Source organism: Staurois parvus, unplaced genomic scaffold (genome assembly GCF_062004578.1).
Source record: "Staurois parvus isolate SC_StPar_1 unplaced genomic scaffold, SC_StPar_1.0 ptg001200l, whole genome shotgun sequence".
Taxonomy (NCBI): domain Eukaryota; kingdom Metazoa; phylum Chordata; class Amphibia; order Anura; family Ranidae; genus Staurois; species Staurois parvus.
In genome coordinates, this window is record NW_028318996.1 from 2,385,814 (window position 1) to 2,670,000 (window position 284,187).

General features: G+C 43.6%; 2 protein-coding genes and 1 long non-coding RNA gene across 7 annotated transcripts; 1 reads left to right on the top strand and 2 right to left on the bottom strand.

Moving 5' to 3' along the window:
* Positions 1-49,547: 49,547 nt before the first annotated feature.
* Positions 49,548-93,611, bottom strand: NFRKB (nuclear factor related to kappaB binding protein). Of its 3 annotated transcripts, none has more exons than XM_089660078.1 (26): positions 93,459-93,611; positions 89,011-89,155; positions 86,809-87,010; positions 82,383-82,510; positions 80,634-80,808; positions 80,439-80,540; positions 77,241-77,314; positions 75,172-75,256; positions 72,521-72,698; positions 72,286-72,394; positions 70,348-70,474; positions 67,908-67,973; positions 67,734-67,813; positions 66,311-66,351; positions 63,393-63,450; positions 63,110-63,284; positions 62,820-62,926; positions 62,584-62,707; positions 62,425-62,504; positions 60,784-60,995; positions 60,438-60,705; positions 60,155-60,352; positions 57,343-58,017; positions 53,873-53,979; positions 51,459-51,594; positions 49,548-50,043 (listed from the first exon to the last, which is right to left on the bottom strand). In XM_089660078.1, exons 2-26 carry the CDS (start codon positions 89,143-89,145, stop codon positions 49,909-49,911), a joined length of 3,777 nt encoding a protein of 1,258 aa, XP_089516204.1. In that variant the 5' UTR covers positions 89,146-89,155; positions 93,459-93,611; the 3' UTR covers positions 49,548-49,908. The 3 variants fall into 3 exon arrangements, with proteins under 3 accessions (XP_089516204.1, XP_089516203.1, XP_089516202.1); XM_089660077.1 differs by having other exon boundaries at positions 63,393-63,453; XM_089660076.1 differs by having other exon boundaries at positions 63,393-63,453; positions 80,439-80,808.
* A 20,461-nt stretch (positions 93,612-114,072) lies between these two features.
* On the bottom strand, positions 114,073-213,317 carry PRDM10 (PR/SET domain 10). 3 transcript variants are annotated; one of them, XM_089660079.1, is made up of 23 exons: positions 213,082-213,317; positions 177,327-177,510; positions 173,240-173,404; positions 173,088-173,147; positions 171,090-171,197; positions 158,877-159,117; positions 153,261-153,502; positions 151,352-151,555; positions 150,747-150,819; positions 147,263-147,380; positions 142,663-142,792; positions 140,288-140,518; positions 130,721-131,068; positions 128,222-128,377; positions 126,748-126,927; positions 126,555-126,665; positions 126,275-126,475; positions 122,877-123,008; positions 122,524-122,694; positions 122,138-122,278; positions 121,899-122,049; positions 115,447-115,553; positions 114,073-115,164 (listed from the first exon to the last, which is right to left on the bottom strand). In XM_089660079.1, the coding sequence occupies exons 2-23, from the start codon at positions 177,393-177,395 to the stop codon at positions 114,979-114,981; spliced, it is 3,525 nt and encodes a 1,174-aa protein (XP_089516205.1). In that variant the 5' UTR covers positions 177,396-177,510; positions 213,082-213,317; the 3' UTR covers positions 114,073-114,978. The 3 variants fall into 3 exon arrangements, with proteins under 3 accessions (XP_089516205.1, XP_089516206.1, XP_089516207.1); XM_089660080.1 differs by having other exon boundaries at positions 212,990-213,120; XM_089660081.1 differs by lacking the exon at positions 213,082-213,317 and adding an exon at positions 205,688-205,708.
* LOC149438273 (uncharacterized) lies at positions 212,760-237,991 on the top strand. The gene is made up of 2 exons (XR_016307938.1): positions 212,760-213,321; positions 237,846-237,991. It is a non-coding gene; the product is annotated as an uncharacterized LOC149438273 (long non-coding RNA).
* Positions 237,992-284,187: the final 46,196 nt, after the last annotated feature.

Sequence of the window (284,187 nt, forward strand, 5' to 3'; positions counted from 1 at the left end):
AGTGTGTTTTGCATTTTTGCGCTAGCATTTTTTATGCGTTTTGTGGGGTTTTTTTCAACTTGTTACTGAGCAGTTAAAATGCAAAACGCATCAAAAACACATCAAAACCGTATCAAAACTGCACTACATGCATTTCTGCAGCGTCTCCATTGAAGTCTATTGAACCAAAAAAAGCGACGTTTTGCGTTAAAAAAAGTCCCTGACCCTTTCCAAAAAATGCACCGGGTGAAAACGCGGAGATGTGAACCTGTACCATAGGAAATCATGTTAAATAGACTGCTGTGCGTTTCTGCAAAATGCAATGGAAAATGCATAGGTGTGAACCTAGACTATAGGAACATTTGTAACTGCTGCAAAATCATTTTGTAATTTAAAGCCAAGCTGAACTGATAATAAATAGGTTCATGAACCCTCCCTGCAGCCTTCACCAACACTTATATAAAATAAGAAATGAGGTCGTAGACTGGATGAGCGTCGGCGCAGCATCTGGCAACCCAGCTTGGCGGCTTGCGTATACTGGGACAGGCGAACACTGTGCGACGTCTGCGCTGGAATGATTTATAACATTTACATAACTCAGGAGTAAGGTATGCACAGCCCATAGACTTCGATTAATAATTACTGTTTGTACAAGATAGGCCAGCATTTTCATCCCCCTGCTCCTGTAATTGGCTCAATGCTTCTTCTCCATACAGCCTGTTGTATAAAATAATGTATTCCCGCAATCCTCTTCGGTTTACAGTACTGGAGGGAGTCCCATTGCACTAGTGTGTGCTCGCTGCACTACCACCCATTGTGGGTACATGTCAGTTTATGGTGTATTACTGCAATGCAGGTAGTGTGAATGAGCCCTAGTGATGTCCAATTTACAAAAAAAACAAAACAACAATGTTGTGATTGCAAATGAAAAAACATGAATGTGACGGTAAGATTTCCACAACTGCTTTATAACCAGCAAAGTGTCGGAGTGGCAAGAAAAGACCCCTGTAGAGTGCGTGTATAAATACTCTGCTGGACCCAGAGGCCTGGCTCGGTGATCTGTGTGTTCACATAATAAACATGTGTAAGCGTTACATGGGTGTGCCCGATGACAAACGTACAGATGTTTCCTATACATGGAAAAAGTCATGTAAATCCAGGACTGAACAGAAGAGGCAGATCTGTGTCCAGCCAGAGATCGGCACACTCACAGCGCTCTGTGTTCAATGGATCTCATACATGACGTCATCTGAGAGGGGATGTGTTCTCCATAGCTGAGTGCTTCTTATAGGGGACAGATTTCATTTCTTTTTGTTGTATTGATTAGTACTGAAATATTGCAAAACAAAGTACAGGGATCACTGAACCAAAGGAGCTTACACTCTAATGTCCCCCCACAGTCACATACTATTATTATCGTACATTTATATAGCTCTGACATATTCCACAGTGTTGTACAGAGAACACTGAGACAGTCACATCAGCCTCTATGCCAAAGGAGCTGACAGTCTGATGTCCCCCCACAGTCACACACTATTATTATACATTTATATGGCTCTGACATATTCTGCAGTGTTGTACAGAGAACACTGAGCCAGTCACATCTGTCTCCGTACCAGAGGAGCTGACACTCTAATGTCCCCCACAGTCACATACTATTATTATTATACATTTATATAGCTCTGACATATTCTGCAGTGTTGTACAGAGAACACTGAGCCAGTCACATCTGTCTCCGTACCAGAGGAGCTTACACTCTAATGTCCCCCCACAGTCACACACTATTATTATACATTTATATAGCTCTGACATATTCTGCAGTGTTGTACAGAGAACACTGAGACAGTCACATTTGTCTCCGTACCAGAGGAGCTTACACTCTAATGTCCCCCCACAGTCACATACTATTATTATTATACATTTATATAGCTCTGACATATACCATAGTGCTGTACAGAGAACACTGAGACAGTCACATCAGCCTCTGCGCCAGAGGAGCTTAAGCTGGCAATAGAAGGTTCGAAGTTCATCCGGTTCAGCAGGAACTGGACGAGATTCAAATCATGTATGGGCAGGCTGAATGTACCCAAGTTGATCGATCAATCAACTTGGGTACAACCAGCCTGTCAGATTTTACATGCGAATATTGCTAGCGGCTATCCACTGATTTCAGTTCTCCTGGCTGGGACTGCTCACCCCACTGGGACAACACGACAGCTCCGCGGAAGGGATTCCCCCATCAACACAGTCGGTTGGGACAAAGAAAATTGCTCTGTCTATGGCTGGCTTTACACTCTAATGTCCCACCACAGTCATATACTATTATTATTATTATACAGTTGTATAGCTCTGACATATTCCATAGTGTTGTACAGAGAACACTGAGCCAGTCACATCTGTCTCCGTACCAGAGGAGCTGACACTCTAATGTCCTACCACTGTCATATACTATTATTATACATTTATATAGCTCTGATATATTCTATAGTGCTGCACAGAGAACACAGAGCCAGTCACATCTGTCTCCGTACCAGAGGAGCTGACACTCTAATGTCCCACCACAGTCACACACTAGTATTATACATTTACTGTATATAGCTCTGACATATTCCATAGTGCTGTACAGAGAACACTGAGTCTCTGCATCAGAGGAGCTTACACTCTAATGTTCCAGCACAGTCACACATCATTGTTATTCTATTTCTTTGACATATTCCGAAGTACATTACAAAGAACACAGAGCTCACCCCATCAGTCTCTGTACCAGAGCAACTTTCTCTCTAATGTCCTCACCACAGTCACACACTGTTATCATTAGCATATATTTATATACTTCTGACATATCCTGCAGCGCTGTACAGAGAACACTGAGCCATTTAAATCAGTCTCTGCACCAGAGGAGCTTACACTCTAATGTCCCACCACAGTTCCATATGGCTTCCCAGGAATATACACTGGGATCCCCTGAGAGCCATCCCGGAGAAAAATATGAGGAATTAATGGAATCTCACAGATCTTCACAGGGAAAAGCCTGGAATCTGAGGCTGCTGCCAATAAGCAGTGCATTCCTAATGTCACCAATGTCTGCCATGAGACGAGGGGAAATAAAACTGTATCGCTGTCTGATGATCATCATGGTAACAAACGTGGAATTATTAGCTTCTATGTTTATATAGATCTCACATACTCTACATTGCTGTATAGAGAACACTGAGCCAGTCACAGCAGTATCTGCACCAGAGGAGCTGACACTCAAATATCCCCACCACTGTCAACTACTACTATTATTATTATTAATATACATTTATATAGTGCTGAAATATTCCACAGTGCTGTACAGAGAACACCGAGAAGTAACATTTTTGGACCAGAGGAGCTTATACTTTAATATCCCCACCGCAGGCACACACTATTATATACATTTATATACTGTAGCTCTGACACAGTTACCAGTTTTACATACAGTGTTTTGGGCACATTTTGATCACTGGGACATCCAGAGAAAATCACACAAACACAGAACATGCAAATACCCGACAGGTAAAAACTGAACCCAGAACCCCAGTGCTGCAAGGCAAATATACAAACTACTTTGGCCTCATGCACACTAGGCACTTGTCCAGTTCCCCTGAACGCCTTTTCTCCTGGCAGAAGAAAAGTGACTTAAGCCACATTTTGCAACTGCGTTCAGGCACATTTAGGTGTGTTAAGCATCTGGTTGTTCATTCTTTCTACAAGCCACAATATTCATTTATTCTGGCTATTGAAATGAATGAACACTCAGGTTCTAAAAATGCCTAACGCTTAGGTGCCTTTACAGGCATTTCCAGTGGATAAACATGTGGGTAAAGGGCCCACAATAAGAAGTCCCAAAGAGAACAATCCTGCGGCTTGAAAATATTTATTGACAACATGCAATAAGTACTGATGCAATTACCCCTCCACCCTCCACCCTGCACCCTCCACCCTGCACGAGATAAAACACAATGACAACGTTGCCATACATGTCCTTCTGGTCCTGAGAACACCACCTTCAATGTTGGTGAGTCGGCTACATTATCTTTACAACATTTTGGCAGTGGATCCCGGTTTTTATCATTTTTTTCTGTTTACAGTGGATATAAAAAATCTACATCCCCCTGTTAAAATGTCAGGCAGGTTTCTGTGATGTAAAAAAATGAGACAAAGATAAATCATTTCAGAACTTTTTCCACCTTTACTGTAACCTGTAATGTAAACTGTACAACTCAGTTGAACAACAAACTGAAATCTTTTAGGTGAAGTAAAAACTAAAATAATATGGTTGCATAAGTGTGCACACCCTTACACTAATACTTTGTTGAAGCACCTTTTGATGTGATTCCAGCACTCAGTCTGTTTGGGTATGAGTCTATCAGCATGGCACATCTTGACTTGGCAATATTTGCCCACTCTTCCTTGCAAAAACACTCCAAATCTGTCAGATTGCGAGGGCATCTCCTGTGCACAGCCCTCTTCAGATCACAGTTCTTCGATCGGATTCAGGTCTGGATTCTGGTTGGGCCATTCCAAAACTTTCATCTTCTTCTGGTGAAGCCATTCCTTTGTTGATTTGGATGAATGTTTTATGTCATTGTCATGCTGAAAGATGAAGTTACTCTTCATGTTCAGATTTCTAGCAGAACACTGAAGGTTTTTTGCCAATATCGACTGGTATTTGGAACTTTTCATAGATCCCTCTACCTTGACTAAGGCCCCAGTTCTAGCTGAAGAAAAACAGCCCCAAAGCATGATGCTGCCACCACCATGCTTCACTGTGGGTGTGGTGTTCTTTTGGTGATGTGCAATGTTGTTTTTGCACCAAACATATCTTTTGGAATTATGGCCAAAAAAGTTCATCCTTGGTTTCATCAGACCAGAACACATTTTACCACATGTTTTTGGGAGACTTCAGATGTGTTTTTGCAAAATTTATCCGGGCTTGGATGTTTTTCTTTGTAAGAAAAGGCTTCCGTCTTACCACTCTACCCCATAGCTCAGACATATGAAGAATACAGGAGATTGTTGTCACATGTACCACACAGACAGTACTTCCCAGATATTCCTGCAACTCCTTTAATGATGCTGTAGGCCTCTTGGCAGCCTCCCAGACCAGTTTTCTTCTCGTCTTTTCATCCATTTTGGAGGGACGTCCAGTTCTTGGTAATGTCACTGATGCGCCATATTTTCTCCACTTGATGATGACTGCCTTCACTGTGTTCCATAGTATATCTAATGCCTTGGAAATTAATTTGTACCTTCTCCTGACTGATATCTTTTAACAATGAGATCCCTCTGATGCTTTGGAAGCTTTCTGCAGACCATGGCTTTTGCTGTAGGATGCGACTAAGAAAATGTCAGGAAAGGCCTACTAGAACAGCTGAACTTTATTTGGGGTTAATCAGATGCACTTTAAATGATGGCAGGTGTGTACTGACTCCTATTTAACATGATACATTAAAGGTGGAAAAAGTATTGAAATGATTTATCTTTGTCTCATTTTTTTACATCACAGAAACCTGACATTTTACAGTAACAGGGGTGTGTAGACTTTTTATACCCACTGTAGACACGTCAAGCATTTTCTCTGTTCAAATGCTCCTCTCCTGAATGGGGAATGATGTTATTTTTTCTGCCTCTAAACTCCTATTTGTGCACAGACACATAGCCTAACCTAAGGGGATGTTTAATGCAGAACAATAAAAACCAAATGTCTGTAAAACTGGTGTGTTTTGCATGAGCCCTAAAGCATCGCACTGCCAGATATTTCCATATCTTCACGAAGATGGTGAACAAGATGTGTACAAATGCAATCAATGTTGATCAGGCAATAATTCCAACATGTGTGTTATTGTCCATCAGCAATAGAATTCTTCCTGTTACACGTTATACACACATATACACTATTACACATTATATTCCGATTAGCAGAACTGGATTTGGAAATGCCCCCCATGCAGCAGTGGGAGGGTTTGGCACGTTAGTAATTAGTTATGGTATGACAGCATTAAGTTGTTCTCGGTTCCTGTGCCAAGTTCTGATTTCAGTTCTACATTGAGAATGTGTTGGCTTTTGTGAACCTTCTCACCCAGCATTAAATAAAACGTTAATAGTATCATTTGTAGCTGCTGCTCTCCAGCATGCCATAAATCATGGCTTTAGTCGTGTTTTGATAGAGCGTGGCCATAGAGCCCCAGTATAATGTGTATAAATCACACGCAGTGCGCTATGTCATACAGAATTAGTGGTGACATTCCGCAAGGCTCGCCTCTGTCCCAGAACAGTCATTTCTAGCTCCATGTATGTGATTTCTCTCCATATAGTTAGAAAATTGCCGGTGTTACTGAGGCAAAAGCAATTTCTATAACTTGGGGATCGGCACTGGCGAGCATCTTGTCTCTGTTATAACATCAGCAGCTCAATCAAAATGCTAGATGTGGGATTATTTAATTTTTGCTGGTATTTATAGAACACCAAAAACATACACGGTTCTTTTATTACATTCACATCAGTCCCTGCCCTCAGGAGCTTACAATCTAAGGCACATGTGTAAAAAACAAGGCCTCTGGGCCAAATCCAGCATGCCAGGTTATTTCATGTGGCTCTTGCACCTCTCCTGCAGCTGTGGCACCCTCCTTGTCTCCGTCCAAATCTTGTTTCAGCAGTCGACAGGAAGAGGAGAACAGAACTCCTGCTCAACTCCATGCAGCCACAGAGACTCATCTTAAAATGCCACTTTATGCAGTGACATATCTCCTTAGACCCAGACACTATGGTCAGCTGCTGACTTGGCACCATCCACAGGCAGCTTAACTCTTCAATAAGACTGTCATGTTTCACATGACTGTCATATGCCTTTAAATGTTTTCTATATTTTGTTTCTGTTCCTCCCTTTCCTTTGGTTTAGTTAATGTTGTATAGATAGCCCTCCCCCTTTCCCAGGAATGCATTGCAGCCTCATGGCATGGAGCAGAAACACTATGATCTTTTGACCTATATTCTATTAATTGTTGTAAGATTCTCTCAGTTTATGGAATAAACTTCACAAGATCTGCAAGATATCACTCTGATTGAGTCACTGACTGTGGTATCCAACTGAGGTTGAAGTTATCGCTATCTCATCACAACTGTAAGTTACAGAGATCACACTGTCAATGCTTAGGTTGGAGAGACAGAACAAAGACACAAAAGTTGAATCCAGTGCAATTTTACTTTAGTGTATTGCAGTTCCAGTCTTTTGAAGTGTAAGAAGACGGGAATGTTACTGAGCCCTGAGGGAACATTGAAAAAATGGGGAGGGTCTATCTGGGCCTAAACTAACTAGCCCTAAAGAGTAGGGGAGGACAGAGGAAGATACCAGAATCACATAGTAGTGACCCAAAACTGCAACTAGATGTCAGCATACTACAAAACAATAATAACCTGAAGCACTTCAATATAAGATAAAAAAAATACGTGAAAGGGGCCCAAAACGATACAAAGAAATAGGCTAGTGTGTTTTGGGCATCCAAAAGGGATCATTCATTAGGAGTTAAAATTGGACAGGAGTAATGGAACAGCTTACCAGAAAAAGACAAATCGTACTGAAATGAGGCCAGAAACCCAACTAACAATAGAAATGTATTGCAAGAAAAAGAGAAGAAAGGTGCAATCAGCCAGAGAGTAAAGAAAAGGTCAAAGATTAGGAAACAATGATACTAGTGATGACTGTTGTGTAATATTCAGGTATCAATGAGACCCCCAAGGCGGGGTGACCCCTTACAGAGCACATTCTAAAGTTTTCCTTGCCCATGGTGATGACTCCCGCTATCCAGGGGCTCTCATACAGCCAGGACATGATGGGAGTTTTAGTTCATTACATGCTTCAGGTTCACAACTGGAAGTTTTTGTTACATGTGGAAAGTGTAAAACTGAAACCAGATGTTGAAACTCTCCCATTTGTATTCAATCCCTTTTATAAGAGTTAATTAGAGATCTTTAATTTCTCTGTGTTCCCACAGCTCTACTGGGGCTATTTAGCAGCACGTCCCAATCTGGCTCTGCAGAAACATTTTCTCTCATTTTATGAGATTCCATCCCAGTCCAGTGAACAAGTCCAGAAAACACAGGACGGGAGGGGTGGGGGATGTACAGGGGAAACAGCTTTTAAGCAAAACTTTTCTGAACTTATTCCACCAAACATCCTAATATTTATGTCAATTTGAATCCCGTCACACACAGATTTGGTGTGCTCCGACAGTTTACAGATCTTGTTGAATTCCATGGAAAGGGTTAATTTCTGCAGTATTTTATACAGCTGGGATATGTAGAATTTTCACTTTTATGTGTCCACGATATATATAAACAGAAATGCAGGAACATGAAAGAAAACAATGGCTCCTATGGTGCGCCTATATCTCTTATACTATGGGTAGCCATGTTGGTGCATATGCAGCATCACGGTCCAGGATACTTCAGTCATTTGCATTAACAGCGGGGGCGGACTGGCCATTTGGAAACTCGGGCACTGCCCGAGGGCCCGGGGTCAGTAGGGGGCCCCAAGAGATGCCCCTGGTACCTTTTTCATAGGCTTTTTTGAGTTTGGGCAAGGATTCAGGGGCCCCATGATCCCCTATTGCCCGGGGGCCCCATGAGTTGTCAGTCCGCCCCTGATTAACAGCTAATTTTTCAGAACAAGCTTTTGGGTTTCCACCCCCCTTCTTTTCAGTACCGCTTGGACCAAGAAGAAGGAGGTTGACCCCCGAAAGCTTGTCATGAAAAATTAACTGTTAACCCTCATTCACACAATGACAATATTGGACATTTTTTTTTGCATGCTAGATTTATATAAAAAATGAAGAGATTACTAAAATGAGGAGAATTCTCGTATGACAGAATACAACTTCAGAAGTGATACAATGTATCGAAATGTATTCTTTCATCTCTGACCATTTGTGGTCTTGGCCGCCTGAATTTTTTATGGCTGAATACTGTACTAATTACTGACTGTACTGATTAAAAGAAAATTGTTAATTCTGTTAACAGGCAAGAAAATGTTTCATGGTTGTCCCTTCAGATATTTTCACATGAACTCTCATGATCGACTCTCGAAAGCTCTGTACTAACAATCAGATCGGACGATCACTCCAAAAGCAGTAATTTTTGTCCTATTTTCTCATCATGTGTACAAGGCTTTAGTGCAACTAAAATAAGTATCATAGAGAGTACTCCTCTGTGTTATCTTCCATAGAAAACACTGAACACATCGGTACAGCTGAGCACAGCATGCAGACCTCAGGGACACATTGCCACAATGCTCTGTAGACCTAGGACAAGATGTAGATACACATTCACATATCACACATTCACACAGACCATTGTCTGCTCCCTAGGCACCTTCTACTCAAGGAACATTTCAGTCACTTGAATATTTATATCTCTTGTGGGAAGTAATGGAAAAGAAATTTCAACGTGACATCCGTGTCTAGAAAGTTTGCTACGTACCACTGTTAATAGCACACATGGCAAAACACTATATAGGAGATGTTTATTGAATATCAAAGACGTGATTTTGATTATGTGCCACCTGAAGGCCTTTATTGTTCTTTTCTACAATCACACATTTTGGGGCTGCTGAGTTCTCAATTCATTTTTATAAAATTCATACTTGAGCAAAAGTGTAACTAACTGAAATATTCTGTATTACTGACTTTGTAGTCACACACAGTAATGGACCTTTCCACACATGTAGGGCCAAGTGGTGCTTCATCTATCTTCAGATGCACAGACAGTTGTTCTTTTAGACACTTTGATAAACAAGACTCAATTTTTCAGATACAACGTACACTGCTCAAAAAAATTAAAGGAACACGTTTTAATCAGAGTAAAGCATCAAGTCATTGAAACTCCTGGGATATTGATCGGGTCAGTTAAGTAGCAGAGGGGATTGTTAATAAGTTTCAGCTGCTTTGGTGTTAATGAAATTTACAACAGGTGCACTATATGGGCAACAATGAGACGATCCCCAAAACAGGAATGGTTTTACTGGTGGAGATCACTGACATTTTTTTCCCTACTCATCTTTTCTGACTATTTTTCACTAGTTTTGCATTTGGCTAAGTGTCACTACTGATAGCATGAGGCGATACCTGAACCCTACAAAGGTTGCACAGGCAGTCCAACTCCTCCATGATGGCACATCAATACGTGCCATTGCCAGGTTTGCGGTGTCTCCCAGCACAGTCTCAAGAGCATGGAGGAGATTCCAGGAGACAGGCAGTTACTCTAGCAGAGCTGGGCAGGGACGTAGAAGGTTCTTAACCCATTAGCAGGACCGGTATCTGCTCCTTTGTGCAAGGAGGAACAGGATGAGCACCGCTAGAGCCCTACAAAATAACCTCCAGCAGGCCACTGGTGTGAATGTCTCTGACCAAACAATCAGAAACAGACTTCATAAGGGTGGCCTGAGTCCCCAACATCCTCTAGTGGGCCCTGTGCTCACTGCCCGGCACCATAGAGCTTGATTGTTTTTTTCCATTGAACACCAGAATTGGTAGATCTGCCACTGGCACCCTGTGCTTTTCACAGATGAGAGCAGGTTCACCCTGAGCACATGTGACAGACATGAAAGGGTCTGGAGAAGCCGTGGAGAACATTACGCTGCCTGTAACATTGTTCAGCATGACGGTTTTGGTGGTGGGTCAGTGATGGTCTGGGGAGGCATATCCATGGAGGGACGCACAGACCTCTACAGGCTAGACAATGGCACCCTGACTGCCATTAGGTATCGGGATGAAATCCTTGGACCCATTGTCAGACCCTACGCTGGTGCAATGGGTCCTGGGCTCCTCCTGGTACACGACAATGCCCGGCCTCATGTGGCAAGAGTATGCAGGCAGTTCCTGGAGGATGAAGGAATTGATACCATTGAATGGCCCCCACGCTCGCCTGACCTAAATCAATAGAACAACTCTGGGATATCATGTTTCGGTCCATTCGACGCCACCCGGTTGCACCTCAGACCGTCCAGGAGCTCACTGATGCCCTGGTCCAGATCTGGGAGGAAATACCCCAGAACACCATCTGTCGCCCCCCAAGTATGAAGAACAGTAAACCAGCCCTTTGTTTAGAAAGTTTGGATACCTCCGATATAGGGAGTGGAATCAACAATGGCCGGTCAACCTAAGAAGTGGGACCCATGACAGTCCATAGGCTAACGAATAGGATCTGTGATGGACCTTCAATTCAGACAGACTGCCCAGCTGAGAAATATCATCTAGCTCACACATGGACAAAGTACCTTTAACACACATTATGACTGGTTATTTATTAATCAGTGCCTGTATCAACGGAGGAAATAATACATGGGAAACTGAAAATGATTTCATGGGAGTTTCCATTGAATTGTATATTATCAGCATTTGATCAATAAACTTGGCAGTAAATCTCTGCTGGTAAATACAATGTTGTATTCCTAGCGGACAATGGAGTTTACCTTCTGATACTACTGGAGAAAAAACTTCAGATTAATGTCGCCACAGACACATCTATAATTCTACTACACAGTACAGATACTTCTATAACCCTACTACAGAGCACAGACACATGTATAATTCTACTACACAGTACAGATACTTCTATAACCCTACTACAGAGCACAGACACATGTATAATTCTACTACACAGTACAGATACTTCTATAACCCTACTACAGAGCACAGACACATGTATAATTCTACTACACAGTACAGATACTTCTATAACCCTACTACAGAGCACAGACACATGTATAATTCTACTACACAGCACAGATACTTCTATAACCATATTACAGAGCACAGACACAGACACATCTATAATTCTACTACACAGCACAGATACTTCTATAACCCTACTACAGAGCACAGACACATCTGTAATTCTAATACACAGCACAGATACTTCTATAACCCTACTACAGAGCACAGCCACAGACACATCTGTAATTCTACTACAGAGCACAGATACTTCTATAACCCTACTACAGAGCACATACACATCTATAATTCTCCTACACAGCACAGATACTTCTATAACCCTACTACAGAGCACAGACACATCTATAATTCTACTACACAGCACAGATACTTCTATAACCCTACTACAGAGCACAGACACATCTGTAATTCTACTACACAGCACAGATACTTCTATAACCCTACTACAGAGCACAGACACATCTGTAATTCTACTACACAGCACAGATACTTCTGGAACTTTAAAAGTGACATAGTTATCATAGAATGGCTCTATCAGTACAGCTAAGCCCACAGAGCGATACCATCATTCATTGGGCATGGCAGAGGTCACCACCCAACTTCATCTGGCTGCATTTTCCCTGACCGTAAAGAACACCATCCTCAGCATTGCATAACACTGAAACATGATTAGAGTACATGAGCAGAATACCTAACAAGCAGAAGTCCTCAGGTACACCGCTTAGGGAAGCAATGACTACTGCCCAGTGTACCGTCATCCTCATCACAGGGCAGTGGGCTACCTAGAGCTTCATCTACTGGAGTCTGGGCTTTTACCAGAGATAGATACAATTCCTGAGGTGCTACTGCCAACTCAGGGTCTGTTGGTTCTGCTGGAAATGGCAAGAATTCCAAGGTAAAAACACAAAGTGCAGAAGATTCCAGTGTAACCCTTTGTAAAGTCTAGCTTCCAAATATGAAACAACATCATAAACTGGACAATCTGGGAAAGGTTGTCACTCCATGTGATACAGACTCGAATCCAATTTTCTTTCCAGTTTGCTGCCACAAGTGTACTGAATAAGACTTCAAGCCTTAATGGCAAAAGAGTGTCTGTTAAAAAGGTCATCTAGTTTAATGATACATATAAATAAATGTTAAGAACATAAAATACAGCCAACGTGTTTCGAGGACAAGCTTACCTTATCTCTATCTAGGGCTAATATGTAGAAGACAATGAAAGACATAAAAGATGGCATTTTATAAAAGTATAAAAGTAGAGAAAGAAATTGTGTCACATCTAGTAGCTTTTTTTAACTCATACGATGAATATTAACATAGAATGTTTAAAATCATTTATCAAATAATTAATAATCACTAATTTTACATGAATGTTTAACTAAATATTAATAATCATATAACACACATTCTTAAAATATGAAATTGTATAACATTATATATGGAAAAAATGTACCTGATGTTCATTGTATACAAATCATGAAACTGGATGATCACTTTTACTGGGTAATCTAATAATCCCAAATAATTCCAAGCTAACAAAAAATATTATAACAACTAAAAAAGAAACGCAACAAAAAGACTCAAAAGTGTCCAAATATAAAAAAAAATTATTGCTGCAAACATCTATCATGTGTTCCAACAACCAAAATCTCACAATGCCCAAAAAATGCTGCACAGCACTTCTTGGGCATTATTACTGGGTGCTTACACACCCAGGACTCAATATTTTTCAGGAGTAACAAGTATTTTTCTGTATAAATGTATACCCTTCTCCTTTACACCCCTCAAAAAGTCATACTTTCTCCCTAGAAAGTGCAATATAATATATAAACCTTTTTGTGAAATATTACAATAAAATAAACTAAATTAAAACATAAAGTGTTCAAAAAATCACAAAAGTCCAAAAACCAAAAAAAGTGTCCACAAAAGTGTCCCAAAAAAGTCCAAGCAATGTCCAAAAAATCCCAAATTTTCAAGCTTTTTCATCAAATAAAAGGATTGACTCCTATTCCATCCAGTAAGAACCTCAAAATAAAAGATACAAAATCTAGTGCATTACCATAGTAAAATAAAGTAATCACCCAGTGCAACTCTCAATATCGTGAAAAAATTATATATATATTTATATAATAAATTATTCAAATCAAAAACCCTTTCTTATAGTGCGCATAAACACAAATCAGCTGTGAACACTCAGTGATCACTACAACTCTGTGCACACCATCAACCAGCACACAATAGTACTAAATACTATTAAATAATAAAAGAAAAGTAGGTGCAGCGCTAAAAGCAAAATAAAATATTTCTCTGTAGGATAAATATATAAATATCAGTGGTCAAACAGATATACCACAAGGTGAATAGTGCATTGAGTCTATAAAGGGTGCTGAGAGCACGTACAAAGTTCTCATCCCAGGGTGATGGTAGTAAAAGGTAGAGGGAATCCTGGAAAACAGATAGAGTGCGCACTCACCAGAAGTGCGTTAAAATAACGCATGTAAGGAAGTAGCTGCTGCAAGATCTCTCCAGCATCAGGGATCTGGTCAGGTCGCACTGCGTCCTATCCACTGTCTCACCGCAAGAAGAGGTGGCCAAGTAGCATCCAAACGTGTGAGCGTCAGGGAACTCCTTGGTCCAAAGAAGTGCTGTGGGAGATGGTGCTCTCATAGAGAGCCCAATGAAGGACGCCACATGGTGTAATATTGTTTGACTTGCGTTTAATAGTCAAAAAAAGGGGGGTAAACAAAAAAGTACTGACCATAAGTAGTAGGCCACATATAGTGGCTAGATGTCCATAAGCTGTAGCCCCCCCTTTTTTGTTTACCCCCCTTTTTTTGACTATTAAACGCAAGTCAAACAATATTACACCATGTGGCGTCCTTCATTGGGCTCTCTATGAGAGCACCATCTCCCACAGCACTTCTTTGGACCAAGGAGTTCCCTGACGCTCACACGTTCGGATGCTACTTGGCCACCTCTTCTTGCGGTGAGACAGTGGATAGGACGCAGTGCGACCTGACCAGATCCCTGATGCTGGAGAGATCTTGCAGCAGCTACTTCCTTACATGCGTTATTTTAACGCACTTCTGGTGAGTGCGCACTCTATCTGTTTTCCAGGATTCCCTCTACCTTTTACTACCATCACCCTGGGATGAGAACTTTGTACGTGCTCTCAGCACCCTTTATAGACTCAATGCACTATTCACCTTGTGGTATATCTGTTTGACCACTGATATTTATATATTTATCCTACAGAGAAATATTTTATTTTGCTTTTAGCGCTGCACCTACTTTTCTTTTATTATTGACTATTGCAAGGAGGATTGGTTGCCTTTTTGGTGTTCTAGCTGCTTGTGCTCTTGTACCTGTAGCGCTCGCTATACTTTTTTCACACTAAATACTATTACCCTCTGTGAGTGTTGAAAAGCTTTGACAATACTATGGATCAGAAATCCTCCATACTCTCTTCAAAGGCGTTTTTCCAAGGTCCTCAGAAAGATAACAATGGTCTCAGGACTGATATTTCAAAGCATAGGGATAGATTTATTAATCACTTACATTTAAACATAGATATCTCAGCTCCAGACATGGCTCTAGGCGATTTCCACCAAACAATGTAAAAAACCATATGTGGATAACCAACAAAATGGCCACGGCGACACTTCCGGTCTGCGTGCGTGCGTCTTGACGTCACTCCCTTAACGCGTTTCGTCACTTCCGGACCCCTTCAGACGAAGTCCGGAAGTGACAAAACGCGTTAGAGGAGTGACGTCAAGATGCGCGCACGCAGACCGGAAGTGTCGCCACGGCCATTTTTTTGAGAGTTGCACTGGGTGATTACTTTATTTTACTATGGTAATGCACTAGATTTTGTATCTTTTATTTTGAGGTTCTTACTGGATGGAATAGGAGCCAATCCTTTTATTTGATGAAAAAGCTTGAAAATTTGGGATTTTTTGGACATTGTTTGGACTATTTTGGGACACTTTTTTGGACACTTGTTTTTGGTTTTTGGACTTTTGTGATTTTTTGAACACTTTATATTTTAATTTAGTTTATTTTATTGTAATATTTCACAAAAAGGTTTATATATTATAAGTATTTTTCTGTACTTGCAGAAATTTTACTTTGGCTGAAAAAAGAAAGAAAACTAATGCAGCCACCCAATCAGAGAACTGATAAACTGCAATATAATACATTGAAGTTCTTGAGTTTAGATGCTACTCATATACTTTCACTGGAGCTTGAGATCAGCTGCTAATTAGCAAAGAGACTGATAGATTCTCTCTGTGCTAGCTGGGCTGGAAGCTGAAAATGAATTGTAAGAAAGCTACCAGTGTTGTATTATGCTGAACAATGGGAAGGATGACACCTGTAGTGGCATTACCCTACATTGCCTATGCTTTGGGATAGCAGACACCTGGAATAGCTGACTTTCATTTCACTCTGTAACAACCATTCCATAGGGGTAATGAGCAGTCTGGCAGCACAGCACAGGGTATTCCTTTAGGTAACACTCACAGCTTGGCATGGAATGCCATGATATCCTTACTGCTTATACAATGAGTCTGCCACAGGCTCCCCCTTCATGCCCAGGAATGGATTTAGGGCAGTAATCCGAGAGGTAAGTCTGGATTTGGCACACAGCAGCACAGTAATCCTACAAGTGAATGTCAAAATATGGCTTTCCAGGTTCAGTATTCCTCAGAGTGTCGCTCCGGTTTGGCAAGCAGCAGCATACAGCTTGCATAGATCCACAGCTGGAAAGAAGGATTTGGATAAAATTCTCCATTTTTTTGTTTTACGAGAATTTAAAACCTCAAATAGAAATAATTATTTTGTGATTATAAAACATCAACACAGAGGATAACTTGACACATTGCTGTAATGATGAAAAATAAATGGGCAGCAAATTATGCTCTGTATGACGGAGGAAGAAACACCGGGAGAGCGATAAAATTAAAGACAGAAAATGACGAAGCCTTCCACAATGGATGGAATCACTGGATGGCTAGCTCTGTGCAGTCACCTCTTCTGCCCTCTGCCTCATTTGTAAGGGGATTCCTGTGAGATGGCAGGTGAATAGAAATGTGCATGTGCACGGAAATATCCGTAGAAGAGTGAAGATGTGCGCATGCACACAGACATGCGTGTTCGTGCACACACACAGTGAAGATTGGCGCCAGATGGACTATTTAAAAGGTGCCTCTGCCTGTGCTGAGTGCTGATTGGTCTTCAGCTGTTCCCCGTTTCCTGCTCATTCCTGTGTTATTTCCTTGTTGCTGACCTGGCTTGTTCCTGACCTGACTCTGATTACTCTCCTGCTTGATACTTGTTCCTGATCAGGGGCGGACTGACCATTTGGAAACTCGGGCACTGCCCGAGGGCCTGGGGTCAGTAGGGGGCCCCATGAGATGCCCCTGGTACCTTTTTCCTAGGCTTTTTTGAGTTTGGGCAAGGACACAGGGGCCCCATGATCCCCTATTGTCCGGGGGGCCCCATGAGTTGTCAGTCCACCCCTGTTCCTGACTTCGGCTCTGTTCCTGACTTTGGCTTGTTTATGATTTTGTACCTCGCTGTCCGCCCATTGATTACCCCGGCTATTCCTATGACATTGCTCCTGTCTCCCATCCCAGCTTCCTGCTTTGCTCTGGTGCACACCTGGCAATCTACAATACCAGCTCTGCATATCGCTACTGATCCTGAATCAGTGGTCAATCTTTCTTTTAAGGACTCCAGCTGCAAGTTCTTCAGGCAACATCTGTTGGCACTCTTGTCCCCATGGTCCGTAGACACCCTCTGTTCCACTTCCACTGGGGTCAGGGCTAGTGACACAAGTGAGGCCGACCTCGTCATTTCAGTCTCCTATCAGGTACGCAACATCATTTTTATGCAATCACACTAGGTGGTTTAAAGTGCAACTCTGTGTCTACATAAAAAAGACCTCCCCCATCCAACCCCCGAGGACCCAACCACATCTCATTTTAAGAGAACAAAATTATACATACCTTTAGTTGAACAATCTTCTGTCTGGTTAAAATGACATCACAAGTCCTTATGACAGTGGTTATGGATAGTATTATCTCCTGCATTGAACAGATCTTACACCATGACATATGAGCAACATTTATTGGAGTAGTACAGAGAGCCCAGGCTGATGAGATGAGCCTGCCTCAAGAAGTGTGTCCATGACAGCCCGGGCTCAGAGGAAGATTATTCAATGACATTGTATAACCAACCTGGAACATTTATGGTACCCATAGGTAAGCTTACCTGCAGGTATAAGTGTATAATGGATTTACTAACGCTTTGGGAATAAATAAAAAATTAGAAATGTGACACATTTAGCATATTTGACACTAAGGCCTGCTCTATATCACAGAAATAAGTCATAATAATAATAATTATAATAATAAGGCCAGAGTACTTGGTGTCATTCTGGACTCCAACCTATCCTTCCAGCCCCAAGTCCAATCTTTAACAAACTCGTGCAGACTCCACCTCCGCAACATCGCCAAAATACGCACGTTCCTAACCCCAGAAACCCATAAACAGCTCATCCACTCCCTCATCATATCACGACTCGATTACTGCAACTCCCTCCTCACTGGCCTGCCTCGCCACAGGCTATCCCCGCTTCAGTCGATCCTGAATACGGCCGCCAGACTCATTCACCTTTCCAACCGCTCCTTTTCCGCCACCCCACTCTGCCAATCCCTCCACTGGCTTCCGATTGCGCAACGGATCAAATTCAAAATCCTAACATTGACGTACAAAGCTGTCCACCATACTGCCCCGTACTACATCACTGACCTAATATCCAAGTACCGCCCAGCACGCACACTCTGCTCCTCACAAGACCTCCTTCTCTCTAGTTCCCTGGTCTCCTCCTTCCATGCCCGCCTCCAGGACTTCTCCAGGGTGTCACCCATCCTCTGGAACTCCCTGCCCCAACCCATCAGATTATTACCTACTCTCCTCTCCTTTAGGCGCACCCTGAAAACCCATCTCTTCAGGGAAGCCTACCCTACCCCCTGCTAACTTGACCGACCTCCTGCACTCTTCCTACCACTCCGTCCCCCACAGCTATCTCCTCCTGTACCACTATCCCCTCCCTCCTAGATTGTAAGCTCCAAAGAGCAGGGCCCTCAATCCCCTCATGTTTTGCATTGTATTGGTATTGTTCTGTCACATGTTCTGTCCCCCTTTGTAATGTACAGCGCTGAGCGAACTATTGGCGGTTTATAAATACTGTATAATAATAATAATGACAATAATAATAGTCAGGAGATAAATGTAGACAGTGAAAACAATAGTGGTCCCTCACTTGGTGGTCATTAAAGAAAAGTCTGCTAACATTGGTGCTCAGTGACATGCTCCCTTATACTGATGGTTAGGGGAGAAAATAATTCCTTGATTGGTGGTTAGTGAAATGCTCCCTTACACTGGTGGTCAATAAAGATGGGTCTTTTAGATTGCTGGTCAGTGGGACAAATGCCTGATAGTTAATAAGATCGTTAGTATAAGTAGTTACATATTGGAGGAGAAGGAACTTCTCACTTATTTCTCGAGGAACCCAAAACAGCATCTGGAGGAACCTAAGTGTTCCATGGAACCCTGGTTGGGAAAGACTGATTTAAGAGCTTTGTCAAGTTTAGGTTCATGTAATGTGTGAGGTTGTTTTTTTCACACTGGAGCAAAAGGTTAGCTCACGTCAAGCAGTCTTCATTTCTCATTCCTCAGAATATAAAGTAAGATATATGGTGGTTGTTGTTTTGGTAACATCTCCAGACTTCTTTGCTCCAGTTATAACAGAACCTCTCCACTCTGCTAATCCACAGCGACATATACTCACTGGCTACCTTATACACCTTGCTAGTACCAGGTTGGACCACCTTTTGCCTTCAGAATTGCCTTAATTCTTCATGGCATGGATTCAACAAGGTGTTAGAAACATTCCTCAAAGATTTTGGTCCATATTGACATGATAGCATAACGCAGTTGCTGTAGATTTGTCGGCTGCACATCCATGATACAAATCTCCCGTTCCAGCACATCCCAAAAGTGCTCTATTTCATTGTCATGTTCAAGAAAGCAATTTGAGATGATTTGAGCTTTGTGACATGGTGCACTATCCTGCTAGAAGTATCCATCAGAAGATGAGTACACTGTAGTCATAAAGGGATGGACATGGTCACCAACAATACTCAGGTAGGCTGTGGCAGTTAAACGATGCTCAGTTGGTACTAAGGGGCCCAAAGTGTGCCAAGAGAATATCCCCCACACCATTACACCACCACCAGCCTGAACCGTTCATACAAGGCAGGATGGATCCATGCTTTCATGTTGTTTACACCAAATTCTGACCCTACCATCTGAATGTTGCAGCTGAAATCGAGATTCATCAGACCAGGCAACATTTTTCCAATTTTCTATTGTCCAGTTTTGGTGAACCTGTGTGAATTGTAGGCTCCATTTCCTGTTATTAGCTGATAAAAGTGGCACCTGGTGTGATCTTCTGCTGCTATAGCCTATCTACTTCAAGGTTCGATGTGTTGTTCATTCAGAGATGGTATTCTGCATACCTTGGTTGTAACGATTATAAATTAATTATTTGAGTTGCTGTTGCCATTCTGTCATCTCTAACCATTCTGCCCATTCTCCTCTGACATCAACAAGGCATATTCATCCATACAACTGCCACTCACTGGATATCTTCTCCTTTTGGACCATTCTTTGTAAACCCTAAGAAAATCCCAGTAAATCAGCAGTTTTTGAAATACTCAGACCAGTCCATCTGGCACCAACAACCATGCCAGATCAAAGTCACTTAAATCCCCTTTCTTCCCTATTCGGATGTTTTGTTTGAACTTCAGCAAGTCATCTTTACCACGTCTAGATTCCTAAATGCATTGAGTTTCTGCCATGTGATTGACTGATTAGCAGTTTGTGTTACCAAGCAATTAAACAGGTGTACCTAATAAAGTGGCCGGTGAGTGTATATAAAATTTTTACATAGGAGAATGATTTCCCTGTCTCCAGACAAACGTCTGGAACGCAGATGAATTTCAGCTCCAGACAAAAGCAATGAGAGATCCAAGAAAAACGTCATATATGAAACCTGTCAGCATCGCACAATGTAACAAAAATGCTACAAGTGAACTCAGGAACATTGTGATGGATTGTGTCATGTATGTTTTCTGTGCGATATTTGCCAAGCTTGGATCACACAGAGAGCTCTGACAGATGACTGAGACTAGAGCAGACTTCATCATGGCAGAAACCTTGAAATAGTTTTTAAGTCTCATGGAACCCCAACTAGAAGTATTAGACCTACACATTAGTGCGAACATTAGTGGGTTGTAGAGAGTTAAAAAAAAAGAATAAAGAATGGAGTTTACTTAATAATCATGAAAAAAAGAATAATAGTGTCCAGAAAGGAACACAGCCAGTACAAATTGTGGTAACCCCTTACATTGGTGGTCAGTGTAGAATTGACCCCTTACATTGGTGGTCAGTGTGGAAGTAACCCTTTACATTGGTGGCCAGTGTTTAGGTAGCCCCTTACATTGGTGGCCAGTGTAGAAGTAACCCCTTATATTGGTGGTCAATGTAGAAGTATTCCCTTTCATTGGTGGCCCTTGTAGCCAGTACAGAAGTGACCAGGGGCGGACTGACAACTCATGGGGCCCCTGGGCAATAGGGGATCATGGGGCCCCTGTGTCCTTGGCCAAATTAAAAAAAAGCCTAAAAAAAGGTACCAGGGGCATCTCATGGGGCCCCCTACTGACCCCGGGCCCTCGGGCAGTGCCCGAGTTTCCAAATGATCAGTCCGCCCCTGGAAGTGACCCTTACTTTGGTCAACAGTGTAGATGCAAACCTTTATATTGGTGGTCAGTGTAGAAGTAACCCTTTACATTGGTGGTCTTTGTATAAATAGCCCCTTATGTTGGTGGTCAGTGTAGAAGCAACCCCTTACATTGGTGGTCAATGTAGTAGTATTCCCTTTCATTGGTGGCCATCGTAGCCAGTATAGAAGTGACCCTTACTTTGGTTGCCAGTGTAGATGTACAGTGGGGATCGAAAGTTTGGGCACCCCAGATAAAAATTTGTATTAATGTGCATAAAGAAGCCAAGGAAAGATGGAAAAATCTCCAAAAGGCATCAAATTACAGATTAGACATTCTTATAATATGTCAACAAAAGTTAGATTTTATTTCCATCATTTACACTTTCAAAATAACAGAAAACAAAAAAATGGCGTCTGCAAAAGTTTGGGCACCCTGCAGAATTTATAGGATGCACTGCCCCCTTTGCCAAGCTGAGACCTGCCAGTGTCATGGATTGTTCTCAATCATCATCTGGGAAGACCAGGTGATGTCAATCTCAAAGGTTTTAAATGCCCAGACTCATCTGACCTTGCCCCAACAATCAGCACCATGGGTTCTTCTAAGCAGTTGTCTAGAAAACTGAAACTGAAAATAGTTGACGCTCACAAAGCTGGAGAAGGCTATAAGCAGATAGCAAAGCGTTTTCAGATGTCAATATCCTCTGTTCGGAATGTAATTAAGAAATGGCAGTCATCAGGAACAGTGGAAGTTAAAGCAAGATCTGGAAGACCAAGAAAAATATCAGACAGAACAGCTCGCAGGATTGTGAGAAAAACAATTCAAAACCCACGTTTGACTGCACGATCCCTCCAGAAAGATCTGGCAGACACTGGAGTTGTGGTACACTATTCCACTATAAAGAGATACTTGTACAAATATGGTCTTCATGGAAGAGTCATCAGAAGAAAACCTCTTCTACGTCCTCACCACAAACATCATCATTTGAACTTTGCAAATGAACATATAGACAAGCTTGATGCATTTTGGAAACAAGTTCTGTGGACCGATGAGGTTAAAATTGAACTTTTTGGCCGGAATGAGCAAAGGTACGTTTGGAGAAGAAGAGGCACAGAATTTAATTAAAAAAGAACCTCTGTCCAACTGTTAAGCATGGGGTTGGATCAATCATGCTTTGGGGTTGTGTTGCAGCCAGTGGCACAGGGAACATCTCACGAGTAGAAGGAAAAATGGATTCAATCAAATTTCAGCAAATTTTGGATGGTAACTTGATGCCATCTGTGAAAAAGCTGAAGTTAAAGAGAGGATGGCTTCTACAAATGGATAATGATCCTAAACAGACCTCGAAATCCACGGGGGATTACATCAAGAGGCGTAAACTGAAGGTTTTGCCATGGCCTTCACAATCTCCTGACCTCAACATAATTGAAAATCTATGGATACACCTTAAAAGAGCAGTGCGTGACAGACAGCCCAGAAATCTCAAAGAACTGGAAGACTTTTGTAAGGAAGAATGGGCAAAGATACCTCAAACAAGAATTGAAAGACTCTTGGCTGGCTACAAAAAGCAATTACAAGCTGTGATACTTGCCAAAGGGGGCAGTACAAGATATTAACTCTGCAGGGTGCCCAAACTTTTGCAGACGCCATTTTTTTGTTTTCTGTTATTTTGTAAGTGTAAATGATGGAAATAAAATCTAACTTTTGTTGACATATTATAAGAATGTCTAATCTGTAATTTGATGCCTTTTGGAGATTTTTCCATCTTTCCTTGGCTTCTTTATGCACATTAATACAGATTTTTATCTGGGGTGCCCAAACTTTCGATCCCCACTGTAAACCTTTATATTGGTGGTCAGTGTAGAAGTAACCCTTTACATTGGTGGTCTTTGTATAAATAGCCCCTTATGTTGGTGGTCAATGTAGTAGTAACCACTTGCATTGGTGGTCAGTGTATGTAGATCAGTTTTCTACTGCACTCTTCTAAAAGAACCCCCATCAACATATGGAAGAACCTTAGGATTCCATGGAACCCTGGTTGAGCAAGGATGACCAAGAACATACCAAGAAAATATTTAGAATATTTAAATTTTCTCTGAGGGTATAAATTACATTAAATGGCCATATTACTTTGAATGTCTGGCCATCACATCTGTATGAGCTTGTTCGAAATTCCATTCCATCCCATCTGATTGATTTGGAGTTGTCCCTCCTTTGGGGCTATAATATCCTCCACTCTTCAAGGCTTTCCACAAGATTTTGGAGCGTGTCTGGGGGAATTTGCACCCATTTGTCAGGTCAGGTACTGATGTCGGACAAAAAAGTCCTGGCTCACAATTGGCATTCCAATTCCCAGAGGTGTTTGGTAGGGTTCAGATCAGGGCTTTGTACAGGCCACTCCAAGTTTCTCCACACAGGCCCGGAGTGGGGCAAAAAATAGGCCCGGACTTTTTAGACTGAGCAGCCAATTTGTCCAGCAACCAGGTGGGGTGTTTGTGGGGGCGGTTGGTGAAGAGATATTCACGGTTGGTTCTCCACACTGTAATAAGGGGCACTGTAATGATTACAGTGCAGTTCCCTTTATATCATAGTGCCCCTTTACAATACAGTGCCCCTAGTAATCACAGCCCCCCATCACAGTGCCCCTTTACATTACAGTGCCCCTAGTAATCACAGCCCCCATCACAGTGCCCCTTTATATTACAGTGCCCCTAGTAATCACAGCCCCCCATCACAGTGCCCCTTTACATTACAGTGCCCCTAGTAATCACAGCCCCCCATCACAGTGCCCCTAGCAATCACAGCCCTCTCCCCTTTTTTCTCTAATCACAGTGCCCCCTTTTACTCTCTGCCTCCCCTGCACAGTCGCACCTTAGGCAGGGCAGAGGCAGGATTCAGTCCATGTGTCCTCTCCAGGCCCCCTGCTCCACCAACGATGTCCTCCTATCAGCAGAGCAGGGAATGGGAGGAGATGCAGATATGGATCATATTTAATAGTGGGTGATTAATATGATAAGATCCCCAGCTCCAGGGCCGGGAGAGGAAACACAGGAATGGTCACATTGCACCCCCCTTTCTCAAGCACTCTGTATATCAGATCTATCTAAGAAGATCACTCTCTTTATATGTGGGACTCCAGTCTATATATCAGATCTCTTCATGTATCGGACCTTTCTCTCTTTTCTCTGTATATATCGGAACTCTGTATAGTAGTTTTCGGTCTCCCTGTATAAGGAATTGCTCTGTATAGCTGATATATCCATGTATCTGACCCTCCTTTCTCTATAGTAGATTTCTTTGTATAGAGGATCTCCCCATGTATTGGAACTCTGTATTTATGAATAGTAGATCTCTCGTCTATGGGACCCCTGCCTGCATAGGATCTCTCTGTGATTTGGATTTCTGTATCTCTATATAGATCTCTCCAAATCTCTCTCTGTATATGGGATCTCTCTGTACAGTAGATCTCTCTGTATGCAGATCCATCTCACTCTCCTTCTATCTCGCTTTTTTTTCCCCCTCTCTCTCTGTCCTTCCCTCACTCTCTCCTTCTGTCTCCCCCTCTCTGTGTATAGTAGACCTCTCTTTCTCACACTTTTGGGGCCCCCCGGAGTTCTCTGTACCTCTATAAAGTGGTTCTGGCTCTCTGTCAATCATATGTAGTTGCTTCACAGCCAGGCTGGGCATGGTGAGGCCCCTGACCGCTCCTCCCTGAGTGTGGACTCTGCCCCCTCCTCGCTCCTCAGTCCTTCCATTCAGCAGAATGGGCAGTTGTGCACTGTTTTGGGGGGACCGGGGCTGGATCGGTTTAGGGGAATCACATTTGATTACTCCAGCTCCTCCCACAGTGGGACGGGACAGCAGGGAGAAGAGACACCGGCACGGCCATATAGCGGGAGGTGAGTGGCAACCGCGGTCTGGGTTAACTCTGTCCAGACCACAGTTGGAACTTACCTCCTGCTACGCAGTCCGGTCATCAACAGGCCATGGACCACTCTGCGGACTGGGGGTTGGGCCCAGCGTCCCTGTCTCTCCGGGAAAGTGCCCGGTGTGCCCTATGGCCAGTCCAGGCCTGCCTACACACCAAAATGGTCAAACCAAGCCTTTATGTAGCTGGCTTTCAGCACCTGAACTCAGTCATTTTAGGGGAGGGTGTCTAAACATGTTTGTCAATGAAGTATGCTTCAACACAGTGTCTGTGTCTCTCTTTCTACTGCTTTGCAGATATGGAGAGAGATGGAGACAATATTTCTATGATGAAGCAGTGCTTGGGCAACACAGCTTTGTTAAGTAGGCAGGATTCGCTATGGGGGGTTCAGTAGCGGGGCCCACTATGGGCTGCCTGTCTGTATATACTGAGTGTCAGCACCCATGTCTAAAGTCCACTACGTGAGCATGCCAAGGAGGACAATGCTGCTTCTGCTCAGGAGCTAAATTGTGGCAGCCAGAGGAGGGACTGGGAGAGGACTGACAACGCTTACAATCAGTTCATCTCTCAGCAGGTACATATTGACAGTTGCGGGGTGAACGGAGGCGCAGCGCCCTCTCTATCACTGTGTGGGGGCGTTCCACTGTATAAATATTTTCTTAGCACCTTGTCTAATCCAGAGCCAGTAGAGGACACAAAGCCAGTGCTAAGGCAGGTAAGGTATCAGAGAGCTGTTCAAACAAATGACAGATTTGTATAGAATCCTCACGCTACAAGATCCATGGAACAATGTGTCTAGCTAGCACTCATATTTACCTTCATGTGGGTCACACGAGATCTTCACATATGTGACCTATTAATATAACCGACATCAGATTCATTGCAGACATCTAAAGTCCAATGTGTCCTTAGGTTTGAAGTAAAATTGTATTTTTGCTGGAAAAAAAGAAAAAAACATTCCACCAGGTCAAGAATTTAACAAACCTAATTGTAGATCCTTACCTGCTGGTGTGCTGTAGGTGAAGAGAGTCAACCTGCTGGTGTGCTGTAGGTGAAGAGAGTCAACCTGCTGGTGTGCTGTAGGTGAGGAGAGTCAACCTGCTGGTGTGCTGTAGGTGAGGAGAGTCAACCTGCTGGTGTGCTGTAGATGAAGACAGTCAACCTGCTGGTGTGCTGTAGATGAAGACAGTCAACCTGCTGGTGTGCTGTATGTGAGGAGAGTCAACGTGCTGGTGTGCTGTAGATGAAGAGAGTCAATCTGCCGGTGTGCTGTAGATGAAGAGAGTCAACCCGCTGGTGTGCTGTAGATGAAGAGAGTCAACCCGCTGGTGTGCTGTAGATGAAGAGTCAGCCTGCTGGTGTGCTGTAGGTGAAGAGAGTCAACCCGCTGGTGTGCTGTAGATGAAGCGAGTCAACGTGCTGGTGTGCTGTAGATGAAGAGAGTCAACCTGCCGGTGTGCTGTAGATGAAGAGAGTCAACCTGCCGGTGTGCTGTAGATGAAGAGAGTCAACCTGCCGGTGTGCTGTAGATGAAGAGAGTCAACCTGCCGGTGTGCTGTAGATGAAGAGAGTCAACCTGCCGGTGTGCTGTAGATGAAGAGAGTCAACCTGCCGGTGTGCAGTAGATGAAGAGAGTCAACCTGCTGGTGTGCTGTAGATGAAGAGAGTCAACCTGCTGGTGTGCTGTAGGTGAAGAGAGTCAGACCGCTGGTGTGCTGTAGATGAAGCGAGTCAACGTGCTGGTGTGCTGTAGATGAAGAGAGTCAACGTGCTGGTGTGCTGTAGATGAAGAGAGTCAACCTGCCGGTGTGCTGTAGATGAAGAGAGTCAACCTGCCGGTGTGCTGTAGATGAAGAGAGTCAACCTGCTGGTGTGCTGTAGATGAAGACAGTCAACCTGCTGGTGTGCTGTATGTGAGGAGAGTCAACGTGCTGGTGTGCTGTAGATGAAGAGAGTCAATCTGCCGGTGTGCTGTAGATGAAGAGAGTCAACCCGCTGGTGTGCTGTAGATGAAGAGAGTCAACCCGCCGGTGTGCTGTAGATGAAGAGAGTCAACCCGCTGGTGTGCTGTAGATGAAGAGTCAGCCTGCTGGTGTGCTGTAGGTGAAGAGAGTCAACCCGCTGGTGTGCTGTAGATGAAGCGAGTCAACCCGCTGGTGTGCTGTAGATGAAGCGAGTCAACGTGCTGGTGTGCTGTAGATGAAGAGAGTCAACCTGCCGGTGTGCTGTAGGTGAAGAGAGTCAACCTGCCGGTGTGCTGTAGATGAAGAGAGTCAACGTGCTGGTGTGCTGTAGATGAAGAGAGTCAACCTGCCGGTGTGCTGTAGATGAAGAGAGTCAACCTGCCGGTGTGCTGTAGATGAAGAGAGTCAACCTGCCGGTGTGCTGTAGATGAAGAGAGTCAACCTGCCGGTGTGCTGTAGATGAAGAGAGTCAACCTGCTGGTGTGCAGTAGATGAAGAGAGTCAATGTGCTGGTGTGCTGTAGGTGAGGAGAGTCAACCCGCTGGTGTGCTGTAGGTGAAAAGAGTCAACCTGCTGGTGTGCTGTAGGTGAAGAGAGTCAACCTGCTGGTGTGCTGTAGGTAAAGAGAGTCAACCTGATTGATTGATGATGAAGTGATTTTGGTCCATCTCTTGACACACCACATCACAAATCCGAATGGGTACTTCTACGATTTAATTCATCGACAGATTTAAACTTGTTCTCAAACAACAAGCATATCATCCCCTGATGACCCCTTTGGAGGACCAGGACCCCTTCCCCCCCGAAGCGTCAGGAGCAAGCAACACTATCCTGCATGGAGATAGGAGTATACTCCGCTGGGGCCCTCATAAGGTTGCAAGTTTCATCCTGTAGGGCAAACCTCCCCAGCAGAGCAACCTCACCAAATGTAAGCTACTATGTTCAGTAGTTCTATCTAAACTACTATTTTTGAAGTTAATGGTTCCGTCTATACAGTATACTACACTATAAGGGCTCTCCTATCTCTCCTCCAATTTTTCCCTACCCTGGGACTCTTGGTTATACCACATTTGATCCATGGGGATCATCACCACATGGATACTTCATAATTTGGTATAAGTCTCTTTAATCATCTGCACTGCAGAGCTCAGACTTGGGGAGGGAGGGGCACTCATAGGAGCCAATCAGTTGTGCTGCTGTGCTCATGAGCTAGCAAAGAACATGTTGATAGGAGTAAAGAGCAGAGTGAAGAGACAGATGACTCATCACTGTGCTGCTGCTGTATCTCCACTATCCAGTTATAGGCTAGGGATAGTAAGGTGATGAGACTCTTGAATACAGATGAGAAAAGGTAGGTCAATATCCTGCTTCCATAGACAGAAATGCAAATCTTTTGTCAGGTAGCACAGTTCCTTTATATGTATTATTACTAATAAAGAATAGCAGGCATGTCGGGGTAACTGCTCTCAGGCAGGCTATTGCTTTTAAACCATTTAAAGTGGCTAAGAGTGAGCAAAGAGCACCCTGTAAATAACCCATCTGACTGCCTGCTCCACCAAATATGGCCCTAATGATAGGAAATTGTCAAAGACTTTTTAGAAACTTCCAGGACTATCACTCTCCTGGTCTCCATTGGCAGGTTCCTCCCGCTGACCACTGCGTCACTACAGGTCACACTTTGGCAAACTGGAAGGTAAGTAATGGACTTATCAGTACTAAGAAGAACTGAGTGAGCATTAAGAATGAAATTTACATACAGTATATCACTCCCTGTGGGATGTGAAATCTGGAGCCTGATCTTTACGCTGGTTATACATGATTCAATTTCCTTTTATAATTTTCCTTTAGATTTACCAAAACCATATATTATGAGGTCACTCCTAAACACTTTCATTCAAACCTAAACAATTTGTATCCAATCAGGCAGGCCCTTGTACTACATAGTTGAAGGTAAATCTAAAGGAAATTGAAAAAGAAAATTGTATGGCCAGCCTTAGACTAGAAGGGAAGTGGAGCTTCAAATCACAATTTGGATTACACATACGGAGTGAAAAATGTGTTTGTTGTTCAGTTTCAGAGTTCAAGTGAGAATGTTGTAATTAGAGACCATCCAACGCTAGAAGCAAAACATGTGAGATCCCAGGAATATACGGGGGTCCCCAGAGAGCCATCCCAGGGAAAAATAGTAGGAATTAATCTAACAGATCTTCACAAGGAAAAGCCCGGAATCTGAGGCTGCTGCCAACAAACTGTATATTCCTAATGTCACCAATGTCTACCATGAGACGAGGGGAAATACAACTGTATCGCTGTCTGAAGACCATAATGGTAATAAATTAGGAATTATTAGCTTCTATATATATATATATATATATATATATATAGCTCTGACATATACCATAGTGCTGTGCAGAGAACACTGAGCCAGTCACATCAGTCTCAGCACCAGAGGAGCTCGCACTCTAATGTCCCCACCATTGCTACATATTATTATTATTATTATTATACATTATATAGCTTTGACATATACCACAGTGCTGTATAGCGAACACTGAGCCAGTCACATCAGTCTCTTTACCAGAAGAGCTTACACTCTAATGTCTCCTCCACAGTAACATACTATTGTTGTTGCTGTTGTTGTTATTATACATTCCTAAAGAAGGATCTTGCACTCTTATGTCCCTACTGCTGTCACACACTATTACCAATACACTTTACATTTACTGTATATAGCTCTGACATATCCCACAATGTTGTACAGAGAACACTGAGTCAGTAATATCATCTCTGCACTAGAGGAGCTTACAGTCTAATGTCCCACCACCATCTCATACTCATATTATAATACATTTATATAGCTTTGACATATTCCACAGTGCTGTATAGAGAACACTGAGTTAATCACATTATTCACTGTACCAGAGGAGCTTACACTCTAATGTCCACTCCACAGTTACACATTATTATCATTATTATATATTTCTAAAGGAGGATCTTACCCTCTAATGTCCCTACTGCTGTCAATATACTGTACATTTACTGTAGGTCATGTTTCACATGACTGTCATATTGACTGTCATATGCCTTTAAGAGTTTTCTATATCTTGTCTCTGCCCCTCCCTTTCCATTGGTTTATCTAATGTTTTATAGATAGCCCTCCCCCTTTCCCAGGAATGCATTGCAGCAAGTCTCATGGCATGGAGCAGAAACAGTATGATCTTTTGACCTATCGAATGTTCATTGTTGTAAAATTCTCACAGTTTATGGAATAAACTTCACAAGATCTGCAAGATATCATTCTGATTGAGTCACTGACTGTGGTGTCCAACTGAGGTTGAAGTTATCGCTATCTCATCACAACTGTAAGTTACAGAGATCACACTGTCAATGCTTAGATTGGAGAGACAGAACACTGTATATAGCTCTGACATATCCCACAATGTTGTACAGTAATATCAATCTCTGCACCAGAGGAGCTTACACTCTCCAAATTTGGCAGCCAGTCAGTGCCTCTGTCCCATATAGAAACTATCCCAAAGCTAGACCTGGAAATTGGAGGATTGATTGGCTTCAGAGGGAGGCTGCAGTTAGCAGACCAGTATATAAAGTGAGTTTATCTGTTGGGGAGCACCATGAGGGGCTTCGGGCCAAAAGTCAATTTTTGGCTTTAGGTCCATTTCAGCAGCACTCGGGTGTGTACCGAGCAGTGGGCATGCTCCGTGGGGGGACACAGCAGCATTGTGGTGATGTCAGAGGGGGAGAGGAAAAGCCCGGACAGACCGTTTTGTTGGTAGAAGTTGTTGGTGTCAGTAGTGGCTGAGCTGTGAGCACCCCGAGTCTTCCTCAGAGGGCTCTGTTTATGAGCACCACCCTCCGCAGTGCCTATCCTAAAGGGGGATCCCGGATGTGTGTGATTGTCTGATGAACCCTGGAGCCCTGTCATAACGGATGACCAAAGGATGTTTGCGAGTGCAGCCTGACCAGAACGCAGATGACCTAGATGTATCTGTTGATAGAGGAAACTTCTTTCATGCGTATTTTAAACGCACTTCTGGTGAGTGCGCATTCCACATATTTATTTATCTTCACCTTTGGATCACTTATCTTCACCGATAGACGGGACTCTGCAAGATTCCTATATCCACATTTCTTTTGATTTGGACACTATATTGATTTTTGACCAATAATTTTATATTACCCAATGTGCTCTTGATAACCAATTTGCACATCGTATATTTCTTAATTTCTGTTCTCTTTTCCTGTTGATATTTGCATGATATTACTCCTAGCGCTGCACCTTTATTATTTGTATAGTACTTTGGTAGGGTTTGTTGGTTACCTTTTTGGTGTTCTAGCGGCTTATATACATAATTTGAATAAGCTTTTTTTGCAGTATCGCTCGCTATATAGTCTACATATAGCCATTTCCAACCTTAACCATAAACAAACAATTAAATACAATAGTCAAAACAACAGCTCCCCCTAAGAAGGAGCTCTTCTCAAGTGATCACATGTCCTTTTTCAGTCAAACACATACAAATATTTTTATAATCATTACGTGAAGAAAAATTGGGCATGAGACAAATTATTTCCTTATAAGAACTTTTCAGAGCAGAAGTAAATCTATCTCGACAACTAAACCTATTGCTGCACTCAGGAAAATTCAGTTCTGCCTGTTTTTGTTTTTCTGTCCTGTTCTCCTCATATCCCGGCACCATTAAAACGTCCAGATAAATAAACGATGCAATAAAATGTCTAATGCTTTCACTGGCAGAGTCAAGCCGGCTGCTCCTCTGTCGCCAGAATTGCGTGGACACATCAATTCAATAATATAGAGAAAAAGAAGAATTTGGACACCGGGCTATGTTGCAAAATGTATGGTCAACCCTTTACAAGGTCACTCTACTCAAAACAGATATTTCAGCCTCCTCTCCAGCTTTGCCACTTTATACACTCTAGATTGTATATTTCTTGAACCAGAAGGACTGAGGACAAACTAAGTACAGGGAGTCATGGACCGATCTCTTGAGGGGGTGTCACCACAGTGCCCTACTGTCACAGTGTGATAATACAGAGAGCAGCACTGACATGATGACCACACTCATTGAGGACCACCCATCACCAGGAGAGGAAGAGTAGGAGGTCCCTGCATATCACATGACCAGTCTAAAGACAACTGATAAAGGTAAGAGAATATTAAAAAATACATAAAATTCTGTAGGCAGGGACCAACAACAAGGCGGAAGCTGGAACCATTCTTTGGTTGGGGGAAGCCTAGGGCCTGGAGTTGGGCTTTAACCACTTCAAGTCCGGACACTTTTACTCCCTTCCTGCGCAGGCCAATTTTCAGCTTTAAGTGCTATCACACTTTGAATGACAATTGCGCGGTCATGCAACACTGTACCCATATGAATTTTTTTAGCATTTTTTGAGACAGATAAAACTTTATTTTGGTGGTATTTATTCACCACTGGGATTTTAATTTTTTTGCTATATAAATGAAAAAGTCCAAACATTTTGAAAAAAAGTGTTTTTCTTATAAAATTTTACAAATAAATAATCTTTCTTTATAAATCTTGGCCAAAATGTATTCAGCTATCTTTTTAGTAAAAAAAAAACAGTTGAATTAGTTTATAACCAAAAATTATAATTTTTCAAAAATGTTCTTTCCATTTTTATTTTCAGATTATTTATGTTTTTTTTGTTTTTTTACATCCTGTCACCCTAGCAGTACAGTGTCACCATAATGATACTGTACTACTTGTTGGGGGGTGATGAAGATTTTTTTTTTCTTTTTTTACACTGATTGCTTTTATACCCATAAAGGCTATAAAAGCAATAATTTCTCCTTCTCTCTGGCTGCATTCTTGCAGCCATTGAGAAATAATGTGTGAGCTGTGATTGGTAACAGCTTGTCACATGGTACAAGGCTGTTGTGAATAGCCTTGTACCATGTGACCTCTGTGATCATTCACAGATTTCACACGTAGTAAGCAATGATGTCAGGAAGTGACATCATGCATACTACTATTCATGTGATCACTGATTGGCCAATCAGTGATCACATGATTGGGACGTCACACAGAGGTCCCGTACAGTGATTGGTGTTCCGCTGTGTCCTCCAGACACAGCAGGCACCGGATCGCAGTGCCGCGCACTCCCACAGGCAGTGATTGCGGAGTCCGTTTATAAATGGCCACCCACTCCTGCACTGCTCCTGTCCGGCCGTTTATGTACATAAGCCAGACGGGAAGTGGTTAAAGGATAAGTTCAACTTTAAAAATAATAATAATAAATGCACATCTTTTAACAGGTAAAAAAAATGTGCATTTATTATTTTGTTACTTGGAGCCTAGAAAGCATTGCGCCCACGATTGTGCCATGCAGGACTCCCACAGATTTGTCTGCAATCCTGCTGTGCAAAGAAAATTCTGTCTGGCCGCAATTCCGGTTAATTTCACCTTTATTGCAGCATATTCATGAAAGTAACTGCAAAACACAAGTATAGGGGACCAGCATCACCAGCTGACGCGTTTCATGCTTCCTTTGCCCTTAATCATAGCTAAGATTAGGCGATAAGTAAGTAAGGGCCATTACCTGGTGGTGTGTTAGTGGAGGTGGAATCAGGAGACCGACCTTGAGCAGTGTTTGCTTCTATTATTCTGCAAACCTGCTGGATCCAATATCAGGAGCTGTCACCATCCCTGAAAAATTGTACATGTATTTGATCTGCGGGTTTAACAAAGACCCCATGCTCCCTTCAAAAAGGTAAATTAATAGGAAACTGAAAGTTATAAAGAATACAGTGTTCATCCAATATTATTGGCATCTCCCATCTCTGATCAGTGATGGTAATCCTATCTGTATACTCTTACCTGGTGCTCTGGACTACTGCTCTGGTCCTGCGTCATAAATCTGGCATCTTATGCTGCACCTGATCCTTTTACACCAGAGATCTTCACTTGCTCACTAGACTGATCTTTGTAACAATCACCTAATTTTCAGTACACTGATTTTATTGTATTGAGACATTTGAAAATTACATGAATCAGCCTTTTCTGTTATCTAACACCTAGGCAAAGATGAGGGTTCCCACCATCTGTGTCACATACTGTTCTGAGCCATAGGCTGTCTCAAGCTATATACTATTCTGAGTCAAGGGCCATTTCAGGGGCCACATGTTGTGCTGAGCCATACACAGTCTTGAAGGCCACATTTGGTTCTGAGCCATAAGCCATTTTGGTGGCCACATAGTGTGTTGAGCCATAGACATTCTTAGAGGCCACATACTGTGCCAAGCCGTAGGCATTTTTAGACATCACGTACAGTGCTAAGCAATAGGTAGTCTAAGAGGTCTGCATACTGTGCTGAGCCATAGGTAGTGTGGAGGGCCACATACTATGCTGAACTGTAGGAAGTCTCAGGCATCACTTACTAAGGTAAGCCATTGGCTGTCCTTGGGGCCACATAATGCGCTGAACCATGGGCCATCTTAGGGTCCACATACTATGTTGAGTGATAAGCTGTCTCTAAGGCTACATACTGTGCCAAACCATAGGTTGTCACAGGGGCTACATACTGTACCAAGCCATAGCCCATTTCAGTGGCTTTACTATACTGAGCCATAGGCTGTCTCAGGGTCCATATACTGTTCTGAATCATTGACCGTCTCAAGGGCCACGTACTTTGCCAAGCCATATGCTGTTTCAGGGGCCACATACTGTACCAACCCACTGGAAGCTTCAAGGACCAAACTATTGGAAATCTCAGGGGCCACATACTGTAGTGAGCCATTGAAGGTTTCAGGGGTCACATACCGTGCCAAACCATTGGAAGTCTCAGGGGCCATATACTGTATCATGCCACTAGAAGTCTCAGTGGTGGTGTTGGTTGACCTCACAAACATCCACACAAGACAATTAAAATATTAGATCTCTGCAAAACAATTATTGCAGTCATATGTTGCAGTTATGCCAGAGCCACCAGGTACAGTTTTCCATTAATGACGTGCACATTGTCATTGCATTCATTAACACAGAATTTTGGCACACAAGTTTATTTTTTAAATTTTGGCTCAGTAACAGACAAGAAAACCAAATGGTATCCACCATACACGAGAAATACAAGAGCCCCCCCTGCTGGGGAGAAATCACATAAATTATCAAATATCTCTAGATACTAGTATAGCCACTGTAAACATTAGTATTCATCAATTGTCTTTGAACTAATACCAATGAAAAGTAGAATCAGATATTATATCCCTTTCTAGCCTCACATATCCTAATTCCAGAACACACCATACATTGTATAACCCATATGTACACACATTGGCTTAGTGGTTAGCACTTCTGCCTAGCAGTACTAGGTCATTGGTTCAAATCCCAACCACAGCAATACCTGCATGGAGTTTACATGTTTTCCTTGTGCTTGTGTGGGTTTCCTCCCACACTCCAAAGACATACTGGCAGGTTAGTTGGATCCTGTCTAAATTGGCCCTAGTATGTATGAATGTGAGTTAGAGACCTTAGATTGTAAGCTCCATAAGAGCAGGGACTGATGTGACTATACAATATATACTGTACAGTATGAAAATTGATGGTGCTATATAAATACCTATAATAAATATATTAGGCAGCACAAGACCTGTATTCCAGAGCACTCAGATCTGCCATTGCTGGATGGTTCTTGAGGATAGGCAGAGGACAAGGATCACTGCTGGCAGAGTGGAGGACAGGGGTCACTGCTGGCTGGGCGGAGAGGGGTCACTGCTGGCTGGGCAGAGGACAGGGGTCACTTGTGGATGGGCAGAGGACAAGGACCACTGCTGGCAGGGCAAAGACGGGTCACTGCTGGCTGGGCAGAGGACAGGGGTCACTGCTGGCAGGGTAGAGGACAGGGGTCACTTGTGGATGGGCAGAGGACAAGGATCACTGCTGACAGGGCAGAGGACGGGTCACTGCTGGCTGGGCAGAGAACAGGGGTCACTGCTGGCAGGCAGAGGACAGGGGTCACTGCTGTCAGGGCAGAGGACAGGGGTCACTGCTGGCAGGGCAGAGGACAGGGGTCACTGCTGGCAGGGCAGAGGACAGGGGTCACTGCTGGTAGGGCACTCATGAGACCTCTGTCTCCCATCCCTGCACTGCACACAGCCTGGGCATAGGCAGCAGAGTTCCTCCTCCAGGGGAGGACAGGGAAGTGGTACAGGCAGGCTTCCCCACCCCACTGGTCCCCTTGCTGATCTGATCATTGATTTAGCTGGGCAGTGAATTTACTTGTACATTTACAAAGCTGCAAAGAGAAGGAAAGTGCAGCTGTCTGCAGTGTGGTTCAGGGGGCAGGCAGAGTGTTGGGAGAGGAGGATGGGGGGTTGGCATGGAGGGGGGAACAACTTAAATCTGGGGGGCATAGCACACCCAAGCCCCCCTAGATCCTCCCATGTGTTCCATGGGCATACACAATTTTAAACCATGACATGTTTGGTATCTATTTACTCAGTGTAACATCTTTTATATTCTACCAAAAAATTGGATATTATATTGTGTTTGTGTGCATGAAAATTCATTAAAGTGTAATTTTTACCCAAAAATTGTGTTTGAAAAACCTCTGCGCAAATACCGAGTAACATAAAATAATTGGAACACCCACCATTTTATTCTCTAGGGTCTCTGCTTAAAAATATATAAAGTATGGGTGTTCTAATGAATGTTTTTTTTAATGTAGATTTATACATATATGTGGGAAGGGTCAAAACTGGCCTGGGAGTCATGTGGCTACAAATATTTATAAAAGTAACTTGAATTTTTTTCTACAGGTTAAAGCTTCAATGAGATTTTAGTGATCGGGTTTACAACTGCATTAAGTTGGGAGAATGAGGCGTTTAATCATTTTACTACAACTCAGTAGAATATATATGTATGTCACTGTTTTCCATTATACATTATCCAGTATTGAGAACTGGACCTGAATTCTTGGCTGGGGTTGTCCCAAGACAATTAAAATTTTGGGCTGCAGTGTCACACCCCTAATTTGGCTGTTGAATTCCGTAGGGGATTATTTTACCGCTACATTAGCACTGAGCGAGTGAATTAATGAGACTGGGAGCTCAACAGACAAACTGCAGAGTCTATTTAATCCTTCGTCAAACTACTCAATGAGAGAATGGTTACGTGTAAAACAAACAAAACAAGCGTTTGTTCATTAGCGTCGCTGGCAGACGGCCATGTTTGCTTACATTCTGCACAAATCAAACACCATTTGGAGCTAATTTGGAAAGTTTACTGCAGACTTGGAATGGCACCATTAAGGTTCCCAGTCTGTGTACAGCAGAAACACCTCCAACCTCCGCCCGGTGAGGGTTTATCAAGGTATGGAAAGATTTATATCATGGCCGAGGTGTAAAATGCTTTCCTGCAATTCAGGGGGGACTTTACAAGCTTTAATTAGAAGTGAGAAAGAAAACACTTTACAAACTGACGCTGCAGTGATCACATGACCTTTCCATATGTAGCCATTACTCACCGTGCAATACAAAGTCCACGGACCAGAACCAGATACCAGTCCCTAGTGCTCTTGTACCATACAAACTCATTGTACAATCTACTGCTTGGAAGTGGATCTGCAATGTGTACGGACGCAAAACGCCATAGTAAATATGCAGTTTTAGAAACTTTTGGAATCAGAATAAACTGAAATGACCAATTGTATTTGTGATGATGTGACGGAATGATACAATAAGCACTTCAGCTATACAATTTCCTCATCCCTTTCCCCCTCTCCCTTTAAGAACTGTAAATGCCAGACGTGTTTCTGTGATTGATCACGTGATCAGGAGCCCGTCCAACCAGCTCCTGATCATCATTGTACGAATGGGAGCTGTTGGTGATGGTGGAGTCACAGGGCCGGTGGGGATCGTATATGTGTGGCAGCATCTCCCTGCTGCAACATATATAAGTATGGCTGATGGGAAGGGATAACAAATGAGCACAATACACATTTCACAGCTTTTCTTTCTTCCTTTGCAGCACTTGGCATTTGGCCACATGACAGTTAAAAGCCACAGAGGAAGTCAGTGCTGAAAAACATCCCTATGGCATGCCTTGTGATTGTCTGAATGGGGAGCAGGTAGCTATATAACACCCCTAGGATTGTCACTGACTGCAGGATCGGCACTGATTGGGGAGTGCCCACCGTTAGAGTCACCATCCCAACATATTTTATGTGTAGAGGCCCGGGGGACCCCTGCAGCAGCTCCCCATTGCTTCTAGAACACCTTTATGTACATACAAATACATTACACCATGCTGAGTTGTCAAGCGAGTTGTTTACTTTGCGTCAGTATCACAATAAAGTCTCTTGACCCTGCCTACATTCATAACATTGATTTTATGGACATACAGACCATTTATAAAAAATAATAATGGTCTTCATCTCCTTCGTTCAAATCTGAAGGTCATCGGAATTTATTACAGTATACTACTGTGTAATATCTTCAGACCCACCAACATTCCCCAATCCAACCGTAAACAGCCGGTGGGTGGGGCTTAACCAGCAGACCAGAAAAATGTGAGGGTTCAACATTCATTGGTACTTAAAGTGGTTGTAAATTTCAGGCATGAAATATGAATAAAGCATATCCCTGTAAAGTGTGTACGTGTCTTAGTTAAGAGTACCAAGTGTCATTTCTGTCTGCTGCCTCATTCCTCTGCTATCAGCATGAGTCATCTGACAAGTTTTCCTGACACCCAGACAAAAAAAAGGTGGCAGGGGAGGGACCTCCAGCAGATTGACTGCCTCGGCTGTGTTTCTGTGAGCTGTGCAGAAGGGGGTGTGTCTTTTTCCTCCAATCAGCTCTCAGATCACCTCACTGAGCTGTGCAGTGTCATTTCAGCTTTCCGCCCCCTTTTTCTGACAGCTCAGACAAGCTGTATAAATTCTGGACTTGGCAATAGAGAAGAGAAGACTGCAGACAGACAGGTACAATTTATGTAGGAGGATTTGTTTCATCTCTGTGTATTACCAGTCACTTCACTGGGTATATGTAAGGGTTTACAACCACATTAAATTTTACTTTATATTGTAAAAATCACGTTTACAAAAATGGTACCACAGCAGGTTACACGCTTCTGCCAACAAGACACATTTCTAATATAATATGAGCTTATAGACCGAAGAATGTCTGAAGAGCACTTACCTCGGGGGAGGTATCCAGATTATGGGTTGCCCTGAGATCCCCAAAGTCCTTAGAGTTTATCCAGCTGCTGGTAGAGACAGTTCCAAGAAACTAAAGAAGAGACACCTTGTATGAGGAAACCCTCTCTTTCTCCCCTCGTCAGGTTCCTCTCCCCAACGCTGCTCCCACTCTCTCCATAACATGCAAGGCTCTGTCCCTGACCTACTCCCATGCAGCAGACACCCCAAATGATGCAGAAAATGCTATTTACACATCTGTCTCAAGGTGACTACCCCAAATTCTATGGAATTTCGGCATCCTATAGGAAGTGTCAGCCTCCCCAAGATGGCTGCCTGTGGCCCATAATGGGGACAATTTAGTCCCCAATGGTTTCCTGCCTGACTGAAGAAGTGGCCCAGTGCCACCTTCAGGTCAGCAGACAAACTGCAGCCCGGTACCTGCCTGCAAGCCAAACCAGGTGACCATAGATTGATGGATATCTGACACACAAAAAATAGCTTGAAACTTCAACTCAAGCTGCAAAGACAAAATGAGTTCATTCAGCCATGTTGGACAAGTCACAGAAGTGGGTGGATCTTCAGACTTCCTTGTTCCAAGGCCGTATTAGTTTGTGGGCTCAGAACAAGGCCCTTTCTATAGCCTCCTTTGTGCATTTCTCTGAATCTAGATCATCCAGCATACTAAGCATGCAGTACTTGGGATCCAAGGGGAGTGATATATGAAATATTAGTGCCTCTGTACATCTGGGTCAGATAATGCAGTCTGCAAACGTCTCATTAGGGGTTATTTACCAAAACTGGAGAGTGCAAACTCTGATGCAGCTCTGCATAGAAACCAATCAGCTTCCAGGTTCTATTGTCAAAGTTTAATTGAACAGTGTGAAGTTAGAAGCTGATTGGCTCGCATGCACAGCTGCACCAGATTCTGAGTGCTCCAGTTTTAGTAAATCTTCCTCACTGTGTTCATACCCGGAGAGGATTCAGGTCACAGCCCCTGCGGGTGTCCCAGCTCTAGCTGCCACAGCAAATCAATGCTCTTCATAAATTGTTGATGATGTTTTAGCACGGAACACCACCAAGCACAACAGATTATGTACTTAACCCATTCCTGTCCAGCCATTAGTAAAATGACAGTGGAGTGGGACAGCTGCTATCCTTGGTGGACAGATGATGTCCTCCCAGACCTGCCACTCGCATGCTCCCCCAGGGGGTACACAATGAGGCGATCAGTGGGGATCCTGGACACATTGCATTACCAATCGGGCTAAAGAGCCAATGACAGTGGCTCTCTACCATGTGATTGCCGTGTCAAGTCACAACTCATCCCTGAAAAACAAAGACAGGGAAGGAGAGACGGGAACAGTGAGTTACTGATTTAACCCTCTGCATTGCTGTACACACCACTAATTGTCCTGATACCTGTCACAAAGCCACCATCAGTGCAGCCATCAGGATCCTGGAGCACGATATTTTGTTGGTTTTATCTAGCCTGCACTACCTGTTGATTTGGTAAGGTGTATAGATTGACAGGTGGCACACGATTGATTGCACTGTATGATCACTAGCTGAAGTGTGGCGTGGCATATATTTACAGTGTATAGAGAAGCGTGGAACACACAAGCAATTTTTCACTTATTTTGGGCAAGGGTAGGAATTTTATGACCGGATGTACAGGTGATCACTGTGACATTGATTTTGATGTACATGCACCAACAGGGGCAGACTGACCATTTGGAAACTGGGGACACTGCCCTAGGGCCCGGGGTCAGTAGGGGGCCCCATGAGATGCCCCTGGTACATTTTTCATAGGCTTTTTTGCATTTGGGCAAGGACACAGGGGCCCCATGAGCCCCTATTGAGAGCCCAGGGTCAGTAGGGGGCCCCATGAGATGTCCCTGGTACCTTTTTCATAGGCTTTTTGAGTTTGGGCAAGGACACAGGGGCCCCATGATCCCCTATTGCCCGGGGGCCCCACAAATTGTCAGTCCACCCCTGCACACCAATATAATTTAATTTAAGGATAATGCACTATGTTTAGTTTAGTTGCTTCGAGGTACTAAGAATAGAAGAGGACGTATTGGTTTGATGAACAAAGAGAAGTGATGGAGCACTAAGACTGGTGGACTATATGAAGATTCTATTAGGGTGTATGGATTCAACTTGAAAAAGTAACATTTTTATTGAACATTGGGGCATTTGGTTTATATTCATGGTGACCAACACTGTTTATAATTAATTCATTAATGCTGTTTGTCTATCCAAATCCATCCATATACATACCGATTCTGAACCAGATTAATTGGGCACAGTGGTGTCTGGTGTGGCAGCTGGGCCTGGGCATGAGCACGTGGAAGGCAGGCACAGTGATAGGCAGGCAGGCACCATCTGCTGAGAGCAGAGCATGACAGGACCTACTTCCCTTCTGGCTCCCGCAATGCAAATGATGGCTTGCAGGAAATGGCGTGTCGGTTTTAGGCATGCCCAACGCCATGACGTCATGAAATGCCCACAGCACAGATGTAGACCTGACTTGCAGCCCCAAAGTACACGTGCACCAAAGATTGTGCAATGACTTTCATTAGGCTTCGAAACTGCGCACGGACAGTTCCAAGGTCATCCAAAAGCCATTTTTTATGGGTAACCGCCCTTTATAATGGATATTTATGGACGGCTTGTAAATGGGCCAATTTTTTTCAAACTGTCCATAAATTTACGGATCGCTGGTCACCCTAATCTGCCTTAAGCTTGTCCTGTAAATCGAACTATGAGTACACGTTATACTATTCTGAATTGTTTCTTGTACAGATCTCCGTGTTCTTACATAAAGAACGTCATAATGTTCCCAATACTGTATACAGTACATTAACAGAGGGAAATGTGTAAAGTGAATCAAGCCTGCCACCTGCCTGCCAAACACTGACATAGTCATCAGGACAAGATATAATACATATACATTGGTCAGACAATCTTGCAGTACAAGCAGAAAGGATTCTTTGCTGTGATTAATTTCAAGCTCTGCAAAACAGCAAACCAGTAATCATAAAACTGCAGATGAAAAATAAACCTGAATTAGCAAAACCCACAGAATTAAACATGGCAAAAACACAGTAAATAGATTAAAATTCAAATAGTTAAGAAATGTATTATTATTCTACAATACAAGATTGAATGAATGAAGTATAGTCATAGCTCATGTACTTTATTTGGCAGCAAGTGGTTAAACCTTTTACCTGCAGCTCCCCCCCAGATAGCCCAGTCTTGCTATTGGCTCCTGCTGTTAGTCAACACTTGTGAGCTGAGAGCAGGGCTGAGCCAGGCTGTGTGTCTGAATAGACACAAACTGCCTGGCTTGGGAGCGAGCACACACCCGATTGCCCCCATAGCAAGCAGCTTGCTATGGTGGGCAATCAACAGGAGGGCAGAGCCAGGAGTGCCAGTGAGGGACTTGAGAAAAGGAGAATTGGGGCTGCTCTGTGCAAAACAATTGCACACAGCAGGTAAGATATGTTTCATATTTTAATGAAAAAAGGGAAGCTTTACAGTCACTTTAAGTTAAGATGGAGTCTGTCTGCTCTCTCCAAATTGCCTCCTAAGGAAAAATGATTAGATTTTGCACAACTGATCTGTATAATTTATAAGTTATGTATCCAATAGAATAACATTACAATTATTTTGGGCTAAAATATGACTTCTCATTACTTCCATAATGTAATTCTATTTAAAGGGATGATATTTTGCACATGGATTCTTCACAATTTTTAATCTCTCTAAAAACATATCACTGTAATTTTCTTGCTATGGCTGTATGACATTCTAATATGCCTGTATGCTATTTCTACAATTACATAAGATTCGGTGCAGAACATCAGTACCATTATCATACAATGTCTTCAAAAAAATAACTGCTTCATTGCTTATTTCTGGCTGAAATATGACCTTTCCCTGTTTCGGAAATGTCCTTGGATTATAACAGGTGTACTTCTGTGCCTCAAATCCTTTCAATTTGTATGTAATATATGAGGAACTACATTTTAATTTCCTATTTCTGCCTGATAGATGCCTACTCCCTGTCTCCCAGATTGTGTGCTATTAAACACTATGATAGTGTCTCAAATATGTACAGTGTTTATACAGTACCGCTGTAAAACTAAAGTTTCACTTCATATTTATGGGGGAATTATACTTATTATCTACCTCTAAAACCCCATCACATTCCAAGTAATGTGATTCAGTTCATCAAATTTATTTTTTTCAAACATTTGCAAACAATACAGTTTTATTAAATATTTGTCTGAAATACACCAACTCTGCTTCCCAAATTGTGTCCCAAGGAATAGAAGATTTTAAGTGAATTCATACAAAATTACATGTGATGTTTAGAAAATATACTGTAATGTTCAATTATTTTTTAAATGCTGAAATAGGACCAATCCCTGCAAACCAAGATTACTTCCCACCTCAATGAATGAGTTTCTTTTTAGCTATTCCATACCATTTTAATACAGTGTCTTTCTAGAAAATACATTTGTCGTTCGTATTTCTGGCTAAAATAAGCCGACTCACTGCTTTCAAATGTGCCACATATTAAAAAGGATGAGATTCTGTTCTGCAAATCTATGCAGTTTTTAAAACCAGTGCATGAAACAATGCAGTTTCAGATATTTCTGGTTGAAACAGACCTAATCTCTAGTTCAAAATAATTTTTCCGTTAGTAAGTATGGGGTTCTGTTAAGCATATCTGTACAATATTTATGCGTATGCAAAGATTCGGTCTAATTTTATATTTATTTCTGAAATCTGCCTGCTCTCTCCCTTGGAAATAGTGGTTTATCCAAAAAGGCATTAAAAGGTGTACTTGAAATCACTCGGTTTTAAATTTCCAATAAAAAAAAAAAAAATGGAACACTTTTTTTTTTTTTTAACAAATCTACCTTTTTCTTTACCTCAACACTTACGGCCATTCTAAAAAGGGTATAAAAACTGTGCTGCATCTTTACCTTCCTCTACATTTCGATGCTGCACTTCTGCTTCCGAACTAACAGTCTATATACCCCTGACGCTACAATGTTCTATCTGCACTACTTCCATGTAGACCCCCGGGATCGCATTTCCCTCCTGCTTTGTCCCCCCCCTTCTTCACTCTGTAGATGACAGCCTGGGTTCCCCAGCTAGATGGTTTATCTCGTTAGCACTTTGATACACAAGATAATTTACTACATCCATACAATTGACTACATTGTTTTTTGTTTCAGTGGAAACTCTCAACTCTGTTCACAACTGTATAATGGAGTTTGCTACCTTTGGATAGATGGTCCACAATAATTTGTAATCCCACTTTACCATGCTGTCTTAAACCGGCCATAGACAGAGCGATTTTCTCGCTCTCCTGCTGGAAGAACATAGCTGCTGGCAATAATCACATGGAAAAACCAACAGGCTGGTTGTTCAGCCTGCCCATACATGGTTCAAATCTCGGCTGTTCCCTGCTGAACTGGCCAACGTTCGAACTGTCTATGGCCAGCTTTATATGTGAACAAGAGTGTTTATTGGTAACTTTATTCATCCTGTTACCCAAGTGCCTAGCTGTTGTATACTTTGTAAAATTCAATAAATACAAGGAACAAGGAAAAAGCTGTGCTCCATTTTTTTAAAATTTACTTTTTTTTCCATCTGCATGGGAAAAAATATTTTTTTGAAGATGCAATATGCTTGTTTTAGGGCATAGCAGTCTGTCCGAACAGGTCTTACAAACTACGGTGCTAATCTTGTTTACATGTAGCACTTCAATTTATCCTTGAAAAAAAGAAAATGGTTTCTTATTTAAAGGCTGCAATCAACCTGCTCTCTCCCTCAGAAAAAAGCATCCTGCTCAAAAAGGATTACAAACTCAGCAACAATCTGTCAATTTTTATTCAACCTGTGAAAAAGGAAGCCACTTTTTTGCTTCCAGATGCAATTTGCTTACTTTTCCCTTAAACAATTATTCCAATTAAGGCTTGAAAAATATGGTATAATTCTATTTAATGTTCACACTTTTAATTGTACACAAAAAGAGCCTACTTTTTTCATTCCAGATGTACTATAGCACATTCCTCACTCAGAAACTGCAGCCTGACCATAAAGGGTTTATATGTGGGGTGCAAACCTGTAACTTTTTTCCATCTTTGGCCCCTGAAATGACACTTATTTTTTCCCAATTCTAAGTGCAATGTGCTTCCTCTCTCCCTCAGAAAATATGGCCCATAGAATAAAGGCTTCAAAAATGTATTTCAAATCTATGCAACTCTTTCTGATTTCTTTGCTTCATATGCAGTGTGCCTGTTCAATCCTTAATTAAATGTGGCCTATCTAAAAGGGCATTGAAATGGTACAACCCCAATTTCAAAAAAAGTTGGGACGCTGTGTAAAATCTACATAAAAATTAAAATGCAATGATCTGCAAATATAACCCCAGATGTTATTACAATACAAAACGTCAAATGTTTAATCTAAGAAAATGTACCAGTTTAACAACAAAAATAAGGTCATTTTGAAACTGATGATCGCAACACATCCCACAAACGTTGGGACAGGGCCATGTTTACCATGGTGTAGCATCTCCTCTTTTAACAGCACTCTGAATAGAGGAAACCAGTTGCTAGAGTTTTGGGAGAAGAATGTAGTCCTTTTCTTGCCTGAAATAGGATTCTAACTACTCAACAGTCCTGGGTCGTCTTTGTCATATTTTTTATTTTAATTGGTGAAAGTTCTGGAGTGCAGTTAAGCACTCTTCTACTACTAAACATGCGGTTGTCAAAGATGCAGTATGTGGTTTAGCATTGTCCTACTGAAATATGCAAGGCCTTCCCTCGATGGGTGCAAATGCTACTCAGAAAGATATATCCAGGTTTTAGAGTGCTAATAACAAGCTAGAAGGTCCCTCCCCCTCCTTCATCTGGAGGATGCAACACCCATGGTTGCCAAAAAATATATATATATATAGATATATATATATATATATATATATATATATATATATAATGTAAAATTTTGACTCACCTGACCACAGAACAGTTTTCCACTTTGCGACAGACCATTTTAAATAAGCTTTGGTCCACAGAATGCGGCACTTCTGCATCATGTTCAGATTTGGCTTCTTCTTTGCATGTTAGAGCTTTACCTTTAATTTTTTTTTCATGGCACAGTAAACAGTGTTCACAGACAGTGATTTTTGGAAGCTAATCTGAGCCCATGCAGTGATGTCTACCACAGAATCATGCCTGTTCTTAATGCGGTGCAGTCTAATGGCCCGAAGATCACTGACATCCAATATTGTATCTGGGCCTTGTCCCTTGCACACAGAGCATTATTCTGAATCTTTTGATCATATTATGTACTGTAGATGATATATTTAAAGTATTTGCAATTTTATGTTGAGTCATTATTTTAAAATTGTTTGACATTTTTAGGCACAGATTTTCACAGATTGGGGGACCTCTGCCCATCTTTACTTCTGAGACACTGACTCTCTAAATGCTGTTTTTATACCCAGTCATGTTACTGATCTGTTGCCAATTAACCTAATTAGTTGCAAAGTGTTCTTCCAGCTCTTCCTTGTTACTACCACTTACTTTGCCAGCTTTTTGTTGCCCTGTGCCATCAGTTTCAAAGATACCTTATTTCTTAAACAGTACATTTTATCATTTTAAACATTTGATGTTTTCTATTTTTTATTGTGAATATAATATCTTTATAAAATCATTGCATTCTATTTTTATGTAGATTTTACACAGCATCCCAACTTTTTTTGAATTTTTACATAACTGGGTAATTTGGGTCAAACACCGTCTGCATAACCATGATAAAAGGTTCAGTTGAAAGGACAGAGGACCCAACCACACCTGAGAGAGCCAAAACAAACTCTGATGAGGGAAAAGACTCCAGAATCAGAGGGCAACATGATTCCAGGCTACAGATATCACCACCATTAGGACATGCTACAAGCAGTCCCTAACAAATAAGTAAAGACCGTGCTAAGGGCACCCGGTACATAGGGATTGTTTTTCACCACACAATCAGACAAAATGCGACCACAGTGAGGTAAGCGATGTACAAAGTCAGAACAAGAGGCAAGGTCTTGGGTAATCATGACAGCAGGTGAAGCTTCACAACTAGAGGGTCTGGCAGACAAAGATGAATAATGTAAACAGGCAGCACATGGCTCTGTGCAGCACAAAAATGCTTCCTTGATGGTGTAGGTCTAGAAAGAGAACACAGAGTGCACATATCATTCCACTGGAATGCCATCAATGCTTTAACCTACAGCATTAACCCCTTCCATGAAGGTTTTTTTTCCCAGTGAGAAATGGGGAATCATGGTGGCCAACAACCAAAGCAGAGGAGGCAGGTGTGGGTGCCCCACCAAACAGGGCTAATGCAGAGGACTCTGGACCCGGAGAACGCTCTATGGAACCCAGTGTCCAGTTACACCACAACATCCATCTGCAAACAGCCAAACGCCAGGCTGAGGACAACTGTATGCGTCACTGGATAAAACCACCACCAGCAATGGGTGCAGGTGATTCTGGAATAAAGAAGAAAAAGCAGCTACAAAAAAAAAAAAAAAAAAAAAAAAATTCAAAAAGGTTAGTCTTTACAACAAGCCAAAAACAAAGAAAACACATCTAACCTCCTAGGAGACAAAGTGTAACTAAAGCCAAAACTTTTTCTTGTTTTAAGTGGAGTGGCGAGGGATTAGAACACCTGTCAGTTTTTATCACGGTCTGTGCCCCCATTAGGGAGATTCACCCAATTTGTCCTGTTTACCATTATCATTGAAAGTAAAAGAAAAATCATACATTTTCAGCTGTCCCCAGAACAATAATAGAAGGGAAATCTTCTGATGGGGACACGATTCTGGTGACCTGAGGTACCTGAGAGATACCTTTTATTCGTGGGGATTTTCTCTCTCTGTTTTGGCTATGGGACAGGAAATCAAGGCACATCTCCAGGGGCGGACTGACCATTTGGAAACTCGGGCACTGCCCGAGGGCCCGGGGTCAGTAGGGGGCCCCATGAGATGCCCCTGGTACCTTTTTCATAGGCTGTTTTGAGCTTGGGCAAGGACACAGGGGCCCCATGATCCCCTATTGCCCGGGGGCCCCATGAGTTGTCAGTCCGCCCCTGCACATCTCCCCAGTGGGACAAAGAGGACAAAAATAAACCTTACAGGGTTTATAACCCTTCCTTGATTCAAAATGGGGGGAAAAAAAAAAAAAGTTTTGCCTATAGTTCTACTTTTAAACACAGAGGCATGTTGGCAGTAAGAAGGTTTATCCTGGGCTGGCCTAGTTTTTCTTTCCAATCCTCCTGTAGGAGGCAGTATAACTCTAAGATTTCCTATATCTCTTCATGGACAAGAAAGAAATTCCCTTTTTTCATTAGTGAAACTGCTGCTTCCTGCACTCCTCCTCCAGTGCTCCATGGAGGCATAGGTAGGAAGAGAAGGATGTGTTTGACCTGGTCTGTGAGGTTACAGAAAGTACTGAGCGGTGTAGTCAAGGTCTAGCGCCTATTGGACTGCAAAGTTATACTTAGAAACTGCTGTAAAAGGAAAGCGGGGTCATGGATATGTTTGCCTTGTGTTTGAATCACTGATAAAGGAATTGCATTAAAATAAAATTAAAAAAGCTTGAATGGCTGTTTCTCCCAAGTGATCAATCACATTCTCTCTTACAGCTGCTCAATTGGCAATACAGAGAAAATTAGGTCTGTTACAGGAAGCACAGAGTTCTCCTTGCTATACCAAAGTTCCCAGAAAAGGGGAATAAAGTGCTGCGCTCAGTGACCTCCAGATTATGCCATGCAGGTCTGATATCTACAATGAAACAGAAATACAGCAAACACATTTTTTTATCAGTCTTAAATATATTTAACATTCAGAAGCAAAAGGCAAATACATATATATTAATTACTTTACCATTTGCTTTAACAGCATAAAAAAAAACCATTAAGGATCACAACGCAAATTGTGTTTTTCTTCAAGAAATCAGTTGTGCGCATTAGCAACAATTTATAGGCGACATGCCAACTGGTGCACAACAACTACCGCTCATCTTTTCCACAGTTGCTTTAGCCGGCTTGGAAATCATTCCTAGGATCACCATTGACTGGTCAAGATGTGTTATAATTAAGTTACTTGCAGAAGTCCTTACACACAGGGAGCCCCAAATCTCACTTCATCACAATTAAACTTAGAACTTCAAAGGTCATTGAGGGTCCATTGATGGTTTATTGGGAGGGTTTGTTGTAACTACAACTGTGGACATGGCCTTAGAGGGCACCGGGGAGGTGGAGGCTGTCGCAGCTTGTAAGTGGGAGGCTGGAACCGTCTGTATTCGCACCTGGTAAGGATAAAGGATATTTTTATTACACTGAAGTGTCAGTTATGATATAAAATAAAGCAGCTTGTGTTTTCTACCGACATCCCTAATAATATGCCCGTTTGATCAATAGAAGCGTCTGGTTCATTACATTCATTTTCAGATTATATCAATGATGAGCTTTTATTACACACACTATCCCAACACTGCAGTGACTAGCAAGAGGAAAACAAGGGACGTTTACTGTTTACAGGGGAATGTTTATTTTATTGTGCTCAAGGAGTTAAGCTGAAAGACTCTTAAACGTTTATTACTTTAACCCTTTCATTGCCAGGTCCAAATGTTCTACAGACCTGACAGCGGGTGGGGTTTCCCTCCAACCCCACCCCTTCCACCTCTAATGGCCACTCTGCAATTCCCTCCCCCTACGCCATGTATCCTCGAGGCCAGCTGTTAAAAAGAACCTGTCACCAAAAAATCCTCATATAGGGGACTTTTTGATTCCTATGTGATGAAAAAAAAAGTAAAAAAATAAAATAAAATTCTAAAAACAATTAAAGTTACACCCAAGCATATAAACCCCCCCCCCCCCCCAAAAAAAAATTAAATAAAAAATTTGTGACACCCCCCCCACCCCACATACAAAACGTAAATGCATATGTTGGGGGAACCTACACATGAAAACATTGACTGCGATACACATTACATAATGGCGCACACGTCAGAGTGAAAGCAATCATTTTAGCACCAGAGCTCCTACTACTCTAAATTGATGACCTGTAGAGGATTTTAAACCATTGCCCACAGAAAATATAGGATACCGAAGTTTGTCACCATTTCACAAGTACAAGCAATTTTAAGGTTTGGCATGCTGGGTATCTATTTATTCAACACAACCTAATTTTTTATATTTCAAAAAAACAAAAATTTGGGTAAGTTGTGTTTGTTTACCCTAACATTAACTTTATTGTATTTTTTAACTGAAATTTTGTGTCTTAGACCTTGCACTAATGTTGTGTAACATAAAAAAATGGAACTACCACCACTTTATTCTCTAGGGTGTCTGCTTTCAGAAAATATATAATTTTGGCGGGATTTATGCAATCTTCAAAAAAAATGTAAAAACGGCTCTGGCAGCAAAAGGTTTATTCCTGAAGTGCTCCAGGTATCACATAATCTGATGACTAGAAGATTGTTTGTTTGTACTATTCATTGCCTTGGAAGATCCAAATGGCAACCTGCATGGATATGCAAATTTCTAGCCGCCCTGCTGATTGATAACCTGGCCCCGCCCATTCTTGAGGTCACTATTCGCTGTAGTGATGGAAGCTAACAATCTTTGGATTGCCTGTTTGTCTGTAACCTGTCTCAGGAGCCCTTGTCCTTTGTAGGTGGCTCCTGACAGTTACCTGTCCTATAGGCCCCTCCCCTCATACCTGTGTGGCCTGGCCCTGCTGTTGGAGCTGCTGCAGTTGCTGTGCGGTCAGGAAGCTGACGGGTTTGTTTCCTGCGATGAGTTTGGTCCCCGCTGGCACAGTTGTTAGAATAATATTACGTCCCAAACCGCTTATACTGAAAAGAGGAAGTGCAGTGTCCGTAAAAAAAAACATTCAGATTCCATTGACACCATTCATAGGGTAGAATTATACAAATCTGAACAGAAATGAAACCATTCCCCACAACAACCAAAGTGCCTGCTCAAATAAATCCAACATTTGTCTTTGGCCAGAATATGGAAGGGTTAAAAGTCCTGTATTTTTTTCTTTGCGGTCTGTGCCTCGCTGTAGGGAGATTTCCCTTGACTTCCTGTCCGACAGATTCACATCAGACTAGAAGAGGAAATTGTAGTTCTCACCAAAATAGATGCCCTCAATGGAAGATTTCACCCACCAGCTGTGAAGATTTGGATATTCCCATCATATTCTCAGTGACAAAGGTCACCAGGACAAACAGGGTGAATCTCTAGTGGGGACACGGACACAAAAAAAGGCTGGGTGTGCAAGAAGGAAAGAAATCAGAATGTAAAGTCCAGATTTCATTTTATTTGGACTCTTGTATCATAAAACGTCAATGTGTTTCAGGGGTTCAAGGGATCCCTTCATCAGGACTTGATACTGTTAAATGAAGTGTGTACTGGACTGGGGGGGAAAGGGGGTCTTGAAGAGCAATTAGTATGATCACTGGTTAAAGTGTTACCGAACCTTCTCATCAACCACATAAATAGAGCAGCAGACCCCAGCACTTACCATGTGTGTCTTCCAACTCCGCTTTAGCTGAAACACACAGATAGGTCCAGGACATTAAGCCACTACCATGCTCCTCCTCCAAGGCAGTTGACCATAGAGCCTCGGGAGCTGCTGCCAGTCTCTAAACAATGCACATGTGGGCCCTGTCCTTACAAACAGCCCTAGGAAGAATAGGACATGTATTCCTAATGCAGGAGGCCATGAGACCTTTCTGTGAGCTGCTCCGTGCTTGCACTTCAACCAGAAGTTTGAGGAGGCAGCACTGAGTGATCCAGGACAAGCAGGTTTTAATAGTACAGATATAAATGCTTAGCCACATATACGAATAAAAAGTATTGGGTAATACTGGATTTCTTTTCTGGATTTCAATATATTAAACCAAAAAAAGTGGAAAATGTAATACTAATTTAAGGCTGGAGTGAACGCTCTAGATGTCTGTTCAGCATTCAATTACTCCTCAGGACCCCTCTAATTTTATCAGTCCAGTACACACTGGGGTTTATTTATGACAGCTGGAGAGTGCAGAATCAGGCTGACTTCTGCATAGAAACCAATCAGCTTCTAACTTCAGCTTGTTCAGGCAAACGTTGGCAATAAAACCTGGAAGCTGATTGGTTTCTATGCAGAAGTCAACCTGATTCTGCACTCTCCAGCTTTAGTAAATAAACCCCATTGGGTTACAACAGAGGATGAGGTTTTAACAGATGGTTTACCAGATAACTCATTCTGATGAAGGAATACGTTGAACCCCTGAAACATGTTGGATATTTGAATAAAATGAAAGTACTTTATACAAGTTCTGCTTGACACTTTCCTCCTTGCACACCCAGTCTGTACTCAAGCAGAGAGTAGATCTCCATCCACCACTCCTGGAAGAGCTACTTGAGAAGAATCATTGAAGAATGCACAAAACAGGCGTGTAAGACAAGACAGAGCGAGACTGTCTACCTCCTTGGACTTTAGCTTTAATGAGGTACATTTTTGTGTTGTATACAAGTATATCAATAATTTTAGTAGTCAGGCATATTAATACCGTGCTGTTGGTTTTGGGTGTTTAATTACCAGTATATTGTATTTTATTAGCAGTAAGGGAGCACAGCACATAATGGGGATTTATTTATATTACTACTGCTGGTAATAAGCACAGCTGCTCTAAGGATACATGGATTCTAGAGGAGGTCGGTATTTTGCCTGTAGAAGCAGCTCAATGTTATCCTATGTGTCCATGCACAGAAGAGGCATATTTTAAGCTCAGAGTTTAGAGGCAGAAAAAAAAAAAAAAAAAACACTTCTGCGTTTTTGAGACCAGTTTTCCAGCAGAAAAAGAAAAAAAAAAAAAAAGCTGAATGCCCCTAAACTCTCCTAAACTCTTGTACAAAAACTCTTTATAAGCATTTTTTTTTCTGCCAAGAGAACTGGCATTTTTTCAAGCCCAGGGTGCAGGGAGACTGAATGATTTGAGATATAGGTAAAGTACTGTAGTGCAGAGAATTATTAATTTAAAGTAAAACTAAAGCCTAGTCTATTTACACAGCACATCCACCAATGACAACTGAGTGGCTATGGGTCGTAGATCCCAAAGTAGTACAGGTGGAGGCACTTACTTGGCTCCTAGGTTTCCCTTGATAATGGGAGCCGCCACAACACTCTTCCCCTTCACCGGCTGCCCAAGGACTGATAGTGGCACTGTGATCCGAGCCGGGACTTTACCCTGAGAAGTAGAGGAATGTTAAAAACGTTAAACAGGTTGCATAACACACTCCAACTCCCACTGAACGCTAAAAGAAACTACTACTCCCCGCATAGGCTGAAGCTAAAAGAAGGCAAGTCGTTACTTTTTAGTTCCAAAGCATCCATAAGAGAATTCTTTCCTGGTCATAGCTTTTACAGTTTTACACCCATGTCATGTTAGAAGTCTAGACTTGCCCCCAAACTGGTGGAGAGAGCAGAAAAATTACATAAATCTGGTAGGATCCCCACTTGTACAATCACAGGCTAGGGAAAGGTGACCAAGCTGGACCACAAAACAGCAGAAAGGAACACGTTAGGCCACAAACAGTCACTGTGCTGTTTTGCAGGTTGTGTATATCCTAGGGTTGGACAAAGTCAAATACAATATGTTTGCCATATTAAATATCTAGCAATTTGCCTGGTGTTCAGCTTTAATGTTTATCATGTGCTATGATGACAATGAAATGATCTAGACAAAGCACAATCCCCAGACCCGATTTATGGTATTATGAGCCCTGGGACCCATCAGAGGTCTCAGTCTGTACACACACAGGTCCAAGAAGTCCTGTTAATGGTGAATGCTTCCAGAATAATCATTTTCCATTGGGAGTGATTTGAGGTAGTAAACAGGAATTGAATTAATCTGGAGATTGTACATTTGGACAGTGTATAGAGGCGTTCTGATGTATATTTACGTCGGGACACACGTAACGTCATGATGTATAAATTATGTAATGATGTGAAATAACATGATGCACGCAAGTGACGCATGAGGTCACGCACGGATGTGGCATGATGTAGCTACCCCCTCTACCTCATAACTAGATCTGGACTACTGAAATCAAACACCAAGTGCTTTGTCTAACAACTCCACCTGTTGTGCCCCTAATGAAGCCTTGTCTAGAGGCGAAACATGTTGGGTTGAGGGAATTTTATGGTTTTTTAATTTAATTTTCCACTTTAAATGAGGACCTCTTTCACTGGGGCAAACCAGACTATGCTGCAGGAGTTTTTGTTATGTGTGGGCAGAGTTCGTAGCTAGTCAGGATAGAATTTCTATCAGGCTGGAATGGGCGCTGTGATGTGTTTGGCTTTAGGTAGGCAGTCAAGTCATTCAGGTGCCACAGTGACCCTTAGCACTAGTGCCTGTAGGCTGTGGGATTTGATCAGGATACTGACCCCACCCTATACACTTCTCTGTACAGACAGTAGGAATTGTCAATAACAGCGGAAAATATGTCTGCTGTGTGTTATGTTTCATCTTCCTTTAGATGGAGAGAATTTTATACATCCATCAGGACTAGAATATCATGCCCCTGCACTAGACCTGCAGTCATGGCCAAAAATATTGGCACCCCTGCATTTCTGTCAAATAATGCACCACCTCCCCCAGAAAATTGTTGCAATTACAAATGTGAAGGCATTCTCATGTTTATTTTTTCTGTTTGTATAAGTATGACACAAAAAAGTGGAGAAATAAAAAGTGAAACCTGACACATTCCACACAAACCCCCAAAATGGACTGGACAAAATTATTGGCACCTTTTCAAAACTGTAAGAAGTAATTGCATTCCAAGTTTGTGATGCTCCTGTAATTTGTAATTGAACTCACCTTTATCAATTAACAGGTGCTGACAATATAGAAATCACACCGGCAACCAGTTAAAATGGTGAAAAGTTTATGTAACCTTTCTGTTGTGTGTCTGTGTGCCACATCAAGCACGGATAAGAGAAAAAGCAGCAAATAATTGTTTGAGGATTTGAGAACAAAACTTGTGGAGAAGCATCTCAAGGTTACAAGCACATCTCCAAAGATCATAATGTTCCTGTGCCCACTGTTCGCAATATTGTCAAGACGTTTACAGCCCATGGCACTGTAGCTAATCTCCCGGGACGTGACAGAAAGACAGAAATTGATCAAAGATTGCAACGAAGGATTGTTTGAATGGTAGCCAAAGAACCTCGATCAGTTTCCAGACAAATCAAGCTAACCTTCAACACAGGGTACAACTGTGTCAACTCACTATACAGTAGGTCGCCATCTGAATGAAAAGGGACGTTATGGTAGAAGACCCAGGAGGACCCCACTGCTGACACAGAAACATAAAAAACCCAGATTGGAGTTTGCCAAAAACTTACCTGAGGAAGCAAAAATCCTTTTTAGAAGAATGTGCTATGGACAGATGAAACAAAAATGAGAGCTTTTTGGTAAAGCCCATCATTCTGCTGCTTTCAGAAAAAGAAATGAGGCCTTTAAAGAAAAAAATACAGTCCCTACAGTCACACATGGTGGGAGGGTCACTTATGTTTTGGGGTTGTTTTTCTGCTTCAGGCACTGGATGTCTTGACCGTGTGCATGGAATTATGAAATCTGAAGACTACCAAAGAATTCTGGGGTTCAATGCAGGACCCAATGTCATAAAGTTGGGTCTTCATCAGAGGTCATGGGTCTTACAGCAGGACAATGACCCAAAGCACACATCAAAAAGCACCCAGAAATGGTTTCAAAGTGCTGGAGAGTACTGAGCTGGCCAGCAATGAGTCCAGATCTCAATCCCATAGAGCACCTGTGGAGAGATCTCAAAACAGCAGTTGGGAAAAGGAGCCCTTCCAATCTGAGACCCGGAGCAGTTGGCGAAATAAGAGTTTTCCAAAATTCCAGTAGAGAGGTGTAAGAAACTCATTGATGGTTACAGGAAGAGATTGATTTCAGTTATTTTTTCCCAAGGGGTGTGCTACCAAATATTTCATTGAGGGTGTAATAAATTTTGTCCAGTCCATTTTTGAAGTTTTGCGTGGAATGTGTCAGATTTGGCTTTGTTTCTCCTCTTTTTTTTTTTCAAACCAATACAAACAAAAGAAATAAACATGAGAAAGCCTAAACATTTGTAATAGCAACAATTTTCTGGGCGAAGTGGTGCATTATCTGACAGAAACGCAAGGGAGCCAATATTTTTGGCCATGACTGTATATGGCCCAATAAGTAAGGTCACACACCTGGCAGCTTTTTGTGACTTCTTTACACTCCTTATAAGATGTGTCTTATATAGATGTTTAATAAAAGCTATGTTTCATGGCATGGTGCGTGGGTTTAGCGCATCCCTCCTGGAGTTTGTTGCCACACACAGCTCCAAGCCCATCGCAACACACACACACACACACACACACACACACACACACACACCTCCAGGCCCCAATAAAGTTCTCTGTTCTCACACACAGCTCCGGGCCCCATCAGAAGTCTCTGTTCATACGCACAGCTCCGGGTCCCATCAGAGGTCTCTGTTCATACGCACAGCTCCGGGTCCCGTTGGAAGTTTCTGTCTATACACACACATCTCACCTGCTGAGCTGCAGTCACTGGAATCTGCCGTACTGTGGCTGTTGCGGCTCCTACAGTCATGGCCGCTGCTGCTACTGGTTTTGTGCCAGTGTTTGTGATGGGTGAAAGGTTGACTGTTGAGGCCGTCTGAACGGAGCTGACCAGGGCAGGAGAAGCCATGGCTACAGGTTTGGCAGTCACTGTAATACTCTGTGTAGTTGCCACCTTAGGAGGCACAACGCCCAGTCCCTGCACAATCCGTATAGTTGTGGCTGGCTTTGTCTCTGTGGTTGTTGTGGTTTTGGCTTTCTGGTCGGCTACAGAAACACCGAGAGCGGGCATCAATCTGAACCCAGGACCTCCAGGCTCTGCCATCTTCATTTCAGGTGCCACCTTGATGGCTGTAGGTGTCGGGGGAGAAGGGGACGACGGGTTGGATGTCATATGTAAAAGTCCTTTGCTGGAGCTGCTGGGAGGTGCAGCCGAGAAAAGTTCCTGGGAGAGCTTGACAGCTGTGACCTGGGATTTGGCCAATGTCGCCATCATGTCGGGTGTGATGCGCAATATAGTCTGACCCTTAGCATCTGTGGTGATGGAAGAAGGGGGAAGCCGCAAAACATCCTTTCCCTGTATGCGCAGATTGGTGGTAGGAAGTGTAGGCTGGGCCTTAACACCAAGCTGTCCAGATATTGCAACCTGGCAGAGGGAAGAGAAAGACTGGTAAGATGGCAAACAGACAACACATGAGATTCAAAGCTGACAGACCAACAGCAGCCAAAAACATTTGTTTCTGGGGATAGATTGGAGAGTATAAAATGGATGACAGTGCCAAAAGGTTTAGTATGAGTCCAGTAAGTCTTTGTTGCACATACAGAAAATAACCTTTGTATAATTTTTTTAATGTCTTAAATAGACAAGACAATGCAAATGAAGCACCCACTCCCTAAGATACTGAATATTTATAAACATATTATTAATATGTGTATCTACAGCTAGTGGCTACATTGGTATTCCATGCCATACACTCCCCATTTCCCTGCATCCCCCAACATACAGTTAGGTCCATATATACTTGGACACAGGCACAATTTTAAAATTTTCGGCTCCGTATGCCACCAGAATGAATCTAAATTAAACAATCCAAATGAATATTAAGTGCAGACTTTCAGCTTTAATTCAAGGGGTTGAACAGAAGTATCAAAGTACAAATTTTAGGAACTGTGACCATTTTTATACACAGTCCCTCCATTTTCAAGGGCTCAAATGTAAATTGGACAAATGAATAGAATCATAAATAAAATGTGAATTTTTAATATTTTGTTGAGAATCCTTTACTGGCAATGACTGCCTGAAGTCTGGAACCCAAGGACATTATCAAAGACTGGGTTTCCTCCTTTCTGATGCTTTTCCAGGCTCTAACTGCAGCTGTCTTCAGTTGTTCTTTGTTTGTGGGTCTTTCTGCCTTTAGTTTTGCCTTCAGCAAGTGAAATGCATGCTCAATTGGGTTGAGATCAGGTGATTGGCTTGGCCATTGCAGAATATTCCACTTCTTTTCCTTCAAAAGCTCCTGGGTTGCTTTTGAAGTGTGTTTTGGATCGTTGTCCATCTGTACTGTGAAGCTCCATCCAATCAACTTTGCTGCATTTGGCTGAATCGTGAAATCTTCTCTTGATTGTAGACTTTGGCAATGATACGCCCACCTCCTGGAGAGTGTCCTTCACTTGTCTGGACGTTGTGAATGGGTTTTTCTTTACCATAGAGAGGATCCCGCGATCATCCACCACTGTTGTCTTCCGTGGACGTCCATTCCTTTTTATGTTTCTGAGCTCACGAGTGCGTTCTTCTTTAATCAGAATGTACCAGACTGTTGATTTGGCCACTCCTAATATTTCTGCTATCTCTCTGATGGATTGGTTTCCTTTTTGAAGCCTTACAATGGCCTGTTTCACTTGCATGGGCAGCTCCTTTGTACGCATGATGTAGGTTCACAGCAATAGATTCCAAATGCAAATACCACACTTAAAATCAACTCCAGACCTTTTACCTGCTTAATTGATGAAGAAATAACGAAGGAGTAGCCCACACCTGGCCATGAAACAGCTTTTGATTCAATTGTCCAATTACTTTTGGTCCCTTGAAAAAATGGGGATGACTACTCTTAAGAGCTGTAATTCCTAAACCCTTCCTCCAATTTGGATGTACATACCCTCAAATTAAACTTGAGAGTGTGCGCTTTCAGCCCATATCCATTATATAACTATAGCTTGAACATGTTTTGGTAAATACCTGAAAAAAAAACTAAAAAAAAAAAAAAAAAAAGTGTGCCTGTGTCCAAATATATATGGACCTAACTGTAGCATAGCACAGCGTCCCCACACCCCCTCCCCTCAATATAGCATAGCGTTCCCACACCCCCCTGAAATTACCATGCTTCCCTGCGTCCTCCCGACATATCACAGCATTCCCACGCCCTCCCAACATCATATAGGGTCTCCACACCCCGACATCATACCATTTTCCCTGCATCCCCAACATCACACTGTATCCTTGTATCCCCTGACATCAGAGTATCCCCATACACCTTAACATCACACAATGTCCCCACACACTTTACATCACCCAGTGTCCCCCAAAAACACTGCCCCCCCTAGATCACATAGTATCCGCAAAACCCTCAACATTATCTACAGTTGCCTGAGATCAAACAGTATCTCCCACATTCCCCAACAGCACACGGTGTTCCTGTATCCCCTGGCATTACATGGTGTCCCTCTCAGCTCCTGACATCATACAGACAAAACAAATTATGGAATATCTTTCTACCATAAATTACCTGTTTGATGATGTTCTGTCCTGTGATGCTCTGCAGTATTGTGGGTGTTGAACTTGCAGGGGTACTGACCACTGGTTTGGCAGTAACCATTGTAGGTGCAGTGAGAGCAGTCACAGCAATGGTTCCAGGAGCAGTTACTGTGATGGCTTGGCGTGGGACACTAGAAGCTGGCTGCGTCTTCATCGGCATCGTCACCACCTGGGGAGAGAAAAACAAATTATAATCCAGCTGGGATAATTAACCTGCTACATTATTATAAGTCAGCTGGGCATTGCACTCCTACCTGGGCTATTGCTTTAGTAGTGGGAGTTGTGACAGGCATCCTGATGTGCGATACAACGGGAGAAAGAGGCTGGGTGACAATAGCTGGCGGAGCAGCAGCTGGAATAGCAGCAGAAGCTGTCACAATCCGCACTTGTGGGACTGGAGGAGTGGAGGACAATGTAGGGTTCCTGACAGGGGGCGGGGTCACAGTAGTCACCTGAGTTGTCACAGATGGAGCCAGCAGAGTGCTGAGCTGGGGCATGGTGGGTGGGGACACCAATAGGACACTGTGGACACAAAACACACACTATTACTTTTGTTGCACAACTGGATAAGATGAGGAACTCCAACTGTGGGTTTCTTACCTCGGACTGGATTTTGGAGACTCTGGGATGTTGCTGGGAATAATCTTACTGACTGCAGCAGATGTGGGGGACATTGGCATTGCTGGAAGTGCCGGTGTAGTCGGTGTGCTAGGTGTACCAGGTGTTGGTGGCATACTACACTCATTCAGGTTAAGCTGAACCGGTTCAGGCGTGCTGCTGCCCTTCACCATAAACTCCTTGTTGCCGGATTTCTGCACATAAACCAGAATTAAAAAGAATCCTGACCAGCCAGGAATATGGAAAATGCCTTAGCTGTTTTCCCTGGTTGACTCAGAATATATGACCATAACATACATTGCCTATACTATACAAGTTTCCAGTGAAGTCCAATCCCCTGATCTGCAGATTTCTAGTGACTTAAACCCAAACTTCATGCAGAACAATAATTCTACTAATCCATAAAGTAATGCCTGCCTTTACCCAAATTGGCAGCAGAGCTCTCAAAAGCCCACCACAAGCTTTCATGTATTCCACCCTGGCCAGCGATTTTGGTTTTTAGCAACTGGTCACTGCTGTTTACCGTTGATTGAACAGGGGACTGATCAAATAACGGTTGCTTTCAGCACAGAAGTCATGCTTGCAAAAATTGAGGCTGCTCTGCACATCTGACCACTCTTAATGGGCAGCATATTCCAATGAGAAGGGAAATTGCAGATCTGGGGACACAGGAAAACAGAATTTTCCTGTCACCGCCCACAGAGACACCAATGCACATCACTGCATGCCCACAGATGAGACATGTCATTCTAATTGGTGCACGTATAACCATCAAACTTAACATAAGGCATCTCTCGCAGGACCCTTCTCCGGGAAAGATCAGCAATGTTAGCCACAGTCGATGACAACAGAGCTTTTAAAAACATAAAACTTTCTGGTGACAGGTTAATTTTAAAAACAGTAAAAGGGGTTATGAACTGAGCTTAGACAAAGGGAACATTGGGTGCAATAGTAGCATCAACAAGTTCAGATTTAAAGCACTGCATTTCGTGAAATATAACAGCCAGGGAACTAGCATTTCAGGAGGTCAATCTGTTGATGTAATTCCACCTAAATATAAAACATTATGCAGAGGCATTCTTATTCTTTATAAGCACAGGGTCATGATATCAGGACAATGACCGCACACCTTCAGTGCCAATGAGGACATACCACATACAGAAGGGGGCAGACAGCCTCAGACACACTATTAAAACTGCAAGCCCATCTCTTCATAACCAATTACGATTGTTTTCCTACGCTAAAATATCTAACTTCTATCCAACTTTTTTTTTTTTTTAGTTTTGGATTAGGGGAGGAAAGATTAGAATATCTATAAGGTTTCTGTTGTGGTCTTGATCATTGTCATCAGGACTGAAATGGAGTTGTCACTAAAACAGATGGTGAGGAGAAATCTTCCAGTGGGGACACTTATTTTGGTGACTGTATAAGAGGGAATTTCCTTCTTGGAGAGATTTCCTCTCACTCCCTGTTCAGTCTGAAGTGTTGAGCGTGCCAACAATCTCCATGCACAGGGTCTAACATTCACACAATGCGCTGATACAAGTGAACATGGAAAAGATGAGCTGCGGGAAGAACACAAGAGGACAGGAATGGGGGAGAGGGCAGGAGCCAGGAACTTACGATTTTTGAGGGCGTTTTGGGTTTTTGTTGCAGAGCTTTCTTGGCTTTGGCTGCCGCTGCCTGTGCTTGGTGTATCCTCTCTGCACAAGAAAACAGAGGATGAGAATCACTATGCAACGAAGGAACATCAAAAGTAGAGTTTATTGACAGAGGACTTACCAAATTCCTCCTCACTGCGGTCACGATGGAGGTAGATCCACAGCTTGCGTCCAATGTCATATTTCACGCATGGATCTTTTTCATAATGCAGCCGGTCCAGTGCACCACTCACCACCGTGTTAACCTAACATCAGATGACCCCGGAGACTGTGAACTTGGGTACTATGTTAACATTGAAGCCCTCATGGAACCCCAAAGACAAACAGCCACCCCAGTATCAATAAACCAAAACTTACCTGGGCACTGGTAACATCAGGTGCCAGAAACTGGGAATCCTTCAGCAGTTCACAAATTTCAGCACGTGTACCCTCACCATTTGGCAAACGGGCCGCTGCGTCACGAACTGAGAATGGAAAGTTTACTTAAATAATCTCTAAAAATGACACTTCATTATTATCACATACAGTTCACATTATATGGTTCCGATTACATCTCTCGAATACATTTTAGTGTTCATGTTACCATGTCACAAATGGTTAGCTGTCCAAGCCCCACCCTCTCAGAGCTGAGACAGGAGAAAAATTACCAAGAGACAAGATGGTGACGTAAGCCGGCCTATCAGAACGCAGCAGTGAGTGTTCGCGAGCTTTGTTCAGGGATGTCTCCTTATCAAATACACCTTTCACTGGACCCACTACAGACTCAAATCCATGCATACGAAAAGTGAAGGCCTTGTGTGGCTGGAGGTAGCGGTGCCGTTCCTGGGTGGATCAGAGATAGGAATTAGAACTGGAGGTCCTGGAACAAATTACCTTTTGTTATCAGTAAAAATCAGGTTATTACCAATTAAGTGAATAATAGAAACTAACCTGTTCCTGGAAAATCCGCTTCTCATCTCCAGAACTTGGCCGCACAATGTAGTCAGTCCTTCTGAAATATATACAAATGTAGTGGTCAGCATTTCAGAGAAATTAGTGTAAGCATACTGTTAATATTAACCATTAGCCGCCCGGCCAATGGCCGTTTGGCGGCTTCAAAAGTGTCTCTGCACTCCGGGTGCACGCCATTTGGCGTGCTCCCGCACATGCGCAGTTTGCGCTAATGCAGAGCGGCGCAGCAGTGCAATCTGTCACTGGCCGTGCACCTTGGACACGGCCGATGACAGATCCGAGTACCGGCTCCCGTTGCTGGTACCATGTGACCTGCTGTGACCAATCACAGCAGGTCACATGACAGTTGTATACAATGGATGGCTTCATTCATGATGCCATCCATTGTATACTAGTGCCTAGCTGTGAATGGTCACAGCTAATCACATGCACATGTCATGTGATTAGCTGTGACCAAATCACAGCTAAGCACAAAAAAAAAAAAAAAAAAAAAAAAAAGCTGAATAAATAGATTTCATTCAGGTAAATGCTTGCTTATAGCAAAGTAATTCTTTGCTATAAGCAAATTGTGTAAAAAAAAAAAAAAAAAATACTGATCACTTCCCCAAAGTAGTACAATGTTACTATGGTAACATTGTACTACTTTGGTCATAGTAAAATATGAAAAAAAATCTTAAAAAAAAAAAAAATTTAATAAAAAATTAAATATAATAAAAAAAAAAATTATATATATATATATATTTTTTTTTTTATTTTTTTATTTTTTTTTTACCCCCATACTGTCACCAGTCAGTGTCCCTGTTCACCGCCATGCCAGTTATATGATAATGCTGTACTGCACTGGTGACAGTATGTAAAAAAAAAAAAAAATAGTGAAAATAATTTTTTTAATTTTTTCATTTTCCAAAAAATTATGACAAAAAAAAAATACAACTTCAAAAAACTCGCCATGCCTCTTATGAAGTACGTCGGACTGTCTACTCTGCAAAAAGGGGTCATTTGGGGGATATCTGTACTGTTCTGACATTCTTGGACCTCAAGAAATTAGATTGGCTGTCAGTACTTCAGGATTGATCAATATTCAGATATATCCCATAGTTTGTGAACTCTATAACTTTCCTACAAACTAAAAAATACATCCTAATTTGTGTTATTCTCAAAGACATGTAGCAGAATACATCTTGGCCTAAATTTATGAAGAACAATTATTTATTTATAAACTTTTATAACAGAAACAAAGAAAAATGTGGGGTTTTTTTTCAAAATTTTTGGTCTTTTTTTGTTAATTTAGCAAAAAATAAAAACCCCGGCGGTGATTAAATACCACCAAAAGAAAGCTCTAGTTGTGTGAAGAAAATGATAAAATTTTACTTTGGGTACAATGTTGTATGACCGCGCAATTGTCATTCAAAGTGTGAGAGCGCTGAAACCTGAAAAATGGCCTGGGCAGCAAGGTGTAAAATTGCATGGTATTGAAACGGTTAAACAGCCCTGAATGCCTTATGAACCAACGCTGGTTTCTTCTACGGTCATGTTCAACACAAATCTTCAACCCTCTGGACACAGAACAACAATGTATTGTGATTTGGTGCTTTACACAGAAGCTTAATTTATCTGCTGCACGCAATCACATTCCCTTTATTCTAGCTGCTGGAAGCAAAAAGATATACCCTGTTCTTCCAGGTATGGGGAAGCATGCGACTTACTCCCCTTCCTTCTACATGACAGTGCTGGTAGCTGGTGATTGGCCACTCAGGCATGGAGAGCTCTCATTTGTGGACAGGAAGAGTCCAAAGCCCTGTGTAAGCTCCAAGGCAGAAAAAGCTGAAAGGAGAAATTCGTTCGTAAGAAAGAGAACGAACGAAAGAAATGCCCATTTTTTTGCAGGTAGAAAAAATTATTTTTCTTCCTAGAAACCTAGAAATTATTGCACCCACGATAAGCAGATTGTGGGTGTCATGCAGGGCTACCGCAGACCTTTCAGTGTGTACCTTGTACGGGCAAGCAGATACACACTGACAAGAAGAATCAATGAAGTACCACAGCGCTCAACAGTACCGTAGTAATTCATTGAGAATTACAAGCTGACAGGCACAAAAGCTGTCAGTACTTGTAGTTTTACATTCACAGAATTCTGTGAATGAATGACGAGGTCGGGCAGGCATAGCCCCGTATGGCTGCAGTTTTGTTTTTTGTATTTAAATAGTGTGGTAGTTGTAGTAGTACTGGGAATGGAAACATCTTACATGTTCCACCCTAAAAACAGGTGGCACATGCAACATTTTCCCAAAGGGGAACTTATCCTTTAAAGTAGTGGTCTCTCCAGGCACATCCTCACTTCCTACAGTCCCCCAGAAAACAAAGTGCATGTAGCGCTTTAATCTGTTTTCACTGGTGCTGTATTTTCAGAGCTGGCATATAATACACACACACACACACACACACACACACACACACACACACAAAACAGTGTTATATTTGTTATATCTGCATGTTAAAGTTATAATAAGCTCAGTAACCAACATGCACAGTCATGGAGGGGGAAGAAGGCTAGACTCAACATGAACTATAGGTATGCCAAAAAACATCTTTATGAAGGAGCAATGAAAGCACAGAGAATTCAGTATTTCTCATCTAAAGAAAACTTGTGGATGAATCAAGAGACCAGCAAGTAAACATTTATAACACATGAGATGGCTTCTTTAAAGCATACATAGGAGAACACTCCACTTCCACTCTTTTGTTATGCAATAAACAGACATTTAAAATGCAGCAACACTAGAAACTCACATGCATGAGACCGTAAAATAGAAATATGAAGCGATGCATCAGAAAGCATGTTTTTTTTATACAAGGCAACTGAACTACATCCCATATGATGCGATTACCATACTTACACTCTGGGGATGGGGGTGCTGGAGTCTGGGCTCTCCTCCTCCTACAAGGAAAGGAGAATGGACTACTTTAGAAAAATGTTAATTGATCTCTGCAATTCTTATGTTTTAGAAAAAGGAAACATCACTGAAAAGCAACAGCCATGTATCACTACATATACAGGACTAAAAAACAAAACTGCAGTTATGGCATTTTGTACATAGTTACATTTATCCAGTTTGGCCCAATGCAAATATACATATACGTCTCTGGGATCCCTCTAAAAGCTGAAAATCACTGTAGTAGACTCAACTACTTCAGTGATTTCCACTAGCTTCTGAGTCCTGTGTTAAGCTGCAGCCTTACTGCATTGTGAACACAGGAGGCCGACCGCTTAACAGAAACAGCATTCAAAAAAATGCTTTACCTTTTCTCGATGATTGAAAATCATTCTCTGATTGGACAAGGTGGAGAGCAAGGTAAAGTATCCTCTGACGCTCATGACAAGCGGCCTACTTCCTGTGTTCACAATGCAGTAGGGCAGCTGCTTGGCAGGAGACCCGAAAGCTAGTGGAGATGACTGTAGCAGCAGTGTCTATTAATCTAATGCGATTTCCAGGTTCTAGAGGGATCCTACAGGTATGGTATATGCATAGTTGTATTGGTCCAAGCTGGACCAATGCAACTATGTAATAAATGCCGTACCTGGAACTCTTCTTTAGAGCCCAATTACCGGTTCCTCCGGTTTTCTTCAATACATTAAGCAAATCTGCTCATTTACATGCCTGAATTAGTAGAGCTCTCACTGTACTTTTGGGCCACACGGATGTAAGCACTGCAGGTCTTAGAGACACCAGCGCTGCAGCCTTGCCTTCACCTCTCTCCCCCCTCCTAGTCATTCATAAAATGTAGCCTGGGGCTGTGTGCCTCTGGCATCTAAATGAGATTTGCATAGTGCAGAAAAACAGCCTGCATGATAATGTGCCAAATGATGTAGAACTGCTTTAACCCTGGCAAGTATATTGTGCCCAGAGTCGGGCTTTAAATCAAAGTGAAGCAAAGGGAAGTGCACTCCCCACAGCTGCCAAGCAGATTTTTCCCCTCTACCACAAACATGATGTAGAAGATAGGGATGTTTAGAATAAAGGAGTTAATCTTAGGTAGAATAGCTCTCTCTGTGGAATGCAGATGGTGGAATGCAGTGAATATGGATAGGCTGCTTGCCCAAGTGAATAAGCCTCCAAAACTGGGATGCAGATGGAGAGTAAAGACCTTCCCAGACCCTTAATATTTGGTGTGCCAAACCTTGTTCCGTAATCACCTACACTGAAAAATGAAAGCTGGAATGTGACTGGTTGCTATAGGCATCACAGACATGCTTCTTTCTGACAGGTTCAAAGAGGAATGATCAAGTCCTGTGCACACAAGACAGATGTTGGCCCTCACCTTCGTGAATATGTGATCCTTTGTCTCCAGCCAAAGGTGGAAAAGAGCGATGAGATCCTTTTCATTATCAGCAGGGGGTACTGAGGGGGGGGAAGAAATGGGGTTTTTAATATAGTTTTTCTTTTTAATGTTTTAAATCCACATGGAATGATGTAGAGGGGTCGTTGTACTCACCAAGACACTTCCACTGCTGCGTCTTCTCCCTGAACTCTACATAGGGAGTTAGACCAGACAAAGCACCTGCAAATAACAAATAAAGAGTAAGAGAGACACCCCCAGCTACAAACCTGTGGCATGTAGAAGTTATTCTCCGACGTGAAAAATGGACAATGGAATATTACCAAATAAACTGCATGTGCAGCTCTGTCTGAAGCACCCGATATTGTTTTTGGTATAGAGAGCAATTCCAATAGAGGAATAGACAATGGAGAATATTCAATAAACATCAAAATTTTAGATGAGCCTACTCTACAACAAAAGGAATGTAGGGACCTGAAAAGAACTGCCACTGCAATGGCAACTATGATAATACTGCACTACAAGTATGCTTCAGAAAAACTCGTTGAAAGAGTGCTTGGATTTTAAAACTGGTTTGTGTAGTAGTGAAGGAAAACTTAAGCAAGCTCAATAGCTCGGGGCAGGCAGCTCTCACAGCAAGGCTCCCTCCAATGGTTACCCAGCAGCAGATCAAAACAGAGAAAGACACACAAAGGAAGGAAGAGTCCAAGATTATTTGTTCACAAATTGGTCAAATAAAAACAAATGCGTTTTGAGCAGGGTGGATAAAAATCAATGATTTTTTTTTTTTTTTTAAACGGATTTTTTTTTTATTTAAATCAGATTTTTTTGATTTAAATCAGATTTTTTTGAATAAAATGCTTTTTGAGGAAAATATATTACCATCCAAAAGGTTATTCCATCATGAAATAAAGATTAGTTTTTTTAATTATGTAGAATAAGGCTGTATATGTTTAATTTTTTTGGTAAATAAATTCCATGAATCCATTCACAATGTCATGCTCTTCCAGAGGTTTTTGTAAGATTATTGGGCAGTTTCTCTCCCTACAAGATATTATCACAGATGTTTGGTTTTCTTTTGCAGTTCTCAAAACTGAATTTGACTCAGCGGAGATCACATGCCTCTTCTTCACAGCAAAAATGTTATAACATGAACAGAGTTAAGAAAAAGACCTTAATCCTAACTTCTACAAACCTATGAATACAGAATCAACCCCTTCACTGCTAAGTTTCAAGAAGTTCAGCGAATAGAATAGAAACAATATTTTTCTGATTGTTTGGAGTGGAATAGATCTGCACAAGAAGAAAGTGAAACGAAGTGTGAGGAGGAAGGGGCTGACAGTCTAAGTTTCTGAAAATATATATATTTTGTTTAGCCAAATTAGTTAACAAACATGGATGTTTGTGTAAGCAAATCACATATGCTGGAATGTTATTGTTTCAGATGAATAAATCTATTTAAATTGTTATTATTAAGGTAATGATTATTTTTCTCCTTCCTAAGTACAACAGAAAAGTTGTCCAAATATGAATGATTAACCTATTAAACTGGGGATAAAAAAAACGAATATGAAAAGTTGTTATTCTAAAAATCTTCATCTACTTGCATATTAAAGTTATACCAGCAAGAATTAGTCTTTATGTAGAAAAACTAGGATTTAAATCAAGCCTTACTGACTAGTGATTTAAATCAGTTTGATTTAAATCAAATCCACCCTGGTTTTGAGGGCCAAAATTACTCCCCCTCCATTGTTGGATGTTTTCAATGTGGGACCACCAGGTGTCCGAGTTGTCGAGTACATGCACTAATCACTGCTAGCACCAAATCCAAAAAGCACCAGAGTCATCCCAGTTGGCCCATCAAGTCTTTCCTAAACTGGTTTTCATAATATGTAGTGTATGCTTTAACATGTTCCTGCAGCCTACAGTAAATAGGAAGGACTATACACACATAACAGAAATTAGACTGAATACTAGTCAATTATTGGACTTCATTTCAAAGAGCAGAGTCTTTCAAAGCATTTTATGACAAGGATTTTATTCTGATACAAGCCACCATAATGAGAGATTTTGGAATGTAAACACTAAAACAGACTCAATGTTATGCAAGTGTGAAACATTGTGGATCTACAGACTTAACCTTAACCTGGATTAAATGTGGTTATTAAATATTTGCAGCACCAGTCAGAATTCTGCTTTTATGAGTCAATGTCAGTCGATCTTCCCTTTACTTATTTACTCTGTTATGTCAATTTATTCCTGGATATGGCCTGCAGTTATCAGGAGTGGGCACAAGAGTCATAAAGCACACAGCACACCACATCACATACAGATGACTATTTATCTAACCATTAAAACAAAATACAGTTACAGTGAACAAAGAAAGTATTTCATGTATGAGCATACATGCACAAGCAAAAAATCCATATAAAAAAAATAAAGCACGTGGCATTCAACAAAAAAGAAAAAAATGATAAACAAATCAAAAGAAAGTCGGAATAAAAAGAAGAAATTGTTCAGATGATATGTTATTTCTTCTTTTAGAGGTTGAGAAGGGATTTTCCAGTTCATAATGGACAACAGAGCTTACACTTACCTTTGCTGTCTCCGCTAAGACATAGAAGGGCAGACTGAATCAGGTCACACCAATTTGAGGCAGCAGAGTACCAGCTGTTCAGGGTACTGGCGGGCGAGACCTGCCAAAGGGACACCTTCTCCTCCAGCTGAAATATTTGAGGGAGATCAAATGGTCACAAAATACAAGAAAACATTTAAATCTGACGTTTAAACTGCTTATACTTTGCCTTACATGGTTTCCCCCTCCCCTTCATCAACACACTGATCACACTTTTAAATAAAATCCCTTCAGTTTTCAATACGTACTTTATTTTAGACCTAGTAAAAGCATCACTGGGTCTTTGTGCTTCTCTATGCAAAACAGGTAATCAAGGTTGGTGGGGGGGAGGGGGGGCAGAGGTGGCGGGGTGCTTTATATAGACATCTGAATACATATCAGCACACTGCCTTAGTGCTCTTCTCAAGAACCCTTAGCACGAAGGAACAACAGTAACCAGCAGTAAATCAGCTTGAAAAAGGAAATGTGGTAAACGTGTTGCGGCCCACCCCCCCCCCTCCCCCACAGCCTGTCATGTTCTCCTGTCTGCCTCCCTGTTAGTGCGGTGAGTGGGAGGAGAGACGCCCCTGATTTACCATCTTGTAGTGGGTCCCAGCTTGTGGCCTGCAGCCCTATCAGATTGCAGTGAGCTGTATGTTGCACCACCACAATCTGGTGCCTTGCTCGGTTTCCTTTGTTTGCTTAGCGCTAAGAAGTTGTGGGCTGGATCTTAGGTGGAGTTATATAAATATCAAAATTGGTGGGTGGGTGGATGTCAGTTTAGAGGAATGGGCATTCCTATGCAGATTCGCCTAATTCCTACAGCTGAGACTCTATGAATGAAATATCTGAGATCCAATAAATGAAAGGGCTGGGCCAGGAACAGTCAGGCTAGGAGGAAAAAGAGCTAAATGTTTATGGATGTTCTTCAGCTAGAAAATGAGACAGCTTTATCTTACTTGCTGCAACTTCTAATGCACACTGTGAGAAGAAACACCCTCCTTTGGTTCCTACAAAGCATAATCTCATCTGTGGCCCTCCATACAGGCATACATTCACCGGCCACTTTATTAGATACACCTCTTCAATTGCTTGGTAACACAAACTGCTGAACAGCCAATCACATGGCAGCAACTCAATGCATTTATGCATCTAGATGTGGTGAAGACGACTTGTTGAAGTTCAAACAGAGCATCAGAATGGGGAAGAAAGGGGTTTTAAGTGATTTAGAAAGTGGCATGGTTGTTGGTGCCAGCTGGGCTGGTCTGAGTATTTTAAAAACTGCTGATCTACTGGGATTTTCACACACAACCATTCTAGGGTTTACAAAGAATGTTCAAAAAAAGAAAAAATATCCAGTGCAGTTGTGTGGACGAAAATGCCATGTTGATGTCAGCGGTCCGAGGAGAATTGACAGACTGGTTCGAGATGATAGAAAGGCAACAGTAACTCAAATAACCACTCATTACAACCAAGGTATGTAGATTACCATCTCTGAACCTTGAAGCAGATGGGCTACAGCAGCCAGCAGAAGACCACACCAGGTGTCACTTCTGTCAGCTGTCTGATGAGTCTCAATTTCAGCTGCGACATTCGGATGGTAGGGTCAGAATTTGGCGTAAACATGAAAGCATGGATCCATCCTGCCTTGTATCAATGGTTCAGGCTGGTGGTATAATGGTGTGGGGGATATTTTCTTGAAACACTTAGGGCCCCGTAGTACCAATTGAGCATCATTTAAACACCACGGCCCGAGTATTGTTGCGGACCATGTCCATCCCTTTATGACTACAGTGGACCTAAGATTCATATTCTAAACACACATTAGTTAAAACATTGTAAAGGTCCTACACCTATAACTGTGTAGAAAAACAATGCACAGAATATAATTCTCTGTCACACACAGTGTCCTTCTCTCACCAGAATGAGACTGGAGGGCCCCTCTGCCATCAGTATATCCAGCAGGAGACTGAAAAAACTGGCTGAGATCTCATTGAAGGGCAAAGGTGGCTTCACATCCTCCATGGGCCTGCAGGAGAAAAGAGGCAATGTCGGAAAAACAGCGAGTGACAGAAGAAAAAGACTAAGCAGCCCATAAAATATACAACTTTTTTTGCTTTTGTTTTTATAAACTGTACATTCCAGGTGAACTTACTCTTCTTTCACAGAGGTCAGGTTGAGTGAGTCAGAAGGAAGGAGGGCTGGCATTATATCCGCTTCTTCAGGAGCATCTGGGAAATCCTCCGGTTCCGTTTTTATTGGCTTCATTTTCTTCTTCTTTCGCTCGTCCCGTTCTTTTACACGTCTCTTCATTGTGGCCAAATCATAAAGTGCTGAAAGATACCAAAGACAAGTTTTGAACAGAGTGCAAGATGGTGAACAGGGAATGGGGGTGCACTGTCAACCACACTAACTCAGCATTCATAGCACCAATCAAAATGGGACAAAATGTGCCCCGGAGAACTGAAGGACACAATGAAGAGTATTGTGAGATGACTGGTAATCACTTGTCTGAGGGATGATAATATCAGTTAAAGTTACAGTTCTACATCCAGCTGAAATAAGAACTCCACCATTATTTTTCCACCCTTTCAGAATCAAGATACAATATTACTGTGGCATGAGAGACAGTCTGTTACGAATCCGCCTGGTGGTGCCTCTGGCAGCCCACTAGGCAGGATTATCCAGAGCGTGGAGTCTAAGTCCCGGTCTGCGTGTTCACCAGGGCCCCTGATGGTGGGGATGGACTTGAAGCAGACCAGGACCAGGTCACGACCTCCGAGCAATCCCACCCGTGGCAGAGGGAACCTCCGGGGATGGATACAGGAGGAGGAGAGCCAGATGTGAGGAGGCCGACAGGCACAGGCAGGATGGATGGATGGATGGACGGATCGTGGTCAAACTAGCCAATTGTCACCGAGGGGGCAGCGAGGTACAGAAACGGCAGGCAAAGGATAGTCAGGTCACACGCAGGGTCAGTATAGGGAAGGTCAGTCCGCAGAGAGGTCAAAACAAGCCGGGGGTCAGGACAGGAGAAGGCAGCGTAGTCAGGGCAATCCGGGTCAATATCAGGAGAAGGCAGCGTAGTCAGAGCAATCCGGGTCTACAATGGTACAGGAACACAGGAACTCAGGTACAGGAAGAGACCTTGCGGCAATCCATGACAGCGCAGGGCATCTTTAAATACTGCGCCCTGCGCTGTCATTGGCCGCCCAGCAGGGACTCGCGGCACCTACTGCGCATGCGCGAGTCTCCCTCAGCCGTGGCCGGCCGGGACCTAGTGCCCGTATCCCGGCGCGAGCTGACAAGACCGTGCATGCGTCGGGCGCGATGCTGTGGCGGACCCTGACACAGCCATGAGAGCAATGCTTATGCTGTTATCACTGACCTCGCCTGTGAAAATGCTGGCTGCTTGGCCATCACGCTGACTGCCTTCAGTACTTTAAGTCACTGACCCAGAGCAAGTATGCAGGGATCAACCTTAATATTTCTGTTATGATAGGTTTCCCTTAAGCCCTTCAGATAAAAAAAAAAACCAGTTCAGATTGCTATACTATAGCTTTATTCAGCTTAACTATGGTAGCAATGAGCATGGAGCAGAAACGTTCATTGTGTACAATAACTATCCAATCACAAGTCACCAGTTTTTTGTAGAATATGTTCACATTTGTAAACTTAGAACTCAGTCAGTCAGTCAGTCAGTCAGTCTTTCATTTCCCTTTCGGCATTCATTTGCTACACTTCAATGCTCAGCTACTTAATTCCTATCGTTGCAAGTATTCCCATTTTCAGCATTTCTGGGTTCCAGCTCCACTCCCTCTGCCAACCTAGGTCAGACCCACCCACCAGTGCCAGGGCCTCTGGCACCCAAGACAAGGATGCAAAAGTGCAGGTGTCCCTAAGGTGGGTAGAGGGTGCTGGGCTCTGCTTTCTCTGCTGGTTCTCATTGTTTCAACCTGCTTCCACCAGGAGCCTGGGGAGCAACCCAAGTATTAATCCTTTCCAGACACTTCACCCCCAGGCAGACAGCCACACATAGAATACAATGACACTTTAGCTAGCTTTAATTCTGCCCTATTAGCTGGCACTTCCAGTCCAACTGGAGGCACCAAGTCAGTTTTGATTTATTACCCAATGCCATGACCTTCCCTGTGGGTGCAGAATCTGGGCAGTGGTGCTCCCATTCAAAATACTTCACTCTCCCTGCAGGCATGGAATCTGGGCAGCGACCCTGTCAGTTATACATTTCATACTATTTCTGTAGGTGGAGAATCTGCAGTAGCGGCAGTGTAATATACTCGGCGGTACGGCTACAGTGGTGATGTTTTTACATCCACCACTCATAGCGTACTGCACCCAAGGGAAGTGCCTCCTCAACCTATAGGTGGGCCTGGCCCTGCCACCCTCTCACACACACTGCAGGACAGAAAACTGGAGCAGCACAGGATCATGTGACAAGAGGGTTTCCTGACATTAAAACAGCTGCAGTGGTTCTGGGATTGTGTTAGCAGCTTGCTAACTAGTCTCTCTGTCCCCTGGAGTGTCTATTTAAGGTGATTCTATCATGAAAGAAAGCCAAGCAAACAGAATTATAAAAAGAGGCCCAGCAATGGCAGCCCTCATACATTTTTTTACCGCAGAGAGAAAATGGCCACAGTGTTTGTTTCTACCTAAGGTTGTCTTATCTCTAGCGAAGAGAAGTCGTCCTTGTGTAGGAACAAATACTGTGGGTCACTGTTTTAAAAAACCTTTGCGGTTTAAGAATTCTGAAAACAAGCAGACATGGATGGAGCAAGAGTCACTTACCTGCTAGAGATCCCTTACGGCCAGCATTGACACGAGTCATTATGTCATTCATGGAGATCTCTTCCATCATCAGATCAGGGTGATCCTACAGGAGAATGAGGAGGATAATATATGATCTAGGACCGCATATATAAGCAAAACAACTGTACAGAGATAACCAACCAAATTGCTTCTTCCCAAAAAACACTCAAAAGTGACAGCTGCATTGTGATTGGTTGCATCTACAGTAAACACCTGTATCGGTATTACCTTTGGTGATAATAAATGCACAATATCATATATAGACAGTGTAGACCTTCAGGAGAGATCTTTCATCTGTAGCTGCATTTCTAAAGATGCTTTTTATTGGTGTTTTGCAATTACAAAACAATGAAACAAACATTTCTCCAAATATCATTCTATCCCAATGTTCATGTCATGTTCTGCAGTTCTATCTGTGGACCTGGAATTCTGTATCCATTTCAGCAGGGCAGCGAGGGCTCCTCCACTACGACACACCTTCATAGGTAACACAGGTGAGAACCCTGATGTGTGCAAGGGAGAGCTCAACTAGAGCCTCTGTGCCCAATTCAATAGTTCAAAAAATTCAAGAAACACTTTAAAAACACATCAGATCTCAATGGGGAAAAAATATCATGCTGGATATCTATACTGATATGGACTGGGTAATGTGTTAGGAATGTAAGGATGCCCCATCATTTGATGGAAATTAAAATGATCAACCTACAGAGGACTGAATTCTAAGACATCCCGAAAATCAAAGTGAAAAAACGATGCATCACGCTAGTCCATTTTGCTGAAATTTCATTGCAGCAACTCAAAATGGTCCTCAGTAGTTTGTATGGCCCCCACATGCTTGTATGCATGCCTGACAATGTTGGGGCATGCTCCTAATGAGATGACGGATGGTGTCCTGGGGTATTTCCTCCCAGATCTGGACCAGGGAATCACGGAGATCCTGGACAAACTGAGGTACAACCTTGCGGAATCGGAAGGACCGAAACATGATATCCCAGAGGTGTTCCATTGGATTTAGGTCAGGCAAGCGTGGGGGCTATTCAATGGTATCAATTCCTGCATCCTCCAGGAACTGCCAGCATACTCTCGCCACATGAGGCCGGGCATTGTCGTGCACCAGGAGGAACCCAGGACCCACTGCACCAGCGTAAGTTTGACAATGGGTCGAAGGATTTCATCCTGATACCTAATGGCAGTCAGGGTGCATTGTCTAGCCTATAGAGGTTGTGCGTCCCTCCATGGATATGCCTCCCCAGACCATCACTGACCCACCACCAAAACGGTCATGCTGAACGATGTTACAGGCAGCAGAACGTTCTCCATGGCTTCTCCAGACCCTTTCATGTCTGTCACATGTGCTCAGGGTGAACCTGCTCTCATCTGTGAAAAGCACAGGGCGCCAGTGGCGGACCTGCCAATTCTGGTGTTCAATCGCAATTGCCAATCAAGCTCTATGGTGCTGGCCAGTGAGTGCAGGGCCCACTAGAGGACATTGGGCCCTCAGGCCACCCTCATGAAGTCTGTTTCTGATTGGTCAGAGACATTCACAGCAGTGGCCTGCTGGAGGTTATTTTGTAGGGCTCTGGTAGTGCTCATCCTGTTCCTCCTTGCACACAGCAGATACCGGTCCTGCTGATGGGTTAAAGACCTTCTACAGTCCTGTCCAACTCTCCTAGAGTAACCGCCTGTCTCCTGGAATCTCCTCCATGCCCTTGAGACTGTGCTGGAGACACAGCAAACCTTCTGGCAATGGCATGTATTGATGTGTCATCCTGGAGGAGTTGCACTGCCTGTGCAACCTCTGTAGGGTCCAGGTATCGCCTCACGCTACCAGTAGTGACACTGACCCTAGCCAAATGGAAAACTAGTGAAAGCGAGTCAGAAAAGAGTAGGGAAAAAATATCAGTGGCCTCCACCTGTAAAACCATTCCTGTTTTGGGGGTTGTCTCATTGTTGCCCATCTAGTGCACCTGATGTTAATTTCATTACATAACAACCCCCTCTGCTACTTAATATGAAGCTACTTACAATATGAAGTCACGGACACTTACTGGCTGAAGCTTCCGTTTCTCTCGATGTCTCCTGAGCATCATTTTCAAATCCCGCTCTGTCAGATCAACTTTATCTGCATTAAACAAATGTATGTTACACAGTTACACTTTTCTGTACTGAAAAGTATTACAAGGTCTCAGATGAACAATATATCTTTTTTTTAATTCTTTTATTGCATCGTACATGGATTCAGAGAACTGGGAGGATATCTGGGAATATCCTGTGCAACAACTGGTCTCGGTGAAGGACAGGCTAATCCAAGTTAAGATACTCCATAGAGTCCTCCGGCTAAATGCTGGCACTGTCCAGAAGACCCGGCATTCTTTATACATGGTATTAGGCTGAGCCCTGTGGTCCAGTCCTTTTGGAAAGAGGTTTCCTAGTGTATATATATGTCTACAATGATATTTGTACCACTGACTGTGGTTATCTGCGACTGTGTCTAGTCCACTTATTGGCCATGCCTAGAGCAGTAAGAACGCTTATAGGTGTATTGTTATTTTATGCCTGCAAAGCCATCTTGCTCAAATGGAAGTCCCCGACGGCACCTACCCTTGACTTCTGGAAAAGTCTGATCAATTCAGCAAAACCGCTATATAAATACACTTATGAATCTAGGGATTGTCCCACAACATTTTCCAAAATTTGGGATATCTGGGTTGACTCATCTGCAACAAATCCTTCAGGTGATACTCCAACATGATTTACCTCATATCCTTTCTATTTTCTTTTTACCTTTTGAGAAACACCTAAATGGTGATCACGGTCATCCTTGGTACTGTATATATCAATGAGCTGTATCTAATATGGATAACTTGGTTGTCAAATAAAATTGTTGCATTGTTTTATATTTTTCCCTGTGTGTAATGTATAAGCCTGGGTATGCCCAATAGGCTTTGTTTTGTACCTCTATCTATTTCAACAGCTTAATAAAAAATAAAAAATAAAAAAAAAAAAAAAAAAAAAAAAAAAAAAAAAAAAGGAAAGGATGCTTTTATTATTTTAGATTACCAACAACAAAGTACATGCCCTGCATAATATATACTGCATAGTTACTACACATTGAAACATTTGTAACGCATACATAGTCAAAGAACATTCAGATGGAATATATAGCACAAAACGTGCTCTAAAAAAAAACCCAGGTGGATCAAATGGTCAGAAGGAAACAAACAACATTTATTTATAAATGTTTACAAGTGGTATAGCAAAAGTATTGTCCATCTGTAAAGACAAACTACATTTTATGGTTTTCCCATGTCTTCAAATGCTATTTGAGATTGAAGAGAATTCTGGGAGTGAAGTGAACATAATTCTAGATGTTCCTTAGAAGATATCACTACTGTTTCTTCATCATATCCCCACCAGACACTAGATCACCAGTCAGAGGGGTAGCTCTGACATGAGGAAATCCCTGTTCCTCTACCATGATTTCCACTTCAACACAGAGAACAAGTCCACAATTAAAGTGCCACACTAATGTACTGTTCTTTCTGGAGAGAAAGGTGAACCTGAGGACCTAGATTGCAAGGCTCTCTCTGCTTAATGCATTCTGTGGATCTGTACTTCCTCCTCCTGCTTCTTCATGATCAACAGTCATCAGAGTGGCAACTTTGACACTAGCCAGCAAAGCCCTGCCTCTACGAAAATGGCGGAATCCACACAGACACAAAGTTTAGAAATGGGCATGCTAAAGTAGCAGGAAAAAAAAACAGCTGCAGTGAGACCGCAGGGGAAGTACCGGTGACTAAGCTCTTTGCCCTCTACATGCCTTTTCTAGACACAATTTCCACAGAAGAAGTCCTCTTTAACCGTTTCAATACCGTGCAATTTTACACCTTCCCACCCAGGCCATTTTTCAGGTTTCAGCACTCACACTTTGAATGACAATTGCGCGGTCATACAACACTGTACCCAAACTAAAATTTTATCATTTTCTTCACACAACTAGAGCTTTCTTTTGGTGGTATTTAATCACCGCTGGGGTTTTTATTTTTTGCTAAATTAACAAAAAAAGACCCAAAATTTTGAAAAAAAAACACACACCTTTTTCTTTGTTTCTGTTATAAAAGTTTACAAATAAATAATTGTTCTTCATAAATTTAGGCCGAGATGTATTCTGCTACATGTCTTTGGTGACAATAACCCAAATTAGGATGTATTTTTTAGTTTGTTGGAAAGTTATAGAGTTCACAAACTATGGTATAGATCTGATTATTGATCAATCCTGAAGTACTGACGGCCAATCTAATTTCTTGAGGTCAAAGAATGTCAGAATAGTACAGATATCCCCAAATGACCCCTTTTTGCAGAGTAGACAGTCCGACGTACTTCATAAGAGGCATGGCGAGTTTTTTGAAGTTGTATTTTTTTGTCATAATTTTTCGAAAAATTAAAAAATTAAAAAAATTTTCACTATTTTTTTTTTTTTTACATACTGTCACCAGTGCAGTACAGTGTCATCATATAACTGGCATGGCGGTTAACAGGGACACTGACTGGTGACAGTATGAAAAAATTATTATATTTTTTTTTTAATTTTTTTATATATTTAATTTTTTATTACATTTTTTTTTTAATTTTTTTTAAGATTTTTTTTCATATTTTACTATGACCAAAGTAGTACAATGTTACCATAGTAACATTGTACTACTTTGGGGAAGTGATCAGTATTTTTTTTTTTTTTTTTTTTTTTTTACACAATTTGCTTATAGCAAAGAATTACTTTGCTATAAGCAAGCATTTACCTGAATGAAATCGATTCATTCAGCTTTTTTTTTTTTTTTGTGCTTAGCTGTGATTTGGTCACAGCTAATCACATGACATGTGCATGTGATTAGCTGTGACCATTCACAGCTAGGCACTAGTATACAATGGATGGCATCATGAATGAAGCCATCCATTGTATACAACCGTCATGTGACCTGCTGTGATTGGTCACAGCAGGTCACATGGTACCAGCAACGGGAGCCGGTACTCGGATCTGTCATCGGCCGTGTCTGAGGTGCACGGCCGGTGACAGATCGCACTGCTGCGCCGCTCTGCATTAGCGCAAACGGCGCATGTGCGGGAGCACGCCAAATGGCGTGCACCCGGAATGCAGGGACACATTTGAAGCCGCCAAACGGCCATTGGCCGGGCGGCTAATGGTTAACAATGCAGTAAACAATGGCATACAAGGACACTGGAGGACTTACCGGCTGTTTTCATGTCCTGTGTGGACAGAGTGGGGACAGAGCGGAGTGGTACGCTAGCACCTGGAGAACTGGTGGGCGACCCTGGGAGCCAAGAGGTCAAATCTAAAGATAAAATAAAATTCCATAATAACCATAAACTGCACATGTGTAACAGGAAACCTCTTGATAGACATACTTTCAGAGTTAGATTTTTACCTTCCTCCTCCGAGGACAGTGTACCATCTCCACACTCCTCTTTCACCTCTCGTAGGATCTTCAGGTACCGCCGCTGTGCACGCCTCTCCCTCTCCTCCGGTGTGTTTCGTGGAGAAGTGGTTTTCCGTTTCATCACCAGGTCTGGACCGTTCTTTCTGGCAAGATCCAAAAGCTCCTGCATGCCGGGGAAAACATACAACATTTAAACCAGGGAAGGAGGGAAACACTACAAGCACACAGCTGTAACGCTATCACTTAAACTATTATATGTTACTCCAATTTCTTAGAAAAGTAGAAAGGCAATAAAAAAAATAGAAGGTAAAAAAGGGGCATCGGTTTCAAAGGAAAACCCTTCCATGCATTTTTTAAAAAAATGAAAAGATAAACTATGTTTAACACTTTAATGTGCTCAAAAATAAATGGTTAGCACTTCTGCCTGGCAGTACTAGAGTCATTGGTTTGAATCCCAACCATGACACCACTTGCCTGGAGTTTGCATGTTCTATTTGTGACTACCTCCGGGTACTCCGGTTTCCTCCCACACTCAAAAGACATGCTGGTAGGTTAATTGGAGCCTATCTAAATTTGCTCTACTATGTGTATGTATGAATGTAAGATAAGGACTTTAGATTGTACACCCCTTGAGGGTTAGAGACTGATGTGAATGTACAATATATATGTAAAGCGCTGCGTAAATTGACAGCACTATATAAGTACCTGTAATAAATAAATAAAAACTGCAAAGCCTTTGCTTTGTCCATTTCCTGCAGAGCTGGTGGGCAGGACCTATTACGCGCATCACTCAGAGAAGCCCTGTTAGAACTAGCTCTCATTTGAGGCCTACAGAAGACATGAAATACCGGCATGACTACATCACTCAGTTGATCTATAGGAAGGTGATGCAGAAGTAGGGTGACAATGCACTTTGAGAAGAACTTTTGTTTTTGACCATCCAAAGAAAATGCTGCAGAGAGGGTGATGCAGAAACATCAGGTAGAAGCAGGGTATAAAAGGGGAATAGGACACTGGATATTTTATTCAAGTTAACATCAAGGAATGAACGATTGATAAATAAATGTAAAGGATTTTGCCTGGAAATGCACTTCCCCATTCTTCAGGGCTTAAAGAAACGAAGTAGGAATTTATGCAAACTCAACAATCAATGAATAATTAGGTGTTCTAAAATTGGGCGAGTTTGCACTGCATCTGTCAAGCAGTGGGTAAAAACAGCTACTTATTCATTGAATTTTGCATCTGCATAATTTTTATTTTTGCTTCTTCAAAGTCTGATGAAGGGGATGGAGTTTAGGTCCCAGAATGAGCTGGATTTTGTAAGTAACTTGTCTTTGGAAAAAATGTACATCTAGGGTTTGAACATTACATTGTGGCACTCCAATACTTGACTCATCACAATCCAAGGTGATCGTTGAAGGTACCAGTCCAATATCCAGATTGTCCATAGTCATACCAACATCATACTATTACATAAATAACAGTACAAGCAATTTTGACTCCCTTTCATTAATATGCACTAAAATAGTCACTGATGGTCATTTTCGTCTTACGAATCACCCATCTGGGTTCATACTCCCCTTCTGAGACGCTAGGTGACCCCTCATGTTTCACTCATCCGAGTGCACGCTCACCTTCTGTGAGGCCCCTCTTATGCATGTCCTGTCCAAGCTCACAATCACCTACTGGAGGCCAGGTGTCCCCTCTCATGCATCTCCCAATTGAGCTCATGCTTACCTTCCGGGAGGCCAGGATCTGTTTGAGCAGGGTGTGGAAATATTGCTGCTGTGAGCTGACATAACGCTTGTACTGGGACTTCAGACAGAGCTGGCGGTACTTCACTACTTCTGGGTTCAAGTGGCCATCTATCACAAAGAAAAGGAGAGATTGTGTACTATGCATATTTCTGCTTTAGATTTTTTTGTAGAGGTCTGCTTATGTGAGTTAAAACATAAAAAAGTTTACCCAAAAAGTACCAAATAAAATCCACTAATGAAGTTTTTCCACTGCACTCAAGTCTTCTATTGTGGATCACTTCCTCCACTGACCAAGTCCTAACACCAGGAGGAGGTTCTACCTCCCCCCCCCCCCCCCAACTGCCGACAAAGCCAGAGAAAAACAGCTGACAGCAAACCTTGAAGTCTAATGCTTGCAAAACTATTTCTTCAGGAGAACTGCCCGAGACCTCCTCCTCTGACACCTTTCACCTACACTGGGCTTAATCTACGAACAAGTATTGGACTTCAAGGTGTACTGCCAGCTGTTTTTCAATATGTAAAACACAATAGGCCTCAATTCCCAAAGATGCATAACATTTTATTTATCCTGCTTTATAAGAAGTGTTCATTTATATCATATAGATAATATCTTAAATTGTTACATCTCCAATTATTGACCCCGGGCACCGGAGATCTCTCTATCCACACACATTATGTCTTTTACACTTTTCATATACATTTTCGCATTCTTATAGTTTAGTATATCTTCCTTTATCTTTATGGTCCATTTTCCCCTTGTTAATGCCAAGAGAAAATGGGTTCTTTCAGTACTCCTACATTTACATATGGGAGGAATTATCACAAAAAATTAAGGTTCTCCTAGTCCCTCTGTTATGGTAATGGGGGTGGGTGGATCACACTGATGGACCCATAGGCCCCTTTATGTGCAATTAATATGCATTATTTAGATATTCACACCATTTGTTTTTTATATATGTACTCAATTGTTTGTTGGAGGCGGTGGGCCCACAGCAAAGGGGTATCTTTTAAATTAAATTTTATTTTAAATTAAATTTTTATAAAAATATTTTTAACCATATATTTGGGTGCACAGTGTTCCAGGGCTCCAGAAATATGGCGCCGGTTGATATATTGTATTACCCCCTAATGTATTGAACATTTATGGTTCATTAACACCTTTTTGGTCTGGTCCCCCTAATCAAGTATTTTGCATTTATGGTTTGCATTCATGGTTTAGTACATATTTGATACAGGACTGTAGAGTTGTTAGCGATTGACCACAATATCATGGTGGCCGTCCAAATTCCCATCACCATGGCGACCACAGTGATATGTGCTGGGAGCCTGGGTACGATATATCAGTGCTGCTGGGTTGTCAGTTCTCTGGGCAAAGGTCTCTTGAGCGGAGTGCTTGGCAGATGAATAGATACACTTGGTGTCTGGAGTAATTTGCCGGGTTTCTGATGTGAACATGACCCATAGCGGCCGCCTGAACCACAACAAAATGGCGACAGCTAGTATTAGCAACCTAGTGCAATACAGCATGAAACCAACCACAACAATATGGCGGCTGTCGGGACCACAACAAAATGGCGACTGCCAATTAACACCGATTAATATCAGGGTTTTGGATGGTATATATAGCCATCCAGGGGAGCACTCCAGCTCCGCTTCTGATTGACGTCATGCGACAAAACGCATAGGGCGGAGCTTGACAGCGCCACTTTTGTCTCTTGAGAGGGATTACAGGGCATTTCAATGTCCTAGGATTTTAAAGTGCCATACACATGCTTTACATGTAAATGCATTTTGAAGTGTTTTTTACTTAATAAAAATAGTATTACGCTATGGAAGCTTTCCTTTGATGTTTTTCAAGGCGGTGGAGGAGTATTGTGGATGGTCTGGAGTGTTTGCACATATGGAGTCCATAACCAGTGGATAGAGGCGTCAAGATTATACAGGCAGCTGATCGCTGTAGGGGCTTGCTGAAGCACCAAACGGTCAGTTTGACCTACCTATGCAAGTGGTCAACATCTTGTGGTGAGTGGGGCTCTGGAGGGGGAGCACGAAGTGGAGCACTCAACACAAAGATCTTTACGGATAAGAAGATTGATCACTGAATCACACTGTAGCACTTGGGAAGTGAATGTGGAAAGTGTTTCATACTGGGACTTTAAATATTCGCACACAAGTGTACTGCATATATGTTTATTAATTATATACCTAATTTTATTGAAATTGGTTCATATTGGGAGGACTGTCCATGATTGTTGTATTATTTGCACAATCATAGTACAGTATATCGCATTGGACTTATGTACGCATAGTATATAGATATGTATACTTTCCCCTAACCATAGGGATGCATAGAGGCCCTGGGGAGGAAGGGTGCATATAAAGGCATAGTATGTTTACATGGTAACAATCACGATTGAAGTGGCACAGATAGCAATTTTTAGCATTTAAAACCACAAGTGGCAGCGCAGCATTTATACACATTGTTAATTTACAACTTACAGTGGTATTACAACAGAGTCAGCATTATTTAATCAGCCATCATAAAATAAATGTAAAAACTATTCCCTGCATAAGTTACCACTCTTTAAAGAATATCCGAAGCCAAAACCTTTTCTTTTCTACTTTGGGTGGAGTAGGGAATAATAAGAATCCCTGTCATGTTTCTATTACCATCTGTGACCCATCGGGGAGATTTACATACACTTCCTGTCCTGGAGACACAATGAGAGAAAATCCTCTCAGATAGAGGTTACCTGAACAAAATTTCTCTTCTATTCCTGTTCTGGTGACAACTGAAAATTTTAGATTTCCTATCACTTTCTGTCTCAATGAGATAGATCACCAGGAAAAAAGAGTGAATCTCCCTAACACCGAAAGCAGCAAAAACACGACAGAGGTTCTAAGCTTCTGGTGCCAAACCTGTGGCATGAAGGCTATGTGTTGCCCTTTAGTACTTACTGTGCAGCCACTGGGCCCCACCAAGCAGTAGTCCATGTGTTCCTTGCTTATGTGCTCACACAGGGACAGTAAAGGAAAATATGTATTAAACTACCATATTTTCCGGTGTATAAGGCGACTGGGTGTATAAGACGACCCCCTAATTTTCCAGTTAAAACATAGGTTTTGGGCTATACTCGCCGTATAAGACTACCCCCTTCCGAGGCAACACCATTTAAAAACATCAGATTTTTTAACTGAAATGATTATGACTTACCAGTACTTAAAATCCTTCAAAATCCTCATGTTCATCCTCTGACATCATAAGTTCATGAATGACATCTTGTGATACATTTGTAAGACAGTCATCATATGGATATACAGCCCGCTGGATGTGCAGTAATGTACATACAGTATACCGCGCTGAGCCAAGCTGGCTCAAAACAAATGTCCCTATGACAGATTAATCTGTCAGCCCGCTGGATGTGCGGTATATACAGTATACTGACCCAAGCGGTTTCAAAACGTACCAGTACGGTATACGCTGGGCCAATCACGTAAAGCGATGTATTCTACTAATGAATACAAAGCCTGCTCGGATTGGCTGAGGTTGTGACATCATCAGCTCACCTCTCTGACTCACCCAATCCGAGCAGGCTTTGTATTCATTAGTAGAATACATCGCTCGCCGTGATTGGCCCAGTGTATACTGTATGTAGCCGCAGCTACCGTACATACACGCATCCAGCGGGCTGATTACAGTAGGGACGTACCGGTACGTTTTGAAACCGCTTGGCTCAGCGCAGTGTACTGTATATACCGCACATCCAGCGGGCTGACAGATTAATCTGTTATAGGGACATTTGTTTTGAGCCAGCTTGGCTCAGCACGGTATACTGTATGTACAGTATTACCACACATCCAGCCAGCTTGACCCAAACAAACTCAAGGTTCACATTTTATACCCCGCGTATAAGACGACCCCAAATTTTTGGGGTATATTAAGTATAAAAAGTAGTCTTATACGCCAGAAAATACTGTGGATTCTACCATCTAGTTTTCTTTTTGTGTTTTTTTTTATATTTATATCCAGTCAATTTTCAAAAGTACTGTAGGAAGGCCTGCATGTAATAGCAGTGTTATGTAGCATGCCCGCAGTCTCTAACCATCTACTGCAGTATGTCTCTGACAATCTTCTACAGCATTACATACCCTGTAAATTATGAGTAGCCCTTTGGTGAGGATGTTATGGGCTGTACTTGAGGCCCCCTAAATCGAAGAGGTTGACCACCACTGTTGGAAACCCCAATCACACCATCCAAAACTTAAAAAAAAAAAAAAAAAAAAAAAAAGCTTGGCTCGCGAAACAATTTCAAACATTGACTTCAGGCTGATGAGAATTGTTCGTTTCAATGAAGGGTCTACTGTGGAGAAAACAACATGTGACCGACATAGAAAGAAGGCCCTACCTCGGAAGAGCTTCTGCGCAGTTTGAAGTGGGTTGCTGAAGCGGAAATTATCTCCCCGGAATAGAGCTTGGATGATGTCGTCCTGCTGGCGGGTGTTGTCCTCCGGGAAAGAAGGCAGAAACTGCCTGAGATGTTCCCGCTGAGAGTCAGACAGGACGTTCTTCCACGTATCCATACTGACCACATCGAAAAACAACTCGGGCTGGGGGGGGCAAGTAGAACAAAAGTTATCATATAGAAAGGGTGGAGAGGTGGATGAACACCACAAATTCCAACCATGAGCTCCACAACATCTGCAGGTAACTGGACTGGTTTCTTTTTAAAGTGCATATATAGACTTTTTTGTATGTGGATAGAGTAGGGATGGATATAACCTCTGTTGGTTTTCTGTTTGCTGTCTTGTCCATTAGGATGATTTTCCTTCACTTCCTGTCATTGAGACACAAAAAGGAAGTATGAGGAAATCTCCCCTAATTGAAGAAAAATCATCTTAGACAGTTATGACCAGAACAGAGCACAACTACACCATGTTCCAAATTATTATGCAAATGATATTTTTCTCATTTACCTAAATAATTGATGTAAATAATAGTCAGCATAATTCTTATGTTATCAACTATTAAGAGTACAATTCAAATGTTATTGAACAAACCTCCTAATGATAATAGGATTTTTTTTAAACATAAAACACTTACAATGCACTGTTCCAAATTATTACGCACAGTAAGTTTCAAAACACTTTATAGGTTGTAAAGAACTGAAAATTGTCATTTGTTGTGTTTGCAGAATATTTACTGAAATCAAAAGCTATTTCAATCAAACTTTTTAAACATTTTAACAGGTCACGTTACATTTTAACATAGGACCCCTTATTTGATAGCAGCTTCACAAGTCTTGCATCCATTGAACTTGTGAGTTTCTGGACAGTTTCTACTTGAATTTGTTTGCAAGATGTCAGAATAGCCTCCCAGAGCTGCTGTTTGGATGTAAACTGCCTCCCACCCTCACAGATCTTTTGCTTGAGGAAAGGTTCTCAAAAGGATTGAGGTCAGGGAAGGATGGAGGCCACACCATGACTTTCTCTCCTTTTATCCCCATAGCAGCCATTGATGCAGAGGTATTCTTTGCAGCATGAGATGGTGCATTGTCATGCATGAAGAAGATTTTATTACGGAAAGCGTAGTTCTTCCTTCTGTACCAGTGAAGAAAGTGGTCAGTCATAAACTCCACATACTTAGCAGAGGTCATCTGTACACCTTCGGGGGCTTTAAAGGGGCCGACCAGCTCTGTTCCCATGATTCCAGCCCAAAACATGACTCCACCACCGCATTGCTGACGTCGCAGCCTTGTTGGAACAGGGTGGCCGTCCACCAACCATCCACTACTCCATCCATCTGGACCATCCAGGGTTGCACGGCACTCATCAGTGAACAGGACTGTTAGAAAATTAGTCTTCATGTATTTTTCTGCCCAATGCAGCTGTTTCTGCTTGTGAGCATTGGTTATTGGTGGCCGAATAGAAGGTTTATGCACAGTTGAAAGACTCTGGAGGACTCTACTCCTTGATGTCCGTGGGACTCCAGAGGCACCAGCAGCTTCACATATCTGTTTGCTGCTATGTAATGGTATTTTAGCAGCTGCTCTCTTGATCCGATGCATGGATCTGGCAGAAATCTTCCTCAATGTGCTTTTATCTGCACAAACCCGTCTGTGCTCTGAATCAGCCACAAATCTCTTAATAGTGCGATGATGACGCTTAGGTTTTCATGAAATATCTAATGTTTTCATACCTCGTCCAAGGCATTGAACTATTTCACTCTTTTCGGCAGCAGAGAGATCCTTTTTCTAACCCATATTGCTTGAAAATGGTGCCCTGCTGAATAATGTGGAACACCCTCCTTTAGTAGTTTTTCCTTAAATTGGGCTCACCGGCCAATCTAATTATCAGAGGTGTCCGAGATTGTTTTCAGTGATTAAAAGAGCCCTGATACACAATGCCATCCATGAGTTAAACTGAAAAACTAAATATTTAATCTTTGTGACACTTAAATAGAATTTGCATAATAATTTGGAACGCGGTGTAGACAGTGTGCCTCTCCCCAGTGAGGACACAGCAATAAAAACCTGATGAGGTCTAACTCTTTCCACTCCATCAAAAGCTATCAGTACATTGGGGCTCAGCACACACATATGACCACTCACATCCTCCAGCAGGTCTTCAGGAAGGTTGACTCTGGTTCCTCCCAGCAAACACTCCTCCATGATGGGAACCCTACGGTTATCCACACCCGACCCCAGATCCAGGGGGTCATTCAGCATTGAGTCCAGAGGATCCATGACTGATTATCTGGGGAAGGAGACAAGGAATCGGGAAATAGTGAAAAATTATGCCGGGGACAGAGGAAATAAATCTGCACTTCTAGTGATAGTTCCCACCCGCTCCGTAACTCTTTTGCCACCCTTGCAGCACAGCTAGCAAGAAAGCACAGAGCACACGTGACATGGAACACATGCAACACAGAGCACACAACACAATTATTGATTAAAGTGGTTGTAAAGGCTAAAGGTGGTCTGCTATTTGGGGCACTGAAAGAGGAGTCAGGAGAGCCAGCGTGGGACCCAAGAAGAAGTGGATCTTGGGCTGCTCTGTGAAAACCATTATAAAGAGCAGGTAAGTATGATGTAGTTGTTATTAAAATAAATAAAAACACACACCTTTACAATCACTTTAATGTGGTTCTAAAGTCAAACGTTTCTTTTTACCTTAAAGTGATTGTAAAGCTTTTATTTTTTTAAAAATTTAAATAACAAACATGTTATACTTACTTGCTCTGTGCAATGGTTTTGCACAGAGCAGCCCTAATCCTCCTCTTCTGGGGACCTCCGCCAGTGCTCCTGGCTCTTCTTCAGTGAGTGGCCCTATAGGAAGCCGCTTTCTATCACGGCACTCATATATGCTCACTCCTGAGCCCAATTGCACTACTTCCATTGACACAGACAGCAGTGCTTGACTCTGCTCCCTCATCATAAGATTTGATTGACAGAACCAGAAGTTAAAGGCTCCCGCTGCTGCCTCTCTGTCCTATGAAAGCTGCTGCTCTCGAGAACAATCCTGGATCAAAATTGGGCTTAGGTAAGTATAAGAAGGGGCATTGGGGGGATGGGGGGGGCCCAGTCACAGAAGGTTTTTTACCTTAATGCAAAGAATGCATCAAGCTAAAAAACCTTCCACTATACCTTCCTAAATACTTACCTTAGTCCTGTATTGATCCACCACTGTGACCATCTGCAGCAGCTCTGGTTCTTGCTCTCCCCTCTCACAGACTCAGTGGCCACTGGCTCCCACTGTTGTCATTTAAATACTGTGAGGAGTGGAGGGAGTGAGTGGGGGCTGGGGCCAAGCCACACTGTGTATGTATATACAGTGAAAGAAAGAAGTATTTGATCCCCTGCTGATTTTGAATATTTGCTCACTCACAAACAAATGATCAGTTTAAAAACCAATGGTAGGTGTATGGTAACATTGAGACACAGAATAGCAACAAAAAATTCAAAAGAAATGCATGTCTAACAAGTTATGCACTGATTTGCATGTTCATGAGGGAAATAGGTATTTGATCCCCTTTACAAAACATGACTTAGTACTTGGTGGCAAATCCCTTGTTGACAATCACAGAGGTCAGACGTTTCCTGTAGTTGGCCACCAGGTTTGCACATATCTCAGGAGGGATTTTGGCCCACTCCTCTTGGCAGATCCTCTCCAAGTCATTAAGGTTTGGTGGCTGACGTTTGGCAACTCGAACTTTCAGCTCCCTCCACATATTTTCAATCGGATTAAGGTCTGGAGACTGGCTAGGCCAGTCCAGGACCTTAATGTGCTTCTTCTTGAGCCACTCCTTTGTTGCCTTGGCCGTGTGTTTTTGGTCATGGTCATGCTGGAACACCCATCCGCCACCCATTTTCAATGCCCTGGCTGAGGGAAGAGGGTTCTCACCCAAGATTTGATGGCACATTGCCCCGTCCATCGTCCCTTTGATGCGGTGCAGTTGTCCTGTCCCCTTAGCAGAAAAACCCCCCCAAAGCAGAATGTTTCCACCACCATGTTTGACAGTTGGGATGGTGTTCTTGGGGTCATAGGCATCATTCCTCCTCCTCCAAACACGGCGAGTTGAGTTGATGCCAAAGAGCTTGATTTTGGTCTCATGTGACTACAACACTTTCAACCAGTCCTCCTCTGCACCATTCAGATGTTCAGTGGCGAACTTCAGACGGGCCTGGACATGTGCTTTCTTGAGCAGAGGGACCTTACGGGCGCTGCAGGATTTCAATCCTTGTCGGTGTAGTGTGTTACCAATTGTTTTCTTGGTTACTGTGGTCTCAGCTGCCTGGAGATCATTGACAAGATCCTCACGTGTAGTTCTGGGATGATTCCTCACTGTTCTCATGATCATTGATACTCCACGAGGTGTGATCTTGCATGGTGCACCAGACCTAGGGAGACTGACAGTTGTTTTGTGTTTCTTCCATTTGTGAATGATTGCACCAACTGTTGTCACCTTCTCACCAAACTGCTTGGGGATAGTTTTGTAGCCCAGTCCAGCCTTGTGTAGGTCTACCATCTTGTCCCTGACATCCTTGGACAGCTCTTTGGTCTTTGCCATGGTGGAGAGTTTGGAATCTGATTGATTGCTCCTGTGAACAGGTGTCTTTTATACAGTTAACAAATGAGATTAGCAGCACTCTCTTTAAGAGACTTCTTCTAATCTCAGCTTGTTACCTGTATGAAAGACACCTGGTAGTCAGAAATCCTGCTGAATGATAGGTGATCAAATACTTATTTCCCTCATGAACATGCAAATTAGTGCATCATTTGTTAGACATGCATTTCTTTTGAATTTTTTGTTGCTATTCTGTCTCTCAGTGTTACAATACACCTACCATTCAATTATTAGACTGATCATTTCTTTGTGAGTGGGCAAACATTCAAAATCAGCAGCGGATCAAATCGTTATTTCCTTCACTGTAGACACACACAGCCTGGTTCAGGAGTGAGCCCGCAGATGCCCCATCATAGCAAGTGGCTTCCTTGTACACAGAGACAGGGAGGAGCCAAGAGCACCAGCAAGGGACCCCAGAAGAGGAGGATCGGGGCTGCTCTGTGCAATACCCTTACACAGACCAGGTAAATAAAACATATTTATTATTTAAAAAATACATACAGACACATATATATATATATTTATACTTTACATCCGCTTTACGTGTCTTTTAACCGATTGCTGTAATTCTCACTCTCTCAGATCAGTGAAACAGAAAGGAATTCTTTTTTTTATATATAAACAATATTTGCTGCACAGATTCAAGCCATGCTGGAGGTTACAGCCCCTCTTTGTGGTAGGACATGCTGAGAGTTATAGTCCCCCTACCCTACTCTCTGCAAAGGCATGCTGGGAGTTACAGTCCCTCTCTCTTTTCAGGATATGATGGAAATTGTAACTCTCCTCTGTCTACAAGACATGCTGGGTGTTCTAGTCCCTCTCTCTCTGTAGACAGCATGCTGGGAGGTACAGCTCCACTCTCTTTCTCGGTACAGGGCATGCTGAGAGTTATAGTCCCTCTCTCTGTACAGGACAAACCGGGAGTTATAGTCTCTCTCTCTCTCTGTACAGGGCATGCAGGGAGTTATAGTCCCCCTCCCTCTCTCTGTACAGGGCATGCTGGGAGTTATAGTTCACCCTCTCCCTGTAAAGGGCATGCTGGGAGTTATAGTTCACCCTCTCCCTGTAAAGGGCATGCTGGGAATTATAGTTCACCCTCTCCCTCTGTACAGGGCATGCTGGGAGTTATAGTTCACCCTCTCTCTCTGTACAGGGCATGCTGGGAGTTATAGTCCCCCTCTCTCTCTCTGTACAGGGCATGCTGGGAGTTATAGTCCCCCTCTCTCTGTACAGGGCATGCTGGGAGTTATAGTCCCCCTCTCTCTGTACAGGACATGCTGGGAGTTATAGTCCCCCCTTTCTTTCTCTCTCTCTCTCTGTACAGGACATGCTGGGAGTTATAGTCCCCCTCTCTCTCTCTCTTTGTACAGGACATGCTCGGAGTTATAGTCCACCCTCTCTCTTTGTACAGGACATGCTGGGAGTTATAGTCCACCCTCTGTACAGGACATGCTGGGAGTTATAGTCCCTCTCTCTCTCTGTACAGGACATGCTGGGAGTTATAGTCCACCCTCTGTACAGGACATGCTGGGAGTTATAGTCCCTCTCTCTCTCTCTCTGTACAGGGCATGCTGGGAGGTATAGTCCATCTCTCTGTACAGGACATGCTGGAAGTTATAGTCCCTCTCTCTCTCTGTACAGGGCATGCTGGGAGGTATAGTCCCTCTCTCTGTACAGGGCATGCTGGGAGTTATAGTCCCTCTCTCTCTCTGTACAGGGCATGCTGGAAGGTATAGTCCCTCTCCCTGTACAGGGCATGCTGGGAGGCATAGTCCCTCTCTCTGTACAGGGCATGCTGGGAGGCATAGTCCCTCTCTCTGTACAGGGCATGCTGGGAGGCATAGTCCCTCTCTCTCTGTGTACAGGACACGCTGGGAGTTGTAGTCCCTCTCTCTGTACAGGACATGCGAGGAGTTATAATCGTTCTCTCACCTCCTCCAGTCTCCGGTGCTCCGTTGTCTCCTTCTTCGCTTCATTCTTCCCGGTACCGGTTTCCGCTCTGCTTGCCGGAAGTGTCACCCCGGAAACAAACATGTCCACACAATGGTAACACTTCCGGATCCCGGCATGCTGTGGGAGGGGGGAGGAGATCGGGGCAAGCACGATGCCGTCCTTTCAAGAAGTGCACCGCCCTTCTCCCCTCCCCGAGGAGGAGCTCCGTCGTTCTCAGCCCTGTATAGAGCACCGTTTATGTGTATGAGGTCCGTTCACGATGATGTCTGTGGTGCTGAACATACAGAGCACGGGTAGCCCTGACACATCCATTGTATGTCATCTGTGAATGACAGCCGGCCATGTGATCAGAGGGCTCAGGATCAGCCATGTGATCAGAGGGCCCAGGATCAGCCATGTGATCAGAGGGCTCAGTGTCGGCCATGTGATCAGAGGGCTCAGTGTCGGCCATGTGATCAGAGGGCCCAGGGTCAGCCATGTGATCAGAGGGCTCAGTTTTGGCCATGTGGTCAGAGGGCCCAATGTCAGCCGGCCATGTGATCAGAGGGCTCAGTGTTGGCCATTTGCTTAGAAGGCCCAGGTTAGCTGGCTATGTGATCAGAGGGCCCAGGATCAGCCATGTGATCAGAGGGCTCAGTGTCGGCCATGTGATCAGAGGGCCCAGGGTCGGTCATGTGATCAGAGGGCCCAGGGTCAGCCATGTGATCGGAGGGCTCAGTTTTGGCCATGTGCTCAGAGGGCTCAGTGTTGGCCATTTGCTTAGAAGGCCCAGGTTAGCTGGCTATGTGTTTAGAGGGCCCAGGGTCAGCCGGCCATGTGAGCAGAGGGCCCAGGGTCAGCAGGCGATTTGATCAAAGGGCCCATTGTCTCATCTGAGACAATGAAGGGATTGGCACACCAGCCCCGCAGAAGTGGGGTCCCTAAGTCAAATCCCATGTTCTGTGTGTGCCTGGGTGGGGGTCCAAAGATATACAGGTCAAGGAACACACCAGATAGGTGAGGGATAAAGTTGTGGAGAAGTTTAAAACGGTTAGGTTATAAAAAAAATATCCCAAGTTTTGAACATCTCACGAAGCACTGTTCAATCCATTATCCGAAAATGGAAAGAGTATGGCACAACTGCAAACCTACCAAGACATGGCTGTCCACCTAAACTGAAAGGCCGGGCAAGGAGAGCATTAATCAGAGAAGCAACCAAGAGGCCCATGGGAACTCTGGAGGAGCTGCTGAAATCCACAGCTCAGGTGGTAGAATCTGTCCACAGGACAACACTCCACAAATCTGGCCTTTATGGAAGAGTGGCAAGAAGAAAGCCATTGTTGGAAGAAAGCCATCAGAAGTTACATTTGTAGTTTGTGAGAAGCCATGTGGGGGACACAGCAAACGTGGAAGAAGGTGCTCTGGTCAGATGAGACCAAAATTGAACTTTTTGGCCTAAAAGCAAAATGCTATGTGTGGCAGAAAACTAACACTGCACATCACCCTGAACACCCACCCCCACCGTGAAACATGGTGATGGCAGTATGTTGTGGGGATGCTTTTCTTCAACAGGAACAGGGAGGCTAGTCAGAGTTGACGGGAAGATGGATAAAGCCAAATACAGGGAAATCTTAGAATACCTGTTAGAGTCTGCAAAAGACTTGAGACTGGGGTGGAGGTTCATCTTCCAGGAGGACAACAATGTGACGATTGTGCACAATAGAGACATGGACGCTGTACGTGACAGCCATCTTGTTAGGCCTCAGCCATTTTGTCTCTCCTTTCTTCCCTCATGGTATGGAATTTATAGCTGTAACTTGAACTGAGGTCAAAAGGGCCTCATCTTAAATACAACACATAAGTGAAGCTCCAGGGCTGTAAACCACTAATTAGTCTGGTGCAGGAGGTCTGCTTTGAAGCCACTTTCCTCTGCCCAATTGTAAAGTAATAACTCAGTCAGACCTGTTAGGGCTAGAGCGTGCCATAAAACATGCATTCCACATGTAGACATTTTTCATACAATTCATAAAGTTCAGCAAGAACTGGGCACAATAATATTAGGTATACAGTTGTGTTCAAAATAATAGCAGTCAGACATCACTAACCTGATCAATCACTGATTTTGGTAGAAATGATATTTCTACATGGCAAATAATTTACTAGCAGGTGTGGTAGAGTAATAGAAATCCAACAGTCATGACATGCATGCTGCTGATTCTGTGTAATTGAATCACTCATTGAAAGGGGCATGTTCAAAATAATAGCAGTGTGGAGTTCTATTAGTGAGGTCATTCATTCTTTGAAAAACAGGTGGCAATTATTGCCCTTATTTAAGGAAGGAAGGCAGCAAATGTTGTACATGCTGGTTACAGTGCATTTCTCTCTGAAATTCTGAGGAAAATGGGTTGTTCCAGACATTGTTCAGAAGAACAGTGTACCTTGATTAAAAAGTTGATTGGAGAGGGGAAAACATATAAAGAAGTGCAGAAAATGATAGGCTGCTCAGCTAAAATGATCTCAAATGCTTTAAAATTGCAACCAAAACCTGAAAGACGTGGAAGAAAGCGAAAAACTACCATTCAAAATGGCAAGGACTTAGCCAACAATCAGCTCCAGGAAGATGAAAGAAGGTCTAAAGTTCCCTGTGAGTACTGTTACAATTAGAAGACGCCTATGTGAAGCCAAGCTATCTGCAAGAAGCCCCCGCAAAGTCCCACTGTTGAAAAAAAGACGTGCTGAAGAGGTTACAATTTGCCAAAGAGTACTGTAGCACTGCCCCTTGGGACAAGCTGGAATATATTATGGGTCCTGCGCTCAATAGATCCAACCCTAAGCAAACCCAATCCCTCTGGCACAACTGGTAATGAATAGCAAATACCCTGCCAAGAAATTTGCTGACACAGGGTTAAATGAAACGAACAATTTTATGGAGAATGAAATGCAGTGTAGAGGGGTGGGGTTCCCCTTTCAACTTCCAAACTTACTTTTCTTCTTTTATGCAATGCAGTAAATTTGGTCTGCCACTAGAGGGCTTCACAGCCAAGAGTCTCCGGATGGCAGAGTCGCACTTTAAGCAGAATACAACTGATATCAAACAAATAAACTTACTTATGCTCTATCAATGAAATGTATTACCCACACCAGTGTATGATTCTGCTTCTGAGGGGCGTTAGCCAAAAATCACCTCAGAGTCAGAACAGAATGCAATAAAGAGGTACCTCTAATAAAGCTACTAAGCCAGATTCCCCCACTTCAGTCCTTGTAACGGTGGAGCTCTAGTTGGTGCACGTTTAGTCCTTACAATGAAGTAAATAGCAGCTGAAGGCTTCTTTGGAGTTTCAGCTGGTGTGGGTTACATGCGATTTCACTAGGTCTCTGAGCTGAGAGGGTCCAACCTCAGTGTCTAAACGCAACACAAAGGACCCCAAGACCAGGGGCAGTCGCAGGATGCAATCTCCCAGTATGTGTCAGTCCCCGGGGCAGACAGTCTCAATTACACTGGTGGTGAGGGGCAAAGCAGGCAGAGGGATCTGTGGCTTGCACAGGGCCCGGATGGGTGAGATCCCAGCAGTGGGGTGCGGATGTCCCAGTCTATATGCAAAGTGTAAATGGTGTGTCTTACTCTCTCCAGTGGGACAGCTCACCAGACTCTGAACACACAGCAGGGTCCCTCTATCCGCGCTGGGTGCTGTAGTTCCTCCTCCTCTGCTTGGACGGGCTTCACATGTCCCTGTCTTTTCTCCAGCCTCGTGTCTCTCTGTTCTCCCGTTCACTTCCTGCTTCCTCCCCCTCCCAGCGTTCTTTGCTGTGTAGTGGATGAGTCATGAACTTGGCAGAATGCCCAGGTTTTACAAATAGGGGAGAGAGAGAGGAAGGACTGACTGCTGAGCATGTGATTCCTTCTGAATCCTCTTGTACAAGGAGCCTGCTACAGTACATTGACTGGCCTAAAGAGAAATGGCGCAACATTTTGTGGACTGATGAAAGTAAGATTGTTCTTTTTGGGTCTAGTGGCCGGAGACAGTTTGTCAGACGACCCCCAAACACTGAATTCAAGCCACAGTACACTGTGAAGACAGTGAAGCATGGTGGTGCAAGCATCATGATATGGGGATGTTTCTCATACTACGGTGTTGGGCCTATTTATCGCATACCAGGGATCATGGATCAGTTTGAATACATCAGAATACTTGAAGAGGTCATGCTGCCTTATGCTGAAGAGAAAATGCCCTTGAAATGGGTGTTCCAACAAGACAAAGACCCCAAACACACCAGTAAACGTGCAACATCTTGGTTCCAGACCAACAAGATTGACATTATGGAGTGGCCAGCCCAATCCCTGGATCTTATACCAATAGAAAACTTGTGGGGTGACATCAAAAATGCAGTTTCTGAGGCAAAACCAAGAAATAGAGAAGAACTGTGGAATGTTGTCCAATCATCCTGGGCTGGAATACCTGTTCACAGGTGCCAGAAGTTGGGTGACTCCATGCAACACAGATGTACAGCAGTTCTCAGAAACAGTGCTTATACAACAAAATATTCATTAAGTGATTCAAAGGAAAGCAAAATCTTCAAACATTTTTCAGTTTATATAGTGAATGTTTGAGTTTGTAAAGAAGAATACAAACACTGCTATTTTTTTGAACAGTCTTAATATTCACTTTTCTTCAATGTTTTTAGAGGAACAACACAAATTTGATCTATTTTTCTTCATGTTTTGATTTGGAATAGAATGTGTAGTGTTTCCAATGCATTTGTGTGTATGGAAATAAAAGCTATTAGAAGGATTTTGAGCTTTATTCACTTTTTTCAACACACTGCTATTATTTTGAACACAACTGTATATTTGGATATATAATTTCAATATGAGTCAAACAAGGTCTTACATGACTATATTGGCACCTTGGGTGGGGGAGAAAGCAGTCTCTTCCCTCCTGGGTGACAAGGGTACGCTGTGTTTGGTATTCCTGGGTTTGAAATATAATTCTGAATATTAATCTGCCAGTTGCTAGGATGCTATCTGTACATACTGGAGGTTGTTAACCTTAGTATGAAATTGTAAGGCGACTTGGTCATAACCTTGATTACTGCCTAGCACCCATCCCCAAACTGGATGATTGGTCATTTGTTCTCAAGCAACACTCCTTTAATATGATAGGAAAAGACTGACAGGCCTGGAGAAGACGGCTCTTGTGTAACATCAATCAGGAAACATCTAACGGAGGTGAGAGCCAAGGCAACCTTTTTGTTTGGACAATTGGACTCTGCTTAAACCAATCACATTGCAAGTATTATGCCTTCTGAACTCCATTCTTTTATTTCTTTGTTGCTTTATTGTTCTCTTTATGTCTTTGTAACATATTTTTCTGTAAATATTTTAATTGCACCATTTTTACCTTTTTAGTAATAAATCCTTGTTTGAAAAGTGGTGAAACCGTCTCTAAAGCTTTTAATGCAAACTAAAGAATCCCTGTCTCTTGAAAAGTGCTCCTGTATGTAATAACCCTCTGAATATCCCTGTCTGTGGTGACATTGTGTATTACAGACGCTTATGCTAATATCATAGTGTTACTGCTAAGATTTGTGTTTCCTCCTCTGTAAAAAAGGTGGTAGTGGCAGTGTGAAGGGTTAATTGGGTAATTAACCTAACCCAGTAACAGGCTGCTGGCATATAGATTGTAGTCCCACAAGCTGGAAAATTTTTCTGCAGGGCGCAGCTGAGAGTGGCATTGTTACGCAAGTGACAGCGCGGTGTGAGATCAGCTGGTCCTTCGGTCACAAGTTGGTGAGAAGGGCGGTGGTAATGCGCTGCGTTCCGTCACAAACGACCCTAAGCATACAGCCAGAGCTTCAATGGAATGGTTTAGATCAAAGCATATTCATGTGTTAGAATGGCCAGTCAAAGTCCAGACCTAAATCCAATTGAGAATCAGAGGAAAGCTTGAAAATTGCTGTTCACAGACACTCTCCATCCAATCTGACAGAGCTTGAGCTATTTTGCAAAGAATGGGCAAAACTTTCACTCTCTAGAAGTGCAAAGCTGGTAGACATCCCCAAAAAGACTTGCAGCTGTAATTGCAGCAAAAGGTGGTTCTACAAAGTATTGACTGGGGGGGGGGGTTTGAATACAAATGCACACCACACTTTTCACATAATTGTAAAAAAATTTGAAAAACATAATTTTCCTTCCACTTCAAAATTACAGTATGTGCCACTTTGTGTTGGTCTATCACAGGGTTGGGCAACTGTGGCCCTCCAGCGGTTGTAGAACTCATGGTTGAAGTCCCATGAGGCATTGCAAAACTGACAGTTACAAGCATGACTCTCAAAGGCAGGGGCATGATGGGACTTGTAGTTCACCAACAGCTGGAAGGCCACAGTTGCCCACCCCTGGTCTATCACATAAAATCCAAATAAAATACATTTACGTTTTTGGTTGTAACATGACAAAATGTGGAAAATTTCAAGGGGTATGAATACATTTTCAAGGCACTGTAGTTATGATGATCAGGTATGCAAGTAGTCTCTTTTTTTAAGCTTTGCGGCACACACAGTACCAACACCAGGTGCGGTAAAAAAGTGAAGCAGAAAGGACCCTAGTCCTGAAACCAGGTGGACACTATCCTTCAAGGAACTTGCCGAAGCAAGGTACTCCCAAATACAAAATTAGAGCTCCCCCAAAGGGAGACCCCATTGGAGGAGGAGAACCTGACTGGAAGGCCATGTGTCCTCCCCCCCTCCCAAGACTTTCAGGGTAAGTCTGGGGACCTACGTGTAGCAAACTTGCTCATCAGAGTTGGACGCGGAGTTCCCATTTTTTATTAGGAGTATGCCTCAATCCTTTATTCTCCTTCTTCCTCCCTTCCTGAGAGGCACAGTGACAGATGGTGGGCTGGTTATGGGTCAACAGCAGGTTAAGGCATCCTTAGTTCGGTGCCGAGCAGTCTGCGAAAGTGTAGCCTTCCTCACCTAAGTCATGATAAGGCCAGTGTTCCTCAGAGAATTGGGAAGCACTGACCCAAGAACCTGTGTAGGCTCACACATCATAAAAAAGATAAGATAGTTTTTTCCCTGGACTTGAAAGAAGTTGGAACCTCATAAACCCTACCAGAGCCAGGTGACAGAAGTTAAATGAACATTCCTCAGGTCAGCTGTCACCTATGTTTCATATCATGGATTATGAAGCTGTCAGTTTTAATGCAGAGCCCATCCGACGATCCCGCCCAAAACAGGGTATGGGCCAGTATTCAGAGACAACCCCCCCCCCCCCAGGGGGACTTTAAAAGACAGGCTGGCAGGCCTAAAGAGTGAAGCAAAAGACATCTCCCAATTTTAACATCGTAAGAGCAGGAGATCAAAGACCCTTTTCGCTCTGCAACTTGGATCTGCTTACCTTAAGGCTGAACATGGCAAGTAACTTAACCTTTTAACTTCTCCGTTATCTCTTTGCTGTGCTGGCTGTTTTCTATGTATATATAAATATATACCTTAGTTACATTTTCTTTGTAAATATTTTATTGCACCTGTTTGACTCTTTTAGTAATAAATCTTTCTGAAAGTGTTAAACTGTTACTAAGCGCTTACTTGCAATTCACAAATTCCTGCCTTTTGAAGAGACGCTACTGTGTTTGTTTAATCCTCTGCTCAATCGGCCTGCGGTGACCGTATTGGACAGGAGACTTTTCAACCATTACAGTGTATTTTGGATAAAGAGAGTTTCCCCTTTCTCTGTACAAAAAGGGGTGGTGGCAGCGAAGGGTTAGTTGCATGATTAACCCGACCCAGTAACAAGTGCATTCAGGCTGCCGGTGCATCAATTAATCAGACACGTAAAGTGCTATGTGCAAAAAAATGTTTAGGGTGCCCAAATGCAAAACCATGGCTCACTTTCTGCCTAGTATAAAGATTCCTCCGGTCTCAACCAAAAGGCCAAACGCAGTGGCAGGTGTGGAAAAAAAAAGCATGCAAGAGTGCTGTGACCAAGGGGCCATACTAAAAATACTGTGAGCTATCCCAAAGTGAGTTTCTTTGGTACCCCTGGACTGCCACTCCAGGGGCATGAGCACAGCAGGCTTTTATCAGTCTAGCCCAGCAATGGGCAAACTACGGCCCGGCGGACCTTTTAATCCGGCCTGCGGAGCGTGATAAGAAAAAAAAACAGCCAGGGCAGGCAAACATTGGCTGTCAGGATGTGTGTAGGCGGGGCAGCATGACGAATGTGAGGGGAGCTAGGCTCCTCTCACAGTCCGCCCTGAAGACCGGAACGGCGTGGGAACTCGGAGAGAGGAACGCACGGAGCAAAGGTAAGCAAATTGACACAGAGGGGACTTGGCTTACTACTTGGGGGGGAATAGTACTATGGGGGATGAAATGCTATATGAGGGATGAATTAATATGGGGGATGAATTAATATGGGGAATGAATTACTATAGGGGGGATGAATTACTATGGGGGACGAAATACTATATGAGGGATGAATTAATATGGGGAATGAATTACTATAGGGGGGATGAATTACTATGGGGGATGAAATACTATATGAGGGATGAATTAATATGGGGGATGAATTCATATGGGGAATGAATTACTATAGGGGGGATGAATTACTATGCTTACTATGGGGGAATATTACTATACTTACTATGGATGGCATGGTAGTGTTTAAATTAATCTAAACATTTAATGTTACAAATTTTAATTTAATTTATATTAATTCACACATACACATCATTCATCTACTCTTGGTCCGGCCCCCGGGTCCAATATATGAACCCATTGCGGCCCTCAAGTCAAAAAGTTTGCCCACCCCTGGTCTAGCCCCTGGCCAGACAAATGCAGCCTATTCCTACCAGACAGGCATTACCACTTTGGGGAGTCCTGCCTACCCTCCCACCGTATCCATCTTATTACACCAGGAATAACTAACCAGTGCCCTCAACTGGAAAAGGACACTGGCTTCCCGTCCCCAAAAACGTATAAGAACAGATACTACACTTGATTTTAGCCAAAAGGCACAAGTGTTTGTCTAGGGCAGATATGACATTACTCAGCAGGGCATACAGAGAGAGGGAATCACTAGGGGCTATAAAAGCTAGGAACATACATCCATACAGTCTCACAGGATTAATGAGGAGGTATCCTTCCCTGGACACTGAACTTAGAATTATCTGTGGCAGAGGCAATACCATGGTGGAGATTAGTATTACATTTCAGCAGGCATAATTACATTAATAATAGCAATGGATTCACTTAATTTCTCATTAGAGAATGTTTTATTTAAGGTCCTAGTACCTATACTGATAAGTCTTCTAAACAAGTGAATATTTGTAGTGCATGTTCCCTCAAGTGGATTAAAAACCATTTATATTCTTTGATATGTTTTGTTAATAAATATATATATATATATATATATATATATATATATACATACACAGATGAAACTCGAAAAATTAGAATATTGTGCAAAAGTTCATTTATTTCAGTAATGCAACTTAAAAGGTGAAAAACGAATATATGAGATAGACTCATTACATGCAAAGCAAGATAGTTCAAGCCGTGACTTGTCATAATTGTGAAGATTATGGTTTACAGCTCATTAAAACCCCAAATCCACAATCTCAGGAAATTAGAATATTGTGAAAAGGTGCAATATTCTCGGCTCAAAGTGTCCCACTCTAATCAGCTAATTAAGCCATAACACCTACAAAGGGTTCCTGAGCCTTTAAATGGTCTCTCAGTCTGGTTCAGTAGAAATCACAATCATGGGAAAGACTGCTGACCTGACAGTTGTGCAGAAAACCATCATTGACACCCTCCATAAGGAGGGAAAGCCTCAAAAGGTAATTGCAAAAGAAGCTGGATGTTCCCAAAGTGCTGTTTCAATGCACATTAATAGAAAGTTATGTGGAAGGGAAAAGTGTGGAAGAAAAAGGTGCACAAGCAACAAGGATGAGCCAAGAGAAACATGAGACATGAGACCGAACAATGCAGAAGAGCTGAAGACTTCTATTGAAGCATCCTGGTCTTCCATAACACCTCAGCAGTGCCACAGGCTGATAGCTTCCATGCCACGCCGCATTGAGAAAGTAATTGCTGCAAAAGGGGCCCAAACCAAGTACATATGCATCTTATACTTTTCAGAGGTCCGATATTGTTCTATGTACAATCCTTGTTTTATTGATTGCATGTAATATTCTAATTTTCTGAGATTGTGGATTTGGAGTTTTCATGAGCTGTAAGCCATAATCATCACAATTATGACAAATGACGGCTTGAACTATCTTGCTTTGCATGTAATGAGTCTATCTCATATATTAGTTTCACCTTTTAAGTTGCATTGCTGAAATAAATGAACTTTCGCACAATATTCTAATTTTTCAAGTTTCACCTGTATATATATATATATACACACATACATACACTGCTCAAAAAATTTAAAGGAACACTTTGAAAACACATCAGGTTTCAATAGGGAAAAATATCATGCTGGATATCTATACTGATATGGACTGGGTAATGTGTTAGGAACATAAGGATGCCCCATCATTCGATGGAAATGATCAACCTACAGAGTACTGAATTCAAAGACACCCCGAAAATGAAAGTGAAAAATATTATGCAGCACGCTAGTCCATTTTGCTGAAATTTAATTGAAGCAACTCAAAAAGGTAGTTTGTATGGCCCCCATGTGCTTGTATGCATGACTGACAACTAGAGATGAGCGAATCGAACATGGCGAAGTGGAATTCGTTTCGAAGTTCAGGAAAAATTCGATTCGCGCCGAATCCAAAAATTAGCAAATTTCGGATGCACGAATCGAATTTTCCCAAAAATGGCGGCGACATGTGTGGCGACGGAGCGGGGATGTCTGGGAAGGCACGCAGACAAGGCGCGCTGACCCATAATGCATTCATTCATGACATGTGATCGCATTAGCCAATCAGCAGCCAGCCAGCCAGCACTGTGTAATGGTGGAGCTATAAATTGCGGCCATCTTACAATTCTCCATTAGCCTCCGGTCATTCAAGAGAGACAGACCTGTCTGTATTAGGGACAGAGTTAGGGCCAGAGAGACTTTAGGGCCACAGAATCGTTACTTAGGGACACAGAATCGTTACTTAGGGACACAGAATCGTTACTCAGGGACACAGAATTGTTACTCAGGGACACAGAATTGTTACTCAGGGACAGACACAGAATTGTTACTGAGGGGCACAGAATTGTTACTCAGGGACACAGAATTGTTACTCAGGGACAGACACAGAATTGTTACTCAGGGACACAGAATTGTTACTCAGGGACACAGAATTGTTACTGAGGGACACAGAATCGTTACTCAGGGACACAGAATTGTTACTCAGGGACACAGAATCGTTACTCAGGGACACAGAATCGTTACTCAGGGACACAGAATCGTTACTCAGGGACACAGAATTGTTACTCAGGGACACAGAATCGTTACTCAGGGACACAGAATCGTTACTGAGGGACACAGAATTGTTACTCAGGGACACAGAATTGTTACTCAGGGACACAGAATTGTTACTCAGGGACACAGAATTGTTACTCAGGGACAGACACAGAATTGTTACTCAGGGACACAGAATTGTTACTCAGGGACACAGAATTGTTACTGAGGGACACAGAATCGTTACTGAGGGACACAGAATTGTTACTCATGGACACAGAATTGTTACTCAGGGACACAGAATTGTTACTCAGGGACAGACACAGAATTGTTACTCAGGGACACAGAATTGTTACTCAGGGACAGACACAGAATTGTTACTCAGGGACACAGAATTGTTACTCAGGGACACAGAATTGTTACTCAGGGACACAGAATCGTTACTCAGGGACACAGAATCGTTACTCAGGGACACAGAATCGTTACTGAGGGACACAGAATTGTTACTCAGGGACAGACACAGAATTGTTACTCAGGGACAGACACAGAATTGTTACTCAGGGACACAGAATCGTTACTGAGGGACACAGAATCGTTACTGAGGGACACAGAATTGTTACTCAGGGACACAGAATCGTTACTCAGGGACACAGAATCGTTACTCAGGGACACAGAATTGTTACTCAGGGACAGACACAGAATTGTTACTCAGGGACACAGAATCGTTACTCAGGGACACAGAATCGTTACTCAGGGACACAGAATTGTTACTCAGGGACACAGAATCGTTACTCAGGGACACAGAATCGTTGAATTAAAGAGTATGTCAGACAACACGCAGAGGAGTGGCAGAGGAGGCAATGTTTCAGGAGCGAGCAGACGTGGCAGCAGAGGAAGGGGTCGAGGCAGCACTAGTCGCAGCCAGAGGCCAGTGCTCCCGGTGTCATCCAGCGGTCGTGTCTCCACCGACAACCCTGCCGTCATCGATTGGTTGGCTCGGTCGTCTTCCTCTTCCCAGGTCACCTCTGACACCTACAGCCAACGGTCGGTGGGTACGTCAGACACAACCGTTAGTTGGCATGGCCCGGGAGCAAGCCCACAGAAATCACGTGTCCTCTACCTGCCCCTGTCCTTTGGTGTTCCCTCACCAAGCGAAGTATCGCATGCTGTGGGCTCAGCCCCACTGTACAGTGAGGAAGAGCTAACAGAGGGCGGTCAGGAACGGGGGGAGACATCCGCCTCTTCAGCAGCCAGGCGAAGAAGTACTGGCGAGGAGAGTGGCTCGATAGCCGGTCTAGAGACAGGTCTGTCTCCTGACCCACACGCAGCCGAGGGGGCTAGTAGTGAGGCGGAGACCCTAATTGATGATGATGAGGCTGATCACACTTGGCAGCCTCGTCGTCATCTGCCAGGCCCGTAATCTGCCATGGGCCCCCGTACCGACTCCTCATGCTGCTGCCAGGCCCGTAATCTGTCATGGGCCCCTGTACCGCCTCCTCATGCTGCTGCCAGGTCCAGAGTGTGTCATGGGTCCCTGTACAGCCTCCCATTGCTGCTGTCTCCATCACCACACTCTGCCATGTGCCACTTTCAGGTCTCCTCACACTGCTGGTGGGTTCCATTTTGTCATAGGGTGCTGGCAGATTACGGGCCTCCCATTGCTGCTGCCAGGCCCGTAATCTGCCATGGGCCCCCGTACCGACTCCTCATGCTGCTGCCAGGCCCGTAATCTGTCATGGGCCCCTGTACCGCCTCCTCATGCTGCTGCCAGGTCCAGAGTGTGTCATGGGTCCCTGTACGGCCTCCCATTGCTGCTGTCTCCATCGCCACACTCTGCCATGTGCCACTTTCAGGTCTCCTCACACTGCTGGTGGGTTCCATTTTGTCATAGGGTGCTGGCAGATTACGGGCCTCCCATTGCTGCTGCCAGGCCCGTAAGCTGCCATGGGCCCCTGTACCGCCTCCTCATGCTGCTGCCAGGTCCAGAGTGTGTCATGGGTCCCTGTACGGCCTCCCATTGCTGCTGTCTCCATCGCCACACTCTGCCATGTGCCACTTTCAGGTCTCCTCACACTGCTGGTGGGTTCCATTTTGTCATAGGGTGCTGGCAGATTACGGGCCTCCCATTGCTGCTGCCAGGCCCGTAATCTGCCATGGGCCCCCGTACCGACTCCTCATGCTGCTGCCAGGCCCGTAATCTGTCATGGGCCCCTGTACCGCCTCCTCATGCTGCTGCCAGGTCCAGAGTGTGTCATGGGTCCCTGTACGGCCTCCCATTGCTGCTGTCTCCATCGCCACACTCTGCCATGTGCCACTTTCAGGTCTCCTCAGACTGCTGGTGGGTTCCATTTTGTCATAGGGTGCTGGCAGATTACGGGCCTCCCATTTCTGCTGCCAGGCCCGTAATCTGCCATGGGCCCCTGTACCGCCTCCTCATGCTGCTGCCAGGTCCAGAGTGTGTCATGGGTCCCTGTACGGCCTCCCATTGCTGCTGTCTCCATCGCCACACTCTGCCATGTTCCACTTTCAGGTCTCCTCACACTGCTGGTGGGTTCCATTTTGTCATAGGGTGCTGGCAGATTACGGGCCTCCCATTGCTGCTGCCAGGCCTGTAATCTGCCATGGGCCCCCGTACCGACTCCTCATGCTGCTGCCAGGCCCGTAATCTGTCATGGGCCCCTGTACCACCTCCTCATGCTGCTGCCAGGTCCAGAGTGTGTCATGGGTCCCTGTACGGCCTCCCAATGCTGCTGCCAGGCCCGTAATCTGCCATGGGCCCCCGTACCGACTCCTCATGCTGCTGCCAGGCCCGTAATCTGTCATGGGCCCCTGTACCGCCTCCTCATGCTGCTGCCAGGTCCAGAGTGTGTCATGGGTCCCTGTACGGCCTCCCATTGCTGCTGTCTCCATCGCCACACTCTGCCATGTGCCACTTTCAGGTCTCCTCACACTGCTGGTGGGTTCCATTTTGTCATAGGGTGCTGTATGGCCTCCCATTGCTGCTGCCAGGCCCGTAATCTGCCATGGGCCCCCGTACCGACTCCTCATGCTGCTGCCAGGCCCGTAATCTGTCATGGGCCCCTGTACCGCCTCCTCATGCTGCTTCCAGGCCCAGAGTGTGTCATGGGTCCCTGTACGGCCTCCCATTGCTGCTGTCTCCATCGCCACACTCTGCTATGTGCCACTTTCAGGTCTCCTCACACTGCTGGTGGGTTCCATTTTGTCATAGGGTGCTGGCAGATTATGGGCCTCCCATTGCTGCTGCCAGGCCCGTAATCTGCCATGGGCCCCCGTACCGACTCCTCATGCTGCTGCCAGGCCCGTAATCTGTCATGGGCCCCTGTACCGCCTCCTCATGCTGCTGCCAGGTCCAGAGTGTGTCATGGGTTCCTGTACGGCCTCCCATTGCTGCTGTCTCCATCGCCACACTGTGTCACTGCCATGTGCCACTTTTAGGTCTCCTCACACTGCTGGTGGGTTCCATTTTTTCATAGGGTGCTGTATGGCCTCCCATTGCTGCTGCCTCCACCGCCACACTGTGGCTCCACACTCTGGTTTTGGCCCCGTGACTGCCCAAATGAGTGAAGTGTGCGGTGATTCTAAGATCGACGGCACTCATCTGCATGTCATACTGACTGACAGTATTATTTCTCTTCCCCAGCAGACTCCAAGGGCATTTAAATTAAAGGTACAGTGTTCTGCACTAATATAAAGGCTCTCTGAAGCCTAGAAACACCCTTTTTATAAGTTAAATTCGCAGCGAATATATTCGACTCGAATCGAATTTATTCCGCGAATTCGCCGAATCGAATTTTTCAATAATTCGCTCATCTCTACTGACAACGTCCGGGCATGCATACAAGCACATGGCCACGTCGGATGGACCAAAACATGTTATCCCAGAGGTGTTCTATTGGATGAAGGTCAGGCTAGTGTGGGGGCCATCCAATGTGTTTCTCAACTGGGGTTCCACGAGAAGTCTTCAGGGGTTCTGCTGCAAATCAACATTGTGGCAGATGTGTTCTTAATGCGAGCTGACAGTCTGTACTGTCAAAGCGTATTGATACCCAACACCTCCTCTGAAGTTCCGGCTCCTGAGAACTCGGAGGCGCCGGGAGTACTGCACAGAGTGGGAGCTGAAGGGGGAGGTGTTCCCTTCTATGGCAGAGCTCATCGCAAGATGGTGAGAGGGAACACAAGGCGCGAGACCATGACTGGATCACAAGGTCTTGATGACTGTGTAGCGGTGCCATGCAGAGTGTAGGGAAGTGGGTGCAGAAACAGGGGGGGGGGGGGGTGTGTGTAGGGCAGCAGTCAATACAGACTGGAGGCTGAGCAGAGAGAAGGAGCACATGGCTAAAGCAGGAGGTGACATCCAGTGTTTGGCAGCAGTGATACAGACTGAACAAAGGTGGAACACACAGTTGGATTCGACATTACTACTGCATTAGAGTGTAGCAGAAGGTGAGATCATATTAGATTTATGTTATGACATAACTGTACATCAAGCTATTATGGTCTCCTCCAGCCATGTGCCCCTGCCTTCTGCTGCCCCTCTCTGTAGTCTGCATTCAGCACTGCCATACACTGGATGTCACCCACACTTTGCTTCCCCATACAGTCACTGCTTCCATACACAGGATGTCACCTCCTGTTCCAGCCATGTGTTCCCACTCTCTGTACTCCACTCGATGCCACCCTCTGAGTTCACAGGAACCACAACTACAGATGAGGCATCCAGTATCAATGCGCACTGTCAGTGCATATTAAAAACATTGGGTGGATATACATCCACCACAGTATTGATCTGGAACCTCATGTGAGAAACCCTGTGTTATGGATTTGCAGAGCTGTGCAGGGAAGCATACTGTTATTTACTGCACTCTTCCTCACAGGTCCTCCTCTTCTGTCTGTCTCAGGCTGTTAAATGTAATATCACCTGGGATGGACGAGAAGAGGGTTAGTCGGGATCAAGGAGACACAGCATGTCACAACAACAGCTTCCTGCACTGCTCTGCATTTGTTAATTTTTGTTATATCTACAGGTCACTGATCAGATCCAATGTTCCATGAGCTATAGCTCTGAAAATTTTTTTCAGGGGTTCTCAAACCTTTTGCCAATGGTTCCTCCAAAGTAAAAAGGTTGAGAAACTCTGGTCTAGCCTGTAAAGGTCTGTGTGTTCCTCCATGGATATGCCTTCCCAGACCATCACTGACTCACCACCAAAATGGTCATGCTGACCGATGTTAAAGGCACCATAATGTTCTCCACGGCTTCTCCAGACCCTTTCATGTCTGTCACATGTGCTCAGGGTGACCAGCTCTCATCTGTGAAAAGTACAGGGTGCCAGTGGCAGACCTGCCAATTCTGGTGTTCAATGGCAATTGCCAATCAAGCACTTTGGTGCTGGCCAGTGAGTACAGGGCCCACTAGAGGACATCGGGCCCTCAGGCCACCCTCATGAAGTCTGTTTCTGATTGGTTAGAGACATTCACAGCAGTGGCCTGCTGGAGGTCATTTTGTAGGGCTCTGGCAGTGCTCATCCTGTTCCTCCTTGCACAAAGGAGCAGATACCGGTCCTGCTGATGGGTTAAGGACCTTCTACGGCCCTGTCCATCTCTCCTAGAGTAACTGCCTGTCTCCTGGAATCTCCTCCATGCTCTTGAGACTCTGTATGGTCCAGATAATCGCCTCATGCTACCAGAAGTGACACTGACCTTAGCCAAATGGAAAACAGTCAGAAAAGATGAGTAGGGAAAAAAATGTCAGTGGCTTTCACCTGTAAAACCATTCCTATTTTGGGGGGTTGTCTTATTGTTGCCCATCTAGTGCACCTGTTGTTAATTTCATTAACACCAAAGTAGCTGAAACTGAATAATAACCCCCTCTGCTACTTAACTGACCAGATCAATATCCCAGGAGTTGAATTTTGACTTACTCGGATTAAAAAGTGTTCCTTTAATTTTTTTGAGCAGTATATAAAATATCTGCTGTGAGCGCCTGGGGTGGTGAGGTGCAGACGTGTGTTCAGAGGATTATGGCAGCTGCATGCAGTGCCCACTTTAATGGACAACAGGTATAAAAGTGATGAATACAATGTGCAGGTATGTTTATTGTAGGCATGGAAGCTGTATGTAATGCTACCCTTATGGATAATAGTTATGAGAGTAATAAAAAATAAAATATACCTTTAACCCCCCCCATCCCTTGGAGGGATAAAAGGTGTGAGAAGTGGTATATGGGTCTTTATCAAAGTATACTTAATTCCAGACAGTATAAACCTCTTAGATATGGACTTTTGAAAATACTATTTGACTGTGGTTCTGGGTCATGAATATGTGATTGGTGGCTTCCATTCTATTTCAGGAATATATATATATATATTGCTTTGGGATCCGTAATATCACCCTGAACGTTTGATGAGCTTGCTTCTATAGCGACTTCAATGTCTAGACCATGGAATACAATCTAGTTTAACCAATAAAAAGTTAAAATAATTATTATAAATAGGTAGTAAGATACCGGCCAATCAATATTATAATAAGGCTATAATCTGGATAACATTTGGTTGACCAACAAGACAATTATCATCTGTTCTCCCAACTGTGGATGGTCAAACATTGATACCCCCATAGTGTGGTCACTATTGTGGTTATCATCATTTTGAGACTTCTATACTGAATTTTTTATTGTAATAGTGCCTTCACAGACACCTGATGAAGTGGGTCTAGGAATCTATGAAATGTGTTGTGTACTCGCCAGGACCACAGTATACAGTTGCAAGAAAAAGTATGTGAACCCCTTGGGATTACGTGGAGTTTTGCATGAATTAGGCATAAAATGTGCTCTGAACGTCATCTAAGTCACAACAATAGAACAGTCTGCTGAACATAATACTACACAAACATTAGAGGTTGCCATGGTTGAATTGCACATAACATGTAAACATTCACAGTGCAGGGAGGAAAAAGTACGTGAACCTTTGGACGTAATAACTGGTTGACCCTCCTTTGGCAGCAATAACCTCAACCAAACGTTTCCTGTAGTTGCAGATCAGACCTGCACAACGATCTGGAGTCATTTTGGACCACTCCTCTTCACAAAACTGTTTCAGTTTAGCAATATTCTTGGGATGTCTGGTGTGAATCGCTCTCTTAAGGTCATGCCACAGCATTTCAATCGGGTTGAGGTCAGGACTCTGACTGGGCCACTCCAGAAGGCGTATTCTGTGCTGTTGCAGCCATTGTTTTGTTGAATTACTTGTATGCTTTGGGTCATTGTCCTGTTGCAACACCCATCCTCTGCAGAGCTTCAGTTGGCGGAGAGATGGTCATACGTTTTCCTGCAAAATGTCTTGATAAACTCTGGAATTCATTTTCCCATCAATGGAAACAATCCGTCCAGGCCCTGAGGCAGCAAAGCAGCCCCAAACCATGATGCTCCCTCCGCCATGTTTTACAGTGGGGATGAGGTTTTGATGTTGGTGTGCTGTGCCTTTTTTTCTCCACACATAGTGTTGTGTGTTCTTCCCAAACAACTCAATCTTGGTTTCATCTGTCCACAGTATATTTTGCCAGTAGTGCTGTGGGACATCCAGGTGCTCTTTTGCAAACTTCAAACGTGCTGCAATATTCTTTTTGGACAGCAATGGCTTCCTCCGTGGTGTCCTCCCATGTACTCCATTCTTGTTTAATGTTTTCCCTATTGTAGATGTGTCAACAAAAATGTTAGCATGTGCCAGAGATTTCTGTAGGTCTTTAGCTGACACTCTGGGATTCTTCTTTACCTCATGCAGCATTCTGCGCTGTGCTCTTGCAGTCATTTTTACAGGACGACCACGCCTTGGGAGAGTAGCAACAGTGCTAAACTTTCTCCATTTGTAGACAGTCTGTCTTACCGTGGACATATGAACATCAAGGCTTTTGAAGATACTTTTGTAACCCTTTCCAGCTTCATGCAAGTCAACAATTCTTGATCGTAGGTCTTCTGAAAGCTCTTTTCTGCGAGGCATGGTTCACATCAGACAGTGCTTCTTGAAAACAGTAAACCCAAAACAGGTGTGTTTTTTTAAGGGCAGGACAGCTGTCAGCAACACAGCCAATATCATCACACTGGAGTCAAGGTTGGCTCACTCCTGGCTCCAATTAGCTCTGGGAGAAGTCATTAAGCTAGCATTAAGCCTCACATACTTTTTCCTCCCTGCACTGTAAATGTTTACATGTGATGTGCAATTAAACCATGGCAACATCTAATGTTTGTGTAGTATTATGTTCAGCAGACTGTGTTCTTCTATTGTTGTGACTTAGATGACGTTCAGAGCACATTTTATGCCCAATTCATGCAAAACTCCACGTAATCCCAAGGGGTTCACATACTTTTTCTTGCAACTGTATGATTAGTGTACAAGACAGTAGTGATACCATTGAAAACCAAAATGTCTGTCCTGGAAGCGGTGCACAGAGAAGAGCAGATATTTAAAAGGCAAATTAACAATTTAAGCTAAGAGGAAGTAGTATTTCTTCACCTTAGGACACTAGCAAAAACAGCAGATTCATGAAGCAGGGTAGGATTATAGAGGAGGCACCCAAGGGACATATCCTTAAAAACTTTGCCAATGTCCAATCCCCAGAAAATACAAGCCTATAAAGGGTCTATGGATACTTTGACTGTGACCTGTACTGACCAATAAGATAAACCTTTATCTTACTTTCTGTTTTAAAAGTTATAGAAGCCAAGCAGAAGCAATAAAATTCCCTCTTCTCCCAATCATTTTAAAACCTGATCCCAATCACTGGTAGGCAGTGCACTTTAAACCCCACCACCACCCTGAATCTGGTGCTGCCAATCCCTTTCCTCCTGAAATTCGTCCTCCATTGTGAGTGGATGTTCTTAAACACAAGCGGCTTTGACGCTTGTGATCTCATGGTAATGAGTCACACAGATTGGCTCTTTTCATTGCCTCAGATCTGCCCTTTCTAATGAAAGTGTGATCACAGGCATTGTGTATAAATGGCGCTCCAAAAACAAGCATCCACCTTCCCGCCATTTTTCTCCAACACAGCTATAGTAAGGTGGTTAAAGATTATAGGAGATTTTAGATCCTGGGTGTACACCTACTTCAAACACTTTTTTAAAAAATTTTGTGCAGCAGGGTATATCACCGTTATCAGCTGTACAGTTCACCATCAACAAGAAACAAAGAATCCAACTTTTGGGTTTGTTTTATTTGAGAACAGGACACGGTATTTCTGGTCCTAGAATGAAAGACATCTGATGAGGTCCGTCTTCACAGTATCTTGCACTTTGGGTTAGAGCTCAAAGGCCGGAGATTATTGTTGTATAATTCAAACATGGACAGGACTGTAAGAAATGGGATTAAACAAAATAAAGAAAACCCCACAAAACTTTTTTTATAGAACACAAGAAACTGAAAATAAATAATTAGATGGGGAATTGGGTCTGAGGCTTTTCAGGGAGATTAAATTAGAGGCTATTTATAGAATAAAATTGAGCTTGTAACATCTCTGTCGAAGAAAAAAAAAAGTCAGCGTGAGTCTGCATTAAAAACACAAAGTACAAAGCATGAAGAAAATACAGGTGAGATTCCAGTATAATCCGAGGAACAATAATAGCACAATATGTACTTCAGCCTCGACGGGAGTGACCTTCCAATAGGACCAATATGGCCATAGCATTATCGGCCCTGCCGATGGTTTCCTTAACCTGCAGAGCAGAAGGAGTGCTGCTGCTGTCTAAAAAGGAATCAGAGAGAGCCGCTGCTGTCCAATCAGGAATGAATCTCTTCCCCATCCAAGAAGCCACTGCTATCACTTTGTGCAACACACAGAGAACCAGAAAGTCAATGGAATGAAACAAGCCATGCCTGATGACCATTTACAAGCAGTTTTACCAGGTCTCTGGGGAAATTCCAGAAACGAATGCCCTGTGCCAGGAGCTGCTCATAGTCATACATACAAAATGTTCATGGCAGACGTGGATTACACAATATTGCCGTCACTCTGGTGGTTGATTCAGGACAGCCCAGAATTTGAGCTGTCGGTCCAATGTCGCTGAGCAGGGTATGAACAGCAAGGATCCCTATTCCAATCTCATGGTTTAGAAATATGCACCTCGTTGCTCCCGTTCATGTTGGTGGCGATAATGTACTGTGCTGTCTGCGCAGGATTAGTGCCTGTTTGCTCAAGCTGTTCTGAGCTGGTAGAGACTTCTTCAGTCAAACTGCCATTCTTCTTCATCTCCACATCGCCCTGGCTCTCTGATATGACATAATGTGTCTGGAGGATACAAAGCAAATAAGTAAAAACATGGTGTAGCTGGACATTCACTATATGACCAAAAGTATGTGGACCCCCTCCAAATAAGTTTAGGTGTTTCCAGTGAAAGGTACTGTAAAATATACCATATGCAAAGACATTTTAGACAACTGTGCATTTCCAATTGTGTGGTAATAGTTTGAGAAACACGCAATGGGATGTCCAAGAGGATCACATAGGTGTGATGGCCAGGTGTCCAAAAACGTTTAGCATGAAAGCTACAATAGCCATCACCGCTCTTACCTGTATTGCTTTCACTTGACCACTAGTCACCGGAGCAACAGGAGTGCCCACAGTTGCCTCGGTGATGACATATTGCCCCTGGGGTAACATCATCTGGATCTCAGAAGCTGCAAAAAACAGGAGATGATGATGAAACAAGAATTTAACCACCTCAATGCCAACGTGTTACACACCCACTTCCTGTCCAGGTCATTTTTTAGCTTTCAATGCTGTAACAGTTTAACTGACAATTACTTAGTCATTCAACACTGCACCCAAATGGATTGTAAATATATTTTTTTAAACAGAAAGAGGTTTGCTTTGGTGGTATTTAATTACGCTTTGTTTTTGTTTTTTTATAAAAAGGAAAAAATCTTTTTTTTTTTTTAATACATCACAGGACACCTTCATAGTCATTACAATAGGGTTATTACTGCCACCTTCAAATAATTGGACACTAGTGAAAAAAAAAAAAAAGGAGGGAGGGGTCTGGAAAGAAACTGGTCAAAGGCCACTGCCCTGAAGAAGCATTTGTCCAGAGGGAAGATCACTCCTGTCTAGACAATATCCAGAATCAGACCTAAATATTTCAACCTCTGGGTTGGAACGAAGACAGGCTTCTGCAAATTTAGAACCCATCCAAACATCTCCAGCCTGCACACCGCATGAGGCACTTTGGTTACCAGGAGCGAAGCAGACTCCTCCCTCAGAAGCAAGTTATTCAGGTACCCTATATTAACAGTAATACCCAGGGTACACAGGAGCCGTAGGAGTAGACCCAACACCTTGGTGAACACTAATGGCAGGGCCACAAAATGAAAATGGTGGTCCTCCACCGTGAACCGCAGAAGCCTTTGATGAGATGGAAAGACTGAAACTGGTGGTTTGACTCTGGTCTAAGATGGCCACTTGGTCCTAGAGCCCCTGCTCACAGAGGCAAAACTGCAGCTGAGGCATTTCACGAGCCATCATGGGGAAAAACCTGCAGAAGTATATTGGCTTTCTGCTCTCAAGCTCCCAAGACACAAAACAAACAACTCAGCCACAACATACCCAAGTTGTTCCGCTCTTAGCCAAGGGACATGCAGGGCTCATCACAAGGACTGCACTCTCCTGGCAGAAGCCTGGCGCATGCAGGTCTAGCACAGCTTTCCCACTCCGGTAGCTACACTGACCAAACTCTGTCTGGGGGACATGCAGGCTATTTCCTGATATTAAGGATACTCCCTCGGTTGCCATTGCAGACCTTCGCCATAATATACAAGCCATGGCCACAAGGCTAGAAGTAGTCAAAACAACCACTAACCATCACACCACCGCCATCTATCAGATCCAGAAGGTAACTGAATTGCACTGCTTTCATCTCTGAGACCTGCACAGGCACCTTGAGGACTGATAATAGGGGGCACACATAGGCACAACCTCACGGTTAAGGTTCTCCCTGAAGAGATCAAGTTGGGCAATCTTTCTCACTCTGTGCTAGCCATTTTCAAAGACCCCCAGAGTCGCCCATCAATATGGAGCACCTTCATAGAGCTATATGCCCCAAGAGATGAGACTCGGACCCACTATGGGATGTTATCTGTTGCATTGTTACAACCTAAAGGATGACATCATCCAGAAGACCAGACACCGCCACCACATTCTCTGCAATGGGGCCGAGATCAAGATCTTCCAAGACTTGTCCACAATCACCCTGCAGCACTAATGCCTCTATTGCATCTGTTCCACTCCAGACAAATTCCCTACAAATTGGAAGTTCCTTTTCTGCCTAGCGGCATTTGCAATGGGCCGAACGGCTCATATGAGAGTCCATGAAGACCTGCCACATTTCTGTGCTACTTTGGATCTTGGGACACAAGTCAACAGGGGGGATTCCATGTATTTTTACAACCAGAGGTCCAGTTGCTGAAGATGCCCCCCAACAACTCTCCTGCTCCTTCGGCACACAGAATCTGGGCAGAAGGAACCCTACTGCTTCACCAGCGAGCTCGTCATGATATCATGATGTCAGGCGATTGCCTTATCTGTCACAAGATAAGTACCTATGCCTGCACACACTCTGAATCCACCTTGTTGCGGATATACAGAGCTTTTTACTTTCCTCTGTTTAACTATACTTTCCCCTTTTTTAGTATGCTCCCCTACATGTTTATGCTTTCACATGATTTTGCTGTGATGTTGTGTTTTTCCCCTTTGGCTATTTGGCAAGACTGGAACCTACAGATAAGAATCCTTGATATCCACTGATGCCAAGAAATCTTCCTTCTGGAAAGAGGCCAACCCTCTCCAGAACTGATAAATATACAGCAAACCCCAGCGCACAGGAATAACCACAAAGATTTACAGCCCAGTAGTCGATTGCTGCTGCGCACAGGTAATAAACAACAAAACATAAAAAAGCAAAAAAACAGAGCAAATCAACACCCTGATTCAAACAATACCTTAAATACAGTGTAAAAATCAAAAAATATGAATTATTCAAATTAATTCATGAAAGTGACCTATAAAACATTTTTTTAAAATAAATAGATCATTCATATTATAGTGTCCAAATTAAAATAGAAGAAAAATCCTTTCTCCCCATTAGGTAGTGAAAAACAAATATCCAAACAAAATAATGCTTCCACCAATCACCAGTGAAACACCAACATCAACCGCACTAACCAGATGGTGAGTAATGCGCCTTTTAGGATGTTATGGGCTCCTAGACCCCCTTTATACGCTTTCAGGGCTCCTTCCCACCACATATGATATAGGGTATTTTCTTCCACTCACTCCTGCCTTCTCCTCTCACCAAACTCCACAGCAGTGCAAAGGAAAGAAGTATATAATAGTGTAATACTGCTAATACACAGTGCAATATTTGGTAAAAATTTCCAGACCACTCACATTTGTTAGGATGAGTAAAAGCATCTATTTTATTGCCTCCATGGGATTAAATGAGTTCCACTGATTCCACATCTCATACCAGAGACCTCACAGCCTGGTTGTAGCAAGGGATGACAGGATACAGCTCCAAAGATGGCCGCTTGGAACGCACCGTTCGGCGTGCGTTCCATTGAAGTGATGCGGGACGTCAGGACGGCAGACCGGAAGTGCGTTGACGCGTTTCGCCCCACCCACAGGGCGTTCTCAAGGTCTTGAGAGCGCCCTGTGGGTGGGGCGAAACGCGTCGACGTCCCGTGTCACTTCCGGTGAGTGGAACGCACGCCAAGCAGTGCGTTCCAAGCGGCCATCTTTGGAGCTGTATCCTGTCATCCCTTGCTACAACCAGGCTGTGAGGTCTCTGGTATGAGATGTGGAATCAGTGGAACTCATTTAATCCCATGGAGGCAATAAAATAGATGCTTTTACTCATCTTAACAAATGTGAGTGGTCTGGAAATTTTTACCAAATATTGCACTGTGTATTAGCAGTATTACACTATTATATACTTCTTTCCTTTGCACTGCTGTGGAGTTTGGTGAGAGGAGAAGGCAGGAGCGAGTGGAAGAAAATACCCTATATCATATGTGGTGGGAAGGAGCCCTGAAAGCGTATAAAGGGGGTCTAGGAGCCCATAACATCCTAAAAGGCGCATTACTCACCATCATCTGGTGAGTACGGTTGATGTTGGTGTTTCACTGGTGATTGGAGGAAGCATTATTTCGTTTGGATATTTGTTTTTCACTACGTAATGGGGAGGAAAGATTTTTCTTCTATTTTAATTTGGACACTATAATATGAATGATATATTTATTTAAAATTTTTTTTTTGGTAGGTCACTTTTATGAATTTATTTGAATAATTCATATTTTTATTGATTTTTACACTGTATTTAAGGTATTGTTTGAATCAGGGTGTTGATTTGCTCTGTTTTTTTGCTTTTTTACTCTCCAGAACTGGAATGATCATTCCTTGAGATACAAGAAGGTTAAGAGCTGGCAAAATAGCACATTTTTGTTGTTGATTAAAAGGAACATTTGAAAGCATAAATCGAGTAAGGGGAAGGCTCTGAATTTCTAGATTGTAGCCACTATGTTGTGGAATCACCTTTCCACAATCTTCCGCCATTGAATTTCTTTGTATGCCAGCAAATACCCTCACACTTCCTCCCTTTTGGAACAAACACCTTGTCATGGTGAGCCCAGTCCACGTACAAAACATCCTTTGAATGAGGATGTACAGGAAAACATTGAAGCTGTTGTGGCGGACACCATGATCCATTACCTGTGACCTTTGGGGTAGAGTACTCAGGAGCTTTATATATTCGTTTGAACCACTTCCACAAGATGACTCACAAAGGCCATTTGGGTCTGAGATTAAAGTATGACCCTGGAGTTCTTCAGGAGTAGATTACTCAGGTGAAGATTCTTCTTCAAGTCTCCTTCAAGTGAAACATTCTCATCTTTCTCTACCTCTTCCTCCACTGGCTCCTCTTCCATTAAAAGGGAGAGAGGAGAAGAGGGGTAATGCTTCCGCTTCAAAATCCAAATGACAAGTACACCATCTGTAGACCAGTGATAACAGATTAAAATTTCCCACTTGACACACAGGAACTGGAAGAAGGTGCCCCAGAAGCAGCAGAAATACCAGATAGGTGGAGGGAGTCACAGGGAACACACGGATCCCCCAGGGGATAAATTGCATGAAGGCTGCGCCCAGGTTCCTTTTACCCGAGGAGGGTATATGGGATCCTTCACCCCATACATCCCCCTTGTCTAAGCCATCAATGAGACATGGCCTGTTGAAAAATGTATAAAAATCCTTGCTGGAAACAGCAGTCCTAGTCAGCTGAAAAGGCACTGTACCCCTAAACACCAGTGCACTAGTTACCCTAAGAGATAGGACTCTTCTAATTCTGCCAGTGTCCCACCGCCCCCACATGGAAAAAAACATTGTGTGGTGTTTTCATACTTGTGACCTGAAGTCCCACAAAGTCAATCAGGCTGCTGTGACATATTCCCACTAAAGGACGCTCTGCCATTTCAGATGTAGATCCAAGGTGGCAGCCACCAGGGTGCTACGCCCCACTTTGTGGTGTCACCTACGGGGGGGGTGAGGATCACTACCCTGGACCTGTATAGCACTCCACCAGTCTGGAAGGCAATATACCATTGCTCAGGGTACCACTTTGCATTGCCCATAGAAAAGCCAAGAGAAACAGTCTCATAATCCCAGATGAAAGCGTTGAGAAGCTAGCGATTTTTGTGTAGAGATTACCTACGATTCAAGCAAAATACTGAAGCCTTGTCTAGATGAGAGGAATTATGGGATTTCCTGTCTTTTGGCAAGTGTTCAGTCACCTGTAGGCAGCAGAATAACCCTATCATAATGAATATGTAATGATAAAGAAGATGCCCTGTGATGTTCCATAAAGAAAAACTGCTTCCCCCACTTTCTGTTAAAACAGTCTTTCTTCATAGAGGGTGTGCATGTGCGTGTGTGTGTGCGTGTGTGTGTGTGCGTGTGTGTGTGTGCGTGTGCGTGTGTGTGCGTGTCAGTCTTAACAAATCTTACTGTAACAATACCCACAATTCTGTAACCTTCATGTGGCCTTTTTCACAACCCCCATAAATGTTTTCATAATAAAACCTTTTTTATGTGTGGGAAGTAGCAATCATTACTTCTACAAATATTCCAGCATAAATTATAGATCTCTGCAGTCATTTTAGAATACTTATCACATCAATGTCTTTTATAATCAAGATATAAAAGTCAACATACGTGATATGACTAGCGGTGCTCATAATGATCATAATGCTCATATTACTTGCATTAGAAGAATAGAAAACATTCATTTGTGAATGTGAGAAAGACGGAAAGACTAGCGGTGTTTATACTTGTGATAGCTGTGATTGTATCACAGTGATCACAAAGCCACACTAATTAGCTCTTTGATTTTTGCTTGTGATGTGCTCTGTGTAATGACAGCACAATCACAGGCACTGTGTATCTACACGCACCGTAAAAACAGGGACATATATAAATGCTATATATTTATGCTGTATATATAACAGCTGCTCCACCTGCCAATCAACTACAATGGTTGGTCAGGAGGTGGTTAAGTGAACGTTATTGGCGGTCCTTTCTTGTTTTGTAAATGATGAAGTAGGTTCCCAAAATGCACTTGTAGAATTGTTTTCAATCAGAGCTTTAGAGTGCAGCACCAGGTTCAAGCATCCTACCAGAAATGCAGCATTCCTTATGACTGCTATCTGATCCACAACCCTGTGCAGACTTCTGGGAAAGGTGCAGAGTCAATTGCTGGAATAGGGGGATGACAAAATCAGGTCACCACACTTTGCATGATACTGCATTTGAAATGTAGACAGTTTTATTTATTTCTGATACAAAGAGAAATCTGACTGCTGTTGGCTTCCGCGCTTTGTAACAGCATATTAAAGAAGTTTTTTTCCCCCCTCAAACACTCCACTAGCTTACTATATTTTCTTAAATTCCATCTAGAGCCCTGCTCCATGTAGACTTACGATAGCGAAAAGAGTTCCAGCCGCTAGACAGGTAGGTGTGCTGAACTGTGGAGGAGTTTGTCTGTGTCTGAGAGGTCGAGGTCTGCATCTGTGAGGGGTTGACATTCTGATCAGTTTCCTGTGACGAAGGGCTGAGAGACTGGCCCCCTACCTGCACAGAATCCAGGGAAAAAAACGTGAACATTCTTAATTTCTCACACATGTGCATTGCGCAGATAAACAAGTCAAGAGGCAGATACCTGAGAAGGCGCCTGGGTGCCCGGGGCTGGCTCTGCTACCTGGATATGCTGCACTTGGATGGCGTGTTGAGTGTAGGCCTGGGTTTCATGTAGCTGCCCCATATCCACAGTAGAGTGCTGTGTCTGGTGAGGAGATGGAGCCTGAAGACACAAACATGTCATGTCATCTGCAATTTATCATCATTTCTGATCTGAATACCAGTACAGTTCCCCGACACAAATACCAGAATATACATGTTTAAAACTCACTCTTGCCAAAGTATGCCAATAGAAATCATTCTTTTATCAAAAAAATAATATTTTGGCTGGAGTTAAGCATGGATAGATTAACAGTCCCACTGAACTGAGATTATATATTATATGCATGCACTGTATATGGGGGTTACCTGAGCAACCTGCACCACCTGCAGCTGTATATGTTGTGATTGCTGCATGCCGGCCGTTCCCTGTGACACTGGGATGTACTGGATCCGCTGGAAATCTCCCTGTGCAGTGCGGTATTCTGTGGTCAGAGTCTGAGATAGTTCGGTCATGGCCTGCGTTAGGAGATCTGTGGTCTATGGGGGACAATAATCAGATCAGAATAAGCCACACCCAGAGAATATGACTCTAAAGCACACCTATTATTCAGAGAATGCATGTTGTAAAATGATACAAAAACAGAGGAAAATGTTTCACATTGAAGAAGTTTTAGGTGAATTTCTAGCCCTCAGAATGTCATTGGATGTCAAACACTCACCACTACAGTTTCACCACTCGTGCCGTCAGCCGCAAGAACAGTGGGAGTTGTACTAATCATTGCTGTCTGTGTTGTGATGGGTAAAAGAGCAAATTCTGGATGTTTCTTGCGTATGTGTTGAACCATCTTCGTCTACAGAAAAATTAAGAGCTATTAGTGAATTTCCTCCCCCCGACAAGGCAGGGGCACCAACAATTTGCAAAATGCTTTACAAAATAAAGAGAGACACAGTACAGTTACGATACAATTCAAGACAAGTGTGGTTAGGAGGGCCAAGCTTTTGAGAGCTTAAAATCCATAGAAAATGGCAACATCAGGAATTCAAAGAGACGTATGGGCGGCGCCCCCCCAAATTATACTTACCTAGGTGGATGCAGCATCGGTCCAATACTGCATCTGCCCCCCTGCCGGCTCTAAATGTGAGAACTCAGTGATTACAGGACTGCTGATGGCCGAGTTCTCACAGCCGCTCTTATCAGAAAGCGATGACAGTCAGTCCCTGCTGTCTGCTCTGCACCCCCCTTTAGCCCTCTGTCAGCTTAAAACGGGTCACAGGAGTGCAGAACGAACTGCACTCCTGTGATCCACAGGAAAAGCACAGCCAAAAAACTGTACTTCTCCTTTAAAGTGGTTCCAAAGCCTAAACAGTTTTTGCCTTAATGCATTTCTTGCATTAAAGAAAAAAATGTTTAGGCATTGGTATAAGCCCCTCATCCTCCCTTATACTTACCTGAGCCCTCATTCCATCCAGCGCTGTGAATGTCTGCAGTGCTTCTCTCCCCTCACTTCCGGGTCTCACAGGTTTTGCTGAGGCACTGGGAGCCACTGGCTCCCACTGCTGTCAATCAAAGCCAGTAACAAGTGAGCAGGGGGTGGGGCTGAGTCCTGTAATCTGTGTCAATAGACTCAGGCTTGAGCGAGAGCGAGCCCACGCGAGTACCCTCATGGGAAGTGGTTTCCTACTGGGGGCACTCACTAGAAAAGAGGAGCCAGGAGCATTGGCGGGGGACCCGTGAAGAGGAGGTTTGGGGCTGCTCTGTTTCCATTGCAAGCAGCAGGTAAGTGTAGACATGTTTGTTTTTTAAAAAAAAGTAAAATGCAGTTGTTATGTAGAGGCAAAATAGGCTTCCCTGGTAAGATGAGGTTTTGGGGGTCACCTAAAAGCAAATAGTGTAGGAGATATCCTGTGTTTAGAATAGGGAGTTCCAGAGGATAGGAGAGGCTGTGTAGATATCCTGGAGGTGGGTATGGGAGGGAGTGACGAGGGAGCTAGAGAGCAGGAAGTCTTAGAAAGAGTGCAGAAGTGAAGAGAACAGTTTGGTTGATATTTTAAGATGACTATACTGGGAATTTTGGATGGCTTTGTAAGTTGTTATTGATATTTTGAATTGTATTTGTTGGGCGACTGGAAGTCAGTGGAGAACATGGCAGAGAGGGGCGGCAGATACTGAGTGGTTGGTAAGGTGGTAAGGTGGCTGAGTCTGGCAGCAGCATTCATAATAGACTTGAAAAGGGGATAGCCTGTGCATAGGTGGGCCAATGAAGAGGTAGTTGCTGTAGTGATAACTAGAGATAACAAGTGAATTAGTAGCTTGGTGGTGTACCGGGTTAGAAGGGGCATATTTTGGAAATGTTCTAAGTTAAGGCCATACGGTTTGGAAAGTGACTGGATGTGCGGCTGAAAGGAGTGGTCAAAGTTCAGGATTACACCCAGTAGCCCGATATGAGGGGAGGAAAGCATAGTTGTGCTACTAATCTTGATGGAAAAGTCAGGGGGTGGGAGGATATATTATGAGCTCAGTTTTAGAAAGACTGAGTTTTAGAAAATGGTGTGACATCCATACTGATATGTCCATTAGTAAATTAGTGATGCACAAGGAGACTGCTGAGGAGAAGAGAGATTTACATATCAACAACAAAGAGGTAGTATTGGAATTGGAGTGTAGATAAAGAATAAAAGGAAAGAGCCTTGAAGACCCCTTCCATAAAGGGTAAACGAGAGGAGGAGGTTGAGTTGCAGGTCATACTGAAGGAGTGCTTAGATAGGTAAGAGGAGAGACAGGAAAGAGCAAAGCCTTGGAAGCCAAGAGAGCGGAGATTTTTTAGAAGCAGTTGGTAACTGTGCTAAAGGCAGTATAAATGTGGTATGGAGATTTGGAAGGACAGTGATTTTAGAGCACAAAGTAGGTAAATGACACAACATGACAATTTTATTTGTGGTCTGTCCCATTGTTGAATGCGATTTGATAAAAGAAAACATACTTTATTGAGTTATTTTGCTGGAATGCTTATAACTCACGCAGCACATTACATAACATTCACATATAGCACTGCTATTTAGTGGACAAATGTAAGTAAACAAGAAATGTTGGTTGGAGGTGAGGTTTTTAAATTGTGAAAATTACCATTGCTGACTTTCTTTAGCAGCAAATAAGCCACACTACACCCTCAGACCGGTCAATGCTGTAATAATATGTTTAAAAAAAAAAAATGTCCAAAACTAGCAACTGAGTGAAACAACGGAACTTCCACCATGAAGCCGCAATATCATAGCTGTACCCAGTTGGCACTAATGCTGTGGCCACCACCTTATGGCTGAACAGAACGCTCAGCAGATCCTCTGACCCCAAAAGAAATAGGTGGTCAGAAGGTGCTTAGCTCATCCAAGCTCAGGCAGAATCTTGTGCATCCATCCAGAACCCATTACAGGTATGAATGTATCCTTTTCCTGGAGCCAACATGCTTCATGCGCAAGATCAGTGATGTATGACCTAACATATGAAGTGTGGTAATTCCAGGAAAGGGATACATCCATACCTATAATGGGTATTGGGTGCATGATTCAGCCTGGGAATGTATGAGCGAAGCATACTCTGACCTCTTATTTCTTACGGGGTCAGAGGATCTGCTTAGCTTAGATATGAGTTGGTTGTCACAGCATTAGAGCCTACTGGATACAGCTACATGAAATTACAGCACCATAGTGGAACTTACATTTTTGCTTGCATGTGTTTAAAGTTTTGGACTTCTTTTTTTTTTTTTTTAAAACATTCTATACATAAGCTACATTTTATCATTGTATTGTTAAACTAGCATATGGTCTCTTCTAATATGAGCAACTATACATGTATTTTGGAAACAGCGCAGACTTTTCCTGTTTTAATGTTGAACACAATGGAAAAACAGAACTGTTTTATCATGATGGCTTGTAGAGGTGGAAGGGATCCACATTTCAATGCAATAAAATGTTTAATGGCTTTCATTGATATATGTATGCCATAACTCACAAACCGTACCAGTCACAGTTGTTTTTCACAGTCCATCTGAACAGTAAAAACCAGCAGTCACTGAAGAGCAAAGGGTATAAACTGGATCTGCGAGGAACAAACTTCACTCACCTTACTGCTATATTGCTTGGCACAGTGCGGGCAACAAACTGGTGGTGTGGCTATCGTTCCTGTGAGTTGGGTGTGAGTACTAAGCATTGGATCTGGCTCTCCAGGCCCAGCCGGTCTTAGTTTCCGTATACTGGGAGGGAGTTCTGCTCCTGGGTGGTTCTTCAGGATATGCGCTTTCCTTTTGCTGGCGCTTTTATATACCTGCCAACAGGAAATAATCTCAATGATCTGTCTTCTAATATAGGATTATTGGTGGCACACTTTGGCAGTGCCCACTCACCTTCTCACAGTACTGGCAGTAATAGTCTCGGTTGGGTTTGATAATGGGTAGCGTCAGCTCTGGGACTTCCTCAATCTTCATTTCCGGGTGTCGCTTTGACAAGTGATTGACCTGCAGCAAAAACAGCGACAACTCAGAACACTGTCCATATCAAAGTTAAGCAACATGATGGCAGTGAGGTTATCTTATTTACCAGCATGCCTCTCCTCCGGAATCCCATCATACACATGCGGCACTTGAACATGAAGCTTTCGTAGTCTGTGGAAGCAAGACGTGGTTTGAAGGCCTTGGTGCGCCCAGTGCGATCCGCCTTCTTGGCCTCTCTCTCTGGATTGTGCATTCGCTGCATGTGTTCCCTCAGCTTGTCCTTTCTCTGGAAGAACAAAATCTGTGTATTACCTGAACAGCCATGTTTCCCACTACACTTGGCCCTACGCACTGGACATCAAAGTTATTTTTTCACCTATTTCATTTAAAGCCAAAAAATGAAAAACAGAAGTTAGGAAATTGGGAGAACAGGTTCATAAAAACAATTTTTATTTTCTGTGGATTTTATCCTTCACTAACTGCTAGATATTTGGAAGCATGTTTTCTGACCGAATTTTTAGGCAACTACTGGAATCTACCTGGAGATCCCAGCACCTGAGGGCTTTTCAACTCTACATCCACTAACCTCAGTACATAGGAATAACCTCAGTACATAGGAATAAGCTGGCTATTATGCAGGTATGATATCCTCACCCTTTACTTCCCATCTTCTATCCCAACCCATTATCTAGGTATGATATCATCTCACCTATTACCCCCATCTACTATTCAAATCTATTATCCAGCTAGGATACCCTCACCTATTACCCCCCATCTACTATCCTGATCCATTATCAAGGTACAATGTCCTCATCTAGTACCCCTATCAATTATACCAATCCCCTTTCCAAGTATTATATCCTTTCACCGATTACCCTGATTTATTACCCAGGTACCATATTCCTCATATATTACCCTTCATCTACTATCCTAATTTATTATCCGGGTACTGTATCCTCACCTTATACCCCCCATCTTCCATCCTGATCCATTATCCAGCTACAGGACCCTCACATATTACCCCATCTACTACCTGCATCCACTTTCCAGGTACTGGAGTCTCACCTATTACCCCATCCGCTATCCCTATCCATTATCCAGGTACCGTGGTCTCACCTATTACCCTCAATCTACTATCCTGATCCATTATCCAGGTACAATATCCTCCACCTATTACCCATATCTACTATACCTTTCCATTATCTAGATCTGATATCCTCCCCTTTTATCCTCATCTGCTATCCTGGTCTATCATCCAGGTACTGTATACTCAGCTAAATACCCCTATCCACTTTCCTGTCCATTATTCAGGTATGGGATCCCTGCCTTTTGTTCCGATTTGTATGTGCTGTGTGCGGACCTAAAAGAAATGCACTAATGGCACAAAGCTAGATGAGCATACAGATAAGCAGCTCCACTAAGTGTACTCAGAAGTGTATACAATTCACGCAGTCACCAGGAGCCAGCAATTCTCTGTTATAAATCACTTCTTGTGCTCTCTAACAGTGATCTAAAATTTCTGAGGCTCTCAGCTCAGGAACGGGATTGGTCACCCACTACACACACAGACCTGGTCTTACCTTGAACTGCTTTCCACATGTAGAGCAAAGGAAGTCTTTGCGATCAGAGTGTCTGAGCATGTGTAGACGAAGTTTGTCTGGCCGGCAGAAAGCTTTATCACACTCTGTACACTGGTAAATCTTTTCTGAGTGGAAACTTCGAACATGTTTTTTCACCTGGATGATATAGGAAAGTGCAGCATGAAGGCTAGGAACAGATAAATACCCTGAGCTCTGACTAATATGGTTACATCTGGATAGGAAAAAAGGGGCTGGTGGTGCTGTAAATTGTCAGGAACAGGTTGTATCCCTGTCGGAACTATTCGGTGCTCACAGAATTAGACTGGAAAGCCTGAACTAATCATCTCTACATAATGTAACATGGGCATGCTGAAAGACATTTTGTTCTTTATATTCTATTTTCACGATTTCTGAACAAAGACTTTAACATCAGACATTCTCAGTTTCTTACAGAATACTTTCCCAGGTTGTAAATTTGGGGGAGGGGGGTACTAGACAGCCACGAGATAAAGAATGGACCATGGTACCAATTTGTAAGATTAACTGAGGGGTCCGTTTCTCAACTGAACAAAGGACAAAGAACTGTTCACGATGATTCTTTTTTCCATGAACACTTGGAAGAGTTCATATTATATTTTACATTGCATATTGTGTTATTATTTGATCAGATTACTTTAATAAAAAAATGTCAATTCTATTAATATTGCATGAGGTGAACACTTGCCTAATTAAGTCATTTGGGTTTTATATTACTATATTCAATCTTCATGTATATATATATTTTGTATATTAATTGGTTTTAGCAATCAATACATATTGATATATATTATGAATACATATTAGTATATAGTGTGGATATTATGTTTTCAACATTATAAATAATTATTTTGAGTTTTTTATTACAACATCTGTATGTAATGGAAGAATTTAGATAATTAAGAAATCCCAGTACAAATGACCTCAGCAAATGTCTGTAAGATGTATAGATAGAAACATTTTCATAATCACTTCGGTAATACATTATTTTGAGTGACACTGGTCCCAGTTTGCCTAACCAGTTCTGTCAAAAGAGCGACCACTTCTTAAGTTTATAGCTTTTTTATCAAGCTGAATGTAAGAGGTCAACTCTTGACGTGGTACAGGAGTTTGTAGGAAAAATCCAAAATTATTCCTAATCCTATACTGTTCCCTTCAGGTAACTAGGATCATTTAGTAAAGAAATGACACCTAGAGTGACGTCCTAATTAGATGAGATAAGCTTTGCCTGCCTAGGTTTTTTGAGGATGATAAACGTTAGAGGATGGACAGACAGAGAACAGATGGGTAAAGTCTCTCTCTCTTTCTCGCCCTCTCTCTCTATATTGGTAATGTATAACATTCATTTTTCTGTAGGCAATTTGTGCTCGCCTTATATCTCCAGCCAAACCGTTTAGTCTGATAACGATTATGGTTAGCACTGGAGTTGATTTGAAATCATTTTAACTGCAGTATAAATTATCTTCATTTCAGTTCTCTGGGGGGAGAATTCTATTTGGAAAATCCCCAAAGCGGATTTCAGCTTCTAATCAATGTTTTAGTTGGGTATCTATGACAAAGTAGACAACTTAGTGAACATTTGTTATTTGCCTTGGATAGATTCTAATCTTATTGGATTGTTCTGTGTATCGTATTCTAAATCATGCCAATGTAAACTTTGAGCTTTGAATATTTGGTTGTAGAGAGATCATGTTGTCAATTTGCAAATCCTTTGTCATTCTGCTGAGTTACCGATAGTTTCCTATGCTGTTATTTTTAGACAGCTGATCCTATTTCATTAAAATTGGATAATATTTGCTGGTTTGAATTTGTAACCATTATTTTGATTAGATAATTGAACTGCTATTTTGATTTGATTATTATTTATCATCACCAATTATATTTTTAATTACCATTTTGCACTGATTTTAATTATATATATATATATATATATATATATATATATATATATATATATAATTTTTTTGCACATTATTGGTTTTTATGTAGTCTTCAACTTAGCGCAAATAAAAAAACTTGGGTTATCAGATGATTTGTGAAAAATAGTAGGAAATTTAATTAATTCCAGATCCCTGCCTCTTTTCATAAATTATATATTGATTATTTTTTTCAGAGCTAAAGTTCTGACATCCCAAACAGATATCTGTCAGATGTGGAGGCTTATCAGTAGGCAGCTCTTTAGTATAGAGGGGGGGCCATGGCCTGGGTCATGAAAAAACAAAACCAAAGCTACAGAAAGAGTGTGTTTACAGTAATATTAAGGTCAAGATATATAAGTGACTTTATCAAGGCATACAACCAGTAAATCCCCCCTTAAATGGAATGCTAAGTCACACCAACCGATGCTGGAAACAAGCAACCATTGGTGTGATCTGGTGTTTTACAGAGCTGCATTAATTTTTGTCTTCTATACCCTCTGGGAGTTCAGCTTTAAGAAAAACTAACAAACCTAAACCATCTAACCTGAATAAAATCTGTAAAGCGTTTTTTGCAGGTAGGGCAGCTGAAGCAGCCATCGACAACGTGCACAGCAACATGGTCTTTCAGGAGATCCAATCGGTCAAACGACTCCGGGCAAAAGATACAAGAATAGGTCTTCTGGTCCAGGTGGAACTTCATGTGGTTCTCCAGGGAGCTGGTGCTGATGAAGCCCTTGTTACAGATGTCACAGGTCAGGGGACAGTTGCTGTCTCGCCCATGGAAACGCAAGTGCTGGTCCAGCTTCTCCTTCTCCCTGAAGGCCTTTCCACACTGCAAGCATTTGAACGGCCGGAAGGACTTGCGTATAAAAAGGTGCTGCAGGGCGGCATTCTACAAAACAGAATATAATCCATCAGTTCATGTTCTTGTTTAAAGTTTTTCTTAACATAGTTTTAGGGTTTACAGTTTACAGAAGCATGGAAGACTTGTAGTATACATGTGGCAGGGACAATCCTTATGGTGCATTATAATATCCATAATGGGATACGTTGGAAAATTATCACAATAAATGTTTGTTTTCCAAAAAGGAGAAAACAGAAAGGGGAAAAGGTTGGGCAGAATGTAGAAGCAGGTTCGGGAATAACTGAGGCAGTGAGAGCTAGGGAAGGGTGGGTGGGGAAAGTTCAGTGTTCTGGGGCTCTTAAGGAAAACGGTATCCCATCAGCATGGGGCAACTGCAGAATTCATAAGTCTCTTAGTCAGCAGACTAATTAGTCAGTAGAAAGTGGCTGATCCATGGGTCGCAAATTGCCTTAAATCTGGCCACAGTGTCCATGCACTTCACTGTGAGTTTTTCATTTGCAAAGGCCCCAAATATTCTAGGTCAGCGGGGGTGTACAGGATAGCCATGCAGTGCTTTGTTCCATGGCAGTCAGGACATTTGTCATACAGGTAAATTGATATGTGGTGAGCCCTTTCAGTTTTAGGGTGACAAGTGAACACAAGGGTTCTTGCCAATGGGATGTAGCAGCAGTGCATACAACATAACATAACCCTTCTTTCAATATTCAGTTCTGGGCAGCCTTGAAAACAATTCAGTCTGCAGCAATGTCTGTGCAAGTTCTCATTTACCCATATCATGGTTTAGCTAGTATTATTTTGTCACATTCAATTAGATTTCTTCTGTAATGGCAAGGTATTAAACCCCAAAACAAATATGTAATATTTGCAGCTTACCAGTCCTTAAATGTGGTGGCTGCATTTTTTTTTGTAAATCCTTTTTTTCCTTCATTTTCACCAGGTGATGCTGCTAAAAACATAATACCTGTTTTAGAGTGTCTCCACTCTGGATGGAGCAGCAACAGAGGCCCCTTTGTACAAAAGCATTGTCAGTCTAGGGGGAAGGCAGACTGCATATTTGGATGGACTCGACTAACAAAGGAAAGTCAAATTCTTCCTAACACATTTAAGCAGTTACAGGAAGTGTTTTGTTTTTCTCCTTTTGATAGAAAGGTTTTACATAAATGAATAAAAACTGACCATTGTAAGCACACCTGTCAGTGTTAAATGTTTTTTCTCAACCCTCTAACTTCCACTTTTGCTAAACAGTTTGGTACATTAAAGCAGGGATGCATGACTTATATCGCACGACACCTAGTACGTGCAGTTCCAGGCGCTGGGCAGGTTCGAGTTTATTTTACATTAGCCCTTCTACGGCCAAGCAGCCTCATTGAAGTCTTGGGTTGTGATTTTGCATTGAAGTCAATGGCGTCCCACTGACATCAATGCAAAATCGTCTCCCATTGACTTCAATGCAAAAACTCTTGTCAATAGCAATCCTATTTGAACACTTATCTTCGCATGCCACTCTACTCTGTCATTTGCAAGTCTGACACACACTGCTATAAACCCACATAGGACCATTTTTTCGTAATGGCACTCAAAACGAAATGCGTGCGGATCAGAACACATAACATCTAGCCTCTCATGCGAATCTGTGAGTTTGAAAATGCATCCAGAATCGCGTGTGCGAACCAGGGCGGTTCCATTCACACCTGGCAATTTTGGGATTGTGGTAGAATCGTTGAGATTCTGCCTGTGATTATAAAATGCAGGTTCAGGTGCCATAATTTTTCAACGGCATCTAAAACATGGTAGGCCTTGCCACAATTGTCACACAACAAATCGCATCGCGTGAAGCTTTACACTCAAAAAAAAAAAGCTCCTACTCCTTTTTAGGCGACAAGCTTCCCGAGATACGAATTGCTGCGACAATTGTGGCAAAACTGCACCATGTTTTAGGTGCCACTGAAAATGACGACACCTGAACCTGCGTTTTGCAATTGTAGTGCGTTTTGAGATTGCGGACAGAATTACAGCAATTCTGCCACAATCCCAAAACACCCAGGTGTGAACGGGCCTAACAGAGCAGATACCAGAGCTTGATTTGGCTGCTCAGCAGGCACTAGCACGTCCAGGTGTGAGGGTAACCTGAAGGAATCCAATTTGTTTTTCTAATTGGGGCCGGCGCCTTATTCATGCGCTAAGCAGATGCACTTCTGTTGAGCGTTAAGAGTCCAACACTCCCCTTTCCTAACAAGCACCCAATCGGTGCTCATTACACTGCAAGGTCTCTCCCCTCCTTGCTAGTTCCCAGGTGCAGTACTAGAGACAAACAGGGAGGTGAGTAGGAGATAAACAGCGCAATGTTAAAAACATCAATAATTTAAGTCGACGTAAAGCCCCTTTTGTTTTTAACCTCTTGCCCTCCGGAAAATTTACCCCCCTTTATGACCAAGTCATTTTTTGGTATACAGCACTTACTTTAACTGACATTTGCGCGATCATGCAACACTGTACATAAATTAAATTTGCAATTTTTTTCCCCCACAAATAGAGCTTTCTTTTGGTGGTATTTCATCACCACTGGGATTTTTTTTTTTTTTGCGCTATAAACAAAAAAAACAAAAAAAAGACAATTTTGAAAAAAAAAAAAAAACCAAAAAGAAAAAAAAACCACTGTTTTCTGCTATAAAACATATCCAATAAAAAAATTTCAAAATCTAATTTCTTCATAAATTTAGGCCAAAACATATTCTGCTATATATTTTTGGAAAAAAAAACTCCCACTAAGCAAATATTGATTGGTTTATAGCGTTTATAGTTATAGCGTCTACAAACTATGGTATATATACACTGAAGTTTTTTTTATTTATTTATTTATTTTTTAATACTAGTAATGGCGATGATCATCGACTTATAGGAGGACTGCAAGATTGCTGCAGACAATGGGACACTGACACTTTGTGGGAACCAGTGACACGAATACAGTGATCAGTGCTAAAAATATACACTAACACTGTATTAATGATACTGGCTGGGAAGAAGTTAAACATTTAGGGTGATCAAAGGGTTAACTGTGTGCCTAACCAGTGATTTTGTTTACTTTCATGTGCTTTTACTAGGGAATGTGCTGGATTTTATTCCCTGCTTTACAGAGAAACAAAATCCAGCACACCGCTGCTGACATGACACACCCCTGTCTTGTTTACATTGGCAGAGCTGGATTTTATCTCTTCCCTTGCCTATCAACATGTGCCGGCAGTCATTAATTGGCTGGCACACGCTGATTGGCTTCTGCAGTGACTAGTCACAGCTGAAGCGGCGCCACGAGAGTGCGCACGTGCCCCTTCAACAAGGAAGTGCACGTGATTTTGCACAGAGCGACCGCCCTGTAGCAATAATAATGCTATAGGGTGGTTGTGAACTGATTAAAAGCCCCAAACATTCCTAAAAGCACCTCAGATTTAAATATGATTTCAGTTAAAATAAAAAAATTTTTTATCAGGACAAGTAGATTGTCGCGAGGGACAAGTAGATTGGGACCCCAATTTAGTCCCTTGGACAAGTAGTTTTTTAAAAAATTTCCAGACCTCTGATTTAAGAAAGATGAAAAGCAATAGACTTACTAGCCAGAAGAAAAAATAAAAATAATAATAATAAATGAATAATGCAGCAACTAACATCTAAGAATTGGTAAGCTGCAATATAATACATTTGTGTTTTGGAGTTTAATACTGCTTTAAAAGAGAAGTACGGACTTATTTGTTTTCCCCAATTATTCTTATCTAGGTGGATGCAGCATCGGTCTAATGCTGTATCTGTCCCCTGCTGGATCTAAGGGTGGGAACTCGCCAGGTTCTCACAGCCGCTCTGAGCAGAGAGCAGTGGCTGTCAGTCATGGTCATTGCTCTGCCCCCCCCCCCCCCCCCCAGCACTCACTGGGGCAGATCGCTGAGAGGCTGAGCCAGGTGCCGCTCCAGACTCTGGAGTTGGGATTTTTCCCCAGCCTGGACTAACTGAATAACTTCAGCCCACCGTCAGCTGAAGATGGGCCACATGAGTGCAGAACAAACTGCACTCCTGTGATCCAAATCTCTTTTGGCTGTACCTCTCCTTTAAATATTCATTGCTTATCCAGGCTACTTCTTCAATTCAATACCCCAGCATTTGTGTCCGCACAGTTAGCACACTCACATAAATTCAATAACCATGGAATGAGTCAAAGTCAAGCAAAAACATAGGACCACCAAACAGAGTGGAACAGCAGAACATACGGAGTAATATAGTTAACTCATATGTAGCTAACATATCAGAAAAATTCAGAAGGGTGTTTAACAAACACTGCATTCACATGTCTTTGTAGCCGACCAATAAACTGACACAGAAGCTTGTACATCCAAAAGACGCAACACTACATTGACTTATGCAGGTCAATGCAGTGGGAAATGGAAAGGCATGTACAGTACATTGGGGAGACAAAGCAACTTCTCAACAAATGTCCCAACACAGGATGGCAAATTCTATAGGTCAAGAGTCAGCAGTCTTCCTGCACCTTAAAGAAAAGAGACATACACTATATTGCCAAAAGTATTGGTCTCCTGCCTTTACACGCCCATGAACTTTGATGGCATCCCAGTCTTAGTCCGTAGGGTTCAATACTGAGTTGGCCCCGCCCTTTGCAGCTATAACAGCTTCAACTCTTCTGGGAAGGCCATCCACAAGGTTTAGGAGTGTGTCTATGGGAATGTTTGACCATTCTTCCAGAAGCGCATTTGTGAGGTCAGGCACTGATGTCGGATGAGAAGGCCTGGCTCTCAGTCTCCACTCTAATTCATCCCAAAGGTGTTCTATTGGGTTGAGGTCAGGACTCTGTGCAGACCAGTCAAGTTCCTCCACCCCAAACTCACTCATCCATGTCTTTATGGGCCTTGCTTTGTGCACTCGTGCGCAGTCATGTTGGAACAGGAAATGTCTTGGTATGTTGACGCCTTAAGAGTTTCCTTCACTGGAACTAAAGGGCCAAGCCCAACCCCTGAAAAACACCCTCACACCATAATCCCCCCCTCCACCAAACTTTACACTTGCCACAATGCAGTCAGGCAAGTACCGTTCTCCTGGCAACTGCCAAACCCAGACACGTTCACCGGATTGCCAGACAGAGACGTATGATTGATCACTCAAGAGAACACCTCTCCACTGCTCTAGAGTCCAGTGGCGGCATGCTTTACACCACTGCATCCGACACTTTGCATTGCACTTGGTGATGTAAGGCTTGGATGCAGGCCATGGAAACCCATTCCATGAAACTCCCTACACACGGTTGTTGTGCTGATCTGAAAGCCAGATGACGTTTGGAGGTCTTTAGCCACTGACTCTGCAGACAGTTGGCGACTTATGCGCACTGTGCACTTCAGCATGCGCTGACCCCCCTCTGTCATTTTACGTGGCCTACCACTTCGTGGCTGAGTTGCTGTTGTTCCCAGTTGCTTCCACTTTGTTATAATACCACTAACAGTTGACCGTGGAATATTTAGCAGCAAGGAAATGTCACGGATGGACTTATTGCACAGGTGGCAAACTATCACAGTACCACACTGGAATTCACTGAGCTCCTGAGAGCGATCCATTCTTTCACAAATGTTTGTAGAAACAGTCTGCATGCCTAGGTGCTTTATTTTATACACCTGTGGCCATGGAGGTGATTGGAACACCCGAATCCAATGATTTGGAGGGTGTCTCAATACTTTTGGCAATATAGTGTACCTTCAAGGACAGGGGGGTGCATGCACACACAGGTTTGAAAGAGGCCTTCGTGGTTAAACTGTAACAACCATTAAAGGGGTGGATACGTTCAACACACTGTCTTCCACATAAAATACAATTTTACTATCTCTACCCCAGAGTTCTTACAATAATTTACACCTTCAGAAGGTATAACACCTATGCAGACCACCTGAAACAAAGGATGGGACTATGTAGCTAGAACAGGGTAGTTCCACAACTGCCACACCTCCCAGTCTGTACTTCAGCACCTGCCTTTCCACGGTGACTGAATTAAGTTGTCTGTGCTATCTGTGTGGATATAAATGCTGGGTATGTATACAGACACTCATTCGAATGGAAGATTTGGCTTGGATAAACTACAAAGCATTATAGAACAAGTCCAGCTGAAAGTAATTAAGTACTACTAATCTGAAACAATGTGAGCTAGATGGGTGGGTACTACCCTCTGTCAATGTTTAGGCCACTTTTTACAAGACAGGTGCTTATAATGAAATGCCCCAGCAAATATTTTCCCTCTAGGGTGAAATATCACAGTGTAAAGTGTCATGGCTGCCTCCGTTCTATGGAATTTGTAAAAGTCAACCTACCTGCAGCTCCAGCTGAGAGGCCAGCATAGGAGGAGAGAAAGTTGCATTACATTTACAAAAAGACCAGCTTTGGACAATGAAGGTAAACACAGGTCAGCTGTCAACAGACAAAATACTATCACTTCAATCCTCAAGAGTTTAAGGGAGGCTCCAGATAAAACAAAATTCAGAATCAATAACCCCCCAAAAATAGCTGCTTACTCATGACTGCATCTGCTTCTATTTTTTGTTTCAAAGTTCTACATATTAGAACTAAAATCAAGGCTTTTATAGCCACTCTAAAATACTTTTCTTAGACTCTTAAGGGATACAGAAGTCTTTTACTGTTGGGTTATACTAACACCTACAGGAGGACTGGACACTGGCAAATAAAATATATGCACAGCAGCCCAGGATAACCCCTCCTACCAGCATACCTTAATCTGGGGCAAAGCAGTAGGAGGAGAAGGAATATAAGTAGAGGAGTGGAATCTGTGCACCTCAATCAACTCCAAGAAAAGGATTTTTATGCAGAGTACAAAAATCCTGTTTTCTTTTTCACCCACTGATGGATACTAAAAGTCTTGTACAGCTGGGATGTCCAAAAGTAGTCAAACTGAAGGGTGGGCAACAGCAAACAAAAATTATTATACAGGATTTATACAGCGGCAACAGTTTGTGCAGCGCTTTACAATATATACAATTACAATACATTTCAGTGAAGGAATAGGAGGGCCCTGCTCATGGAGCTTACAATCTAAATGCTAGCAAAAGGTTGAACCTTTCTCAGTAGAGCTGAAGAAAAGACGTTCATCCTCCTTGGACACCAGCAAAATATGTAGGCATGCTGAGAGCAGCAGGGGTTATTCTGGGCTGGCCTAAAATTTTTTTTTTTTGCCAGTGTCCAATTCTCAGCTGGCATTATAGCCTGACAGTACAAGACTTCCTGCGTCCCTTTATGGACAAGAAAAGAAATGCTTTTGACATAGTAATTATCTACGGGATTGATTTACAAAAACTGGAGAGTGCAAAATCTGGTGCAGCTCTGCATAGAAACCAATCAGCTTTCAGAGGGGTTTTTTGTCAGCGCTTAACTGAACAAGCTAAACTTGGAAGCCGATTGGCTACCATGCACAGCTGCACCAGATTCTGCACTGTACAGCTTTACAGAATAAACCCTTAAGACAGCACTAACAACTGCAGACTGTCATCTCAAACAGAACAATTCCTATTAAGTGATGGTAACCAGTAAAGCTGCTAGAAATCAGGGGCACAGGATTATTATATTTCAATACATAGACATCTGAAACTCATACTTAAATCAAAGGGCTCAAGTGGCTATAACTTTTATACAAATAATCACAAGCTCTGGCCTGACAGTCTAACACCATCCAGTACACAACAACTGTGATAAAGTCAGAAAATACACACAGTTTAAAGCCCAACTCTGGGATTACTACGTTTTGATCCAGTATTTTACACCTGCCCATCCATACACCCATCTTCTATTAATGCTTTAGTTAGTAAATTGCAAAAATGAAGCATGTATACCTTTGCCCTCATCTTAGATCTGTCAAATTCACAGCTATACTTGTATGTCTGTGCAGCTGCCTCAAGTCATTCCCTCCTGTTGTCTGAGACTATACGTATGTCTCATGATTCCTGGTCAATGTTTCTGGTCCTTGCTGGCCTCGTGGGCAGAGGCAGAACAGGTAACTCGACAGGCAGGTTTAACAAAGTGGAGTTGTAATAATCGCACCCGCAAGATGTGCCGCGCCAACAGTTTTCCATCAGGGCTACAGTGGTGAAAACTACACAGGTGTAATGAGGGGATTGCTCCCCAGTGCAGATAACAATAGGAAATAATGCTGAAAGTGCAGAGAAACAATGACTTTGATAAAGAATATTGCTCTATGTCTTCCAAATATAGTTTTGCGAAAAGCACAAAGAAAACAAGTACATTATTGTCAATACATGGCTACATTTTCATTTTTGACCAGAGTTGGGCTTTAAATAATTCTGAATACTTTATGAATACCCAGCATCTCCACAGAAGGTCAGTAGTTGTACAATTTCCGAAGCTTGACTGTGTGTTTCCTGCGTCACCACTCACATTTGCAATGCAAGGAATGAATGAATCAGGTTCTAGCAGTGTGATATTTTTAGTATTAAAGTGTTACTAAACCCACAACAGTAATATCATTCTGTACATGCAGTAAAGCATGCTTGTTATACTCACTGTGGAAACTAAGGGGATAATCCTCTGTATTGTGTAAAAAGGCCATTTGATCCTGACTTCTCTGCTCCTCCTCTTGATCAAATGTCCACGCCTTATCTCCTGATAAGACAGACTGAACTGTAGCCATGCTGCACATGCTCAGTTTAGTGTGCATTGCTATAGGTTTATTTTTTTATTGGGAGAGTGCATGTGATCAGAACAGGACCAATCAGCACTGTCCAGACAGAGGTCAGGGGGGTTTGCATCCTCCTGGAGCAGAAAGAAAACTCCTACAAGCTTTAACCAGTGCTCTGCTGGACACTGATATAAGTCACAAGACTGCTCTAACTGCTGAGAAAAGGTATTTAGCAGTTTATATTTACTAAAATAATTGCACTTCCATGTTCTGTGGGAGACCAGATATAGTGAATGCAGGGTCCGGGGAGACCAGATATAGTGAATGCAGGGTCCGGGGAGACCAGATATAGTGAATGCAGGGTCCGGGGAGACCAGATATAGTGAATGCAGAGTCCGGGGTTTAGCAACACTTTAAGTTAGTTAGCTTAGAGTAAGGCTAACTAACCTGAAAAGGCAGGTCTTATTGCATTATCTGCCATCAACTCAAATATTACTCATTTACCCGAATGAAACATTTAGCAAAAGAACAGCTCTAAGTATGAGAGGATTCATTGCTTGTACCCGAATACGCTTGGCTCGTCGCATGTCTTCAGGCGTCAGGACACTATGGGAAACGACAGGTGGGAGCTGTACAGGTGGAACAGTGGCCTGCAGAACCTGGGCGTCTGGCTGCTGATCAGTTGGATCTTGTGTCACTGTACCCAGTGAGAGTTCGGACTGATCCAGACCATTTATATTAGTGTGACCCGTCTCTTCAAACTGTGACCTCTTATTCTGGAAATGCAGGAGATCCTGAAAGTGCCAAAAGACAAAAGTTGTTAGCTGGAATGTGTGGTATGACCAGGGCTGATCTTAGAAACCACGGGGCCCCATACAGCCAACCTGACAGCCCCCCCACCACCACAAAAAAAAAACAAAAAAACAAACAGTCTACTATACCTCAGTTATGATTGAATGCGAGTGATCGGTACTGTACGCTCGCTGTGTTCATTCAGGAAAGGAAGGGGGCTGGTAAATGGGACATATTTACTGGAACATTCCTACACTCTCCATCCAAAAGGATCCTATTTTCCTAGTGCCTGCAGCTGCCAGTGGAAAGGACAGGAGGGAAGCTAGCAGCACTGTGGGGGCACACAGGGGGGCCTGGGAAGCAGTGGGAAGCATATGGTGCACAAGGAGGGTGATGTGGGGCAATTACTGGAACCAATCCCCTGTATGGCTCTCTCTGCAGCAGCTGAAAGCCAGCGGGAGGGAGAGGAGAAGAAGTCAGCTTTCAGCTGCTGCAGAAAGACCCATACAAGGGATCGGTTCCAGCAATCATCCCTTCGCTGTTCCAATCAACCTCCCTGCGTACATCTGACTGGCCTAGGCTCCCTACAGGAGGACTGGTGGTACCCCCTTATCCACGGCCCTGGGTATGACCGTGCTGGACCTGTGTATGGTCTAGTATCAATAGAGATGATATGGACCTCCTTCAGAGGGATTCATTACTGATGTAAGCATGATATAAATGAGATTTATTTAGGTCGCAGGGTTCTGCCTTTTTGAAAGCAATGGAAAGTTGCTCTGCAGGGTAATCTTGAATAAGTATACAGCAGCACTCAGTATAAAAGCTGATCACACCAAGGCCTCGTTCACACCATACATGCAGAAAAACTGATGGAAACTAACGTGCATAATTCACTTACAGAGACATCAGTTTACATCAAATAGCATGTATAAAAAAGTGTTGCGCTACCCTATTTAACACATACACTATAATCAAGAATCAATCCAAAACCAACAATTTTGAAGTGATCATAAATAGTGACATCATAAAAAATATTTAAAGTGACAGTGCATCAATCAATAAAATGCCACAATGCAAACACAAAACAATAACCTCCACAATTGTGTTAAACACGTGCACGTGTATGAAAAAAATATATTTAAACCTAATAAAAACCTAACAGCCCCACTAGCCCCCTAGATAATATAAAGTGTAATAATAAAATGCGATAATGAGATACCCAATAAATAAATAAATTCCGATTTCATAAATATATAACAGTGCACAAAAAAATTATTCACCGTGAAAAAAGTTCAATCATAGTTCAATCTTAAATAGAAATTCTATATTCCCAACTTCCCGGGACACAGTGAACACCCGTGGATCCAAACCACCTCGTGCACCTTCACCACATGAAATGCATCTTCACCTTGGTAGTTGACACAGAATAATCGGTCAATTTGAGCTCACAGCTCAAATGGCCAGCTTTCCACAGTTGTCCACCAGATAAATACATCCAGTGTACACTATAGTTAAGTATAAATATAGTTGTATCCCACCTACATGACTTCCTCAAGAAAAACCCCAGGAAGTTTTATCAGAGGAAGTCACATGGGTGTGACTCAATGCATCAAAACGCATTTCATGTGGTGAAGGTGCACAAGATGTATCGGGTGTTCAGAAAAAATGATAACTATGAACCGTGGTGTGAATGGGCTCTTATGGTTATGTTAAAGAAATATATTGAAGAATTTGGTTCACACGTGATAAAGCCAATGCATTTTATCAGGGCTGTCATGATGGGCGTGGTCAGAAACAAACCTGACAGTACTGAAAGTGTCAGACCTGAAACTGGTGAAATGCTACCAATCTGTTTCTCACCACACCCACTGCCATAGCCCTGATGAAGGGGAAGGCGGTTCCCCCGAAAAGCATTGGCTTTATCACCTGTGAACTAAATTCTATAATAAACTTTCCATAGAAGTATGACACATTTTTATACTGAGCACGCCTCTATTCTCATCCAAAGTTGAGCAGTTTTCTGAAGTAGCATAAGGCTAGAAGATCATGGGTAGATAGACACTGCATGCATTACTGCAGCACTTCTTTTTTTCCACAGTAACTGTACAAGACACTAAACTGATGTTTTATGTGGTACACCACTGACCTGATTCCCCAGACTGCACTTTTCTCGATTATCTCCAGACAAATCCAAACGCATAAATTTTGGAGGTCTCCCTGGTCTCCTCCCAGGTCCGAATTTCCTCTTCGTCCTTCCACGACCACGTCCTTTGGCCCTGTTATCGTTGAACAAAATGATAAAGTTATCCAATCACTTTCCAAATCTTGCCAACTTCACCACCATAACATTTCCAAAATACACCCCTTCTTAACCAATGACACTACATAGATATTAATTCACTTCCTTGTTATCGCTCATCTTGACTAAAGCAACTCTCTCCTTGTTGGCCTACATCTACGCAGACTATCATCCACCCTAACAACTGCTTAGTGTCTGCCACCCCTCTCTGCCAATCCCTCCACTGGCTTATGCTTGCCCAATGAATACATTCAAAACACAAAAAATTCTGTCCAAAGCTACATCACTAATCTCCTCTCAAAATATCACTCAAACCATCCTCTTCTCTCCTCCAGAGACCTCTGGCCCCCTCTAGCTCCCTCATCACTTCCTTCCATACTCACCTCCAAGACTGCTCCAGAGCCTCTCCCATCCTCTGGAACTCACCTACTTCAATCTGTTCATCTCTCTCCTACTTTGTCTGCCTTCACACAATCCCTGAAAACTCCTCCTTTAGAGAAATCTATCCAGCCTTAATTGAGAAGCTGAATATTTGCTTTATTCTCAACCTATCCCCACACAGTTATTACATTTTTGTATCATTTGTCCCTCCCCTTTAGATTGTAAGCTATCAGAAGCAAAGCCCTCTGAATTCTCATTTTGAATTTTACTGTAACTGTATAATCTCCCTCCATATTGTAATATGCTGTGCAAAGTGATTGTGATATATAAATCCTGCAACAATAATGATCTGGTTACATAGGTGCCATTTCTTTTAAGCTCTCCAATACTAATTAGGCCTAAAATCCAGGCATACGGTGTGTTGTTGATATCACTGAATAATTAGCAGAATCACCTGTCCCAGTTTCCTTCTTGCTTATTACATCAAACAGAAAGCATTATAAAGAAGTCAAATCAGATTAAATGACTGGTGAATTACTACATAGATGATATCAGCATGTAACTGGCGCAGCATAGTAATACATGGTACAGAACATGGATATAGAGCTGTTCTGCAAGACACACCGCTATATGACTATTCAAGAAATAGGAGGATATATACTTGTACAAGACAAGCACAGAGAACACAGCACAGACATGTGGTGTATATAGAATACACATTACACATACAACTCAGGATATACACTATATTGCCAAAAGTATTGGGACACCCCTCCACATCATTGGATTCTGCAGTTCCAATCACCTCCATGGCCACAGGTGTATAAAATCAAGCACCTAGGCATGCAGACTGCTTCTACAAACATTTGTGAAAGAATAGGTCGCTCTCAGGAGCTCAGTGAATTCAGTCGTGGTCCCGTGATAGGTTGCCACCTGTGCAATAAGTCCATCCATGAAATTTCCTTGAATTATATTATATTAATATTTCACGGTCAACTGTTAGTGGTATTATAACAAAGTGGAAGGCCATGTAACATGACAGAGTGGGGTCTGCTGAAGCGCACAGAATTCCCCAACTGTCTGCAGAGTCAATAGCTAAAGACCTCCAAACTTCGTGTGGCCTTCAGATTAGCACAACAACAGTGCATAGAGAGCTTCATGGAATGGGTTTCCATAGCCGAGCAGCTGCATTCAAGCCTTACATCACCAAGTGCAATGCAAAGCGTCAGATGCAGTGGTGTAAAGCACGCCATCACTGGACTTTAGAGCAGTGGAGACGTATTCTTTGGCATGATGGATCACGTTTCTCTGTCTTGCAATCCAATGGACGTGTCTGGGTTTGGTGATTGCCAGAACGGTACTTGCCTGACTAATTTGTGCCAAGTGTAAAGTTTGGTGGAGGGGGGATTATGGTGTGGGGTTGTTTTTCAGGGGTTAGCCCAGCAATGGGCAAACTACGGCCCACGGGCCATATACGGCCCGGCGGACCTTTTAATCCGGCCCGCGGAGCTAGGCTCGAGCTAGGCTCCCGCTAGGCTCCTCTCACAGTCCGCCCTGAAGACCGGTGTAGCATGAAAATCTGTCTCCTATGAGGATCTGTCCCCCTCGACGTATCTACGCATGTGCCAGAGATCGCCGATCGGCTGCTAATGCCTGAAACTGGCAGATGCGCAGATACGTCGAGGGGGACAGATCCTCATAGGAGACAGATTTTCATGCTACACCGGAACGGCGCGGGAACACGGCGAGAGGAACACACGGAGCAAAGGTAAGTGAATTGACACAGGGGGGACTTGGGGACTTAATATGGGGGATGAATATGGGGAATTAATTACTATAGGGGGGATGAATTACTATGGGGGATGAATTACTATGGGGGATGAATTACTATATGGGGGATGAATTACTATATGGGGGATGAATTACTATATGGGGGATGAATTACTATATGGGGGATGAATTACTATATGGGGGATGAATTACTATATGGGAGATGAATTACTATGCTTACTATGGGGGAATATTACTATACTTACTATGGATGACACATACACATCATTCATCTACTCTTGGTCCGGCCCCCGGGTCCAATATATGAACCCATTGTGGCCCTCAAGTCAAAAAGTTTGCCCACCCCTGGGTTAGCCCCTTCGTTCCAGTGAAGGGAACTCTTAAGGCGTGACATTTTGGACAATTTCATGCTCCCAGCTTTGTGGGAACAGTTTGGGGATGGCCCCTGTGACGATCGCGGTGTCAGACCCCGGACCTTCTCACCAAACTCGTGACCAAAGGACTAGCTAATCTGAAACCGCGATGTCACGTGCGCAACAACGCCACGCCCAGCTGCACCCTGCACAACGATTTTCCAGCTAATGGACCACAAATCGATGTACCGGCAGCCTGAGTGCGATTATTACTGGGTCAGGTTAATTACCCCTTCACACTGCTACTAACTCCTTTTTGTACAAAGAAAGAGGAAACTCGGCAACTTTAGCAATAACACTAGGATGATTGGATAATCGTCTGTATACCACTATCACCGCAGACAGGTTATACAGAGGGTTAAACACACATAGTAGCGCTCTTCGGAGGCAGAAATTCGTAAGTTGCATTAAAGAGCTATAGAAACAGTTCAACGCTTTCAGAAAGAAAGATTTATTACTAAAAGGTCAAAAGGGTGCAATAAAAATATTTACAAAAAAAAGATGTAACCAATATATATATATATAAATAAAGAGAGCAATAACACAGCAAAAAGGTAACAGAAAGAAGTTTAGAGAGGTAGAGTACTTGCCAAAAGTCCTGGGTAAAGCAGATCAAGTTTCAGAGCAAAAGGGCACCGTCTTCCAAGTTGGTTCTGATGTTAAAAGGGAGATTTCTTCAATGTCCACTCTTAGGCCTGACAGCCTATTTTGGTGTCCCCCAGCAGGGGGTGTCTCTGAAGCCAAGGACCAATGTCTCATTCGGGGAGGGGTGTCTAGGCGGAGACCCAAGCTAGAACCAAAATCTTTCTCTAGCTTATATTTTGGCTCATAACTTTTCCTAGGCACAAGTAACATTCCCGCGGGTAGATTAATATGCAGACGCATCTGCGGAACGGTTAGATATGAAATATGAGATACATACTTGAATGGTTCAAGAGATGTAATTTTCTGCTTTCCTATATATTCCAGCCAAGGAGTGTGACATATCAAACGGTTTGTTTGATCGTTAGCAATCTGAAGATATGCCTGGTTTTTATGTAAGTCTTTCATATTCCAAGATATGAGATGGGGAAAAAGGATTTTAAGTGTGGTATCTAGTTTATTACTTCTCTGGAATGTCTTTGAACTCAGGGGAAGGCTTGGGTTATCCTTTTATTAGGTGCCAGATTGCACAGTTTCTTAGACCGCCCAGCACCCAGCTCAGAGAGGTTTTATAGCTCGGAGCTGCCTGCTGTGCTCTGGCCTGCCTGTGTCACTTCCAACACACACACCAACCACATGTCACTGTGGATCTCAGAGAGGGAGGGGGATGAGGAGAGGTATATTTGTACAAGATGGATGATCCTTTGCCAAGATGGAGGTTGGAGCAAAATGGTTGAACCGCGTCCATCTCCGTGGGTAGGATTGCTACAGCCCCTTTCTGTTCTAACATGACAGCGCACCAGTGCACAAAGCAAGGTCCATAAAGACATGGAGGAGCCAGTTTAGTGTGGAAGAACTTGACTGGCCTGCACAGAGTCCTGACCTTAACCCGACAGAAGACCTTTGGGATGAATTAGAGTGGAGACTGCGAGCCAGGCCTTCTCGTCCGACATCAGTGCCTGACCTCACAAATGTGCTTCTGGAAGAATGGTCAAACATTCCCATAGACACCCTCCTAAACCTTGTGGACAGCCTTCCCAGAAGAGTTGAAGCTGTTATGGCTGCAAAGGGTGGGCCAATTCAATATTGAACCCTACAGACTAAGACTGGGATGCCATTAAAGTTCATGTGCGTGTAAAGACAGGCATCCTAATACTTTTGGCAATATAGTGTATCAGGCTGCATAAAACAAATATATTCATGAGGAAAGGGGGGTGCACCTGCTGAAGAAGTCTAGCTTCTCGTCATGGGAATTTAGGTGCTGTTGCAGTTGTTCAGAGCTCATAAACCGGCGATTGCATTCATAACATGGCCAATTCTTCTCTTGCTCTCTGAGGACTGAAAAGGACAAAAACCACATGCGTTACACATCACAATGTGCACAGATTAGATCGAGGTAAGACATAAGTAAAGAGTTGTTTCAATGTAGTTTATAATGTAAACTGAAAAGGCCTCCTCTGTAAAACTTCTATCAGTCCCTTAAAGCTTACCTCCAGGCAAGCAGTTTTAGTATCTAGTTTTGTCCTTGTATTAGCCTCTTGCAATCCCTGTACAACAGAGCTCAAACTGAAAGAGGGAGAAGTGGCACAAGGAGTCAATCAGTTGTGCTGCAGTGCTCATATGCTAACAAAGAACATGCTGACAGAAGCAATGAACATAGTGACATAGATGAGCTCATCAGTCCGCTGCTTCTCCTTTTACTGTTCATTCGCAGGAAAGTGTTAGTGAGCTGCAGCAAGGTAAAATAAGGTCTCCCCCTCTGCCAGCAGGATTGGATGGACAGGTAAAACAACTCCTACATATGTATTTCAATTGTGTTTTTAATGCTTTGTGTGAAGTTCAGCCAAACCTGAATGAAAAAAACCTGAGGACACATTCATGCCAGGACAATGGAAGGGAAAAGACCTCATTCAAGGCTGAAATGTTAACTGCATAGGGTTTTTCCTTTAAACATTTTAGATAGCGGCATAGGGAATACTAAAACCTCGTCAGGTTTTGTACTTTTTTTGTTTTTTTACAGTCTGTGACCCATTGGGGAGGATTCCAATCACTTTCTTGTCCCATTCACATAAGAGGGAGTGAGAGAAAACTTTTCAGAAAGTTGTCACAGTAAGTGTCCCCAATGGAAAACCTCTCTGTTCCGATGATCATTCAAAATTTTGATTTTCTTATCACTTTCTGTCAAAGTGACAATGGTCACCTGGACAAGAGAGGATCAACTTCCCCAAAGGGGACCCAGACAGCAATAGAAACCTAACAAGGTTGCCAACTCCTCATGACCATACCCAGAACTAGAAGAGTATGTTTATATAAATTTATAAATTTGGGGCTTCTAATTTTACATCCATCTTTTTCTTTATGCAAGAACTGGAAGGCACAGAAAATACCAGGTGATCTTGCCAGTACTGTTCATAAAGAAGCTCTCTTTCTGTTGCCATGCTAAGCACGGAAGCAGATATGTAATAGCTTGGCCAGTTTGTGTCCCTATTTCCTCCTTGAGCCACTTATAATGCCATGTGTCCTGGAATCCCACAGTCATTCTATTGCTGACACCCCCACCCCACCCAGCCCTTCTCAACATGCACGGCAGTGGCTCTCAATATCTGAACAGCAGCTGCACAGTTGGGGCAAATGAATGGAAAGGGCAGTCCAAGTGAAGCAAGCAGGCCTGAGGATATACCTACTCGTTAAAGAATTATTCTATATTTAGGTGTTATCCTAGACTCCCATCTGTCCTTCCAGCCCCAGGTCCATTCGCTGACAAACTCATGTAGACTTCACCTCCACAACATCTCCAAAATACGCACGTTCCTAACCACGGAAACCACTAAGCAATTCATTCACTCCCTCATATCACGACTTGACTACTGTTACTCCCTCCTCACCGGCTTACCTCACCGCAGGCTATCCCCGCTTCAGTCTATCTTGAATGCTGCGGCCAGACTCATCCACCTTACTAACCGCTCTGTATCCACCAACCCCCTCTGCCAATCCCTCCACTGGCTTCCGATTGCCCAACGGATAAAATTCAAAATACTAACATTGACGTATAAAGCTGTTCATAATACTGCCCCAAACTACATCACCGATCTGGTATCCAAATACCACCCAAACGTACTCTCCGCTCCTCACAAGACCTCCTACTCTCTAGTTCCCTGGTTTCCTCCTCCCATGCCCGTCTCCAGGACTTCTCCTATCCTCTGGAGCTCCCTACCCCAATCCATCAGACTATCACCTACTCTCCTCACCTTTAGGCGCACTCTGAAAACCCATCTCTTCAGGGAAGCCTACCCCGCCCTCACCTAATTACTGAACTCCTCCACTCTTCCTACCACTCCATCCCCCACAGCTATTTCCTCCTGTACCACTATCCCCTCCCTCCTAGACCGTAAGCTCCAAGGAGCAGGGCCCTCAAACCCCTCGTGTATTGAATCGTATTGTTACTGTACTGTCTCGTGTACTGTCTCCCACTATAATGTTATAATGTACAGCGCTGAGCAAACTGTTGGCGCTATATAAATCCTGTATAATAATAATATTTCTTTGTATCTTTAGCTGTAATTGGAAATCTCTGTACATTATGCATTGGATTGTGGGAATTTTAATCTTTATACTCAATGACCTGAACAGTCTCCAACCCTACCGCTTGAAGCCTAGGGAGGCAGGGCGGTATAGCAGTCACATAGCTGCCATTAAAATCAGAGAAGAGAGTATCTGGAATACTGTCTTTTTTTAAATGTATCAACATTCATGGTATGATAAAGGTTTAATAAGTGGTGTTATGATTTTAAAGAATAAGGGTTAAATGGAGATTAAACTCTAATTTGTTTTAAGCACTTTCAGCAGCGTACTTTATCACTTACTGGAGGGTGCAGCTTTCTTATCTTTAACTCCTTCCCTATGTTTCAGCTTCAGCTTGTACCATGACTGCTGCCCCAGGTTTCCTGTTTCAGGATGGCTCCTTTCCTTTGCAGTATCCTATGGAGCTATCCTTGCATGCAGGGACTAGAGTTGTCTTCCTACACTGTGTGCATCAATAGAAACTACACAGCCCCTTAGCCTAGGATGGCAAGGAACTCCCCTCCTCCTCCCCTCTCCCTTCTACAAACTAACAGGATGGCTCCAAACTGCACTATCAACTTAATGCTTTCCTGTAAAGGCAAGATGTTCAGGAGAGCAGCACTAAGGCAGCAAGGCTCAGCTGCATTGAAAGATGTTAACCGCAAGTGCTGAGGTAAGAATTTTATCAATTAATTCACTGGGGGATGTTTATCTTATTGTACTCAATGTGTTAAACTAAAAAAAACATGCACACTGGGCTTAAAACAAAAAGCCAGTTCCCATGGCAGAAAAAGAACGCTCATATACATGCGTTTTGCGTTTTTTTGTGCTAGCAATCTCCTCTCAAAAACTCAACTCAGAAGGGTTTTTTCTGCCTCTAAACGCCGAGCTTAAAAAATGCCCCTAAACATCCTAATGTACATGGACACATAGGATAACATTGAGCTGCTTCTACAGGCAAAACGCTAAACTCCTGTAGAAGCAGTGTTTTTAAAGTCCAGTGTGCATGGACCCTAACAAACGCACACAAAAAAAAATTAGTCTTTAAACACACCATTATTTTATAGCAGCCATCTTTATAGTTCCACCCCTCCTACTGAATGGAGGTCCATCTATCCCTAAACCATACCGATGTCAACTCACCCTTCCTCTCCTCCTGTGAGATATCATGAATCTTCTGATTAACAAACTCAGCATAGGATGCAGCATACCAAACCTACAGATGAACACAGGAGCATTATTTATTGTCATGTAACTATTAAAAAACAAAAACAAAAAAAAAAAAAACACTTCCAGAAAACCCTGCCAAATATTTTTCTATAACAGATAAAAGGTAATGTGACCTACTTAATGTAATTCATAAAGTAGTTTTCTCAATAAATACAAAGGGCTCTCTGACTGAATAAGGTGGAGATCGTGTTAACACAGCCCACCTATTTGTAGTGAAAATTAATCCTGTCTTTCTTGCCAATATGAATTGGTAGGCTGAAGTTGACCAATAAAATGCAAGGGGGTCCCATAGGTTGTGTTTTAGAGTAATATCATAATCCCACAGTTAGCCATCAGAAAGAACTGCAAGTAAAATCCAGAAATACAGACCTCTGGGAGGTCTGGGAACTATGGACAACAGCACACTGTTACACAGGGAGGCTGAAGAAGCTGGAAGATTTCTATTCTACATGAAGACCCCTTGTCTAAGATATTCATTTCCCCATGATTACACAATTGTGTTTATTAATGCCCAGTACCCTCAGTTCCTGCTTTGGTTCGATATTCTTAATGGTGGTGTAATAGATGTGCTGGCCGTACTGATAGGCCACTAGATTCTGCTCTAAATGGTTCTGTGCTGGTCGGACAAACATCATCCAGTTACATAGACTCTCTTCAGACAGGTCAAACCAAAGATCCTCCTGAAAGGCATCCTGGGAGTCCAGAGGGTTACTGAGGGACACCTGCAAGAAACAAGTGATCGAATGAATTACACCTTTCCTGAATGCGTAAAGTGTAGAACACGGAATAGGTAAAACCCCTGTAAGGAATTTATTTTGCCATCTGCCACCCACTGGGGAGATCTCCCTTCACTTCCTGCCTGTAGATGCAACAGGATGTCAGAGGAAATCTCTCTGAGGCTAGGGAAACGCTTCTAACACAGCTGACACTGGAACAAGTGTCCCCATTGGAAGTTTTCCCTTTTTTCTGTTCTGGTGGTAACTAAAAATGATGACTTTTCCCTTCACTTTCACTGCCAGGAACAGTGACTATCAGGACACAGAGGAGTCCAGAGACCGAGCAGGGACACAGACAGCAAATGAAACCAACAGAGGATCTAATCTCTTACCATTATATCCAAAAATGGCTTTAGATACACTATAATAATCCCCAAAAGCCATCAATGAAAAGCACTGCTTAAAAAATGTTAGTCATTTATTCCTTTCTTCCCACAATTCTTGCTGACCTTCCAAGTCTTTCTTGCCAAAATCTACTCTCCAATATTCCCAAATGCCGCCCAGCCCACTCCCTGCAAGCCACAGCCCTCTCACCATGCAATTCTCTATCTACTAATGTATTTCCTCCGTTACTATTCCAAGACCTTCTACACACCATCATCATCATATCCAAGGCCTTCTACTCACTACAGCCATTATTATTCCCAAGGCCTTCTACCCACCCCTTCACTATTCTTCCTGAGGCCTTCTACCCACTACAACCACTATTAACCACAAGGTCTTCCACTTAGCACCATCACTGTTATTCGCAAGGCATGCTGCCCACCACCATTATAGGGAACAGCTATCAATTCTACTAAAACAGAAGTAATGAGAAAGATCATTTTGCAGCTTAATTCATAGATGAATCCCTCTGCTATTCTAAGTAGCACCCCATTTTCTTAAAGTGATTGTAAAGCTTCATTTTTTTCCATAAAATAACATGTTATACTTGTTCTGTACAGTGGTCCCATTTCCTTCTCTTCTGGGGTCCCCTGCCGGTCTTCTCGGCTGCTCCTCCCATCCGAGTGCATTCATTGCAATCCGCTTGCTATGGGGGCACTCGTGCTGGCTTGATTCTGAGCCAGGATGTGTGTGTCTATAGACATACACAGCGTGGATTGACCCTGCCCCCTACTGCCTCCTCTACAGCATTTGATTGTCAGCAGTAGCTCCCACTGCTGCCTCTGAGTCCTATGAGGCAAGAAAGAGCAGTGCTGGATCACAATAGGACTCAGGTACGTATTTGGGAAGGGAAGAGAAGGTGACCATGGACGTTTTTTTACCTTAACACAGAGAATGCATTAAAAGGTAAAAATCATATGTCTTTACAGCCACTTTATTAGTGAAATTCTCATCTTCAGTGCTGAATTTGTCACAGCTGCCCATAATTACAGGTACAGGGACTGCAAATTCATAGATTAACTATCACATAGACTTGGCTAATTGGAAGGCAGCCTGACATCTAATTTTGGCACCAATTTGCTTGACAAATGTCCTCCCATTGTGTCCTACATATCCACCTTTGTTAATATTGTTGTCACCTAAATCATGTCCTCTCACCACATCACTTCTTTCCCTTCCTTTAAAGTAATTCTACAATCTTTAGTTATCCCTTGATTCTAACTCTCCATTCCTCATATTCAGGAAAAAAAAAGTCTCTCTCACAAACCTTCAGATGAATGTAGCCATCCTTCAGCTCTGATTTTTTAACTAAAGGTCCTTCCAAAGGTCCAAATTGGGTGCGCTTGGGAATACGGCGCTTGGAATACACCCCTCCAAGGAAGCGATCAATGTACAAGACTAAGGGCAAACTGGCTCGAGCTCGGGTCAATACAGGACGGTTTGGAATTGGATGGAGGGCCCCGTGTTTCGGACACACTGATGGATGGGCATTATTGCACTCTTCACACCCTGCAAAACAAAACAGGAAAAAAAAGAATCCTGTGTGTTACCAATTATGTTTGAGGTCATAAACAGAGCGTAAAATAAGTAGTGAACACGTCACCATTTTGCTAGGTAAATATATTTCTAAAGGTGCTATTGACATGAAATTTCTACCACATCTTGGTAACAACCCATACAATCCATACATACAAAAAAAAACAAATTCTGAAATTAACTTATGTGTAATAAAATGAAATGACAGAGGGAAAAAGTATTGAACATGAAGAAAGAGAAGTGGAAAAAAGGCATGGAAAGCCAAGACACCAGATAAAATCTATCAGTAATTAGAAAGCAGTCCTGCCTCTTGTCAGTGAAAATTAATATCAGCTGGTTCAGTGTCAACTGATGGCCTATAAAAAGGTGTCATTACCAAGGTGTCACAGAAGAAACATCTCATGATGGGTAAAAGCAAAGAGCTCTTTCAATACCTTCACAACCTTATTGTTGAAAAACATACTGATGGCATTGGTTACTGTATGATTTCTAAACCTTTACATGTTCCAGTGAGCACTGTTGGGGCCATAATCTGGAAGTAAAAAAAAACATCATTTCACCATAAACTAGCAACGACCAGGTGCTCCTTGCAAGATTTCTGACAGAGGAGTTGTCCAAGAGCCAAACACCACTTGTAGAGAGCTTCAGAAAGACTTGGAATTATCAGGTACAATTGTTTCAAAGAAAACAATACGTAATGCACTCAACTGCCATGGCCTGTATATGCACTTACCATGCAAAACTCCATTGCTGAAGAAAAAGCATGTTGAAGCTCCTTTAAAGTTTGCTGCACAACATTTAGACAAGCCTGTGAAATACTGGGAGAATATAGTCTAGTCAGATGAGACCAAAATTGAACTCTTTGGATGCCATAACACACCCCATGTTTGGAGGTCAAATGGCACTATACATCACCTCAAAAACACCATACCAACAGGGAAGTTTGGAGGTGGGAACATCATGGTGTGGGGCTGTTTTTCAGCATACAGTACAGGCACACTTCATATCACTGAAGGAAGGATGAATGAAAAAATGTACCGAGACATTCTTGATAAAAATCTGCTGCCATCTACCAGAATCTACCAGGATGATGAAGATGAAACGATGGGGTCATTTCAGCAAGATAATGATCCCAAACACATAGCCAAAGAAACAATCAACTGAAAAGGAAATAAAACTGCTAGAATGGCCCAGTAAATCATCTTGGATCCAATAGAAAATCTATGGAAAGATTTAAAAATAACAGTTCATAGAAGAGGCCCACAGAACCTTCAAGATTTGAAGACTTTGGAAGAGTGGGCCAAAAACACACCTGAGAAATGCATGCAAATAGTTTCTCCATACAGAAGGCGTCTTGAAGCTGTCTTTACCAACAAAGGATTTTGTACGAAGTATTAAATACATTTCAGTTAGCGTGTTCAATACTTTTTCCCTGTGTCATTCCATTTTATTACATGTAACTCAATTTCTGAACTTATTTATTTTGGTTTCTTTCTATGTATGGATTGCATCTGTTGTTACCGACGTGTGGTGAAAACTGCATAGCACATTTAGAAATATATTTACTGAGGAAAATACTTATTTTACCCACTGTATTGGTCTCACTCTGTCACACATCCAACACAAAGTTTCATCTTTTTACAGTTAAAGGGTAAGCTTTGTTCTCAAAAGTGACACTGGTTAGGGCAGCATTCAGGAAACAATGTTGAACATAATGTAAGTGGCTAGCTTAAGAGTGCAGAACCTGAGGAGGTCAAAGATCAAAATGCAGCCAGTTCGGCAGGAACTGGCTGTATTTCCATCCATCTATGGGCAGGCTAATTGTACTCAATTTGAGCAATCAACTTCAGTACAACCAGTCTGTGGGTTTTTTTTCTACCGATCACTGCCGGTGGCTATAGCCGCCAGCAGTGATCATTGTAATCTGCCGTTGGGGAAGGCTCCCTGCCGGAAAAACACAATAGCGCTGGGGGAGGGGTTCCCCCATCAACACTGACTGACTGTGTTGATGGGGAAATCGAGCAAATTTGTTTCCTTCCACCCATGCTTGAAGGAAGAAAATTGTATAATGTATGACCGGCCCTACTGTTTGTGACTGTGAATCACTATCAACTCTGCAGTGTTGAATGGCTCATAAATTCTGTTTTGGATAACAGGCAGTGTGCATTTATAGTACAAAAGTATATCTAAAGCCACAACTTTTTTTTTTAGTTTTGTATAGAGTAGACACGGTTAAGTCTGAAAGCCAGCCTTCCCTTCAGTCTTGAACAGTTGTACAGGCTCCTCTCTTGTATTGAAATTGCTTACTCTGATTTCACTGCACACTGTGAAATTCTCGGCGGTGGTAGTAAAAGATTTAAAGAAAAATCAGCAGCTTCTATAAAACAAATGTTATAGGAAAATATTAGTCTGTGTCAATAAGTCAGATGATCTGCATGCCTGGTCAATGGGTTTCTGTGTCCACACGGGGGGTCTGGAGATTCAGCAGGGACACTGGATTCAACATATCCTGTACCAGAACACAGCTAGACAATTCAGCACTGGGAATCTGGGCTCAGGTCTGTGATTGCTGAATGGCAGAAGAGAGCCGGAGTATACACAAAGTTACTCCAGTTATAGGGAAGGAAGAAACTCATGGTTCCAGGTTCTTACAAGAATGAGACTAGATGGAGATTTAAGGAAGTAGCTTTGAATTGCAGGGACTTGTAGTTCCATACTGGCTGCATGCTACTAGTTGGACACTGTGACTTGTAGTTCTATTTTGGCTGTCTGCCGCTATCTGGACATCAGGACTTTTAGTTTCATATGAGCTGAGTGCTGCTATCAGAGCACTGGGACTGCTGGGATGTGTGGTGCAACCCTGACAGAAATAAAATCATTGCCTGGAGTGGGTAGAGCCTGCGGATTTCCATTTTGTGAATGAATGGAACATTGACCCACATTTGTTATATATGTTCCCTCCATTCTGGTCCCTTCTGCCCTTTTGTGAGCTGAAACCTCCTCAAACACCCCACACGTGGGGGGTCTCTCTCTCTCTCTCTCCTGTGCTTCTAGTTCATCTAAGCAACCAATGCACAGCATTAGATTGCAGACAAAAGCCATCAAACAATATCTTGTTGATTGCAAGCAATGTTCTTGTTTTATATCTTTGCACTTTTCTATAATTTAATATATCTTTTTACTTTTTTCTATATAAATCTGTGGGCCATTTCAGATACCTCATCCCACCCCTTCCCCTCCCAATAAAACAGGTTGCCCACCACTGATCTAACTGCTTTATACTATACTATTTCTGAAGCATTAGATCTTGTAGTCTCCTAGCAACATTCACTCCCTGGGGCGGCTACAAGAAGATCTGGAGGCTCTGATCACCTAGAAGGCAGGCTGAAGGGGGATTGCATTAGGCTGAAGTCCCTAAAGAACAACCATCTTATAAGCATCAAATATATCTCTAACTTGTGCTAATCCCTTCCAGTTCCCCGGAGTGCAGACAACTCTCCTGAGGAAGACATGGAATGAAGACTCCACATGCCGCCCCAATAGAGATAAATTGCATTAACAGTCAGTACAGCACAAATCTGCTCTCTGTATTACATCCTATTGCTGACTGAATGGTCCAAACAAAACCTTTTTTTCCCTTGTTTTAAAGAATATGTAACCTAACATTTCTTATTCTTGATATGTGCCTGCTGTTTCATGTACTTGTATAGAAAGTATTTTGTTCTCTTTGTACCACTTCCTTTGTGTAAAATCACTGGTGTTCCTGCCAGTTCCTCTGCGTTCTGATTAAAAACTGACCACACTACACATGAGAGCACATCGTGGTCAGTTCTCTATCTGTGCTGAGAACTCAGTCTACTCTCCTCCAATGACCAGACTTCTGCTGACAAGCCACCCCCCTGCACAGCCATTCACTGGGAAAATCAGTGTACTGCTGTGTCTTCTTACCTAGCTCTCTGAGTTGCTTATGCAGCTGAGAACAGAGGGTATGTAATCACTTATATAAAAGAGGGAAAAAAAAGGTGTTTATAATGTTTCTTATATGAATACACAAATGTTTTGCCTTTCACTTCTATTTTAACTGAATGGGTTTACATATACAGTACCTTAGTGTGAATATGTGGTTCACCTACATAGGGGAAAGCAAGCAGTTTGCTTTATTTTAGCCCTTCCCAGCAGAATATGCTCCTAAGTAAGCAAAGTACGGGGTATTTTTTTGGCTTCTGCAGATGAAGGGAGTGGCAGGGAAGCATACCTTTAGCATTCCTGCAGCCGTCTACCATCACCTGTAGGATGTCTGCAGTCTCCGCCCACCTCCCCTAACATGTCTGCAGTCTACACCCACCTCCCCTAACATCTCTGCAGTCTCTGCCCACCTCCGTGTCTGCACTCTCCGCCCACCTCCTCTAATGTGTCTGCACTCTCCGCCCACCTCCTCTAATGTGTCTGAACTCTCCGTCCACCTCCTCCAACGTGTCTGCAGTCTCCGCTCACCTCCTGTAACATGTCTGCAGTCTCCGCCCACCTCCGTAACATGCCTGCAATCTCTGACCACCTCCTGTAACATGTCTACAGTCTCCGCCCACCTCCTGTAACATGTCTGCAGTCTCCGCTCACCTCCTGTAACATGTCTGCATTCTCTGCTCACCACCTGTAGCATGTCTGCATTCTCCGACCATCTCCTGTAACATGTCTACAGTCTCCGATCACCTCCTTAACATATCTGCCGTCTCTGCCCACCTCCTTAACATGCCTGCAATCTCTGACCACCTCCTGTAACATGTCTGAAGTCTCTGGCCATCTTCCGTGAACTGTAATTGCTTTGCAATGCAACAGGGTTACTTTAAAGCCACCCCCACAGTAGTCAAACAGAGCAGCAGGGGAGTGAAAGAAAGGTAAGAACTGGCATTAATGCACATTGAACTTGTGCATCCTGCTGAATTTAACTAGCATTAACCCACGAGAAGCACACACGATGAACAGGCCGCTTCAAATCTCATCTCACATCAACTCGCATGCTATTGGCTGCCTTCTGTGACACCTGCTACTCTCAATTTTTTGGCAAAATATCTTACAACAGGCCTTCCCCCTTCTCCCATCACACAGTGCTGATGGTAATCTAGTGGTAGATAAGCCCAGAAACTGAAGTGTAGAGGACTATAAACAGTGTGGAGGAGGACGAGAGAATGATGAGTGAAACACATATCCCTGCGAAAGGATGATATGTACACACATTGTTTTCCACTCCTTAAAATTACAGATGGCGAGAAGGAGGATTGAAATGTGACATAAAAACATAATACGAAAAGAAACCCGTCAACATTCGTTGAATGTACCAGAAACTCACACAGGTCATTGGGATCAAAAGGCCGTGGTGGATCTGGTTCCCATTCATCTGCATCAGAGTCCTCCTCTTCTTCATCTTCATCATCTTCCTCGTCATCCTCATCCTCGTCATCATCATCCTCGTCATCATCATCGTCCTTTGCCTGTGAATTGGTATTCGGACTTTGCAATGTAGTCATGTTTGTTGTGCTCTCCACGCCCTCCACAGGAGGTAAACCGCCATCATGCACCGATAATGATGCCTGAACATGAACACAAATGAATACATAACAGATTACACATACACTTCACTAGAAATACTGTATTTACTACCAGTGGCCAATGACTGACCTTGCTCCACCCCCTTCCCTCAATAGACTATGAGTGAGTTGCATTTATACAATGCCCAGGGAACAGAAGAAGCTATTAGGAACAAAAAAGGAAATATGGAGGTTTATGAAAAGAATCACAAAGAAAAAAAAAAAGCTATATTCCATGTCTTTAGGAAATTTCCTCTCAACTGTATTTTTTTGCCATTCAAAATCAATCCTTTATGAAGCAATATCACAATACTACACAGCAAACACCAAAACGGCTTTTACTTCACACACTAAAGTGGAACTCTGAGCAAAATAAAAATGAAAAAGACTAAGTTCATATCTTTGCATTTTTAGTGTATTTGCAAAAACACAGTACAATCCAATTTCATTATTTCCTATGGGTCCTGTTCATATCTATGCAGTTTCCTGCAATGTGGTTTTTGTTGGAAATGTGTTTTATTTTTTTACATGCAGCACTGTGCATTTTTGATTCCAAAGACTTCAATGGAATTGCATGAAAAGCGCATATACATACTTTTTTTTTTTTCTCCAAACATGTTTTTGATGTGTTTTTGCTTCATTTTTCTGTATGACAATAGACATCTCTGCCTAGCAAAATCAATACATAGCTTACCATTGCCCAAAGTAGAAATTGCAAAATGCATCAAAAACGCGGATGAAAAAAAAAAAAAAAAAAACACAAAACATGCCAGGAATGCACTGCAAAAATGTATCAACAGAACATACACTGTATTGCCAAAAGTATTGGGACTTGTCAGTCCTCAGAGAGCAAGAGAAGAACTGGCCATGTTATGAATGCAATTGCCGGTTTATGAGCTCTGAACTGCAACAGCACATCAATTCCCATGACAAAAAGCTAGACTTCTACAGTAGGTGCACCCCCCTTTCCTCATGTATATATTTGTTTTATGCAGCCTGATACACTATATTGCCAAAAGTATTGGTCGGCCTGTCTTTACATGCACATGAACTTTAATGGTATCCTAGTCTTAGTCCGTAGGGTTCAATATTGAGTTGGCCCACCCTTTGCAGCTATAACAGCTTCAACTCTTCTGGGAAGGTTCTCCACAAGGCTGAGGAGTGTGTCTATGGGAATGTTTGACCATTCTTCCAGAAGCACATTTGTGAGGTCAGGTACTGATATCGGACGAGAAGGCCTGGCTCGCAGTCTCTGCTCTAATTCATCCCAAAGGTGTTCTATCAGCTTAAGGTCAGGGGGCCATCCCCAAACTCTTCCCCCAAAAGGTGGGAGCATGAAATTGTCCAAAATTTCTCGGTATGCTGAAGACTTAAGAGTTCCCTTCACTGGAACTAAGGGGTCAAACCCAACCCCTGAAAAACAACCCCACACCATAATCCCCCCTTCACCAAAAATTGTACACTTGGCACAATGCAGTCAGGCAAGTACCATTTTCCTGGAAACCGCCAAACTCAGACACATCCATAGAATTGCCAGACAGCAAAACGTGATTGGTCACTCCAGAGAACACGTTTCCGCTGCTCTAGAGTCCAGTGGCAGCGTGCTTTACACCAGTGCATCTGACGCTTTGCATTGCACTTGGTGATGTAAGGCTTGGATGCAGCTGCTTGGCCATGGAAACCCATTTCATAAAGCTCTCTACGCACTGTTGTGCTAATCTGAAGGCCACATGAAGTTTGGAGGTCTTCAGCTATTGACTCTGCAGACAATTGGCGACTTCTGCGCACTGTGCGCTTCAGCATGCGTTGACACCCGCTCTGTCATGTTGCGCGAGTTGCTGTTGTTCCCAGTTGCTTCCACTTTGTTATAATACCACTAACAGTTGACCGTTGAATATTTAGTAACAAGGAAATGTCACGGATGGACTTATTGCACAGGTGGCAACCTATCATGGTACCACGCTTGAATTCATGGAGCTCCTGAGAGCGACCCATTCTTTCACAAATGTTTGTAGAAGCAGTCTGCATGCCTAGGTGCTTGATTTTGTACACCTGTGACCATGGAGGGGATTGGAACACCTAAATCCAATGATTTGGAGGGCTGTTCCAATACTTTTGGCAATATAGTGTACATAGATATGAACCTAGCCAAAAAGGAGATAATATTTTTTTTTTTTCTTTTTAGTTTTGGATAGAGTAGTGAAAGATTCAAACCAGTCAGGCTGTTTTTTTGCTGTGTGAAAAGATATTGCAAGTAAGGAAAGATCCTTGCTAATGTTTCAGAAATGAACTTGGCTCTTAAAGTGGAAGATAAGCCTAACTTAAAAATCATGTCTCTCCCATCCTACTACTGTAACTATCCTGCCTAATCTAATAATATATGCTGCCTCTTGTTGGGTGGGCCTGAACACTGAAAGGCCATATATATGCGTACCCCGCCACAAAAAACCCCAAATGTGCCGAGAACATGCATTTTTGAGCGCTCCTGGCACAGTTACCAATGGCCCGGTCTCTACTGCGATCAGGAGCTTTCTGATCATGGGACCACTGGGGCAGCCAATCATAGCGGTCACATGATCACAAACCCCAAACCGCCTCCCAGCATCTAAAACCCCTTAAAGGGCCAGGAGAGCCAGGAGGTGCCAGAGCCAAGGGGTTACAGTAAACTACAGGCAAAACTTTTTTTGACATTTTGTATAGAGTAAGGGAGGGTTATAACCCCTGTACAGTTTATTTTTGCCATCTTTGTTCACTTGGGGATATTTACCTTCACTTCCTGTCCCATAGCCAAAACAGGAACTGAGAGGAAATTCCTGCAAATTAAGGGAATCTCGTGGGGACCTTCAGGTTATTAGAACTACTGTCCTCATTGGAAGATTTCCATTCAATTACTTTTCTGGGGACAACCCAGGATTTGGAATTTTCTTTTAATTTCAATGGTAATGGTAAACAGAAGAAATAGAGAGGGTGAATCATCCTAACGGAGGACAAAAACACCAATAAACCAAAAAAAAAAAAAAAAACGTTTTGCCTTTTGTTATACTTTATTTTTAATCTGCTCCTCTTTAGTCACATGATTCTATAGCCTCAGCTTTCCTGTGTCAGTAAGCAGCTGCTGCAGGGGAGAGCAAGGAGCACAGACAATGGCTGGGCCATGGGAACAGAGCTGCAGGATCACCTCACTGGGCCAGACAGGACTGACAGAGGACAGATCTTTTTTTATACAGCTTAGGCAGGATAGGTAGGAGGGAAGGGGGGAGGGGAAATTTTTAAGAACAGTTATAGCTAGGCATTTCTTTCACTTTAAAGCAGGCAATACATTATTCGTTTTCTTTAATTCAACCAGTGGGCTGAACGAAAGAAAAGAAATGGATTCACCCATCTATATATTTGATGTGGATGGGGGAATCCATTCCGTGGCGCTAATGAATTCTCACAGTAGGGAGAGTTTCCTGCTGTCAGAATACACTCATCAACACCACTGGCTATAGCAGGCGGCACTAATCAAGTGAAAATTTTCCAACAGGCTGGTTGCACAAAAGTCAATTGAGAGATTGACTTCTATACAACCAACCTGCCCATAGGTGGACCAAAATTCGTCCATTCCCTGCTGAACCATCCAAATTATGATCTATCAATGGCTGCCTTAAATCCTGTTGTGGGCCGACAAAACACAACATTTTTAAGGACCAAGTGATGTCAGCCCCACCCAGTACTCAACCCCCCCCCCCCCAATCTTCATTCCACAACATTTTAGGTTTAGTCATTCATTGTGAGAAGATTAGAACTAGGAAGGCGATTTAGACTGCTTGAGTAAACACAGGAACTGTGCCGAGGACACGGAACAGCTTTGAATTTCTAACAAGATCAAGGAGTAATTTTTGGCACTTTGCAAATGATTACCAGAATTAAATATTTTCACTATTGTGGTCTTTGAACCACTTGACGTCCCGCCGCTGTACATTTACAGGCAGGCCTAGACATTACAGCAGAGTTCCAGCTGATTTAAAAAAATAAATAAATAAAATAAAAGTAAGCAGCTACAAAAACTGTAGCTGCTGACTTTTAAACTACACACACTTACCTGTCCCTTTGGTCCAGCAGTGTACTCACCACGGCTGGTTTCACCGGTCTTCTCTGCCAGGCGCCGGCATCTTCAGTGTTGGCACCCGGCTGTGACAGCTTCTAGCTTCACAGCCGGGTGCCCACTGCACATGCGTGAGTAGCGCTGCACTTTGTAAATGGTCCCATAGTCTTCTGGGACCTGTCACATGTCCCAGAAGACTACGGGGAGGAAGGGGGGAAGACAACTTCTGCTTCCAACCGCCTAGGCAATCACAGCGGAAGTGGGAGCGGGTACCTGTCAAATTCGGGTACCCGCTCCCCAAAGGTGCCAGTCCTTAACAGGGAGCAGGGGAGAATGCATTAAAGCAGAACTTCGCCTTTTGGGTGTTACTCCGCTTTAACCCCCTCCCAGCCAGTACCATTAGTACTATATCAGTGTACAATATTATCACTGATCACTGCATTAGTGTCACTATTGATGTCAGTAAGTCAGTTAGTGTACCTCCCAGCCACCATCAGCTAGTGCCAGATTGCCTGCCATTTTCACAGTCCAATTATAATTAGCTCATCTCCGCCATTACCAGAATAGTGCCAGAGCGGAGAAAATTCTAGTATATATACCATCGTTTTTAGATGCTATAACTTTCACACAAACCAATTAATATACGCTTACTGGGATTTTTTTTTTACCAAAGACATGAAGCAGAATACATTTTGGCCTAAATTTATGACGAGATTAGATTTTTTTATTTGATTTGTTTTATAACAGAAAGTAGAAACATTTTGTTCCAAAATTTTTCTTTTTTTTGTTTATAGAATAAAAATGAAAAAAAACCCAGTGATGATCAAATACCACCAAAAGAATGCTCTATTTGTGTGAAAACAAAAATGATATAAATTTCATTTGTGTACAGTGCTGCATGACCATGCAATTGCCATTTAAAGCAGCACAGTGCTAAATAGCAAAAAAAATGCTGCGGTCATGAAGGGGGTAAAACCTTCTGGTGATCAAGTGGTTAAGGAAGAATTCCAGGTATGGACCAATGTAACTGTATTTACCATACAAGGCCAATGCCCCTGGAAGCCGAAAATCACTGATGTGGATATTGCTACTCCAGTGATCTACATTTGCTCCTGGGTCCTGCACCTAGCGGCTGCCCTGCTGCTTTCTGAACACAGGAGGTCGGCCACTTGGTACTAGTGCTATTCACAGAACGGTTTGAATTTTTTAAATTGATGCAAAGCATTCTCTGATTGGAAGAAGTGAAGAGAGTGGTAGCATCACCCTACCTCTCCAGCTTGTCCGGTCACAGAACGCTCTGCATTCAGTCATGCTGAGCAGCCAACCTCTTGTTTTCAGAAAGCAACAGGGCAGCCACTAGGTGAGCTACCCAGGAGCAAGTGGAGATCACTCGAGTACCACAAACTACTTCAGTGATTTCCAGCTTTCGAAGGCATTGGTCAAGTATTAACCAATGTAACTATGTTTACATGTTCCGAACCTGGAATTCTTCTTTAACCTCCTCCCGACCGCCATATAAGAAAATGACGGATGGGTGGCAGCTCTCTCGTTCTGGGAGGACGTCATATGTGTGCGGGGGTGCAGGGCAATCAGTGGTGCGTTGTGTCTGAGACACAGGGGATCAATGATCACTGTAAAGAGGTGATGACACAGGCTCTGTATGTGATCAGCTGTGTCCAATCACAGCTGATTGTATGTAAACAAAGGAAATGCCGGTTATTGGCAGTCCTCTCCTCACGCTGACAACGCGTGAGGAAAGGAGAGCCGGTAAGCAGCTTTTCTCAGAGGGCACATCTATACTGATCATCAGTGTAGCCCCATCAGTGCCACCTGTCAGTGCCCATCAATGCCGCATATCAGTGCCTACCAGTGCACATCAATGCCACATAGTACTCATCAAAGCTGCCTTTCAGTGCTCATCAGTGATGCCCGTCAATGCCCACCAGTGCCGTCTATCAGTGCAGCATATCAGTGCCCATCACTGCAGCCTCATTAGCACACATCAGTGAAGGAGAAAAATTACTTATTTGCAAAATTTTATAACAGAAACTAACAAAGACTTTTTTTTTTCCAAAAATTTCAGTTTTTTTAGCAAAAAATAAAAAACTCAATTGTGATTAAATACCACCAAAAGAAAGCTCTATTTGTCTCAAAAAAAAGATAAGCATTTTGTTTGGGTACAGTGTTGCATGACTACGCAATTGTCATTCGAAGTGGGACAGCGCTGAAAGCTGAAAAATGGCCTGGGCAGGAAGGGGGTGAGAGTGCCCAGTAGGCAAGCGGTTAATATGTGAAAAGAAGCTGAGTGTTCCACCTGCTGGATACATTTAAAAATAAAAAATATATATTTGTAATACACTTCATTTACCTGACAAATATAACAGATTACAAGAAATAAAGAAAAGCTATACAAATTGTACAATGTATATATGTTCCCTTTATTCCTCGCACCACATAGGCTTGCTTTCTTTAGCTAGTTACAAAACAGAGTTAGCTTGCAGAGTCGGCTGACCTTACATGCCCCCTCAGCTGAAGGGTTAGACTTGGCGCAGCTGGCACAGCATTTAAAGCTTTCATCTGATTAAAAAAGAAAGAACAAGAGCGCCGTGCCTTTAAACCGAGGCTGCCTGGCCTCCAAGTGAAGCGTGGGATGATTGGAAAGATGATTAATTCATAAGCTGCTGCTGCCCCCTGAGGAGAAACTTGTGTACTGTTCTTTTATCCATTCAATCGTCACACCTTCTGAGCTCCCATTAATCTTTCAGCACTACAGATGTGTGAGCCGCCACTAAAATCGGCACTGAATGCAAGCAGCGAGACTTTTCTGTATTTGCAACAATGAAAAAAGGTGCAGAGCTGCATGCTGTATAATTTATACAATATGTAACTAACTGCACCGAATGCAGGTGGTGAGCCTTTCCAGTGTTTGCAACAATGGCAGTTCATTGGAAGAAGCTGCATAGCGGCAGGCTGTATAATAATTCTCATAATATGTAACTAAATTCTGCAGCAAACCCAACCAGTGAGCCCTTCCTATATCCACGTCAAAAGAGCTGCAGGCTGTATGATTTACATCATGGGTAATGAAAATGACGAACACGAACACACACACCCCTATAGCTCTGAAAAAAATGAACAAACTATTCATAACAACCTTGTACCATGTGACAAGCAGCGACCAATCACAGCTCACACAGTATTTCTCAATGGCTGCAAGAATGTAGCCAGAGAGGAGAAATGATTGCTTTTACATCCTTTATGGGTGTAAAAGCAATCAGTGTAAAAAAAATAAAAAATCTTCATAACCCCCCACAAGTAGTACAGTGTCACCATGGTGACACTGTACTGCTAGGGTGACAGTATGTTAAAAAAAAAAACCACAAATAATCATAAAAAATAAAATATAAATTTAAATTTTTTTTTTTAAAAAAAAAGTATCAGTATAGTATTTGGGTTATTCTTTTTTTTACTAAAAAGATAACTGAATAAATTTTGGCCAAGATTTATGAAGAAAGATTATTTATTTGCAACATTTTATAAGAAAAACACTTATTTTCAAAATGTTTGAACTATTTCATTTATATAGCAGAAAAAAATAAAAATCCCAGTGGTGAATAAATGCCACCAAAATAAAATTTTATCCGTCTCAACAAAATGCTAAAAAATTCATATGGGTACAGTGGTGCATGACCGCGCAATTGTCATTCAAAGTGTGATAGCGCTGAAAGCTGAAAATTGGCCTGGGCAGGAAGGGGGTGAAAGTGTCCGGACTTGAAGTGGTTAAAGGAGAAGTTCACCTTTCAAAGCATGTTACATCTTACACCCATATTTGAGGTGTAACATTTTATGTGCTCCTATGCACCCAACTTCCCCCATCAGTACTCCCCTCCCTGTGACAGCGGGTGAGGGATCTTATTCCCTCATCCACTGTCACAAATTAAAAACAGCGCAATCTGCTGATCACAGGTGCTATGCTTTACAGGCTGTAATGTGAACTCTCTCAATCTACACACACACAAAAAATGGATATAAAAAGTCTACACACCCCTGTTAAAATGTCAGGTTTCTGTGATGTAAAAAAATGAGCCAACAATAAATCATTTCAGAACTTTTTCCACCTTTAATGTGACCTATAAATTGTACAACTCACTTGAACAACAAACTGAAATCTTTTAGGTGGAGCGAAGTAAAAATAAAAAACGAATATGGTTGCATAAGTGTGCACACCCTTAAACTAATACTTTGTTGAATCACCTTTTGATTTTATCACAGCACTCAGTCTTTTTGGGTATAAGTTTATCAGCATGGCTCACTCTTCCCTACAAAAACACTCCAAATCTGTCAGATTGCAAGGGCATCTCCTGTGCACAGTCCTCTTCAGATCACCCCACAGATCTTCGATCGGATTCAGGTCTGGGCTCTGGCTGGGCCATTCCAAAACTTTCATATTCTTCTGGTGAAGCCATTCCTTTGGGTTGTTGTCATGCTGAAATATGAAGTTCCTCTTCATGTTCAGCTTTCTAGCAGAAGCCAGAAGGTTTTGTGCCAATATTGACTGGTATTTGGAACTGTTCAGAATTCCCTCTTCCTTGACTACGGCCCCAGTTCCAGCTGAAGAAAAACAGCCCCAAAGCATGATGCTGCCACCACCATGCTTCACTGTGGGTGTGGTGTTCTTTTGGTAATGTGCAGTGTTGTTTTTGCGCCAAACGTATCTTTTGAAATTATGGCCAAAAAGTTCATCCTTGGTTTCATCAGACCATAACACATTTTCTCACATGCTTTTGAGAGACTTCAGATGTGTTTTTGCAAAATTTAGCCGGGCTTGGATGTTTTTCCTCGTAAGAAAAGGCTTCCGTCTTGCAACTCTACCTCATAGCCCAGACATATGAAGAATACGGGAAATTGTGTCACATGGACAACACAGCCAGTACTTACCAGATATTCCTGCAGCTCCTTTAATGTTGCTGTAGGCCTCTTGGCAGCCTCCCAGACCAGTTTTCTTCTAATTTTTTTCATCAGTTTTGGAGGGACGTCCAGTTCTTGGTAATGTCACTGTTGCACCATATTTTCTCCACTTTATGACGACTGCCTTCACTGTGTTCCATGGTATATCTAATGCCTTGAAAATTCTTTTGTACCCTTCTCCTGACTAATACCTTTTAACAATGAGATCCCTCTGATGCTTTGGAAGCTTTTTGCAGACCATGGCTTTTGCTGTAGGATGCGACTAAGAAAATGTCAGGAAAGACCTACTAGAACAGCTGAACTTTATTTGGGGTTAATCAGAGGCACCTTAAATGATGGCAAGTGTGTCCTGACTCCTATTTAACATGATTTTGAATGTGATTGCTTAATTATGAACAAAATTACATCCCCAGTTATAAGAGGGTGTGCACACATATGCAACCATATTATTTTAGTTTTTTCTGTTTACTTCTCCCCCTAAAAGATTTCAGTTTGTTTTTCTACATCACAGAAACCTGACATTTTAACAGGGGTGTGCAGGTGTGTGTGTGTGTGTGCAGGTGTGTGTGTGTGTGTGTGTGTGTGTGTGTGTGTGTGTGTGTGTGTGTGTGTGTGTGTGTGTGTGTGTGTGTGTGTGTGTGTGTGTGTGTGTGTGTGTGTGTGTGTGTGTGTGTGTGTGTGTGTGTGTGTGTGTGTGTGTGTGTGTGTGTGTGTGTGTGTGTGTGTGTGTGTGTGTGTGTGTGTGTGTGTGTGTGTTCTTTTCCCCACGAAAAGGTGATCTTATCCTTTAAAAGCCCATTGTAACAGGTATTACTAGATTTAATAAGATTTAGTAAAACCAGCTGCCTCTATTAAACATATGCTACATTAAGAACTTGTCAATGAATAGTTCAGTCAAGTGATTGACATAATTGATCAATTAATTCCTGTCCCTACACAGGAGGGCTAACAGAAGGTGGGGCTTCTCAGCAGCAGGGATGAGCTCAGGCGTGTTTGGATAATATGCTGAACCTGCCTGAGCTATCCCACCAAAAAGCTGTCACCACCGACCGCCAATCACAAGCAACCGAGAGGAGTATATACACATGAGGAAGCTGTCACTGTGGACTGCCAATCATAAGCAGCTAAGGCATTCCCCGCCCCACAGCCGCACGTATATATGCCCCTTGGCTTATGATTGGCAGTCAGCAGTCACAGCTTCCTGGCAGGATAGCTGAGGTGGGTTTGGAGAAGTATCTGAACACACCTGAGCTCATACCTGCTCAGCAGGGAGCACAGGATTCATTGTATTCAGTTCCAGGAATTAGCCAGACACCTTGGCACCAGGCATTTGGCCTCAAGTCTCCGACTGCTTAACTCCACATACAATGTAACATCCTGAAGTTAGGGCTTTTTTTTCCCTATTTATACTTACCTAGGTGGATGCAGCATCAGTCCGATGCTGTAACTGTTCCCTGCTGGCTCCAAGGGTGAGAATCCAGCAATCACATGACTGCTGATCACAGAGTTCTCACAGCTGCTCTGAGCCGAGACTCTCAGTCACCGATGTATGCTCAGCACCCCCAGCGCTCACTGTGAGGCTGAGCCAGGTGCTGCTCCAGACTCTGGGGTGGATCCCGACTTTAAATTCAGGATCTTTCCCTAGCCTGGACCAGCTAAGCAATGTTAGCTGACTGCGGGCTTCAGCCCACTGTCAGTTAAAAAGGGGTCACAGGGGTGCAGAACAAACTGCACTCCTGTCATCCACAGGAGAAGTAAAGCCAAAAGAGCTTTGGCTGTACGTCTCCTTTAAGCTGGCCATACAGATTTCTTTCTTCAGCCCCATGGACCAAGCAAGAGAAATTAATCAATGCCTCTATCCATGCAAAACAGGGGAATCCCCTGGAACAGGCTATTGTATTTTGACAGCTGGCAGAATAACCATACAGCGGCTGCATCTGATTAGATGCAGCCACTGCTTAGCAAACAATTTTCCTCCTGGGTCCTTTGATTTTTAGATGGAAGCATGTCAAATGGGAAGTTGCCGACAAGGTCAACCACTGCTCCAACGGCAGCGGCCACCCACAATTCGAATGGGACATGTAGTGCAGGAGCGGTGGGGAAGGTAGGATTCACTGGGCCTGTAAGTGTGTTTATCCTGGGTAACCAATCAATAAAGGTAACTGGCATATGGGGAATCATTTTCGTGGGCAATGGGGGAAGGTCTGCTTTAAAGGGTGCTGTAGCAATTGCTGGCTGCTTAACCAGTATAAAAAACACTGGAGAAGCATGTAGGCAGAACACCATAGATATTTAAAGTCCAAGTTTTTAGTGAAAAGATCACATCATAGTGCAGATAGTGCAACATTTCAAGTCATGCAGGACCCCTTCGTCAGGGATGTGCCCTGAAAAATCTAATTTTTGTCAGAAACAGTGCACATCCTGTACTTTGGCATTCCTGCTCTGTATCCTCATAACTTTATATCTTCAGTGCGAGTTCATCTAAGGCACTGCTGCCTCTGACTGCTAGTCTCAACAGAATTGTGGCTGTCACTCCTACACTGATCATGGTTCTCCTTGCTTGGGAGGTATTTGTACCCAAGGACTTGCAGTGCAAGGATCTCTCTGCTTCATTCATTCTGTGCAACTGTGCTTCCTCCACCTCTATCATTAGCCCACCAGTCATCAGATCACTAGTCACCAGGGGTGCAGTTCTGCTATAAGACATTAAAGCACTGCTCCTCTACAAAGCTAGCCACCTCTACACAGAGACACAGTGCAGCACAAGGCATTGTGTGTCAGTTCTTTGCTCTTTCCGTGCCATTTGTTTTTTTAATAGCTTCCAGAATTCAGTTCCTCTTTCTAGCTGGAGTTCTCTTACCAGCTTTATTTCAGAAATGTATGCACATCTCCAGCTAACCTATACAATGCCTAGACTTACCTGTGACATAGGCTCCAACGACATAGCTTGGGCAGACTCGGGGACACTGCTGAGAACAGCCAGGTTAGCGGCGTTCATGCTCTGGGAAGCAGGAAGCAGCACAGTCACCTGGAACAAAGACACCAACATGAGATGAGTCTGTAATGCACCAGCCGATGTTTTCCTGCAGTCACTAGATAGTTACATAGTTAGTCTGGCTGAAAAAAAAACAAAAGTCCATCCAGTTCAAAAAAAAAAAAATTGTTATAATCCTATACCTACAGTTGATCCAGTGGCAGGCAAAAAAAAAAAATAAAACATCAAAGCATGATCCAATTTGCTCCTGCAGGGAAAAAAATTCCTTCCTGATCCGAGAGGCAATTGGATATTCCCTGATCAACTTTACCTATAAATGTTAATCCAGTTATATTCTATGTATCCAAGAAAGAATCCAGGCCTTTTTTAAAGCAGTCCACTGAGCTGGCCAGAACCAACTCTTGAAGGAGTCTATTCCACATTTTCACAGCTCTGACTGACGTGCCTGATTGTTTTTAAACACGTGTAACTTTTATCTTTATAATAAAACTGTTGGATGTTATTATTATGGTTTACTTTTATCCTGTTGAGTTCATCATCATGCTGGAAGGTCTCTGCATTAAGTGAGCTGAATCTGCCTATGAAATTGGCCATGTTCTGGCTTTAATTCAATTTCTATTTAAGGTGATGGTGTGCCCACTGGGGAAGATGGAGGTCACAATTGTTTTGTCACCAGTGTATATTTATGATGTCACATATTGCACAAAGATATTAGAAGATGACATTTATGGAAATTGTAATTTCTTTGCAACATAATGCCTTCAAGTCTTTGATTTTTTTTATGTTTCCATTTGATGACATCTTACTGTGTTTTAATTTTTATATTAATGTGATAGACACTTGTTAACCAAAATCATACATACATGATTTTGCATTTCTGGGTAGGGGGCAAGCGCACGCCACCCTACCCGTGCCGCCACTGGCAGCTACAGCTGTCGATCACCAGGTCCCAGCTGGAGATTCCCCGCCGACACCCGGCGATCGCTGAGGAACAGTGAAAGGGGAGAGGTCTGTGTGTAAACAACACAGATCTCTCCCCTGTCAGCACAAACAGGCTGCTTTGTATTGCTCTGCACAACAGAGCAATACAAAGCAGCTTGTTTGCCTAGTAAACACAGCACACAGTAAAACACACCGTTATTATTATTATTATACAGTATTTATGCAGCGCCAAAAGGTTTGCTCAGCGCTGTACATTATAGTGGGGGACAGAACATGAGACAATACAGTAACAAAACAGCACACGAGGGGTTCGAGGGCCCTGCTCTTTCGAGCTTACAATCTAGGAGATAACCCCTTTAATCGCCCCAGATGTTAACCCCTTCCTGCCCAGTGTCATTAGTACAGTGTCAATGCTTTTTATTAGCACTGATCACTGTATTAGTGTCACCGGGGATGTCAGTGGCAGTTAGTTCCTCCCAAGTGTCAGAATGCCCACTGCAGTTCTGATATAAGTCGCTGCTCATCACCATTACAAAAAAAATTAGAAAATAAAATTCCAGTATATATACCACCATTTGTAGGCGCTAAAACTTTCACGTAAACCAATTAGTTTACATGTATTGGGATTTTTTTTTTTCTAGTAAAGATATGTAGCAGAATACATTTTGTCCTAAATTTATGATGAAACTTGACTTCTTACATTTATTTACTCTATGTTTTATAGCAAAAAGTCAAAAATATATAATTTTTTTTTCAATTGTCGGTCTTTTTTTGTTTATAGCGCAAAAAATAAAAGACACAGAGGTGATCAAATACCACCAAAAGAAAGCTCTAATAATGGGGAAAAAAGGACATACATTTCATTTGGGTGCAGCGTTGCAATTGTCAGTTAAAGTAACGCAGCGTCCTATGGCAAAAAATGGCCTGGTCAGGAAGGGGGTAAATCCTCTGTAGGTCAACTGGTTAATAGAGGAATGGTACCTGCTGGGTAGTAGCATCTTGCTGAACATAAGCAACCTGCGGCTGATCTGTGAAGAGAGCCTTGGAAAGAAAAAAAACAAAAACTAATTTTATTCATTTAGTAAAAAGTTATTTTACAGTGTTTGTGTTCCTTTCCCATCATCAACAATTACCTGAGAGCCATCCACAGGGTGGATATAGACCAAGGTGTGTTCAGAGGCATCCACCGATGTGAATGATGAGGCATCTGCCGTGTACACCACCTGCTGCGAGGGGCGATCTTGATCATCACTGTATACAATCTGTGCCACAGTGCCACCATCTGGAACAAAATGCACCTGCAGGCAGCAACAGAAATAAGAATCAGTCGTTTGTCATAGCAAGAAAATGGAGTTGACTCCTTCAGACTGAAGGGAAGATCAACTTTAAGGCCTCATTCACATGGGTACTGAGGCCCGTAGGCCGTAAAAGTAGACAGTGTGTGTTCAAGGCCACTTGCACTTACACCTGTCAAATTAGGATGAGCAGCTGTATCCGTGCAGCTCCTGCATTCCCGTTCACCTACCTGGGCTGCATGCACCTAGCACCTAGTGGCCCAAGCCGCATAGACAAATGGCCCAGTCACAGTCTACAGGCCTCAGCGCCCATGTGCTAATGGTTTCATTAAGGCTTCTCCTGCCTGTGAGTGGTATTGTACACTGAAGTGCACATGCGCAGCTCATAATACATTTACGACACCTGCTGTGTGGATTGAAGAAATGACTCCCATGCACATGCACAGGACTAACATCATCACACCCCGGCCATTCAAATGGCCAAACAGTGCAAACCCTTAAGAAAGACTGAGAGGAGATGGGAGTGCTCCCATACAGACAGCATTGAAGGGTATCCTGTGACAGGTACGTCTGTCATAATATGCTATGCAGTGGATACTAGCACATTAAGGAATAACATTTTCTAAAAAAAAATTTAAAAAAATTATTTTTAACAAAAATGATTCCTCTTTAACATAACACAAGACAATATTGAAAGATTATATTACTTACAAAAATATTTTGTTGAAACATTTATATGAACATGCAGTGCCTCCATCTGAACTTACTGGGTACATCCTTCACAAATTCTTATTAAAAATGTTATCACGTTTCCAAAACTCCAACATGGAGCAACAGAGCAACCACGAGTCTTTCCAAGATACACCAAGTGATATGCAGTTTTCATGAATATAATGAATATTATCACTGTCCAAAATTGTGTCCTTTTTCTTTAGTTTATGACAGATTTCTACAACCTTTCACCTGTAAGAACCTCGTTGTCACTTGGGAGCCTGTCTTCATTTCTGCAAGTTAACAGTCCCTGTGGCCAGAGATGACACTTCTGTGAACACTCGGTCCCTTCTCTAGCGAGCCAGGGTTTGTCTTGTAATTGCCGCTCAGCATGTACACCCGACAGTTACTAGGGTAATGCACGGCGAGACTTCATGTCGGGTTAGAAGAGTTGTAACAAGACAGAGGCAGCAGGGACTTCACAAATGACCAGAGTCATATAGTGAGAGGAGTTTGAAAGGCACAGCAGTGAGACTGTGAACAGGAAGGTTACAAATGAAGACTCCATCTAAGATATGAAATCACCAACTCCACAGCAGAGGGGTTAGTGTGCTTAGTCCTTATTTATTTATTTCAGGTACTTATATAGCGCCGTCAATTTACGCAGCGCTTTACATATATATTGTACATTCACATCAGTCCCTAACCCTGAAGGGGTGTACAATCTAAGGTCCCTAACTCACATTCATACATACACATACTAGGGCCAATTTAGATAGGATCCGATTAACCTTCTGTGCTGGAATTCCATCTTGGGATTCCTCAAAGTATATGTAAACCCTCACCTTGTAAAACAACCCATTCAGTTTAAAATAGTAGTTAAAGGTAAAACATTTGTGTGTATGCATGTATGAATGAATATATACAGTGGGGATCGAAAGTTTGGGCACCCCAGCTAAAAATTTGTATTAATGTGCATAAAGAAGCCAAGAAAAGATGGAAAAATCTCCAAAAGGCATCAAATTACAGATTAGACATTCTTACAATATGTCAACAAAAGTTAGATTTTATTTCCATCATTTACACTTTCAAAATATCAGAAAACAAAAAAATGGCGTCTGCAAAAGTTTGGGCACCCTGCAGAGTTAATATCTTGTACTGCCCCCTTTGGCAAGTATCACAGCTTGTAAACGCTTTTTGTAGCCAGCCAAGAGTCTTTCAATTCTTGTTTGAGGTATCTTTGCCCATTCTTCCTTACAAAAGTCTTCCAGTTCTTTGAGATTTCTGGGCTGTCTGTCACGCACTGCTCTTTTAAGGTCTATCCATAGATTTTCAATTATGTTGAGGTCAGGAGATTGTGAAGGCCATGGCAAAACCTTCAGTTTACGCCTCTTGATGTAATCCCCCGTGGATTTCGAGGTGTGTTTAGGATCATTATCCATTTGTAGAAGCCATCCTCTCTTTAACTTCAGCTTTTTCACAGATGGCATCAAGTTACTATCCAAAATTTGCTGAAATTTTATTGAATCCAGTTTTCCTTCTACTCGTGAGATGTTCCCTGTGCCACTGGCTGCAACACAACCCCAAAGCATGATTGATCCAACCCCATGCTTAACAGTTGGACAGAGGTTCTTTTCATTAAATTCTGTGCCCCTTCTTCTCCAAACGTACCTTTGCTCATTCCGGCCAAAAAGTTCAATTTTAACCTCATCGGTCCACAGAACTTGTTTCCAAAATGCATCAGGCTTGTCTATATGTTCATTTGCAAAGTTCAAACGATGATTTTTGTGGTGAGGACGTAGAAGAGGTTTTCTTCTGATGACTCTTTCATGAAGACCATATTTGTACAAGTATCTCTTTATAGTGGAATAGTGTACCACAACTCCAGTGTCTGCCAGATCTTTCTGGAGGGATCGTGCAGTCAAACGTGGGTTTTGAATTGTTTTTCTCACAATCCTGCGAGCTGTTCTGTCTGATATTTTTCTTGGTCTTCCAGATCTTGCTTTAACTTCCACTGTTCCTGATGACTGCCATTTCTTAATTACATTCCGAACAGAGGATATTGACATCTGAAAACGCTTTGCTATCTTCTTATAGCCTTCTCCAGCTTTGTGAGTGTCAACTATTTTCAGTTTCAGTTTTCTAGACAACTGCTTAGAAGAACCCATGGTGCTGATTGTTGGGGCAAGGTCAGATGAGTCTGGGCATTTAAAACCTTTGAAATTGACATAACCTGGTCTTCCCAGACGATGATTGAGAACAATCCATGACACTGGCAGGTCTCAGCTTTGCAAAGGGGGCAGTGCATGCTATAAATTCTGCAGGGTGCCCAAACTTTTGCAGACGCCATTTTTTTGTTTCCTGTTATTTTGAAAGTGTAAATGATGGAAATAAAATCTAACTTTTGTTGACATATTATAAGAATGTCTAATCTGTAATTTGATGCCTTTTGGAGATTTTTCCATCTTTCCTTGGCTTCTTTATGCACATTAATACAAATTTTTAGCTGGGGTGCCCAAACTTTCGATCCCCACTGTATCTGTTGGTTTTTGTTTTTTTTTTCGTTTATATTATCACACGGTCACCTCTGTTCTCAGCTGCATAAGAGGCTCAGAGAGGTGGGGGTGGGGACTGCAGTAGGGGCATGTCAGCAAGAGGGAGAGAAACAGCAGGACACTGATCTTCCCAGCGAAAAGCTGCACAAATCTGGTCTTTTTACAATACTTTTTTTTTTTTCCTTTAACAATTCTATGGTGAACAGGGAGTAAACATTTGTTTTCTGGGTGCCCATGCAGAGACTTGTATTTTCTAGTAAAGAAATTGTGTGAACAAGCACTAAATGTACAGGTCACTTACAGTGGGAAGATGGAGAGGAGAGAGTTATTGTACAGGATAAATGAGGTGAATGGGATAATATACAGGTCACTATACAGGATTGAACTAAGATATACTGGGGGATGGGAATTGATGGGTGGGCGAAAGGGTTAAAAATGATCCCACAACCTTTGGATCTGCTAAGCTGGAACTAACAAACAGATGATTCATGTATTATCTCCTCCTTCCTCTTCAGCATAGTATAAGGTGGGAATCCAAAACAAAGTTTGTCAAAATCCTTGCAATGTACATAGATATCCCCAAAAGGGGATTGTTTTTTCATTTTTCAACAAAAGTGGAGTTACACTGTAAGCATGAACTTGTATCTGTAGAGGCTCACCTGGGCAGTGCTGGGCTGATGCTCTTCTGTACGCGGCCATACATGAGGACCTTCCTGTTTGGCATCCATGTTGGATATCTCTTGTAGACAGTGATTGCTCTTATGTGCAGGAGCTCAACACCGAGCTCTCACCTGTTTTCTGTACTTCTCCTCAGACACAACTTACACAGCCTGGGCAACATGGCTGCAAACAAAGAGGACAGGGTCAGTGTTCATATTCCAGTACAAGTGAAGCCATTAGCACTTCACAAACAGATAAACATGTAAGGGGCTGGGGTGATGTGCTGTCATTCGAGGGGAAAACGGATATCAGCTGACCATTGGCTGTAAGGGTCCATCTATTTCTGACTGACGTCTATGGATTGGCTTGATTTGTATAGTTACTCAGAACAACAATCTCTCACCTGTCATCAATCTGAGGCAATGTGATCTGAATTCTGATTGGTTGAGAGATTACTGCCATCTATACAGTGCTTTGATTTACACAGGAAAGGCCTAATCCATGGTCTCCAGCCAGAAGCTTGGGTGCCACATTTGGCCCTCAACGGTCTTAGCTCCCAGCACATATTCAATACAATGATGGATCACAGGATGGCTTCTGTCTATCATTTAATGCACACATATATTCAATATACAACAAGCATGCGCTCAAAAACTAATCAATCACCATTTTTAAAAACAGGTGGTTGGGTGGTGTTTTTACTGCCCCACTTAAGCAGCAACGGCAGCTGTACCAGGGTATACACATACTGCTGATGCTAAACAAACCCCAACTATTCACATGAACGGGGCAGTGATGGCATTGGCCCCCAGATGCTGGGGTGTGGGCTTTTACGGGTTAAAATGACTCCCTTGCTATCAATCTGTCTTGTGAAGGAGAGAAGGAAGAGATCCTCTGCTCTGATGCAGAGTGCTGGAACGAGATGGGGCTCAGGTAAGTATAAGGGGGGCTGGGGATCCTGGCCACATGAGCTCTACAAACAAAAAAATGCTATTTAATTCATTTTTAATTATTTACAGCAAACTCCCCCATCCATCCATGTCTCCATGCTTTAATTTGCTGAGAAATCACTTTGAAATCCCCCCCCCCCCAGCACTTCTAGCTGTGGCCATCTTGAGTCAGGGCAGACGATTTATGCAGCATTTACTTCCTGGAATCCATCTAACTTTAGCTCAGGCATACAGCCAAGAAAGCCCCTTCTAATTTAAGCAGAGCTCCACCCAAAAGGGGAAGTTCCATTAAGGATTGCACTTTTGAAGAGCGGGGGGGGACATCACAAAGGCGATCAGAAGCTAAAGTTGTCCTCCCCTCCCTCCGTGTAGTCTTCTGGGACATATGACAGGTCCCAGAAGACTATGGGCCCATTCACAAAGCGCAGCGTTACTTGAGCGTGTGCAGTGGGCACCCGGCTGTGAAGCTGCAAGCTGTCACAGCCGGGTCGCCACATTGAAGATGCTGGCACCTGGGAGAGAAGACAGCCAATGAAACCAGCCGTGGTGAGGACACCGCTGAACTGAGGGACAGGTAAGTGGCTGTATTTTAAAAGTCAGCTGCTACAGTTTTTGTAGCTGCTGACTTCTATTTTTTTTTTTTTATTCAACTGGAACTCCGCTTTAAAATGATATACTTTCCTACCCATTTACTAATGCTACCAGCAGAAGGATTAAAAATAATTCATGCCGAGTGACAGAATGAAGATGCACTTGAAAGCAGAAAATGCATTTAAAGGAGACGTACACCTTTCATAACAGGTTACACCCATATACACACAAACTGCTGATTTGTAATGTAAAATACAAATCACCTTTTTTCTCTTTTCTTACATCTCAGTGCTGTTGATCTCATCCAGCATATATGTAACATATTATAAAAAAGGCTGTTCTTTAGAACAACTTTAACATTGCACAAGTATGCCAATGCAGTCATGGGGGAATATGTTCCGGGGTCATAACAGTCTACAAAGCCACATTTCTCCACACACATCAAAAGATACTTTTGCTTTTTAGAAGAAATAAACCTGATCCAAAGAATTCATAGGCTGCACTCAGTAACCTTGGCTTCTAGAGTGGGACGCCCAGCAGCGACAAGGGCTACGTGCAGAATTGAATCTTCCAATGTGCAGTGACAATGACATGACAATTCACATTAAAGTAGAAATGTAACACAATCACTAGACTCTCTAACAAAGATAAAAACTCTAGTCTAAAAAAAAATGTGCAGTTAAATAAATTGCTAAAATAGCAACAAAGGAAGTAAAATCCACTTTGTGTGCACTAAGTGCCAGATATCACATTGTAAACATAGCAGTTACATCATCACTGCACTATACAGATCTTGGGCAGAAAGCAGAGCTGTGGGAGGGGCCCAGCAGGCTCCACCAACTACAGGCTGCCTGCAGAAAGCTAAAGGAGGGGCGGAGAGAAGACCAGTCACCCTGCACAAGGAGGAAGGGCAGTAGTGAGCGGTCTTTATTACAGGAAGCTCCTGCACAAGGTAATGTTCCACACTGGATTACTGCACATATCTGGAAGACATACACAAAGCACACCAAGATTCAAGGAAGAATACATGATTCTTGTTTGCTTATCTCAGAGTTCAGCTTTAACTCTATGTCGTTTCTAATTTTCACAATTTTTAAATCTGCAGCTTTTTTAAGAAAAATAATCCCTGGTGATCCTGTCATGAAGAGCATCGCTCAGACATTTCCTGTTATAGGGTAACTATGAGCTACTGCATAGTGTCCCTGGCACACAGGCTTCCGATGGTGTCCAATTCAACACACATTATATAAGCATGGTCCATTGTAGGCACCAGCAGGAACCTGTCCTGAGAAAAGCTATGCAGTCATTGCTCTAGTGCACGGGTGTCAAACTGATGGGCCTCCAGCTGTTGCCAAACTACAAGTCCCATGAGGCATTGCAAGATTGACAGTTACAAGCACGACTCCCAAAGGAAGGGGCATGATGGGACTTGTAGTTTTGTAACAGCTGGAGGGCCGCCAGTTTGACATCCCTGCTCTAGTGCATGAAGTCAGGAAGTGATGGTTAAAAGGCAACAGGAGAACAGAAGCACTGAGATGTAAAAAAGGAAAAAAACAAAAAAAAACAAAAGGGTGATTTGTATTTTACATAAACAATTTGCAGCTGGTTACAATACATGGTGCACAGAGCAAGCCAAACACCATCCAGTTGGGGCTTCCATGTTAACAGGGGGTCATGCCTTTCATATGAGTGGTTGGTGACACAACTGTCCTTGGATTTCCTTTGTTTCATCACAGCCTCTGGGGACTTATTCTTTACTTGAATTTTTTGATGACTATTTTTGTATGACTCATTTTTCACTAATCATTTGTCACTTTATTAAGCGCTACACTTGATGTATATATTAACATTTAGCAGTTGGTTACAATACATGGCGCACAGAGCGAGCCAAACACCATCCAGTTGGGGCTTCCATGTTTTCTTTAATCCTGCATTCACTGTGCCTCCTATCCAGCTGTAATGAAACAATCGCATAGACCGCAGACACAGAACATATTCTCATTATGATGAGTGAATAGCAGATATTTTTAGTCTTCCTGTAACATAATTCTGGCTGAAAACACTATATTTTATGACATATCTGAAATCTCATTCCACGTGCCAATGATTTATAGGGAGCAGAGCAGCTCCATCTGCTGCTCCTCCATCATTGATTTGATGGTGGATGGTTCGGGCTGGACCGGGTCACACCTGCCTGATGTATAGGGCGGATGGGGAGTGGAGGCGGGATGTGTCAAGTCAGCGGGAGTGTGTGATGACAATCCAAGTCATGATCTGCTTTCTTATTATGTGCTTTTATGAGTCTAAAAGACGGGAGAGCTTCCAGGCGCTCCATCCCACGATCAGAGCTTGGATAGCTATCAGACAATTCACGTCACTTTGTCAGAGAAAAACGGATAATATTACAAAACAAAATCTATTTAAAGGCCAATTCTACCCAAAGCATTTTTAGCTCTGTTTGGGTGCCAACAGGCCAAATCATAAGCCGACTTTCCACATCTCTTGGAGACTTCAGTGGCAGCAAAACCAATTGCCCCAGTGCTTCCTGACCACAGCAGCCACACCAAATCCAACATTAATGAAATCTGCCATCCAATTCCATAATACAGAATAGACAAATACCTGGAGAGCCCACTGTGAGAGTGGCACCTACATTATGGCCCCTTGGAGGGGAGGAGACACAAACTACTGGGGGGAATTCTCCCTATTGTGGGAGGGGCAGGGACACAATCTACTGGGGGGAAATCTCCCCATTGTGGGAGGCGCAGAGACACAAACTAGGGGGGGGGAAATCTCCCCATTGTGGGAGGGGAGGAGACACAAACTAGGGGGGGGGGAAATCTCCCCATTGTGGGAGGGGAGGAGACACAAACTACTGGGGGGAAATCTCCCCATTGTGGGAGGGGAGGAGACAAACTACTGGGGGGAAATCTCCCCATTGTGGGAGGGGCAGAGACACAAACTACTGGGGGGAAATCTCCCCATTGTGGGAGGGGAAGAGACACAAACTAGGGGGGGGAAATCTCCCCATTGTGGGAGGGGAAGAGACACAAACTAGGGGGGGGAAATCTCCCCATTGTGGGAGGGGAAGAGACACAAACTAGGGGGGGGGAAATCTCCCCATTGTGGGAGGGGAGGAGACACAAACTAGGGGGGGGGGAAATCTCCCCATTGTGGGAGGGGAGGAGACAAACTACTGGGGGGAAATCTCTCCATTGTGGGAGGGGCAGAGACACAAACTACTGGGGGGAATTCTCCCCATTGTGGGAGGGGCAGAGATACAAATTACTGGGGGGAAATATCCCATTGTGGGAGGGGCAGACACAAACTACTGCAGGGAAGTCTCCCCATTGTGAGAGAGGCAGAGACACAAATTACTGGGGGGAAATCTCCCCATTGTGGGAGGGTCAAAGATTTTATTTCAGGTACTTATATGGCACTGTCAATTTACGCTTTACATATATATTGTACATTTACATTAGTCCCTGCCCTCAAGGGGCGTACAATCTAAGGTCCCTAAACTTACCTTCATACATACACATACTAACGCCAATTTACCTATCAGCATGTCTTTGGCGTGTGGGAGGCAACCGGAGAAAACCAACGCAGGCACAGGGAGAACATGCAAACTCCAGGTAGGTGGTGCAGTGGTTGGGATTCGATCCAATGACCCTGATACTGCCAGGAGGAAGTGCAAAATATTGAGGAAAATGTCACCATCGTGAGAGGCACAGAGGTATGCTACTGCGGGGAACTTTTGCCTTAAACTACTACAATTACAAGGGCATTTTGAAAATGAATATTGAAAGGAAAGTCCCAGCTTTTTATAGTGTCTAATAGGATTGGTTTATAGCAATTAATGACAATACAAGATAAATAATACAAATTAAAGATAATTGACATCCCTCTAGCATATAACGCAGGTTATTGCTTTACACGTAGGCAGCTCTGAATAAAGGTGGCCATTGTTGGATTCTGTATCATGGCCGACCCCCTATGCTTCATTATTATACATTGCAACGAGTTGTTAGGAACGCAAGTCTCTAGACTAGGCTCCCTGTGTCGGATACACATTACTGAGAGCTGTAAAAGAAGCAATAAGCAGCCAATTCCTGCAGGAGCCTCCCACGCAGAAAAGCTCCAGCGCACCTGCCTTCGTAATTCATTATCCGGATAGAGAGAGAGCAGGGAATGTGGCTGCCAGACCCAGGGATGATGTATCTACGTTAAATGAGGCTGCAAACAACTGTCCTGCAGCTTCCAACAGCTTTACAAGCATCTATAGTATTGATTTTATTAAAGGGGGGGGGATTACAAAGGGAAGGAGATCCAAGTGTTGATGTGAAGAAATAAACACCCCGCAGCCCCCAGCTCTGTGGCAGACATGGCAGCCTGCAATGTATTATGCCCGCCATGAGTGTGCTCTGTTCAGGGAGGCACAGCAAATACAATATACCAACGACAACTACAAACTCCCAAAGCCAGCAATGTGGTGATGCTGGAAGGACATTACAGGGGCTCTGGGCACAGAAACTGCTGACTGCTGGATTTATAAAAGCGGATGAAAACTGTATTCTTTACAACTGCCTTAAAAACGTAACTGAAAATTTCATTCACGCTGTTCACTTTAGATCATAAAATTGTATTTTTAAATAAAATCCTTGTTTTCCCAGATTTTATATCCTTTGTTATTATTATACAGGATTTATATAGCGCCAACAGTTTGCTCAGCACTTTACAATATAAATATCTCAGTAAACATGTATTGATCCTGCAATTAAGGGACATCCCATTCATGTCTATTATAACTCCATCTCCCGTCAGCAATGTAAACAAGGTACCTACCCTTAAGGCACGGGAACACAAAGATGTGAATACACATGCTGAGCTACGCTGCATCTGCTAAACCGTGGTCAGGACAAGGAGGAACAGCCGTACACAAGGCCATCTTTGTGCTTTCTCCTCCTGTATTTTCTCAATGTTTGACTCGAGAATACATTCTGGAGAGGTGCTTGGAATGCCAATAAATGGTGCAATACTGTAGAATGTCCAACATTTTCTACAGCTTGAAGGCCCCGATGAGGCTGCTCTTGTCAGAGTTACCCTAACTGGGGTATCCAGACTAAAGCCTGGTACACATGATGAGAAGATCGGATGAATGATCGTACAATTTTTTTTTCATACTAGTCTCATATCGAAAATGAAGAGGTTACTAAAGTTACAAAAATTCTTGTACAATACAACTTCGGAGGTTGTAGTGTAATAGGTGCTTTATTTTCTGAGCATGTGTGGTCTTGCTCTTTTTCCAGACGAATACTGTACAGATTAAATGAAAACCGTACGATCTGGTATGATACAAAACAAATGTTCATGTATGTCCCTTTGAATAATTTCGGACGAAAGTGGTGTTCTATAAGAACATATCACACAATTGCTTTGAAAGTGGTATTTTACGTCCGATTTTCTGATCATGTTAAAGAGCAACTCCACTTTTGTTAGAAAAACTCTCTCTCTCTCATATCAATGTACATTGCAGGGTTTCCAACACATTTTGTTGCAGATTCCTACCTTTTACTATTCTGAAGAAACAGATATTTGTTTGTCTGTGTCCATGTGCAGAGGAAATCTGTATGGGAGTGGTTTTAGAATTATGTCAGCTGCTGCAACTGCAGTGCTCCAATGAGGAAATTGGCAGGGTCTGCATGCTTTTAGATGCAAATTCCCTTTGGGAGTATCTCACCAAAAATGACATTTTTGTCGCAGGGGATGCCAAAAAATCTGATTTGTACCATAGTGTAGACTTCTGGGAAAAATCAGTGAGCCAATCACACAAGCAGGAAAATCACATTTACAGGGTTAGTACCGCCAAAGCAATTGTCAGGGACCACCTCGACGCATGAGTCTGCACATGCGTAGGTGTCTGACAAGACATGCAGGTAGGTGGGCACTAGGACCCAGGCGCGCCTGTCACCTATGACGGCGCTGGGCAGGCACTAGGACCCAGGCGCGCCTAATAGCGCCGGGAGGGCTACTTAAACCAGCCATGCACAGACACAAGTTGCCTGATGGTCTTCTCCCTGTTCCTGCTCTTCCTGTATGCTGATTGCCTTGTTGCTGACACCGCTGTCTTCTCCTGCCCTGACCATCCTCTGCCTGCTCCCTTTGTCTGACCTTCTGTTACCAAACCCGGCTTGTGACCCAATTACGCTTTGTCTACCGATCTGTACCATCTGCCTCGCTGTTACCTACCCGGCTTGCCTGACCACGTCACACCTGTTCACATCTGGCTCCTACCCGCTACACGCCATTGGCAGTTGCCTTTACCACGGTTGGTGTCACTCAGGGGTCGCGACCTGGTCCTGGTCTGCTTCAAGTCCATCCCCACCATCAGGGGCTCTGGTGAACCAGCAGACCTGGGCTTAGACTCCGCACCCTGGGGGACTCCGGCCAGTGGGCCACTAGAGGTCGCCATCAGCGTTCGTGACAGCGATGTACCTGTACCTCCATCTGCGTGTTGCTGCCGCCCGTCTCTAGTACAAGTGGTTAAGCTGATAACACACAAACAATTCTAATTTATGATATCTTTATTCAAGACACCCATTAAACATTCAAAATGTTAGAGGAAAACCGTAAGTGAACCCTTGGCATTAAGAGCTGGCTGAACCTTATTGGCAGCAATGGCTAAGTACATGCCTTTAGTAGCTCTGGATCAGACTTGCACAATGTTCAGGAGGCATTTTTGACCATTACAAAATTGCTTCAGCTCAGACACATTTGTTGGAGGTCTGTTGTGAACATTCCTCAGCATCTCTATGGGGATAAAGCGGAGTTCCACCTGAAAAAAAATAAAAGTCAGCAGCTAAAAAAAACTGTAGCTGCTGACTTTTAAAATACAGCCACTTATCTGTCCCTCGGTGTCCTCACCACCGCCGGTTTCACCGGCCGTCTTCTCTCCCCAGCATCTTTAGTGTGGGCACCCAGCTGTGACAGCTTACGGCTTCACAGCCGGGTGCGAGAAGCGATGCGCTTTGTGAATGGTCCTATAGTCTTCTGAGACCTGTCATGTGTCCCAGAAGACTACAGGGAGAGAGGGGGGGTTGGGAGACAACCTCCGCTTCCTATCACCTAGGTGATCGCAGCAGAAGTGGGAGCGGGTACCTGTCAAATTTTGGGTGGAGCTCTGCTTTAAGGTCTGGGCCCTGACTGGGCCACTCCAAAAGGCGCAATTTCTTTTTCTGAAGCCAGTCTGGGGTGGATTTACTTCCATGCTTACTGTCATTTTCCTGCTGCTTCACCCGACTTCTACTAAGCTTCAGCTGGCGGAAGGTTACCCTGACATTATCCTGTGGGATACTTTAGTAAACTTGGGATTTCATTTGCTCCTCAATGGTGACAAGTGGTCCAGGCCTTGAGGCAGCGAACGGAGCCCAAAGCATGAAGTTTTCTCCATCATACTTCATGGATGGAATGTTTAGATGTTGGTAAGCTGTGCCCTTTTTGCACCATATATAGTGATGAGTACTCTTCCTGAACAATTTAACTTTTGTTTCATCAGTCCACAAAACATTTTCCCAGTAGCATTGTGATTTGCCAAGGTGTTCTTTGGCAATCTTCAGGTATGCAGCAATGTTTTCTTTGGAGAGCTATGGCTTTCTCCGTGGTGTTCTGCCTTGGACACGCTGCCTATTCAAAGACTTATGTATGGTAGACTCAGAACAGGGATGTTTTCCAGTTCGATTGGTGTCTTCAAGCCTTTCGCTGTTACTCATGGGTTCTTCTTTACCTCATTAGGTATTCTGTGTTGTGCCTTGGGAGTCACCTTGGCTGGGCACCCACTTCTAGAAAGAGTAGCCACAGTACTAAACCATCTCTATTTAGACAGTTTTTCAACCGATGGATGTCTACACACTTTGAGATTGCTTTGGATGACTCTCTATCATTATGCAGATCATCTATTCTCGATCGTTTGCCTTTAAAAAACTCCTTTTTGCAATGCATGATTCACGTCAGCTGATACGTCTTATGAGCAGCAATCCTAAAATGTTTAAGTATCTTTAATCAATCAGCGTAGCGCTAAACCACACCTCCTAAATCATTTCATTAACTGATCTCCAGGTGTGCAAACTGCTGACACCAATTCCCTTCTGTTGAAGTAATTAGTCTATGAGTTCACTTTTTTTTTTTCCTCCAGCAAGGTGAATGCTGGGTGTGTTCAATAAAGGCACAAGAAATTAGAATTGTGTGTGTTATCATCTTAAGCACATTGTCTATTGTTGTGACTAAAGCCAGCCATAGATTATGGGATTTTCTTTCCTGCAAAACGGGTTTGATTTGGGTATAATCAAGCTGCTTATAGATGGTTCAAATCTCAGTCTGTCCCTGCTGCACCGGCCAGGATTTGAACCATCTATGGCCGGCTTAAAGCGCGGTAGGCATGGGAAGCCATCCCTGCTAAGAGAACAGAGTGATTATTGCTAAGGGCTGTAGCCACTGGCAATGATCACATGCTAGAAATCCAACATGCTGATTGTACCCAAAATCGACTTGCCTGAACTGACCAAGATTTGACCCATCTATGGCCAGCTTTAGATGAGGATCAGATTACATTTTAAGGCCACTGTATTTCTACCACCAAATACGAAGTGCAAGGGTATGCCTGAGTAGTATCAATTGAATGGATTGTTTAGGTTTGTTCTCATATTACATAGTTTTGATAAATCAAATTAGAACTAAAGGCAAAACTTCTTTTCATTTTGGATAGAGCAAGGGAGGGTTATTACCCCCATGAGTTTATTTTTTTCCATCTTAGTCCCATTGGGGAGATTTCTCTTCATTTTTGTCCCATAGCCCAAACAGGAAGTCAGAGGAAATCCTTCAAGACGGAAGGAATCCCTGGTTATCAACAGAACTAATGTCCCCAACTGTAGATTCCCACTCTATTACTGTTCTGGAGACTACCCAAAATTTTAAATTTTTCATCTATTTTATTGATAACGGTAAACATGAGAGGGTGAGTCTCCCCAACGGGTGCACAGACAGAAAAGAAAACCTGATGGGTTCTAACCCCTCTCCATTCTTTCCAAGACCTTTTTCCTTTAGTTATACTTTAAAAGAGATTGTAAACGGACAGTAAAAACAGGTTGTATAGTGTACTGCCAGCCTTGGACTCACAGTACTGTACAACTATAGGCCATCCCAGTCTAAGTGATGCAGGAAGCCAATTTTTAGACAGGTTCAGGTACTAACTAAAGCCATTACATATTTTGTTAAAATGTGCAAATGGTATTCAAACAGCATTTTCATACCCGTCCATAGTACAGTATTAATTTAATAAAGCCCCAAATGGTTTATTGTACAGTATGTTCCTCTATTAAAATGAGGTGAAGTTGACCAAGGTTTATTTAACCTTTATTAAATTATATGACAACTATATACCCCAAAACAAATTAAATATGTAGGTGTCTTTTTCAGTATTTTAAAATAACCAACTGCAAAAATACATTTTGATGCTTTTAAGTGTAGGTGGAAGTTATGCAGTCCCCCATAGACCTATTCAATTTAACTTCATTTGTGTCTGATGCACCTGGTCTATAGCAGAAATACCCCGTTCTTATCTACACAGACATATGAATGACCCTGATAAACTGTCTGTAATCAAGCACTGTCACACACTCCTTGAAGGCTCTCAATGAAAATGAGAGGTGATGATCACTTCACCTAAAGACAAAGTGTCCCTATGGGGAGAACTGCCTGAACGCCTCCCTCTAATTCCCTGGACCATGAAGCCACCAGCCCCCTGTGATTTATAATGCATCTTCGGATTCATTGCCCAGTCCTGAAAATAGGATTGTGTCCATGTTTTATCTCCTGTATGGGTTGCAGTCCTAGCCTCATACATCTTGTTCTTCTCCCTGCTCATCCGCCTACCCATATATTTTGACCAGTAAAGGCAGCAATTAATTCTGTCTATGGAAAATCTGACAAGGAAAAACTGGTGCACCGAAAAGTTTGCAGCTCGAAGAGTAGTAGCACCAAGATGTGCTACTGCAAACAGTTATAACCCTTGTACACTGCAGTAGTAACATGCGTTATGTTATAGCAGTCCACTAATTTTAATGAGCTGCCGAAAGCACCAAAAAGGGTAAGCTCCCCTATAGACTTCTATGGGTCATTGTCTAAAAACCTAAGTTTGTCCCACAGACATCCAATGGGGTCTGAAATGCAGAGACCTGGCCAAGACAGCAAAGACTTGCAGTGCTGGGGGTAAACAAACAGTGGGACCTCAGCCGTCAGATGGAATATCAATAGGTTAGGTAAATTCAGGGGTGTAAAACGGATAAGTGCACTTTGTTCTAAGGTGCATTTATCCTTTAATGAGTCCGGGATTGTGTGCTTCCGACAATACAAACCCTCACAAGTGGTGTAGGCACCAACGGTGAATTGGCTTCCGAGTGCCTGGTATTTGTCCAGACTTGCCTAAGAAACCAGATTACTGCATTCTTCAATATGCTACAGTCAGAAAAAAGGAAGACAACTTATGATCAAGTGCTTTGGTCAGCAGACCTATGTTGGAAGCCTTACAACAACAAAAAGCACAAAAAATGACATTGTGAGAGCTGCGAATACCATTCTAAAATATGCACACTGGAAGACAATGAAGGTTGGGTAGATGCCATGCCAGCAGCAGACAGACTTCAGCTGACCTCTAACTTGATACTCAAGCTGAACGGTCAAACATAGGAAAAGTATATAGAATTAGGGAATATATTGCTTCATTGGTAAACTCCACCATTTTCATCATTTAAATAGAATGTAACTCCCAAAAGAGAGTTAGTTCCATTTAACCAAAATTATCCCCCCAACCCAGGAGGTTTTTTTTTTTAATTTTATTTTTTTTTCTTTGGCCCCAAGGGCCCAGTGCACAATTGGTAGCTGGCTGCATAAATTCAGAAGAGGACCAAGATGGCAGTGTGGGACCCAGTGTATGTCACCTGAGCAGTGGGATCACAGCAGGCAACGCTGGATTCACTATGTACAGTGGGGATCGAAAGTTTGGGCACCCCAGCTAAAAATTTGTATTAATGTGCATAAAGAAGCCAAGGAAAGATGGAAAAATCTCCAAAAGGCATCAAATTACAGATTAGACATTCTTATAATATGTCAACAAAAGTTAGATTTTATTTCCATCATTTACACTTTCAAAATAACAGAAAACAAAAAAATGGCGTCTGCAAAAGTTTGGGCACCCTGCAGAATTTATAGCATGCACTGCCCCCTTTGCCAAGCTGAGACCTGCCAGTGTCATGGATTGTTCTCAATCATCGTCTGGGCAGACCAGGTGATGTCAATCTCAAAGGTTTTAAATGCCCAGACTCATCTGACCTTGCCCCAACAATCAGCACCATGGGTTCTTCTAAGCAGTTGTCTAGAAAACTGAAACTGAAAATAGTTGACGCTCACAAAGCTGGAGAAGGCTATAAGAAGATAGCAAAGCATTTTCAGATGTCAATATCCTCTGTTCGGAATGTAATTAAGAAATGGAAGTCATCAGGAACAGTGGAAGTTAAAGCAAGATCTGGAAGACCAAGAAAAATATCAGACAGAACAGCTTGCAGGATTGTGAGAAAAACAATTCAAAACCCACGTTTGACTGCACGATCCCTCCAGAAAGATCTGGCAGACACTGGAGTTGTGGTACACTATTCCACTATAAAGAGATACTTGTACAAATATGGTCTTCATGGAAGAGTCATCAGAAGAAAACCTCTTCTACGTCCTCACCACAAAAATCATCCTTTGAACTTTGCAAATGAACATATGGACAAGCCTGATGCATTTTGGAAACAAGTTCTGTGGACCGATGAGGTTAAAATTGAAATTTTTGGCCGGAATGAGCAAAGGTACGTTTGGAGAAGAAGGAGCACAGAATTTAATGAAAAGAACCTCTGTCCAACTGTTCAGCATGGGGTTGGATCAATCATGCTTTGGGGTTGTGTTGCAGCCAGTGGCACAGGGAACATCTCACGAGTAGAAGGAAAAATGGATTCAATAAAATTTCAGCAAATTTTGGATGGTAACTTGATGCCATCTGTGAAAAAGCTGAAGTTAAAGAGAGGATGGCTTCTACAAATGGATAATGATCCTAAACACACCTCGAAATCCACGGGGGATTACATCAAGAGGCGTAAACTGAAGGTTTTGCCATGGCCTTCACAATCTCCTGACCTCAACATAATTGAAAATCTATGGATAGACCTTAAAAGAGCAGTGCGTGACAGACAGCCCAGAAATCTCAAAGAACTGGAAGACTTTTGTAAGGAAGAATGGGCAAAGATACCTCAAACAAGAATTGAAAGACTCTTGGCTGGCTACAAAAAGCATTTACAAGCTGTGATACTTGCCAAAGGGGGCAGTACAAGATATTACCTCTGCAGGGTGCCCAAACTTTTGCAGACGCCATTTTTTTGTTTTCTGTTATTTTGAAAGTGTAAATGATGGAAATAAAATCTAACTTTTGTTGACATATTATAAGAATGTCTAATCTGTAAGTTGATGCCTTTTGGAGATTTTTCCATCTTTCCTTGGCTTCTTTATGCACATTAATACACATTTTTAGCTGGGGTGCCCAAACTTTCGATCCCCACTGTATATCAATAAGTACATAAATTAGGGCCCTCACTCCAGATGAGGTGGGATGCATTTTTGAAAACACTCAAACAGCCCACACAATCCAAAATCCAGGTTATCTATCTGTACCACTAGCCCCTCCCTCCTAGATTGTAAACTCCAAGGATCAGGCCCTCCTATCCCTCTTGTATTGAACCGTATTGTTGCTGTATTGTCTCCCGTTATATTGTAAAGCGCTGAGCAAACTGTTGGCACTATATAAATCCTGTATAATAATAATAATAATCTTATAGACAGAGATTACACTATTGCTGTGCAAAAAAGTACAGTAAGCTGCAATTTTCTGCACTGCAAATGCACAGAAATATACGCAAATGCATCACATCGAAATGCAGTGCAGTGTACATAAAAGCTCAAATAAGAAGGGAGGAGCACGTTACCTCAAAGGAAATGCAAGCTTAAGAAAAAAGTGCACCAAATTCCCATCACTGCACATGCAGTAAACACGCAGTTTCTGGTGTGAATGGGCCTTTAAAGAAAACACAGAACTACAAATAAGAGGGGAAATCATGACTAACTCTCCATAAAGCAAAACTCGCATATATAATATTAACATCTAAACCTATCAAATAACAGGCCAAGTTTCAGGAAACCATAACATATTGTTTTCTGGGGTTTTTTTGTTTTTTTCTTTAAACAAGGCTCCTTCAGTTGGCTGTTACATTGCCTATCTGGTTAGCAGCCTAACCTGGTTGGCTGACAACACTGCTGCTGATTTCAAGGCAGTGGTTTAGCGTTGTCAGCTTGAAACAGGAAGTGCTGTAACTGGAAGGCTCTCCAGGTAAGAACCTTTGCAACAGACTCACAAAAACATTGCTGATGAAAACTGTATAAAGGAAGGCATGATGCCAAACATACTGGAAAATAGATTTTTGGTTTACACTTTAAATTAGCTTTTTGTGCTGACTAGCTGGAGAGTGTGCTGAGGCATGTGTTGTATTGCTCTGTGGATTGCACTGCCTATGTGCCTCATTATTTCTTCTAGATCAGGGATCTCCAAACTTTCTAAACAAAGGGCCAGCTTACTGTCCTTCAGACTTTAGGGGGGTGGGAGTGGCCAGTTGGAGTAGAAAATGTCCCAACAAAAGTGGGATTAAAAAAAATGACATTGCTTGTAGTCAGTGGAAGGAGTAATAGTGTCCAATCATTAGCATTAGTTGGAGGAATAGTGCTTCATCATTGGTGTCAGTCGGAGGAATAGTGCCCCATCATTGGCATCAGTGGGAGGAATAGTGTCCCATCATTGGTATAAGAGGGAGGAATAGTGCCCCATCATTGGTATTAGTTGGAGGAATAGTGCCCCATCATTGGTATCAGTGGGATGAATAGTGCCCCATCATTGGTATCAGTGGGATGAATAGTGCCCCATCATTGGTATCAGTGGGATGAATAGTGCCCCATCATTGGTATCAGAGAGAGGAATAGTGCCCCATCATTGGTATCAGTGGGAGGAATAGTGCCCCATCATTGGTATCAGTGGGAGGAATAGTGCCCCATCATTGGTATCAGAGAGAGGAATAGTGCCCCATCATTGGTATTAGTGGGAGGAATAGTGCCCCATCATTGGTGTCAGTCGGAGGAATACTGCCCCATCACTGGTATCAGAGAGAGGAATAGTGCCTCATCATTGGTATCAGAGAGAGGAATAGTGCCTCATCATTGGTATTAGTTGGAGGAATAGTGCCTAATTGTTTATATTAGTGGGAGGAATAGTGCCCCATCATTGGTATTAGTGGGAGGAATAGTGCCCCATCATTGGTATTAGTGGGAGGAATAGTACCCCATCACTGGTTTTAGTGGGAGGAATAGTGCCCCATCACTGGTGTCAGTCGGAGGAATACTGCCCCATCACTGGTATCAGAGAGAGGAATAGTGCCTCATCATTGGTATCAGAGAGAGGAATAGTGCCTCATCATTGGTATTAGTTGGAGGAATAGTGCCTAATTGTTTATATTAGTGGGAGGAATAGTGCCCCATCATTGGTATCAGTGTAAGGAAAAATGCCCCATCACTGGTGTAAATGTAAGGGAAAATTCCGCATTGTTGGTGTCAGTGAGAGAAATGGTTCCCCACTTTTGGTGCCAATGTAAGAAATGGTGCCTCCTTGTTGATGTCAGTTGGAAGAATAGTACCCGAGGGCCGGATAGAGGCAAGCAAAGGGCCGCAGTTTGCAGACCACTGTTCTAGATCATAATTGACCTGAACGGAGGCTATAATGGCTTTCCCCCATGTTTCTAGCAGAGTAGAATACCCAATCATATGCAAGGCAATAAAAAAAATAAAAATAAAAAAATAGATTTTATTTTACTAATGATTAACCCTCTAGCTGCCAGAGCAATTTTTGCAAATGTTTAAAAAATTATTTCAAGCCTGAAGATTATGTATACCCCCCAAAACAATATATATCATAAGAAAGCAGAAATCCTAGAGAATAATTAAATGGAACTTCCAACTTTGGTAACCGATATTTGCCATAAGCAATGCGTTAAAAGCCCCTACAGGTCAGTCGACACCCCTTATGATTAAGTCCAGGAAGTGATGAAACGCATCAAGGGAAGTGATGACGGACGTTACCAGAGGACCGGAAGTAGCGCAGCGGCCATTTTGAAAGTGGGAATATTATACCTGGCGTTCCTGGAAGCTGCTTCAAGGTTGGAGTCATGGGAATAATGCCTTTTTTTGCTGATTTTAATGTAAGAGCAACCATTAAAGTGCTTTTTATCATTTAAAATGGAATTACACTATATGGGTTTGTTCCTCTTTCCTATGTATACTATGGAGCATTGGTACAATGGAGTATATACACTGAGGTTCTGAAGGCATCCATGTGGACAATACTACATATACGCTCTGCTGGAGTAAAGTGTGTTTTATTACTTATTTGGGAAGGGTATTTAATTCAGACACTTTAGAAGTGCACACTGAATGCCACGGGAAAGTATATTTGTATAGAATCATTGATTCACAGCGTGTTACACTATCACTGTTTTCACAAGTGTTCACAATCACGTATGTGGTCACGTTTCTATTTGGAATGATTAGTGCACATATGTTACATCATTTATGATTTTAATCAAGGGGAATGCATTATTGAGTTTTTCTTGTTTTCGAGGTTTACGTCTTCTTTGGAGCCATTCGGAGGGCTCGGCAGAAAGTTTTATGAATTTTTTTTTTGGACCAGAATTTTTGAGTGTTTTAATTATTTATGGACACTTGGTTTTAATTTTTGAAAAGACTGGGACTTTATAGACTTTCATTAATAATTTTTGGAGGATATATATGTTGAGCACAGAAAAAGGGTTTACATACGTCCAACACCACTGCCTGCTTTTACAGCCCCCTGGCGGCTTCTTCCATTGGAGTGACTTTCACCATGAGCCGGGGTGGTTGTTTTCCCTCTAGCAAAGGAACATTAAAAAACAGGATTTTACTTGGTAAAGGTGATTGTAGATTCACAACATTCACAATTTTAAGTGAAATTTCTTTACAATGTGAACATGCTCCACCTCTTTTAGTAAATCATTTTCTGTGTTTTGCTCCATCTAGTTCCTGTAAGAATGAGTCTTGTCAGGAAGCCTGGTGCTGCACAAAATGGCCGCCTCGCTAAAGGTGTAAATGGCAGGATTACTTTCAGTACAGACGCTGTGAAAACTGGAGAGCCCTGACAACATAATCACATAAGTGACCTGCATTACCACAAGATGGCACAAGAGAAATAACAATGTTTTATCGGTCTCTTCCCTGTGTTTCCCCCACCAGATGATAACGGCAGTGGAGAGTTTCTACTTCACATGCGAGGAGCAATTTATACAGCACGGCGGCGGCAGCGGCAGCTAGGTGAAATTGAAGAGCACTCTGTCCCTGGACGGGCCTGTGAAGAGGCGATTACACGCACTGCATTATTACAGCTTTCCTAATTATAGGCATTCTGCAAGAGCGGCCATAATAATCGCTCTCTGGCTGAATCGATAATGATACAAATGGAAGAGCAAGGCCGTCACCAAAGAATAGAGTGCATCAGTCAAACGCCCACAATCACAAATAAAACTGAGAGAAGATCGCACCTCATTTAATGTCCGAGGAGAGGACTGCTAGCATTGTCCATAGCAATCAAATTCTTTACCTTAGCGAAAGTTAAAAAAAAAAAAAAAAAAAAGATTTATAGAAACTGAAGTTGCATGTGAATATACAGTCAAAAAATTTCCATTTTTGTTTAGAATGGAGTGTGAAAGCGTTGGAACCCCTGTTATTTCCTATTGATGTACCTGCTGAGAGGATTCACCATTGTCCTTGGAAATGCAGATTAGGGGAATAAAAAGGAGAAATTTTTTAATGGGGACACTTTCTTCAGAGACACCAGTCTAACAGGGGATTTCTACTCCTCTTCTGTGGTGAACACAGAATAGCAAACAGGTTTTAGTAGATAACTATTTATAAAGGCTTCCACTTAGGTTTTCAGTAAAATTATTCTCATAATTTACACCATTTTAAGCATAAGTGTTATGAAAGTAGGGAAACTCAAGGAAAAGGTGCAATGGTTTTCTCTTCACCATTCCTGCCAATGGCACCAACACAGAGGCACCATTCCTCCCAATAGCACCAACACAGGGGCACCGTTCCTCGCAAAGGCCCCAACACAGAGACACCGTTCTTCCCAATAGTACCAACACAGGGGCACCATTCCTCCCAATGGCACCAACACAGGGGCACCATTCCTCCCAATGGCACAAACACAGGGGCACCATTCCTCCCAATGGCACCAACACAGAGGCACCGTTCCTCCCAATGGCACCAACACAGAGGCACCGTTCCTCCCAATGGCACCAACACAGAGGCACCGTTCCTCCCAATGGCACCAACACAGAGGCACCATTCCTCCCAATGGCACCAACACAGAGGCACCGTTCCTCCCAATGGCACCAACACAGAGGCACCGTTCCTCCCAATGGCACCAACACAGAGGCACCGTTCCTCCCAATGGCACCAACACAGAGGCACCGTTCCTCCCAATGGCACCAACACAGAGGCACCGTTCCTCCCAATGGCACCAACACAGAGGCACCGTTCCTCCCAATGGCACCAACACAGAGGCACCGTTCCTCCCAATAGCACCAACACAGAGGCACCGTTCCTCCCAATGGCACCAACACAGAGGCACCGTTCCTCCCAATGGCGCCAACACAGAGGCACCGTTCCTCCCAATGGCACCAACACAGAGGCACCGTTCCTCCCAATGGCGCCAACACAGAGGCACCGTTCCTCCCAATGGCGCCAACACAGAGGCACCGTTCCTCCCAATGGCGCCAACACAGAGGCACCATTCCTCTCAATGGCGCCAACACAGGGGCACCATTCCTCCCAATGGCACCAACACAGGAGCACCGTTCCTCCCAATGGCACCAACACAGAGGCACCATTTCTCCCAATGACACCAACACAGGGGCACCGTTCCTCCCAATGGCACCAACACAGGAGCACCATTCCTCCCAATGGCACCAACACAGAGGCACCATTTCTCCCAATGACACCAACACAGAGGCACCGTTCCTCCCAATGGCACCAACACAGGAGCACCATTCCTCCCAATGGCACCAACACAGGGGCACCATTCCTCCCAATAGCACCAACACAGGGGCACCGTTCCTCCCAATGGCACCAACACAGAGGCACTGTTCCTCCCAATGGCACCAACACAGAGGCACCGTTCATCCCAATGGCACCAACACAGGGGCACCATTCCTCCCAATGTCACCAACACAGAGGCACCGTTCCTCCCAATAGCATTAACACAGGGGCACCATTCCTCCCAATGGCACCAACACAGGGGCACCATCCCTCCCAATGGCACCAACACAGGGGCACCATCCCTCCCAATAGCACCAACAAGGGGCACCATTCTTCCCAATGGCACCAACACAGAGGCACCGTTCCTCCCAATACCACCAACACAGGGGCACCATTCCTCCCAATGGCACCAACAGAGGCATTGTTCCACCCAATAGCACCAACACAGGGGTACAGTTCCACCCAATGGCACAAATGCTGAGGCATCTTTCCTCCCAAAGACACCAACATCCGGGCACCATTCCTCCCAGGGGAACCAACCTTTCTACTGACACGAATACCAGGGCACCATTCATTCCACATACACCAGTGATAGGTCACCTTTCCACCTACTGAAATCAATGCTGGGGAAGCAATCATTGCAATTTCATGAATGTTAGGGGACTATTCCATCCACTGGCCCCATTTTTTACTATGGGCTTCTGACACAGGGGCATTTATTACACCTACCAACCAGCAGAGCAGAGGCATTTTTATTTTTTTACTCCCACTTGCCACAGTTTGGCCTCCCACGGACACCAACGCCGGGGAGGGGGGGGGGTACCTTTCCTCCCAAAAACACCAACATTGGGGCACCAACCCTTCCACTGATACTACTGACATCAGTAATAGGGCATCATTCCACCCACTGAAACCAATGCTAGTACACCAATCCCTACAACACCGCCAGTGTTAGGAGGGCTATTCCTCCTACTGACCCAATTCTTTTACTCCTATGGGCCACTGATGCTGGTGGATTTATTACACGTACTGACCACTGACAAAGGGACTTTCTTCTTCCAGATCAGGGGCATTTTTTTTTTCACTCCCACACTCCACAGTTCGGCCTTCAAATAGTCTAAGAGACAGAGAACTGGTCCATTGCATAAAAAGTCTGAGGACCACTACATCAGTTCTTAGGAGCCTGTCAATAAAAGTAACCTAAACAAGCGTTTTAAATTCCACCATATTTGGATGCTGTATTCTTACCTGTCTTTATTCAATGTTTAAAATCTTGCAATCCAATGTCTAACTGTGAAGTAAAATAATGGTGGAAATAATGGTAGAAATTGATAGACAAGAAAAGAAGATATTGCCGAAGGCAGCTTTGTAAATAGGCAAAAAACAGTCTGCATCAATATTTCACAGAAAACAAAACTGTAAAATATTTATTTCACATTTGCATAAATAGGCACTTTAAGTGCCCTTAAAATCTATATGGTTTTGAATCCAGTCACTTTAATGGTATTTGGAGCTAGTCTATCATATCGAAGATATTTCAAAATGAAGTGCAGTGGTCAGTCCCACATAACGCAGTCTGCTCTCTTTCTCCCAAAGTACATTAGACCGAGATCCACTTAAGCCAATGCAGTAATGACCAAGCTGATATATTAATCCATCTCTTGGAAGAGCTCTAACAACTTGCTATAAGTGCAAAGTTGCCATTATTCATAATTAAAGTGGCCTTCTTGCAATATTCAGCCTCTAAAAATATCCTAAATGAAAGGCAGTACTAAATATGGGGCTTTTATTTCTGGAGCAAAGGCCTGCTGCCTGCACATGCTGAAGGGCTGAGTATGTCACGGCACCTCCATAGACAGGCACTTAACCTGTAATGTGCAATCATTGTATTAGTCCAGCGGATGGCTATCGGGAGGGTGGGGGCAGGCATCTGTCATACTACAGAAAGAAGAAACAATGCAGATGTGTTAAGTGCTGAGCATCCTGAAGAGGTACACACTCCCTGGGAACACTGAGCAGGCTCTCATCTGCATTTCAAAGCCATTTCCCTGCTGTATTAGGGTATGGAGGCTGGCTATAGTAATGAAGCCAGGACCTCCACTCACAAAAACAGCCTATTACGCTGCTGACGTCATGTTCTTTCCTTCCGGCCTATGGTGAATGGAGGTGCACTCAGGTTTTTATAAAACAGATTGCAGACATCTCTTTCCTCCGGGTTTAAACAGGCCAAGCAGCTTGGTGTATGTTGTAGAAGGCATTGATGTGTCGAAGGTTGGTCACACAATGATTTCCCCATCCACATAATCAAGGTGCATGGAGGAATCCCCCCCTGCTTTGTTAGTCCTGGTTCACACATATGCGATTTGTGATGGGTTTGCACTGACACCGATTCGCATGACAGGCCACATAGTATGTGTTCCTATGGAGGTGGTTCAGACACATGCGATCCAACTGCAGTGCATTTGTGGCTGCGTTTCTAAAAAGGGTCCTGTGAGAGTTTGAAATTTTGTAAATAAGTAATTTTTCTCCTTCACGGAGGCTGCATTGATGGGCACTGATAAGCTGCACTGATGGGCACTGATGAGGAGGCACTGGTGGGCATTGACAGGCATCACTGATGGGCACTGAAAGGCAGCACTGATATATGGCACTGATAGGCAGCATGGATAGACGGTACTGGCAGGCACTGAAAGGCAGCTCAGATGGGCACTGATGTGTACTGGTAGGCACTGATATGTGGCATTGATGGGCAATCACAGCTAGCATTGATGGGCACTGACAGGTGGCACTGCTGATCAGTGTACATGTCCCCTCCGAGGAATGCCGATTACCGGCTCTCCTCTCCTCTCGAGCTGTCAGCGTGACAGCTGGGGAGGAGAGAAATGCCAATCATGGGCATTTCCCTGTTTACATGTGATCAGCTGTGATTGGACGCTGATCACATAACCGAGCCGACATCTTCGGCTCTTTCCGTTGATCGGTGATCCGCTGTGTCCAAGGGACAAAGCGCACCATCGATCGCTGCACTGTGCACTCGCGGAGCCGCGCATACGCAGTTAGAGTGGGAGGACGTTATATGACGTCCTCCCAGAACGAGAGAACCGCCTTGCACCCATCATTACCTTATATGGAGGGCGGGTAAAAATTATGATTTAAAAATCAAGCCTTTTCACTAGTGATTTAAATCAAATCCACCCTGCCCAGGACGCTGGATAAATAAATAGGGCTGACTTCTGTTTCCGGCTGCTACTGTGCACGCCTACCGGTTGGCCGCACTCCCAGGAACCTCTAGTCCCTCTAGTGGCCTCCAAAGAAAAACACAGGCAGGCATAATGACATTGGTTCACAATGAGCACTCCCCCTGGTGGCACAATGGCCCATTGCAGCAGAATAACACCTCTTTTTCCCTCCAAAATGTTAGTTTGATTTTAGGAGAATAAAGAGGTAACTTAACAGTCCCGTTGCAAGCCCCTGACTTCCATCAGGAACCAATCTTCACCCATAATAACAGGCATTGTCGTGTAGACCCTCAAAGACTCAGTCCCCATTAAGTGGGGCCGCTGCCTCAGACCTGTACAGAACCCCACTGGAAAAACTGCCTTGGTCAGTTGCACGGGGTCTAGTGCAGTAAGGCTGCATTACAGGCAAAACCCAGAGGATTCTTCTTATCCAGAAAGGCTTGGGTACCATCCATTTTGGATATGGATCCGATCAAAGTCCATGATTCTCCAGGGAACCCATTGCAGTGGCGGACAGACAACTCATGGGGCCCCCGGGCAATAGAGGATCATGGGGACCCTGTGTCCTTTCCCAAACTCAAAAAAGCCTATGAAAAAGGTACAAGGAGCATCTCATGGGGCCCCCTACTGACCCCAGGCCCTCAGGCAGTGCCAGAGTTTCCAAATGGTCAGTCCGCCCCTGAACCCATGTAGACCTTAGGTATGCTCCTTGGAGCACAGACAACCTTTCAGTGACCATCCACCTTACAGACAATGGCGAAAAAACTGAAGTACTTTTTGAGTAGGAGAGGTTATGTAGGGGAGGAATTCCTCTGATTGGTCGGCCAGTGTCTGTTCACCTATAGGTGGCATTTAACCCACATAGTCATGAATAGCCTGCTCTGTGTCCCGTGATGTACGATAAATACATACAAAAGTGGACGGGGGGGGGGGGGGAATAGAAGAAAAGATGTTCTGCTTTAGGCTTCAACCAGTTGCCGATTGTGTACCGCAGTTACACGGTGACAAACTGGCTCTCCTGTGCCGAATCCTGTACCTAGTACATGATCCAGCACTTGCTGGTAGGGGGCACGTGCACGCAGGCAGTGCTGTGATTAGACACAGCACAAGCCAATCAGCTGGTGCCAGCCAATGGCTGACTGCCGGCACCCGCTGATCTGAGGAAGAAGACAAAACAGAGCTCTGCGTATGTAAACAATGCAGAGCTCTGTCCTGTCAGTGGGGATGTGCCAGTTTTTGTTTCCCTGCAAAACAGGGAATAAAAACCATTACATCCCTTAGTAAAAGCAGCACACACACACAGTACACACAAACACTGGTTAGGCAAACATTTAACCTTTTGATCACCATAGATGTTAATCCCTTCCCAGCCAGTGTCATTAGTACAGTGACAGCAAAGATTTTTAGCACTGCAAACTATATTAGTGTCACGGATTCCCACAAAGTGTCAGACTGGCTGCCATACTATCACAGCTTTGCTATAAGTCGCTGATCGCCCTGTTTAATATACTTTGAGGAAATACCAATTGGCCAACCAATGTAACCAATCTAAACGGCCAATCAATTACATCTTTACATTAACCGCTTGCCTACAGGGCACTTATACCCCCTTCCTGCCCAGGCCAATTTCCAGCTCTCAGCGCTGTCACACTTTGAATGACAATTGCGCGGTCATGCAACACTGTACCCATATGAAATTGATACAATTTTTTTGTGACAGATAGAGCTTTATTTTGGTGGCATTTAATCACCTCTGGGTTTTTTATTTTTTCTTAAACAAACCAAAAACCATTGAAAATTTTGAAAAAAAAATTTTTTTTCTTAAGTTTTTGTTCTAAAATTTTGTAAATAAGTGATTTTTCTCCTTCACTGATGTGCGCTAATGAGGGTGTAGCGATGGACACTGATAAGATGCACTGATGGACACTGATAAGTGGCACTGGTAGGTGGCACTGATGGGCATTGACAGGCAGTGTTAGGTGGCACTGACTGGCACTGATAGGTGGCACTGATTGGCATTGATAGGTGGCACTGATGGGTGACGCTGAAAGGCAGCTCACATGGGCATTGATATGTGGCATTGATGTGGCACTGACAGCTGGCACTATTGGACACTGACAGGTGGCACTTCTAGGGCCACAGTGATCATCAGTGCCCTGATGATCATTGTACATGTCCCCTCCGCACAATGCCGATTACCAGCTCTCCTCTCCTCTTGAGCTGTCAGCGTGACAGCTCGAGAGGAGAGAAATGCCGATAACCGGCATTTCCGTGTTTACATGCGATCAGCTGTGATTGCACACAGCTGATCACATGACCGAGCCGACATCTTCGGCTCTTTCCGTGGATCGATGATCCGCTGTGTCCGAGGGACACAGCGCACCACCGATCGCCGCGCACTGCGTGAGCCGCGCATGCGCGGTGAGAATGGAAGGACGTCAAATGAAGGCCTATTAGAACGAGAGAACCACCTTGCGCCCGTCATTGGACTATATGGCGGGCGGGAGGAGGTTAAGGAACCTTTACAGCAAATGCAATTTCCCAGCCAAGCCGGTTACTATTAGAAATCTGCACATTTAATGGCAGCCGACTTGTAAACGAATGACAGAAGATAAAACTGAACAAAGGCAAACGGAGAAATGTGTAGAGCAGAGTCGGAAGGAAGGTCTAGTAAGTAACAGCAGAGGTCCTGCAATATTAGAGCGGCTCCCGCTGCTAGCGTGCGGCTCCCCTCTCAGTGGAGGGCTTTGTACTAAAACATTCCCTCTCTACGGAAATCTCGCATACAGAAGACATAATGAAATGGAGCAATAGCTGAAGGCTTAATCAGTGCTTAGAGGAGGCAAACAAAATACGTTCTTTGTGATTTATCCTCTGTACACATCGCTGAGATAAAAAAGTAAAGCGTTTTGGAAGCGTACCTTTCCAATGTCCTATTCCTGAGCGAGAAATGAGACTTTGTTACATGAAAGGGATGGAAGGCAGATCTGGGCTGGAATGGGGAATACAAACACTTGCACAGCACAATTTCTAAGTAGCCGACACCCTGGTCTATACAGGAGGAATTTGTATGTTGAAAAAAAAAAAAAATAATAATTGTATGATCCATCATGATATATGTGCCTTCCAATCAGTCAAGTGATCTGCGCCTGTGAACTCCAATCAAATTAAAGCCGCAATTCCATCTGCTTAAAGCGGAGCTCCACCCAAAAGGGGAAGTTCCGCTTTAAGGACTGCTCCCCATTAAGGATTGGCACTTTTTGGCATTTTTTCCATAAAACCTTTCCACTTTCATTACACACCTTATTTTATATCCAGTGATGTCATCACTGGGCCTCTGATTTTCTATGCAATGCATACAGATCATGACTAGTGGGAGGGGCTGGCAGGGAGCTGTACATAACCTCCTGATAACATCACAGCTCCCTGCCTCAGTACTCCTCTCAAGAGTCTGCAACCCTGAGGAAAGCAATGGGCTGGTTCTTGGGAGGAGTTATGCAAATATCAAAAAACCTTGATAGGTTGCTGTCAATCTGGAGGAGTGGGGGTTCCTGGGCAGGCTGTATTACCATAAAGAACACTAGGACTAGGTAACATCCATATGTGATGCTGATCCTCAATGATTTACAGAACTGTAATCCAATGAATGAGAGGGGCGGGTCAGGGACAGTAAAGCTCGGGAGTAAAGAGATAGATGATGCTGGACATCCTCCAGCCAGAATATGAGGTGGGCTGTATCTGACTTGAAGCAACTCACAATATGCAGTGAAATCACAGAAAGCAATTTCAGTACAAAAGGTAAATGTCAGGGATCATCGCGACGCTGGTCCCGGCGCAGGCGCAGTGCGCCGCCTGGTGCAGGGACGCAGGCACTAGGTCTGGGCGGCCGCGGCATCCGAACTCGCGCATGCGCACTAGAGGCCGCGGGCGCACGCCTAGCACCAATGACAGCGCAGGGTGCGATTTTTAAACAGCCCTGAACTGTCATTGAGTGCCGTCTGGTCTTTTCTGCATTCCTGTTACCTGTGAACCTGTATCCTGATTGTTGCTGACCCGGATTGTCCTTGACCATGCTGTTTTCTCCTGCTCTGACCCTTGGCTTGCCTGACCTCTCTCCTGGATGCCCCCTATCGGATCCGATCTTCTGTTGCTGACCTGGCGTGTGCCCTGACTATTCTCTGCCCGCTGCTTTGTACCGCACCATCCCCACGGCTACCGACCCGGCTTGTCTGACCTCGCACCTGCTCAGCCATCCATCCATCCCATCGGGGTCACCCGACCTCCTCATATCAGACTCTCCCCTGTGGGAGCCCTTGGCGAACACCCCTACCACTGGTGGGTGTACTCAGTAGTCACGACCTGGTCTCAGAGCGCTCCAAGTCCATCCCCACCATCAAGGGCCCTGGTGAACAAGTGCTCTGGGGCTTAGATTCCATACTCTGGGGGCACCTGACCAGTGGAGTGCTAGTGGTACCGCCAGGCGGTCCGTTACAGTAAATCTATACAACTGTGCAAGACTGAGGGGAAGGCTGGAGCTTTAAGTGGTTATAAATGCTTCCATATACCCAGTGAAGTGACTGGCCTCGGGTGATACACAGAGATGAAACAAATCCTCCTACACAGGTTGTTTGTGTTTATCTGCAGCCCTTTCCACAGTCCTTCAAAGTGCCAAATTTACACAGCATGTCTACATTTCAGAGGGCTGGGATTTGACACACTGCACAGCACAAATAGGAGAGCTGAGTGTAATCTGAGATCCAAGTGGAGAAAAAGGACCACACACACACACCCCCCCCCCCCACCTGCTGTCAGCATAGACATCGGAATTGACTCATGCAGATATCAGAGAGGCGAGGGCAGACAGAATTCACACTAGGTGGCTTGGATCAAGGTAAATACACACTATAGAGGGATATGCTTTGTTCATTTTTCATTTCAGAGGTTTACCACCACTTTAAGCCCCTCTATGATCAACATTGAAAGAAATAAAGTCAATAAAATGCAAAAGAGGCTGTGCGTATGTGAAGGGATCCGATGAGGAAAGTGTCAGGGTCTGCGTCCCTTTAAAAGTGATTTACTTTTGGGAGTATTTCACATTTTTTATGTGGGGGGGGGGGGGGGGGACCAAAATGTGACTTGTATCTAGTGAGCCGATGACACATCTCTGTGAGGCGTTGCCTTATTACATTGAATTTTACAGGAAATGACAGCGCTGCAGATTGAAAAGGAAAGGTCATTTTCCATAACATGCAGTTACAATATGACTTGTGCAGCATTTGTATACACTGTATTATTTTTTGGGGTTTTTTTCCATGAAAGTGGAGTTACCCTTTAACTCAGTCTTGTTGATTCCCACCGTCTACCAGGATGCAGAGCGGTACAGGTGACAGCACTATCCCATCTTCACCTGAGTGCACAAAGAATCTGCATCACCACATTGCTCATTCATTGCCCGATGAACAGGTAGGACGCAGGAAACTCCAATACCACAATAAGGAACGGTGTCACTGACTTAGGCCCCTTTCACACAGATGTCATCCGTTCAGTCAGGTTTTTCTCAAAGAAAAAACGGATTCAGTTTTCACCAGTCTACATCCATTTCTGCATCAGTTTTTATTTCTAGTTGTTTACATCCATTCCGTTTCAACGGATCTGGATGTTGGCTGTTCCGTTTAAAAAAAAGGGACCTGAGCTTGAAGCCTGCAGTGCTGTGCAGGACCACCTTTGCTGTGTTTTACTGTAACTTTTTGCACTTGATTCAGCTGTGAGACTGTTACTTTATTATGGACTGTTTTTACATGTCAGTTGCAGCTTAACCAATCAAAAAAAAAAAAAGGAACTGAACGGATACATATGTAAATGGATCAAGGCTTGACAAATTTGCTTTGAATCTTGGAGCCAGATAAAAAAGTTAGGAGCCAGTTTTTTTTTTCTCAACTAACAAAGCTTTACTTTTTGTTCAGAGTATAAAATGGCAGAATAAAATAAAAGCTATAAATGACTTCTACTTACCCTGCCAGTCCCATGAGGAAGGTAATTATAGGCAATTTATGACTTATTTAAATATCAGACAGGTGTCTCGTTAAGTTACACAGCTACTGAATGAGACGCCATTCTCACTAGGACATTTCAAGTCTCTTGATATTACTATAAAATTTCAGTAAACACACTTAAGTTCATTTTAGGCCACAAAAACGCTAGAAATTCAGGGATGTGTGATTTGTATCACCCAACAGGACATGCAGTTCCAGGCACTGGGCAGGTAGATTTCACTGAGGCCCCCCCATCGCTATGTCTCCTGGGATCCACTTGTCAATCTGCGGGCCAGGGACCAGCTCACATTCAATGGAGCCCAAAGGAGACATGCAGGGTCTTTTAGACCCTACATGTCTCATTTAACCACCTCCCGTCTGGCCCATGTATATAAACGCCTGGAAGGGAGCAGTGCAGGGGCGGGTGGCTGTTTATAAACGTCCTCCCCGCTTCTCTGCTTGTGTGCGCTCCCTGGGAGGACACAGTGGAACACTGATCGCTGTATGGGACCTCTGTGTGAGGTCCCAATCATGTGATCACGGATTGGCCAATCAGTGATCACATGAATAGTAGTAAGCAAGATGTCACTTCTGACATCATTGCTTACTACGTGTGAAATCTGTGAATGATCACAGAGGTCACATGGTACAAGGCTATTCACAACAGCCTTGTACCATGTGACAAGCTGTGACCAATCACAGCTCTCACAGTATTCCTCAATGGCTACAAGAATGCAGCCAGAGAGGAGAAATGATTGCTTTTACAGCCTTTATGGGTATAAAAGCAATCAGTGTAAAAAAAAAAATAAATCTTCATATACACCCCCCCCCCCCCCCCCAAGTAGTACAGTGTCACTATGGTGACAGTATCTTAAAAAAATAAAATGTAAAAACAATTTTAGAAAATTATAATTTTTGGTTATAAACTAATTTGGGGGGGGGGTTTTACTAAAAACAACACTGAATAAATTTTGACCAAGATTTATGAAGAAAGATTACCGTATTTTCCGGCGTATAAGACGACTTTTTGACCCTTGAAAATCTTCTCAAAAGTCGGGGGTCGTCTTATACGCCGGTATACGGCATGCTGACACTTTTTAGGGGGGCGGTGCAGTGCCGCCGCCGCCCCCCCCTTCCAACGGAAGTGAAACTAAGTACAGGGGTAGGCAGGGGCTTCTGTTTCTTACCTGGCTCCGGTCCCACGACGATCCGGTCCAGGAAGCGCAGCTGCTCCTTCCTTCAGTTCGGCCACTGGATGTTTGTGCGGCTGCTCGGCTCCGCCTCCTCACCGGTGATTGGCCGCCAGAACTGTAGCTCAGGAAAGGCACACAGGCGGCCAATCACCGGGGAGGAGGCGGAGCCGAGCGGCCCCGCGAAAATCAAGTGAAGGTAAGTGTGCCGTGCACAGGTGCTGCTGCAACCATATATGCTTGCTGCAGCAGCAGCACCATACTGAACAGGGGTCAGCAAGTGTCGGTGGGAGGAATAGTGCCCCATCATTGGTGTCACTGATACCAATGATGGGGCATTATTCCTCCCACTGACACCGACGATGGGGCACTTCCCCCCCCCCCACTGACACCAACGATGGGACACTATTCCCCCCCCACTGACACCAACGATGGGGCACTATTCCACCCCCCACTGACACCAATGATGGGACACTATTCCCCCCACTGACACCAATGATGGGGCACGATTCCTCACACTGACACCAATGATGGGGCACTATTCCTCCCACTGACGCCAATGATGGGGTGCTATTCCTCCCACTGACACCAATGATGGGGTGCTATTCCTCCCACTGACACCAATGATGGGACACTATTCCTCCAACTGACACCAATGATGGGGTGCTATTCCTCCCACTGACACCAATGATGGGACACTATTCCTCCCACTGACACCAATGATGGGGTGCTATTCATCCCACTGACACCAATGATGGGACACTATTCCTCCCACTGACACCAATGATGGGGTGCTATTCCTCCCACTGACACCAATGACTGGGCACTATTCCTCCCACTGATACTAATGATGGGGCACGATTCTTCCCACTGGTGTGCATTGGAAGAGGGGTAGTCTTATACGGCGAGTATAGCCCAAACACTACATTTTAACAGGAAAAGTAGGGGGGTCATCTTATACGCCCAGTCGTCTTATACGCCGGAAAATACGGTAATTATTTGCAAAATTTTATAAGAAAAACACTTTTTTTTTCAAAATTTTTGGACTTTTTCATTTATATAGCAAAAAAAATTTAAATCCCAGTGGTGAATAAATACCACCAAAATAAAGTTTTATCTGTCTCAAAAAAATTCATATGGGTACAGTGTTGCATGACCGCGCAATTGTCATTCAAAGTGAGATAGCACCGAAAGCTGAAAATTGGCCTGGACAGGAAGGGGGTAAAAAGTGTCCAGACTTGAAGTGGTTAAGAGAACCTGTCACCAAAGAACCATCACATGGGGACTTTTTGTCCCCTATGGAAAAATGTCACTAGCACACCGATGATCACCAATATGGGTCCAAAGGTTTTAATGAACGATCACATAGTTACAGCAAGGCAATGTTTCGGTGACCGCCCCATGCCTGATGAAGGGGTCCTTGGAGACTCTGAAACATTGCCTTGCTGTAACTATGTGATCGTTCATTAAAACCTTTGGACCCATATTGGTGATCCTCGGTGTGCTGGTGACATTTTTCCTTGCTGATTTTGTTCGGTTCCAGGCGGCGGTCGCTGCAGCACCCACTTATACACACAGCCATTTTTAACGCAGGAACATGTGCGTTTGGATTGTACACTTGCACTTTTGTCCCCTATGTGACAAAAAAAAAAAATGTAGGCAAAAAAGGTTTTATTGTAAAAGGTTACACCCAGGGGCGGACTGACAACTCATGGGGCCCCCGGGCAATAGGGGATCATGGGGCCCGTGTCCTCGCCCACACTCAAATCACACCCAAAAAAGCCAAAAGGTACCAGGGACATCTCATAAGGCCCCCTACTGACCTCGGGCAGTGCCCGAGTTCCCCAACGGTCAGTCCGCCCCTGGTTACACCCTAGCACAACCCCCGCCCCAGAAGTTTTGAGCCCCCAACCCATACGCATGAACATAAACAAGTCGGGGTGCCTACGCGTGAAAACAGTGATTTCGACGCATGTTACATATTGCCACACACGCCAGAATGAGAGCAATAATTATAGAACCAGACCTCCTCTAACACTAAACCAATGACCTAAAAGTGTCACCTATAGAAAATATAGGGTACTGAAGTTTGTCGCCATTTCATGAGTGCACACAAACATAAGGTTTGACATATTGGGTGTCTATTTACTTGGTGCAACCTCATCTTTTCTGATTCACCAAAAAAATGGGCAATTTATTTCTTTTTTGTGCCCTAAAATGAACTTAAGTGTACTTTTTACCGAAATTTTACGTTTTCTAGACCTTTGCGGTAATATCGTGCGACATAAAAAAAATCGGAACTACCACTATTTTATTCTGCAGGGTCTCTGCTTTCAGAAAATATATGTTTGGGGGTTTTGTGTAATCTTCAGGCCCAAAACGATTTTTTTTTAGCAGCGAATCGGTGGCCATTACACTACAAGGTCTCTCTCCTCCCTGCTAGTCCCTGTGTGCGGTGCTGGAGACAGGGGAGGAGGTGATATGCAGCGCAATGTTGAAAACATGAAAAGTTTAGTCACCATAAAGCCCGTTTTGTTTTTAAAAGCCCCAAACTTTCCTAAAAGCACCACAGATTTAAATATGGTTTTGGTTAAAATGTATTTTATTTTTTATCTGGGCAAGTAGATTGTCACGCTGGTTTAGTCCCTTGGACAAGTAGTTATTTAAAAACTGTACACACCCCTGAAATTACCCAATTTTTTTGTAAAATATTAAAGATGAGGTTGCACTGAATAGGATGCAATTTCTAATTGCCATTGGCGACCTGGCGCCTGGGATTTGTCAAGCCCTGAAATGGATACTCATCCGGTTGTTGTCCATAGAGATGAATTAATGGATGAAAACCGGACAGATGGAAGGGCCGCGTGAAAGGGGTCTATGCAGAGAGAAATACGCACAGGTACGCTTCGCTCCGGCCACCCCCCCCCCCCCCCCCCACAGGTACGCTTCGCTCCGGCCACCCCCCCCCCCCACAGGTACGCTTCGCTCCGGCCACCCCCCCACAGGTACGCTTCGCTCCGGCCACCCCCCCCCACAGGTACGCTTCTCTCCGGCCACCCCCCGCACAGGTAAGCTTCTCTCCGGCCACCCCCCGCACAGGTAAGCTTCTCTCCGGCCACCCCCCGCACAGGTACGCTTCGCTCCGGCCACCCCCCGCACAGGTACGCTTCTCTCCGGCCACCCCCCGCACAGGTACGCTTCGCTTTGGCCACCCCCCGCACAGGTACGCTTCTCTCCGGCCACCCCCCGCACAGGTACGCTTCTCTCCGGCCACCCCCCGCACAGGTACGCTTCTCTCCGGCCACCCCCCGCACAGGTACGCTTCTCTCCGGCCACCCCCCGCACAGGTACGCTTCTCTCCGGCCACCCCCCGCACAGGTACGCTTCTCTCCGGCCACCCCCCGCACAGGTACGCTTCTCTCCGGCCACCCCCCGCACAGGTACGCTTCGCTCCGGCCACCCCCCGCACAGGTACGCTTCTCTCCGGCCACCCCCCGCACAGGTAAGCTTCTCTCCGGCCACCCCCCGCACAGGTAAGCTTCTCTCCGGCCACCCCCCGCACAGGTAAGCTTCTCTCCGGCCACCCCCCGCACAGGTAAGCTTCTCTCCGGCCACCCCCCGCACAGGTAAGCTTCTCTCCGGCCACCCCCCGCACAGGTACGCTTCGCTCCGGCCACCCCCCGCACAGGTACGCTTCGCTCCGGCCACCCCCCGCACAGGTACACTTCTCTCTGGCCACCCCCGCACAGGTACGCTTCTCTCCAGCCACCCCCGCACAGGTACGCTTCTCTCCAGCCACCCCCAGACAGGTACACCTCCGGCAGATGTTTCCTGGACACAGGATCGTCTACCAAGGTGTACAGAAAATATTTTTTTTCCTTAACTTTAGAATGGAGACCCGTCTGGTTTTTATTGCGGTGTCCCTGTCAGGGAGACTTGCTCTATTTATAGTGGTGTCCCCAAGATAGAAAGTGAAGGAGAATCCAAAATGTTAGTTGTCACCAGAACAGGAAAATGAGGGGAGATCATCCAATGGGGGCACCTGTTCTAGTGACAAGGAAGAAGCCCCCTCACTACTGTTGTGTTTGTGGGACAGGAAGTGAGGGTAAATCTTCCCCATGGAACACAGACAGGGGGGCCCCCTTTCCAGTGACATCCCAGGGGCCCATTATTATTGTATTATCACCAGCACTCTGGATTTTCATGTTGGGCCCCTGGAATGTCAGTTCTGGAGGGGCCCCTACACAAGATCACATAACCTCCAATGCTGAGCTAATACTAGTTATATAGGCCCAGCACAGCTTGCCACTAGAGGGGCCCCAGGACAAACAAGTTCGACAATCAGCACTTAGGGGCCCCCTTAACAGTGCAATGCCAGGGCCCATAATTATTGTACTGGAAGCCTAGTATAAGTATTCTCACTAGTACTCCAATGTTGGGCCCCTGGTATGTCATCTCTGGAGGGGCCACTTACTGTACTGGAAGCCTAGTATAAGTATTCTCACTAGTACTCCAATGTTGGGCCCCTGGTATGTCATCTCTGGAGGGGCCACTTACTGTACTGGAAGCCTAGTATAAGTATTCTCACTAGACTCAAAGCCAAAGGACACAGCTAAGCCCCACCCTTTGAGCTCCCTGACAATCAGCCCTTAGGAGCCCCTTCAGCAGTGACGACCCAGGGGCCCATTATTATTGTATTATCACCAGTACTCTAGATTTCTACAGGGGCCCCTGGAGGGTCACTACCAAAGGACAAAGCTGAGCCCGCCCCCAGACAGGTGCCTGTGACACCCATTCTATAATATCAGTGAAGGGCCCTTTCTGAGGGCCCCCCCAGTTATCTCGTAATAGGGCCCCTGTCTGCTCCGCCCCCCTGTCAGGTGTTTTGGCGGGAAGTCGCTCGGACAGGTCATCCCATTTCGGGGTGTAGGGGGGACCCAGCGGGTTTCGGGGTGTGCGGCGCCCCTTGTGGCCCCCCCGAGGCCTGACATCCGGGTTCTCCGTTGTCTATATTCCCCCCCCCCCCCTTCCTCCCCCTACACCCGGGGTAACCGGCCCCCCTCCTGCTGCGGGCCCCGCACACCCCCCTCCCGGTAAGATGCGGAGTCCCCTGGAAGGGGGCGGGGGGGTGGACTGTACCATCAGCGGGGCGATCCCTGGACTCGGCCTCCAGCACACCGACCCCCGCCCAGCCCCACCAACAACCCGACCACCGGGCCCTCCCCCGACACCCCTCCGAGCCGCTCGCTCCCCTCCACAGCCCCGGAATCCCGGCCCGTCCGCCATCATGGGCGCGACTACCCCGCCCGGAACCCCCCTCATCCCAGAGCGGGACCGCCGAGGACTCCACCATCCCCCGAACCGGGCCCCACACGGACCCCCGCCTCCCCGAGCCCTCCACCACCTACCTTGGGGGGACTTCGAGCCCCCGAAGCCCCGGCCGCTCCCCTCCGCCCTCCACAATTCACCATTTCACTGCAAATTGCCAACCCGTCCTCACCTCACAATGGTAGCTGCAGAGATGGCGGCCTGGGCCGGATTAGCATAATCTGCCTAGCAACCGCCGCACGCCGCCCGTTGATTGGTGGGATCCGAGCGTGGGAAGGAGCGGCCTCTGTCCGCTTACCCGGGGGAGCCGTGACCGGAATATAGTCCGTGTGATTACCGGCTGTGTGGAGGGGGATAGTAGGGACCGGCACGGAGTATATGTGGGGTGCAGTCGGTGATGGTGGGGTACGCGGTGTGTAAACGGTCACACGTGCAGCGCCACCAATGGCGAGCAGAAGAACTGCACGCGGAGAACACGTGATGTCCTTCACAGTGTCTCCCATATTTCACCGAACATGGGGGGGGCAGAACCCAAAGAGTTGAGGTCCTTAGGGGGGGACAGAACCCGGAGAGTGAGATCTTTAGGAGATGACAGATCCCGGAGAGAGGTCCTTAGGGGGGGACAGAACCTGGAGAGCGAGGTCCTTAGGGGGGGACAGAACCCGGAGAGCGAGATCTTTAGGAGGGACAGAACCCGGAGAGAGGTCTTTAGGGGGGACAGAACCCGGAGAGCGAGGTCCTTAGGGGGGGACAGAACCCGGAGAGAGGTCTTTAGGGGGGACAGAACCCGGAGAGTGAGATCTTTAGGAGATGACAGATCCCGGAGAGTGAGGTCCTTAGGGGGGACAGAACCCGGAGAGTGAGGTCCTTAGGGGGGGACAGAACCTGGAGAGCGAGGTCCTTAGGGGGGGACCAGAACCCGGAGAGCGAGATCTTTAGGAGGGGACAGAACCCAGAGAGTGAGGTCTTTAGGGGGGACAGAACCCGGAGAGCGAGGTCCTTAGGGGGGGACAGAACCCGGAGAGAGGTCTTTAGGGGGGACAGAACCCGGAGAGTGAGGTCCTTAGGGGGGGACAGAACCCGGAGAGTGAGGTCCTTAGGGGGGGACAGAACCCAGAGAGCGAGATCTTTAGGAGGGGACAGAACCTGGAGAGTGAGGTCTTTAGGGGGGACAGAACCCGGAGAGTGAGGTCCTTAGGGGGGACAGAACCCTGGAGAGTGAGATCTTTATGAGGGGACAGAACCCGGAGAGCAAGGTCCTTGGGGGGGACAGAACCCAGAGAGTGAGGTCCTTGGGGTACAGAACCTGGAGAGTGAGATCTTTAGGGGATACAGAACCCGGAGAGCGAGGTCCTTGGGGGGGGGGGGGACAGAATCCGGAGAGCGAGGTTCTTGGGGGGACAGAACCCGGAGAGCGAGGTTCTTAGGGGGACAGAACCCGCAAAGCGTGGCCCTTAGGGTGGGACAGAACCCAGAGAGCGAGGCCCTTAGGGTGGGACAGAACCCGGAGAGTGAGGCCCTTAGGGCGGACATAAACTCATAGAGTGAGGTCCTCATGGGGGGACAGAACCCGGAGAGCGAGGCCCTTGGGGGGGGCAGAACCCGGACAGCGAGGTCGTTGGGGGATAGAACCCGGGGAGCAAGGCCCTTAGGGGGGACAGAACCCGGGGAGGGAGGCCCTTAGGGGGGGACAGAACCCAAAGAGCGAGGCCCGTAGGTAGGACAGAACCTGAAGAGCAAGGCCCTTAGGAGGGGACAGAACCCAAAGGGGTGTGGTCCTTAGGGGGGGACAGAACCCAAAGAGCGAGGCCCTTAGGGGGGGGACAGAACCCGGAGAGCGAGGCCCTTGGGGGGGAAGCGGAGAGAGAGAGGCCTGGGGGGGGTATGAATACTTTTTCAAGGCACTGTAGCTTTACTTGAGTCCTTTCAAGTGAATATTTCACCTTCTAAGTTCTGCTGAAGCAGGAGTGTTATGGCCCCCAAGCTGTGTTGGGTGTTATTTATAGTTATTTATACTATTGTGAACTATTAAAGTGGTTCTAAAGGCTGAAGGTTTTTTTTACTTTATTGCATTCACTGCATTAAGGTAAAAAACCTGTGCAGCTTCCCCGTATGCCAGTATACCTAAGAGGATTAGCACTGTATTCCAGGCAAAGGGTGATCACACCAAATATGGATTTCATTTGTTTTATTCTTGTGTTTGCTATAGTTTCTTGATAAAAAAGGGATTATTCCACCGCATGCTGGACTATCCACAGCCAAGCCTCCCACCGCACCTATCTGCCACCCCGTGTACCTCCCTAAATGCCTCTTCCACTCCTCCTCATATTCCTCTCCTCTGTTCCCAAAATCCCTTCTCTATATTCCTCTGCTCCTCCCAAACAACTGCATATTGTGTCCTCACTGCTTCCTTCACCCCTCTACGGCACCCAATTCCTCCTAATATTCCACCCTCCCACTGACCCGAACACCCCCACTGGTAGACTTTCACGCTCCTGCACATCCCGCTCCCATGCCACCTTTCTCACCCTTCTCCTAACAGTGGGGAACATCTCCCCTGGCCCTCCACCACCTCGCTCTCCCACAGGGCACCCTCCCACTTCCAAATCCTACCACAACCCCCTCTACCTAATATCTGTCCCCCTGCTCCCTAAAACCACTCCTCCGTTTTCATGTGCACTCCTGAATGCCCGATCAGTGTGCAACAAGCTTACCGCCATCCACGACCTCTTTGTTTCCCGCTCTCTCAACCTCCTAGCGATCACGGAAACCTGGATCCAGGCCACTGACTCTACCTCCCCTGGTGCACTCTCCTATGGAGGTCTCATATGGACCCACTCACCCAGACCCAACAGTCGTAAAGGTGGTGGGGTTGGTCTGCTCCTGTCACCGCAGAGCACCTTCTGAGTCCTCCCAAACCCCCCCCTCTATCCTTTTCCTTCGAAGCCCACTGCATCCAACTTTTCTCCCCTACCCCCCTGAGGATTGCTGTAATCTACCGGCCTCCTGGACCCGTATCCCCCTTCCTTGATGACTTTTCCGCCTGGCTACCCTTCTTTCTCTCCTCCGAGCTACCCACCATCATTCTTGGGGATTTCAACATCCCTGTCAACACCGACAACCCGGCCACATAATAATTCCTCCACCTAACCTCCTCCTTTGCACTTACACAGTGCATACAATCCACCACCCACTCCGACGGGAACATCCTGGACCTTGTCTTCTCCCATCTCTGTGCTCCCCACAACCTCACTAACACCCCCTTCCCTCTCTCTGACCACCACCTTATTACTTTCTCTGTCTCCTCGTCCTCTGACGCCTACCCCTCCAAGTGTCATACTACCACCAGCTGTAACCTCCGCAACCTGAACCCTGCCCCTCTCCACTCTGCAGCTGATCAACTCCATGACAGCATCCTTCCCCTGTCCTGCTCCGACCTGGCCATGACTGCCTACAACAACTCGCTGTCAGCCGCCCTTGACTCGCTAGCACCTTTAACCACACGTAACATCAGACCCCGACCGCTCCAGCCCTGGCAGACTGAACACACCAAAGCTCTCAAATGACACAGTCGTGCGCTGGAGCGACTGGTGCAAAACCAGATCCCAACTAGCCTTCACCTGCTATAAATCTGCCTTCTACACCTCCTCCATCTACGCTGCCAAACAAGCCTACTTCCTGACCCTCATCAAGACCCTCTCCTCCAATCCTCGCCGGCTCTTCTCCACCTTTAGCTCCCTACTCTCTCCGCCCCCACCTCCACCCAGCACCTCACTCACCGCCCTTGAGATTGCCTATCATTTCAAAAAGAAGATTGACACTATTCGCAGGGACATCGCCGCTGCTCAAACTTCCTCCCCACCCGTCCCCTCTCACACAGCAACCCCCTCATCACCCCTCTGCCTCACCACTGTTCTGACCTCCACCCTACCTAACATTCCTCACACTGAAGCCCCCTCCACACTCCACTCCTTCGACCTTATTACCATCGAGGAAGTCACCAAGGTCTTCTCTAATGCCTGCCTCACCACCTGCCCCCTCGACCCTATCCCCTCACAACTCCTACGACCTCCCTCCTCCTCCATCCTACGCTCCCTCACCCACATCTTTAATCTCTCCCTCTCTTCCGGCGCATTCCCCTCCCCTCTGAAGCACGCGCACATCACCCCTATACTTAAAAAGCCCTCCCTGGACCCAAATGACCCGAACAACCTTAGACCCATCTCCCTGCTGCCATTTACATCTAAACTCCTCGAGCATTTAGTCTACAATCGCCTAAGCTCCCACCTCAACAGCAACAACCTCCTCGATCCCCTACAGTCCGGCTTCCGTCCCCTACACTACACTGAAACTGCCTTACTCAAACTATCCAAAAACCTGCTAACCGCCAAAGCTAACGGCCACTACTCAGTGCTCATACTCTTCGACCTCTCCTCGGCCTTCGACACAGTCGACCACCCCCTCCTCCTCAAAAAGCTACACTCCCTTGGCCTCAGAGACTCCGCTCTCTCCTGGCTCTTGTCCTACCTATCACAACGCTCCTTGAGCGTTACCTACAATGCTACCATCTCCCCCTCACTCCCCCTCTCTGTTGGGGTCCCTCAAGGCTCTGTCCTCAGGCCCCTTCTCTTCTCCATCTACACCTCCTCCCTTGGCCAACTCATACACTCTCATGGCTTCAACTATCACCTCTATACCGACGACACGCAAATCTATCTCTCCACCCCTCGCCTCACCCCCTCAGTCTCCGCCCGAATCACAAGCCTACTGATCGACATAACAGACTGGATGTCGCTCCCCTTCCTTAAACTGAACCTCTCCAAAACCGAGCTGTTCGTCTTCCACCCAGCCCGCACACCATCCCCCACTGACTTCTCCATCACGTCCAACAATGCCACCATCAGGCCCGCCCCACAAGCCAGAGTACTTAGGGTCATACTTGACTTCAATCTATCCTTCCAGCCCCAAGTCTAATCACTAACAAACTCATGCAGACTCCATCTCTGCAACATCACCAAAATCTGCACGTTCCTAACCCCGGAAACCACTAACCAGCTCATCCACTCCCTCATCATATCACGACTCGATTACTGCAACTCCCTCCTCACTGGCCTGCCTTGCCACAGGCTATCCCCGCTTCAGTCGATCCTGAATATGTCAGCCAGACTCATCCACCTTAACAACCGCTCCGTTCCCGCCACCCCCCTCTGCCAATTCCTCCACTGGCTTCCGATTGCCCAACGGATCAAAATCCTAACACTGACGTACAAAGCTGTCCATCATACTGCCCCAAACTACATCACCGACCTAATATCTAAATACCACCCAACACTCACTCTTCGCTCCTCACAAGACCTCCTCTCTAGTTCCCTGGTCTCCTCCTCCCATGACCGCCTCCAGGACTTCTCCAGGGCGTCACCCATCCTCTGGAACTCCCTACCCCAATCCATCAGACTATCACCTACTCTCCTTTAGGCACACCCTGAAAAGCAACCTCTTCAGGGAAGCCTACCCCACCCCCTGCTAATTGACAACCTCCTCCACTCTATCCCCCACAGCCATTTCCTCCTGTACCACTATCCCCTCCCTCCTAGATTGTAAGCTCGAAAGAGCAGGGCCCTCGAACCCCTCGTATATCACATTGTATTGTTATCGTACTGTCGCATTTTCTGTCTCCCATTGTAATGTACAGCGCTGAGCAAACTGTTGGCACTTTATAAATACTGTATAATAATCATAATTTCATAAAAATAAAATATATAACTTAATTTTCTTTTACATTTATTTATTAACATACCATCACTTTACCAGTACAGTGTCACCATAGTGACACTGTGTCTTGTGGGGGGTGATCAGGATTTTTTTCTTTTACACTGTGATTGCTTTTATAGTCAAGAAGTCCCTGCTCACGGCCACACCAGTCATATAATTCCTGATTACTGCCCCACCACTCATATTGTCCCAGATCACTGCCACACCCAGGGGCGGACTGACCATTTGAGCACTCGGGCACTGCCTGAGGGCCCGGGGTCAGTAGGGGGCCCCATGAAATGCCCCCTATACCTTTTGTATAGGCTTTTTTGGGTGTGCTTTGAGTGTGGGAAAGGACAAAGGGGCCCCATGATCCCCTATTGCCCAGGGGCCCCATGAGTTGTCAGTCTGCCCCTGGCCACACCAATTAACCACTTGACTCCCAAGCCTATTCTGACCCTTCTCATACGCAGTGCTCAGCATAAATGAGTACACCCTTTTTGAAAGTAAGATTTTAATCAATATCTCAATGAACACAAGAACAATTTCTAAAATTTTGACAAAACTGAGTTTTAGAGAACTTTTGTTTAGCTGTTTACATGAAAGTAAGGTTAAAATAACATAGATTACAAAATCTTCAGTTTTACTCAAATTAGTTGATGCAAAAATGAATACACCCCACAACAAAAACCATGACATCTAGTATTTTGTATGACCTCCATGATTTGTAAAGACAGCACCAAGTTGTTTAGGCATGGAATGAACAAGTTGGCGACATCGATCTTTTTCCATTCTTCAACCTATTTTTGAGCCTGAATGCTGGATGGAGAGTGATGCTCAACTTGTCTCCAGAATTGCCAATAGCTGTTCGATTGGGTTCAGATCAGGAGACATACTTGGCCACTGAATCACTTTCACCTTGTTCTGCTTCAGAAATGCAACAGTGGCCTTAGATGTGTGTTTTGGAACATTGTCATGTTGGAAAAGTGCACAACGACCAAGGGCACGGAGTGATGGTAGCATCTTCTCTTTAAATATAGAGCAGTACATCTTTAACCACCTCCCGCCCGCCATATAGTACAGTGACGGGCACAAGGTAGTTCTCTCGTTCTGATAGGATGTCATATGACGTCCTTTCATTCTCACCGCGCATGTGCGGCTCAGGGAGCGCGCAGCGATCGCCGGTGCGCTGTGTCCCTCGGACACAGTGGATCACGGAAAGAGCCGAAGATGTCGGCTCGGTCATGTGATCACCTGTGTCCGATCACAGCTGATCACATGTGAACACGGAAATGCCAGTTATCAGCATTTCTCTCCTCTCGAGCTGTCATGCTGACAACTCGAGAGAAGAGGAGAGCTGCCTTTCAATGTCACCCATCAGTGCCAGTCAGTGTCACCTATCAATGCCTATAAGTGCTGCCAATCAGTGTTGCCTGTCAGTGCCGCCTAACAGTGCCAGTCACTGCTGCCTATCAGTGCTATATATCAGTGTCATGTATCAGTGCTGCCTTTCTGTGCCCATCAGTGATGCCTGTCAATGCCCATCAGTGCAACCTACGAGTGCCTCCTCATCAGTGCCGCCTATCAGTGTCCATCACTGCAGCCTCATAGCGCACATCAGTGAAGGAGAAAAATCACTTATTTACAAAATTGTATAACAAAAACTAAGAAAAAACGTTTTCTTTTCAAAATTTTCAGTGGTTTTTGGTTTGTTTAAGAAAAAATAAAAATCCCAGAGGTGATTAAATACCACCAAAAGAAAGCTCTATCTGTCTCAAAAAAATGATAAAAATGTCATATGGGTACAGTGTTGCATGACCGCGCAATTGTCATTCAAAGTGTGACAGCGCTGAAAGCTGCAAATTGGCCTGGGCAGGAAGGGGGTATAAGTGCCCAGTAGGCTAGTGGTTAAATTCATGATACCATCAATTAAATGTAGCTCCCAGGAACACTCATGCAGCCACACAGAAGGACACTGCCTCCACCATGTTTCACTGCACCATGCATTTTGCTTTGTACTCCTCACCTTTGCGACACCATACAGTTTTGAAGCCATAAGTTCCAAAAACATTTAGTAGCCTTCTTTTTCAACATGGGCCCTGGCAATTTCTAGGCAGGCTTTTTTTGTGCATAGGCTTTAGTAGAGGCTTTCTTTGTCGATGACACCCATGTATGCCATTTCTCTGCAGTGTATGTCGTATTGTGTCACGGGAAACAATCACCCCAGTTTGGCTTTCTACTTCTTTAGCTAACTGCTGTGAACTTGCATGGCGATTTTCTTCAACCCTTCTCCTCAGAAGACACTCCTGTCAAGGTGTTAACTTCTGTGGATGGCCTGGACGTCTCTGTGAGATGGTTGCAGTTCCATCTTTGTTACGTTTTTGTATCGCTTTTGCTACAGTATTCTGACTGATAAGTAAAGCTTTACTGATCTTCTCGTAGCCTTCTCCTTTCTTGTGTAAAGAAATTATTTTCTTTCTCAGGTCTTGTGACATTTCTCTTCCATTTGGTGCCATTGCTGACAGCATGAAATGGGAAGGGGTGTTCTATGTTAAGTAACGCCCTTTTATAATCAACTCTCTGCTGGACACGTGTTTAATGACTAATTAGACTCACCTGTAGTTGAATTCTTGTTAATTAGGATTTTGTTGTGTAAAATGTAGCTTTTCTCTTAAGACTTTCATTGGGGTGTATTAATTTTTGCAAAATGGTCTTGAATGAATTTGCTTGGAAAAATACTTTTTCGTGTGTGCAAATTAACAAATCTTGTTTGCACTCAATGGCCTGTATTTGTGGGAGTATTTTGTAGTATAGTGTCCCATGTAAATGATTCTGAAAGGAAAGGAAAGTTTTTCTGACAGATCTGTTGGAGTGTAGTCATTTATGCTGAGCGCTGTACAATGTACCTTTTTTTTGTAGATAATAAGTTAGAACCCCCAAACATTATATATTTTCTGAAATCAAAGGCTCAGGGAAAAAAATGTTGGTTGTTGCAATTTTTATATCACACGATATTTGTGCAGTCGTTTTTTAAACACAATTATTTGGGAAAAATTACACTTTATTGTCTTTTACTGCACACAAACACAATATAATACCCTATTGTTTTTTAAAATATAAAAGATGATGTTACGCCAAGTAAATAGATATCTAACATATTGCACTTTAACCACTTGCCCTCCAGAGGATTTACCCCCCTTCCTGATCAGGCCATTTTTCGCAATATGGCGTTGCGTTACTTTAACTGACAATTGCGCAGTCATGCAACACTGTACCTAAATTAAATTTATGTCCTTTTTTCCCACAAATAGAACTTTCTTTCGGTGGTATTTGATCGCCTGTGCATATAAACAAAAAAATACCAACAATTTTTATTAAAAAAACAATTTTTTGTAACTTTTTGCTATTAAAAATGTCCAGTAAAAAAAAATTAAATAATCATTTTCATCAAAAATTTAGGCCAAAATGTGTTCTGCTACATGTATTTGCTAAAAGCAATCCCAATGGAATGGCGACATAGTATGGTACTTAAATAATCTCCATAGGCAACGCTTTAAAAGCCTTTACAGGTTACCAGTTTAGAGTCACACAGGAGGTCGGGTGCTAGAATTTTTTCTCTCGCTCAGACGTTTGCAGCGCTGCCTCACGTCTGGTGCGACTGCCGTTTACATGTGTGCTAGACCAGCATTCGCATTTGTGCATAAGCACAGGGGGAAGGGGGCACTTTCATTTTTTTTATTGTTTATTTTATTTAAATTTATTTTTTTACACTGTCTCTATTATTATTTTTTTTTTGCAACTTTATTTCTATCACGAGGGATGAACAACATCTCTTGTGATAGCAATAAGCATGGGGTCCTCCTTTTGAAGAGATCTGGGGTCTACTAGACCCAGGTCTCTCCTTTGCTCTCAAACTGAGATCGGTTTGATCAGATGCTTTCATAACTTATAATGGCTTGTAAACAACAAACCGAAACAAAAGGGACAAAATGCTTGTCGCTTCTGGTTTCATAGATCATGGAGATTATCAGGGATCTTTCATGTACCAGTAGGCTAGGCTTGCTTGGCTTATAGGAACTGGGGCTGCTATAGGTGACTCTACACAATGCTATATTCCCTGACCACTCATATAGACCTGATCATTACAGTACATTGGTTTTGACACAATTGGTTGATTTTTTAGTGATCCACAAGATACAATGTCTGGTATATAATCCAGACACTGAAAAACTCTCACATATGTGGTATCCTCATACTCAGGAGGAACAGCAGAATGTGTTTTGGGTTGTAATTCTATGTATGTCCATCTTGTATGTGACTAATAAATTGCCAACTTTGCGTAAAAAGATATTTTCGTCTTCTTTTCACAATTCCCAAAAGCTTGTGGCAAACTCACTATGCTTTTCAGAAAATACCTTGGAGTGTTTGCTTTCCAAAATGAAGTTATTGTATGGGTTTTTCCATTCTCTTAGTGCTCCAGGGCCTCCAAAAAAGTGATAAGTAGTCAGGAAATTAAATATGTAATTTATGCCAATGGAACACTTGAAGGTGCTCCTTGGAATATGGGCCTCTTTATGCATCTAGATTGAGAAAAAGTCTCACATGTGGTATCCCCATACTCAGAAGGCATAGCAGAATGTGTTTTGAGGTGTCATTGTAATTATGCCCATGTTGTATGTGAGAAATAACTTGTTAAAATGACAACTTTGTGAAAAAAAAAAAATCTCTTAATTTAAAAAAAAATTGTGACACAAAATTTACAGCTTCAAAAAACTCGCCATGCTTCTTAATAAATACCTTGGACTGTCTACTTTACAAAAAGGGGTCTTTGGGGGGGGGGAGTGGTATTTGTACTGTCCTGGAATTTTAAGGCCTCAAGAAAGGAGATAGGCCGTCTACATCAGGACTGATCAATTTTCAAATATGTAGACCATGATTTGTCGACTCTGTTGTGGGGGGTCGGCAAGCCCTCGACCACGGAAAGCCAACAGTTCAATCTTGACCACGGCTCTGTCTCCCCCCAGCCTCTGCTGCTCACATGTTACCTGCAGGGTGGAGAGAGGGAGGCAGCATAGTGCTGGATGGAGGGCGGCAGATGCTGCTCAGTGATTTGTTGCTAGGCAGTCTTGGCAACCAATCACCAGGTTGGTATTATGTACTCCAGCAGCTCCTGCATTCCACCCAGCACTGTGCTGTCTTCTGAACTCCGCTCTGCTGTACACGCGTACATGTGTGATGTGAAGGGGACACAGGAGACACTGGGGGGGGATTCTGATGAGAAAAGAACAGAGGACACTGCTTTAGGGGATGGGAGGCAGAGGACACTTTGTGGGGGGCAGAGGACACTGCTTTGGGGTGGGGTGAAGAGCACTACATAGTGGGGGGGTGATGTGAAGGGGGGCAGAAGACACTGATTTGGGGGTACAGGACACTACTATGGGGAGCAGAGAACACTACAGTGGAGGGGAGGTGATGTGAAGGGGCAAAGGATACAGCATTAGAGGGTACAAGACACTAGTGGAGGAGCAGAGGACACTACAGTGGGGGGGTGACATTGAGGGGGGCAGAGGACACTACTGTGGGGGGGGGTTGATGTGAAGGGGGCAAAGGACACTACTGTGGGGGGGAAGTGACGTGAAGGGGGCAGAGGACACTACTGTAGGGGGGGTTGATGTAAAGGGGCTCAGAGGACACTACTGTGGGGGGTTGATGTGAAAGGGGGCAGAGGACATTACTGTGGGGGGAAGTGACGTGAAGGGGGCAGAGGAAACTACTGTAGGGGGGGTTGATGTAAAGGGGGGCAGATGACACTACTGTGACACACTATCTGTTCTTCATGCCGTTATTGTTCTAGTTTTGTTTTTAAGGGTGCTGACTAGAACCCCCCCCCCCCAGTAGATCTCAACCTCTGAAAGGTTGCCTATGCCTACCCCTGCTCTATAGCTTTTACAAAGACTAAAATATATACCACTTAGGTTACTTTTTTGCCAAGTAATGTAGTAGAGTACATTTTGGCCTAAATTTATGAAGAAAGATTGTTTATTTTCAAAATTTTTGAACAAAACCTAAGAAAAACACATTTTTTTTTTCAAGATGTTTGGTATTTTCTCATTTATTTTGCAAAAAAAACAGTGGTGATGAATTACCACCAAAAGAAAGCTATATCTGTCTCAAAAAATGATAAAAAAAATGTTCTTGGGTACAGTGTTGCATGACTGAGTAATTGGCATTCAAAGTGTGACAGCGCTGAAAGCTGAAAATTGGCTGGGGCAGGAAGGGGGTGAAAGTGACCAGACAATAAATGATTAATGCATTCCTGCTTTGTAGCCATTTTAACAATGCTTAGGAAGTTTGCACAGCAAACAGAAAGGCCATCCACAAGGTTTAGGAGGGTGTCTATGGGAAGGTTTGACCATTCTTCCAGAAGCGCATTTGTGAGGTCAGGCACTGATGTCGGACGAGAAGGCCTGGCTCTCAGTCTCCGCTCTAATTCATCCCAAAGGTGTTCTATCGGGTTGAGGTCAGGACTCTGGGCAGGCCAGTCAAGTTCCTCCAGCCCAAACTGGCTCATTCATGTCTGGGCCTTGCTTTGTGCACTGGTGCAGTCATGTTGGAACAGGAAGGGACCATCCCCAAACTGTTCCCACAAAGTTGGGAGCATGAAATTGTCTAGAATGTCTTCTTATGCTGACGGCTTAAGAGTTCCCTTCATTGTAACTAGGGGGCCACGCCCAACCCTTGAAATACAACCCCACACCATAATCCCCCCTCCACCAAACTTTACACTTGGCACAATGTAGTCAGGCAAGTACTGTTCTCCTGGCAACTGCCAAACTGAGACACGTCCATCGGATTGCCAGACAGTGAAGCGTGATTGGTCACTTCAGAGAACATGTCTCCAGTGCTCTAGAGTCCCGTGGCGGCGTGCTTTACACCACTGCATCCAGTGCTTTGCATTGCACTTGGTGATGTAAGGCTTGGATGCAGCTGCTCGGCCATGGAAACCCATTCCATGAAGCTCTCTATGCACTGTTGTTGTGCTAATCTGAAGGCCACACAAAGTTTGGAGGTCTTTAGCTATTTACTCTGCAGACAGTTGGCGATTTCTGCGCACTGTGCGCTTCAGCATGCGCTGACCCCGCTCTGTCATTTTACGTGGCCTACCACTTCGTGGCTGAGTTGCTGTTGTTCTTCCACTTTGTTACAATACCACTAACAGTTGATCGTGGAATATTTAATAGCAAGGAAATTTTCCTGGATGGACTTATTGCACAGGTGGCAACCTATCACGGTACCACGCTTGGATTCACTGAGCTCTTGAGAGCAACCCATTCTTTCACAAATGTGTGTAGAAGCAGTCTGCATGCCTAGGGGCTTGATTTTATACACCTGTGACCATGGAGGTGATTTGAACACCTTAATCCAATGATTTAGAGGGCTGGCCCATTACTTTTGGCAATATAGTGTATTTGTGTGTGTATATATATATATATATATATATATATATATAAAATTTAATCAATGTGACATTGGGTTTGAGTTACTAAAACTGGAGAGTGCAGCTGTGCATGGTAGCCAATCAGCTTCTAACTTCAGCTTGTTCAGTTAAGGTTTGCCAAAAAAGCATGGAAGCTGATTTTCCAATCTCCGGTTTCAGTATATCCCCCCAATTGTGTACAGATATTATCCATTCTGTTATCCAGCCAGCAGGTGGAGGTCTCCTTTCATTGCTCTCCCCACCTACTGCCTGACTACAGAAACCAGTAGCTTAGTTGCAGAACTGAATGACTTATCACAGTGATTGTGTTCATATTGAACAGCTTAAAGCGGTATTAATTACAAAAACCAACAATGTGCTATACTGCAGCTCAATCTTTAGATGTGGTGCCTGCATTAGTTTCTTTTTAAGGCATTTCCCTCTGTTTTCACCTGGTGATATGGCCAGTAACACACCTCCTGTACTGGAGTGCCCCCACTCTGGATGAAGGAGCACAGGGGTCACATTTGGACAGCAGCATTGTCAGTCTGGGGGGGAGGGGCATGTTAGATGTACTAGCTGATTTAGATACACTAATATATTGAAGCCAAATGCCAGCTCACACTTATTTGGGATAAAGGTTTTACCTAAATAAAGCTGAACATTGTAAGCACCCCTGTCAGTGTTAACTGGTTTGTCTAATCCCTGCAAACTGATACATCTATTAGAGAGTTTTCTCTCTTGAAAAACAACAGACTTACTGGCTGGATCACCAAGTTAAAATAGAAGAGAGCCTAAATAATAAAACTGATGCAGCCACCATATCTAAGAATTGGTAAGCTGGAATAATAAATGTTTGCTTTTGGGTCTAATACCAATTTAATATGAACTTTCAGTGACAGAGTTGTGCCTGAAAGAGAGCATCAGTTGTGCTGTTTCTTTAATGCATTCATAGTGCTTTGGAAATCCATTATATAGAAAACATCAGTTTAAAACTTTGAACACAAATAAATATGGCTTTCTTTTAGGCTCAGTTTACACTACTGCGACCTAAAGTCACGCAACTTACAGTGCGACTTTGCCAGGCGATTTACTGGTGACTTGATGCGGCTTTGATGCAACTTGATGTATGGCTTTCCTTCCATGGGACTTTGCCAGGGTAATCTTCCAGTAATGTTGGATCCAAATCACATCAATATAGATGAGGATTCGACTTGGAGGCGACTTCCAGTAACCACTTTCTTACCGGTCTATAGCCGAATGACGGCTACAGCGTGGTCGTCCAGTTCTGGCAGAGTGTCCTATGATGTGTCCCCAGCGGTGCGCACCCAGTGCTGTCTGTGATTGCTGTGTCCTTTGAACACAGCTGATCACATGACATGGTAAAGGGCCAATCACAGCAGCCTTTTACCATGTGATTAGCTGTGTCCAATCACGGTTGATCATCATGTAAATACACTTGCCGGTTATTGGCAGTACTTTCCTCATGCTGTCACAGTCCCCTGATTATAAGTGCAGCCCCAAAAATGCCCAACAGTGCTGCCCATCAGTGCCCAACATTGCTCAGTGCTCCCCAGCAGTGCTGCCAATCTGTGCCTGTTGGTGCCACCAGTCAGTGCCCTTCAGTGCTACCTATTAGTGCCCATCAATTCCGCCTATCAGTGCCGCATATGAATGCAGCATCACCAATGCTGCATCATCAGTTCAGCCTATCAGTGCCACCTCATCAGTGCCCATCAGTCCTGCTTATCAGTGCAGCCTCATCAACGCACATCAGTGAAGGAGAAAAATTACCTGTTTGCAAAATGTTATAATAGAAACAAATAAAAACTTTTTTTTCAAAAGTTTTGCTATTTTTTGTGGTGATTAAATACCACCAAAAGAAGTTCTATTTGTATGAAAAAAAAAATGATAAAAATGTAATATGGTACAGTGTTGCATGACCGCGCAATTGTCATTCAAAGTGCAACAGCGCTGAAAGCTGAAAATTGGCCTGGATAGGAAGGGGATTAAAAAATCCCAGTAGGCAAGTGGTTAAAGTCTATGGGCACAAGTCAGATAAAAATCACCTTGAAGTAGTAAAGAAACCTTTTCTAAAGTTGGAGCGACTTCAGTATTGCTCCTCAAGACCGCTCTCCTTGACTAAGGCTAGATTCACAGCTATGCTGTTTGCATTTGAGCCATTTCTGCATTGCGTTTTGTGTTTTTGCACCTGTGTTCTTGCTGCGTTTTGCTGGGTTTTTTTTTTTTTTTGTTGCTAGGCAGATTTACAACACAAAACGCATCACAAATGCGGCAGAAATGCACAACATGCTTTTCTGCAGTGTTTCCATTGAAGTCTATAGAACCAAAAACGTAACTGTTTGCGTTCAAAAAAGCCACTGACCCTTTCCAAAAAACACACCGAGTGAAAACGCAGATATGGGAACGTGTCCCATAGGAAATCATGTTAAATGGACTGTACTGCGTTTCTGCAAAACGCTACGGAAAATGCTTTGTTGTGAACTTCGGGTAACATGGGATTTCACATGTCATGCACCCTGGAGTCTCACAAGTCGGATCCCAAGGCACAGCAGTGTGAACCGAGCCTTAACCACTTCAAGTCCGGACACTTTCACCCCCTTCCTGCCCAAGCCAATTTCCAGCTTTTACGCGATCATGCAACACTGTACCCATATGAATTTTTTTGCATTTTTTTGAAACAGATAAAACTTTATTTTGGTGGTATATATTCACCACTAGGATTTTTTTTTCTGCTATATAAATGAAAAAAGTCCAAAAATTTTGAAAAAAGGTTTTTCTTATAAAATTTTTCAAATAAATAATCTTTCTTCATAAATCTTGGCCAAAATGTATTCTGTTATCTTTTTAGTAAAAAAAAAATAACCCAAATTAGTTTATAACCAAAAATTATAATTTTTCAAAATTTTGTTTTTACGCTTTTTCTTTTTTTATTATTATTTATGGGGTTTTTTTCTTTTTTAACATACTGTCACCCTAGCAGTACAGTGTCACCACAGTGACACTGTTCTACTTGTGGGGGGGTGATGAAGATTTTTTTTTTTTACACTGATTGCTTTTACACTCATAAAGGCTGTAAAAGCAATAATTTCTCCTTCTCTCTGGCTGCATTCTTGCAGCCATTGAGAAATACTGTATGAGCTGTGATTGGTCACAGGTTGTCACATGGTACAAAGCTGTTGTGAATAGCCTTGTACCATGTGATCTCTGTGATCATTCACAGATTTCACACATAGTAAGCAATGATGTCAGAAGTGATATCTTGCTTACTACTATTCATGTGATCACTGATTGGCCAATCAGTGATCACATGATCGGGACCTCGCATAGAGGTTCGGAGGATACAGCGGGCACTGGATCACAGTGCTGCGTGCTCCCATGAAGCACACACAAGCAGGGGGCGGGGAGGATGTTTATAAACGGTCACCCGCCCCTGCGCTGCTCCCGTGTGGCCGTTTATATACATGGACCAGACGGGAAGTGGTTAAATAGACAACCTTTAACGGTTTGGCCTGCAGGGTGTAGGGTGGTTACATTGTAAGGGTCCCTTCAGATGGGCATCATCATTTCGGTCACATTTTTTGAAGAAAACCTGATAAATACTTATTCCAGTTACAGAGTTTCCACATCCATCTTCAGTTCAGTGTACATCATGTTGAACTTCAGCAGCCCCGAATGCAGACAGTGTGCGGGGGATTTATTAAAGCTGGATCACTCAGGATCTGGTGCACCTGTACATGGTAGCCAATCAGCTTCTAACCTCAGTTTGTTCAATTAAGCTTTAGCAATAAAATCTGTAAGCTGATTGGTTTCCATGCAGAAGTGCATGAGATTCTGAGTGAACCAGCTTTAGTAAATAAACCCATGTGCGCTTGAGGACCATGCACTTTAGGAGGAGCAGCTCTGCAGCCGTGCAACCTAATAGACTTCAATGGGCTGCCAGCACACAGCTCCTGGAAGAAAAAAAAAATGTCCCATTCACACTATACAGACATCATCATCAATATAAATGAGACCTTAAACCGGAGTTACACTCACCCTGTCAAAAAATAAAAGTCAGCAGCTACAAAAATTGTAGCTGCTGACTTTTAAAAAACAGTCACTTATTTACCTGTCCCTCAGTCCCGTGGTGTGCCCCCCGCAGCTCGTTTCACCGGCCGCCCTGGATTCCAGGAGGCCGGCATCTTCAGTGTGGGCACCCGGCTGTGACAGCTTGTGGCTTCATAGCCAGGTACCCACTGCGCATGTGCGAGAAGCGCTGCGCTTCGTGAATTGTCCTGTAGTCTACTGGGACCTGTCACGTGTCCCAAAAGACTGCAGCGAGGGAGGACACCTTCCGCTTCCGATCGCCTAGGCGATCAGACTGGAAGTGGGAGCGGGTACCTGTCTAATTTGGGTACCCACCCCCCCACTCCCCAAAGGTGCCAATCCTTAATGGGGAGTGGGGGAGCAGTCCTTAAAGCAGAACATCCCCTTTTGGGTGGAGCTCTGCTTTAAGGTGGCCACATGGCACTCACATGGCTTCGTTTACAAAGGATTAAGGCTAGGATTGCCCTTGTTTGATCGTCATGTTGCAGCTGTTTATTGTAAAGGGCATGCAGATGTTTCAAGCTTATTAGCCATCATCAATAATGGACGCCACCGAAGACTCCTAATCAGGCTAGACAACAACTCGCTGCTGAGGTTGTGACTTCTGCAAGCCTAGGAAGCTGTGCCAAATCGTAGCAAAGTTGGCTCCCGACAGGATCCTAAAAGTGTATATCCTAGCTATGATTAACCACTTCCTTCCCATAGGACGTTCCTGTATATCCTCTAGTGAAAGAGGTTCTACCGGAACAATCCCGGTATTCTTGTTTTCAGCCTGAGATTCCCTTTAATGTAAAAGCCATCCTAGCGGGTGATTTGCTGCTGTACGGCTTTTACAGGCGGTGGGCTCACCCATGCGATCAGGGAGCCCGGCACTGAAGTTAGCAGTTGGGCCGGCTTACCATAGAGGTTTCTGCGGCTTAGACCGTCTCTGGTCAACCCTCTGGTATTAGGAACTGGAAGCAGCCGGTATTTTGTCACTTCCACTTGTGGTCCTTTGTTTACATGCTATTAGCAGCTTGTACAAGTATGGGATCAGAGCGCTCTTGGTCTGAACTGATGCTGTTAAGGGCAGAGAAGACAACTGGGGTCTGATAGACCCCAGATGTCTCTGTGAAGAGGACCTGTCACTGCTGATTGTTGTCACAAGGGATGTTTACATATCTTGTGACAGCAATAAAAGTGATAAAAAAAAATCAAAAAGACAGTGTAAAAATAAAAAAAAAGTAAATAAATGATAAAAAAGATTTTAACCACTTGCCATCCAGAGGATATACCCCCCCCCCCCCTTTCCTGACCAGGCCATTTTTTGCGATACGGTGCTGTGTTAGAGCTTTTTTTCTGTGGTGTTTGATCGCCTGTCTGGTTTTTATTTTTTGCACTATAAATTAAAAAAAACGACAATTTTGAGAAAAAAACAATATTTTTGACTTTTTGCTATTAAAACATGTCCAGTAAAAAATTTAGTCATAAATTAATGGCAAAATGTATTTTGCTGCATGTCTTTGCTAAAAAAAATCCCAATACGTGTAAATTAATTGGTTTACGTGAAAGTTATAGTGTTTACAAATGGCGGTATATATTTTTTTTTACTAGTAATGGCGGTTATCAGCGACTTATAGTGGGACTGCGGCAGGCATTCTGACACTGGCAGGAACTGACTTGGTGTCACTGACATCCCCAGTGACACCTATACAGTGATCAGTGCTAATAAAAAGCACTGACACTGTGTTAATGGCACTGGGCAGGAAGGGGTTAACATCTAAGGCGATCAAAGGGTTAACTGTGTGCTGTTTCACTATGGGGGCTGTGTGTATGGCTTTGCTCTGCTAAACAGTGTGCAGGAGCAGACAGCGGAGAGATCTGTATCATTTATATACAGGTCTCTCCCCTGTTGGAGATACTCGGTGATCACCGGGTGCCAGAGAATAATAACCGGCCAGGACCCAGATTTTTCCCGGAACTGAAAAATCACATATACAGGTGTATATATAAAGTGCAGCGCTATCTCTAAATGTACTAAATAATTATAAATATAAAGTGCAACATTAATTATACAAGTGCTCCAAATAATACCACAAGGTACTAAATTAATGTGCAAAATAGTGCATACAAAAAGAAGGTGCAAACCGTGTATTCCAATTCTTACAAATAAAGTGCAAAATAGTGCTAATCTTAATCACTCCAACCATCTATTGATAAATAAATCCACAGAAAATAAATATATTGTCCAAATGCAACAAAAAACTATTTTTCTTCAATCTTCATGCATGTGTCACACGTGACCACACTGTGTAACTCCAAACTTTAGCCGTGATGGCCTCTCACCTCCTTATCCCGACCCCACAGGGTCAGCTCGCTTCAAACAGGACACCTCTTTGATAGCTCACCAGGGCCTCGCCTCTAATACTCTATCAGCAGTCAGCTCCTCGGTTCATATATAAACAAGAGAGACTAACATAGTGTAAACCTGTTTATTTACTGATGTAAGTATGAAAAAGATTGCCCACTCACATTTAAATTCGTCTTCTCACAGGCCTTCAATACCCCATGCTATAAATCTCCTGCATGGGTATTTTGATATAGGGATTTCAAATATGGCCGCCACGCCGGAAATGACGTCACCGCGCTCCCAGAATCCTCCTCGCGTGCCGACGCGTTGCGTCACGGTAACACGTGACTTCCACATATACAGGTGTACCCCGGTTTATAAATGTAATGCGTTCTCTGGGACGTTTTGTATTGTGAAAAATTCGGAAACCGAAACGTGGTTTCCCATAGGAATGCATTGAAAACCAATTAATCTGTTCCAGAGATCAGAAAAAAAGTTAAAAAAAGACACTGCCATTATAGGTCAGTGCCAGTTTTTAAATGTATTTACCGCTTTTTTTTTTCTTCACTATAGCTCAGAGATTCAGCTGTCACTTTCCCCCCAGCTAAAAGAGAGAAAGTTTCTTTTTAGCTTATTTCCCCAAGTTAAAAGAAACAATGTTTCCTTTAAGTTTCTTAACCACTTCCAGTCCGGACATTTTTACCCCCTTCCTGACCAGGGCAATTTCCAGCTTTCAGCACTATCACACTTTGAATGACAATTGCGCGGTCATGCAACACTGTACCCATATGAATTTTTTACTTTTTTTTTGAGACAGATAAAGCTTTACTTTGGTGGTATTTATTCACCGCTGGGATTTTTATTTTTTTGCTATGTAAATGAAAATGTCCAAAAATTTTGAAAAAAAGTGTTTTTCTTAAAAAATTTTGTAAATAAATAATATTTCATCATAAATCTTGGCCAAAATGTATTCTGTTATCTTTTTAGTAAAAAAAAAATAGCCAAATTAGTTTATAACCAAAAATTATAATTTTTAAACTTTTTTTTACATTTTTTTTTTTTTTTATATCATTATTTATTTTATTATTATTTTTTTTTACATCTTTTACAACAAGTGACATCTTGCTTACTACTTTGCATGTGATCACTGATTGGCCAATCAGTGATCACATGATTGGGACCTCACACAGAGGTCCTGTCCGACGGTCGGTGTTTCACTGTGTCCGGAGGACACAGCGGGCACCGGATCGCGGTGCTGCGTGCTCCCCGGGCCACCCGACCCTGCAGTGCCACCATCCGGCCATTTATATACAACAGCTGGTCGGGAAGTGGTTAAAAGAAACAAAGCTTCTTTTAACTCCAGGGAAAGTGACAGTTCTGTATGCTATAGTGAAGAAAAAAAAGCCGGCAATTGCATTTAAAAATCGGCACCGACATACACTTCATATTGCGAAAAACTTCGTAAACCGAGGCATTATTTTCAATGGATTTTCATTCGTAAATCGAAAATTAGGTTAACCGAGGCATTCGTAAACCGAGCTCCCCCATCCTCCCATGCTTGTTCAAAGGCGAATGCATGTATGGGTCCTCTGCGCATACGTAAACAGCGATCACGCCACACATGTGAGGTATCATGATGAATATCAGAGCGAGAGCAATCATTCTAGCTCCCTTCTAATGGAGACAACACAACTTACATGGACATGATCCATTTGTTGTCACCAGCAGGAACCCAGCCCTGGGAAATGCCATGATGCATGTAGACAGAAAATGGCTTCTAATAGGCTACAGGAGATAAGCAGCACTGATCTGTAACAAAGGATAAAAACAAGAATTATTTTTCATGACAATTGTTTATGGTGCACAGAATAAATGAAAAGAAATGTCACCCAGGCTGGCTTTACATCTTCTTCAAGATATACGGCCTCTTGTTGTCTATCTGGCTGTGGCGGTTTGTGAACTGAATATAGAGCTGGTCTTCAGTGCCCATCGCCTGTGCCAGCCATCCTGTGCCCAGTCATCAGCGTCATTCTGTAAGCTCTTGTTTCTATTCACAGGAAGTCAGCCAGCCTCAGTCCCTTCCAACAGAATTTGAGAAAGAACACCACCCAGCACAATATACGCCTGATTGCACAGCCACAAACGTGTCACCTCGTGGATGGCAGCTAAAATTAAATAACCGGCTTGGGTATTTATAGACTATTGGGAAAAGCTGCGAGAAATCCGGAGCCCAGTAGCTGACATTAAAATACATGGAATGACATGGACTGATGGATCGAGGCCTTTTCTGCCCCTCTTTGTAATATTAGAATATTGCGATACCGCCAGGCAGTGCTGCAATGAATGTATTTCTTTTAATGAAAACATCAAAGGCTCTCTCAGATTGGGATTCCTTATCTTGGATGAGGAGAGCCGCACATTCAATTGGTACAGGTCTGGCAGCTACTCCTGACCACAAGACACATTCGGGGATCTGGGTCGGGACTTAGCAATGGCAGCGGACAATAGTTATGACCCCCAAGCTCATGAAACCCACCCACCCATCTACGAAGTACAGGTTCAACGCGGTTCACAGCATGCAGGAGCGACGGAGCAAGCGCGCTTTTCCATGCAATGTGCGTAGGACGGCCCATTCATTTTAGTGGGTTGCCCTACATGCAAGAAATGCGCAAAAGTACATGACCCTTTTGCAAAATTGTGCCACACTGAACCGCATGGTGCTGCGGCATCGTGCATTTTGGCACATGGAAAGACATGTGTGTTAGCAAAAACATGGGGGTGCCATTAACCACTTGACTACTGGGCACTTATACCCCCTTCCTGCCCAGGCCAATTTTCAGCTTTCAGTGCTGTTGCACTTTGAATAACAATTGCACGGTCATGCAACATTGAACCCAAATTAAATTTTTGTAACTTTTTTCACACAAATAGAGCTTTCTTTTGGTGGTATTTAATTATTTAAATATTTATTCGCCACTGGGTGTTTTATTTTTTGCACTATAAACAAAAAAACTGCAAAAAATTAAAAAAAAAGTTTTTCTTTGTTTCTATTATAAACTTTTGCAAACAAGTAATTTTCCTCCTTCACTGATGTGCGTTGATAAGGCTGCACTGATGGGCACTGATGAGGAAGCACTGATGGGCACTGATAGGCTGCACTGGTGAGATGGCACTGATGAGGCAGCACTGGTGGGCATTGATGAGGAGGCACTAATGATTCTACACTGATAGGCGGCACTGATAGGCAATATTGATGGGCATTGATGGGTGCCACTGACTGACAGCACTGACTGGCGTGCTGCTGGGCACTGATGGGTGGCACTGCTGGGCAGCACTGATCATCAGTGCCCTGATTATCAGTGCAGATGTCCTCTTTGACACTTGCTGGTCATAGGACACAGCGATCACTGGCAGCATCGGGTGGGCACCACTGAGGGGGTGCGTTCTGGGAGGATGTCCATGGATGCCCTCCCAGAACTGGACAACCACGCTGTAGCCTTCTGTCGGCTTTAGCACACTTGGAAAGCGGTTAAAGCAGTGTTAAACTCAAAACCAAAAATGTAATATATTGCAGCTTACCAATTATTAGATGTAGTGGTTGCATTAGTTTTCTTTTCTTTGGCTTTTTCCCACTGTTTTCACCTGATGATCTAGAATATTATATATTTTTTAAATGCATGGTTTGCCTATTTACATATATTTTTGGTGATCTTTTTATATAGATACTCTAAAGATATATTTATTTGATTGTTGTATATGCGCAGCGCTTCACCAACATTGTAGCTTATTGTATATCCTCAGATATAAGGTAATAGGTGATAGCAGCTTGGATTTATCTTACATCACTACCAGTGGAGCGCAGGGGGATTAATACTTTTGCTTGCATCTTTTTAAAAACGCAGCCGAAAGGAAATCACATGGTCTTTTTGACCATGCTATTTCTCTGTGGTTCCTCCACCTGCAAATATGCTGCAGGCTGAGATACGTGGGGGTGCCATTAGGAATGAGTGGCAGCCCTGTGCATCTCGTAAGAGCAGTGCGATTTAGCTGCCGGTGCAGGAACAGGTGCGATTCCACCCACAACCAGCTCACAGACTATGGGCAAGTGTGAACCTAGCTTTAAAGCAGAAGTTTAGCCATAATAACTGTTCTTTATCAAGGAACACGCATTCCACATGAATAATTATGCTACCAAAATGAGTGTGTGCTGTAAATTGTCTCCAGCATTGCTCCTCTTTCTTCTTGCTGGAGGCTGCCATTTTGCTGAAGCCCAAAGTCCCTGAGCAGAAGTAAATCATAAAGCAGAACTAAACCCATTGATTTAAAAACGTTAAATTCCTGGAATACCGGGATTGCTAATTATCACATCTGCTTGTTTCCTCAGCTAAACTGTCAAACTATTGAATGGCTGGTGTCATAACTGATCACGTGTGGAGCACCATGCCAGTTGCAGATCAAACAGAAGCAGCTTCCTTGGCTTTTAGGCTGCATACACACTTGAGTGATTTGTAGCTTGAAGTTCGAAGCTCCAAAACCGCTGAAACTTAAAAAAAATCAATTTGTTCTCTATGGTGTCTGTTCACACAATCAGGACAACTGATTTTTTACATTTTAGCGTTTTTTGGAGCTTCGAACTTCAAGCTACAAATCGCTGAAGTGTGAATGCAGAGTGAAGGATAGGAGGGTTAAATTCCTCTTTAAGACTGTCAGCAGATTGGCCTCTACAAATTCATCAGTACCTTAAAGTGCCTAAAAATGGAGAGAAACTGAGCATGTGCAGAGCCCTCTCTGAGAAAGGGAGAGAGACAGTGGGTTACTGGATTTTAAACAGTATAGACTATCGATGGCGAACCTATGGCACAAGTGCCACAGCTGGCATGCAGAGCCCTCTCTGTGTGCACTCGAGCGGATCACTATCCCCCCCAGCAGCCATCGCCAATGCGCAAACTCGAACCGAATCGCAGCTCGTCCAGTGACGTCATCATGCCTGACACCTGGCTCCTGAGCGTTCCAGCCCACTCTTCTGGATCCTTCACACACACAGCTCACTTCCAGAGCCAGCAGAGCAGTGTCACCATGAGGATTTCTTACCCAGGCATAGTGCGTCTTGTTGTTCCACAGGATGTTGGACTATGGCAATGCCTATATCTGTCTACAAAAATGTAAATTGCTCTCGTACAGACTTGTATATAGCCATATTTTGAGAACATTTAAAGACATATATGTGTGGGATTAGTAAATAATTGTTGTTATTTTTGTGTTTTTCTAGACTCCAAGTGTTGAGCACCTAAAAATGAGCACGGCAAAGAAAGCAAAACTGAAAACAGATAGTGGAAGATCATTCCAAGAGGAAAAATACTTGCACATGTAGAAATTATGTTTTTTCTTTTTCAATAAAAAACTGTATCATTGAAAGCTCAGTTATTGTGTTTTTATTTTAGGACATGTATGAGTTGTTTTTTTCTAAACTAAAACCTCAGTATTCAGGTTTAGCTGCAGCGTTGGCACTTTGAAATAAATAAGTTGGTTTTGTGTTGCAGTTTGGGCACTCGGCTCAAAAAGGTTCGCCGTCACTGGTATAGACACTTATTTTTAATGTTTACATAGCTATACCTGTAAAAGGGGCCAACCTGAAGTGATCTATCAGGACCAGGGGCGGACTAAAAACTTATGGGGCCCCTGGGCAATAGGGGATTATGGGGCTCCTGTGTCCTTGCCCAAACTCAAAAAAGCCTATGAAAAAGGTACCAGGGGCATCTCATGGGGCCCTCTACTGACCCCGGGCCCTCGGGCAGTGCCCGAGTTTCCAAATGGTCAGTCCGCCCCTGATCAGGACTTAATTTTCCGAATCAAGTTCCACTTTAAGAATTAATAGCCTCACCACTTGCCTGTTAAAGAGTAGCATGTTTCCATACGTGTCGGAAAAGTACATGATTTTGCAAGTGTTCCCAGCAATGCATAAATGTGAACATAGACTAATAGGCCCCATAAATCAAAATGTATCTAAAGCCAACATTTCTTTTTAGTTTTGTTTGGTGAGTTGAAGAGTTAGAAGCTCTTTACAGAGTTGGACCCTGAGTTGTCAAAGACCCAGTGTCTTGGAAAGCCAGTCCATTCCATAGAACTCACTAGCTTTACTGAGGCTGCTCTCATAGGACTGGGGAACCCATGGTGAAACACCAAAAGGTAGAATGGCAAAAAAAGCACAAGACCAAAAGTGAATAAAACAAAAAAACAAAATGAGTTCATGGTATAGTCACACAGGATAGCACCTGTTTGAGGACTCATACATTTCCCTTTCATCAGGTCTAAAAGCAGTTAGGCCACATACACGAGATGTTTTGTTTCCTCTCCTTGATGCCTTTGCTTCAGGGGAGAAAAACACAGCTTAAGAAGATCCTACAGCTAGCATGAACATTCGCACATTTGGCGTCAATGCTTTCTATTAGCCAGAATATTTATTTTGGCCATTAGATGTCTGTAACGCTCCTAGTGTAGTGTGTATGTGTGTTTGACTATTTTTTTGCCCAAATGCTCCTATCCTGAAGTGATTTTATTTTTTTCCCTCTAAACGCTCTTGCCTCTAAATGCTTGCAAATGTGTGTACATGGACACATAGGCAAACATAGAGGGGCATTTAGAGGCAGAAAAAATTGGCAAATGCCTGTAAAAGAGGCATTTTTGACATCCAGTGTGCGTGAGGCCATACAGCCAGTTCTTGACGACCCGCCCGCAATGTACTGCAGACAGGGGGCCGCTCTAGGCAAAGCCCGGACATCACTGCCTACTTCCAGGTTTCAGATGTGCGCCCCCCGGCCAGCACCCATTGTGATTGTACACAGCAAATCCCAGCCAATGATTTACAACCCGGACCTGCTGATCAACTGTGTACAGTCACAGCCCAGAGTTCTGTGTTGGTAATCAACACAGAGTTCTGTATGGTGGGAGCAATCTGTCAGTTTCTCACCCATGCAAAGTAGGGATGAGAAACTGAGAGATCTCGTATTAAAATCAGTACACTTTACACACATTACACATAGGCAGGCACATATTTAACCCCTTGATCGCCCTAGATGTTGACCCCTTCTCAGCCAGTGTCATTAGTACAGTGACAGTGTATACAGGGCTGCTGCTAGATTATTAGGCAAAACCAGCTACTTGCGCACCCCCCCCCCCCCCAAAAAAAATATAAAATAAACAAAATATTTTTTTTTAAAAAACAGCAGACAATATTAAATCAACAAAACATGAATCTGCTACATTTCTTTTCATTTGCAAAAATAAGTGCCATAAGATGCCACCAGAACCAATATTAAAGACAAAATCAGTGTCACAGATGGACTGTATCTGTGGCTGGCAGTGGCAGGGTGACAGTTGCTGTGAGTGTAGGAGGATGGATCACACACTGACAGATCTCAGGCTGGAATTCCCCAGGCAATGCCTGTGACAGCAGGCAGTTGAACTGGGTGATCCCACACAGTGACAGATCCAACATAACACACCACCACCAACACTGACACAGATCAGCAGGCACTAGAAGAGCAGGGTATGGGATCGTGATGATGTCATCACTCACTGACATTGCACATGTGATGGATGGCCAGGTCACACTCACACAGACACGAGACATCAAAGTCAGACAGCGCAGCTCCGCCTCTTCTGATCAATGGGAAGAGAAGGGCTGGATCAGCAGCCGCCAGCCAGCTTGCAGTAAAGGACTGAGTCTGAGAGGAACACTGGAAGGATCGGCAGCTCAGCTGCTACACTGGCCTCACACACCGGGCATCTTCCTCGGTCCTTTCTTCCTCCACTCTGCCACCCTTCCTCTCAGCTGAAAAATCATTCATGACGTGGTGGCATCCAACACAGAGAGAATGCTGACCTGTGCAGCACCCATGCGCTCCTAGGTGGCAGTGTGCCCTAGGCGGCCGCCTAGTTTGCCTAGTGAAAGCACCGGCCCTGAGTGTATAGAATTATCGCTGATCATTGTATTAATGACACTAGTGATGTCAGTGGCAATTTGTTCTCCCCAGTGTCAGTGTGAGATTGCCAATTGCACTATCGCAGTCCCATTTTTAAACAAAATTCCAGTATATATACCATAGTTTGTAGGCGCTATAATGTTCACGCAAACCAGCCAATAGACACTTATTTGTATTTTTTTTCATCAAAGACATTGTGAAGAAGAATAAATTTTGCCCAAAATTTATGAAGAAATTTGATTTTTTTTTTATTGGATATGTTTTATAGCAGAAAGTAAAGTATTTTTTTCGTTTATATGGCAAAAAATAAAAACCCAGTGCTAATCAAATACCACCAAAATAAAGTTCTATTTGTGTGAATAAAAATTATATTTGGGTACAGCATGACCGTGCAATTACCAGTTAAAATAATGTAGTGCTGAATAACAAAAAATTGCCTGATCACGAAGGGGGTAAAATCTTCAGCTGAAGTACAGTTGCAAGAAAAAGTATTGAACCCCTTGGGATTACGTGGAGTTTTGCATGAATTGGTCATAAAATGTGCTCTGAACGTCATCTAAGTCACAACAATAGAAGAACACAGTCTGCTGAACATAATACTACACAAACATTAGATGTTGTGACTTAGATGACGTTCAGAGTACATTTTATGCCCAATTCATGCAAAACTCCACGTAATCCCAAGGGGTTCACATACTTTTTCTTGCAGCTGTAGATAGAGAAATAGACAAAGTTTGTAAGGTGCATAACAGAATAAATAGCATCTGAAGGATTATGTTTAATAATGGGTCATTTAAAAAATTATATCCAATCATTTGTCTTTGATGCTAGGATCATAGAAATGAAAGCCATATATAGAGGAAACAAAGCCTAATCAAGTTAATTCAATAGCTTATGATTGGTATAAAAAAAGAAAATTTTAGGTTTGTTCAGCCATTCTTCAGAAACTTTTTAAACAGTTATCCATTGAGTGTGCAATCTCTATGCACAGCACTGCAGAACATGTAGAACACTAGTACCAGCGTCATGTGAAATCTTCATTAAAACTTTAATAAATTATAATGTCCTATGGTCATGAAGGTACCAGGCAAACCAGCACATATAACATCCATGCAAAGAGCACACTCTCAGCACAGTAAAGTGTTTACCTAGGGCCGCATATATACGACCACTCAGCATTGAACAACAATAGCAGTGAGGCCGCATATATGTACCAGGTTGGTGGGAAGGGGTTAACAAAACAACATACATTCCACATTAATAATTAAGCTTCTAAAATTAGTGTTTGCGGTAAATTGCTCCCAGCATTGCTCCTGTTTCTTCTTGCTGGAGACTGCCATTTTGTTGAAGCCAAGAGCAGTCACTTCCTTATTGGGACTAGAAATTCTGAGGACCCTCTGCACACTGGTATATACCCTTTCAAGCAAACTATGCAATAAATAGGGATATTTTGTTCACTTATTGGGAACTTATTGGTAACTCTCCCCCTCTACTTAGTCTCAAACACTATTTATGTCACTTTCTGTAATTAAAATGTGCGCATTTCCAGCACTGATTGTATGTCTTGGCTCAGCTAGACAGGAAGGCCGACAGAAACTTAACAGTACTGAAGTTCATAGCTGCCACTGCTGAAGGAGAAAGGAGAGAGAATCAGGGAGATAAGATAAAACACTATCCTTGTAAGTTTAATTATTTTGTGTCTCCCTGGCAGCAGAGTTTGTCCTGTCAGCTCTCCTGATTTTTTTCCTTTCTCCCTACTATTTGTTCCCTAAGCATAGTCTGTGTCATTCCTGTTGCTTTCTCTCCCACCTCAGTAGCAGTAAATCTTGAGGCTGTCAGCTGATCGGCCTCTAGTGGCTCTGATTTTAGGCACACAGTGTCGAGAATAGAGAGCAATTGAGCATGTGCAAAGTAGGGTGAGACCTGCAAAAGGGGCCAGCATTAAGTAATCTAGCAGGACTTCATTTTCTGACTAAAGTTTCACTTTAATAACGTCTTAAAGTGGAAGTAAAGTCAGGGCCTGGACTGAGCGAAGTATAAGGGAGGGCCAGCATGACTGGGGCGTGCAGACGAGGCAGAGAGTGTAATTTGGGTGGAGTATAGGCAAGGAAAAGGGGATGGGGGGTGGTTACTTACTTGATTGGTGTACGCAGCATTGTGGGTGGTCTTGCAGGTTTTGAATTGGGGGGTTGTGTCTTGTCGGAGTCAGTCGGAGCTTGTGCCATCACGGAGGTGGTTTCTTCTTCTTTTGCTGGTACCTGCGATGGAAAAAAGCTAGGCCATGAGTGACTTAGACGGGATGCTATCCCAATTGCGGGCGGCAGCTGAAGCCAAAGGCTCAGGGTGGTTAAGGGAGAGGCTGTCGGACATGCTGCAAGGCCCCAGGCCCGCGTCACCAGGCCCTTCTACTGGGAGCACACATGCTCGGCGGTCTGTGCCTCCGGTGCGCTTTAGCCCAGAGGTGACAGCTCGGGTTCTGCGCCGTTCTGGGAGCCCCTTAGGGGACCCTCCAGCTCCGCCAGTGAAGCATCGGCCTGCTTCTCCGGGGAGGGCTGGGAAGAATCCTCGTCGCTGGCGGACCCCTGGCAGGAGCACATCTACTACCACCCGCTCCCCAGCCAACTCCCCTCTTATTCAGGACCATGCGGCTGGCCCTGCAGGCTCCGGGCCTGCAGCGGGGGCAGCCCGGCGTGGGAGGAGTGGCGGGCGGCCTTCAGAAGGGACTGGGTCAGCGTCTCCAAGGAGCAGAGGATCGGGCTCTCCAGAATCACAGCGGGCCCAGGAGGGTGCCGCCTCGTCACAGGCCGGGACCACGAGGTCGGGGCCATCTTTGAGTGCGGATCGAGCACGAAGTGGGCGGGGCTTAGCGGCTCGGAGCTCTGGGCCGGCAGCCGGTGATGACATGGCCCCTGTGTTCGGCCCGGGCTTTGGAGCCAGGGATCCACATCTTCCTCACCGGCCTGCGGCTGCTGGGCTCCCCTCTGACGCCCGGCGGGCCTCCCTGAAGTCGGCGGAGCAGGAGAAGGCCCCCTGTCAGTTGGGGCTTCGGCTGCGTCCCAGCGAGCCCAGCGTGGGAGGAATGATCCGGCGGCTCTGGGCTCTGGTGCGGTGGGTGCTGCCAGCCGTTCAGTGTGCCGACCGGGCCCAGGAGCTGGGGAAGAGCCTGGAGTGAGGCCTGGTGCGGCCTGGGATCCGGTGGATGCGGAGAGGAGATCCGAAGGGGAGCTCAGCGGTTCCGAGGAAGATGCGGTCCCTTCATCACTGCCTGGATCTGGATTGGCGGCTGTAGGTCCCGGCGAACGACTGCAGCCTGGTGAGTTGAATTCAGGGGCTGTTTCTTTGTCTTCTTTAGTTTCTCTGTTTGAGGGTTTTCGGGACCTGGGGAGTGGCGTTTCTGTTTTGGCGGAGAGGGGGTTTGGGGCTGCAGGGCTTAACGTGGGGTCTTTGGGGGGTTCCCCGGGGGCTGATGGTGTTGTCGGTATGATGTTGTCCGGTTTCAGGGAAGTGTTGGCGCGTTGTGAGGCGGGTTTGGTCGCTAGGACTTCGGCGCCACCTTTGGCTGCTTGGTCGGGGATGCAAGATGCGGCATCAGGGAGCGGTGTCGGCCCCGGGGGTGGTAGATACGAAGCTGCTGGGGTCCCCCCGCAGGTGATTACGGTGGCTGGGCCGCAGGTCTCTGGAGTCGCGGCCGCAGTGCGATCGGCGGCGGTGGGTTCTGTTAGCTCTGGTTCTGAGGCTCTGAGGGGGGAAGTGGCGGCGGATCACGTTGGGGTTGATGGCGGAGATAAAGGGGTTACGGGGTGTGATGGTGTGCGTTTGGCAGACGCTGCGAAATGCGAGGTTTATGTGTGCTTCGAGGGGCCCTTGGGGGCTCATCTGAAGCCAGAGGTGAAGGAGCGCATTTGGGGGGGCGAGTATGTGGAAATATTTTCTTTATTGCCCTTGGAGAAATTCAACTTAGATAAAGTTCGGCCAGATGAGAGTAAGAGGGAGGAGGAAGAAAAGCGGCGATATCGTTTGATTCCCCGCTCGTTCTCTAATTGGCTTCAGGCGTTTGCCATTTTGGCAAGCGTTATTGGAGAAAAGTCGCCTGAGCATTGTTCCCCACTTTTTTGTTACTTGGATGCCATAGGGGAAGCTCAAAGGGTTTATGGGGGCATCACGTGGTTACGTTATGACGAGCAGTTTCGTCAGCGTATGGCGGTTAGGCCATCTTTGCGGTGGGACCATAAAGATATCTGGCTGTGGATGAAGCTCATGACTCCCGTGAGGACCATGGCTCATCCCTTTCAGGGGGGGGGCGGAAGTGCAGCTACGGTTGCGCAGCCGGCCGTGCTTAGAAAGGGCTACTGCTGGCAGTTTAATGAGGGATCGTGCAGGTTTGGATCCGGCTGCCGATTCCGTCATGAGTGCTCGGGTTGTGGGGGGGCCCATCCATTGTCCCGGTGTTTCAAGCAAGGAAGGGGGAGAGGTGGTGACACTGGAAAAAGGGAAGTCGCCAGTGAGGGTAGGAAGGATGTTGCCGTTTTTAAAGCGGTACCCTGATCAGGCGGTGGCGACCCTGTTGCGGCGGGGTTTTCGGAAGGTTTTTTGATCCCCTGTCTATTGGCGGTAGTTCCTCCAACGGCGGATAATTTGAGGTCGGCGCGGTTGCATCCGGAGGTTATCAGGGCAAAAATTGACAAGGAGGTGTCCTTGGGCCGCATGGCTGGCCCGTTTGTGGACCCCCCTATGCCTAATTTGGTAATTTCGCCACTGGGTGTTGTTCCCAAGAAAGAGCCTAATAAATATAGACTCATTCATCACCTGTCTCATCCGCGGGGGGGTTCGGTCAATGATGCTTTGACCCAGGTTTGTGTTCTGTTTCCTACACTTTTTTCAACGCGGCGATTTCATGGGTGCGGCGGTTTGGTCGGGGTGCCCTGTTGGCAAAAACTGATATTGAGGCGGCGTTTCGCCTTTTGCCGGTGCATCCTAGTTGTCTCCGATTGCTGGGTTGCAAATAGGAGGGGTGCATATTTGTTGATCGTTGCTTGCCTATGGGCTGCGCCATTTCTTGTTCTCTATTTGAGACTTTTAGTTCTTTTCTTGAATGGGCGGTTAGGGATGTTTGTGGGCTCGCATCTGTCATCCATTATTTGGATGATTTTTTGTGTATTGGCCCTCCGGGTAGTTCCATCTGTGCATCGTTACTGAGCACGGTGGAACATGTGTTCGAGCATTTTGGCGTTCCTTTGGCTTCGGATAAGACGGTGGGTCCGACAACGGAATTGTGTTTTTTGGGAATTATTGTCGATACGGAGGCCATGGAATGTCGTTTGCCTCAGGATAAGTTGGAGGAGCTCCGGAGGTTGGTGAGTTCGGTGGGTCAGTGCAGGAAGATTCGGCTTCAGGAATTGCAGTCATTACTAGGCAATTAATGCCCATGGGGCGTATATTTTCCAGGCGTTTGGCGGCTGCCACGGCTGGTGTGGCGGCCCCGCATCACAGGGTTCGGCTGCGAGGTGAGCTACGGGATGATTTGGGGGTATGGAGGTCGTTTCTCGATTCCTATAATGAAAGATCACTTTGGTTGGATGGGGTCGTGTCCAATTTTGATTTGGAACTCTTTACGGATGCGGCGGGCTCGGCCGGTTTTGGGGCCTATTTTCAGGGTCAGTGGTGTGCGGGTTCGTGGCCTTTGCAATGGCGGGAGGTGGGTCTGTTGCGCAATCTGACCTTACTGGAGCTTTTCCCAATCGTTTTAGCTGTTTCTTTGTGGGGTGCTGTTTTCCGGAATAAACGGATTCGTTTTCATTGTGATAATTTGAGCGTGGTTCATGCCATTAACCGTGTTTCGGCCACGTCTCGGCCGGTGGTTCGTATGTTGCAGCGGTTGGTTTTGGACTGTTTGAGTCTCAATTGTTTTATTTCGGTTGTACATGTTCCGGGCGTGGATAACTCAGTTGCTGATGCTCTATCTCGTTTTCAGTGGGACAGATTCCGTCGGTTGGCACCAGAAGCGGAGCAACGCGGTATCGATTGTCCGGATCACTTGTGGAGCATTGCCTTGCCTCTTCAGCGGCCTTGATTCAGACATCAGTTTGCGCGTCCACTTGGGTTTTCTATGAGAAGGTGTGGCGGGAATGGCTGGAGCTGGTGAGTGAGGTGGGTGGTGGTTTAGGGGTGGATGATGCCCTATGCCTCCTGCTTTATTTCATCGGTAGGAATTTTGAAAGGGGTGTTTCCGCAACTTTGATGTCTCGCAAGCTGGTGGGGTTGGCTTTTCATTTAAAACTGGCGGGGGGTCGTGACGTGACGAAGGATTTCCTTGTTCGGCAGGCTATGCGGGGGTACAGAAAAGTCCGTTCCATCCCTGATTCTAGACGGCCGGTTTCTTTTGAGGTTCTTCAAGTGGTGGTTGGCCAGTTGGATCGTATTTGTTCCTCGTTTTATGAGGCGATTTTGTTCCGAGCGGCTTTTGTGCTGGCATTTTTTGGGGCCTTTCGGGTTGGGGAGTTGGTTAGTCGGACTAAGTGGGGCGAGGGTGGTTTGGCCGTAGATGAGGTGGTCTTGCTGGGTAGTGGGTTGCGTATTTTTCTGCGCAAGTCAAAAACGGACCGTTTGGGTCGGGGTACCTGGGTGGAATTGGCTGAGATTCCGAGTTCTCAGATTTGTCCGGTACGGGCGGTTAGGGAATTTCTCGAGGTGAGACCTGACCTTCCTGGGGTTTTCTTTCTGCATACGATTGGGATGGCTCTGTCTCGATTCCAATTTGGGGCAGTGTTTAAACGGTGTTTGCAGTCTGCCGGGTTGGGTGTGGAACATTACTCGTCTCATTCGTTTCGCATTGGGGCAGCTACGGAGGCCGCCCGCTGGGGGTTAGGTGATCGAGTGGTTCGTCGGATTGGGCGTTGGGATTCGGATAGGTTCAAGTTATATGTGCGTCCTCAGCTCTTGTGATAAAAAAAAAAAAAAAAAAGAAGGAGGTTTTGGTGTTGTTGTGTTGGTCTCTGTGGTACTTGTATTTTGTTAACTTTGTGTTTTTTGTATGTTTTGTGGGGGCCTTTGTGGTGAAGGTTCTACCTCCTCCCTTCTTTTTGTGTGTTTCTTTGCAGGTTCCGAAGGCTGCTTGGTATGGATCTTGGGCCATTCGTATGTTTTTTGGGGGGCTAAGAGGGCGGATGTTCGTCCAGAGGGTCGGCAACTGGGATTTGAGAGGGGGGAGGCGAGGCTTCGTTGGCTTGGAGTGCCGGGAATGTTGTGGTCCAGGGTGGTCCCGGAAATTCATCACTATTCCCGTTTGGACCGGCCTCCAGATGTTTTGGTATTGCATGTGGGGGGTAATGATCTCGGGTTGCGCTCCATGCGGGAGGTTATCCGAGATATTAAGTTTGACTTTTTGCGGATTCGGTCTTTTTTCCCGGACACAGTGCTGGTATGGTTGGACATAGTGGCCCGTGCTTATTGGCGTATGGCCCGTTCCGTCGCAAAAATTAATAGGGCTCGGGTTAAGGTGAATAAGGAGGTGGCGCGTTTTGTGGTGAGGAATGGTGGCCTAGCAGTCCGTCATAGGGAGCTGGAGGAGGAGCCCTGGCGGTATTTGCGTTCGGATGGGGTGCATCTTAATGCAGTTGGGATTGACCTGTGGTCCTTGGGCCTGCAGGATGGTATCCAACGTGGATTACGTGTGTGGCGGGCTACACGAGTGTAAGGGTTCACACTCGTGTGCTGTGGCAGGGGTCGATGGGTCTTTGAAGGCGGTGGTGGAGTGACAAGTTGAGGAATTATGGGTTGGGCCCATCGTAGGTATGGGTGTCCCTTCCCAATAAAAGGTCATATTGGTAATGTGGGAGTTCATTTGGCTATATCTGGGTTAAGTAACGGTAGTATTGTCCCCGAGGCGGTGTAGTAGCGGCTGGGGGCCTTTCATTGAGTAGTAGATACAGCCGAGTTGGTCATGGGAGTAATGGTGCCTTCAGAGACCTTGGACCCGGGTGGTAATTTACTGTCAGGTATCAATTGAGTTATTGTAAGATATTTATGTTGAGTTATGTTAAATAAATGGCTGCTATGGCCGGTTTTACACCAAAAGTGAGTTGCGTGTTTATTTGGGGGGAAAGGTTTTGAAGGGGTGGTGGTGTTTTAAAGGGGGTAGGTAAGTATTAGCCTCGGGATTCTGCAAGTCCAACAGTCAAGTCTATTTGTTTTACACCAAAAGTGAGTTGCGTGTTTATTTGGGGGGAAAGGTTTTGAAGGGGTGGTGGTGTTTTAAAGGGGGTAGGTAAGTATTAGCCTCGGGATTCTGCAAGTCCAACAGTCAAGTCTATTTGTTATGTCTTAACTGCAGGTAAGACTTTAATATTGAACGCTGCACGTTTAGGAGACATTTACTTTTGTAGTGTCGGTGATTTCACCAGCACATGCACAGTGCGCACTCACTAGACAGTGCGCCGCCCATTGAGAGAGCTGTGCCAATGCCGACACTTCCACGCGCATGTGCAGGAGTGATGTTGTTGTGGCTTGGCCAATCAAATGGTCACAACCCGTGAACCCGGAAAGAAGACCAGGTGAACATGTATAAATACATCCGAAGTTCATATAGTGAACTCGGGGTAGAGTTATTCACCCTGAGGTCATCACAGAGCACAAGGGGACACTCTCTACGTCTGGAGGAAAAGAAATGTAATCTCCAAACACAGAAAGGTTTCTTCACAGTAAGAGCTGTGAAAATGTGGAATAGACTCCTTCAGGAGTTGGTTCTGGCCAGCTTTGTAGATTGCTTTAAAAAAGGCCTGGATTCTTTCTTAGATACACAGAATATAACTGGATACTAACATTTATAGGTAAAGTTGATCCAGGGAATATCCGATTGCCTCTCGGGGGATCAGGAGCAAATTGGATAATGCTTTGCTGAGAGGGGGAGGGGGTGTCTTCTTCTTGATCAATGGTGGGTATAGGATTATAACTTTTTTTTTTCACTGGTTTAACTGTATGGACTTTTTTCAGCCAGACTAACTATGTAACTATTTAAGATTGGAGCCTCTGGAAGCTGTGACAATGCTTCGCTGGAGGGCTTTGTTGTCAGGTAAGTCATAGTGTGCGATGCATACTAGCATAATATGCTTTTAACTTGCAAGAAGAAGATTTTTTTTTAGATTTATTTTTTGCAGTTTACTAACACTTTAAAGCACAGCACATTATGGCAGACTGACCTACCAAAGCAATCTCTTCCAGTGATGCGATCTCTTTCCGATGCAACTCTCCTCCATTGCTGGTGGCTCCCTTCTCTTGGGTTTGAGGTCTTCAGACGCTTGATTGGCCAGGCCCAGATGACGTAACTCCGGCGCATGTGTGCAGGAGTTACTTGCCAATATTGTACACTGAGCTACGCATGCTCCCGACTTTACTACCTACTACTGTCTGCATGCTGGACAGGAATGGGGTCTTGGATGTATGCTTGTTTGAAGTGGAAATAAACTGCTGACCCCTCAAAAATATTAGGGCTCCTCAAAGCTTTCAGTCATATGCTAATGTGCACAGCATAGCAATGTATTATGTGTTTGCTTTCAGCACTGCAATTTCAGTGCTCCCCTTTGTTGCTGGAGCTTCCATCCTCTCTCCTGGATGATAACTCCAGTGCATGCACACATGAATTACTTCATCCTGGCACAGAATTATGCTGAGACTGTACACTGCATATCTGATTTTTTTAAAAAAGAAAAACTTTATACCCACTTTAAGTTTAAGGTAAGTCTGTTGTTTTCAGCAGAACAAGCTTATCGACAAATGTAGCAGTTAAAGTGTTGATACAAACCATTTACCACTGAAAGGGCTGCTTACAATTATCAGTTTTTATTTATTCATGTAAAATCTTTATCCCAATAGAAACAAACTGCTGCTGTACCTGCAATGTCAGCTGGAGCTTAGCTTCAATTTGTTAGTGTATCTAAATCTGCTAGTCTATCTAACACACCTGCCAGACTGATAATGCTGCTGTCCAAAGGTGTCTCTGTTGCTCCCTTATCCAGGGTGAAGGCACTCTAAGGCTAGGTTCACACCTATGTAAGTTGCATTTGAGCCGTTTCTGCATTGCATTTTGTGTTGTGTTTTGTGTTTTTGCACTAGAATTTTTTTACGCGTTTTTATTATGCGTTTTTTTTTTCCTTGTTGCTAGGCAGATTTAAAATGCAAAACACAAAACGCAGCAAAAACACAATACATGCTTTTCTGCAGCATTTCCATTGAAAGCTATAGAAACGAAAACGCAACTTTTTGCATTAAAAAAGGCCCTGACCCTTTCCAAAAACGCACTGGGTGAAAACACGGAGATGTGAACCTGTCCCATAGGAAATCATGTTAAATGGACTGTACTGTGTTTCCGTAAAACGCTGCAGAAAATGCTTAGGTTTGAACCTAGGGTAATACAGGAGGTATGTTACTGGCCAGATCACCAGGGGAAAATGCAGGGAAAAAAAGCCCTAAAAAAGAAAACGAATGCAGCCACCTCATCCAATGATTGGTAAGCTGCAATTTATTACATTTTGGTCTTGGGTTTAATACCGTTTTAAGTCCCCCTAACCCTGTTATAATCATTTATTCTCCATGAAGGGAAGCTGAATGTTTTTCAAGGTCACATAATTGTTCCTTTTTCAATTCCAACATGATTATTTCTCTTTTGTGTTTTATTTCTTCCAATCTCTACAGTTTACCATTTTTTCCACTTCCACCATTGCAATTTTCCATTTCATACCGCCAGAAATTGGATAATCTTTACTGGTTTAGCGGCCCACTAAAGAGAAGCTGGGCCCGGCTGTGCATTAGTCGGCCCCCATCTCGTGCGATCCGTTTCCCCAGGAATGTAAAAATCAATTACTCTGCCTGGATAATTCTCTGCAATCCTGCAATGTCCCTGTATAATCTCATCTGAGGAGGAGCACGCTGCGTATCTGCGCTGAGGATTTGGAGCTCGTATTAAAATGAGTGTATGGAAATGACTGTTGTCCCAGAGCATGCAGCCGCACACAAATCTCTCTCCGGTGACAAAACGCCACCAGCGCTGACATTTCCCAGAGATGGGTTCAGGAAAACCAATATTTACATGGAGGATCTGTTGGCTTTGTAAAGGTCGCTGCAACGGAGTTTATAAGAAGAAGTTCTCATTTCCAGAGACCTGTGTCTGTGTGGCTGATAGATACCTGATACATTACCTGCTGTGCATTATACTTGTGGTCTCAGATATCGCTGTCCACCTTCCCTTGAATAAATATATGCTTGAAAATGTGTACCTGTTCATTAAAGATGAACTCCAGGCAGACTGCTAAGTACAGATGAAATACATATACTGTATGGCAGCTGTTTTTACCTTCCAAAGGATTTCTATTTCTGTCCATCCAGTCCTGAGATTTACACAGCACAGCTCTGTTTGGCAAGATAGGAGACCTGATTTTTATCCGTTGTAGTTTAGTAACACTGTAGCATTACCCCCTTAGGGATTGCTGATGAATTTGGGTCCCCCTATAGTCCTGCACAGCCAGTCAGTTAGCATTTTGCACACAGCTTTCATCCACAGATAGAAATCAGGCCTTGAGTGTTGGTTTTGTTATTTTATTGAGGGGATTAGAACTTGGTTAGGGTAAAGGGTGTATAGGATACCCAAGGGAACCGAAATCCGAGGATAACGTCCTGAACTATACACAGCTCCTCTTCTCTGACACAGTCTCTGTTGGAGTGCTAACCAGCAGCTTCAGTTATACCACCCAGACCCTAGATCAGGGCTGTCCAAACTATGGCCCTCCAGGTGTTGAGGAACTACAAGTCCCATGAGGTATTTCAAGACTCTAACATCCACAAGCAAAACACCCAGAGGCATGATGGGACTTGTAGTACATCAACAGCTGGAGGGCCATAGTTTGGACACCCCTGCTCTAGATGAACTCCTCTTCACCCAGTAATCTGGAGACTTTTTCCTGAACAGGAGATCTGGCTCCTGTTTCCCCAAATAGCACAAAAAAAGACCTAAATACTTGGAAAACCCCATGGGACTTTAAAGGCAGAAAAGTATAAAACATACAACATATTAATAGACCAATTGTCAATCTTTATTTAAAGTAGTGGCCTCATGGCCAATAAGAAATGGTAAGGGTTCAACAACAAGTATGAAACACCAACTTGATTAACAAACATATAGCCGTTATGGATTACAAATACAACAATGTAGATACATATCTTGATTGGCAGTGGTGTGTTCTTCCCATAACTCCCAACATGTTTCGGAACGAAGTTCCCTCCTCAAGGAAACCGTTTGGTATAATGATGCTGTGGTACAATAACAACACTTCAATGATGTATGCAACCATATAATAACAAAGTATGAAGATGTATATTGTAAATTTGTAAACAAATACAAAACATGACAGATCCATGTATGTAAATGCATCAAATAGTTGGAAAAACTTACGCTCATTGTATGTATCAAAGAAGCCAGTTTGAATAAAAGCAATCCATGAAGGAAAATACAGTACGGCCACCATCCGCCTAGGATCATCAAAAAAATGGTACCGACACCCCCACAGTCCGCAATACTGCTGCAAGGATCCCGGAAACTCACCACCAAATTGTCCGGCGAGTCTGTATTAGAAGAAAGGAACAGTTTTCGTTGTTTGCCCAATAACAAGTATATATGTAATATATAAATGACAAGCTGAATAATGATGGGTGGAAAGGCATGAATGCGATCATACAAGGAATACAGAAAAGGTGTATAAAATATAACTGACACCAATAAATTGAATTATGGATGCCGTGTCAGATAAATATCAAAAAAGTATTATAAAATCAATATGTTAAGCCATAGCAGTTGAATGTAAAGAACCTTACCTAATACATACATAGGTGTAGTGACCAACATTAGGAAGTGCCCTGCAAGGGGATCAAAAGTCTCAGAAATAGATGATGTATTTATAGAGGGAGGAGGAGAAAGGGTAATCCTTCCGAGTGGCCAATGTGGTCCCTGAACTTGGGAGTGCACACCCGCCGCATAGGTGAGGCATGTAGTGGCGTGCATCATGGGATCCCCAGACATGGCGGCGCCACCACACCTCCCAGGTGCGCAATGAAGTCACACGTTACCACATCACTGGCATGCGAATGACAGCCACTGCGCCAGACACCGGCGCATTGTGACAAAGGGGAACATACACAGCGCAAAGGGGCGAAGCAGAGGCTCCCCCAACACAGTTGCTGACAGAAAATGCCCCCCCAGCTGACGAGCAGCCAGGAGGGACCTGCGCATGCCAGGCAGCAAGCTGCACAGGGAGGGGAAGGAAAAAGTAGCACCATAAGGCATCCATGGACACATAAAAAACTGGGCATGTGCAGAAAACATATGAGGCATGTACATACTTCAAGGAAAAATGAGACATACATACAGTCAGGTCCATAAATATTGGGACATCGACACAATTCTAACATTTTTGGCTCTATACACCACCACAATGGATTTGAAATGAAACGAACAAGATGAGCTTTAACTGCAGACTGTCAGCTTTAATTTGAGGGTATTTACATCCAAATCAGGTGAACGGTGTAGGAATTACAACAGTTTGCATATGTGCCTCCCACTTATTAAGGAACCAAAAGTAATGGGACAGAATAATAATCATAAATCAAACTTTCACTTTTTAATACTTGGTTGCAAATCCTTTGCAGTCAATTACAGCCTGAAGTGTGGAACGCATAGACATCACCAGACGCTGGGTTTCATCCCTGGTGTTGCTCTGCCAGGCCTCTACTGCAACTGTCTTCAGTTCCTGCTTGTTCTTGGGGCATTTTCCCTTCAGTTTTGTCTTCAGCAAGTGAAATGCATGCTCAATCGGATTCAGGTCAGGTGATTGACTTGGCCATTGCATAACATTCCACTTCTTTCCCTTAAAAAACTCTTTGGTTGCTTTTGCGGTATGCTTTGGGTCATTGTCCATCTGCACTGTGAAGCGGCGTCCAATGAGTTCTGAAGCATTTGGCTGAATATGAGCAGATAATATTCCCGAGACATTTCACAATTCATCCGGCTGCTTTTGTCAGCAGTCACATCATCAATAAATACAAGAGAACCAGTTCCATTGGCAGCCATACATGCCCACGCCATGACACTTCCACCACCATGCTTCACTGATGAGGTGGTATGCTTAGGATCATGAGCAGTTCCTTTCCTTCTCCATACTCTTCTCTTCCCATCACTCTGGTACAAGTTGATCATGGTCTCATCTGTCCATAGGATGTTGTTCCAGAACTTTGAAGGCTTTTTTAGATGTCGTTTGGCAAACTCTAATCTGGCCTTCCTGTTTTTGAGGCTCACCAATGGTTTACATCTTGTGGTGAACCCTCTGTATTCACTCTGGTGAAGTCTTCTCTTGATTATTGACTTTGACACACATACACCTACCTCCTGGAGAGTGTTCTTGATCTGGCCAACTGTTGTGAAGGGTGTTTTCTTCACCAGGGAAAGAATTCTTCGGTCTTCCACCACAGTTGTTTTCTGTGGTCTTCCGGGTCTTTTGGTGTTGCTGAGCTCACCGGTGCATTCCTTCTTTTTAAGAATGTTCCAAACAGTTGTTTTGGCCACGCCTAATGTTTTTGCTATCTCTCTGATGGGTTTGTTTTGTTTTTTCAGCCTAATGATGGCTTGCTTCACTGATAGTGACAGCTCTTTGGATCTCATCTTGAGAGTTGACAGCAACAGATTCCAAATGCAAATAGCACACTTGAAATGAACTCTGGACCTTTTATCTGCTCATTGTAATTTGGATAATGAGGAAATAACACACACCTGGCCATGGAACGGCTGAGAAGCCACTTGTCCCATTACTTTTGGTCCCTTAATAAGTGGGAGGCACATATGCAAACTGTTGTAATTCCTACACCGTTCACCTGATTTGAATGTAAATACCCTCAAATTAAAGCTGACAGTCTGCAGTTATAGCACATCTTGTTTGTTCATTTCAAATCCATTGTGGTGGTGTATAGAGCCAAAAATGTTAGAATTGTGTCGATGTCCCAATATTTATGGACCTGACTGTACATACTTGTATCAGTTACATCAATTCAAAGAATAATGAAATAAGTTGTTCTCTAGTGAAAAAGTACAAACATTCACAAGGGTTCATGTAACAATGTCCCTCATGATTGTCACATCATAAAGATCTAACTAGGCATATTATACTAACTACAAACTACTAGTACTGTCATAAAATAGCCCAGTTAGATCTTTTACATAGTCAGCTCACATCCCCCTGATTTAAATCCTTCTAGGTACGGATTGAAATTGAAGGCCTCATTGAGGCCTGGAGGTTCAGAGGCATTGAAGGTAAAGATCCTCCACAGTTCACGTTAGAGGAGGGATTTATTGAAATCCCCTTCTCTGGACCTGAAATGGATCCTGTCCAACGCCAAGAACCATATCTTTGGAGTGGATGTGCCATGAACCAAAGTGGCATGGTGCCCTAGTAGAAAATCGCGGTTCTTTTTTGGGTACAGTGGTTAGATGTCAATACATGCATCTCCAAAATTCTAATTTGGTCTTCCCCACATAGAAACAACCACATTCACAGGTATATCACCTCTGGCATTCTGCAATTAGCAAAATGCCTGGGGCGAAAGGTCATCCCATTGGGAAGTCTGATGCAAGGCCTGGTGTCTATGACAGGACCATATGAACAGAACCCACATTGAAACATTCCCAATCTTTTACATGGATCACCTCTAGTATCTCCCAAGTATTCGCTATGAACAAGTCTGTCTCCCTTCTGTAAGTGATAGCAGGTTCATCAGGCACAAAAGTTCCCACCGATGGATCCATGGTAAGTAAGCACCAATACCTCTTCAAAATCTGCCTGATTTGATTATGTTTAGCCAAATATTTTGTGATGGTCCTACTAATGTTATCCTGTTTATTGATTCTCTCATGTCGAGACATAGAGCAGGCACATCCATAGACCTTTTTAAGGAGGTTTTGGTGTAACCACGTTCAAGGAGGCATGATATAAGGAGCTCAGCCTCCTTGTGAAACAATATCTCATCCAAAAAATTGTGTCTAGCTTGTAAATATTGGCTATAAGGTATGGACATCATAATCCCCTCTCCACCAAACTTCACACTTGGCACAATGCAGTCAGGCAAGTATCATTCTCCTGGCAACTGCCAAACCCAGACATGGTTATTGGATTGCCAGACAGAGAAGCATGATTCATCACTCTAGAAAACAGGTCTCCACTGATCTAGAGTCCAGTGGCGGCGTGCTTTACACCACTGCATCCACCGCTTTGCATTGCACTAGATGATGTAAGGATTGGATGCAGTTGCTCAGCCATGGAAACCCATTCCATGAAGCTCTCTACACACTGTTGTGCAAATCTGAAGGCAACATGAAGTTTGGAGGTCTTTAGCTATTGACTCTGCAGACAGTTAGCGACTTATGTGCACTGTGCGCTTCAGCATGCGCTGACCCCGCTCTGTCATTTTACATGGCCTACCACTTCATGGATGAGTTGCTGTTGTTCCCAGTTGCTTCCACTTTGTTATAATACCAGTATGATTTGACCGGGGAATATTTAGTAGCAAGGAAATTTCACATATCACGGTACCACACTGGATTTCACTGAGCTCCTGAGAGCGACCCATTCTTTCACAAATGTTGGTAGAAGCAGTCTGCATGCCTAGGGGCTTGATTTTATACACCTGTTACCATGGAGGTGATTGGAGCACCTGAACCCAATGATTTGGAGGGATGTCACAATACTTTTGGCATAGTACAGTATATATATACACACACACAGTAAAATGGTGAGGATAGGAACAAAAATAATAATATAAAGGAAATATATAGTGTATTGAAAGTGCACAGTTTAAACAATACTCCCACATTTGCGTGAAGTGCACAAATTGGAGGTGCACCAACAAGCACATGTGAATGCACACCCACACATTCACCAGAAAAAATATAAACATAATTTTATCATTTAAGTTATAAAAATATCTTAAAAATAAGTTATTGTGTTTATATTTTTTCTGGTGAATGTGTGGGTGTGCGTTCACATGTGCTTGTTGGTGCACCTCCAATTTGTGCACAAACGTTAAGTCTTTAGTATCCCTTTAAGGCAAGGTGGTGTATGGTTCACATACATGCAGTGAGGCAGGGCACATGTGCTGCCACAAGTTACGTGCGTTACTGTGCCATGCAATAAGACAGCATATTTATTTGAATGGGCTTCCCACTGTATCCAAATCGCACCAAAGTAGCATATAACCTTTTTTTTAAAAAACTGCACCACATCATAACTCATGGTGCATTGTTACCATGCATTTTGGCATGCAATTTTGCCCACACATTAGCAAAGTGTGTATTGGGGTGCCATTAAGAATTAATGGCAATGATGCATGCCTGGGAAAAGGGATGGGATTTTTGTGCACTACAGGAACGCGATTGTAGAGAGATTATTTGGTTCTGATTGCCTTGTGTGGCTACCCTCGAGGGTATATCATCTGAGCCTCTGCCTCACACAGAACCCACCCTTTACAGCACATAAATATTTTTATCAATAAGTAGAGTTCCACTTTAACTCTGTGGATCCATAATTTCACAATCTCAGGGGAGAAGCGCTGCTCAGCATTGCTCCTGATTTCTCTTACTCTGCTTGTTTATTCAGCTTTCTTTTCTCTTAGCGGTACTATGCCATTGCTTTAATTCTGCTTGTGAAATGACATGTTTTTCATACTACTCCCAGTAAAATAACCTGAAATCTCGAGGCCCAGCAGGCTGTCAATTTTAACAGGCTCCTTCCTTTATGCTGACAATTATTCTCATCTCTACAAGTTAGAGGCGAGATTTATTTGCCAATTACCTCGCTTGACAAACACCGAGAGAGTTGCTTACAGATGACAAACAATATTGTGTACCGCTTTACGCAGTGTGGCGTCTCATATTGCCAGTTTCCCCCAACCGCGGCTACCAACAAAATCTCATCTTAATATCTCTGCATGGAGTCGGTTTGCTTCCACCGAATTATTATTAAAGGAGCCTGTCGTGAAGTAGAGAAAAGCTGAATCAAACAGTCATTCAATGGCATTATCTTCTTGGAAGACCTCTTTGGCTTCAATGATGGATCTTCTAAGGGACTGCAGATATCTGGAACGTCTTCTGAGTTCAAAACCCTGAGTCATTTCTAGAACCTGAAGTAGAGCAGGGAATATGTCTGCCGTGAGGAGGTGTTTTTGAGGAGTGCTGGCTGATGGCCACAGCTGTCATTGACAGTGTCGCTGTGGTTAGCGGATCCTGCATGTAAAAGGCTCAAGTTACATTCATAAAATGCTAGCTGGATCACTTTCTAGGGAATCTGCCGCTTTTTTAAGTGTCTAAAAACATGCACAAAATGAGCTTTAAAGCAAGCACTTATTGACCCCTATAAGCGAAGGCACTGTGGAGCAATTCATTCTCAAACTTCACAGCAAAGGAACTAAAGTGTAAATTGTTCCCTCAGCCACTTAATTTACTATAGTCCCCCCTCCCAGCAGTGACTCAGCAGCATAGATTTCCCTGCTATCCTTTTCGATCAATGACTCGGCAGCTCAGCTCACCACTTCCAACTCCCAGCAGTGGCTCATCTAAGATTCCAGGAGTCTTAATGGGCTTTTTTTTTTTGTTCCATCCAGAAGAGGGAAGGAGGGGTTTTCTCATCTAAGGAAAACACCCTCATACACACATGCCTGAGCTAAGTGCTGATAGATTCCAGGAAGTAAATGGCACATGAATCATCTTCCCTTACTCAAGATGGCTGCAGCTACAAATGCTAAGGGGTGTTTTTCAAAGTGATTTCTCAACAGAATAAAACATGGATTCGTGGATGAATGGGGGAGTTTGCTTTGAATATTAAACCAAACTAAAATGAATTAAAAACACATTATCAGTTTGTGGTGCTCAGATACAGTTTAGTTCCGCTCTAATGTAATTCCAAAGTTATATAGCTATTAAGGTTGCTGAGACAAACCATTTACCATTGATAGGGGTGATTTACTATGTAAAAACCTTCATCCCCCCTCCCCTAAAAATAAACAGTTTGCTGTAAGTTGGAGTGTGGCTTTAATTTGTTAGTGTATCTAAATCTGCTAGTTCATCTAACACTCTGCTCTCCCTAGACCGACAATGTTGCTGCCCAAAGATGCCCCTGTGCTCCTACATCCAGAGTGGAGGCACTCTAATACAGGAGGTGTGCTACTGGTAAAAATGTACAGAACAAAACAATTTGTTTTGTTTAGTTTCAGATCGATTAGTTAAATTATCAATTTCCTTTTGTTGCATTATAACGAAATTCATTTTGTTTAGTTTCATTTCGTTTCATTTATTTGTTTTTGACCGGATTCAAATTTTTCTAATGGATTTGAAGTATTCAAATTGAGTTTGAATCAAAAATATTAAATCAATCTGAATTCATTGTGAAGAATAGCTGGTTGTATTCTATTTGAAATAAAAAATTTAAATTTTGGAAGACGATTATATTCTTTTCTATTTTTATTCTATTCTCTTGATTAATTTTCTATTCTATTTGATTCTTTTCTATTCTATTTGATTCTTTTCTATTCTATTTTTCATTTTCTATTCTATTCTTTTTCTTTATTTTCTATTCTATTTTACTCTATTCTTTTATTTTCTATTCTATTCAGTTCTGTCTTACTCTATTCTTTTCCATTCTATTTTATTCTGTTTTGGGTTTTTTTGTCTTTTTTTTTTTAATTTTGGAAGAGAGCTATATTCTTTCTATTTTATTCTTTTTTTCTATTCTATTCTTTTATTTTCTATTCTGTTTTATTATATTCTTTTATTTTCTACTCTATTCTCTTCTTTTCTATTGTACTCTATTCTTTGCTATTCTATTCTGTTTTATTCTATTCCGTTCTTTTTGAAATTCGAATTTCGGAAGATGGCTATATTCTAATACTATTTGTCTTTGAAGGAAATCAGCAATAGTCAGCATATGTTTACATTTCAATTTTGTTTCTGAATTTGATTCGATTTGAATTCATTTGAATTAGATTTGATTAAATTTGTTACTATTGTAATTCAGGAATTCAGATACATCCAAATCTCCAAATAACAAACATTTTGTCTGAATATCGATTAAAAACAAAATGAAATGCACATGTCTAGTTACTGGCCAGATCATCAGGTGAAAACAGAGGGGAAAAAAGAAAACAAATGCAGCCACCACATCTAATGATTGGTAAACATATTACATTTTTGGTTTTGGGTTTATTACCCCTTTAAATGGGAGTGAAGGTGACTACCATATGGTTAGTATCTCTAATGGGGCCCGGTCACATAGAAGGATTTATTGTGTGCTGAAATTTACAAATGACCTGGATAATGAATTCCATCATGGCACAAATAATAGTGTGTGATTGTGGTAGGACATTAGAGTGTAAGCTGCTGTGGTACAGAGACTGATCTGATTGGTGCAGCGTTCTTTGTACAGCACTACTGAATATGTCAGAGATATGTCAAACATTGTCTGTCTACCTTACATTTCATCTTCATTAAAAATAACGGTGACAAAAGGAAAAATGAGAGAACTGTCTTTTTCAGGCAGCTACTGCCACACCATACTGGCAACAGAACTAAAAACAAAATGTTTTTTTTTGTTATTTTGGATAGAGTAAGGAAGGGTTAGAACCCCTGTCATTATTTTGGTTATAACCTCTGTCTGTGTCCTATTGGGGAGATTTCTCTTCACCTCTTGTCCCATAACCTAAACAGGAAGTGAGAGGAAATCCCTCCAAACAGAGGGAATCCTTGGCTGACACCAGAACTAACATTCCCATTGGAAGGTGTCCTCTCTGTTACTTTTCTGGTGAAAACCCCAAATATGGGGTCATAACAGCAAACAGGTCAAATTTAAAGGGTGAATTTCCCTAAAGAGGGCAAAGGCAGCAATAAAACCTGACAGGGGTTCTAATCCTTCTCCACTTTATCCAAAACTAAAAGAATAAAAAAAAAGTTTTGCCTTTAGTTATAATTTAAGCTATTTGAATGCAAACATGCCTTCTATGCCCAATTCGAAGTTACTACTATCCCTGAGTTCTAGGCTATGTGCACATGCTGGGCCCATTATGAAGATTGCCCACCATTCCTATGCTGAGGACCCAGATCTGACCCCTGCTGTGCCACGTATGAGGGGTTCCCACCATCCCTGCATTTAGCTCCTAGGTCTACACACCTGCTGTGTACATTATGAGGGGTTCCCACCATCCCTGCACTGAGCTATTAGGTCTACACACCTGCTGTGTACATTATGAGGAGTTCCCACCATCCCTGCTTTGGGTATTCGGGTCAGCACAACTACTGTGGCCAATATTTGTATTTATGTTACATCATGGAGACTCTAATATGAGAAGGTTGATACTTGAAGTTGCTTGGGAACACCAAACACTGGCAGGTAGATAGAAAAAGAGCTGGTAATTACTGTATGAGAGCAGGATGTTGCTGCTGTATCATCCAGGACTAAACATCCCCTTTAAACTGACCTTGCACTATACAATCTGATTGTACAATCTTCTTTAGATCTTCCAAAAATTATTTAATGTAAGGACACAAACAAACTGTCTGAGCAACCAACCCTAAACCTAGCCAAGTGGGCAGCTTGCCAGCACTTAATAAGAAGGTGCCAATACAAGCGCGATGACGTCAGTAAAGCTCCTCCTCTTATGCATTGGGTTTGCAAGAACTCCCTTAGAGGGTAACAAATAATGGTGATTGGTAATTGTGGCAGCAGGATTTCACTGCTGTAGCATCTAGGACTGAACACCCTTTTAAACTGACCGTGCACTATACCAGGAGTCTCCAAACTTTCTAAACAAAGGGCAGTATACTGTCTTTCAGACTTTAGAGGGACCAGAGTGGCCAGTGGGAGTAGAAAATGTCCCAGTGTCAGTGGAAGTAAAAGAAAATGAAATAGTGCCTGTAGTCAGTAGAAGGAGGAATATAGGCCTATCATTGGTATTAGTGGGAGGAATAGTGCCCAATCATTGGTATTAGTGGGAGGAATAGTGCCCCATCATTGGTATTAGTGGGAGGAATAGTGCCCAATCATTGGTATTAGTGGGAGGAATAGTGTCCCATCATTGTGATTTGTGGGAGGAATAGTGTCCTATCATTGGTATTAGTGGGAGGAATAGCGCCCCATCATTGTGATTTGTGGGAGAAATAGTGCCCCATCATTGGTATTAGTGGGAGGAATAGTATCCCATCATTGGTATTTGTGGGAGGAATAGTGTCCTATCATTGGTATCAGTGGGAGGAATAGTGCCCCATCATTGGTATTAGTGGGAGGAATAGTGCCCCATCATTGGTATTAGTGGGAGGAATAGTGCCCCATCATTGGTATTAGTGGGAGGAATAGTGCCCCATCATTGGTGTCAGTGGGAGGAATAGTGTCCCATCATTGGTGTCAGTAGGAGGAATAGTGCCCCATCATTGGTAATAGTGGGAGGAATAGTGCCCCATCATTGGTATTAGTGGGAGGAATAGTGCCCCATCATTGGTATTAGTGGGAGGAATAGTGTCCCATCATTGGTATTAGTGGGAGGAATAGTGTCCCATCATTGGTATTAGTGGGAGGAATAGTGCCCCATCATTGGTGTCAGTGGGAGGAATAGTGCCCCATCATTGGTATCAGTGGGAGGAATAGTGTCCCATCATTGGTATTAGTGGGAGGAATAGTGCCCCATCATTGGTATTAGTGGGAGGAATAGTGTCCCATCATTGGTATTAGTGGGAGGAATAGTGCCCCATCATTGGTATCAGTGGGAGGAATAGTGTCCCATCATTGGTATTAGTGGAATGAATAGTGTCCCATCATTGGTATTAGTGGGAGGAATAGTGCCTTATCATTGGTATTAGTGGGAGGAATAGTGCCCCATCATTGGTGTCAGTGGGAGGAATAGTGTCCCATCATTGGTGTCAGTAGGAGGAATAGTGCCCCATCATTGGTAATAGTGGGAGGAATAGTGCCCCATCATTGGTATTAGTGGGAGGAATAGTGTCCCATCATTGGTATTAGTGGGAGGAATAGTGCCCCATCATTGGTATCAGTGGGAGGAATAGTGTCCCATCATTGGTATCAGTGGGAGGAATAGTGCCCCATCATTGGTATTAGTGGGAGGAATAGTGCCCCATCATTGGTATTAGTGGGAGGAATAGTGCCCCATCATTGGTATTAGTGGGAGGAATAGTGCCCCATCATTAGTATCAGTGGGAAGAATAGTGTCTCATCATTGGTATTAGTGGGAGGAATAGTGCCCCATCATTGGTATTAGTGGGAGGAATAGTGCCCCATCATTGGTATTAGTGGGAGGAATAGTGTCCTATCATTGGTATTAGTGGGAGGAATAGTGCCCCATCATTGGTATTAGTGGGAGGAATAGTGCCCCATCATTGGTATTAGTGGGAGGAATAGTGTCCTATCATTGGTATTAGTGGGAGGAATAGTGTCCCATCATTGGTATTAGTGGAATGAATAGTGCCCCATCATTGGTATTAGTGGGAGGAATAGTGCCCCATCATTGGTGTCAGTGGGAGGAATAGTGTCCCATCATTGGTGTCAGTAGGAGGAATAGTGCCCCATCATTGGTAATAGTGGGAGGAATAGTGCCCCATCATTGGTATTAGTGGGAGGAATAGTGCCCCATCATTGGTATTAGTGGGAGGAATAGTGCCCCATCATTGGTATTAGTGGGAGGAATAGTGTCCTGTCATTAGTATTAGTGGGAGGAATAGTGCCCCATCATTGGTATTGGTTGGAGAAATAGTACCCCATCATTGGTATTGGTGGGAGGAATAGTGCCCCATCATTGGCATTAGTGGGAGGAATAGTGCCCCATCATTGGTGTTAGGGGTATAGTGCCTAATTGTATAAATCACTGTGAGGAATTATGCCCCATTGCTGGTATCAGTGGGGGGAATAGTGCCCCATCATTGATTTCAGCAGAAGGAAAAATGCCACATTGTTGGTGTCAGTAAGAGGAATGGTTCCCCACTGTTGGTGTCAGTGGAAAGAATGGTGTCTCCTTGTTGGTGTCAGTGAAAAGAATGGCGTCTCCTTGTTGGTGTCAGTGGAAGGGCCGAATAAAGGCAAGCAAAGGGTCGCATTTGGCACACAAGCTACAGTTTGGAGACCAGTGCACTATGCAATCTGTACAATCTTCTTCAGATCTACCAAAAACTATGCAACTGGATAGAACTTTATTGGATTTTATAGGTTTGTCTTCATGTTACATAGTTTACATAAATTTAACTGTGATTGTACAGGGATTGTAGAATCAGATTTTAGTGTGTATAGCCACACTTAGACTACTCTATTCCATAAACCTTTATTGTGCATAAAGATGTGATCTCCTTTTTAATATTAAAATTTTATTATTCATAATAAAAGGTCCCTCAGGCTTGGGTAAAAAAAAAAAAATACAGCTATGGCTGCAATATTCCCCTTCTCGCCCAAGCTGTCCCATGCATTTACTCCTCTTCACCACAAGATGTCCTCACTCTGCCAGGCTGGCACACACCCAGCAGCAATGTCCTGACCTCCTCCCATGGAATGCACCTTCACATTACACACAGCTCCTTTACAGCCATCTAAAGGTCTCATTGTGATCATGTCAGGATAACTGAGGACATAGATATGGTTTGCAGCTCTGCGCACAAGAATTATAATGCCAAGTCCATGACCTGTATGGCTCCCTGTATTCAGCTATCGGCATGTCCCAGCAGCACATTATATATCTCTATTACCTTTTACAGAACAATAAAGCCAGGGCAAGATATCAGAAATCTAGATCAAATATAAAATGTGCTGATAAAACCTGAAATGTATCAGCAGAAGGATAAAATTGCAAGGAGAGGCGCTTTGTTCTCGTGGCTTCTTCCTGTCCAGGACTCCCAGCGGAAGACTGCTGCATTGTGTTGCAATGTGTGTTAAAGGGAAACCATCATTTTTTTATTTAGGTTGTACTTTTTTTAATTATATATATATATATACAGTATCTTTGCTATCTATATACACTCACTGGTCACTTTATTAGGTACACCTATTCAATTGCTTGGTAACACAAATTGCTAATCACCCAATCACATGGCAGCAACTCAATGCCGTTAGGCATCTACACGTGGTAATGATGACTTGATTAAGTTCAAACTGAGCATAAGAATGGGGAAGAAAGGGGATTTAAGTGGCTTTGAACGTGGTATGGATGTTGGTGCCAGGCGGGCTGGTCTGATTTACTGGGATTGTAATGCACAACCATCTCTAGGGTTTACAGAGAATTGTCTGAAAAAGAGAAAATATCCAGTGATCGGCAGTTGTATGGACGGAATGCATTTTTGATGTCAGAGGTCAGAGAGGAATGGGCAGACTTGTGGAATCCCATGAAGAATTAAGGCAGTTCTGAAGGCAAAAGGGGGTCCAACCGGTACTAGCCATGAGCGCCTAATAAAGTGGCTGGTGAGTATATTACACAAACATATTCTGTATTTATAAATGAACAATTAATGCAGGATATATCCATGATAGGCTCCATGGGTTCTTCACCCCTCAGCCTTATAATAGGCTTTCTGTGTTTTTGGCTCTTTAACTCTATAATAGGCTCTGTGCGTTCTGGGCCCCTCAACACTATTAAAGCTCCCTGTGATCTGAGTCCTCTATAACCCTGTAATAGACTCCATGTGTTCTGTTCCCCTTAGCCCTGTAATAGGCTCCCTGTGATTTGGGCCCTTCAACCCTATAATAGGCTTTCTATGCTCTGGGCACCTCAGTTGAATAATAGGCTCTGTGTGCTAGACTATTTTGCGCCCTAGGCAAGACCAGCTACCCCCCCCCCCAAAAAAAAATATAATAAATACAACATTTTAAAAACAGTAGAAAATATTAACTCAACAAAACATGAAATTGCTCAATTTCTTTTAATTTGCAAAAATGAGCGCCATAAGATGCCACCAGCACAGATATTAAAGATAAAATATATATTAACCAAATATAAATGAACTGTATTAACCAATCAGACAGAGAAACAAAACAAACAAAAGAGACGGAGTTACAAAACTCTACAGTGATCACCAACTGCCAGCCAGCTTGCATTAAGGGACTAAGTCTGAGAGGAACACTGGAAGGAGTGACTACAATTGCATAACAAGCTCAGCTTGACATACCGAGCTCTGTTAACAGTGTTTTTCCAGCAAGGCAGCTAAAAATAGACAGGTTAACATTTCAAATGGTATCTAGAACTCCACTTGCTTGTTTAAAATTTAGTTTTTTTATAGTATTGTTGATATGGTCAGGGGAAAGCTTCACAGGATTGGACAGAATGAGATCTTCAGAGTTTTTTTCTCTTAGGACTGGTTTACATTAGTTGCGTTGAGCTGCATAGATCTACTTTTATGAACACAGGCCCATGAACCAAGACAGAACAAATATGATTGCTGTATAGTCCTCATTCATACCAAACCATTGCCTTGGTGTGTGTTAAGAAAAACATAGGCAAGCTGAATTATTATGGAGAACAATGCACTAAATTACATGGCAACATGCGTCAGCACTTCTATTAAATTACAAAAAAAGTTGGTATTTTGACCCCTGATGTGACCTGTACAGAAATAAATGAAGCTCAACACACAGTGTTTTTATCTGCAGTGTGAATGAGCCCTTAGGATAGTTTGATGGTTTATTATGGAGTTGACTGTCCTTCCCTACAATGGTGTGAGATCCTGAAAGACTTTAGGAGAACACATTGATCTAGAAGACAAAATCATTTTGTGTATTTTTGCATAACACAAGCAGCAAAATCAGGTGGTGAGGGAAATCAGCTATTGAGCAGTTCCCTCCATCTATGGGAAAGCAGCAAAATATTTCCTATCCAGCCGTGTCCTACCAGCGAGTATTCCAGAAGCTGCAGATTAGATGTCTAGGAAGGACGGGAAGATTTTTTTAGAGTCTGATTACAGTTTTTCCAGCTGTTGGCAGAACAGGAGAAACATTTTTGTGTTAGAGGGTGTAGAATGCCAAAACCTTTTTCTTCTAAATCTTTAGTCTTTTTGGGCCCCTCAGCTTTATAATAAGTTCCCTGTGTTCTAGGGCTCTCAATCCTATAAGGGACTTTATGTGTTCTGGGACCCTCAACCTTGTAATAGGCTGCATGTGTTCTGGGATTCTGAGCCCTATACTATGCTCCCTGTGTTTTGGGCACATCAGCTCTAAAGTAGACTCCCTGTGATCCGGGCCCCTCAACCCTATAATAGGCTCCATGTGTTCTGGTGCCATTGGCCCCATAATAGATTGTCTGTTTTGTTGGCCTATCAACCCTATAATGAACTCTGTCTATTTTGGGAATCTCAGCCCTATATTAGGCTCTGTGTTCTGGGCACCTCAGCCCTATAACAGGCTCTGAATGTTCTGGTCCCCTTGGCCCTATAATACTGTAGACTATGTGTGTTGTTGGCCCATCAGCTCTATAATGGACCCTGTATGTTTTGGGAACATCATCCCTATATTAGGCTCCCTGTGTTCTTGGCCCCTCAGTCCTATATTAGGCTCCCTGTGTTCTTGGCCCCTCAGTCCTATATTTGGCTCCCTGTGTTCTGGGCCCCTCAGTCCTATATTAGCCTCCCTGTGTTATGGGCCCCTCAGCCCTATATTAGGCTCCCTGTATTCTGGGCCCCTCAGCCCTATAACAGGGTCTGTATGTTCTTGGCCCTACATACTAAAAAAGGCTCCCTTTGTTCTGGACCCCTTGGTTCTATAACAGGCTCTGTGCATTATGGTCTTCTCAGCCCTCTGATGGGTTCTGTGTCTTTTGGTCCTCTCAGCCCTATAATAGTCTCCATGTGTTCTGGGCCTCTCAGCCCTATGAAAGGTCTGTATGTTCTTGGTCCTCAATACTATAATAAACTCCCTGTGTTCCTGGTCTATTGGTCCTTTAATGGTCTCCACATGTTTTGGGAACCACAGCCTATAATAGGCTAATTGCCCTGGGCCCCTCAGCCCTTTAATAGGCTCTGTGTGTTCTAGACCCTCAGTCCTATAATAGGCTCCATGCACTGGGCCCCTCAGCCCTGTAATAGGCTCTGTGCATTATGGTATTCTCAGCCCTCTGATGGGCTCTGTGTCTTTTGGTCCTCTCAGCCCTATAATAGTCTTCATGTATTCTTGGCCCCTCAGCCCTATAACAGGCTCTGTTCGACCTGGGCCCCACATCCTTATAATACTCTATGTGTGCTTTGAGCCCCTCAGCCCTATAATAGGCTCCATGTGTTTAGGGCCCCTCAGCCCTATAATAGGCCCCATGTATTTTGGGCCCCTCTTTGCAGGGTTGGCATTACACTGCTGTATTTACAAACAGTAATCCACTTCCCTTGAGGTGACGAGGAAAGGAGCCTGGGCTGACACACATATGACTCCGCACTCTGTAGAGGAACTTTGTCCTGCAGCCATGTAGGTGTGTAACGTGACTAGACAGATACACGGTGACTCACATGTGAGCTGGCACAGCTGTCACGTACATGGAAGGAAGGGCCCCTATGGGATTTGAAATGAAATGAAGTAACTCTGATGACACTCCAGTGTGATGTCACCGGTCACAGGGATTTTTCTTGGAGTCCACAGGAAGTAGATTATGTCTGAACGCTCACATCCACCAGTGACGTGTCACACGAGCGACCTAATCATGAAATGTCAGATATATGAGGCTGTTAATTATATTACAAATCATGGGATCCAACCTCATTATTCCCCCTCTAGGAAGATTGTTGCTGGCTATAGACAAATCTTACTGCCCTCCATATAATGAATGATGGCCAAACCGGGATCAAGTACATTGGTGTGGGAATTGTGCCTTTATCTTGCTGTGTATGAAGGAAGATTGTGGGGACATTCTCTAAACTCCTACATATATACTCTATCTATCTATCCATTCAGTTGTATCCAAACCTTGGCAATTGCATGGACCGTCACTCGTAAGTGACTTTTTCCATGAATTCTCTTAGCAATTATTTTACAGGGTAGGTTGTCAGGTCTTTCCCCAACCCCTACCATGCAGGAAATCCCACATGGCCAGGGATGAAACTAGGACAATTTAGACAGGAGCCAATTAACCTACCAGCATGTCTTTGGAGTATGGGAGGAAACCGAAGTACCCGGAGGAAACCCACGCAAACACAGGGAGAACATGCAAACTCCATGCAGGAGGCGCCATGGTTGGGAATCAAACCTATGACCCAATTACTGCAAGGCAGAAGTGCTAACCACTAAGCCACTGTGCCACCACATATATAATACTGCACCATAATAAAGCTGTAATATTCCTCATAAGGATCTGAACATTTATTACAATCCCACACATGCAGTTCTGTACAGTATACATTAGTCCTGATGTATCTTTAACGAGAGATTCCAATATTCAATGTTATTTTCTTTTGCGTTGTTGTTTGGTTATTGTTTTTTGTGGTTAATGTATTGTTGTTGTGTTATTGAATTGATGGCTGTTTTATTACTGTGGGTTTTGTTTTGTTTTCCGATATTATGTTTTTGTTTTGTTATTGGTTGGGTGTATGTGTTGTTTTGGTTTTATGCTGCTGTATGATTGTTATGATGTTGTTTTAAAATAATTGTTTTATTGTGTTGTATTGTGTTAATAATTTTTTTATATGTTTGTTTTGTTATTTGTTTATGATTTGTGTTGTGGTTTCTTGTTTGTGTTACTGAATTGTTTTGATGTTCTGTTTTCTCATTGGGATTTTTGGGGGGATGCTGTTGTGTGGTTGCTATGATGTTGTGTCATTAATGATGTGTTGTATTGTATTGTTGTGTTTTTCTGTTGCTATTATGTTATTTTATTTCATCCTATTGAAATCTTGTGGTGTTGTTGCTCTGTGTTGTTGTGTTATTGAGTTGTTACAGTGTGTTATGGTGTTGTTTTGTTGTGTTACTGAGATGTATTGTTTTGTTGTGTTGCTTTGCTTTTTGTTTGTAGCTTTTTCTTTTTGCAATGTTGTTGTTTTTTTGTATTCTTATGCTTACTATATTGTTGATTTGTTAAAGTCAATATAATTTTTTTTTCTTTAAAATAACAAACATGTTATACTTGCCTACTCTGTACAACGATTTTGCACAGAGTAGCCCTGATCCTCCTCTTCTCGGGTCCCCCCACCGCCACTCTGCTTGCTATTCTCGAGCAGGCTCGCTCCCAAGCCTCACTGTCTGTATCTTTGACATAGACAGTGGGACTCTGTAGTATCCCCCACTCCCTCATCACTGGCTGTGATTGACTGTCGCTTAGCCAATGAGGAGGGTGAAAGCCGAGAGAGTTTCTGCTCTCGTGCACAGTGCTGGAAAAGTATAACGGGCTGGGGGAGCTGCACATAGGTATTTTGTACCTTCTACCTTTGCAACCACTTTAAGTTGTTGTACTGCTGTTGCTGTATAGTTGTGTTGTTTTTTTATTGCAGTGTAGCAGCTGTTGCGTTTAAATTGTTGTTGTTTTGCTATTGCGATTGCGTTACATTCTTTTGTTGTTTTGTATTTTTGTTGTGCTTCTGCTCACCTTTACATCTGAAAATGTATGAGGGTTGACAAGTTCAGCGTATTAGTTACAATGAAAGGAATGTAGAGTGCAGGGTAATGTTTAAACCAGACCGCCGCAGTCCTGCACTTGACCCTGAATGAAGTTATGATATTTCCTCCAAAAACCTGATGTATCAGACCCTCTGGGGAAGTTCAGATTGTTTGATCTGTAAAATTGTGTCATGGTCCTAATGGCAATTGGTAAATGATCGTGATGGAGCCTTCTCCATGGCTGGAGGGAGGACTGAAACTTCAGCCAGGTCCCCAGTTCAACGCTCTTAGTACATAACAGATCTTGTCTCATTATGTGAGCGTTGATAAGGGCGAAGTCCCAGCAGGCAGACAGGAATTGTTACCAATGATAAGAGGTTTGGGGTGTGAGCTGCTAACAGAAAAAAACAGAACATACTTCACAAATTGTCTGAAGATTCCCAGAAAACAGAGAGTTGTTTCTGGAAACAGTGCCAGCGCCAAGCCACGAACACGGCGTACCGTGCCCTGCAAGAAGCTGGCTGGCTGATATAGTACAAGATGGACGGATGATTTATGTTTTTTCCAGCAATGTTTAATTTATGGATAAAAAGTTTTCATAGCAGCCAACACAGTGTTTGCTTGCATTTATTGAGCCGTCACAGAAAAATGAAGGGTGGGATTTGACTGTTGGGTAATAGCAACACTGACAATCTACTTTCATATACCCATGTACATCAGACCTCAGCAATCATACAATGTACACAGTAGTGAAACATTTTCCTATCTTGTCTCACTACATGCCACAAAACTTTCACTTCAACATTCATAATCTGCTCTCTAATTGACAGCTTCCTCATCTTCTGAAAAGTCATGCATCTAAACCCATATGTGCTGAGGTTCTAGCACCACCCCCACACATTGCAGCATAGGAGGGAGGTTGCACAACATTGAATCATGTCATAGAAGGTTGCAGTCCCAACCACAATCATGCTGAAGTTAAAACAGGTGCTAGAAATGGCGTCTTGGGGCCCAATTACATCTTTTCAGTATGCTAACATGTTCTGTGTTAGGACAGCCCCTTTAAAATGAATGGGCTTCCAATGCATGTACCTAAAATTGTACAAGACCCTTTTTTTGTAATGCAATGCATGGCAACACACTGTGTTTTGGGGTGTCATTTAATATGAAAGGCACCGCAATGCAGCAATGCTTCTTATGTGTAGATGTTTGAATCCGGCTTTAAGGATTGTTACACCAGATTTTGAATCTAACACATTTTTAAATGCAGCAGAAATGCATAAGCAAGAAAAATTATTATATATTAGTGACAATTACACCACTGCAGTTCTTTCATGTGCTTTTAAAAAAGGACAGCATGCTGAATCCTTGCACATATGTAAGCGTACCAGAACAAACATAAATTCACTTGGACATACTGCAGATGCACAAAAATGCAATTTAGTAAAAAAAAAAAACCAAAAACATAAATAAAACCTAAAATAATGCACCAAAACGTAGTGCAAACAAAGCAAATGCACAGAAAACACATCAGTAACACATGACAAATACATGTAAACACACATGCAGAAATGCACACTGAACATGGGGATTGTGGTGCAAATAAACCCATAAAGCAAACTTACCCTCCTTCCCCATCTAATAATACCCTCTTTATTGTTACACTGTTAGTCTTGCTGAAAAAAGACAAAAGTCCATCCAGTTAAAAAAAAAAAGTTATAATCCTATACCCACAGTTGATCCAGAGGAAGGCAAAAAAACCCAGCATAGCATGATCCAATTTGCTTTTCCAGGGGAAAGAAATTCCTTCCTGATCCCCCGAGAGGCAATTGGATATTCCCTGGATCAACTTTACCTATAAATGTTAGTATCCAGTTATATTCTGTGTATCTAAGAAAAAATCCAGGCCTTTTTTAAAGCAATCCACTGAGCTGGCCAGAACCAGCTTTTGAGGGAATCTATTCCACATTTCCACAGCTTTCACTGTGAAGAAACCTTTCCGTGTTTGGAGATTACATTTCTTTTCCTCCAGGCGTATTGGTTATTGTATTGTGTTTTTACGCATCCTGTAAAAATGTAAGTTCAAAATCTTGCTTCCTCTTTTCCTCACGCTAATGAGCTGCATTTCTCCCTCTTCCTATCCTGCTACGCCATTTTAAAAAATGACGTCATCTGTGTCATTCTTCATTCTTCTTTGTTCTTTGCTGGCCCACTGATGACGTTGCTCATGATCTCCTGCATGCACCTTATGAGACATATGGCTCATGCACCAAATCTTGAGTAGTACATGCACCGTACGTGATTTGGTATGGCTTGGTATTCTTCAAGAGCAAGTCACCAAGACGTCATATGGTGCAGATGTGTGATCAGGCAAGGTTTCCCTGGAAGGTAGTGGTGATGCGGCACCTGGGAGCCCAGGGCCATGGTAAAAGTGCCTCAGATAAACCTAGGAGAAGGAAAAAGAGTAAGTTTTACCAAAATTCTTTAACCTAAGAAATTGATTCTGAAGCCTTTATGGATGAACATGCAGTGATGTGTGCATCATCAATTTTTCTGTTTGGGGTAAAAGGTCCACTTTAACGTCTGTTGCGGACACTCAGGAGCTCACATTAAAAGAAAAGGAACACCGGCTCTACAAAAGTTAAATATTTTCCCCGAATAAAGTTTTCCTTTAAGCTGGATTGTGAAAAACAAAAACTAGAGTAAAGAAAATATAGTGCCCCCCCCCCCCCCTCGCTGCCAATCACGTGACTTCTGATACAGATGACAGAAGTGCGGATGAAACACAATTGGTTGCTCTGGGCACCATTACTCCTGTGTTTGCTCAGTTGTCATACATCAGTCTCCACACCGTAGGGTCAGTCCTGGGTATAACTTGTTTTGTTCCTCAGTTTGTGGTTTTCTGAGCAGACACCTGGCGGTGACGCATTCTTAGCATTCTCTGGAGTGAGGAATAATTGGCTCAGGGCTACAGAATTCAGTAGAATTGCAGGTTTGTTTGTTTCTGTGCAGTGGGGAAATTATTCGGCCAACCCAAAGGTGTTCTAGGAGGACAATATTATACAAAAACTCAAGTTTAAAAAATAATTCTGGCAGGCGCTCTGTATGTAAAGTCTTACCTGCACGCCAGCAATGCCTCCCAGCTTAGTCTACATTCCAAGCATCTGCCAGGTAGGTGGAAGAATTAACTCCTGAGTTACCATGTCATCCCAGGCTGGTCAATTAAGATGACCTAAGACACTGAACCTGGAGGAAGACATCAACAGTTTTTTGAATAGGTACATCAGAGCCAAAGGATGCTGAAGTGGGGTGCTTTAGTGCATAAGTCCGCCATAATGTGCACATAGGCTATACATACTTGCACATTGGGACAAAAACTCTGAGCACAGACAGCAAAGTTTAATTCTCTGTAATAGCTGTTGTGTATTTAAGCTGTATTCAAGATATATTTCCTCTTTTATAGGGAAACTATAATGGTTTTGGGTATATTTTACTTATTTTTGTACAGCTTTTTTTTTACTATATGTATATAACCTTTTGTTTCACAAATAAATATTTATTAATAAAGAATTCCCAGAGCACTATGGGTTAGCTAAGAAGCCAGCACAGCAGTTGATGCCTGCTTTCAGGCAGCATTTTTCTAAGTGAAATCTTGCATGCATCTAAACGTATCATAAACAAAGCAAATCTAAACCCCAAAACATAATTGTAATAGATTGCAGCTTACCATTCTTTAAATGTGGTAGCTGCATTAGATTTCCCTTTTTTAGAATTATCTTCTCTTAACCACTTTCCCTCCAGAGGATTTACCCCCCTTTCTGATCAGGCCATTTTTTGAGATACGGCGCTGCGTTACTTTAACTGACAATTGCGCAGTCATGCAGCGCTGCACCCAAATGAATTTTAAGTCCTATCTTCCCCACAAATAGAGCTTTCTTGCGGTGGCATTTGATCGCCTGTGCATTTTTATTTTATGTGCTATAAACAAAAAAAGACCAACAATTTTGAAAAAAAAAAACATTTGTTACTTTTTTTCTATAAAACATATCCAGTAAAAAAAATTTAAAAATCTAATTTCTTCATATATTTAGGCCAAAATGTATTCTGCTCCATGTCTTTGCTAAAAAAAATCCCAATATGTATAAATTAATTGTTTTTTGTGAAAGTTATAGCATCTACAAATGGCGGTATAGATACTGGGATTTTTTTTCTTTTATACTAATAATGGCGGCGATCAGCGACTTATAGTGGGACTGCGGAGGGCATTCTGATACTGGGTGGGAACTGACTAACTACCACTGACATCCCCAGTGACACTAATACAGTGATCAGTGCTAATAAAAAGCACTGACACTGTACTAATGAGACTGGGCAGGAAGGGGTTAACATCTGGGGCGATCAAAGGGTTAACTGTGTGCTGTTTTACAACATGTGCTGTGTGTGTTTTACTAGGGAGACATGCTGCTGTGTATTTCTCTGCTGTGCAGAGAAATGCACAGCAGCATGTTGTTGCTGGCAAGAGAGAGATCTGTGTTGTTTACAAACAGGTCTCTCACCCGTCAGTGTTCTTTGGCAATCGCTGGGTGCTGGCAGAGAATCTCTGGCCGGGACCCAGTGATTGACATCCGTAGCCACCAATGGCGGCGCAGGTAGGCCAAAGCGCGCGCCCCTTACTCGGAAATGTAAATCACATATATATATATATATATATATATATATACACACACGTATGTTTGCACAGCCCTGCCGCCATGTAGCAGTATCTCTTCTGTAGGGCGGCGGACAGCTGGTTAATATTCGCCTGGTCAACCTGCCAGTAACATAATTCGTTTCCTATGACTTAGGTTGATTTGGACTACAAAGCCCTCTCCATCTTCTCATCTCATATACATAAGGGGGAAATGATGTGTAGACCACAGGAGATAGTTGGGAAGGCTAGTAGCATTGAGATTTCAATTCCGTGAGCAGGAAGATAAAAAGACCTGTGAGCGGGTCACAGGGTTTCCTGATGGCAACAAAAGTGGAGCATGCCTGTATAATGAGGGCTTAACTAGCCTTTTGTAGTCTTCATTGAGGCACGATGTAACAGGGTGACAACACAGGAGCACAAATAGGAGACATGGACAGAGTGTTGTCACCCTATACCAGGAATGCCATGAACAAAGACCTTTACGACATGTTCACCAGAGTTTATTTTAATGCAAATTGAAGATTAAAAAAAATATAAAAAATTACTTTTGAAAAAGATGATATGAGATTTTAGTGGTTAGATTTCCATCTTCTTGAATGTAATGCTGTCAGATGGAGGGGTTGTAGCAGGGTGCTCTGAGGATGCCGTATTTGGTAATCAGTTTGTTTGTCTGCAGTGCCGCCAGCGAGATCTCTCTTCGTGTCGTGTTCACTGCTGCAGAAAATAGGAAATCATTGTGCTACATTACACAGGCTGGAGATGGCTGGATGGAGTGGGGAGCCGCCATATGCAGCTACAGGTAATAACAAGCAGCAGAAACTCAGGTCCAATCCAGAGGAGGTAATGAGCTGTTCCAGGACCTCAGACAATGCCGCTGAGAATGCTGGGAGATGGACAAATTCACCAAACAGTGTTCTGCGCCTCAAGCTCTTTTCTCTTCTCTTCATTTATGTAACACCAACAAATTCCACAGCATCTAACAGCGTAGACCACCCACATCAGACTCATCAGTCATTGTACATTTATATAGCTCTGACATATTCTATGGTGCTGTACAGAGAACACTGAGCCAGTCACATCAGCCTTTATACCAGAGGAGCTGACACTCTAATGTCCCACCACAGTCACACACTATTATAATAATAAGAGTCTATAACTCTGACATATTCCACAGTTATGTACAAAGACTTCAGAGCCAGTTACATTAGTCTCTGTAGCAGAGGAGCTTACACTCTAATGTCTCCACTGCAGTCACACACTATTATTATACATTCATATAGCTCTGTCATATTACATAGTGCTGTACAGAGACTTCAGAGCCAGTTACATTAGTCTCTGTAGCAGAGGAGCTTACACTCTAATGTCTCTACTGCAGTCACTCACTATTATTATTATACATCTATATAGCTCTGACATATACCATAGTGCTGTACAGGGAGCACTGGGCCATTCACGGCAGTCTCTGTGCCAAAGAAATTCACACTCCAATCCACCACAGTCACTTATTATTATTATAAATATTATTCATTTATATTAATATTATTATTAAGTGCCATCAGCTCGAGTCCATGTCCTAGCGACTTGGTAGATAAAAGCTCTAAAAAGAAGTTGGCTTTGTGCTAGTCTGGCAAGGTCCTCCAGTGTCATCCCCACAGCTGTAGTTAATGCGTCCAACCACCTAGTAGTCGGTCTCCCTTTTTGTCTGGTTCCTTCAATCTTCCCAATATTTTGGCAATGATGTCCAGAGAATATTGAGCCAGTCAAATCAGTCTCTGCATCCGAGGAGCTTACAATCTAATATCCCACCATAGTCACACTTACACACCATAGAGCTAACCTTTCAGAATGTGGCATGTGGAGGAATCACACACAGACATGGGAAGAACATACGGATCCTATGCAGTTATTGACCCTGATGGAAATGTACCCAGGACTCTAATTATGCAAGACTAGAGCTCCTTCCTAGTAATGTCTGATTCTGGATACCACAATACAAATAGACTGTCTTAAATTTAAAAAGAAAAATTAGCCTAGAGCGCACTATTATAATATTGATTCTATTTTATTGCTGCAGATGTTTTTATTGCGTCACTGCAATTCGGTAAGAAATGGTTACTTGTGCTGTATATAGACAATAGGCTGTAAATACGGTCGTTCTACGCTATCAAGTCTTCATCTTGCTGGAACACTATCTAAAAAGAATAAAGTGCCGGATATAAAGCACTATATACCAAAGGGATGAAGGTGGAAATGGATTTATTACCAGTGGAATTGTTCCTGATGGATAGATAGCAGACTTGGTCTCATAATTCAGTATTCAGTAACCAGATACATCAAATGCGGATTTTCTCCAGAAAGCTCCAGTTTAGTAGAAGAATAACAAAGATGCATTTTTCACAGAACTCTTGAAAATTATTGTAAAAAAAAAAGGAAAGGAATTTCCAAAAATGAACAGTAATAAGTCTGCATTCTTCCTTCACACCTTCCCATTTCCGTCAATGACCAGCTGACATCACAAGTCACTTTGATCAATTATTAAAGGAAATCCATAGTCTTCTCAGAGGTGTCAAGGCTTAAATGTGAGCGTGAGCATTCTAATGTTATCAGATCAATGTCCCTTAAAGACTACCTAACATCAGAGATATCTTTTCATGTTAAGTGCATGCATGATAATAAGTAAGGTGTCAATGTATGGATCACATCACTCCTCCTGGCAATGCTTTCATCTTCCTTTCTCTCTATAAGGACAGAGCCATCTTTGGTTAGGTATCATCCAGGGGCACCATGTACTTCTAGGGCTCATAGTAGACAATCATGTACTGTATTTCTGATGCTTATGCAGTAGATTTTACATCTTAGCTATATGTATGTACATACAGTATGTATAAATTGCACTACATAAATTAATGTACATTTACATATGTGTCACACAGCTCAGCCCTCCTACTGCCATCTCCCACTCTGTGACCAGCCAGCATTCAAATCCATCACACTAACTCTGCCCTGTTCCTCTGTCATCTTTCACTCTCTGTGAAAGATGGCAGAGCACTGGAATTTATTACACTTGCACAGTTTAGTCCTTCTGCTGTCTTTCAGTCCCTGACCTGACAGTATCCAAGTTCATAATATTAACCCAGACCAGTCCTCCTGCTGTCCCTCACTCTTTGACCAGCCCGCATATACATCCATCACAGTAACCCAGTCCAGATCCTCTGCTGTCTCTCACTCTTTGACCAGCCAGCATATACATCCATCACAGTAACCCAGTCCAGTCCCTCTGCTGTCTCTCACTCTTTGACCAGCAAGCATATACATCCATCACAGTAACCCAGTCCAGTCCCTCTGCTGTCTCTCACTCTTTGACCTGCCAGCATATACATCCATCACAGTAACCCAGTCCAGTCCCTCTGCTGTCTCACTCTTTGAGCAGCCAGCATGTACATCCATCACAGTAACCCAGTCCAGTCCCTCTGCTGTCTCACTCTTTGAGCAGCCAGCATGTACATCCATCACAGTAACCCAGCCCAGTCCCTCTGCTGTCTCTCACTCTTTGAGCAGCCAGCATATACATCCATCACAGTAACCCAGTCCAGTCCCTCTGCTGTCTCTCACTCTTTGAGCAGCCAGCATATACATCCATCACAGTAACCCAGTCCAGTCCCTCTGCTGTCTCTCACTCTTTGAGCAGCCAGCATATACATCCATCACAGTAAACCAGTCCAGATCCTCTGCTGTCTCTCACTCTTTGACCAGCCAGCATGTAAATCCATCACAGTAACCCAGTTCAGTCCCTCTGCTGTCTCTCACTCTTTGACCAGCCAGCATACAACTCCATCACACTAACCTGGTACAGTCCCTCTGTTGTTTCTCAGTCTCTGACCAGCCAGTGTACAAATCCATCACACCTACACACATTAGCCCTTCTTCTAACAATAACGGTACTCTGAACAGAATGATAACAAAATATTTATACTAGCCAGTCCTGACCACTGCACACTTGGCATCCCACCAATCACCAGTCCTGGCCTCTTCTGCATATGGTACATGCCTTAAATCATTTACAACCCTCAGGAGAAGGATGCCCCCCCAACCCCCCATAGCCCTAGAGGGCACTCGTCCTAACATTTGCTCCATCACAGTAGGTCGTAGGGACAGAGCCATGGAAAACAATTTTTGCAGCAGACTTCTCTTATCATGATTATGGCTCACAGGTATATTGACAGAAGATGGTTGTAAAATCAGATCAGTAAAGCGTGCTGTTAGGGTGTAGTGTGACTGCATGGAGGGGTTTTATAAACTGTCCCTTTAAGGGAAAGGCAGCTGTTAAAGGGGAAACTGTGCATTAGCCTTGCTATTTTCACATCACAGGATGCAAACTGGTAAACTGGCATGGAATCCCCTCACTTTGGAGAGATTTCCTCCAAAGTTATCGAGTCTGCAGGACAAGAAGTGAATGGAAATCCTCAATAGGACACAGACAGCAATAAAAAAAGTGATCATTTTCTACTTTATCCCAAAAAAACTAAAATTGTATATTTGAAGCACAGAAACTAGTAAAAGAGACTTTAATCCCTCCCTGATTTAAAGGCTAACTGAAGGTAAATCAAAGGGGCATTTATTATTTTATTCTAAGGAGCCTGCAGAGCATTGCAGCCATGATCAGCCAATTGAGGGTGCAATGTCAGGCTCCTGCAGACTCTCAGCATAGCTGTGTGTCCGCACCTCATACAGGAAGGCAGATACTTGGGGGCAGGAAGATCAATGGATTACAAGAGCGCTCCCCAGCACCCTTGCAGTTCATTGAGAATTACAAGCCGTCAGCTGTACTTGTAGGCTATCCATTCACAGAAAACTGTGAATAAATGATGTGGCCATGTCCGTCATGTGACAAAAAGTGCAAAAATCACGGCAAAATACGCATGTAAAAATCCATTGCTTGATTTGGTCTCTGAGCTTCTTTGCCATGACAAATTTGCATAGGACAGCCCATTTGTGTGAATGGGCTGCCCTGTGTCCAACACGTGGAAATTCACGTTAATCAATCAAAAACAATCCTGAGCAGGAACGTATGTTCCCAGTTCATGAAATGTGAACGGGGCTTTAGATTAGTACAGCTGACTGTAAACCAGGGGCGGACTGACCATTTGGAAACTCGGGCACTGCCCGAGGGCCCGGGGTCAGTAGGGGGCCCCATGAGATGCCCCTGGTACCTTTTTCATAGGCTTTTTTGAGTTTGGGCAAGGACACAGGGGCCCCATGATCCCCTATTGCCCAGGGGCCCCATGAGTTGTCAGTCCACCCCTGCTGTAAACACATTGCTAAATACCTCTATAATCATCTATAGTTGACAACCCATTCAACCGATATGTCACACATGAGGATTTCTAACAATAATTATGATTGTAAGTTATCAATCACATCTGTTTCCTCTCTATATACCCTCTATATCTATCACTATACCATATTCTGATCAATCAAAATTTGATTCATGGACCAAGAATCTGTTGACGACTGATGACAAAAAAATGATCAACAATATTCCAATCGAATTTGATCAAAAAATTGAGTCTAAATCAATCACAAGAGGCATTGTAGTTGTTTGATAGTTTGTAGATGAATCATTTTGATTGAATTGCACTTAGATTGGATAAGAAATCAAAGCGTGTGTGGCCACAATAAGAAATGTGTGTCCAATGTCTTCATGTATCTCCATTATAACTCTCAATACAAGCAGGAGGCTCAAATGCTGGGTATTGAGTAAGGCAAGATTTGAAAATACAGAAGTTTTGTTGTATCCATTATTGTTTGCCACATCAAGTCCATCAAAGAACCTTTTGGTAACCTCATATGCCATATTAAAATCAATGCTATTTGAAACAAACAAAAAAGTCACCTAACTTTTAAAAAGCGAGTTTGTACATCTTAGCAGCACAGTACAGAGGATTCTAGTGCCTCAACACCCAAACGTGTCTAAACTTAAGTGTATGATTAGACATGAGCCACCACCAGCGGACAATCACCCTTCGGGATCTGCTGTCATGCAGGTTGCTGTGGTTGACGGTGCAAAGACCATGGCTGTTGTTAGAAATCATGGGGCCCCATACAGCAAACCTGAAAGGGCCCCCCTAAAAAAAAGTACACAGTTTACTATGCTTCAGTTATGATTTGACACAGTGAGTGATAGGTACCAATCATTAACTGTGTTCCTTCAGAGAAGAAAGGGGCTGATAAATGTGACATATTTTACCTGACCCTTCCTCTACTCTCCATCCTTAAGGATCCTATTTTGTACTTGCAGCTGCCGATGAGAAGGAGAAGAGTCATTGCTAAATCCAGGAAATTCCCAACCCTAAATGTCCGCAAAGTTAAGGAAACCCTATTCCAGCCGTTCTCAACCAGGGTTCCACGAAGCCCTAAGGTTCCTCCAGAGTTTGATAGGGGTTCCCTGAGCTTTGGCTGATTGACTTTCCATTTGATGGTGCCTGCAAACCATTACTACTTGGCAAAAGCAGGATGACACCATCCCCAATTGTCTCCAAGGGTGCCATTCTGAATGTAAGGGACATTTTTACCACTAACTCCCTAAAAATTGCTTAATTGCTTTTAGTAAGGGTTTCCCAAGACCTGAAAAATTATTTTAGGGGTTCCCCTGGGCTAAAAAGATTACTAAAGGCTGCTCTAGTCTATCAGAAACATATGGCCTATTTTTGGATAGAATGACCAGCCTTAAAGCGATTCTGAAGGTTATTTATTTAAATAACAAACATGTCTATACTTACCTCCTGTGTGAAGTGGTTTTGCACAGAGCAGCCTGGATCCTCCTCTTCTCGGGTCCCCCACAGGCTCTCCTGACTCTCCTGCAGCTTGCTATGGGGGCACCCAATGCTCCGTGTGTCCATTCACACACAGAGCCATGGATTGGCCCCGCCCCCTCCTAATTGGCTGAATGGCTGTGATTGACAGCAGCGGGAGCCAATGGCTTCCGCTTGCTGTCTCAGCAAATGAGAGGCAGAGACCCGGGACAGCCGAGGCTGTCGTTCACATCGCTGGATTGTGATGAGGCTTAGGTAGGTATTGAGGGGGATGGGGGCATCGCTGTGCATAGGTTTTTTTTTACTTTCATGCATAGAATGCATTAAGGCAAAAAACCTTCAGTCTTTACAACCACTTTAACAAAATTTGGATCCCATCGGATTCCCTTCCATTCACCTTAGACAAATGTCCACTACAACTATAATATGTGACACTCTGCATGGGACACCCCTGATTGGCTGAGTACCTTCAATTCCCTTTTCCTCTCCCATATCTTCTTGCCCCTACCCTCTCCTGTTCTCCCTGTTCCTCTCTATTCCCTTCCTCTTCTCCCCTCTACTTTTTTCACTCTTTTGTTCCTCTACATGACGGGCCCATTGCAACAAGGTCTATATTATGACATATTGCATTTTCACCATTTATCCTTCAGAAGGTTTAGATACACTGTAAGAAATTAGGCCACCAGGGCACCAGGAATGACACTTGGGAAGGACCAACCACCCTACCTGGGTGCTTCTGTCAGAGAGCTGCTTCCTTGACGCTGGAATACAGGAACAAGGTATTATAGCAGGGCATTGCACCCAAGAACTAGACGACACTAGCTTACGTGCAAACAGGAACTCCTTTATTGAAAATTCACACAGAATATATACCACGCAAAATCAGATAAGAGCTGATCACATGACCCTAGGGCTTGATCATATGATCCTAAACAATGCAAACCTTAACAAGTAATATCATCAGTATATCTAACAGTACATCTAATGAACAGCTAGCAGCTAACAGTAACTTAATTAACACAGGTGTTTTCAGTGCCCCCCCCTCCTCCCTGGACAAGGATCAGAAACCGGGGAGTCGTTAATATGGAGATAGAAATGTACGGATCAGAAAACATTTATTCCTACTATAATACAGTCTGTTAGAGAATACCTAGGAAAAGCGTTCATTAATTACAACCTCTTCTCAATATCATTGCCGAGACTGCAAGCCCTGCTGCCGACCTTCTTACAGCTGAATTCCTGTGGGTGTGTCATGGATGTGGGAGTGTCCAGGAACACCTCCTGTTTCACAATCCAGGGTTCCTGCATCACAACAAAATGGAACTGGTTGGACAGATGTCCTACAGGAATTCCAGGATGAAAACTGAATTAATGTCAGTTTTGATTGGAGTGTCTTTCTCATGCATCTTCTCTGGGAACAGCAACAATTAGGGAACTGAAAAGACCTATCACCTTCTGATTTTTATTGATTACAAGCAATTATACACCAAAGTAAAGGGAGAACAAG

Excerpts from the sequence above, each read along its gene's own strand:
- NFRKB (XM_089660076.1), bottom strand. The coding sequence starts at position 89,145 with ATGGATCCTCTGGACTCAATGCTGAATGACCCCCTGGATCTGGGGTCG. Across the intron at positions 80,809-82,382 it reads AGATCCTGGCCTCCCGGAAG|GAGCTTTTGGATCTTGCCAG; the intron begins GTAAGCATGAGC and ends CCCGGCATGCAG. Across the intron at positions 70,475-72,285 it reads GGCCCTCCAGTCTCATTCTG|CTGGAGGAGAAGGTGTCCCT; the intron begins GTGAGAGAAGGA and ends CAAATATTTCAG.
- PRDM10 (XM_089660079.1), bottom strand. The coding sequence starts at position 177,395 with ATGGATGCCAAACAGGAAGGTCCTCATGTATGGCCGCGTACAGAAGAG. Across the intron at positions 171,198-173,087 it reads AAGATGCTACTACCCAGCAG|GTGACTGTGCTGCTTCCTGC; the intron begins GTACCATTCCTC and ends TCTTTGTTCCAG. Across the intron at positions 151,556-153,260 it reads ATGGCTACATTCATCTGAAG|GTGTCCCTCAGTAACCCTCT; the intron begins GTTTGTGAGAGA and ends TGTTTCTTGCAG.